General features: G+C 42.0%; 3 protein-coding genes across 3 annotated transcripts; 2 read left to right on the top strand and 1 right to left on the bottom strand.

Annotated features, from left to right (window-relative positions):
- Nucleotides 1–15,195: 15,195 nt before the first annotated feature.
- POLE4 (DNA polymerase epsilon 4, accessory subunit) lies at nt 15,196–25,071 on the top strand. The gene is made up of 4 exons (XM_036334012.1): nt 15,196–15,457; nt 16,160–16,244; nt 16,903–16,944; nt 24,772–25,071. Exons 1-4 carry the CDS (start codon nt 15,248–15,250, stop codon nt 24,783–24,785), a joined length of 351 nt encoding a protein of 116 aa, XP_036189905.1. The 5' UTR covers nt 15,196–15,247; the 3' UTR covers nt 24,786–25,071.
- A 32,986-nt stretch (nt 25,072–58,057) lies between these two features.
- LOC118669394 (ZW10 interactor-like) lies at nt 58,058–63,111 on the top strand. The gene is made up of 3 exons (XM_036335512.1): nt 58,058–58,782; nt 58,824–58,914; nt 63,040–63,111. The coding sequence occupies exons 1-3, from the start codon at nt 58,058–58,060 to the stop codon at nt 63,109–63,111; spliced, it is 888 nt and encodes a 295-aa protein (XP_036191405.1).
- Nucleotides 63,112–85,542: 22,431 nt separating this feature from the next.
- TACR1 (tachykinin receptor 1) lies at nt 85,543–213,397 on the bottom strand. Its single transcript, XM_036334011.1, has 5 exons — nt 212,105–213,397; nt 144,749–144,943; nt 91,485–91,635; nt 89,602–89,798; nt 85,543–88,700 (listed from the first exon to the last, which is right to left on the bottom strand). The coding sequence occupies exons 1-5, from the start codon at nt 212,491–212,493 to the stop codon at nt 88,409–88,411; spliced, it is 1,224 nt and encodes a 407-aa protein (XP_036189904.1). The 5' UTR covers nt 212,494–213,397; the 3' UTR covers nt 85,543–88,408.
- Nucleotides 213,398–287,018: the final 73,621 nt, after the last annotated feature.

The raw sequence follows: 287,018 nt of genomic DNA, 5'->3' as shown, positions 1-287,018 counted from the left end.
TTGAAAGGGAGAAGTAAAAGAATCTGTGGATGTGTTTAACACCACAAGCTGTGACCTAAAGAAGAAATCTGTGGAAGAGCGTTCCAGGAAGAGGTCCTAGCATGGAAAGGCCCTGAGGGTGTGTTCAAGGCAATGAAAGGCTAGCAAGGCTGGAGCACAATGACCAAGAGGGGAGATGAGGCTAGAGGCATTGGAGTCATATTAAGCAGTCACAGGAGATTAGATGTTATTTGGGTGCAGTGGGAGCCATTAAAGGTTTCAGATTTATGTTCACATCTTGAAGCACCCTCCTGTTGCTCTGTAGAGAATGGATTGGGGTGACATAGGCATAGGGAAACTGGTTAGGACACTACTGGAGTGGTCTGGTGGAGAGATGATGATGATGGTTGGGAGATGGGACAAGGATGATGGCATTGGAGATGAAGAGATGTGGATGCTCTTGAGAAATGGTGGGAAGAATTTATTAACAGACTGGATGTGACAGTGATGAAAGGAAGGTAGGTAAGAAGAAGGACTCTCAGGTTTCAGGCATCTGTGTGAACAGTGGAGCCTATGGTTGGAAGACTATGGGAGGAACTCATTGATATGAGTGAAGGTACAGTCCAGAGTCCATTTAAAACATATAAAGTTTGAGATGTTTGTGAGATAGACGAGAGGCAAGGGATAGAGAGTTGAATATAGGAGCTTGAAACTCAGGGAAGCGTGTGGAATGGAAATATAAATTTGGGAATCATGCCCTAACTGATTTGGCTCAGTGGGTAGAGTCAGCCCATGGACTGAAGGGTCTCGGGTTCAACTCCTAGTAGGGTGTATGTGGGAAGCAACCAATCTATGTGTCTCTCTCACATCAATGTTTCTCTCTCTGTCCCTCCCCCTCCCTTCCACTCTTTTTAAAAATCAATGGAAAGTCCTAGCTGGTTTGACTCAGTGGACAGAGCATCAGCCTGCGGACTGAAGGGTCCCGGGTTTGATTCTGGTCAAGGGCACATCCCTGGATTGTGGGCTCGGTCCCAAGTAGGGGGCCTGCAGAAGGCAGCTGATCAATGATTCTCTCATCATTGATGTTTCTATCTCTCTCTCCCTCTCCCTTCCTCTCTGAAATCAATAAAAATATATATTTTTAAAAATCAATGGAAAAATGATCCTTGGGTGAGGATAAACAGACAAACAAACAAATTTTGGAATCATCAACATACAAATGGTACTTAATGCCATGGGCCTGGGGAGAGTTTAGATTGAGGCCTGGAAAGAGCAGCCTGCAATGTAGACTGAGAAGAAGCGACCAGAAAGATAAGAAGGAAACTGGGCATTGGATGTCATAGAAACCAAGAAAGGAGGCTTGGAAAGAGGGAATTCAGAAAGAAAGAATTGATCTGAGTGGCTCTCAACTCCTCCAAACCTGAATTTCTATGGTTTTATGAATGTCTCAAATCCCTCTAAGCTGGTAAATCCCATGACTTTGCTGTATCTGTGGGAAAACAAGCTTCCTTGATGAATCATTGGGCTTCTCCAAAGACTATAAAAATGAGCTCTTGGCAACGTGGAATTTTGTATCTGGGCCTTAAAATTACCATAGGTAAGGCCAAGCCCAGAACAAAAATGAGGATCCCTGGAGAGAAGTCCAGGCAACCATGTAAATGGGGTTATTTGATCTCCTCTCCCAGTAGGGCTGGCTTAGTCATGCTAGGCCCCTGCGGGTTGGAGACAAATGGGCGCCTTTGTCTTTAGACAGGACCTGTGTGGACTTCTATCCTTGGATTGCTCCTGTGAGCTGGTGTGGGATTGTTCAAGATTGGGTCACCAGAGTGGTGCTGACACACTGATTTAGGGTGATTCTCATCATATCAGACACAGTTGAATTCAGGGCACTGGACTACTGGTGAGCCACTGCCAACACTTGGGTCGGAGCTGCGTGTGCGGACCGGACCCCATGGCTCAGCTCTCGCCCATGTATGTTCCAATCACAGAGTCATCTCTGATTTATATTTTCAAAGGTTTGGAATGGTGTCAGGCATCCTTTACCCTGTATACCCCCTTGCCATTGGCATCTAGGGTTATCCCCCTACTTAGGCTCTCACCACACATCAGGAAGTCCTCCAGGAGCTTTTATGGCCATTGCCTTGCAATGCTGAAGGCTCTTCCTACCAATGTCCTCTCTTGTCTCCAAATGCCCAACCAGGAATGGACACTCCTCGTGTGAATAGGACTGATTTTCTTGCCCTGTCCATGTTTCCACCTTTCCTCCCTGTTGGTGGTGGTTTGTGGAAGCAATTGTATTCTAGAAATGCCTGATTATGGCCTAATGGAATTCAAGAGAATACATGATTTGAAGATATGTTGTTCTATGTTAATGCTATGAAATTCCAAACAGAAAACATAATCAGAAAATGGATTATCACTCACATTTTCCTGAATATTCTGGGCAAGATGGGCATTTCTAGTCATCATCAATGGAGCACAAAGACAACCTTTGAGAGAGTGATTGGAAGCTGATCTTCACAGATGCTATGATGGATGGTGCAGCATCATGAGTAATGAGGCAAAAGCATTAAAGAAATGCTATTAGAGCCCTAACTAGGTTGGCTCAGAGGATGGAGTGTCGGCTTGTGGACTGAAGGGTCCTGGGTTCTCGCTCATCATTGATGTTTCTACCTCTCTCTCCCTCTCCCTTCCTCTCTGAACTAAATAAAACCATATTTAAAAAAGAGAAAGATAAAATACCAATGGCATACTTCAGAGATCTAGAACGAACTCTCCAAAAATTCATCTGGAATAAAAAAAGACCTCGAATAGCTGCAGCAATCCTGAAAAAGACCAAAGTAGGTGGGATCTCAATACCAGATATCAAGATGTATTACAAAGCCACTGTTCTCAAAACTGCCTGGTACTGGCACAAGAATAGGCATATAGATCAATGGAATAGAATAGAGAGCCCAGAAATCGGCCCGAACCAATATGCTCAATTAATATTTGACAAAGGAGGCAAGAACATACAATGGAGCCAAGATAGTCTCTTCAATAAATGGTGCTGGGAAAATTGGACAGATATATGCAAGAAAATGAAACTAGACCACCAACTTACACCATACACAAAAATAAACTCAAAATGGATAAAGGACTTAAATGTACGACAGGAAACTATAAAAATTCTAGAAGAATCCAAAGGCAACAAAATCTCAGACATATGCCGAAGCAATTTCTTCACTGATACAGCTCCTAGGGCACTTGAAACTAAAGAGAAAATGAACAAATGGGACTACATCAAAATAAAAAGCTTCTGCACAGCAAAAGAAACCATCAACAAAACAACGAGAAAACCCACTGTGTGGGAAAACATATTTGCCAATGTCATATCCGATAAGGGCCTAATCTCCAAAATTTATAGGGAACTCATACAACTTAACAAAAGGAAGATAAACAATCCAATCAAAAAATGGGCAAAGGACCTAAATAGACACCTTTCAAAAGAGGACATTCAGAAAGCCAAGAGACATATGAAAACATGCTCAAAGTCACTAATCATCCGAGAGATGCAAATCAAAACAACAATGAGGTACCATCTCACACCTGTCAGACTGGCTATCATCAACAAATCAACAAACGACAAGTGCTGGAGAGGATGTGGAGAAAAAGGAACACTTGTGCACTGCTGGTGGGAATGCAGACTGGTGCAGCCACTATGGAAGACAGTATGGAGTTTCCTTAAAAAACTGAAAATGGAACTCCCATTTGACCCTGTGATCCCACTTCTAGGAATATATCCCAAGAAACCAGAAACACCAATCAGAAAGGATATATGCACCCCTATGTTCATAGCAGCACAATTCACCATAGCTAAGATCTGGAAACAGCCTAAGTGCCCATCAGTAGATGAATGGATTAGAAAACTGTGGTACATCTACACGATGGAATACTATGCTGCTCTAAAAAGGAAGGAACTCTTACCATTTGCAACGTCATGGATGGAACTGGAGAGCATTATGCTAAGTGAAATAAGCCAGTCAATGAAGGAAAAATACCACATGATCTCACTCATTCATGGATAATAGAGACCATTATAAACTTTTGAACAATAATAGATACAGAGGCAGAGCTGCCTCAAACAGATTGTCAAACTGCAGCAGGAAGGCCGGGGAGGGTTGCGGGGCAGGAGGTAGGGGGGTAAGAGATCAACTAAAGGACTTGTATGCATGCATAGAAGCATAACCAGTGGACATAAGACATTGGGGGATAGGGGAGGCTAGGGGACTGTCTAGGGCGGGGGGATAAAATGGACACATATGTAATACCCTTTGTAATACTTTAAGCAATAAAAAAAAAAAAAAAAAAAAAAAAAAAAGAGAAAGAAAAAGAAATGTTATTAGAGAACCATAGGGGCATAAATGAAAATCAGAGAAACAATAGACCCAAACCCCAAGTCATATTGTTTTAATGCAAACATGTTTCAAAGAGACTTTTTAAAATATGTTTTTTACTTATTTTAGAGAGAGAAGACGGGAGAGGGAGAGATAGAAACATTGATGAGAGAGAAACATCGGCCGGCTGCCCCCTGCACGCCCCTCAAAGGGAATTGAGCCCACAACCTGGGCATGTACCCTGATTGGAAATCGAACTAGTGACCTTTTAGTGCACAGAACAATGCTCAATCCACTGAGCCATACTGACCTGGATTTTTCAAAGAGTCCTGATACTGTGAGCAGTAGCAGTGCTGCTGTTCCCCTTCTGATAATGACAATGAACTACGTGAAAAAATGGAGCAAGCAAAAAACCAGGTAGGTGGGCACATTTACTCTTCCCAAAAGGGTTTTCTTTTTTTAAGCTCTTTGCAGCCCTGACCACACTGTAATTGAGTAATTAATCATTTGTCATTATTGATGTTTGTGTCCCCTCCAAATTCATATGCTGAAGTCATCACCCCCAGTCAATCTGACTGCATTTGGAGATGGGGGCGTTTAGGGAAGTAATTAAGGTTACTTTAAGGTTAAATGAGTTTATAAGAGTGGAGCCCTGATCCCACAGGACTAGTGACCTTTTAAGACAAGACACTAAAGATCTCACTCTCTCTCTCTGCATGTGCACTAAGAAGAAGTCATATGAGCACACAGCGAGAAGGTGACAATCTACAAGCCAGGAAGAGAGCTCTCACCAGGAACTGAATCTCGGAACTCTCAGCCTCTAGAACTGTAAGAAGTACATTTCTGTTGTGTAAGCCACCCATTTTGTAGTATTTTGTTATAGCAGCTCAAGCAGGTTAACATAATTAATTTAAATTATGTGTTCCCTCTTAGAAGCCGTGCATCTCCATTTCCCCAGTATCACCAGTGCCTGGCATGGTGCCTCTCACATGGCAGGCAGACACTCAGTCAATATTTGTTGAATGAACGAATAACTAATAAGTGAATAAGATGGTAGGTATTATTATTCTCATGTTATAGTGGAGAAAATGGTTAACTATAAAGAGACACTTAATACTCACAACCCAGAGACACAAATAGCCTTTCATTAACCAAAGTTAATTGAAAGTGGACCAGGATGAAATAACATGTTCCAGCACCAATTATATTAGGAGTTGCTTAAGCTGGCTAGTGAAAAGGGTCATATTTGCTCTGACTTCACTCTGGTGTCCTCTCTAATCAGGATCAGAGATTTGTTAATTTACATCTGTTTCTTTTCCTATAAATCAATGCTCTCAGAGTCAGGAGACAGATCCAAAGCTTAGAGGAATTTCATTGCCAAAGGCAATGTGGGGATTTTCAGAAGATGAGTATTTGGCTGTCTCCCAAGAGACCTCACAGGGTGGCACCGTCTCTGCCAAGGGTCTGGTCTCCACCGTGCAGGTATAGAGACTGGTTCAGTCTACTAAGTGTAGATCCATCTCTTAGCTGTAAGTCTAATTAATTAAGCTTAGAGCGCTGATGCATGAAACCAGAATGTCTATTTATTGATTCATAGGAGGACTGGAACTGCTTCTGTGACTGGAATGCTTGTCTCCACATGGCTTGCACATTTTTTCACTGAAGACAGACCTCCAAGGAAGGCAAATTATCAAGATTGCTTAGTGTGCATGGAATCCAAATGAGGGAAGTGAGTTAGAGGATTCAAATGTTTAATGGCTTAAGCTGGGAAATCTTGACACCACCATTTTTACTATAGAAATGGCCATGCCAATAGAATACTCACAGTCATTGGCTGAGGGGCCATCTCTAGCGGACACTTCTTAAATGTTCTTGGCTGATGCTCACCATCATGATGCTCCTTTTCCTACGCTTTCATGGCCGACTAACCCTGCTTTGACTAGCTTTGTGTGGTTGTAGAGCTTAATTCTCAGAGGATAAACTATTCCCCCCACCCCTCTTATTTTTATTGATTTCAGAGAGGAAAGGAGAGGGAGAGAGAGAGATAGAAACATCAATGATGAGAGAGAATCATTGGTTGGCTGTCTCCTGCACACCCCCTACTGGGGATTGAGCCCGCAACCTGGACATGTGCCCAACCGGTAATTGAACCATGACCTCCTGGTTCATAGGTTGATGCTCAACCACTGAGCCACTCTGGCCGGGCCTATTGTCTTAATTTAGACATACTTGAGGAAGGCCTCAGCAAATCCCTCAATAGCCAAAAAGGTCTCTATCTTTATTTAAAAACATTTGAGGACACTTGTCAGAAATCCTTTGTCTCATCTTGGTGTTATGCCAAATTACTAACTTTCTCTATTTTTAGATAAACTCTATCTTAATTGCCACTTATTGATTTTTAAAACTGGTCCACTGATTAATTTTTCCCAAGGCACAAGATTGCATAAGGTTAGTGCAAATGGTAATAATGAGGCAGAGTACGTTTCTTTCTATGATGGTGAAACCCTGTTAAGGTCACCTTTAAGTATATAGATTCACCCAAATTGTCTTGGTTGAACATCTGGCTGTTTTTTCCAGCAAAAGATTAGTTTGCTGCTTGATGGTTTTAAGCAGCTTCACACCAGAGGTCCTCTCCACCCACACACCCCTTTGGTGATACTCCTGCTCTGAACATTTTTCTATCCAAATATTACCAATTGTCCAGATTCTGGTTCTCCAACCTGAAACTCTCTGACCACCTTATTTAACTACCATCTTACCCTTCTCTGGATCTTTACAGTCTTCATAGTTTGCCCTGTAGAATCCACTACCTTAAGTTTTTCTCCATGTGCTCCTATCTTGGGCAGATGGTAAAATCTGAAATGTCAGGATCATTTTTTTCTCTCTTGCATATCCCATGCCATCTGGCTTGGCTGCAGTGAACAGCCAGTGTCCCCTCAAATGCAGCAACTTGACCCTACAGAGGTCCCGGGAGATGCTGAGATAGGAGTTGCTGAAGACTGTGGAACTACTCTGAGAACGTTTGTTTGAAGGAAGAGTTTTCACCAATGTTTTTGAAGGCTCAAGAAAGGAATCTGCTCCCCAGGAAATTCATACTTTTCTCATAGATATAGGACCATCTGTGTTTTGTTAAAATAGGTAGACATGGAAGCTTTTAAAGTATTCTTCAAAAGCTCACAGATGACATAAAGACCATAGAATGTCAGAACTGAGAGAAACTGGGATAATCCAGTCCTCCTCATATTTATTCCATAAACAGTGATTTCCTGTTATGTGCCAGGCACCATACTAGGGTTCAGAGATACAGAGGTGAATGATGGAGTCCTTGCTTTTTAGGAGTGTGTGGTTTCTTGCAGAGATCACACAGGTGGCTGAAGGGCTCCATAGGGCCATTTCAAAATGAGAAGTTTTAGAAAATTGGAAGATCCAGTCATCTGAATTTGCACCCCTATGGCTGCTTCATCATTTATATCAGGAGCTGACAAACTTTTTCAGTAAAGGGTAGATAGTAACTATTTTAAGCTTTTTGGCCCATGTGGTCTCTGTCACAAGTACTCAGTCCTGCCTTTGTAGCATGAAAGCAGTCATGGAAAATACATAAACAGATGGGTGTAGTTGTGTTTTAATAAAATTTTATTTACAAAAAAGAAAATATGGCAGTTTCAATTTGGCCCACGGACCATAGTTTTCCATCCTTTGGTTTGTACCATCAGCTTGACTGAGGAAGGGATATGAGTTCACTATTTCCACAGTGTCGTGAAAGCAAACTGGCAAGTTTAGCACAGTTGTGGACAGGTGCTGTAGGAGCTCAGGGTGGGATGAAGGTTCTAAATCCACTGGGAGGGAGAGAAAAGAGCATCCAGAAGACTCTCAAGTGTCTGGTTAGGAGACCATGTGGATATATAGTCCCAGTCTCAATAGAGGAAAAGTTACCAGGTTGAGTTTGAGGTGCCCATGAAGCACGTAAACACCTATGTGGGCATAAGAGTGTTTATTGAACTATTCTCTTACCTTTACTGTATGTTTGGAATGTTTGTGGTAAAAAATAGAAAAAACAATGTAATATGAGATTTGTAAATATAAATGATAAAAATTGAATAAAAATGTACTAAAAATTAAAACTTCAGAATCTAGGAGATAATTGTTGAAAAGTTGAGTAATTCCTTAACCCTCTTAGGTTTCTGCTTTTTGACTTCAAATGGGAGGGGGGAGTTGACTTAAAGAATAATTAAGTTCTAAATTAATTAATCAAAAACCAACCAACCAATAAGCATTTATTAAGCAATTACTTTGAAGCCATTTGTTAGGTGCTGTGGAGAGTACAAAAGAATTAGGACTTGAACTCTGCCTCAAGGAACTTAGTGTTTTGGGGAAGACCTAAGCGGCTATTCACAAAACAATCAAGGAACAATCTAGGACCTTGTAGTCCTCTAGGATTTCCAAAAAAGAGAAAAAGAATTGAGAGTTACTTGGCTAGAAGCCAAGAGATAAGAGAAACTCATTCCATTTATAATCATTAGTATTTGATTTGAGTGTTTATCCTTAATTATATTTGTTTAATTTCTCTTATCAGAGTCTGACTCTCTTAAAAAAGTAGGACAGTGGGGGAGGTCAACCAGGGATATAAGTTGGGAAGGAAGTCAGGTAGGGCAAAGGTTTACTCAGAAGACACAGGTGAAGTGGTGGTTGGGTATGTGCAGGAGCCCTGGCTGAAACATTAGAAGTGGCTGTTGGGAGGTTGCTCTAGGATACGGGGCAGGGTCAAGATAAGAGGTGAATTTAGCACAGCTGCCGTGGCTCAGTGGTTGAATGTCCACCTACGAACCAGGAGGTCATTGTTCTATTCCTGGTCAGGGCACATGCCCAGGGTTGCAGGCTCAATCCCTAGGGTGGGGAGACTAGGAGGCAGCCCATCAATGATTTTCTCTCATCATTGATGTGTCTATCTCTCTGAGACAAGTATCAAGGTAAACTCTCAAGCAAGCTAAGTATTTCTAAAAGGAAACTTCCTAGTCTTAAACATCAGGGCCCCTTAGGCAACATCTAGTTCAGTGGTTCTCAACCTTCTGGCCCTTTAAATACAGTTCCTCATGTTGTGACTCAACCATAAAATTATTTTTGTTGCTACTTCATAATTGTAATGCTGCTACTGTTATGAATCATAATGTAAATATCTGATATGCAGGATGGTCTTAGGCGACCCCTGTGAAAGGGTCATTCGATAGCCAAAGGGGTCGCGACCCACAGGTTGAGAACCGTTGATCTAGTTCTTCTGTGTCAGGAGCCAGTCCTACTTGCTCCAGCCCCACTCACTGACCAGGTCTGTGGTCAATATCTTGGGCTTCTGGCATTCAGATCTTAATGTGCTCCACCTGCCCTTTCCCCCATGAGCTATTAGGTTACTGAGAATCTCCCCTCGCACCTGAAATTTGGAGTTTGGGCTGATTGTCTGCACTGAATTTTGACACTGTCCACAGACTATTTTTATAGAGGTGGTAATTATGATGAGGGAAAAGTGGAGCCATTTTTGGTTAGAACTTTGACCATCTTGAATAATCCATTCCCCCATTTCTGTGGGGGTATCTTCAAAGGGATTTTTTAAAAAAGGAGAGTATGATCTCTACCAATGAAATACCATAAGGAGGTAGGATTAGAGAAAACTGGTTATCCATATATAATAGAATGAAATTGGACCCAAATCACTCACAAAAATCAACTCAAGGGAGATTAAAGACTTAGACATAAAATCTGTAACTAACAAACTCTTAGAAGAAAGCATAGGGAATGTCAAGCTCATGATGCTGGTTTTGGAAATGAGTTTTTTTTCTTTTTTTTTCTGTGTGCATGTGCGTGTGTGTGTGTGTGCGTGTGTTTGTGTTTCTTTCTTTCTTTCTTTCTTTTTTTTTTTTTAAAATTGACACCAAAAGCATAGGCAACAAAAGCAAAAATAAACAAGTGGTCAAACTAAAATGTTTTTGCAGAGCAAATGAAACAATCTATAAAATAAAGACAACCTAGAGGTAAGAGAATATATATTTGTAAAACGCTCAACCACTGAGCCACACCAGCCAGGCTAAACAATTCCTTTAAACACTGAATTAAGAGTAGACTTAATCCTATCGTTTTAGGACTTAAAAACTTTTCCTTTTATTTCTCCCTTTCCTTTTTCTGAATATACTATCTCTTCCTGATGATTTGACTTTTAAGCGATTGAGCAATCCCTGCATCCCAAGGTTTCTATGGCCAAGCCATGATACTTTATTCCCCCCACCTTTTTAATACTTACCCAAGGATATGTTCTTATTGATTTGACTGAGAGAGAGAGAGAGAGAGAGAGAGAGAGAGAGAGAGAGATCAGTTGCCACCCGTCTGTGCCCTTATTGGGGATTGAACCAATCTTTTGGGATACAGGACAATGCTCCAACCAAGTGAGCCACACGACCAGGGCTATTTTTCTATTTTAAACAGTCCTATGGATTATTTATTTTTTGCTTTAGCATGTCCTCTGTTATGCCTTTGACTTATTTAATGTTTTGCTCTACAAAAATGTATATGTCTATGTATATGGATTTATACTTATATGTACACATATAAACAAATATGTATACATATGTGTACATATGTTAAAGTAACCAGATTAGGTCCAAGATGGAGTTGTTCATGGGAAGCCCTATGTCAGCAAATCAAAACTTAACTAAGTTTCTATGCTCCGCTCTTCCAGAAAAGGAAGACCTAGATCAATCAATCAATGCTTGCTGCTCAGCACAAGTTACCTAACCTGGTTCCAAGACCTCCCTTTGCTCCACATAAGTAACCCTGTTTTAACCAATCAGCAAATGCCCAGTCTAACTTTGTTTCTGTTCAGTTTGCTCTTTCTTGTTTCTGTTCACTTTGCTCTATAAAAATTTCTTGCCTTGTCCAGCTCTTCAGAGCTGCTTTCTATCTGCTAGATTGGATGCTGCCTGATTCATGCATCACCAAATAGAGCCGATAAGATCTTTAAAAAGTACTCAGTTGAATTTTGTTATTTAACACTTTAAAAATAGGACAACAGGCCCCAAAAGGAGTCGCTTACGCGAAGTCCCACATCACCAAACTGAGGCAGTTTCAGCTCTGACAGAAATGGGATTTCAAATTCGTCCATCAGGAATCGCCTGATCAGCATTAGTTAGGAAATCTGCCTGGTAGACTCCTGCCATCCCCGAAAGGAAAGGAATCGTGCAATAAACCAACCGCTTTTCTTTGCCTGCTTTCTTCTGCCTATGAAAGTCTTTCATTTTGTACAGCTCCTCAGAGTTCCTTTCTATCTACTAGGTTGGATGCTGCCCAATTCTCAAATTGTTAAATACAGCCAATCAGATCTTTAAAATTTACTCAGTTGACTTTTATATTTTAACAACACATATAATTAATTTAAAAAATAATTTAGAAATGAAGGGTTATTGGTTTCCTTTGAGTACACATCTCCTGGATAGAACCCTTACCCCAGGAGGGTAGATGATAAGTTGTCTTGAACCATTCATTTATTACATAAAATGTTCACATGAAGTTTCTTATTTTGCATTTTCTTCTTGAAGCCTTTTAAAGATAATTTTAGCCTTTCAGCCAATATAAATTGATTTGCAAACTTGTTTTGTGTGTGGCTTTTTTTGACCTCCGTCTTTCTATTTCCTCTGTTCTTTGCCTTTCACATGATTTAGTGCCTTTCAGTGCTCACAGTCAGAAAGTCCTGTGTGGCCTATATAAGCTCTTTCTGTTAGTCACAGTAAAACTAGGGAAAGGAGTATGGGGCTAGGGCCAAGTGATAAAATATTCAAGTGATGAGGAGAAAATAAACATTGTGGGGCAAAGGGGGAGGGGAAGAGAGGGAAATGAAGAAAGGTAGGGAAAATATAAATAAACTAGAGGCCCAGTGCACGAAATTTGTGCACAGGTAGGGTCCCTAGCGGCTGCTGTCTGTGGCTGGAGCCTTCCTCTGTTCCGCGCCGCCCCCTGGTGGTCAGCACATGTCATAGCGAGTGATCGAACTCCCAGTTGGTTGAACTCCTGAGGGGATACTTTGCATATTAGGCTTTTCTATATATAGATAAGAGAAAACTGGGAAGAAGGGGAGGTTAAAGAGAGAGCCCTTTAAAAACCAATTTGACTTAGAACCTTCAGGCAGTCTTAATGAATCCTGCCCACACAGTGGTCACCCTGTACTGTGTTAACTCCGAATTTATGCCTCCTGTATGGTAAATGGGCACATGGGCCCCTTCCCTTGCTCCAACTCCCTGTCCCACCCTCTGGGAAATAAAGTGAAGGCCATCTGTAAGCAGACTGTGAGACCTTGGAAACCTGACCAGCAACTTGTTCGAAGAAAGGCCAAAGAGAAACTGCTAGATGTGAGCCTGGATTGTAAGCAACTACTATTTGCATCTGTGTACCTCTCCCTGCATGCCCTGTTTTTCTGTTTTCTGAACTCTATAAAACCTTGTGTGGGTGGCAGCAAAACAATAGCATTGGCCAGCCGTCCCTAGTGTGGCCTGTCCACAGGCCCGATGGGACTTAGCGGGACAACTTCACCAGTGGCAGCTGGTACGGTGGTAAATTTCACTGGTTGGCTGCCATCAGGGCACACATAAGTCCTAATAAACCCATGTCTTTCACAGCCAGTCCTCCGGGTTATTACTTTGGAATCCACAAATTATACACTGAGGTTTTCTGGGACCCCAGCACTTCACATAACACTGCCATTAGTACTTACCTACTTTGAAATACCCTCCATGAAGTGTTCTACTGCAAGGTGACATAAGAACCTGACCACGCTTTCACACGTTGTGTGGAGCTTTCTAGGTACAGGAGCATCCACAAATGAAATCTGAAGGTGGACTCAGGACTGAGGTCCTAAAGGAGGCAATCTGAAGATTGTAATCTTGGCCAAACCTCTTGCTCTGTTGCAGTGGAGCCTCTCTGCCAATCCAGTCAGTAGTGTTCACATCATTTGGAATGGAGAGTGATATCAGATATTATCTAATTCAGCCTCATCTTGGCTGCACCACATTACCCTGTGGGTGACGTCAACCAAGCATAATAAAATCAGGAGGCTTTGGCTAGAAACAAATGATAAAGATTTATTCAAGGGCCGTAGGGTTTGCAAACTGTAAACACAATTAGGCATTATCCAGAGTGTTCTGAAGCAAAAAGAAAAGCTAAGAGTAAGAGTACATTCTTGAGAAGAATCCGTCCTGAATTCTTAGCCGCTGGGTGGTCCAAGATGGTAATATTCTAGAAGATGACTGGTGGTCTGGGTAACGGATGTCAGACAGTTTGGATAATGGATATTAGGAAGCCTGGATACGGGCATATTCTTTCCTTAGTCCTTCAGGGGGTAATCAGGTTGCTTGGAGGTTTGATGTATATCCGGGCATTGATACAGGACTGCAAAGTTCAAAAGCTTAAGTTCCCAGGTTAGTTAAAATAAGACTATAATTGTTTCCTCACACCTGAACCTATTTGACTTTAGAAATTTAACAACTTGACTATAGTGACTCCACTTTATTTCTTCACTCTATTCCTCAGTGAATTAACCATCCGTCTCAATTTTCTCAACTATAAAACAAGATTAAAATATTACCTACTTCAAACAGGGTGTTATTAAAATAATGTAAGTCAATATGCCACATATAAATGTAAAACACTTTGAAGCATGCACATAGTAAGTGCTTAAAAAATGAGAGCTATTAAAACAGAATTGCCTTAGGAGAAACCTGTAATTGCAAATATCAACTCTTCTTCTATGCCAGCACATTTCAAAGTGTGGTGTGGGGACCACTGTGGGTGTGTTCTGAGGACCATTTTTAGTGGTCCATGAAGTAAAAGCTATTTCCTTTTTTTTATACTTACCGGAGGATTTTAGAGAGAGGGAGAGAGAGAGAAACATCCATGTCAAAGAGAAACATTGGTTGCCTCTTGAACCTGCAACCTAAGTTTGTGCTCTGACCAAGAATCAAACCCACAACCTTTTGGGGTACAGGACGACACTCCAACCAACTGAGCCACCGGGCCAGGGACAAAACTATTTTCTTCATGTAACCAATCCAGGTAAGTGGGTTCGTTGCGCGTTGCACAACTGAAAAGGCAGTGGTCTTTTGCAGAGAGGATTCATTTTGAGGCAACTTTGGGGTCTTCAATACATTTTTTAAGAGTAAAATGGGATCCTGTGAACAAAGTTTGAGAAGCCATGCTGTGATGCAACTCATGACCCAGTACATGTAGATGCCTTGTGATCGCCAATTCACGTTTTCCAGCCTGTATACCTTCTTCTTGTGGTTTCTGTTCGGACTGAATTCCTTCCTTTTCTGCCTGTCAAAGTCCTACCCCTACCTCCAGAGCATCTAATTCTCTCTGAAGCTGGTCCAAATTCCGCTCCCTCTTCTCTTCCCGGCGCGCTGGGCCCTTTGGGGACACGTCCGGGCCTCCCTCGGGGGCACGTGCCCTTTGCAGCCTTGGGTGTCAGTCTGCGTTGACCAAGACTAGCGGGCCGGGGCTGGGTTTCTCCTGTTCGGAGCGCTGGTCCCGGCACCAGCACCTCCAGCCACAATAGTCACCAACCACGGGGCCGTGCCTGGTCTCAACTAGGCCGGACGGCACCGGAGGGCCACTCGGAACCGAGGAGGCCACTACAGTCCAGTGGCAGCGAGAAGCAGCAGGAACTACGTGAAGCCACCACACACCGCGCCGACTTCCGAGTCGCCCGGATTCCCAGGAGCGCGGGGCTGAGCGAGGGGCGGGGCTGCACAAGGGGGTGGGCCACGCCCACAGGGGGCGTGGCCTCCAGCGCGCGCGGGAAAGGGGCTGGCGCTGCCTGCGCGCGCACAGGCGGGGGCCGCGCGCAGCACGCTACGGGCCGGATGGCGGCGGCCGCTGCGGGAAGCGGGACGCCCCGCGAAGAGGAGGGGTCCAGTGGGGAGGCAGCGGCCCCGCAGCCGCAAGCTCCGACGAGTGCGCCCGGGGCCCGTCTCTCGAGGCTGCCTCTGGCGCGAGTGAAGGCCTTGGTTAAGGCGGACCCTGATGTGACGCTCGCGGGACAGGAAGCCATCTTCATTCTGGCACGAGCCGCGGTGCGGCGGGAGCGCGAGGGGCCCTGGGACGCGGGTGGGGGCGTGGCTAGGGGCGGGGCTTAGTGACAGCGAGGGGCGGGGCTTAGCGGCGGCGTGGGCCGGCGTTGGGATGGAGGAGGTGGAGGAGGAGGAGGGTCGGAGGGGGTGTACTGAAGAGCCGGAAGTGGGAGGTGCTGGGGCCGCGTTGTGAGGTGTGAGTGCAGGAAGTGGGGACGGTAAAAGGGTCGCGTACGGTAGCATTAGTTTGTTACACCTGCCTCTAATTTGCATCTCCAGTGTCTACCACAGACCTTGTAGGAGTCTCTAGTGAATGAGTGGGGTGGATTGACAAAGGAGGGAGGAGAGACGTGCCATGGGCTAAAGGGGAAGGGGAAAGGGGGATAGACCTTCATGGAGTCCAGGGCCACCTTCAGCTTCCCTGACGACCTCCCCAAGCATCCGAGCCCCCGCCCACTCCTCCCCCTACTCACCAATAGAAGCTCTCAGAAATTGTGCCAGTGCCCACCAATACAGCAGGTGCTCAGATAACCCCGTATCTGTTCAGCATCCTTCCCGTGTCATGTGGACGAGGTGCCATAGGAGCTTAGTTGTTGTTTATATACGTCGTCTAAGGTAAAATTGGTTTGGCTATGTGGCGTTTCGCCTAAAGCCTCAGAAGATTAAGTGAGGGCTTACTGTACACCTCTCCCGTTTGCTTCACAGGAACTGTTTGTGGAGACTATTGCAAAAGATGCCTACTGCTGCGCTCAACAAGGAAAGCGGAAAACCCTCCAGCGGAGAGATTTGGGTAGAGTGTCCCTGTGGCATCTGCTGCCAAGGAGGCGGGGCGGATCTTCCCTCTCAGTGGTTAGGAAGGCCTCACTGTAAAATGAGAGGTGCCAAAGGGTCTGTCTGTGATTTCTGTTGGGCTGCCATCGTGCCAGAAAGCCCTACGTTTAGAGTCTCTGTGCTTTGGGTGGCTGGTGTGATGTCGGGACAGAGAAGGAAAGGAGTCCAGCTGTTGCCACAGCTGACTAGACCTCTTTACGCGTTCTGCCAGGTTGTGCCAGGCTTGATACTGCTTTTTCCCTAGACACTCGGGATTTGATTTCTGCGTTTTCTTTCTAGGTGGTAGCCATCATACAGGTGCACGCTTTCACATAATCGTATTTTCACTTTCCCCGCTATATTGCTAAACTCTTCTCTGATGACACTCAGAGCAAAGAGGTTCCCTTCCCTGAACAATATTTGCCCAGGCCTTTCTTATTCTTGTAGAGAGAGAGCTGATAGGTAAGATCTGGTGGTGGAGTAGCAATGGATTTCAAGTTAGCAAAGGGACACATTTTATAAACACCCTGGTTTGCATAAAGTCTCTTGCCTCCTTCAGTGTGGGGGTTATGCTCTTTGTGGGGGCTGATGTCCAAATGACCAGAGGTAGTCAGGTGTCCCTTTACCTTGTGTTTCAGATAATGCGATAGAAGCTGTGGATGAATTTGCTTTTCTGGAAGGTAAGTTCTCTACCAGTGGGTAATTATTTCTAGCTGTCTTTTCCATGCTAATGACCTGAGTTTAAAACCTTATATAAAATGGATGCATGGTTCTTCTTTGGTTGTGTAGGGATAATTTTTTCTCCCTACATCCTATACATAGGAACAACTAGTAATTTGATAAATCTGGTGGGATTTAGAAATTTCAGTTCCCTTGGGGAATTAGAACTTCTACCTGAGGATTGCTAATCATAAAGAAATGGCAGAGAAATTTAGATCGAAGTGGAGTTAGGTGGATTCTGAAGTTTAATTCCCACTTTGATCTTGCCCTAGGTATAAATCTTTCCCCTCTTAATGCTAGAAACCAGAAACTATTGCCAACATTTAAAGAGTACTTCTTGTTCTTTTTTTTCTTCAACAACTTCTTGTTCCTTTTTTTCTTAAGTGATTTTTTTGCTGCCTTGAGAGATTCTATACTCACCTGTATCTGTTTGTTCTTAGGAATTTTAGGTGAACTCATGTTTACTAACTAAATCTTGTAAATTGAAATAGCAAATATTTGACATATCTCATTTCAGCTACCTTCTTTTAGAACTATTTCTGACTTCACTATACCAAGGTATTCTCATTACCTCCTTCAAGCCTTATTACCATCCAAAATCTTTTCTTGATGTATTTATTTCATTTTATTTACACCTTTCTTTTGCATTTTTATATCAATCTAGGCTCTTGGCCCTTTTGAGATGTTCTTTTAAATGTCTTTAAATTCCCATGACCAGCTTCAAGTATCTTCTTTATAGCATTTTCTTAAGCTCTCTGTTCATGTACTCATTATTCTTAAAACTAAGTTGTTAGCTACCTGCCTTAAGGCAGGCAACTTCTTGTGACTGACTTCCTATTAGTCTTCCAATCAAAAATACTGGGCCCCTACTTTTTCTGCTCATTTTTAATTACTAGCTCTTCAGATTTGTATTTTAAAGATATAACACTATGCCATAACTGGTTTGGTTCAGTGGATAGAGTGTCGGCCTGCAGACTGAAAGGTCCCAGGTTCGATTCCAGTCAAGGGCATGTACCTTGGTTGTGGGCACATCTCCAGTGGGGAGTGTGCAGGAGGCAGCTGATCGATGTTTCTCTCTCATCGATGTTTCTAACTCTCTCTCTCTCTCTCTTCCTCTCTGTAAAACATCAATAAAATATATTAAAAGAAATAAAATAAAGATATAACACTAGTACCCTGTGGATAATAAATTAATTGGAGTGTGCCAGGAATGGAAGTGGAGAGATTTTAATGCAGTTTTCCATCCCACCCTCTTCCATGGCATAGTGCTTAGCTTGGACTTTTATGAGAAAGATGTGCTACCAACTGCGCTAATGAGGCACCTTAGCTTGGATTTTTAGTAATGCCATTTATTGAGTAGTAGATGTGTTCATTTTCATGTTCCAATAGAATAATCTCAGTAATTGAATCCTCTGTTCTATTACATTAATATATCAGAATTTTGACCATTTTAGCCTCTGTGGATTTAGTCAGTATTGTATTATTTTTGTACCTGTTAAAATAAATGTTCTTATGTCCTTAGAAGTGTATGTTCTAATTAGAAAATTACCTTTTTCTTTTTTTAATCAAGGCAATATATATCCATGCTTAAAAATCAGAATAGTGCCCTAGCTGGTTTTGGTCAGTGGATAGAGCGTCGACCCTCGGACTAAAGTGTCCTGGGTTCAGTTCTGGTCAAAGGCATGTACTTCGGTTGCAGGTTCCCCAGCCCTGGTCGGGGTGTGTGTAGGAGACAATCAATCAATGTGTCTCTCTCACATCAATATTTCTCTCTGTCTCTCCCTCTCTCCTCTCTCCCACTTTTTCTAAAAATCAATGGAAAAATATCCTCAGGTGAGGATTAACAACAAAATCAGTTACCTAATAGCTGTAGTGAAATGCAGCTGTCGCCCCTCACCCTTTTGCTTCTGTTTTTAGCTTTCAGGTGGTTACTCATATTTCTAAATAATATGCTTCCTCCTTGATTTATCAACTGCAGATGTTATTAATTCCTGCTATGATAAATGAAGATTTGGCTAACCTATACTACCCCATAAATCCCTTCCTCCTTTTCTTTTTTTTTTTTTTTTAAATATATTTTATTGATTTTTCACAGAGAGGAAGGGAGAGAGATAGTTAGAAACATCGATGAGCGAGAAACATCGATCAGCTGCCTCCTGCACATCTCCCACTGGGGATGTGCCCGCAACCCAGGTACATGCCCTTGACCGGAATCGAACCTGGGACCCCCCAGTCCGCAGGCCGACGCTCCATCCACTGAGCCAAACCGGTTTCGGCCCTTCCTCCTTTTTTAAAAAAACTATATTTTTATTGATTTCAGGGAGGAAGGGAGAGGGAGAGAGAGATGGAAACATCAATGATGAGAGAGAATCATTGATCGGCTATCTCCTGCACACCCTCCACTGGGAATCGAATTCGGGACCCTTAAGTCCGCAAGCTGACACTCTATCCACTGAGCCAAACCAGCTAGGGCCTTCCTTTCTTTTTTTTTGGTAGTTGTATCATTATTTTTAGTTCCTTTGATACCTTTACAGTTTATATAACACACCAAAATGTCTACTTTTTTGCTGTACCCAACTTTCAACATATTTCTTGTCTTTACACTTTGTAAAGTATGATTGTTACTGCACCTGTCTTTTCCTTTCCTGCTTTTAGCCCTCTTCTAGCTCTTGCTTTGGGTCATCTACACTTATTCTTTGACATTGTTGAGGCTGATGACATATTATTAGAATTAAATCTTTCATGCTTTATATGTAGGTTAAGTGTAGAAGTTGAAAGTAGTACTGTGAATAGTCTTCATGTATATTCTTTCTGTTCCTTAATACTTCATATAGGTCCCTTCCCTGCAGGTAACTGTTATCAGGCTCTGTAATCTTCTGGATACTTTATGCAAATAAGTGTAAATATGTATATTCTTATAAGTTTTTCCTTATGAAATACAATGTGAACAAATGTAAAGACAATAAATAATAAAATAAACAACATTGTAACCACCAACTAGGCAAAGAGATAGACTATTGTCAGCCCCTAGAAGCTCCATATATATTTCTTCCTCATCATATTCTTTCCTGTGCCCTGTCCTGACATAACTGTTTCCTGACTTTTTGGTAATTACTTCCTTGATTTTTTTTTATAATTTTACCATATAAGCATGCATCTGTAAATATGAGGATTGAATTTTGTATTTTTTTCAACTTTGTACAAATAGAAATAAACTGTATGTATTCATTTGTCAGCATCCGTTTCATAGCTGTTTTCTTTAGGTTAATTCATTTATGAGATTCATCTTTTTGGTTACACATATATCTAGTTTTTTCATTTTCTTTGTTGTATGGTATGCATACAATACATTGTGACAATACCACAATGGAACCATTTTAATGTCGATATTTGGATAATCTGTTTTTGGTGTGTGCTATTATGAACAGTTATGAATATTCTTATATGTGTTTCTCTGGGTATGTGTATGTATAAAATTCCTGGGACATAGGATATGTGTATCTCCCTTTTGTAGGTATTGCTGAACTTTGTGTATTACCTCATTCACATTAGTGCCAGTAGTATATGATAACTCTCATTGCTCTTTATTCTTGCCAGCACCGGGTATTATCAGAGTTTTTAATTTTTGTCAGTCTGGTAGGAATGTAATGAAATGGCATTGTGATTTTAATTTGCCCTCATTACTAGTGACGTTAAGCATCTTTCCATATCCATGTTCATTTTTTGTGGGGAGGTTGTTCTATTTTTCTTTTGTATATTTTTTCTTTTTTATTAAAAGATAGGAGCTCAACACAGGAGCTGCCCCCTGGTGGTCAGTGCACTCCCACAGGGGGGAGCACTGCTCAGCCAGAAGCCTGGCTCATGGCTGGTGAGCACAGTGGCAGTGGCAGTAAGGAGTGAGAGGTCCCGGACTGCGAGAGCCCCGGACTGCAAGAGGGATGTCTGACTGCCGGCTTAGGCCCAATCCCCAGCAGGCGGACATCCCCCAAGGGGTCCCAGACTGTGAGAGGGCACAGGCTGGACTGAGGGAGGGCTCCATCCCCCCAGCCCCCCTGCCACCCCCCTCCGTGCCTCCAGTGCACAAATCTCATGCACCGGGCCTCTAGTCTTTCATAAAAATAGAATAGCCTTTTTATCTATTGGTTTGAGGTAGGTATCCAGTTTTTTTCTTTTTGTTTTTCTCCCTTCTTGTTTGGCTATCTACTTGTCCATATCATTTTCTCATAGTTCTATCTTTGTTATAAATCAAGGCTGTTTCTGGGCTTTTTATTCTCTCTTACTGATCTGTGTGTCTGTTTCCATGTCAGTACCACACTGTCTCAATTATAGGAGCTTTATCCAAGAGAGCAAATCTTCCCACCTTGTTCTTTGATTTTTATTCTTTGCATTTTGATGTACATTTTAGAATCTGCTTGTCAAATTTCACAAAAAGGGATATTGATATGGATGGCATTGAATTATAGATTACTTTGGGTGAGAAATGATATCTTTACAATAGTGAATCTTCCAGTCCATGAACCTGGTATATTTTTTCATTTATTTAGATCTTTAATTTTTTAAAATTAATTTTTTTTTATTTTACCTGAAGAAATCTTGACATATACTGTTAGATGTTTTTCCCTAAGTACTTTATATTTTTAATGCTATTGTTAGTGGTATCTTCCTAAAAATGTCATTTAAAAAACATGGCTAGTATATAGAAATATAAATGATTACATATGTTAATTTTGCACCTAGTCTCTTGCTCAACTCTTACTAATTCTAATGATTTATATGTTCATTCTTTTGACTTTCCTTAATCACACAGTAATATCTTCCAATAATGATAATTTTGAGAAATTTTTAAAAATAAATGTCTTTAAAAATTTTTCTTTGCCATATTGCACTGGCTTGTATCTCCATTAGTGTTGAGTAATAGTGACAGCATTTTTTTTCAAAATATGCTTTTATTGATTTTAAAGAGAGTGGAAGGGAGAGGGAGAGAAACATTGATGCGAGAAACATCCGTCGGCTGCCTCTTATACACCCCTTACTGGGGATTGAGCCCACAAACCGGACATGTGCCCTGACTGGGAATTGAACTGGTGACCTTTTGGTGCGTGGGACAACATTCAACTAACTGAGCCACAAGGACCAAGCATCTTGATGTCAAAGGGAAAGCCTTCAGTGATTAGTACCTTTCCCCTCAGTCTCAGCAATATGGGATCTTAGAATCCATTAACTCCATTTATAAGTCCCTCTCTGCCACACATGTTATTGTTATGGATTTTTGTTTTGTCTTTGTTGGTTCACATAAGGCATTATCATTGTTGTATTGCAATGATTCAGTCAATGATATATAAATTTATCGGTATACTTACTACTATCTTTGCTCTTCTTTCCGTTCTGTATTTCTGATCTTCCATTTGTGATCATTTTTTTTTCTTTCTGAAGTAAATCCTTTAGAATTTCCTTTAGTTTGGGTCTTCTGGTAGCTGCGTTTTTCTTTTTTCTTTTAGCACATTGAAGCTATCATTCTACTTTTTTTGGTTTCCATTGAAGAATTACTTGTTATTCTTTTTTCTGTATGCTTTTGAGCTCTCCTCTTTATCTTTGATATTTCTGTAGTTTCACTTTGATGTATCTAGGTGTAGATTTCTAATGTGGTATGCTAAGAGTTGTTAAATCTGTGGATCTGTCCTAGAGAATTCTTAGCTAATAACTGTTGAAATATTGTCTCTGGTTTGTTTTCTCTATCTCCTTTTTCTTTGGAATTCCCGTTAAACAGATATTAAAACTCAACCGTAATTTTGCCACTCCATGATGTATTCTGTGTAATGTTTCTGACCTTGCAGTTTGCTTTCTCTTCAGTGACCTTATCTCCTTTAACTTTTTTTTTTTTTGTTAGTTTTAGTTTTTATATGTTTCAGTTCTGCACATTCTATTTGGTTATTTTTTTAAATGTATTTTGTCACTTTTTGTTGTTTGTATTTTCTGTAGGTATTTTGAAGCTTGCATTTTATTTCTTTAAACATAAGCACAATTGTTTATAGTCTGTGTCCATCTAATACCCAAGCCTTTTGAAGCATTTTTTTTTGTCTACTGTTTCTGTTGGTACTGTCTCATGGTCATTTTTCTCTATATGCCTAGTTATATCAGTACATGGTTCATTGGATTTGAAGTATTATTTGTTGGATAATTTGAGGCCTATATAATGAAATCTTTCTCCAAAGATTTTCATGTGCAAGGCACCTAGGGGCATTTATCAGTGCAGAATCTCCTTAATCCAAATTCAAGATTTGAGGCTGCTCAGATCACTGTGGTGATATGAACCGTGACTGCAGGCCTGTGAGGGGGCTGATTTAGTTCTGGTTTTGCCTTACTTGAGAGTTTAACCATTTGGGACTCCAGTGTTAAACAATGTGTGTGTGTGTGTGTGTGGTGGTGTGTGTATGGGGGGGTGGTGGGGGTGGTCAGGTTATCAGACCGTCCCTCTTGAGTCTGGGATTTGAATCTTGGTTCACTGAGCCTGCCAAAATCATAGCAGTTTTTCAGCTCTGTTTTTTGGATTGGAAAATGCCTTCAGGGTGAAAGCAGCTTTGAAGGCTGGGTTTACTTTGTGTTGTTGCCTTTCAGCATATTGGATTTTCCTTTTCTTGGAGCTTTTTCAAAGCCTAGATTTAAAAAAATATATATATTTTAATCAGCTTTGTCAGTTGGTCTTAGCAGGAATTTGCATTCTCACTTTTTTAAAAAAAATAAATTTTCGTCTCTCACTGTGTAGGATTTCTTCACAGGCCTGGTGGTTTTCATTCTGTCTTAAAATGAGGGAATAAGAAGGCTGTTGGAAGGTGTGTGTGTGTGTGTGTCTTTTGCCTGGCAATTTTCTTTAGATGTTATGGTGGTATCCCCCAAAGGCCAGAATGCAGAGAGCTTTACTGTGGGGAGCTGGCTAGTTTTCCAGATAATTCCTTTGGTCCTTTAAAAGCTCTGATACTTTCCTGCCAAGTTAGGTTTGCAGTCTTGCTTTTCCCTCTACATTATTGATAAATATACTTAAGTCAGATTTCTGATACTCAACTTTTTGTTGAACTCTCTTAACTGTTGATAGATCCCCCAATTCTTTGTTGTAGATTCATGTCTTTTTTTTTAATAAATATATTTTGCTTGATTTCAGAGAGGAAGGGAGAGGGAGGGAGAGATAGAAACATCAGTGATAACAGAGAATCATGGATTGGCTACCTCCTGCACGCTCCCTATTAGGGATTGAGCTCAAAACCCAGGCATGTGCCCTGACCAGGAATCAAACCATGACCTCCTGGTTCATAGGTCGATGCTCAACCACTGAGCCATGCTGGCCAGGTGATTTATGTCTTTTTTAAGCTTTTTTTCCTTTTGAATGGAATCTTAGGTAGGAGAGCATAGAACATAGGAACTTGTGGGCTCAGTATCCCATCTTGAACTAGAACTTTCTCAAAAAATTATAAACTCTTTATTTTATCTCATGTATTTTGTATCTCCCCTTGTATGGCCTCCATAAGTGCTCGCTTAACTAATATAATAACTTCTTAGGCCTTTCCCAACTCTAATCTAACGCTTTAGACAAGTATGCTTAATTCCCAACTGCCCACCCTCTCTACTGACTGTTTTCCCCCGGGGGTCTTTTGGATGGCTATTCTTCTAAACAAGTATTTGGTTTTAGAGAATTGCCAGCACCAAAGCAGCTCCCACTTTAACCTTGCCCGGTTTGTTATACGCACCCAGCTCTTGAGGCACCTTGCTTGATACATTGCTCTTTGTCTTTTTAGGTACTTTGGACTGATTACTGAGCTGGACACTTTGTGAGCCTTCACCTGCATCCTTCAGCGAGCCCTCTGCAGGCCTCAGCTTTGAAGAACAGAGTCCTTGGAAAGTGGCACTCTATAGTTTCCTGTTCTAACTTTACCTAAGCCAGAATAACCTGCTTGTTTTTCTCTACAAGGTCTTCCATGGCTGTCTTCCATTTCTGTCTGGATCAACTGCTGCTGCTTGAGGCAGAGACAAAATGATTTGTGTTGGTTGCTTAATGAATGACAGGGACCAGAATAAAGGTCTCTGATCAACTTGAAGCTAGTGTGTTTCATATTCTTGCCTTTGTTCTCCCACCGTGACGGGAGAGCTGCCATGCCCAGTCACAGACCTTCTTGATCGTCCCTGCCAACTGTTCTAAATCTCAGTCTTTTCATTTATTTGTTCTTTTCCAGCATGTCACCAGAATCTGGTTCCAGAATTTGCTGGGTACCACTTAAGGTCTTCATAAGTTCAAATAAATGTGATGCTAGATTTAAAATGAATTCAAATTTTTAACAGCGTTGTTAAGATATAATTTACATACCATTTAAAGTATGTATTTCAATAGTTTTTAGTATATTTACAGATATGTACAACTGTCACCACCATTTTAGAACATTTTCATCTGAGTGGAATCATAATATGTGGTATTTTGTGCCTGGCTTCTTTCATGTAGATAATATTTTCAAGATTTATCTATGTGATACCATATATCAGTAGCAGTTCCTTTATTTTTATTTTTTAATTGTGAAGTATACATAACAAAATTTACCACTTAAGCCATTTTTAAATGTACAGTTTTGTGGCATAAGCATATTCACAGTTTTGTACACCATTATCTGTCTCCAGGACATTTTCCATCTTCCTAAACTGAAACTCTGTACCCATTAAACAGTAATTTCCCACTCTCTCCTCCCCTAGTCTCTGGCTAAATTTTGTTTTGTTTTTTTCAGGGGAAGGTGTGGGTGACAGCAGGAAGGAGGCAGACTATGTAGGAAGCAGTGGTTAAGGAAAGCGCAGGAAGCCTTTGACAGTGGGTCTTACATATTTTTGGATCATGGATCAATGATGCAAAGTTCATAGATCTCCCTAGAAAAATGCAGATACTCAGTCCTGAAGCGTTTTATAAATAAACTTTATTTTAGAATAATACTACATTTACAACAAAGTTGCAAAGTCAGTGCCCAGACCCTACAGCCACTGAACTATTCAGTGTCCTATAAGTAAGTCTTAACTGCGCTCAGTCCTGCAGAGAGAGGCTGGCTCCCCAAGCCCTTGGCGAAGTAGTCACCCTTAGAGCACCACTTGGTAGAAGTGCTCTCTTCTGACAAATCAGGGAAGGCTGTGACAATTTCAGGAATTGCCTCTTGAGTTTTCTAAGAAATAACAAACTTTCCTCTTGAGTTTTCTAAGAAATAACAAACTCCCAGGCACTCTCCAACCATTGTATTGAGCGCAATACAGAGTGTTTTCTTCTTTTTCACGCAGGGTGTCTGAACCTCAGTGTGTTGTCTCTGCTTGGAAGACTTCGTGCAGTGCAAAGGAAACCAGTATAAGGCTCTGCTCAGAATACCATGCTTAAAGCCCTTTGCTCTTAATAATATACTCCATTATATAAGCTGTGGTGGGCTCTCCCCAAGAATTTGGAAATAAGAGGTAGGAAGATTGTCCCCTGAAAGTGGAACCTTAAAGTCAAGTACAATTAGATTTGATAAAATCTATCTAGAAGAATGTCAGTCAGCATGGGGCACTGGTCAATCCTGGAAGTGAGGAAAGGGTCCCAGAAACACCATTGCCCACTAGGTAGGTAGCCTGAGCCTTAGCCAGTGCCTCTGACTACTTTGGTTCCATTGGCCAGACATGTCAGTGCCTTCAAACACTGGAATCCTAACTCCCTTTGTTCTGAGCCCACCTTTCCTAGGCAGTGGTTTGATGCTCACCTGGCTTCCCATGTAGCTGATCATGGGGAGAAGGGCTGATCATGGGGAGTTGGACTATTTCCATTCACTGTGACAGATTTCTCTTTGTGAATGAATGGGGTCATTTCCAGCTCTGGGTTGTTGGTCCACGTTACATCATTAAAGGGAGATGAGAATGTGGTGGCCATATGCACTGGAAGTATTTCAGTCCCTGTGAGAGTTATTCCATATTGTGCCATGACAGCATGGCCAAGGGTGAACCTGAGTGGGGGCGGTGAAGGATTTAGAAAAGATAGACGAGAAGAAAGCTGGGTCTGGGTGGGACGCTGCCCTCTCTGATCGAGAGAGTGCCACAGCCTGTAAGCCGAGTCTTTATTTTATAGCCATATTCCACGAGGCAAAGTAAGGGCATGGTTACAAAGTTCTCGTGAGTTTTGAATCTTCCCAATTACATGCACCTGAACTCTGTCAAGCCCACATCACTCAGGCACGTGGGCCCACGTGTTCCGACCATAGGTTCAAGCTTAAACCTATAGCCTCTGGCTATAATTGTGCTGGGAGGGCTCTGCCCTCCAAGCTGGGACTTGCACGTGGTCGTGAGAGGACTGTGCCCTCTCAGTCCGAGGCTTGAACCTGTCCAAACACTGTGTCCAAACTACAGTGTCCAAACACTGTAGCCCATCTCCACACCATATTATAGATTACTTTCTTGCCAAGCAAGGGCTATGTTCTTGAAAAATAGTGAATAGCCAGAAAATACATACAAGAAAATTTACAATAGGAAATGATATGGGGGGGTGGGCGGACGGAGGCATTTTGTTTATATTTGGGAGCATCTGCTAGCTGCATTATACCCATATTTATAAAATTCCATAAATATTCACTGCGTCAGATGAGGGAGGAAGGAGATGTGAAGTCAGGAGAAGGTGATCTGCACAGGCCAAAGGTGTAGGGCATCACGGGCCAGGTGTACAATACTCAAAACACAAAAGCCCAATCTCTAGGCTGTGGAAACCATTAGGGGAATGAGGAAGACAGCACCACCACTCACTGGCTATTGTGCTGAATTGCCTGCCAATGATATTCCTGGTTTTCTGTATTAGGGTAAAGGCTAATTTGCTATAACAAATATGCCACAAAACATACTGGCTTAAATAAAGTAGAAATTTATTTCTCCTCCATGTAACAATTCATGGACTAGACCAGTGGTCGGCAAAGTGCGGCTCGCGAGTCACATGCGGCTCTTTGGCCACTTGAGTGTGGCTCTTCCACAAAATACCACGTGCAGGCGTGCATGTACAGTGCAATTGAAACTTCGTGGCCCATGCACAGAAGTCGGTATTTTGTGGAGGAGCCACACTCAAGGGGCCAAAGAGTCGCATGTGGCTCGTGAGCCGCAGTTTGCCAACCACTGGACTAGACTAGCAGGGTTGCTGTGCTCCACGGGGTGGCTTTGACATTCCTGTATGTACTGTCCAATAGAACTTCCTATGATGATGGAAATGCTCTACATCTGTGCTCTACAATGTGGTAGCTGCTGGCCACGTGTGGCTATTAAGAAGTTGAAATGTGGCTATTGTGACTGAGGCACTAACTTTTAAATTATACTTAAATTTAAATAGCCACAGATGCCTAGTGGTTACTGTATTTGACAGAACAACTTAGACACAAGCTGAATGATCTCCAAGTTCAGTTCCAGTTCACAGGAAGGAGAAAGAAAGTGTGAGTAGGACCAGGGTCTTGCCTTTGAAGTTGGAGAGGACTCAAGTTGCACACATTACTTCAGTCCAAATCCCATTGATTCCTACTTAGCCTACTTGCCAGTTCTAGTTGCAAGGTCAGCGAGGACATACTGTTTCTGGCTAGGGGATTGTGTACCCCCTTATTATGGTCAAATGGTAGGTACATTTTGATGGACACCTAGAAGTCTCAGCCACAACATCTCATCTTCGCAATTCTTCACTCTGGGATTGTGCACACTAACATTTCTAAGCCTTGGTGATAATGGTCACTACTCCATAAAGTCATTGTGAAGGTCACAGTAACACTAGTAAAGTCCTCAATGTCATGCTGGGCACATAGTGTTGAGTTGTTCAGTCACAGTGGGTCTGGTTCCTCTAGCTTTTGTCAGTTCCATTGTCAGCCTGCAGTAATGCTCACTGAGCCTTGCAGCCCTTCCTATTCTGAATGCGGCTCGCCTGTGGTAACAAAAGCTCTAAGAAATCAAGGCTCTTTTCAAACACACGTAAGGGAACGCCATAAGTGGAGGTGGAGACGTGTCTGTATATCAGACCTAGAAGTTGGTTAATGAGAGTTTGCTTTTGAGAAAAAGGTTCATTTTGACCTGCTTACAATCCCAGGTTTCTTAGCCTGAGACATACTGACTGAGATTATTAAGAAAGACCTTTTGGAGATGCTGGAGGGCTTTTACCCAAGACAGACAATATGTCCCTTTTGCTCCCCATTCCTTACTAGAATCTAGTACAGCAAACAGAGAAAGACATGATTTTTTTTTAAAAAAATATATTTTATTGATTTTTTACAGAGAGGAAGGGAGAGTGATAGAGAGTTAGAAACATCGATCAGCTGCCTCCTGCACACCTCCTACAGGGAATGTGCCTGCAACCAAGGTACATGCCCTTGACCGGAATCGAACCGGGACCCTCCAGTCCGCGACTCTATCCACTGAGCCAAACCGGTTAGGGTGAGAAAGACATGATTTTAAAAAGCTATCTATGCCCATCAATTCACGGTGTTTTCTTGACAGGCTGATAATGAGCACGTCTTACCTTATTAGAGAAGATGGAGACTGACCAGGGTGCCGCAGAGTACCTGTGAGAGCATCTGTCCTCATTGCAGGGCGTCACTCCAGGGTCACGAAGCAAAGATCACCTCTGTCTTTTTAAGTGACACTGGTAAAGATAATTCACTAGAGATTCTCAGTGCATTTTAAAGAAATACATCATTTCACAGTACACAACTATGAAACTGTATTTAAAAACATTTCTTATTTGCCTTGCCCGCTAAAAGAAGCTTCGAGCTCTCAGTGCTTCAAAATAGTGAAATACTCCCCCAAGTAAACGCTAGATGAAAATCTTGGGGATAATTTCTGGATTCCTCCTCTTGCCACTGTTACTATATGGTGCCTGCTAAAAGCAAAAAGCTACCTTGGTTTTTCTCCCATTCATCATTCCTAAATTGCAAGTGACAGAAATCAGTGATTTCACTAAGCACTTTGTAAAAGTGCAAAAGTCTGTATGCCAGAATGTGTGTCCTAACAGAGAATAATGTCAGACATAACAAACCCGGGAGAGAAAATTCCCAAGAGAGCTCATTGTCACTGAAAACCCTCAAGCTCAGAGCCTGAGGGAGAGACAGTGGCCTAAAAGCCGCCACTTGGGCACAAGCCAAGAGGAAACCCTAAGCTGGGATGACATTGAGGGTTGGGAAGAGGGGAAGGAATATGCCAGCAGTTGCCAGCAAATCTGTATCTGTGCTAACATGGGTGATTTGAGGCTCTGATGATGTTCATGAATGTAGCCCCGGGGGCCCTGCAGCGCCTGGAGTAGGGAACAGACCTGCCTGAGCAGGACTTCACAAGGGTATTCCTCTATACGAAGTTTCTGGCAAGGGCTGGGTTTTTCCCGGGGTTTGATTCTCATGTTATTTATTTTGTTTTTTGTTTTTCTTTCTTTTTAAAATTTCTTTTTTGTTATTATTTTTTTTAATAGTTAGTGGCTTAGGAATGATGACAGTCGGTCCCGGGGAAAAGTGTCTACTAAAGGTGACAGTGAAAGCCAGGAGTCACGAGCTGGGACAGATGGATGCATGGTCCTCCTTCCGTTGATGCTAGGAAAACACTGCCCAGTGTTCTCAAAAATAAAAGGAACTCTTGCAGCTGTGAAATGAGAGTAAGAATACCTTGCTTCACAGCTGATGTAATCTGGCAGAGAAAATGCTGAATACTGAGCTTGCTAAAGGTCAAGTCCAATCAGCCCTTTTTGCTCACAGTCCTCTGTGACTACCTATTGGCCCTCACGGTCAAGTCCAACCTGCTTAATAAGACTTTACAAGTCTTTGTGATGGTACCTTGTCCCCTCTCTATTCCTGTTTCCTCTCCCTCCTCTCCCAGAGCTCTAGCTACTCGGAATTTCCTGAGGGAGCCATGGTCTCTGGGGCTTGGCAGATGCTGTTTCCTCTGCCTGCTGTACTCCCCCCCACCCCCGCCCCATCCTCCTCTCCCCAGTTTGCCTCCTGAGTTCCACTCATTTTCCTGGCCATCCTCCAGGTGAGGGAAGGTGCCCTTGCCCTGGGCTCCCACATGACCCATCTCTTCTAGCACAGGGCTGTCCGCACTGTGAGTCAGTGCTGGGTTCCCTGTCTCCCATCAGACTGCCACCTCCATCAGGGTGGAGATGGGGTCTGTCTGCTTCACACTGGCCCCCACTCGGCTTCTGGTGTAAGAAAAATAAAAGATTTTTTGGGAAAAAATTGCATCAAAATATTTATAGTTTAAAAAAGTAGTATATGAATCTATGATTTGTATAAAAATTTAAACACATGAGATAGGTTAAAAAGTTCCTTTAGTCCAGCTCCACCCTTAAGCTCCACCTTAAGCCCCCCATCTCCATAAGTAGTTACCAGTTTGCTGTTAGACTTCCAACCTTTAAAATATATATATATATATATATATATATATATATATATATATATGTATATATATATATTGATGACAGAGAGGAAGGAAGTGGGAGAGAATCATTGATCGGCTGCCTCCTGCATGCCCCCCAACTGGGGATCGAGACTGCCACCCAGGCATGTGCCTTGACCTCCTCATTCATAGGTCAGTGCTCAACCACAGAGCCATACCGGCCAGACCATAGTCACAAATTTTTGCTGTTAAATCAATATTGTTTACATTATGAGCAAAGATTGTGCACTGCCAAACCAAGAAGTTCATGATAATTGAGTCTCCTTTCTTTTTCAATTTCTTATTTCGTTCTGGAATAATGAGCACATTGCTTTTTCATTTGCTTAGCTATCTCTGAGCTTCTTGCTAAACTTATCCAAGCACTCTAACATCTATGTATCATTCCTCTCAATAAGATTTTTGATATGCTCCAAAGTATCAGTTCCTTCTATTTCTTTCATATTCCTCAGTCGGCCTATTCTAACCTGGACAGCTTGGGGCCTAGGCCAAACACCAGCTGTCATCTGAAAATTCCCCTTTGCTGTTGTGGTAGGCAAAATAGTAAAGATGTTCCCCAAGATTCCCATCCACTGGTTGTTGTTAAGTCAAACACCAGTCAAGGTGCTACTCTGGGGGACTTTGCAGATGTTATTAAGGTCACTAATCAGCTGATTACAAAATGGGGAGATTATCCTGGTGGGCCCAGTATAGCCGTATGAGCCCTTAGAAATAGAAGGGGAAGGCAGAGAGGTTGGTCAGAGAGATGTGGAAGGAAAGACAAGACAGAAAGGGAGGTCAGAGTGATGTGGACTGTGAAAAGAACTTGACTTACTGTTATGGGCTTTGAAGATAAAGGAAGGCAGCCATGAAGCAAGCAATGGGGGTGACTACTCAAAGCTGAGACTGACCCAAGGAATGAGGGACCTCAGTCATACAACCACATGGAACTGCTTTCTGCCAACAACCTCAGCGAGCTTGGAAGTGGAGCCATCCCCAGGACCTCCAGAAAAGACTGCATCCAGTGACATCTTGATTTTTGGCCTTGTGAGACTTTAAGCTGAGAACCAGCTAAGCCATGCTGAGCCTGGACTTCTGCAAAAACTGTGAGATAATAAATTTGTGTGTTTTTAAGCCACTAAGTATGTAGTAGTTTCCTACATCAGCAGAGAAGACTAGTACAGTTGCTCTCCTGGCTTCACTCTCATCTTTCCAGCCTTGGAGTCTAAGAACCTTTGTCTTCTCCTGAGCATATTCCCTAGTGCAGCTTTTCTTAAACATGTTGGTCTCAGGAGCCTTTGATCGAGGAGCCCCAAAAACGTTTGTTGATATACAAAGTGGTTCTATCTATTGAGACTTTCCATGTTAGAAATTCAAGGGCTCTTTAAAATGTTCATTAATTCATGTCAAAATAACAATAATAAAACACGTTACATGTTGACACAAGTGTTATTCCTTATCATATATATATATATATATATATATATATATATATATATATATAACATTACTGAGAAAAGAGGTATTGTTTTACTTTTTTTAAAAAAAAATATTTTGTTGATTTTTTACAGAGAGGAAGGGAGAGAGATAGAGAGCCAGAAACATCAATGAGAGAGAAACATTGATCAGCTGCCTCCTGCACGCCCCCCACTGGGGATGTGCCCGCAACCAAGGCACATGCCCTTGACTGGAATCGAACCTGGGACCCTTGAGTCCGCAGGCCGATGCTCTATCCACTGAGCCAAACCGGTTCTGGCTTGTTTTACATTTTTGCAAATTTCTTTAATGTCTAGTTTAATAGAAGACAGCTGGATGCTCACACCTGTCACGATGTATTGTTTTAGTAGAAATGTATGAAGAAAATCTAGTCTCAGCAAAGTTATGCAGTTGGAAAAGCAAAGACCTTACTGATCCTCCCCCAAAATCTCAGGGTCCCCCAGAGGTCCCTTGGACATACGTTGAAAACTGCTACTGTGTATGCTATCTTGCTGCTCAAAGTACGGTCCAGGGACCAGCTGCACTAGTATCACCAGGATTTATTAGGAATGTGGACTCTCAGGCCCTCTGAATCAGAATCTGCAGTTTACTAAGATCCTCAGGTGGTTCCTGTGCTGAGGAGAGTTTGAGAGGCACTTCCTCAGGACAGTATGTTTTCTGAGTCGTTGCATGTCTGAAAATGTCTTAATTCGAGCCTCATGTTGACTTGATAGTTTGGCTGGGTATAGGCTAGAAGCTAGGTTAAAAGTCATTTTAATTTCCAATTGCTGTTTCCCCAGAGAATAATCAGTGGTATCCAGTGGAAGAGTAGGGGGCACTGTTGAGCTTAGCAGGCTGGGGAAGACACTCAGGATTCCGATCTCCCTGTAAAAAGGCTTTCAACCAAGCTCCATGCTTTCAGTCTCTGGCTTCACCCTACCTTCCTCAGAACATTGTTCCTCCATGCTCTGAGGCTTTCCGGGAGCCTGTCAGGGCAACCCCCTTCTCATTCTTATCTTCCTTTACTCAATAAAGGCACCCAGTTTACAGCTTCTTCTATTCCTCCCATTCTCTTTGGACTTTTGGTTTACACTTTTGTTTATTATTTCACTGTCATTTTGTGGTGTTTTAATGGTTGTGTTTGCTCAAAAGTCTCCCAAATGGTTTTAATGTCCAGAACACTACCAAATGTTTTGCTATCTGGTGGGGTCTAACAGAGTTTTCCTGGCCCATTGTTCATTTTTTTTTATATGAACTTTATAATTAGTTTGCTTAGTCTCTCCCCTTGCACCTCCCAAAACTTGTTGGCATTTTTATTGAGATCATATAAATTTATAGTTTAATTTAGAGAGAATTGATAACTTTAAATTGTTGAGTTTTTCAAGAACAGAGTATGTTTTTCCGTTTATTCAATTTTTTTTAATGCTCCTCAGTAGAATTTTAAAGTTTACTTCTGACAGATTTTGCCCATGCCTTGTATTTTATCTCTTTGGTTTCTGTTGTAAATGAGATCATGCCTTCTAATATACTTTGTAACTGGTGTTTCACTTTCTGTTGTATCAATGAAGCCTTTTTGATCTTGAGGTATACAAATCTCCCTCTTAATTTTAAAATATATTTTTTTATTTTTCAACTAGAGGCCCGGTGCATGAATTCGTGCACAGGTGGGGTCCCTCACCCTGGCCGGCAATCAGAGCCATCAGGGCTTGCCTGCCAGCCAGTTGGCCTGGGGGAGGGACTGCAGGAGGTTGGCCAGCCAGAGGAAAGAACCACGGGAGGTTGGCTGTGGGAACACACTGACCACCAGGGGGCAGCTCCTGCATTGAGCATCTGCCCCCTGGTGGTCAGTGTGCTTCATAGTGACCTGTCATAATTGTTTCTTAGGCTTTTATATATATATAGACTAGTGGCCCAGTGCATGAAATTCGTGCACATTAAAAGGGAATTAATTAGAGGAAATATTTTAATATTACTATTGCCCTTTCTTTATAATAGAAGTGTCAGAGATGGAAGAAAATTAGTAAAATGTATATGAAAATCTTCCTCCCATCAGAGTTTGGGGCATGCCACGGGACCCAGAGTCAAGTCCCCACCCACCTGCACCTCAAAATCACGTGAGACACAGACCTGGCCGGTCCTATCCTCATCAAGCCCCACAGGGCAGGGGGCACAGCCTCAGGTGCCCCGTCAAGCCCCGCTGTGTGGGGGGCACAGCCTCAGGACCCACGTCAAGCCCCACCATGTGGGGGGTGCAGCCTCAGGTCTCCTGGCCTGGTGCAAGGCAGGGGGCATGGCCTCAGGTCCCCCAGCTTCGATGCGAGGGCATGAGTGCATGACAACTTTTTGCATATTAGCTCTTTATTATATAGGATTACAGTTGACATACTATATTATATTAGTCCTCATATCTTAGAATGTATTAACTAGATTTTTGATTAGTTTAAAAAGTAATACATGAATTATAAACATGCTTAAAACTATAAAAGGGCATACAATGAAAAGTTCCTTTTCTTCCTTGTCCCCTAGTTTACTCCCAGAATTTATTATTGTGGATTATTTCTAGGATAAGTTTTCCCTTACACATGGGAATATGTATATGAATAAGATGTTGAAGTGCTATTTTTTCTCCTTCTTGGGTGAGGCCCAAAGGCTTGCAACAACATTGTAGATGCCTTCTGTTTCCACTGATTCAAGCACCCTTGTAGGTTGTGCTAAGAGATTGTAAGAGAGGACTGGCTGCATTAGCAACCCTCCCTCTGGTCAGTGGGAGGTGCAGAGGCTGGGAGATTTCTTTGGAGTATGCTGTCAGGGTGCTTGTCCCAATGAGCAGGGCCTAAGGCAGGGGTGGGCAAACTTTTTGACTCGAGGGCCACAATGGGTTCTTAAACTGGACCGGAGGGCCGGAACAAAAGCATGGGTGGAGTGTTTGTGTGAACTAATATAAATTCAAAGTAAACATCATTACATAAAAGGGTACAGTCTTTTTTTTTTTTTTAGTTTTATTCATTTCAAACGGACCAGATCCGGCCCACAGGCCGTAGTTTGCCCACGGCTGGCCTAAGGTCACCTCCCAGAGAGCTGGACCCTGTTGCAGAAACAAAGACAAACCTATTTCTACTTGGAGAAGGTGAAAAGGCTGTTTGGGAACTGTCTACCTGGGTGCCGAGTGAGGAGAGGTGGCCACTTTGTATTGAGCTGCACTTGCAGTAGCTGTTGGGCAAAGGTGCATGTTTCTGGGGGACCAGATATGGATTCTGTCAGGTTTGGGGAGCAGCCCAGAATTCCCTTGAGTCCCACCCAAGAAGATTTCCTGGTGGGACCATGAGATTTCAGCAGAGTGAATCTGTGGGCTGGGGGAGGTTTTCCACACTTGGACAAGAGACAGCTCTGGTGGCAAGGAGTCTGTAGCTATCAGTCCACAGTGGGAGAAACACCTAATGGGAGGGAAAAAAGAAAATCAAAACCCTTAACAGCTTTTTATAAAACCAACATCTGGAAACCCCACATCTGTTACGCTCAGAGAAACAGGCTCCATTACCTTCTGCAAAGACCACCCTCTTTCTGCAGGCCCTCTTCCCCTGCACCCCATCGTGGGGTGGATGGATCCTAAACTGAAGCCAGCAAGTGATTGAGGGAGAGAGAAGCAGCCAATGTGACCCCCACCCCTACCTCCAACAGCACCAACCTCCAGACAGCAGACCTAGACCAACAGGGAAGGGAGAAGTTTTACACTGGACTAGACTGGAGTTTTAGCTATTACATTGGATGGATTGTCAAATTACCAAAATGAGTTCTTCATTAAATTGAACATAATGGTGTTGGTGGTGGGGGGAGAGCTTTTCAATGATCCAGGAGTGGCTGAAAAGCTATAGGACCTTCCAGCAATGTTATACTAGAGCTGGGAAAGAACAAACTCACAGGATGAGCCCTAGCTGGTTTAGCTCAGTGGATAGAGCATTGGCCTGCAGACTGAAGGGGTCCTGGGTTCAATTCTGGTCAAGGGCACATGCCTGGGTTGCATGCTTGAACCTCAGTAGGGGGCATGCAGGAGGCAGCTGATCAATGATTCTCTCTCATCATTGATGTTTCTATCTCTCTCTCCCTCTCCCTTCCTCTCTGAAATCAATTTAAAAAATTAAAAAAAAAAACATTCACAGGATGAGTTTAAACAGAAATTGTGGGGGTAAATGAACTTACTTTTTCATGCATCCTATTGCAACTGAGTATGGCTTAATCCAAAAACATGTCCTCAATGCTCCCCTTCCCTTCCCCCACACCCCCTGCCTCTTTACACTTACCATAGCCTCCACAAATAAGGCTATATTATACCTACTGTTCTGTACCTTGCTTTTTTACCGAATAATATATTTTATGTCTCTTTACCAACACACAAATGTGCCTATATATTTTTAAAAATATATATATATTTTGATTTTTTACAGAGAAGAAGGGAGAGGGATAGAGAGTTAGAAACATCGATCAGCTGCCTCCTGCACACTCCCTACTGGGGATGTGCCCACAACAAAGGTACATGCCCTGGGCCGGAATCGAACCTGGGACCCTTGAGTCCGCAGGCCGACGCTCTATCCACTGAGCCAAACCAGTTAGGGCCAAATATACCTATTTTAAGTCTGTTATGTAGTATTCCATTGTATGTATTTATTCAGCCATTCCTCTATAGGTAAACAATTAGGATTTTTCTAATCCTTGCTTTTACATACAATGTTGCAATGACTATCCTTACTGTATTTTGGTTGCATGAGGGAGGGTATCTATAAGAATATGCTCCTGGAAGTAAGATAGCTAAATTAACCAGTATATAAATCTTAAATTGCATCTCCAAAAAATTGCACAATTTATATTGCTATCAGCATTTTCCTCATAACCATGCAAATATTGCATATTTTATCAGATGTTTTAATTTCTGCCAGTATGAGAGGTTAAAAAAATAGCGCCTTGGCAACTCATAAATAATAATGAGATTGAGCACCTTTTCATATGTTTGTAAGTCATTTATATTTATTTTTCTACAATTTTTCCTATTTATGCCTTTACAGATTGATTTAAAAATTTTGTGTTGTTAGCTATGTGTTTGCGTGGGAAGTCAGCCAGTAGGGAGTGACTAACGGATGAGCAAGTGGGCTGTATCTCATGCCAAGGGCGTGAGAATGTGGGCAGGAAAATTTGGCTTGTTCAGTTCTTTTACCTTTCTTTCTTCCTTTCTTCCTTTCTTCCTTCCTTCCTTCCTTCCTTCCTTCCTTTCTTTCTTTCTTTCTTTCTTCTTTCTTTCTTTCTTCCTTCCTTCCTTCCTTCCTTCCTTCCTTCCTTCCTTCCTTTCTCTCTCTCTCTCTCTCTCTCTCTCTCTCTCTCTCTCTCTCTCTCTTTCTTCCTTCTTTCTTTCTCTCTCTCTCTCTCTCTCCTCTCTCTCTTTCTTTTTTTTTTTTTTTTTTTTTTAAAATATATTTTATTGATTTTTCACAGAGAGGAAGGGAGAGAGATAGAGAGTTAGAAACATCGATGAGAGAGAAACATCGATCAGCTGCCTCCCGCACATCTCCAACTGGGGATATGCCCGCAACCCAGGTACATGCCCTTGACCGGAATCGAACCTGGGACCCTACAGTCCGCAGGCCGACGCTCTGTCCACTGAGCCAAACCGGTTTCGGCCCTCTCTCTCTTTCTTTCCTTCTCTTCTTTGGGTTTGTGTCTCGGTGTCTGGGTTTGAAACTCTGTAAGGCCTAGATAGGTTACCTTAGTCTTCTCTCCCTGTCCCACTCTGTACACATTAGCTAGTACCATGCAGGTGAGCGATGCTCAGCTACCACAGGGCACTACGCTGGGTACCATCCACATCCACCCTTCATGCTGCCCTGTGCCCTGGGAAGCTGACCTGCATGCCTGACATCAGTGGACTTCCTGCCCTCCAGCTGCTGGTTGGTTTCAGCAATGCAGTGCTCCACAGCAGATGGATGGGAGAGTGAAGGCAGTGTACTCATTTCTCTCTCCCAGTGGGATCAACTGGAATCGCTTTATCTGTGGACCAAAGGTCTCAGCTCGCCATGGCCGGCTTGCTCAGTGGTCAGACCACCAGCCTGTGTACCTGAAAGGTCATGGATTTGATTCCCAGTCAAGGGCACGTACCTTGGTTACAGGTTTGATCCCTGACCCCAGTCAGGGTGCACTCCGGAGACAACCAATTGATGTGTCTCTCTCACATTGATGTTTCTCTCTCTCCCTCTCTTCCCTCCCTTCCACTCTCTCTAAAAATCAATGGGGGAAAAAATATCCTCAGGTGAGGATTTTAAAAACAAAACAAACTCAGCTCTTGGCCCTCTCAGTGTGGCCTCCTCATCTCCGGGTTCCCTTAACCACACCTTTCCTCACCCCTTCAGGCCTAGGGCTGAGCGGACGCTGTTTCTGACTTTGGGACGCTGCACTGTTCCTTTAGAGGTCCATGCTCCTTGCCTACGCCTTTGTAAACAGTCTGTTTAGTAAACTACCCGCAAATGATCCAAAATTGCATGTGCCCTCTCAGCTTAGTCTGTGGGGGCCCTGGCTGATTGAGGCACCTTGTGCCTGGCTGTATCCACTGGGTCTTAAATAGGAAGAGAAGTGGTTAAGTAGCACCCGTGGCTGGTGTTAGAGCCTTCAGCTGTGCCAAGAGGGCTCACCAGGGGCCGTGCCAGGGACAGGCCGCTCACCCTGTCCCATAGAGCAGAAATCCAGGGGCTGCGTTTGATGATGATGGTACTCAGGACCAGAGGAGGGAGGGCTAAGGCCCCTGGGGAGTGAGATGCTCCTGAGTGTGCCTGAGCCCCTGGTGACCAACAGAGCTGCGAAGACCATATTGGATGGTCTCTGGGCCAGGGAGGGTGGCTCTGTGCTTGAGGAAGAGCTGACAGCCACCCTGGACACTGTGGTCCTTCCCGGGGCTTGTGAGTGAGGAGGCGAAGATTCTAGGAGGGGTGGGGATGAGGGAGGTGGATGGACTGTGGGAGGGAAGATGACCAGGATGTCTCAGCTGCAGGAGGCCTGGGCAACGCTGGGCCCAAGGGGCTGCCAGTGCCATAGTGCAGGCAGTGGGGCCCAGGCTTGGACCTGAGAAGATGCTGAGTCAGGGAAGAGGTTAGGCTGGTAGCAGTGGTCCAGCCTCAGGATCTCCATTACTGTCCGTGGGCCTCTGAGGGGCTGGCATTAGAGACCATTCCCTCCCTGGCTGATCCTGAGGGGCTCCGGCGCATGTCACGTGTCCTCCATATCATATATTCTGGCCCCTGTGCAGAGCTGCCCTGCTGGTCTGTGTTTCTTGTTACTGTTTCTCCGGGTGACCACTGTGACCCGTTACCCCATGGCCCAAGTGTGATCACCTTTTTCTCCCTGAAGAACAGCCCAGAGCAAGCAGGCTGCAACTGAAGATTTGGTCAGAACAGACAGTAATTATAATGCAGAAAAGGACAATCTGAACTGCATGGGAGAGACCATACCTCCCAGACGTCCCTCCTGGAGATGTCCTTCTCCCTCACCTCTGTCTTTAGCCCCTTGGCTGGGCCACCCTTCTCTTCTTAATTAGTTAATTAATTGATTTTTGTTGTGGTAAAAGATACATAACATGAAATTTACCATGCTGACTATTTTAAGTGTATGACTTAGTGGCATTCAATTCATACTGTGTGCAACCATCATGGCTATCCATTCCCAGAACACTTTTTTTCTCTCTCGTCTTAAACAGAATTCTATGCCCATGAAACAGTACCTCCCCCTGCCTTCTCCCCACAGCCCCTGGTGACCTCTGTTTCTGTGACCGGATCATTATTTTGCAGGTTTCAGCTTAAGATGCAAAGTCAGGGCCTCTGTCTCCTCTGGGTCTTGCGAGAGGAAAGCACCTTCTTTCTCTGTTCTTCAAGGTTAACATAGAAGACCCAAAATAAAGCAGAACAGAGAGAGCTTAGCAGGCACCCCAGTATCTGTGACCTCTGAATTCCTGGCACCACTAATCTGTGACTTAAACGGAGGACACTGGCAGAACTTCATCATTTTGTAATGAATTACCAGCCGCTACTGTTACCAAGTGGAGGGGTTAATGTTCGACCCAATGGACCAAACGTGTGCTTTCTGAGTTGATCTTATGTCTGTTTTTTTGTGAGGTGGGGTCTCCTCTTCTAAGTGTTTGCTTCCCATTTGCTTTGGACTGGTAAACCAGTTAACCTTGTTGCTGTGGAGAATAAAATAAGATCGATAAATTCTGAACGAGACACTGAAGACTAATCCCATAAGTAGCGGGCGTTAACTTTAACACCATTATTTTGGTTGGTTGGAGGCCTTTATGTTTCTATTTTCTCAGACTTGGCTTTCAGCTGTATTCCAGGTAGGTGAGGTTGCTGGAGCATCTAAGTCTAGGTGGAGGATTTGTGGAAGGGACGTGGCTGTGCTGGGATTGCAGTGGAGCAGAGAAAAGCCTGGATGCAGCTTCTGGCTTTGCAGATTGTATGTGTTTTATTTGGCTTGGCTTCATCATGCTCCACAGATGCTGTGCTTTTTACAAATTGAAGTCAAGACCCTCGGCCAGCAAAAAATTATGACTTGCTTTATTGTGACACTCATGTTATTGCAATGGTCTGGAACGGAACCTGCAGGATCTCTGAGGAATATCTATCTATTGGGTCCAGGATGTGACTAATTATTATGGCCAAAAGACTTAGCAAGAAGCACTGTGGGCAGATGATCACCCTGACAGACAAGACTCCAGGCACAGTTCGATGGGGGTCCTGGGCTCCTCATTTGGTGCCCTCCTTGGGCACCAAACCACACATCTCTGTTTTCTGACCAGGCTCCATTTTTTTTTGTCCTGGACTTTGGTTCCTTATCTGAATCTCCTATTATTTCTGAATCATATGTGTATGTGATACCATTGTAATAAACCCATTAATTAACTGGAAAGAAGCAAAGGGAAGACCAAATATTATGGGCATTCATTTGCCAGGGAGCTGCAAAGCCACTGGACTGGATAGGGAAAGAATAGACACATGCCAGTACCGTCTGGGTGACAGGCAAGACACTTGTTTGTCAGTCACACCTGGGAACAGGCCCTCGGCCAGAATAGGTGTGGCCACTGCAAGCCTGGAAGGTGTAAGATACTTAAGCTCCTAAACAAAGGAGTTCACTCTCTTGTTGCTCTTGCGCTCTTGCTGCAGAGGGCACGGTTTCTTGGTTCCCCTGAATTCCCCACACCCAATGGGCTAATGGATTGTAGCTAGTCTGATGCTACGCCGGACCCAGCTCTACCATGGGATGGAAACTCTGGACACTGGCTTTGCTTCCAGGGCTGCTGAATCCCCAGCTGCACATCTTCCAGGACTGGTTTAAGGGAAATGGGACTTTAGGAACCAAGGGATGTAATTCCATGAAAATAAAGCTTTGTATCACATCTCATCCTCCCATGGGGGCCTCCAGAAATACTTATTCTAGTGGCACCCCAAGAACCCCACTCCCACTAGCAACAGAGAAAGACCATCCACACATTTCTCTGACAACATATGCATATATATGTTTCAATACCTTTATCTTTCCGGTTCCTTCGGACTCTAGCCTTCACAGTAATGCCACCAACAAATCACTACTTTGGCTCTGATGTCTTGGCACTTGCTTGGGGGAACCATGAATTTCCTGGGCTGGGATACAATCACATGAAACAGCCAACGGGTTTATAAACAGAAGTATCTATCCCACAGGATGATTGAGTTGGGAAGATGTAGCCAGAAGATTCTAAGAAATATGATAGATAATTTTTAATAAAAGGCTGATGCTACACTAGCAAGCAACCATTGTGATCCCCAATCCAGAGTCCTAGTAAGTGAGCAATGGAGCTTTGGCAACATCCTTCTTCAAAGAGAAGAAAACACAGGTCTCTGGATGGGAAGATGTATGTCTTGAGGCAGGTACAGGAATAGGATCTTCCTGGAGGTGCTCCTTGTCTCTCTTCTATCCCTTTTGGCATTGCCAATTGGCCTTAAGTCCTCTAAGGCATGGGTGGGGTTGGGTTAGGGTCAACAGTGCAGAGATTCTGAAAGAACTTCTGAATTTTGCATTGTCTGCAAAAGGGGAAGATGATGCTTCTCTTGCGTTTACTAGGTGGGTCCCTTTTTAGCCACTTACTCTCCTATGGGCAAGTGCTGTCCTCTGGGCCAGTGCAGGGACTTTCTGGGGAGTCCTGCACGCAGGCTGTTAGCTCCTCCAGGTGACAACCTGGCTCAGGATCACACCACTGCCTCCAGGGCCCAGGTGATGAGAGGGCCCAGTTATCATCCGCTGCCTACATAATTTCAAACATAGTCTAGACCAGTGCTGTCCAGTAGAACATTATAAAATAATAAGAAATTTTTGTCTGCCACCAGACAAGTTTTTCCTAAAAGACCCTTATCTTGGTTGGAGACCACAGTGGGTGCTTGCTAGTGTAGCATCACCCATTTTTTAATAAACCCCGAGTGTCTCTGAATCTTCTGATTCATCCGTGGCTACCTCTGGCTGAGGCCCCTAGCTGTGCTGTTTGAAGGAACAGTCTCTTCTACTTTGTCTCAAACTCCTGCAGCCAATGTTGCCAGGTTACCCATCAGAATCGGACCTCTGCACCCCATGCTAAGGATTCCAGGTGAACACACTGCTTAGGGGAAGATGCTTCCAGATACAGAGAGAAAGAAGTGAGCTATTACCTTCAGGACTGTGCAATGGATCTGGTGCTCCCTTCTAAGCTTGAGGCCAAGGTTATTGGCAGGTCATCTGCTTGCTCATCAGGCCGAGGCTCATCAGGCTTTCCCACTCTATCAGCCAAGAAAATGACAAAGTGTGGGAGCTTCCTGCTTAGTCAAAGGCATCTAGTGATTCCTGGATGGGCTTCATGAACAATATGGTGTTTTGTTCCTCACTTTCCACCCAGTCTTTTTTTGTAACCAAGATCCTCAAGAAAGGAAAGGGGTGTTGGGTGATGTTTTGCAGTTGCAGATTTCTAGGGGCTAAGGCAGGTGAAAACATATAGATCCTAAGTAATTCTAGTTTTTCTGACCCCACTTAGGCTTGCATGGTCAAGGCTAAGGCCCACAGCACAACATTGGGAGCCATATTATCAAGGACGGTCCCAGGTCTGGCCATCTCTGTCCTGTAGCATCTTCTCTTGGGAGGGTCCTGGTAGCTGTCAATCATCTGGTTTGGGGAGGGGGGCTGCTCACTATAAATCTTGCTTCCATCTTCCAGGGAGTCTGCCTTGAGGGTGTCTGGACCATGGCATTTGGGGGAGCCAAGCTGTATCTGGAAGCCCAGCTCAGGCCAGCCATGTGGGCCACAAGTTTTAGTTTCTTGAAGTCACTCTTTATTATATGTGTGTATGTGTTTATAGAATATAATAAACACATATGTATATGTAATATAATATGTTAAATATAATATGTAGCATATATATTATATATTTTGGAAGGTGAGGTCATGTAGGAAGAATGGGAGAATGTACTATGTATCTGTTATCCTCTTATGTGAAGTCAGGGAAATGTAATATTAATGTTTTTACTTATTTCTCAGTTCAAATAAGTATTTATTACATTCTTAAAAGTGCACAACACTATGCTAAGAATGAAGGCAGGGTGTGGGGCACAGAATAGTAAAAAAGACATGTGCCCTGTCTTCTAGGAACTCAGAATCTATGGATCTATGGGGGAGATAGGCATGCAACTTATCACATTTTACACCTGACAAAAATGATCAAAAGAGAGGTATAAACTAAGTGTTGTGGGAGTTTTGATGAAAAAAGGATCAATTCCAACTGTGGGGATTAGGGACCATGCTCCTGAGGAGGTGACCTTTAAGGTGGCCTCGAGGATGAATATCACTGCAACAGTTATGGAAATAGTCTTGGCAACATCATCTTAATAACTTGCATCTGTATGGCAGTTCTCTGCCGACTGAGCAGCCTCCACACTCTGTCCTTTTTAATTGGAACAATAGCTTGGCAAGGTTACAGGGATATTATTTTTTAGGTCAAATTCTGGCTTAGAGAACTTCTTCGACTTGCTTCAGGTGGCCCGTTATTTAGTCGGGACGGGGGCAGTGTAGATACGGAATCACAAGTATTGTGAGAGCCTCTTCCTCGCCTGCCCTTGCTTTTAACAGGCCATGCAGAGGTGCACTCCCGGAGTTTGCCAATTGTTGGTCATTTCCAGCCTTACTAACTGGCCTCAGTGACCATCGATGGTTCTCAAAGTGTGTTCTTCAAACCAGCAGCATCAACACAGGAACTTGTTAGAAATATAAATTTTCAGCCCCCATTCTAAACCTGCTGAATCAGAAATGCCAGCAATCTGTGGTTCAGAAAGTCTGCCAGGTGATTCTAGTGTGGGTTCAAGTGTAAGAACCATTGACAGGTGTGACATAAATAAGACAACTTTAAAGATTCTCTTAAGTCAAAATAGATGATATGAAACCATGAGAATGGACTCTAAAAAACAAAAACAAGCCCCAACTGATCCTTATAGTATCAGAAATGAAGGTAAGTTATGTTTTCATTTTCCTTGTCTGGAGATTTTTATTGAGCAAGGTGACGTGGCATAAGGATGGAATAAATTTGGTGTTAAAACTTTGTATACTTTTTTCTCATTGAGAAAATAGAAATACATTAAAAGCAATAGGATTTAGTCTGGGAATGTCAAGGTCTCCCAGAGCTGAAGTACAAGGTCATACATTTCTTTAAAACACAAAGGGATGGATTTCTGACAAAGGTTACCCACAAAAGGGAGAACCCATCTCTAAGAACCTGTATATCTGCTATTGAGAACATGCAGTTTTCAAAGAAATTCAGCTGAGAAATGAGAGAGATTCTGGTGTCATGGCATTTCATTTTTTGGGAATAGTTTGTGAGAAAAACACAAGAGAGATGAGGGTGTTCTGTTACCATGACAACTTGGAGAGGCCCAGGCTGGCCGAGGATACAGTGGAACTGACAAAGCTTGGCATCCTGATTCTAGATGAGAAAAATGGGGGCCTGGGGACTGGGTAGGAATGAATAATCTTTTATTCTCTTACAGTTCTGCCACATTGCCTGATTTAAAAACAGAACCCATTGAATTAAACAGCACGCACAGTGACTGTGACTGATGAACATCTATTCATGCGTTTCCCCTTACCTGGAAGGCACACCCTCTCCTTGTCTAGTGTCTATCCATGCTTCGCTGAATAGTTCCAAACCCGTCCTCAGGGAGGCCTTCCCATCACTGGTCGGTCCTCAGCCAAGCACAGCATGGAAATGCTTCATCACAATTCAGTCCCGCTTCAAAAGTTTTTTATACTCATAAACAACCTCCATCAGGAGGGAGAAAGAAAATAAATGTTATTTCCTTGTGCCTTCAGGGACTAAATAGCAAAACTGCCCATAATCATTTTTGTTTTCCTTTTTCTTGTAAAATAAAAATAGCTAGACAGTCATTGAATGTCTAGTGTATACCAGCCTAGTGCTACTCAAAGTGTGGTCAAAGACCAGCAACATCAGCGTCACTTGGGAACTTATTTAAAAGGCAAATTTGGGGGCCCCACCCTAGACCTGCACAATCAGAAACTCTTGGGGGTATCTCAGGAATCCCTTTTTAATAAGCCCCCAGGTGAACTAGTATTCCACGCCCTCCCCCTCCCCCCATAGATGGGAAAACTGAGAAAGTCTGAGTACATGGTTCAAGGTCCCTGTGGTATATTACTTCCCAAGATGATGGTGGCTATTCCTCCAAGTTTTCAGTGTGACTTTGTCATTTCTATTAAGAGGTGAAGTCCATTTCCCTTCTCCTTGAATAGCAGTGGTCTGTGACTTGCTTTGGCCAATAGAATGCAATGACAGTGATAAGTTCTGAGGGAGGCCTTGAGAGGCCTTGCAGTGTATGCTTTCACTCCTGTAGTACTGACTCCCATGTAAAGAAGTCCAGGTTATCCTTCTGGAGACAGAGGCCATATGGTACCAGGGACAATATGGAGAGGGGCCATGTGGAGAACCACAGTGTGCCAGCCGACAGCTGTAAGAAGGCCTGGTCCTGTGGGTGAGACCATCCTGGGTCTGTCAGCCCAGCACAGTCACCAGCTGGATACAACCACATGCCGGGGCCTTTGCTGACATCACGTGGAGCAGAAGCTTGCTTGCTGAGCCCTGCCTGAATCCCCCCAACCCACAAAATTTTGTGTGATAAGGTGGTGCTGTTTTAAGCTTTGACTGTTGGGATCATCAGCAGTAGATAATTGAAGCAGTTGGATAATTTGTCAAACATAGATCCTGGAGTTGAACCCAGGCAGCTTAGCTATAGACCTGTCCATCTTAATCATTGCTCTTTGCTTCATTTTATTTAAAAATTTGTTATTTTATTCATCTATGGGGGCTCTAAGCCCAAATTCCAATGCAGAGTACCTGGTAAGGTGTAGTAAACCCAATAGCACATATAGTAACCATTTTTCCCCCTCTAAGCTAGGTAATAATTATAATGGCTAATACTTATAAAGTCCTCGCTTACCATCATTAGAAACTGTGAATTTAAACAAAACAATGTATAACAAAACCAATTTTACCTTAGGCTAATTGATGTAAACAAGAATTAAGCTCCTACAGTGTATTTCTGGTCACAAAAACATCCCAAACTTCTAAGTAAAAACCCCAAACACTGTTTAATATTAAACATTGAAATCAAAGTAAACTGTACACATCAATTTAGGGAAGATCAGTAGGTCCTGGCCAGTGTGGGTCAGTGGATAGAACATTGGGCTTGCACACCGAAGGGTCTTGGGTTTGACTTCCTGCCAAGCGCAGGTAGCTGGCTGCAGGTTTCATCCCAGAACTGTAGGGGCCAGTGCTGAAGGCAACCAATGGCGTGTGTCTCTCACATCCATGCTTCTTCTCTCTTTCTCCCTCCCCTCTCCCTTCCACTCTCTCTGAAAATCAATGGAAAAAAAAATACCCTAGGGTGAAGATTAACGAGAGAGGAGAGAGAGAGAGAGAGAGAGAGAGAGAGAGAGAGAGAGAGAGAGAGAGAGAGAGAGAGTATTCTCTTCCAACCCATTGATTCCAGGTCAATGTGGCAGGTGGCTGGAGCCTGTTCTGGCAGCTCAGGGCACAAGGTGGGAACCAACTCTGGACAGGACATCTTTCCATCTCGGGGCCACTCACATACAGCCACGCTCACTCAGAATGGGACAAATTCACGTGTTGGGGTGTGGGAGGAAACCGGAGTTCCTGGAGAAAACCCACACAGACATGGGAAGAACATGCAAACTCCACACAGACAGTGGCTCAGCCAGGAATTGATTATTTTCCCCTCATCAATGTTATAACGATTCAATTTTATTTGAGGTCCTGCTGTACTTACCATGTACCAGGAAGTAAGTGCTTTGATTATATTTTAACATGATGATTTTTTAAAAAATAACTTGAAATATTTTGATATATATACTTAACTACATCATAAACATTTTCCTTTTTTAAATATATTTTTTTATTGATTTCAGAGAGGAAAGGAGAGGGAGAGAAAGTTAAAAACATCAATGATGAGAGAGAATCATTGATTGGCCACCTCCTGCACACCCCCACTGAGCATCAAGCCCACAACCCAGGCATGTGCCTTTGACTGGAATTGAACCTGGGACCCTTCATTCCGCAGGCCAATGCTTTATCCACTGAGGCAAACCAGCTAGGGCAACATTTTGATATGTCATATTTTAATTATCATTTCACTCAGAATTCCCATTGTGGTTTCTTCTTTGATCCAGGATTTTCTTTTCCCCTCTAAAGAAATATGTTGCTTACTTTGAAAAATTTCTAATTAAAACACTTTATTAATTATTTTCTTCCTAAAACAATTCCATTGTGGTTAGAGGATATATTATATCGAATATCAAACATTTGAAATTGATTGGGACTTGTTTGGTGGCCTAGTATATTTTCAATTTTGGTAAATGTTCCATGTGTACTTTAAAAAAATGTATATACTACAGTTGATGGCTGACTCATAAAATTTTGATGTTGTTGTGAATGATATTCCCTTAAGGGTTCCTTTACTGACCCCTAAAAACAGAGAAGGTTTATGTAGCCCAGACAGATGTTATAAGGAAAAAAGTCCTACAGATTAATGTCCCTCGGAACATAGCCACAAAAATTCTTGACAATTTGCAAATCAAATCAAACAACATAAAAAAAGGATAATATATCATGACCAAGTAGGGTTTAGTTCTAAGGATGCGAGCTTGATTTAATATTCAAAATAATCAAAGAAATAATTATATTAACAGAATAACAGAGAAAAATAAGTGAATATTTTTGTAGATACAGGAACAGCACCTGGCAAAATTCAACACATATTTGTGATAAGAAAAAACTCTCAGTGAACTAGAAATAGAAGAGTACTTATTTTATTCAATAAAAGTTATCTTAAAAATAATTGAATAAAATCTCTTCACTCTTTGCTCACAGATCTAGGTTAATAATATCAGAATTTAACACCTACTGAATGCTTCCTTCATGTCAGACCTCAATCCTGAGCCCATGCAGATATTATCTTATTTGATCCTCTTAACCATATGTGAGGATGAGAAAACAATGCACAGAGATGGCAACACACTTACTGAAGGTTGCTTAGCGAGTAAGGGGAGGTGCTAAGACAGTCCAGAGCCCATGTACTTAGTGATTCCATTATACTCCCATCTTTTAATTTGAGGCTTAACTTCATGGCTTAAACCAAAGAACAAGAGTCTAAGGCAGAGACTGAATGAGCCCTGGCCTTGTATAAGAAATGCCTGTGGAGTTTTCAAAAAAACCACACATCTCTACAGGGCCATGCCAAATGGCTGCATCAGTTGTACACAGCTGTACATGGTGGACCTGCATTTTCTATTTCTAACCTTTGAGATGCTAATACTTTGACACAAGGTTTGGACCTGGGCATCTGTATTTGAAAAAGCTTGACAACTTGGGGAAGAACCATTAGGCTAAGTGTTCTCTGTGCTTGATCCTGGCCTGGGCACTGACTTTTGGAATCTCTGAGGAAATAGGTGCCATATATAGGTATTACACTTCCTACCAGGTGCCTGGTGTGGGGAGTCAGCAGATTGTTTTTAGCAGGGGAGTGATTTGATAAGATCAATGTTTTAAAAATACACACAGCAATGGAAAATGGACTGGAAAGTGATGAGGAGGAAAGTTGAGCTATAAAGCTATTTTATCATCAAGGTAAAAGATGTCGGGAGCCCGTGCCGAGGCAGTGGTGCCGGGCTGGGCAGGAAGGGATGGAGAGGAGATGAAGGCTTTTGCCTTTAAATTTAAATATTAGGAATTTAACTATTAGGTCCTTCATGGGAGTGTTTGCTCATTGGGATTTTGTACTTCTTCATGTTAGTAGTTTTTTTTTTAATTTAAAGTTTCCATTTTTGCTGATTTTATCATCTTTTAGGCTTGTGTTATGATAATAATTCTCTACCCAAATGATGCAGTTGGCTTTTTCTCATTTGATTACCTTCCTGAGTTCCACAAGACCTTCTCAGCAGCCATCTCTTGATCTTCATGTTAGCTCACAAGGGCAGGTTAAGATTGACTTGTACTCATGGTTCACAGGAGAGCTGCAGGTCAGAATCCTCCTCTGGAGGCAGAGTATGCCCAGCACTGGCATCGGCTTTGGAGAATTGCTGGAAAAATACTCTTAGCTCTTTATGTTTCTCTCAGAGGAAAGTTGTCATCTTAAATCATGCCCTCTATTATGTACGCCTGATCATGAGCACTTAGAAATTCAGCTTAGAGAGATAAACGTAACCTTTTACGTCAGCTGCCCTTAGATTAAAGTTGTTCAAAATGATTGACATGAACTCTTTCCTCCAAGTTCCCAGGTGATATGCTTTCTCTGGCTTTCATCCATAGGCATTTATTTATTTTATTATTATTATTTTTTTAAAAACATTTTTATAGATTTCAGAGAGAAAAGCAGAGGGGGAGAGAGAGATCAAAGAGAGATTAGAAACATCAATGATGAGAGAGAATCATTGATTGGCTGCCTCCTGCACACCCCACACTGGGGATTGAGCCTGCAACCCGGGCATGTGCCCTGTAGATACGTGTGGTTCATAGGTTGAAGCTCAACCACTGAGCCACGCTGGCTGGGCTCATCAGCAGGTATTTATAGGTGGACACAGATGTGAAGAATTTAAACTGGAACAATTTGGGTGTATGTATTAGTTTTCTATTGATGTTTTAACAAATTACCACAAAGTTAGTGACTTAAAACAATACCAACTTACCTTACAGTTCTGGAGGTCATAAGTCTGATATGGGGTTAAAACCAAGGTGCCGGCAGAACTGTGTTTCTTCTAGAGGGTCTAGGGGAAAATATCTCTATTCCTAGCCTTTTCCAGCTTCTAGAGGTTGCCCACATTCCTTGGATTGTAGCCACATCACTCTGACCTTGGCTTCTGTCATCACATCTTCTCTGCCTTCCTTTTATAAAAGGACCTTGGTATTTACATTGGGCCCATCTGGATAATTCAGGATAATCTCTCCATCTAAAGATCTTTAGCTTCACATCTGCAAAGTCCCTTTTGTAATGTAAGATAACATTTCACAGGTTCTGGGACTAGAGCATGGACATATTCGTGTGTGTGTGTGTGTGTGTGTGTGTGTGTGTGTACACATTATTCTGCCTACCACACTGACTTTAGACCAGAGGACCTTTTCTGAAACAGGTGGCGTGGCAAACCACTCTGCTGTCACACAATGAAAGATAGATGGACTGGAAGATGGAGGTTACCTTACCATCTAATCTCAATGAAATTTTGTTTCATAAAACCCAGCTTTTCATTCATAGTATTTTCAGGCCATATATTTAGTGGCTGTTTCCTCCTATCTCTGTCACTAAACAGTAAGCTCCATGGTGTGCCTATCATGTTCATCACGGTGCCGTATGTGCTTGGCTGTGGCAAATGGTGTGCATAGCCTTTCCTCCTCCCTGGCTCCTCTGCCTCTTCCCTAGTGAATGAACTTCAATTCTGTCCCCAGGGTACTGTGCCCACCCCCAAAGGAAGAACCACAGCTGTCTAAGCCAGTGAGGTAATCCTATTCTCCTTTGCCAGTGATTGGTCTACAGATGGCCATGTGATCCAGTTCTGGTCTTCTGGAAAGATCTCCCCTCTTAGGGAAAACAGCAGTTCTATCTTTTCCTTCCTCCTTGGGATCTTGTCATATATCTTAGTCTGCTTGAGCTGCCATAACAAATGCACCATAAGCTGGGTGGCTTAAACAACAAAAATGTATTTCTTACAGTTCTGAAGGCTGGAAAGTCCAAAGTCAAGATGCTAGCCAATTCATTTTCTGGTGAGCACCCTCTTCCTGGTTTGCAGATGGTGGCCTGCTTGCTGTGTCCTCACACGGAAGAGAGATGATTGCTCTCCTGTCTCTTCCTATAAGGGCACTAATCCCACTCATGAGGCTTCACTCTCATGACCTCATTACTCCACAAAGGCCCTAACTCCCAATACTATCACATTGCAAATACTCAGTCCATAGCATCGAAAAGGTTGCGATACTGGGAGCTGTGGAAGCCAACCTGGAACCATGAGGGGGGATACAGCTGCCTCGCTGAAGGCAGCAGAGGAGGGAAGTGGGAAGATCTGTGTTCCCGCTGGCTTGGTTGAACAGCTGCACCAGTCTTGGCACTGCCTATGTTCAGACTTCTGGGTCTATGAGATAACTAAAGGTCTTCATCATTTAAGGCACTGTCCATTAGGGATTTTTATTTTACTTGCAGCCAAACCCAAATACTAGCACAGTGTCTGGGACATGGAAGAAATAAATACTTCAGTTGATAAGCATGCTCTCACCATGATCCCAGAATTCCCTAAAAAAAGAGGATGTACCTTACAAACAGCCACGCTAATCTTCCACATTCCGGATAGAAACCCCCGAGGACTGGGAGTAGCTGAGAAAAGTCTCTGTTGTTTTGACTTTCACCACAAGGAAGGGAATGATTCCATTATGGATAATTTGGGTCCTTCAAAGCAAATTATCCTATTTAAATGTCAAACGTTTCTCCCCAGTTGATTAGCTTTCTCTGCCCAGCTCCCACTGGAGTGTTCCCCAGAACTGTGTGCCATCTGTGAGCTTCAGGCAAAATGAACCACAGGCAGATGCTCTATCCTAGAAAGAGAGAGCAAGGCAACTTGTCTCTGGGAAATTCCTCACCCCAAACCTTCCTCCCAGAACTACGGAACTGAGGACTCTGCAGGACGCCTACGCACCACAGAGCCAACCAAGGAGGTGTGGGGCCTCCACGGGGCTTTGGGAGACGCAGAATGCCTGTCAGACAGGCTAGGAAGCCAGGACAAGTGGAATAGGAAAACGGAGACAGATAATTAAATGGCCAAGCAGTTTACAGCCATCTAGTAAATTGCAAAATCTTATCTTTCCTAAGGACACTTGAGAGAAAATGGTTATACTTCTCTTTCTCAACCAGAGGGTAAATAGCTTAAATCACCCTATTTAGGGAGATAGATAACAGAAATCCAGCCTGGTCGGTGTGGCTCAGTGATTGGACTTAAAACCAGAAGGTCACAGTTCGATTCCTGGTCAGGCCACATGCCTGGTTTGTGGGCTCAATCCCCAGTGTGGGGCATGCAGGAGACAGCTGATCTATGGTCCTCTCTCATCACTGATATTTCCATCTCTCCCTTCCTCCCTGAAATCAATTAAAAATATATTCCTACATAACAAAAGCCTAATATGCTAAGTATCTGGCCATCGGGTTGGCCGTTCAACCAATCAAAAAAATATGCTAATGATATGCCTAGGCCGCTCAACTGCTCGCTATGATGTGAACTGACCACCAGGGGCCAGATGCTCTGACCAGTAGGTTAGCTTGCTGCTGGGGTCCAGCCAATAGGGAATGAGTGAGACAGGCTGGACACGCCCTGGAGCCTACCTGCGGTCCCTCCCTGGCTGGTCAACCTCCCGGTATCCCTCCCCAACCCCTATCATGCACTTGTGGGGTCCCTTAGCCTGGCCTGCTCCCTTTCGAAATTCAGGACCCCTAGGGGGATGTCGGAGAGCCAGTTTCAACCAGACGGTGGAATGACTGGTTGCTATGACATGCACTGACCACCAGGGGGCAGGCGCTCAACACAGGAGCTGCTCCCTGGCAGTCAGTGCACTCCCACAGGGGGAGTGCCGCTCAGCCAGAAGCCAGAAGTTTAAGGGTAATAAACACACTTTTAAAAAATCACCTGGACTCATGCTGTTGAAATCTTTTCTGCACAGTTAAGTACCCTCACACTACTGGCCAGCCTGAGGCAGCCCTGCTCCAGGCCTTGTCCCTTTCCAGTGACACCTGGAAGGCCTGTGTCAGCCAGGGGTGGGTGGCTCAGAGTGCTGACCAGCAAGATTCATACCTACAATTACCTTTGTTAACGTGGATCCCAACAGAAGTGTTGCCCCTCAGGTCACTGCGTGTGATAGACACTCTTCCTTTGACACTCAGGACATTGTCCACTTTGATCTCTGCTTGGCCTGTTCAAAGGATGCCTGCATTCATTACCAATCCAGAACTGCCCTGGAACCATAGCTCACCAAAACATTACGGGTGTACCCCTCCCATGTAGGTATTTGGCCCTAACCTTATCTTGGGGGTGTGATGCCCTCCGGAAGAGGTCACACTTCCCTAGTTCCACATCCTGTCCCACTTGACCTTCTTGCACCCTTTGACCTCCTTATTTTCCAAAGGCCCTGGTTTCAGACAGGGGCCCCTGTTTTGAATTGCAGTGGGAGACTTTTCCTCTGGGCACCTGAGGAAAGCTGCTGCTCTTACAAACTCCCCTTCCATCTTCTGCCTGAATGTTGTTTCCACTGACTTTCCAACTCTACCATATCCTTGTGCCCTCAGCCCCAGTGGCAGCACTAACCAAGCACCACACTCACCCACCTCACCTTTATCCTCCCTTCCATACCTACCCAAGTTTCTACTTCTCAATCTCTAGTGCCCCAGTCTCTCTATCTTCTCTAGTTACCAAATGGCTAACTCCTACTTTCCCTCCATCCCTTCAGACCAAATGACTCAGTTATGAACTGCTTTCCTCCTCTCAGATACCTTTTGGAGCACAACTTCTCAAGTCTGTACATTATCTGCATGCTCCAATCATTAATAAAAGCCACCACTTTACCTGGATTGGGTTTGAGGGAATCCTCCTTTCTTCTGGCCTTCATCTAGGGCAGAGATCAGGCAAAATGGAAATTTTGGGATTTGCAAAGTTAAGGACTTGTTCCTCCTGGATTCTGGGACCCCACAAAAGTGTCGTTGAGTAAGACCTTGTCCACCTGCTCCTTCTGGTATCTCCTTTCCTCTGGATATTATCCAGCAGAACTGAGCCTATATTTTGAGTAACAAGAGCAGCCATAAAGTCAAACTCATGTCCCAAACCATTATGCTACATGATCAACAAGAGAGCCTGCATCTGGGGATGAGGAGGACTGAAGGTCGGCCCAGAAAAGGAGGCTCTAGAAGTAGAAGGGAGAAGGTGGCTATCGCTGGAGAGTAGGGATTTCAAGGAAAATACTACCACATGAAAATGAAACTGCGGGCCCACTGCCTTCAAGTAGCTTAAGGGTGTTGGCCACTCCTGTTCTCAAGTCTCCTAAGCACTTAAAAACTGGAGAATAACAAACGTTTTTGTGAAAATGCACTGCTCCCAGGAAAGCACTCCCACTGGCAGTGGAGGTGGCTGGAGAGGCTTTGAAGGCAACATGGCAAAATGCACAGGAACTCCAAAAAGAATTGCATTTAAAAATATATATATTTTATTGATTTTTTTACAGAGAAGGAGAGGGATAGAGAGTTAGAAACATCGATGAGAGAGAAACTTTGATCAGCTGCCTCCTGCACACTCCCTACTGGGGATGTGCCCACAACCAAGGTGCATGCCCTTGACCTGAATCGAACCTGGGACCCTTCAGTCCGCAGACCGACGCACTATCCACTGAGCCAAACTGGTTAGGGCAGAATTACATTTTTTTTTTTTTGACACAGAGATTCGACTTGCAAAAATAAGTCAGGAAGAAATAATCCCAAATAAGGAAACAAAGTAATAAACACAAAAATGTTTATTGCACTCCATTCTTATTGTAATAGGGAAAATTGGAACTAACTTAATTGTTCGATTCTAGGATAATTAATTAAACCATACTATAGTCTCTTGATAAAATATTATGCAGTCATGAAAATTTTAATTATGGAGATCATAGCAATATAGGGACATAATGACGTGAAATTTTATGCACACTCTTGATTGCAATGCCCTAAAAATACATAATCATGTAATCAAAGAATGGAAGGGAACACATAAAATGGGAAATAGCTGTGTTAGGTGGTAAAATTATTGGTGATTTAAAAAATATTCCACCCAGTGTAATGTTACTATGTTCTTTAAAATATAAAATGAATACATAAAATGCAAACACTATGGGAATGGTCAAGAAATGGGGTAATAACCAGCATTCAATGAGGGGTTATTATGTTTCATCAACTGGGCTTGATATTATTTTACATATATTATCTGATGTAATTTTCTTTTGCCTCCTAAGAGGTATCTCTTTTTAGATATGAGAAAGCTGAAGCCGAGAGAAGCTGATTGAGGATGAATAGAAGGTGGGAGGAGGGCGGAGAATGTTAAGCGTGATTCATAAATTTTTCTCAGCAGGACAGTTAAGGAGTGTCAGGGATCAGGAGCCCCGTTTCATTCACACGCTGCATTAGATGATGAGGGCTAGTTCTCTCTGTAGCTTGTTTTCTTTTGCTGTGGTCCTGGCAGAGAACTGAGGGATGAACTGTTGGCAGGACCCGATAGACTCCTGGATTGCTGTACAGCTCTGAGTATCGTACGGAGCCCCCCTCCAGAATGGGTGACATCTCACTGGGCATCATGTCAATACTTAGGGAGACAGGATGTAGCTAAGAAGTCCACCTGTGGATTCTCAAATCCATGTTTCTTGGAGATGATCCCGAAGTGGTGCTCTTGAAATGCCTAGGCCAGGGGCTTATGGAGTATCAGTTGTGAGGTCCAAGAAAAGTAGGGGAAAGAAGGGCACTAGTAGGGCGCTAGGGAGGTGATGATAAAGAGAAATGGTACAAATCGGAGTAGTCAGATAGTAGATGTGGGGAGAGTGAGGGCATTGAGAGCTTGAAGGACAGGAAGTTATGGCTGTCCATGACAATGGCATGTTGCACGTTGTGACCCTAGAAGTGTGTGACTGTTATGGATGGAATTGTGTCCTCCTCCCCCAATCCATATGTTCAAGCTCTAACCCCCAATAATGGTATTTGGAGATAGGGTCTTTATGGAAGTCCTGAGGATGGGGTCTTAATCTAGTAGGATTCCTCTTATAAGAAGAGGAAGAGACACCGAAGAGCTTTCTTCTCTCCACATGCACACAGAGGAAAGGCCATCTGAAGAGGCAGGGAGAAGGTGGCTGTCTATAAGCCAGCTCTCACCAGAAATGGAATTTCCCAGCACCTTGATCATGGACTCCAATCTCCAGAACTGCCGGAAGCTGGTCCATCCTTGCTGCTTGACACAGTTGCTGAAGGGAAGAAACATCTGCACAGCATATGTTTCAAGGGACCTGGCGTATATAGCATACTGTTCTTAATATGTTTGCTCCCCTTTTTAGCGTTATGTGTTTTAACCCAGGTCACCTCTCCTAGAAAGGTTGTTTCCCCAGGTGAGGATTTTTCCCTGGAGTTAGGGAGGGAACAAAACCCCTTAACTAAGTGCCAGTCAGGTAGTTAATCACTTTAACTACGATCAATCACGCTTAAGCTACATAATCTTTACTTAGGATAATCTTCAGTTACTTCCTTGTAGCTTAATAGAACAATAGAGTAACCTTGGAATGGAGATAAGAAACGCCCTAACCTTTGGAATAGAATGGATAGGATTAAAATCAACAGGTATAAATACAGATGTAACAGGAGAAATACACACAGAACCTGGCTGGAGAATCTGGTGAGAGAACCTGGCTGGGCTGCTGATCAACTGAACATCTCCGTGTGATTCCTTCTTCGCCGACTCCATTCACACCTTTGGGAACCCCTGGACTGCTGGGGCTGGACCCTGGCATCTGGCGCCCAAGGCTGAAAGGCTGTGCTGGGAAGGATGGAGGTGGTGGAGACCGAGGCCGAGGCTGCAGCCATAGAGTCCCTGGCCCAGCTGGCAAACATCCTGGAGCCTATAGGCCTGCAGGAGAAGGTGGAGGTGCCTGGACAGGTCCTGGCTGAGTTTGTGATGGATTTCCGAAAGAAGAACAAGGTGCTCTGCAGCCATCTTCAAGCAGTGGACTTCCTGCAGAACTTTTTGGCTCAGGAGGACATTGTCCAGGGCCTGGACCCCTTGGCTTCTGAAGACAGGAGCCGACAGAAGGCAATGGCAGCCAAGGAGCAATGGAAAGAGCTGAAGGCTACCTACCAAGAACACGTGGAGGCCATCTCAAGGGCCGTGATCCAGGCCCTGCCCAAGATGGAGGAGGCCGAAAGGAAGCAGGCACAGCTCCAGGAGGCCCTTGAGCAGCTCCAGGCCAAGAAGCAAGTAGCCATGGAGAAACGCAGAACAGCCCAGAAGCAGTGGAAGCTGCAACAGGAGAAGCGTCTACAGCACTTGGCAGAAGTTTCTGCAGAGGTGAGGCAGCGTCAGGCAGGAACTCAGCAGAAGCTTGAGCAGCTTCGTCAGGAACTTGGAACCTTGAAGCAGCAAGCAGGGCAGGAGCGGGACAAGCTGCAGAGGCACCAGACCTTCCTTCAACTGCTATACACCTTGCAGGGTAAGGTGCAACCCCCTGAGACGGAGGCAGAGCTACCACAAGACTTGGATCTTCCTGAGGATAAGAAGAGGAAGAGACACCAAAGAGCTCTCTTCCCAGCTCTGGATCCCAGCTGCTGACCCAATCCCAGGAGCAGACCAGAGGGGATACCGTGGGGAGAGATGGAAGTGTGTCCTCCAAGGATGCAGGCTCACCTGTGTGGATTCCAGACCATCTAGTCCAGTGATGGCGAACCTATGACATGTGTGTCAGAGGTGACAAGCGAACTCATTTTTTTTGGTTGATTTTTCTTTGTGAAATGGCATTTAAATATATAAAATAAATATCAAAAATATAAGTCGTTGTTTTACTATGATTGCAAATATCAAAAAATTTCTATATGTGACATGGCACCAGAGTTAAGTCAGGGTTTTTCAAAATGCTGACACGCCGAGCTCAAAAGTTTCGCCATCACTGGTCTAGTCTGACCTTATGTCTCACCGCCCTCCATCTCCGCCTCACCCTCCTCCTCCCCAGTATCATCCATATCAGCCGACCTAGAGGGCACAGCTGACTCCTCCCCGGATGCCGCCGACACCACCATCAAGCGCAGCCCTGATGGACCCTTTGATCCAGCCCTTCAATGCGCTGATGCTTCGGGAAGCCCGTTGCCAATGACGCTGCCCACTAGCCAGATCAATAAAGACAACAAAACCACCGACTTGAGGACAGCTGAAATCCCTTGACTGAAGAGGCCAGCAACCTTCTACAGGAACAAGGCTACATGTGCACTCCATCCACTATGTTTATAGCTATGCTCGCTATCATTGCTTGTCAGTTTTCTTCCGAGTCTTAAACAACCCAATCCGAGAGGTGGCTGCTGATTTATATGCGCTATCATTTAAAAAATAAAAATGGGGGAATTTGCCGGAAGCTGGTCCACCCTTGCTGCTTGACACAGTCGCTGCAGGGAAGAAACATTTGCACAGCTTATGTTTCAAGGGACCTGGCATATATGGCATATGTTTGCTCCCGCTCTTAGTGCTATGTGTTTTAACCAGGACCACCTCCCCGAGAAAGGTTGTTTCCCCAGGTAGGGATTTTTCCCTGGAGTTAGGAATTAACAGGACTAAGGAAGGGAATGAATTAGTGAAGCCCCTAGTGTTACAGAAATACCATGTACTACTTATGAAGAACTTGGACTAAGACTGTTGGCAATAAATTTGGGATTTGTTGGGCCCACATCCCCGGGGTCTGCCCACCGGGGAAAGCACCAAAGCCTATACCCCTGGAGACTCACTGACACAGGGCAGTCCCAGGGAAGGCAAGCAGGGAGGCTGGGAGGACATAACCTTTACTGGGTAGGAGAATCTCCTTCAGTCACTTCCTTGTAGCCTATTAGTAGAGCAGTGACCCTGGAATAGCCCTTATAATGGAACTCAGAGATTAACCTAGACAGGATTAAACTCAACAGAACTAGATTAACAAACTCCCTAACCTTTGGAATAGAATTGATAGGATTAAACTCAACAGAACTAGATTAACAAATGCCCTAACCTTTGGAATAGAATGGATAGGATTAAAATCAACTGGTATATGTAAATACAGACGTAACTGGACAATAAAGACAGAACTTGGCTGGAGATCCTGACTAGAGAACCTGGCTAGGCTGCTGATCAACTGAATGCTGTCTCCATGTCATTTCTTCTTCACTGACTCCGTCCACACCTCTGGAAACCCCTGGACCTGCTGGGGTTGGACCCCAACACAGAACTGTGAGAAAATAAATGTCTGTTATTTAAGCCTGTAGCCTGTGATATTTTGTCATGCAGCCCAAGTAGATTAATACAGTGCCTCAATCAGAGTGGGATGGGGGATCTATGTGTGTAGCTAGGATGGTCAAACTCTAAGGCTAATGTGTGGGATGGTTCATCTACATGGATGATAAAAACTCCCATGGAGATGACTAGAAAATGAATAAAAATGTGAACTAAACTTATTGGCACTCATGGGCCAGGAACTCTTTCAAGCCCTTTGCGTGCATTAACTCATTTCATCCTCTACCAGCTCCTTAACACTGGCCCGGCTATTTCAACCCCATTATATGTGTGGAGGCATTGAGGCACAGAGAGGTGAAGTAGTATATCTGGTCAAGGAGGTGGTGCTTGAGTATACACTCAGACTGTAGAGGCCACACCCCTAACTGCTGTTCTGTCTGGGGTGTGGGGAATGCTATGAGCCAGGGGCCAAAGAAGGGATACACTCAGAAAGGTGAAGGAAGAAAGGATCACCGGACTAATCTGCCAGATCAGGTGGGCAAATCTGGGTGACAAGAGATTGACAGATGGGAGAAGATGACCTCATTGCCTCTCATCCAGAGGGAGAAACAGACTCTGTCTCCCACTGGTCAGTCACCCCATGTGGTGTAGCGCCACCATACTCTAGCTTGTGTCACCCAGCCTCTCCAAGCAGGTGGCTGCTTTGCAGGGGCACCCTGCATCTGGAACAGCCCTGTCTGTGGCAATGGGGGAAGTAATGACCTGGCTCCGCTGTCACAAGCTGTCACGAGGGCCAGAAAGCAAGGCATGTGGCCCTGGTGGGTGAGGCTTAGTTGGTTGGGTGTCACCCTGTGTACCAGGAGGTTGCCGGCACATGCCTGGGCTGCTGGCTCGATCCCCAGTAGGGGGCGTACAGGAGGTGGCCCGTTGATGTTTCTCTCCTTTCCTCTCTCTCCAAAATCAATAAAAACATATTTAAAAAAAAAGAAAGCAAGGCATGTGGGTGGATCTAGGTGGCACAGAAACAGTCCTGCACCATCTTCCTGTGGCCTCCGAATTTAAGTTGAAATCAGGAAAGCAGTTATGTGGGGACATTATTGTTTATTGCCAGAAACGAGACAGAAAACATAAAATTGCAAATTGTGAAGGCTTTAGTTGAGGAAGCCATTCACCCAAAAGGCCAGGTGATGATTACATAGGTAACATCTTTTCTGCAGAGGAAAAGCGTTTTGATCGTACCTACCCAAAATTCCATGCAGCAAAAGAAAGGCCCATATTATTGGCAACTATTCTACTGTGGCATAGTAAGCAGTTTGTAAAACTCGACTAACACATGTAAGAAAACTGCATTTTTAAAAGGGCATGGTATTGATGGGAACACATTTTAATTTTTGAAATATCACTTCGGAGAGTAAATCCATCAGTGTAAGACAGCTGACCTGAATCGAGACTTTATTAATCTTCACTCTTGGGAAATTGGCAATAAAACATAGGGTCAAATCCCTTTTATTTATACTGCGTTTGCATTGTGCTTTGGAGAACAGATTGCCACACTAATTAAGCTGAACCAATTCTTCTGAGAACGACTTGCTTTTATTAGTAAGCACTTAGGAATCCTGAGGCTTTCCCTCCATTTAGTCAGTTGTTACAGCTACTCCCGGGTGTAGCTGTTGTTATTTCCCTCCCTGTTCAGAAGCGAAGAAATGGACTCAAGGTCATCTGGGTTGAACTAGAACTAGAAGAGATAAATGTTTTTTTGTCAACTGTGGTTTAGGGTCTTGTCACACAAGGAGGCCCTAGAAGAGTGAAGTAATTATTAAGACAATAAAATTGTCATGAAGATGACATTTGCCTCCTCTGCCTTTTTACTGCCCTGTCCACCCCAGAGGTCTCTGATGTGTCTTGACTTTGAAAAAGAACCTTCCTCTTCCCCAGCTCCAATGTGGCTTTGTGGCTCCTGGATAGCATCCCTGGGTTACTTCTCTGATGACCAGGTTTTAATAGGTTATATCGAAACTGGAAACAAATCCTCATAAAGTTTTATGTCTCCCAGAAAACAAATTAGCCTATAAGTAACTCCAGGCCCTGTTACCAAGCCTGGGTGAGACATTTGTAGCTGGTTGAAGGGAAGGAAATCTAATGCCTTTACGGCAGTAGTCAGGACACTCCCCGCACTCTCCACCCCACCTAGCTAGCCCCTCATGCTTATCACAAAGCTCTGGTCTGATGGCCAGCATCTGCATTCCTTACCTGTGGGCTCTTCCTGTGCAAGCTGCAAGTGGCCTCCAGCTCAGCAGCCCTCAGACAACTGCTGGGAGTTGATGGAATACATATAAACACCCCAGCTCCCTCTCTGCTGGGTGGGACAACACGCAGGCACCTGCTCTGCACTGGCTCCCAGAGTTCCACGGTAGAATCAAGCTCCAGTGGCCACAGTGGTAAGTTGTTGATAACACTCCTTTTATTGGCTTCCTTCCTTCCTCAGCTCACTTCCCCACTCCCCTAGTAGTGTTTTCTGCCATTGTTTCCTAAATAAACCTTTTTCTTGGGAATTCTTGCTTCAGGTTGGCTTCTGGAGGAACTCAAATGAAGACAGCCTCTACAATCTTAAACTTTGTCTCCCAAAGAGTCCTTGAGATGCACATTCATTTCGGCTGAGCTTCTGTGCCTGTCTTTGACTTTGATTTGCCCAGAGTTGAAGGGAATCTGGGTGTTTGGGTTCTCTATACCTCAATATTTTTCAAAATTCTTACCTGAATTAGCTCTTTCGATTTAAGTTTAATTACTGCATTGTATTCTATGAGAGAAGCATGAGCCTGAAATTTAATGGGTTAATCTCTCCCTCCCCCACCTTTTCTCTCTCTCTAGTAATAGAAGTATGTTAACATTTGGCTAAATCTCATACACTTTGATATGTAGTTGAAAATATAAAAATAGATGAACTAAGAACCCGACTTCCCAAATTAGAAAAGATGAGAGCAAAGCACATTCAAGGGAAGAAGGAGGAAGACAGGAAAAATAAAAGCAGAAATTAATGAATAAAACATACAAAATTATCCTATATAATAAAGAGCTAATATGCTAATTAGACTGGATGGTGGAACGACCTTCCAGAACAACCTTCCAGAACGACCTTCCGGAACAACCGTGAGGTAGCCAGGGCTGCGAAGACCTACACGGATTTTGTGCATCGGGCCTCTAGTAGAGTTAATAAATGAAAGAGAAAACTCTTTTTAAATGAACAAATAATTACATAAACCTCTGTCAGGTCTGTTAAAAAAAAAAGAAAACATAAACAAAGTTAACTATTACAATACATTGCATTAATCAATTGAGGGATGCTTTTTTTTTTATCACAACCATTTTCAAGATTGCTTGGAAGTTGTCCAGAGTTACTTTAACTTTAATCCATGAACACAGGTTTTACAAGCGGTAGTGACTATACAATTTATAGCTAGGGAAGGCTAAAAGAACATATGCTTGTGGGAAGAGGATATTTGAGACTGGGACTGCCACTGTCCTGTGGTATATTAATGGGTGTTTCCTGGGGTACTAGGTGCAATAGTAATGCAAGGTTAGATAAGTTTAACTATGTTTCTTTACCATATAACTTCTTTATTTTTAAATATGTTTTATTGATTTTTTACAGAGAGGAAGGGAGAGAGATAGAGAGTCAGAAACATTGATGAGAGAGAAACATCGATCAGCTGCCTCCTGCACACCCCCCACCGGGGATGTGCCTGCAACCAAGGTACATGCCCTTGACTGGAATCGAACCTGGGACCCTTGAGTCCGCAGGCTGATGCTCTATCCACTGAGCCAAACCGGTTAGGCCACAGGGGTGGGCAAACTTTTTGACTCGAGGGCCACAATGGGTTCTTAAACTGGACCGGAGGGCCGGAACAAAAGCATGGATGGAGTGTTTGTGTCAACTAATATAAATTCAAAGTAAACATCATTACATAAAAGGGTACGGTCTTTTTTTTTTTTAGTTTTATTCATTTCAAACGGGCCGGATCCGGCCCGCGGGCCGTAGTTTGCCCACGGCTGGGTGAGGGCTACCATATAACTTTTAATGCTCCCAAGTGTAACTTGTGAACCTATGAGAGGAAGATAAAATATCTAGCATTTTTCAAATTCATAGTACACTAGGACTCTGTGGATCATGGACTAGGCAACACTGTTGGCATAGAGTAAGGCAAGAACTCAAAAGGAAAATAAAAAAGAAAAGCTATAAGTTTATTTACAAAAATAAATCATTTTCAGATGGTCTGATAATTTTTCTATAAAATTTGAGAAAGCCCAATTGAAAAACTCTATAGCCAGATACAACATTAATAGTTTTATAATATATCAGCAAACCAGCTACAGCCCTAGCTGGTTTGGCTCAGTGGATAGAGCATAAGCCTGTGGACTGAAGGGTCCTGGGTTCGATTCCAGTCAAGGGCATGTACCTTGGTTGCATGCTCAATCCACAGCCCTGGTTGGGGAGTGTGTGGGAGGTAACCAATCAATGTGTCTCTCTTATGTCTATGTTTCTCTCTGTCTCCCTCCCTCCCTTCTACTCTCTCTAAAAATCAGTGAAAAAATATCCTTGGGTGAGGACTAACAACAACAACAACAAACAAAAAACATGTTGCTTTATTAAAACAAAATACCAGCTACAATTAAAATGAGAAAAATATCATACTTAAATACTATTAAAAACATACAATTTCTGGGAGTAAAATTAATAAGAAATGTACTTGTTTTGCATGAAGAAAACCAAAAAGTGTTCCTGAAGAGCAGAAAAGAACAAATGAGGAGCATTTTCAAGGTTGTGAAGATGTTAATTTCTCAAATTAATCTATGGATATAATATAAACATAAAATATTAACAGAAAATTTAAAAGGAATTTAATACAATAATTATAAAAGTTACCTAAAACTCTTTTTATTTTCACATTGTATCTTTTGAAGTAAAAATGTGTATGTATTACTTTTGCAAGGAGAAAAAATATAGGTATAAAAAACAAACCAGTAAATAGAGCAAAGAGATATTTGGAAAAGAAGTGATATGGGAAGGACTTACCTTACCAGATAGAAATAGATATATAAAAAGACTATGAAGACATAACAATTAAAATTTCATGGTACTGACTTAAGACATGAATAGATTTCTTTATTCTAGAATACAAAATAGCTTAAAGTATAGTAAATGAAGTATTACAAACCAATAAGAAAGAGATGAATTATTTAATAACTTGTGCTGAGAAGATTGGTTAGTTTCAAAAGTAATATACTTAGGATCTCACTGAAAAGTGTATATAAAGCCTTAAAAAACTTGAAGAAAACAGATGGATCTGTATTTAATCACCGAATAGGTAAGAGATTTCCAATAGAAAACAATGGAAGGAGTTACAAAGGATAAAACATAGATTTGCATATATAAAATTTAAAAATATTCCACTTTTTAAAACTATGCAAAAATGAAAACAACCAATGGGGATTGTGACTTTTAATCATTTCAGTACTTATAAGAGTGATTTAACACACTCCAAGGCTTCCACTGAAAAATGAACAAAGAATATGAAGGTAGGGAATTTGGAGAGAAGGAATTATAAATGCCTAAGAAACATATAAAAGTGCATGTTAACTTCAGTGTTAATGAAAAATACACAATAGCCGAAACCGGTTTGGCTCAGTGGATAGAGCGTCGGCCTGCGGACTGAAAGGTCCCAGGTTCGATTCCGGTCAAGGGCATGTACCTGGGTTGCGGGCACATCCCCAGTAGGAGATGTGCAGGAGGCAGCTGATCGATGTTTCTCTCTCATCGATGTTTCTAACTCTCTATCTCTCTCCCTTCCTCTCTGTAAAAAATCAATAAAATATATTTAAAAAAAAAAAAAGAAAAATACACAATAGAACAATAATGAAATGTAAGTAGGGATTATTGCTAAATAATAATAACATTATTTATTGGGATAATGAATGCTTAACATTTTCTTTTTTAGTTTTTTTGTTTTACATTTTTCTATAATGAATATATATATATAATTTTATACTAAAACAAAATTATTTTTAAAATAAAAATATGGATTAGAAACAAATAAGCTATTTGATCACTTTATTGCAGTTCTTTTACATTCTTGTGTATTTCTTCTGATACTACCGTCTATAAGTGTTCTGAGACTTTAAAAAATAAAATTATGTTCCTTAAGTTAGTGATTTTATCCTTTTGGATTTCATAGATCTCCTCCTCATTCCCCCAAATAATTCAAGAAATAATCCACAGTGGTCAACCTTTTATTCTTTTCAAGTAAATTCCCCAAAACTCCAGAATCCCAAACTGAACTTTTAATTAAAACATTAATATAAAAACAATAGGTATAATCTCAGAATAGAGAACAGTTTAAAAAATTCAACAAATTTAACTTTAAGATAAGCAACTACATTTTAAAAATGTAGTCTTTATTCCATCTGAGTCTGGGGGACTTGCTCAGGAATAATTATGGCATTTGGGAGCCCACGGTCTGGCAGCTTTGAGCAGAGGGTTGAGAACTGAAGGGAGTGAGGTCTTGGCACCCAGGATAGGGCAGCACCAAGTTGCCACCAGCCTGGAGAGACCTGGCACCGCTGGGAAGAGACATTTCCTGTTTGCTCTCTTTCCGTTCACTGTTTCTCGCTCTTTAAACTGTTTCTTGCTGCCTTTCCCCTTTCTCTTTGTTCACCTTATATTATTGACGTAACACGTGCTGTACACCTGCTACGGCACAATAGCCACACTTCTCAGCATTCTCTCTGTGGAAGAATACCGTCATCCCAATGATGACCATTCTAGGCATCTTTACTGAACTGAATGTCTCGTATGCAGGGATTTGGCCCTGAAGAGTGATAGTGGATATTTGTTCTGCAGAACTTCCCTTTCTGTGGGGTGAGCAGTCTTAGGCAACAATGACAAAATGACACCATTTGAAATCAGAAAAAAAAAAAAAAGTTTTTTTATTGTGTGTATCTCAGGCAGGATGCCGCTTCTGCACCAACAGTGCACTCACAGGGTGTGTGTTTATTTACCTTAGAGACGGTGGAGCCCACCCTCGGCTCCCTTCACATTGTGTAAATTCATCTCTATTGAGCTCAGACTTTTTCAAAGACCAGAGATTCTGCAGTTGTAGAATTTGAGGTTTTTATTTTATTATTATTTTTTTAAATGCTCAACGTATCTGAGAAAGGAAAATTAGTTTCTGACACTGGCCTGACCCGGTTAGCTTTGGTGTTAGGAGGTTGCTGGACACTCATGGCTGAGTCATGTTTACCTGTTGGACGTAAACAATCCACAGAACACCAACATCAGACTGGGCCACTCTGTGAATGGGATAATGTGAGACAGAACAAGGCCACTTCCTAATTTTATGTAAACTCAGACAAGAGCAGGGCCACTGGGCCACCCATGTAATTCCAAACACTCCCTCATCCTCGCTCATAGGAATGACTGTTGCTTCCTTCCCAACTACAGCTTTGTCCCTGCTCTATTCTGCCCTCCTTGTAGATCATATATGTTGAGATACCCAACCACAGAATTGCCTACACTTTCTGACTGTCTCTGAATTGAGCGAATCTTTGTTTCCTTAAACCCTCCCCAAATCACAAAACCAAAGCCCGCAACTGGGGCATATGCCCTGCTGGAAACTGAACCAGCAACCTCTTGGTGCGTGGGTTGATGCTCAACCACTGAGTCACACTGGCAGGGCTTACTTATCTATATATATAAAAGGCTAATATGCTAAGTGTCTGACCATCTGACCAGTTGCTATGATGCTCACTGGCCACTAGGGGGAAGACATTCAACGCAGGAGCTGCTGAACTGCAGTGACTTAGCAGTGGTGGTTCTTGGGTGACACACCCCGAAACCAGAGAGGAGGGAGCCTGATTCCTCATGGGGCCATGAGATTCCACCTTCGGCCATGGGTTATGTTGTTGCTGGGGTACTGTCACCCCAAGCAGATACCATGGAGGGATTGAGGGAGGTTGGCTCTAGGGTGTGTCTCACCATTCTAGCCCAGTCCCACCCCGCTGGCCACCTTCTAATTAATTTCCTTTCAATGTGCATGAATCCATGCACAGGTCACTAGTAGTTTATATTATGCTAAGGAGGCTCTGTGAGAACAGGGAGCTCACTGATTGTCACTGCATTATCCCCCAGGCCTAGAACTGAACCTGGTTAAAAAAAAAAAAAAAAAGCCCAATAGTGGGAATGACTTGTTAACTTTTTGGTAAGTTAGGTTCGCTTAGTGCTTTGAAAAACAAAGCAAAGCAAATCAAAGCCAAAGAGGAATTTGTTGGAAGGCAGTGAGACCTCACAGAATTGTGGGTGAAGCTGGAGAACAGGACACCAAGGCCTTGGAAAGCACAGGACAGCAACCTGGCAGTCCTTGTGTTCTTGTGGCGGGAATGAATGGGCGTCCCCATGGAGCTCTGCCGAGGGCGTGACTCAGCTCTGTTCCCCTCCCGGTGACTTTCCTCCCAGGAATCCAGTGGGCAGTGGGGCTGGCTTCACAGGCATGTAACTGCTTTGAAGAGCCCCTGGCTTGGTTGAATGTTCTGCATTTGCCATTTTGATATTCTTAATAATTGTTGACCAAGGAACCCTGTGTTTTCATTTTATCAAAACTTTAGTTTTCTTCAAGGCAGTTTATATCTGGGCTCTCAATTCTGTTCCATTGATTCATTTGTTTATCTGTTTGCCAATACCATACTGTCTTAATTACTATAGCTTTATACTAAGTCTTGAAATTGGGTGTCAGTCTCCAACTTGGTGCTCCTTCAGCATTATGATGGCTATTCTTGTTGTTTTTTTTTTTGCCTCTATATAAATTTTAGAATTATGTTGTTGTTATCCACAAAATAATTTGCTGAAATTTTAATTGGGATTGCATTGAGAATCTAGAGATCAAGTTGGGAACAACTGACATCTTGACAATATTGGGTCTTCCTATCCATGAACATGGAGTACCTCTCCATCTATTTAGTCACTCTTGTATTTTGATAATCAGAGTTTTATAGTTTTCCTCATATATATTTCCACATAGATCTTATATATATTTGTTAGTTTTTATACGATTAAAGAAAAAATCACAGGCCCCAAGTGGCATCATTCATATTAAAAGCCCATGATACCAAACCTAGATCTAATACCTGATCTAATTGTAGTTTCAACCTTTCTCAGAAAAGTAATCTTAACCAAACAGTCTGGAATTTTCTGGTCAAGCACCTGTAAGGTTAGTCTGTCACATGGGCCCAATCCATCCCTCACAGGAAGAAGAGGCCATCTGCAGGATAAATACCCTTGCCTTCCCCCTCGTCCCCCACACTTCTCCCCAAAGAAGCTGTCCTGGCTCTAAAAAATAATCCTTTCTTTTATTTTATTAATAGCTCACTGACCCTATCTCTCTTCCTATAAAATCCTCCATTTGTTTAGTCACTAGCTATCATGCTGCCTGATTCATTGCTGTGTTTTCAAGTTCAAATTCCACTGTTCAATTCTGGTATATAGGAAAGTGACTAACCTATGTATATTATCCTGTTTCAGTGCTTTTACATTTTGCATTGGAAATTCTCTGGCCATTCCTTTGGCCATCTTGCATCATGTACCTACCCCCCTTGGTCAGAGGAGAGTGGGCAATATGCTTAATAGTTCCCTCAAGATTTTCCCAAAGGAAAATGGAGAGGAGCTAGCTGGATTGGGCTGGGTGACAGGCACACGTAGCAGTCATCCTAGAATTCTGCCATGTATTGCTTTGTTAGGAGATGAAGGGAATGGAACCGGCTATGTGTTTCTAACTCAGGAGGCAAATCTCATGCCTATTTCCAATCTCACCCATAAAGCTGTTTTCCCCATGACAGGCACTGTTTGGAAACCTGCTGTTTGTCCCTTCATATCTGTGAAGAGTTTTCCCAATTGTTCTATGTTCAGAGGGGGTAGTGTTGTGTCTCTGAGTTCATGTATGTCTAGTTCTTGTTTGTAAATTATATATAATATCAACAATCAAATATAGCTCTTTCTGTTTCATGAAAAAGCCATAACAGAACCTTATACAAACAAGGAAAAAATTGGTCTTAACTGTGTATTATTTTAACTCCCCCAGAGATTGCTCACCGCTTCTCTATGATAAACTTTTCAATGCTTTTCCAAAAGCATATTCTTGCAGGTTTCTTTGTCCAACATCCCACTTACTATGCACTTTTAAAAGAGCATGCTACTGTTGTGTTTGGGCGGAATAACACAGGCAGACAGAGGCAAACCAGCAGGGCCAGGCTAGATGGAAAGTTAATGATATGGCTTGGGGTTCTATTTTGCATGGTCTGGGGTTCTATTGTTATATTTGAATGCGTGTAAAAAAGTATAATCAGCTGAGTCCTAGAGACCTTGAAAACTCTCACCCTGCTTTCACTGTTAAGTGATTCTCTCAGTTTTTGGTTCGAAATTGTCAGCGAGGCACCCACATTTCCCTCCCTGCCATCTCCAAATCTTGTTGAAATAGCAGAAAAAAAGGACAAGAAAAAGAATGCATCCACAAAAGCACTGTAAAATGGAAAATTCCTAAAAGATAGAAGGTAGACATAGTCAAATGCTGGAGAAACCAGCCTAGAAGAACGGTAACTCCGGCCAGGCTTAGGTGTGGGTGTGTAGACAGGTGACAGACATTTTTCTTGGGGACTCTGAACACTTCTAAGCTCAGAAGCTACAGCGTTCACATCATCAGTGACAGAGGGAGGGCAAGTTGGGAGAAATATTTAAAACTTACAAAAGAAAGATACAAATCCACAGACAAATATAGAAAGAGCTTCTGCAAGGAAAAAGTCAAAATGCTCAGTAGAAAAATGGGCGAGGGTTAAAAAAAAAATTACCAAAAAAGAAATAAAAATACTTAAAGAAACACCCTAGGAAACACCATTGAACTTCACTAATGATTAGGAAATTGCAAACTGGAACTAAGCTGAGACATAGTTTCTCACTAAATAGGTGTATTAGTGAAGGTTTCCAGAGAAACAGAATCAATAGTGTGTGTGTTTGTGTGTGTGTGTGTGTGTGTGATGGCCTGGGGGCTGACAAGGCCAAATCTGCAGGGCAGCTGGCAGGCAGGAGACCAAGGGAAGAAGTGCTGTTGCAGCTCCAGGTGAAAGGCAGTCTCGAGGCAGAATTCCCTTTGCCCAGGAGTCTCCGTGCTTTGCTTGCAAGGTCTCCAACTTACTGGCCGAGGCCTGCCCACCTCCTGGAGGGTAATCTGCTTTACTCAAACTCTACTGATTGAAACGTCAATTTCATCTAAAAAATACCTTCGTAGTGATATCTACATTGGTATTTGATCAAATATTTAAGTATTATGACTTAACCAAGTTAACACCTAAAATTAAACAAATATTTTTAAAAGATTCGTAATATACATTGTTCATAAGAAATGGATACTCTTTTACATTGTTGGTGAAAAAGCATATAGAACAGCCTTCTGGGAACAGATGAAACAGCAACTTGGCAATTTCTACAGAAATTTGTAATACACAGAACTTTCCATCCAGCCTACTGGTTGGCCGCTGCCTGGCTATGCTGTTCCATCGAGGTCAGCTCCTGTCTTGGCAACCCTATCATACAGCCCTCTCCTTCTGGGTCCAACGACTGTCCCCTTCTTTTGTGCCCTTTGGTCTAGGGTTGGTATTAGCTCTACTGCTGGGGCACTGCACCCTGCCTACACTTTGAATATGTTGTTGTTGTTACTCCTCTCCCAAGGATATTTTTCCATTGATTTTTAGAGAGTGGCAGGAAGGGGGAGAGACAAACAGAGAGAAACTCTGATGTGAGAAAGACACATTGATTGGCTGCCTTCCACACTGGGTATCAAGCCTGAAACTGAGATATGTGCCCTTGACCAGAATCGAACTGGGATTCTTCAGTTTGAGGGCCGACGCTCTATTCACTGAGCCAAACCAGCTAGGGCAACAATACATAGATTAACCTCCTCGAGTTATCCTGACTTGAGTGTGCTGTCTGTTTCCTCCTGGAGCCCTGCCCGATACACCCAGGCATTCTCCTGGGTTCTTCCCTTACCCCCTTTGTCTATCGATAGTCTATCACCAACACATATCAATAAAATCCTCCCCACTTTCTTTCTTCCAACCACAGAACTAGTATCCTAACTTAGACCATTATCATCTATCCTCTGGATTTCTGAAAAACATTCCTATTTACTTTCATTGCCTTTAATCTTGTCTTCCTCCAAAAAGTTGTCCGCTGTTGCCAAAAGATCTTTCTAAAATGGAAATGTAATCATACCATGTTTCTCTGTTTAAAATCTTTCAATGTTGGCAGATTTCAATGTCTTTCTCTCTCAGTTTGTGCTCCAAATGTTTTTTTTCTGCTGAAATTTGGATAGTAAATGCCATTTCTTATTAAACTTTAAACCATCCTTCCTGAGGAAATTTAAGAGTCTTAAAGGGCGAGAAGGACATATTTCTATGGTTATATTAGTTGCCAGGATGAAATAACTTGGCATTGCTAGAACCATCTCTTGAGGCAAAATGGCAATACTGAACCCCTTTCAGATAAAAGGAGAGGGTTGTGGTATGCCTGGCTTATTCTGAATGCATGATTTCTTCTAAAGATTTTTCTCATATGCTGACTTTTATGGACAGCTGTGGTCTTTCGTCAGGGGCAAAGGAGTACCACAGTTACCTTGAGTCCTAGAAACACATGCATGCTTATGGTCCAGTTGTTTTATAAATAAATTATTTCCTTTTAAGTAATGAATTTGCATTACAACAATAGGCACATAATAGATTCTTATGTACAAAGATACCTGCTTCTGGAATGTTTCTTTCATTGTAGGATGTTTCCAGTCTCTTTAAAGGTCTCTGAGGCTCTGGTCAAACATTTTTTTGTTTGTTTTTTTTTGTAGTTCTCACGGCTCCCCATGGATAAGATCCAATAACTCCATTCTCCTCAAAAATATATGAGCCGCCACCATATCCTGTAAGGTCCAGGAAAATATATTTGGCTTCCAGATGGTTTCAAACTTATCCCAAGTGGCGAGGTTGTTGTTCTCAAACTCCAGTCATTGATTCTTCACACATGATGCTCTCAGAATACACTCCAGCTTTTTTGTTGGTTTAGTTAAATTTATTTGTACGTTTCCTTTTTCCAAAGAGCTATGAGGCAATGAGTAGCAAGAACATTTGCAACAAAGCAAACAAAATGGAAATGGAAAATCAGAACAAAGACAAATAAGTGGAAACTAGCACACTAATGATAAGACAGCATCAGCCTGTGTGCGAGACCCAAATTTGACTGCTTGTTTCCTGGAATGCAGGGATAAAAGGCAAGCAATAAATATTTCAGTACTCATGATCAGGAAGGAGGAAGTATACCAGTTTCCCAAAAGAGTTGAAATTTTCCTGGCACTAAAGTCCAAAATAAATTCTCATGCCGAGATTAAAGAGAATGGTGTGACACTGTGGATTAATAATAGTCCCTTCCTCCTTAGGGATAGGCAAAGATTAAATGAAGGCAAACATGCAAAGCCCTTAGAATTGTGAGTGGCACATGGTAAACTCAAATATTAACTATCATCATTATGATTATATAAACATTTTATACAAATTACATGTACCAATAAACATTGATAATATTCACCGTGACTTGTGGCAAATGCAGAGCTGGATTCCATTTAGTTGTTTTCGTGAAACAGCTCTAGCCAAGAGCATGCCATTAGCACAACTCAGTGAAGATGGCCAACAGGACCCACAGCTACGGGGGTCCAACTGTGGGGTTGTCTGGTGTCCTCATTGCATCAAAGGACAGAACAGAGGGGACCTAGAGAAACTGCACAGCTTGTAGACCAGTAATTCTTAGGTATGGTTCTTAGTCATCAAATAAGTCACGAGCAGGGGGCAATATAAAAATCTAAGTTTTTATAGATTAATGGCATGCAACCCCATACACTTTTAGTAAGTTGCTTACTAGGAACTACTATGAGAATTACTGAGAGTGACTACAATCTGATATTTGAAAACCTCACGTTAACACTATTAGAATTTCCTGAGGATCCTAATTCATTATTCTACCAAGAAATCTGGCTTCCCCACAGTGCTGATAAGACCAGAGAGAGGGATGGCTTGCTATTGGTTCCTCATTAGCAGTAGCCCAAGCTTATTGGGCTTTTCAATGGCAACTATTTTTGATTTTTAAAGTATTAATTTATTTTTCTGAGGACTGTTGGGTTAACCCTATAGTGGGTTATGATTTATATTTACATCAATAGTATTGCTAAAGTTAATGTCTGCACGATCCTCTCAAAATGTGCTTGCCCCAGTGTATTATCTTCTTGGTTGCTTTCTCTGCCTAAGTGGCAGTCACAGAGGTTGGAGAGCCCTGCCTTAGGTTCTCTTGTCTGGATATCATTCTGTTAGCTGGACTGACCAGAGCTTCGAGGGCTATCGCTGCATGTCTCTCTGGAAGCAGTGCAAGGATAGGCTAGGGTTGACTTCCTAATGTGTATGTGGATTTTGTATGTAATGTCTGTAGGTAGTGGATATAATTTTATTAAAATTGGAAGCTTTTCTCCAGTATTATTCCCCAGATGGAGGTCAGCCCACCTCAGGGAGATGAGCTATAAAGATATTTTTTAAAAAGTCAGATTTTTTTCTCTCAGAAAGACGTTTGATCTACTCTGACTCCTTAATTCAGTCACCAAAATTTTATATCATCAAACATGGCAGAGGATATGGTGATTAGAACATTTTCAGTAATATATCTGTGGCTGTGGTGTCCTGAGCTGGCCCGAACCAGCTTGTGATAGCCCATTGTCAATACTTGAGAAATTGAGTGAGCTGATTGTTAAACTATTGGTACTTTGAAATGGACCATGGAGGTAGTATTCCACAAAATGCTATAGTTATTTTTCCCAGAGAGCCAGTTATTAAACTTTTATTAGCACACCACTGTCTGTGGACCATCTAATATTGAGCTATATAGTCTCTTTGTGTCCCTTGAAAACTCAAAATCAGTTTTACCCATCTTTCGAAAGGGTAACCAATGATTTCCTCTTGATTATAGAGTCATTCCCTTGCCAGTAATGTTAAGCCCCCTGCTAGCCTTACTCCAGAGACACATTTCAAGAATGAGTTCCTTAATTAAATATTGAGTATGAGGAATGAATAGATTTTTAAGACAGCTATAATATTATTAACCCCTATTAAACATCATTCTATCTCAATAGTTTATTCTCTCATTTATTCAGTTGATACTTACTGGATGTATCTAATTATAGTAAAATCAGCCCTTTATGCTGGTACTGTGCTAGGAAATGGGTATATATTTTATGACAAAACTAACAGGCTTTCATGGAATTTACAACCTACTAGAGATTACAAACTTGAAAAAATTATACAAATAATTTATACTTTCAAATTGTGATAGCACCACAAAGGAAAAGAAAGGGGTGATGTGAGAGAGAATAACAATGCAGATCTATTTTGGGGACCCATTCATGCTGGGGGTGGAGAGTGACATTTCTGAGGAAGTGGCAATTGAACAGAGATTTGAAGGATAAATGGGTGTTAGCCAAGCAAAGAGTGAAGGCAAGTTCCTCAAGAAATTGGCCAAAACCAAGTTAGATCCTCGGTAGAGTTCACTGATCTGTCTTTAATCTTCACATTCATGGACAGAAATAATTTATGTGTCAATATGTATGGTACTGGCATAGTTACAACGCTTTTTCAAAACTTGAGCCAAAATTAAACTGGGTAAAGTGGTTCTGATCCATCTTGCTTGACATTTATAGTTAAGCACTATATTCAGTTTTTAGATTAATTGTTTACATACTCATGTATTGCTATCTTTTGATGAGGGTCATACCTTGGAATTTTCATAGATAAATTGGATAATAATTCTGTAATTCATAGTAATTCTGGGAATGGAAGGGTTAAGTATAGTAGGACATAGTCCTAGGGACAAAATACAATCCTACCTATTAGAACTAGGGCCTAAGGTCACAATAAAATACTAATTCAGGTTAATGTTGAGCTGCCTCAGAACTGAACTCAGAGTTATTAAATTTTGCATAAGGTCAAGAATGAGTCCAGAGCTGTGCAGCAGTTCAGAACAGTCTCTCCAGAATGTGCCACTTGGGCTTACGGATTATTTTGAGCTGGAGACAACTGAGGTCCAATAGACTCAGGAAGAACTTTTAGCTCCCTGTTAACTGTCTGAAATAATTTAGGTAGAGGGTTAGTCCAGGAAGAGAACTATCACCAGAGATGACTATGAAGAATATGAGTAGGTGTGGTGGACTGGGGGAAATTTAGCTAGACCTGTTTGCTCAGAGTCCTCTCTGTGTCCATTGTCTCTGCATGGCACAGAAAACATTTGTTTTTCCATCTTCCTGCAAATTGGTTTTCTCCCTTTGAAGTCCTAGATCACTACCCCCATTTCCTTAGCTGATATTAGCATATAGGCTTTGATTGTCTGATGCCTGTGGCCCTCATATTTGCATGCAGCCCCTGTACGTACAAAATTAAACTTGATTTTCTCCTGTTAATCTGTCTCATGTCCATTTAATTCTTAGACCAGCCATCAGATCCCAGAAGAGCAGAGGAGAAATTTTTGCTCTCCCACAGCTGCCTTGGTCAAACAGCCCTCCTGGGGGAGTGAGGCCATGCGATGATCACACAGATCATCATCATGTGCACCAGTACCATCTTCTTTGAACATTTATTTCTTTAATTCTTGATGGTGAATTTCACATGAGGATGTAGAAGGGGACATATCCTGAAGTCCTGGCCAGTGTTTCTCAAGGTCTGGGTCCTGAACCTCTTATATTAGAACTAGGGGCCCAGTGCACGAATTTCGTGCACTGGGTGTGTGTGTGGGGGGGAGTGTCCCTCAGCCCAGCCTGCCCCTTCTCACATACTGGGAGCCCTCAGGCGTTGACCCCCATCACCCTCCAATCGCAGGATCAGCCCCTTGCCCAGGCCTGACGCCTCTGACAGAGACGTCAGGCCTGGGCAGGGGACCCTCATTTCCCCCCATCACTGGTTCTGCCCCCAGCCCAGGCCTGATGCCTCTGGCCAAGGCATCAGGCCTGGGCAGGGGACTCCCAGACCCCTCCGATTGCTGGCTCTGCCCCTTGCCCAGGCCTGATGCCTCGGCCAGAGGCGTAGACCCCCATCACCCTCCAATCGCCTGATTGGCCCCTTGCCCAGGCCTGACGCCTCCGCCAGAGATGTCAGGCTTGGACAGGGGATCCCCATCTTAGTTGGCAGTTAATTTGCATATAGCCCTGATTAGCCAATGAAAACGGTATCGCCGTACGCCAATTACCATTTTTCTCTTTTATTAGTGTAGATCAGTTGTGTTGCTTATTCAAAATGTGGCTCAGTTGGTTGAAACATCATCTTGTACACCCAAAAAGGTCACAAGTTCGATTCCTGGTCAGGGCACACACTTAGGCTGCAGGTTCAATACCTGGTTGGGGCACATATGCAAGGCAACCGATGGGTGTATTGATGTTTCTCTCTCTCTCTAAAAAACAAAAACAATAAGCATACCCTCAGATTGAAGATTAAAAAAAATAAAACATGCAGATTTAGAGGCACCACCCCAGAACAATTGAATTAGTGTTTGGGGGAATCTGCAATGATGATTTGAAATCATCTCTATGCTCCCCATCCGTTATCTTACAGCCTAGTTCCACAACCTCCTGCCCCATTACTAGTAGGTGACCCTGCTTTCTGCTTCTCAGAGAAAGTTAAAACCATCCCCTAGCAGCGGTTTTCAACCTGTGGGTCGCGACCCCTTTGGGGGTCGAACGACCCTTTCACAGGGGTCGCCTAAGACCATCGGAAAACACATATATAATCACATATTGTTTTTGTGATTAATCACTATGCTTTAATTATGTTCAATTTGTAACAATGAAATTGGGGGTCACCACAACATGAGAAACTGTATTAAAGGGTTGCAGCATTAGGAAGGTTGAGAACCACTGTTTTAGAGAGCATGGAAGAGAGAGGGAAAAAGAGAAACATCGACGTGAGAGAAACACATCATTTGTTCAACTGCTCCTTCTTAAAAGGATCATACCTGTAGGCACTGAAGTATGTTCATGTCTCTTCTATTAAACAACAAATACAAATTAAAAATACTTTTCTTGGTTCTACCTTCCCTCTAGCTACTACCTTCTCTTTCTTGCCTGCTAACCTCGCCTTTGGAAGGAGTTCTATAGGCTTGGTCTCTATTTCTTTACCAAACATTTCTTCCTTAGCTCGCTGAGTTCTGCTTCTGTCTCAGGACTCCACTCAAATAGCTCTTGTTAAGGTCATCACTGGTCTTTTCATCACTAAACCTACTGGGCATTTTCCACATCCCCTCTTCCTCCACTTGTTTACAGCATTCAACATCTCTTTGAAATATTCTCTTTTGTGGCTTCCAAGACACCATTTCCTGTATTTTCTCCTCTGTCTCTCTAGGCACTATCTGATTCCTCTTCTTCCCAGCTATTAAATATTACAGTTGATTACCCAGTACTATCACACTTGGCTAGCTTATTCCTGAGCATTGCATCAACTCATCTATAATTGACTTGCAAATTGATGCCCTCAGCCAGACTGCTCCCTGAGCTCTAAATCTGCATATCCAACTGCTTGCTTGATATCTCCGTTCATGTCTCAAAGTTATCTCACATTCAACATGTTTAAAACCAAACTCATAATATTTCTGCCTTCCTCAAGCTTGGTATCCCAATTTTCTCTCTTCTAGTAAATGGTGTCATCACTGAACTAGTTACACAAGCAAGAAATAGCAAATTCCCCCTGGCTGGGTGCTCAGTGGTTAGAGCATCTGCCTGTGAACTGAAGGGTCCCGGGTTTGATTTTGTTCAAGGGCATGTACCTTGGTTGTAGGCTTGATCCCCAGCCCTGGTCAGGGGCATGCAGGAGCCAACCAATCAATGTGTCTCTCTCACATCTATGTTCCTCTCTCTCTGTCTCTTCCCCTCCCTTCCACTAGCTCTAAAAATCAATGGAAAAATATCCTCTGGTGAGGTTTAACAACAACAAAAGAAATAGCAAGTTCGCCTTTGAAACATTTCCTTTCCCCACAACCAGTGCAGTTCATCACTAGATAAATATTTCTCATATAGTTTTTAAAGGCTTCTCAAATCCTTTCACGTGTACTCATACCCACACCCAACAATTTAGTCCAAGCCCCCATCTCCTCTTACTTAACCACAGCAATCAGCTTCTAATTAGTTTCCCTGCAGCTCAAGAGATCTTTTCCAAAAGCAGATTGATCCTATCACCTCCTAAATCTTTTCGTGAATTGCTTTGCTGTAAGACCAAAGACCAAAATTCTTATCAAGGCTCATAAGGTTCTCCAAAGTTCCCTGCCTCCCTCATCTTCCACCACTTTCGCTCCCACCTCCATCCAGGCACATTGGTCTTGTTTTTCAGTGCCTTCAATATGCCATATTCCCACATGTCACAGGCTTTTCTCTATGCCCTTTCCAATGCTTGGAATGCTCTTCCCTCTTTCTGTCTCACTGCTCCTCAGGGCCTTGCTTTCCCAGAGAAGACTTCCTTGGTCTCAAACCTGGGTCCAGTTCCTTTGTAACAGGCGTTCACAAAAGATCCCCTCTAATCATCCTTATCTCAGGCTTTAATTACACCCTCCTTCGTGGGATTATTTGATTCACAACTAACCTGAAAGCTGCTTGAAAGTGGGGACCGTGTAGTTTCATTCTTATGCATCCCTGATCCCTGGCACAGGGCATGATGAATTGTAGGAGATCAAAGAATGAATGAATGAAGACCTGAAGGAAACTTCATATTTCTTGTCATGAGGACCATTGGAGATTATCTCTAGAGTACCAGAGCATCAAGGTCACTTCTGTGGAAATTACTCATCATCTGTGAGGGAACATTTCTTGGGATTCAGTACATGTTGGTTGAAAGGGTGAGCTTCAGGGAACCTCTCCATTAGCCCCGCTCTGATCATGTATCCAAGAAAGAACATGCCAAGATCCTCTGCCTCATCTGCCCACCACACCACCACACCCCAGGTCCTGTCTCATCATCACAATGTCTAGTGGAACATCACCATGTCTGCGATCTAAAGAGGGATAAAATTAGAGATGGTTGTGGTTTACAGTTTCTTTACTTATTGTAAAAAGAAAACATATCCAACTCCTTCTGCTTTTGTCTTAGTTGTGTTTCGACCTTGTTTCCCCTCTCTCACTGTGTACATCAAAACCCTGCTCTGGCACATAGGCTGCCTTTGTGTGGATAGAAATCTGAGTTGAATATGAGAGGAAAGTTGTAAATAATTAAAGAAAGAGAAAAAAATTGGATTCAGTGTTAAGATTGTATAAAAACAAAGTGCTTTCCCATAAAATGCTCTGAGAATTGTTTTGAGATTCAGGGAAAACAAACTATTCCATCCCGGGCTGAATGTAGTTCAACAATGGGGCCTCCTGGGAGTTGGCAGCTATGGCATATGACTAGAAATCTGGAAAGTGTAAATTTTGTACTTTAATTCTGACAATGGGGGAATGTTATGAGGGGCTCATTGTGGAGCCTCATGGTCAGCTCTCATGATTGGATCAGGAGTTCTGGTGGGAACAGAAGCAGGAGTGATTGCATGTGCATGATGACAAGTCCCTGTTGCCAGGCCCTGCATGTTCTATTGTGCACCTTCCTTTCTTTGAATCTATAACCCAAGCAGTGCCCAGGTACAGGAAAATCACGGTCCCAGCACTGACTCCTGGGCCCTTCCAAGGGAGTTCCCCACCTGCTGACAAAGTGCCTGTAGCTTCAGTGTTTGGTACTTCATTTGAATGCTTAACCTGTGCACTTTTACAAAGAGGGTCCTCCAGAGGGCAGCAGAGAGCAGTCCTGTGGCCCTAAGGTAGAACCCAGAGAAAGGTGGAAGTAGAGGTGGTGGTCACATTCAGGGACTGCTGAGGGACTGGATTTTAATTTGGGAGAATTTAAAATCAACAGTAGGCTCAATTAAAAAAATCATCATGGTTAAGGAATTTAGGACTTCACAACCCTGAAAAAGCATAGGTCCATCAGATATAAGAAAACGTAGGAGGTTTTGGAAGTAACTCAATGTGATGGGCAGCATTTTCTGTGAGTGAGCGTGTGTGCATTGCCAGACAGAAAACATGGGGCTTAAGACCTCATTGTCTCTTAACAACATTTGTTGTTGCTTTGACATTCCTCCCGCTGGGATATAAAATGTCTGTCCACCCCTCTGGACTGTGAACTTTCTGAGGTCAAGGACCACATGCTATTGAATTTTACACATCCCCCACAGAGTGCCTGCTGTAGCATGGGTTCCAGGCGAATATTCAGTGGATGAAGCTGAATTATCATCTGCCATATCCTTATAGGTATAAAATAACTGAAAAGGTCTACATCTCTTCTCATGGAAGTGTTTGGATTATCCTCAAATTTCTGAGGTTAAAACAGAAACAGTCCTAGCTGGTGTGACTCCGTTGGAGTGTCCTGTATACTGAAAGGTGGAGGGTTCGAATCCTGGTCTGGGCACATACCCAGGTTGTGGGTTCGATCCCCAGTCAGGGCATGCAAGGTAGGCAACTAATAGATATTTCTCACATCAATGTCTCTCACTTTTGCTCTCTCTCTCCCTTCCTCTTTCTAAAATCAATGAAAAACATATCCTTGGGTGAGGATTAAAAACAAACAAATAAAGAAAACCATGTTCATAATGGTCCCTCACAGCATCTGTTTTTTTTAAAAATATATATATTTTTATTGACTTCAGAGGGGAAGAGAGAGGGAGAGAGAGATAGAAACATCAATATGAGAGAAAATCACTAATCAGCCATCTCCTGCATGCCCCTTACTGGGAATCAAGCCCGAAACCCGGCATGTGCCCTGACTGGGAATCAAACCATGAATTCCTGGTTCACAGGCCAATGCTCAACCACTGAGCAACACTGGCCGGGATAACAGCATCTGTTTTTTATTAGCTGGATTAGGCCACTGTGGCTGCCACCCTTGAGGAGTAGTTATTGCCCCATCAGACACTTCTATCAAAACAGGTACTGGTGGTGGTGATGGAACAAGAGGGCAAGCGGCATGGATCAATGAGTCAGCAAAGGGCAGAAGAGAAATCAAACCTAGAAAGCGCTTCACAGGCCGTGTGAGGGCCCTGCTTCCTCCACTCTGTCTATGGCCTCTTCATGCACTAGCATTGCTCTTCAAATCCCTATGTTGGCATGTTTAGGAGACAACAGCACTGGAACCGGGCAACGCTCTGGTTTGCTATTCTCCTTGCTCAGTCTAGAGCAGTGGTTCTCAACCTTCTGGCCCTTTAAATACAGTTCCTCATGTTGTGACCCAACCATAAAATTATTTTCGTTGCTACTTCATAACTGTAATGTTGCTACTGTTATGAATCGTCATGTAAATATCTGATATGCAGGATGGTCTTAGGCGACCCCTGTGAAAGGGTGGTTCGACCGCCAAAGGGGTCGCGACCCACAGGTTGAGAACCACGTGGTCTAGCGGCTGAATCTGTTGCTTCAGCTGATTCTTCTAAGTGTCGGAACTAAGTCAAGAACCCTTCTCTGAGAGCCTTCTCAACTTGGGAAAGTGGGTGAGAGGGAGGTGGGGATTAGGGAATGAAGAGAAAGTGTGGGTGGGCATAAACTAGGGGTGGGCAATGAGGGCTTTGGGGAAGTGGAAAAAGGGGGATATGCTAGGGATGGTGTCCTCTAACTTGCATACCAAATCCTGCCGTTATGAATGAGCGCACCCACACGGCATCCAGCACAGTGGAGAGAAAACCTAGAGGCCTCAGCAGGGACAGGGTTAGAGGAGGCTTCCAAGGATGGGAACAATGTTGGACTAATGAGTGGAGAACACAAGAAAATGACACAGAAAGAAGAGAGAAGAGAGAGAGGACACATGCGCACACAGTGCAGAGGACCTGGCTTCGAACTTGTCTGTATGAGAATGTTCGAAGCTGGTGCATGTACGCTGCTAAGGTGCCATCCGAGAGTGCCGGGGCCAGGGCAGCCCACCCACCGGGCTCATGTCAGTGCTGATGTCCTTTAGTCACTTGTTTTCAATCAGCGGCCTGTTCTCGGCTGGCTGCTCTGCTTGAGAGAGTGGCCAGGGGAGAAGATCACAGCCGCTGTGTATTGAATTTGTAGCTCCCGAGGAATGCCCTTCCAAGGCCCGATTCTCCTCCTCCCTCTTTTCCTGAACTGGGTGGAGATACATGAGGGCATCTCAGAACTTGGCCTGTGGAGTTCAGGAAAGTAGCTACTGCAGGTAGATGGTCCCTTCACCCTTGAACATGGAGCAGAGGAACGTTCTTTGTGTGTTCTATCTTGGCTTGGGGCCTTGACTGAAACCCTCACTCTCGGGTTCCAGAGCTGAAAGGGATGAACACCCCATGAAAGGGATTCAAGGAGCCCTTGGGGAGTTACCACCAAAGCCAGGGTGGCTCCTCAGGCCAAGCGACCACGGTGTGTAGTCTGCCTACACAGAAGTAAGTGGAATGTCCTTGCATTTTCACAGGACTGTCTATATCCACAGCTGAGATTATGTTTTGACCTATAACTAAGCTTAGCCTTTCCTCCACTGACAAGTACTCATCTTTCCATGGAGAAGAGTGAGCACACCTCTTAAGCAAGAGGTTGGTATTTTTATCGCCACCAACATCTCTAATGACGTTCTACAGCTTTCACTCCTCCGGGAGCCTGAGGTGAATTATGATTTTGTTCCAAAGCTGTTTCCAGTTGCCTGACAGCCACTCCGGTTCTCCTGGGGCTCATCTACCTCTCACGGTGCTCTGACGGACTCACGGTTCCTCACCCCTCTCCTATAAATAGCTCAGTTTCTCTCCTTCTCTGGAGAGCTAAGGGTGAATGAGTTCTGAGAAGACTCAGGTTTTGCACCCCTTACTACATGCACGTGCGGGCGCGCACACACACACACTGTTTTACATGATTTATAGGGATTTGGAAGGGGATTTGTGGATTCATTGAAGCTTATCCAGGCACCTAGTGTAATCTGCCTTAGTTTAAATAGAAACATCTTTATTATTTGTTTCTAACACAGAATGCATTGGGTAGCTGAGTATGTTCTCCTCACAGCTCCCTCTTTCAATGCCTCTACAGTCTTTGTCATTGTAAGTCTCCTATCAGCTGCTCCTCTCTTCTTTGAGGGAGTGGACTTGAGAGGTGAGGTGGGACAGGGTGGCCCCAGGAGGTCGGATGCAGGTTGCCAGGGCTGACAAAAGGTATCACTGAAGTTTCAAATTCTACCAAGGGTCTCCAAACACAGGGGCCTTAACCAAAGCTCTGGTGGCAGTTGTGTGTGTGTGTGTGGGGGGGGGGAGGTCCTGGCCCAGATCTCCTTTCAGGAGATAACTGGTAGTGAGAGTGCAGCCAGCTGATAGCCACCAGCTGCTGCACCTTCAGGGCCCACCACAGTGTTCAAACCCCTCCTTCCCCAGAGAGCATCCAGCAGTGACCGAGCAAGGGGAAGTACCAGGCCTGGCCATTTCTTTCAATGCAGGCCCTCTCGATGGGCACCCCTTGACATGCTGAGACTTTCTTAGAGCTGTCCTGTATCTGAGGCTCTTCCTGCCCACTCCTCCCTTCCCCTTTCCCACAGGTGTTAGATCTGCACAGTGGTCTCAAGCTTCCCCTGCCTACTCCAGCTTCCTCCCTCCCTTTATCTTTCCCAGGTAGTTCTACTCATCAGCCTTCTGCACTTCTATGTCTGCCTTGGGTCTGCTTCTGGGAGGACCTGAACTGACACAGCTCTTCTCACAGGTGACGTCATTGTCACTTCAGACCATCCCACCTTATCTTCCCAGATCCCCACTTGGTAAGAGTTCCCACACTTTGTCAACTCATTTTGCTGCATGGTTAAGAGATTGCTGGGTATTGGGTTCCTTCCTACTGACTATGCACGTTATTGGGGTTCTGAGTACCACCCCATTCAGTCTCCTGTAGAGCACTGAGGGTCCCTAGAGATGAGACAGAGGCATGAGATAGTCAAACACATACTTTATTTCTGCATGGAAATTCTTTCCAGGATCCCAGGCTGGAAAATGGGAACTTCAGGAATGACCCCGTCCTACATACAGGATTCTCCAAGAAAGCCAAATCAGAGAGTCAGCTCCCAAGTCCCCTTTTCCTAGAAATCCCCCAGTCCTTCCAAGAGAAAGGACCTTCCAGCATGTCTCAGCATTATGGTGTGTGTGGGGAGAGAGGACAAGGACTCCTGCCCTTTAGTTCCTCCCATAGAGGCCTCCGCTCTCCCTCCCCCCCAACCACCCCCAGTCACTATAATTTGACTGTGAGTTCACGGTGTACATCAGCTCCTCTCTGTGAAAGAATGAGGAGAGGTTGGCACAATGCAAAGAACACATTGACAGCAACTGAATCGCATATTTTTGAAGTAACATAACAAAGACTGGCCCCATGATGTCTTATATTCTATTACTACTGAACAGTACACCACAGAGAAACACTTAGAAGATAAACATAAGGGGACACATTTCTATAAAAATGAGCCCATGCACAGTGCAAATCATGGTGTTTCTCACATGTGGGAGCTGATGACATTTTTTGTAAGTTACATAGGTGTTGGAGAGTGGGTCGGAGGAAGGCCTGCCGGGCTGGTTCAGAGGGGATGTTTTGCCATATTTGAAACTGCTCAGCACCATCGCACCCTCCCTCTCTCTATGTGCAGTGACGATGCTGTCCAACCATGGTGGCTTTCCTTAAAGTGATTTCAGAGAACTCTCACTGCAAAAGGCTCTCTGAAGGTCTCAGTCCTTGGCTCAATTACATGCATTAAGTCTCTAGAATCCTGGGCAGCATTGGCTTCACAGCTGCCTCCATGCCTGCTGGGTGGCCTCGACCCCCTAGGACTGGTGGGTTAGCCATGGCTCTCAAGAGTGGAAGGAGCTGTGTGTCCTCAGCTCAGGGCCAAGTTCACAGCAGGTACTCAATAATTCTTGTTGAATTCAATTCCAACCTCTTCCAAGTCCTTGACACTTTCTTTTTAAGTTCTTCTCATAATCATGCTGGTTCTCTATAGCCCTCGGAAGAGAATTATCCACACAGGGCACAATTGCTTATTGGAAGTCTGACTAATGCTTTTGGCACTGACTTTCGTAGCCTCTAAATTATGTCTTCCGTTCATATATCTGCACTGAGCTGGCTTTACTCAATTTATTTGATCCATCCAATGAGGCTTTGAAGAGTATAGTTCTTGGGTCCTTCTGGCTTATACTGTTGCTCTCTCCCCCGAGGCCCACCATGGCCTGGTAGAGTTAGAGCCAGGATGGCTGGTGAGGCTGTAAACCCTGTGGGCAGTGCCTATATTCTATTGATACCACAGATGCTGCACATGTGCCTCCATTCTTCAAACAGTAAGGAGGACATTCACAGATGTTACATGAGGCTCCTGCTTTCAGCCACAATGGGACAAAGCACGAATTTGGAAGACAGGAAGGCGCTTCATGCTCGCTTGATGGAAATCCCAAAGCTGTACTGGGACATGAAGCCTTAAGTTCATGGCTCTTGGTAGATGAACTGTCCTGTAGGGTCAATGTGTTGTCCCACTTCTTACAGACAGGAGGCCAGCAAAGCCATGGAGGCAAGACGGGGAGATTCAGAGAGTCTAAAGGGAAAATGCAAGGTGCCCTCTTCCCTGAGGTGCTGCTGCAGCCCCTTTGCTCATTGGGCAGCTGAGCAAAGTGTACAGCTAGTGCCTCTGTCCTAAGACAACCAAAAGGCCAGAGCAGGGAGCCCATGAATTCATTTCTCGGATGTTCTCTCCAGCTGCAGGCTCAGTCTGCTAAAACCTGGTGGAGAGATGCAGGCTTTGACACCAAGTCTTCAGCTGTGTTAAAGGCTACAACCTTCCGGGAGAAAAAGGTACTCACATTTTAGGATCAATCAGAGAATCTCTGATATGGGTGTGGACACATGGTCGTAGCAGTTGCTACTTTTCAGGAGTATTTAGTCACTCTCCTCCTGTTCTTTCTGAGACCACCATTTTTGTGCGTGAAACACACAAAAAAACCTCATACAATCATTAAACCATTGAAAATTTGAAGGGACACTTAGATGATCTAGTTCAGTCCCATAGTTTTACAAATAAGGAAAGAGAGGCTCAGACAGATGAAATATGGCACAGCTCTCCTGATCTTGGTCCTGACAGACATCAGCTGGTATCAGTGGACACATTCTGCCTGCGTCAGTTCGTTGCTCAGGGAAATTACTGGGGACACAATGCAGATGAATCTGAGGCTCTCAATCCTATGATGTTTAAATGCCCTAAAATATTGAGATGCCAAAAAAGGGGCAGACTTTGTCTTCTTTTCATGGATGCTCAGAAGACGGGGTTAAATCTCTTTCAGATTTTCTGTGGGTCCTTCAGTTGTTCACTCTATCAAATGAAGACATCCACCAGCGAAAGGAAGGTTAATCTGAGCATGATTGAGAATGGCTTTAGTGAAGTAAGACAGAGGCTCCAGGCAAACAGATCCGTTGGGTCTGTTGCTCCATTGCAGGATTCATCTTGAAATGAGTGCCCATTCACAGCCAAACTGTATTCTAGAACCACGGAATGGATTGTAGAGAACAGCAAGTCTAACCTTCCCATTTTACGGGCTCAGAGAAGTTCGGTGATTTGTCTTGGGTCACACAGCATGGGGTTGGCAACGACATGGAAGAATCCAGGTTTTTGGACTCCAGGATGGAATGTTTTTCCTAAACCATTCTGACCCTTTTCACAAGTCCCAGTGTGAGGGTGTTCCTGATGGTTTCCAGATCGAGGAATTATCCATGCATAAGTGAAGCAAGACAAAGACGATGGTGGCTGCCTCTGCTGCAGGCCCAGGGTCTAGGAGAGCGTGTTGGAGTAGAAGCTGAAGCTCTCCGTCATGGTCTTGGACTCACTGCGAGAGGAGCCATTGGAGGTCAGGTCCAGGGGTGAGGGCGTGGCCTTGGGGCCCTCCTCCAGTTCTTCTTCATGGTTCCCCACCACTGTGGAGACGGTAGTTTCCAGGCGGCTGACTTTATACACACTGCCCTGGGCCTGGAGATACCGGGTGGATTTCATCTCCAGCCCCTCATAGTCGCCCGCACTGATGAAAGGGCAGCACCGGAAGGCATGCTTGAAGCCCAGCCGGAACCTGGAGGGAGAGAGGTGGAGAGGTGACCCTGGGGGACAGCCTGCTTTCAGAGGGCCTTCCCACCTTTGCGGCAGCTCTTTAACACATGGATGCACCCAGACTTGATCCTGTGTTATTGTTTTTTAAATTAATTGAGAACTGGAGACAGTAAGGCCCAGAAGATATAAAGGTTGGTCATTAAAGTCAAGCCCAGTACTAGAACCCAGGTTCAGGTGAAATATGTCTTTTCTGAGCACAGCCACTGAACTACGCTGCCTCCACTGGCGCGGGGCAGCCAACTTTGGTCAACTCAACATCAAAGTAAAACATTCACCAGGGTTTACTATGAGAATGATACTGTGCTTGTCACTGCAGAAAAACAAGAGCCAGTCCTTTCCTTCAAGTAGTTCACCTCTGAAAGATGACTTTCTGCCATTCAAATTCCTATAGTTTGCCTCATACGATCTGAGTCCCTGACTCTGTCTCTCTGTCTCCATTCACAGCCCCGCCTGTGTAATGAATCCAGTGGGCAGTGTGAGCAAACTCATAGGCCACAAACTGGATTCAACTTGTGGACCTGCTTTGTACACAGCAACCACAGAGGGGTTTTTTTCTCACCTGCAAACCCCCTCCCCCATTGACTTAGACGCCAGTGTTTAAAAGTAAAAAGATACCACACAACAACATGGATTTCTGGTTCCTCTTGGGAAAGAAAAATACGTGCACTTTGGTCTTATATTCTTGCAATGGTGATAATCAGCAGGGCTTGAGTAACTGTGGCGATTAGTTTGCTGCAGTCCCCACCACTCTCTCTTGTATCACAGCCAGGTTTGCTCATTGACTAGTAGGTTGGTTGTTTGGTGGTTATATAGACAGATGGTTTTGTGGCCCCTGGAAAGAGTCTGGGGGATGGGGTCCTCACCTGTCATTGAGGCAGCAGTAGATGATAGGGTTATACATGGTGGAGCTCATGGCCAACCACATGATAGCCAGGTAGAACTGCTGAATAAACTTCTCCAGGTAGATATCTGGGTTGATGTAGGGCAGGAGGAAGAAGATGTGGAAGGGCAGCCAGCAGACGGCGAAAGTGCACACCACAACGATCATCATCTTGACCACCTGGCAGGAGGGCAAGGCAGGTGAGACCAGCAGCACATAATCCTTTTCTCATGGCTACTTTCTCTCTCCTCCTCCCCCTCGCACGGCACACAGTGCAGTCTGGGGGGAGAAGTATTTAGAATAAGCCCTTTTTGAGGAGGAAGAAGGACCTTTTCTATGTGGCACCAAAGGATTTGGGTTATATCAGTGGTTCTCAGAGTGTGACCCCAAGGCAAGTGCCAGCACCAGCACCATCACTTGAGACCTTGTCAGAAATGCAAATTCTTGGACGCCACCCAGACTTTACCAATTCTGGGGGTGGGACCCAGAGTTCTGTGATTGACAAGTCCTTCCTTCCAATGATTCTGAGGCCCACTCATGGTCCAGAATCACCGTGTTATATCATCCTCTGGGCAATGACTGGAGAAGCCAAAGGAGACCAGATTAATGGGCCAAGAGGAACGGGTGTTCAAGAGGGAAAGACCCAGGGAGCGGGAAGCACCTAAAGTGGGGAGCAGTGAGTAGGGGAAGCTTCTTGCTTGGAGTCTCAGAGGGAGGAAGGATAAGGGACAGGATTTGGACAGCTGCCCCAGAGAGCATCTGATGCTTAAAGGGGACTTACAAGGTTTTATGAACACTGGGTGATGTAACCTTTCTCTCTTTCCCCACAAACTCAGTGAGAACTACCTAGCCTCCACATAATGAAATACTATGCAAAGATGTACCAAAAGAAAAAAAAAATGAGAAAGCTCTTTATATATTGATTTTTGAAGGTCTTTTGGATATTAAGTAAAAAAAAAAGTGAAGGGCAGAAAGTGTGTATTTACTCTTTGTGTAAAAAAGAAGAAAAAAATTTACATTTATTTGGCTTATAAATGCATTATAATATCTGGAAGGATTAGTAAGAAATAAATCCCAATGGTTACCACAGTGAGTGTGTGCATACACATGGGAACCGGGTGGGGTCCTTTTCATGGTAAAACTCTTAATGTATTTTTTTACTTTTCATTTTGAAATAATTTAAGACTCCCAAGAAGTGCAAAAACAGTACAAGAGTTCCCAGGTTCCTCCTGTGACATCACCCTACCTAACTGTACCATATGATCAAAACCAGGACACCGGCGTTAGTGCCAGCCAGGCTCGAAACTAAACTACAGACAGTGTTTGGATTTTGCCTGTTTTTACACACGCTCCTTTTTGGGGGTGTATAGTTCTATGACATTTTATCACATGTACAGATGAGTTGAAAACTCGGCCACCATCAGGATTGCTTTGTCGCTCCATCACCACAAGAAGCTCATGCTGTGCCTTTATAGGCAGCCCCTCCCCCATCGGAACCCTCCTAACCCCTGATCTGCTCTCTACCATCATTATGTTGTTCCTTTTAATACTTTTTGATGTTTGCACCAAGAGAATGTATTATTGTGCCAAACTTTAAATAAGTAATAAAAAGAGGACTGGATAACTCTTTAATGCTTTTGTAGTTAAATATTGTGTGTGTGCGCGCGCGCGAACGGTTTGACGGGTTGCAATTCTCCTAAGGTGCAAGCAAGGTCAGGCCTGTACAGGCAGACCTGAGTTCCCAATACATTGAAAAAGGATGCCTTCCCTCTCCCTTCGTTGCTGTTCCCTAGATTCAAGGATGTTTTGCGTGTGAGCCTGTTGCCCGTGCCCACGTGCGTTAGGTGCTTGCTGCCCCTTGCTCACCTTGCGTTTAGCAGAGACTTGCTCGTGATAACGGTCAGAGGAGTCCCCGGGGATCTCGCTGGCCCACAGCGTGATTCCCACTATGGTGTACGCATAGCCGATCACCAGCAGGGGGAGGAAGTAGATCAGCACAGGCACGCAAATGTGGTACCTGAAACAAGGCAGATGGGAGGGGTCATTCTAAGAAACAACAAGGGTGATCAAGGCTTGACAGCCGCCTTTCTCAGCATTCGCCATTAATAAGTTGGATGATAAGACACACCCCAAGGAGGCTTGCCACCCACATTGGGTGAGTAGGCGATATATTAATGGATAATCGAGGGAAAGCGTATCTCTTCAACTTTGTCTTTCTAGTGGACTTTTTCCATAATGAAGAGTCCTGTTCAGATTGAAAAAAGAAGAAACATTGATTAAAGGGAACTGAATCCGTTGTATACCCATGGCAATTTTAGTTAATATTAAGTTCAATATTGCTGACATTCTCCCTCAGAAAAAAGTATGCAACCCCAGGCATCATTAATATAAGTATATGCTCTAGAAAGAAGGAGGTGATTGTCCCACCCTGTTCATACTTTTCAGATTACACTTAGGCTCGATTTTGGTGCAGGGATGCAGACCAGCACCCTCAGATGAGAACCACCATAATTGTATGAACCCTAATTCATTCCATATGACAAATGGAGTCACAGATATAAGAATAAATTAGCTTGGAAAAGAAAGAGAAGACTTATCCTAGTCTAGGATTGGTAGGAAGAAGCCACAAAGCGTAAGCTACTTCTAAGTCTGGTTCTTAAAAATATATTTTCAGATGGAAGCTGCCGGATCTCTGAGCCATCACTTGGAGTTTAGATAGCAACTGACTTGAGTTTGACTAGTCACGAGTAAGAAATAACCCTTTGCTGTGTTAAATCACTGAGATTTGGGGGGTTTGCTACAAGAGCATAATTTATCCTGTTCTGTTTCAGACAAGACTCCTTCTAAGGAGGATATTCAAACAAGTTTTTTTTTTTTTTAATTTTGAGAAAGGATAGTTTCCTCAGGGGGTCGTTGGCATGTCTGGCTAGTTATAGCCCTTTCCCCTGAAGTGAGTTTGATGAAGAGGCTCAAAATTCCTAATAACAGTAATTGCTAATACTTTGGGGGGGGGGGGGCGGGTTAACCTGTGCTAATAATGTCAATGAGAGTATTCGCAGCATTCACAGAAACGGGAGTTTGACCTCCCTGAGTGGCCAGCAAAATGGCAAGCACTTTGCTAGCCTTATCTTATTTAATCCTGAGAACAAATGGTTGGGTGGGTACTATCATGATCCCATTTTGTAGAGGAGGAAAGCAATGTTTAGAATTTAATTCAACTGTGTAAGTTCATAGCTGGTAAAAAGAGGAGCTGGGATTAGAATGCAGACACCAGAAACAGCTCTTGTCACTGAAGAAAATTAACCCGAGGACATTTTCTTCCATTCTGTTTATGTTTATTCTCTACGGTGAAATTTTTCCAAGAAGAAAGACTAAATTTCTCCTTTACTGACACTCCGTTTGTTTTCAACCACTTCTCTGCAAAGTGCCACAGTTTAGTATTCAAAGCCAGTCCTCTGAATAGTAAGATTTGCAGCTTGAAGACACTTTAGGAGTTTGTAAGTAACAAACCACAGATTCAGCAAAGCAGGAGCTAAGCACATCCATTCTGTGCAGTCTCACCAGGCGTTCAAAGTCCCCCTGTATTGTCACTTCCTTTGGGAGCATCCTAAACCATGCTCAGATAAACTTCTTTTACAAAGAAAATACTCTATCCAAAAGATGCCTAAGTCATAGAAATCCTATCCGATTGTAGGCCAAATGAATGACATTCCATAATTAAAAAATATGAAAATCAATACATTTATTCCCCCTTGATACCTGTTTGGAGACATTTTACCATATCCTTGTAGCTAATTGGAAGTAACTCTGTTCTTTTATTTCTTGCTGAAATTATTATTTTGGAGAGCTGCTCAGTGAACCCAGTGTAATCTTATTTTGTGCAGCTCCATGCATTTTTGGCTCTTGAATCTGATATTCCCTAGGTTCCTGCCAGGCAGAATTTTATCAGTTCTCAGGATTGATATGTGTCTTGGAGGAAGAGACGAGGAGTCAGGGATGTGCCAGAAGTGAGCCAGAGGAAGCATCAGGAGTGAGTGCAAGAGGCAGTGACAGAAGGGACTGCTAGGTTCCCACTTGATGAGACGTGCATTGATTTTGATCATTAAGTCCTGCCAATGGACTTATCAGGACTTTCAGAAGGAATGTGCATGCAATAGGTATGTGTCTTTGTTCCCTCCAGCTTATTCCTCTAAGCAGCAAGTGGGGCTTGACTCATTTTACAGGATAAACTAGCTGAATACAGCCCCAAGTCCTGCAGAGTCTCCTGTCCTCAACGCCTTAATACCTTCATGCTCACTAATCCAGGTTCACTTAGGGCTCACAAGGCTGGAGTCACCTCATTGTCCAAGCAGCAGTTCCAGTTTCTGAAATAATCCTCAACATTTGACATGGAGATAGATATGTTTATTAAATAGTACCTAGCGTGTCTTCTAATGAACTTCATGGAGACTTTAAGTGCCATGGGGTGGGGAGGCCAAGAGGGCAGGGATCTAGGTTCCCTATCTTTATTCTCTGAGACAGCTCTGCTTTGCTGGGTTTATATACTGGCTTTCTGTGGATAATTTTGTTTGGGGGTGGTGCTGGAAGATTTAAGCTGTTACAGAGAGGTTGAAGGTCATTGATGTAATTCTAGTTCCCATTCAATGCATAAGCCCTCTCTGCAATATCCACCCTATATAATAGAAGGATAAAATGCAAATCAACTGAATGGCAGAACAACCAGAATGCCTGTGGCTCCTTGCCCCAGCTGGCCCATCCCCGATGGCCCCCATGTGGGCGAGCTGGCTGGGCCCCACTAGTGCACGAATTTGTGCACAGAGTCTCTAGTACAGTGATGGCAAACCTATGGCACGCATGTCAGAGGTGACACGCGAACTCATTTTTTTGGTTGATTTTTCTTTGTTAAATGGCATTTAAATATATAAAATAAATATCAAAAATGTAAATCTTTGTTTTACTATGGTTGCAAAGATAAAAAAATTTCTATATGTGACATGGCACCAGAGTTAAGTTAGGGTTTTTCAAAATGCTGACATGCCGAGCTCAAAAGGTTTGCCATCACTGCTCTAGTATGTCATAATTTTCTATCTTTTCTTGAACACTCCATGTTGTGAGAAATGCCCACCTGTCTGAATTCAAATAACAGACTCAGAGACAGAAGTATGGCAAAACGAGACTTTTAATATGTTCTTCCAAGTGCGGGTGTCCGGTTGTACAGGCACACACAGAATAGCAATCACAGGCTATTTATCCCCTAGGGTGCAAGATTCCCTGCTCCAGTTCCTCACTGGCTGAGTACTATGGGGTTAATAGTTTCCTCATATGCCACCTAGATCTTATCGTCTCCTATTGGGCCATTTTAAAAAAAAATGGGCTAAGGCCTTTTCTAGTTGTCTCCGCCTCCCCCTGTCCAGTTGAGGCTGGCACGAGGTGTTTCATCCTGGGTGCCTCGGGGGTTTCCATCATGATGCTAGCTCACGTACTTACTTCTTTGTTTTATATCCTCTTCCCTCCTCCCTACATTGTTTGCCCAGGGGAGATTCAGTAACCACTTCCATTAAAAGTTGGCTATTTTGAAGATGGATCACAGAGGCCTATTTCCTACACCTGTGACAGGCTGGTTACTAGCTATAAAGCCAGCTCCGGCAGCTTGTTAGCGATGCATGCTCTCAGGCCCCACCCCGATGGGCCAACTCAGAGTGTGCATTTTAACAAGATGACCTGATGATTTGTGTGCAAGCTCAAGTTTGTAGCATGATGCTCTCAAACTTGGCTGCACATTGGAATCACCTGGGGGGCACTGCAAAATTCCAACGTGTGAATCCTACTACAGAGCTTCTCCTTTAAAATTGGTCCGCAGCGCAGACTGGGCGTCAGAGTTATAGAAGCTCCCCCCGGGAGGCTCTGCGCAGCAGGGCTGAGCCACTGTCATTGAGCCTCCTGCTGCTGGCTGTGACTGACACCTTCCTCCTTAGACTGAGTGGAAACCTGTGGCCCTGCAGCTTTCACTACTTCATCGTAGGCCACGAGCAACAAGCTGAATCCACCTCCTGGTCCTGCAAACTCAAGGGACCACGGCCTTCCTCAGAGCCCTCTTTCCATCTTGGACTTCTCCGCCACCCCTTATTTGACATGCTCAGAGCAGCCTCATCCTCCTACTCTTCCTCCGGCACCCCCCAGGCTGCCTCTTCTTCAAGCATGATGCGAGATACCTGCTTGACTTTTTACTTCCAGCAACAAATTATCTTCTCTGCTGGTAAACAGGGTTTCTTTGTAGTAAAGGAAAGCAAAACCCATTTATTTCTTGGTTCACTTTTACTTCCAGACTTCAGAGCCAATCCCAAATCCCTGGCAGTGCTGTTGGAGGTGACCTACTAATTAATAATTATATACCTGACCTTGTTCTTGGGGCTGGGGATGCAGAGGAGAATCCCTTGGTCTTTTCCCAAGAATTTAGTCTGTGGTGGAGACAGAGAAGTGATTGACAGTAGGTATCTCTTCAGAGGGAGTGGAGACATTGAGGAGGGGTGTCAGGGGCCTTTATAAGTATATGTAAAATATAAAAAATATATAAACGTACAAAATTTTAAAAACTACCCTGAAATACAGTAGGTGTTTTGTTTTTACGTGAATAGAGAGTAATGAGAATGCAGAAGTGATACTGTCATTCAAGCTGATCAGGGAAGCTTCCTGGAGGAGGTGCTGCTAGGCCAGGCCCCGGTATGTAAGCAGGAGGCCAGTGCTACAGGTAAGGAAAACAGCATGTGCAAAGGCACAAGGGCCTGAGGGCGGGGGGGGGGGGGGGGGGGGGGGGGGCGGGGGGAGGCACCCTTGGCATGCTGAGCGAGCTGTATTGTGGCTCGGATGGAGGAAGTATGGCTTGAGGAAGTATCAGGAGTCTTGGCCAGAAAGGAGGGCAGAAGCCAAATCAAGAAAGGCTGGAGAGTTTGTAGTTTATTCCAAAGTTTATGGGAAACCATGAAGTAGTATTTTCAGAGAAGGGTCAGGATCACACCTCTGTTAACTGCATCCAGCCATAAACGCTGGGCAGAAATGCCCCGCCTTCAGCCCCAGCCGGCCTCCCTCAGGACCCGTGGCCAATCAAGACAGGCTGCTCCAGCGCTTAATTTAATTTATGGAAATACTGGGTTCACAGAATCCCCTCCGCACTCAGTGCTGCCCCCTGGCGGTCGGCAGGGCTCCCTCGGGCGAACAGGACCGGAAATAAAGCACACAGCTTTCTGCAGTCACTGTCAATGCGGTTGTGTTCTTCTCCAGGCTCCTCTTCACTTTTCCTGCTTGATTGGACGATGCCGTCCTCGGAGGCAGAGCCCGGCGGTGCTCCTCTTTAATCCGCTTCACGGAGCTGGCACCAAGGAAATACTTCATGGAAAGACACCACCTCAGGCTTCGAAGGGCATTAGGATTCTCCCCTGATCCATCCCCCAGCCAGCAAGCAGTCTTCCTGTGGGCTCCTCCAGGGGAGTGTGCCGGCACCTGCTTGAATGCAGGCCCTGCAGGCAGAGAGCCTGGAGGCCTGAGCACTTCTTACTTCTTCATTTTAAATTTATCTATCTATCTATCTATGTATCTATCTATGTATCTATCTATCTATCATAACCCCAGGGTATTTTTCCATTCATTTTCAGAAAGAGTGGAAGGGAGGGGGAGAGACAGAGAGAGAAACATCGATGTGAGAGAGACACATTGATTGGTTGCCTCCTGAGGTGCCCCAACCTGGCCAGGGTTGGGGATTGAGCTTGCAACGGAGGTACATGCCCTTGACCAGAATCAAACCCGAGACACTATAGTCTACGGCTGACACTCTATCCACTGAGCCGAGGACTACTCATTTTTTAATCGATAGTTTTCTCACTACAAATTCTATCTGCTCACTGTGGATTTGAAAAGACAAGCATGAAAAGAAAGCCTTCAAAATGTCCTATAACCCAATCACTTAGAGATAAAATTCTAATGAAATTGATTAATAGCTTCCTATATCTTTATGCACACACTTATATCTGTACATGCACAAGCATACTTTTGAATACTTTACAAATTTAACATTATGTCACAACTTTTTTTTAGGTCAATACATTTTTATGATAAAATTTCTAATGACTGTAATATTCTGTTTTATGGAGGTTATTTGGACAGTCTCCTAATTTGGGCATTTGAATTATTTACTATGTTTTGATATTTAATTAGTGCTAGCATTAAAATCAAATATATGTCTTTGCTCTCATTTTTATTTGCCAAGAATTAATCGGTTGGAATGAAGTGTACTTAAGGATTGGTGTATATTGTGACTTTTCAGAAAATATATGCCAATTTCTACCACATCCAGCACTGTATGTGGTTTCCCTTTTCTCCGCATGGCTGCTCTGGGCATTAGCATGTCTTTTAGTCTTGACAACGTGATCATTTATGCATGGTTCTTTACTTCGCATTTAATATTCTCAATCCACTGTAAATTGAAAGTTTACAATTTGTTAGTTAGCATTGCCAAGTCTTTTGTGACTTGCCTGCTTAGATAACTGACTCAATTTACATTGGGGGTGTTCATATTGCCCTTATTAATTTGAAGAGACTATTTGTGGCTTCTATCATATTATACTTAGAATGGCTCTTTCCATGCCCACATCATGAAAACAGGAGCCTAGAAGTCCCTGTTTATTTATTTGATTATTTGCATGTAATTGTTCAGTCTCTCAGGGATTTACTGGGTGAGACTCATGAGAAAATGCTCCACATTTTTTTCTTCCAACAATTGTTTAGAAATTTCCCAGCACCACTACTGGATGCACCATCCTTTCCTTGCTGATTTGAAGTTGCACTGGTACCTTATATATTCACATATATTCTTGGCTCTGCTTCTCAGCCTTTGTTCTGTTTCTTTGATCTGTTCTTCCTTTCTGGCGCCAGACCTGCACATTTCAATTTTTGTGGCTTAGTAATACATCTTTTATCTATGGCAGTATAAATGTCTTTTTATTTTACTCAGTCCCAAAGAATAAAATATCTCCAGATCTGCACATTTCCTACGAAGAGGGTCAGGGGATGGATTTAGTTATTTGCAGCCAGACTTGCAGCTTTCCAGAAGATATCAGATGGAAAATTCACTGGCCCAACCCAGCAGCGACTCTCATGCTGAAGTTTAGCTGTGGATGCCATTGATCCGCCCAGAGCCTCATGTCCTTGTTTTAGATTCTTTCTTGATCAGCATGCTCAGGCAAAGACAAAGGCCCTCAGAAGGATGTGTTGCTGGGAATGGCCCCAGAGTTTGGAAATGCTCTAATAAGAGGTCTTCAAACCCTGGACTCCAGTAGAAGATGCTCAACTCCCTCACCTGCACCCCTCCTTCCTCCAGGCTGCTTAGGGCAGGGCAGGGATGGTGGTGGAGGCAGGTGGCTGGACCAACACTGAAGTTTTTATTTGGTGGCTGTGTTAAGAGGAAAACAAACTCTGAAGTGTAAAGCTTCTGCAGGCTTTGCATTACTGAGACAGAAGAATAAATTAGATGGCGGGTTGGCTTGGCTGAGGACATTATTGTGTTTTGGGATAAGGGAAGATAGGCTAGAAGCATAATTTTGGGTGGGGTGAAAAATGTTAAATTGGTCTCTATAAGGAAAAAGAAATTAAGAGTACCAGGTAACAAGAAAGAGAGAAAGAGGAGAGAGAGAGAGAGAGAGAGAGAGAGAGAGAGAGAGAGAGAGAGATCCCCACTCCCCAGGGTTGAAAGCAGGGACTTGTAAAAGAACACAGCCAATAAGAAACTTCCTGTGGTGAGGACCGCTCAATATACTGTAAGGAACGGTGGTGCCTGAGAGTAAATTCAAAGACCATATGATCCTATCCTATGTGTAATGCTCCGATTTCTCTAATCACACCCCAAATCTTCTGTAGGATATACCTCATCCAACAACTCCATGTCAGTGAGGCTTTGAGGACATGAAGGAGGAGGACTGGTTTCCTGAGTGGAGCCAAGTGGGCCAGCCAGAGATGGTGGTGACCACAAGTTCCCATGGTGGGTTAAAGTTCTTACCTGGGGTCGCATAGGGGATGTGGTGAAGAGGGAGACCTTATCTCAAGAAGCAGGGAGACAGCGAGGGCGCCCCTGAATCTGAACTCTGCTCCCTGGTCAATGTTTCCAGTCTGGCAGATGACATCACATCATCCTCCCCATGGTCATTCTGGAAACTCCAACCAGCCACAGGGCCAGATATTGAAGTCTCAAAAGACAACCGCCACCAGGTGGCGCCAAACTGCAGCTGGCACCTGGCCCCATCAGAATATATTTCATTTAGGTTGCTCGCACTTCAGTACCCCATCAATAAAGCAGCATGCATTTTATATGCTTACATACATTGTACACTGCACATCCCATCCCAAACCCTTCCGGTGTCATACTACTGTTTTCCAATATGTACCTTGGTCCAGTCCCTACCAATGTAGCATGAGCTTTGCAAACCTCCTTGGATTATTACAATCCATTGAGAATAAGACTGCATTTTGCCTGTGACATGTTTTCCTGATTTTCAGTGGGCACCAATAAGTGTTTTGCTGATAAAACACACCCACCTTCCTCTGCTCCAGATAGTTCTTAATTCTATTGTGTTAAGCTCTGCTGAGGTTGGGGTAGCGGACTATCACTGCAGTGGGATACTCCTGGCGGGGAGAGCAGCCAGGGACAGATCTGGAGGAGTTGCTGCAGCCTGTGATGAACACTGAGCCGAGGAGAGTTCAGACACGCACAGAACTGAAGCTCATACTCTATCATTCTTCTGAGCATTTAAAATGTGGTTATTTCGGGCTCGCCAGCATGGCTCAGTGGTTGAGCATCGACCCATGAACCAGGAGTTCCCAGTTCGATTCCCCATCAGGGCACATGCCCGGGTTTCGGGCTGAATTCCCACTGATGCTCTTTCATCATTGCTGTTTCTATCTCTCCCTCTGCCTCCCTTCCCCTTTGAAATCAATAAAAGTATATTAAAAAATAAAATAAAATATGGTTATTTTTGATGAGGCATTGTTAAACAGTTTTTAAAAAACTGCTTCTATCAGTGCCAACTGATATCAGTAAGCATTTTCTGATATACATTGAAGCATGAATGTGAGTGTTGGTTGGTTTTATACTTCTTCTAGTCCCTGAGGTCTGAAAAAACACTTAAAATAATCAAAACAATTCTAGTCACAATGGCCTGTGACTACTAACCATTCATGTCTCCCAGTCTGGATGAAGTGCCCAGACTCATGGCCCTCGTGCCCTGAAGGTAATTCTTCCACACAAGGCACATCTTAGCTCAACAGCCACTAATAGATGGCCAGATAATGACCAGTTTTTCCCCCTTTTGATGAAATCTTCCTCAGAAGAAATCTGGTATCAAGTGTGTACAACTGAAACAGCCACTGGCTTGCAGAAAATGTAGAAATTGTACATTTTCTATGTGCTGTAGTTTCATTGTAAAGGTATTTCTGGAAAGTGGATCTGACTTCATCTCATCACCTCTGGGACTTGAGGTAAGAGATAGAGATTCCTAACCTCATTTTAAATTGAAAAATTAAGGTACAGGAAAGGTAATTGCCTTGTTGAAGTCACTCAGGGTTGAAATGGGAATAGAAAACATCTCTCCTTTTCTCTTTCAACCCTTTGCATTTCTTTGTCTTTCTGCTTAGATGAGCTCAGAAAGAAGAATGCCACGAGTAGGAAAACCACAGGTTTTCAAGAATAAACACATATACCAAGCCCCCAAATTGTCCATGGCATTTAATAATGACAGATAATTTACTGAAAAATAGCATCGCTTAAACCATCAGACCCAGAATTCAATTCCGTCTACAAGCGTGACTTGGAATGTGGCCAAGTCTTGGATTCCAATTTATGTCTGGATTCATTATTGTATTTCCACAGCCTTTTCCCCTCTTAAACCCTGAGCCCAAAGAAACCCTTGCTTAGCTGAAATATGTGAGAAAGACAAACACCCCACTCTTTGTTCTCAGCCAATAGTTTCTCACCATGAACAATAGACCATTATGCTATGAGCCACACAGGCTGCCAGTCTACAGCTTCCATTAACAAATTGAGCAATGCAATCTACATCTCACAAGAAATTATCATGGAGACTTCATTAATCAATGTGAAGTCTGCTATGAGTTGTGTGTAAGAAGACAAACATTGTTAATGTGGGAGTGTTGACAGTTTTTCGAACCTCCCCCGAGCTGACCAAATTGAATCTTGTAATGTCTGAACCATCTTTCATGCAAACTTCTCCTCTTACTAGAAAGGAGTCTTTATTGATGGGAGAAAAGCTAAGCTGGTCTATACAATAGAGATAGAAAGTCCATGTGGACTGGATGTGGAAAGGAGGTTTTCACTGGGGATGGTAGGAGGAGAACAGCAGTAAGTAGGAAATAAGCAGAGGCAGAATTTTTTTGTAGTTATGCTGTGGACAATTGTTTTGGGTATCTTTAATGGAGTTTCTATTTAATACTTTTGCCTGTTAAACTAGGCTTCCTGAACTCGACTCTGCTTAGATGATGAATCAAGTAGGTTTCAGCTTTATGAGGGTTGCATGATTCGCAAAGTTACCTGTTCCGCCTGGAGGCCAGCCCTCTGTTGAGGCAGCACCTTCAGTCATGGGTGAGGGACATGCAGAAGAAAGAGCTGTGTAGTTGCCTCCAGGCCCCACCTATTCAGCCACTGAATTGTTCATGAACCCCAACTTTGTACTAGATTCTGGGGATATAGTGGTGAGTAAAGAAGACATGAAATCTGCCCTTGATAAGCTTATAGTGGGGAAGACGGATTATAAAGAAATATACCAGCAAGTAAATATAAAACCATAAATGAGTTATGCACATAAAGAAACCTAAGGAAAGTGGTGGTAGGGAATCTAGGGCTCACACTCCAAGACTCTTCGATGAGGTGACCTGAAGGCCAATGCAGCTACCTGAAGGGTGTAGGGTAGGTGGCCTGTGCAGAGACAAGAGCAGACACAGGCTCTGAGGTCTGAATGAGCTGGATACATAGGAGGAGCACCAACAGGATAGTGTGTGTGTGTTTGCGTGTGTGTGTGTGCGTGTGTGTGTGTGCATAGTAGACTAGATTCATTTTAAGGAGTTGACTCACAATATTGTGGCAGTTAGTGAGTCTAGAACAAGGGTCCTCAAACTTTTTAAACAGGGGGCCAGTTCACTGTCCCTCAGACTGTTGGAGGGCAGGACTATAGTTTAAAAAAAAAAAACTATGAACAAATTCCTATGCACACTGCACATATCTTATTTTGAAGTAAAAAAACAAAACGGGAACAAATACAATATTTGTATTTGCATGTGGCCCGTGGGCCATAGTTTGAGGACCCCTGGTCTAGAACCTGTAGGGCAGGAGGCAGACTGGAAACTCAAGTAAGTGTTGATGTTGCAGTCTTGAGGCAGAATTCTTTCCTCTTCAGAAAACCTCAGCTTTTGCTCTTAAGGCCTTCAACTGAGTGGATGAGGCTCACCCACATCCTAGAGGGTAATCTGCTTTCCTTAAAGTCAACTCATTGTAAATGCTAATCATATCTACAAAATACCTTCACAGTGTTTGACTAGTAGGCCAGCCAGGCTGACACATAAAGGTGGCCCCACCAGGCACAGCTTGGTTGGAGAGAGCTAGGAAAATTCAGGGTATGATTTGAAGACAGAATAGGCAGGACATGCAAATGAAAGTGAGTGTGAAGGTAAGGGATGCCCCCAGCCACAGTCTCAGACCCAGTCTTGCAGCCCCTTCTCTTAGTAAGGATTCCCAGCCCCAACACAATCACTGTAAGTAGGGACTTAGTGGAGATAGCATCTTGGTTAAAATGGTAATCCACTGTGGTGATGATCCTGGCCCAAGAGGATCCAGGCTGAATATGGTATAAGGAGTGTACATGTGCCTTTTATTAAGTAACTAAATAGCCCTTGTGATGGTCCTTAAAGGGGTTAGATAGATACCTACTACTGATGGGCCTCCAAATCATCATCACCACCACCACTACCACCACCTTATTAATAGCTAACCCTGATAAAGTGTTTATATATGCCAGGCACCATTCTAAATGCTTTAGTCACAGATATCTACTGAGTCACATCTCCCAACAGCAATCTCTGTTTTGTGGATGATAAAACTCAGGTACAAAGATTACAAAGTGATTGTCACTGTGGTACTCAGCACAACCCCAGGACACCATTCACAGAGATTATTGACTCATGAGCAACCCCAGAGCTGTGTAAGGCAGCTCACCCTGACAGAGCATAAGTAATGGGCCCAAGAATCCCATGTTGCAGAGATTAGCGTTGTCTTGGGTGGAAAGGATTGTAAAACTATATGGGATGCCACGTGTATGGTAAACATATGTTAATTTTGAATATATAAGTATTTATTAATATAGAGTTAAAAAACCATACTATGTTAGAATAGTATGAGATTTAAGGAATAGTTGCAAAAGTAATACAGAGAGTGCCCATATACTTCGCAGCCAGCTTCTCCTACTATTAACATTATATTAGTATGGTAAATTTGTCACAATTAATGAACCAATATCAGTTACATTATTAACTAAAGTTCATATTTTATTCAGCTTTCCTTAGGATTTAGCTAATGTTCTTTTACTGCTTCAGGATCCCAACCACAGTTTCTCAGATTTTCCTTGATAGTTATGAGGCTACTGGTCTGGTATTTTGCAGAGTGTCCCTTAGCTGTGATTTGTCTAAAGTTTTTCTCATGATTAGTCTGGGGATATGTTTGTTTTCTATTTTTTTTTTGGGGGGGGGGAGGAAGACCACAGAGGTAAAGTGTCATTCTCATCACATCATATAAAGGGTCCATGCTATCAGTAAAGCTTATCACTGTTGGTGTTGACCTCGATTACCTGACTGCAATAGCATTTATCAGGCTTACCCACTCTAAAGCTACTCCTCTGCCCCCTCCCCTTCCCCCACTCCCACTCCCACTCCCATCCAGCATTCCACACTGCGCTCTTTGGAAGAAAGTCATATGCGCTGTCCAGACTTAAGGATTAGGGAGTTATGCTCCCCTCCTTGAAGATGGAGTTCCCACAAAAATTACTAGGAATTCTTTTGCATGCAAGCTTGCCTGTTCTTCATTGTTTGTTTATTTATTCAATCCTTTATATACGGATTAATATGGACTCATGTATATTTATTATATACTGTAGGTCATAATGCAATACCACTTTTTAAAACATTTACTTTCATTGCCCCAGCTTTGGCCATTGGAAGCTCTTTTGATTGCTGCCTCTGTGTGTGTGTGTGTGTGTGTGTGTGTGTGTGTGTGTGTGTACTAGTATATATTTTGAGCTCTTTCTTCCTTTCTAGAAATATAAGGTGCTCCAGGCTTATTTTGTAAATTCACTGGCTCTGCCTTTGAATCAGCGATTTCCCCAGGAGCCTTGGTTCCTTTTAGTGGAGAATAGTATAAGAAATCAAGATCTGGGCTATGGGTGATAGAGAGCCTGGTTAACTTTAACCAATGCAATTATATTTATAATGTAATTCCCCCTCGCCCCCCCACATACCCCTCTGAGTGAGTAAAATCAGCCTACTCTACATGAGACTGCCCTGCAAAGGTCACACAGCAGATCTTGAACTGGACCCCAAGTCTCACAACTACAAAGTTCAAGTTTTCTTCCAACCACACTTGCTTTCTGCACTCTGTCACTCCTCCATGCCTCTGGGTAAGTTTTATCAGTTCAAGACTTCCCCCTCATTTAATCCTCACAACAACCAGAGAAGACGGATGCTGCTATCTTTATCTCCACTGTGCAGGTGAGGAAGCTGAGACAAGGGGAGGTGAGTAATTTGTGCATAGCTGCACATCCGGTGAGTGGGGGTGCTGGTGTCACACATGGACCTGGGTCTCCTGACTCCACAGGTTCCACTGCGGGAACCACAAACTGTCACCCACAGGTTTAATTAGCTCACCACCTGTTTCTATATGATTTAGGAGTTAAGAATGGTTTTCAAATTTTTAGATGAATGAAAAAATCAAAAGGAGAATATTATTTCATGGTATGAGAAAATTATGTCATTCAAATTTCAGTGTTCATAAATAAAATTATCTTAGAACAGCTATGCCCATTCATGTCAGTATTGTCTGTGGCTGCTTTGCTGCTTCAATGGCTGAGTGGAATAGTTGTGACAGAGACTGCAGGGCCTGAAAAACTTAAAAAAATATTTACTCTCTGGCTCTTGAAATTTGTTGGCCCCGACTCCGTTGCACTGCAAAAGAAAGGGGATGAGTTACAACCATTACAGAGGAGAGCAGGGGGGCCAATGCTGTGCCTTCAGTGGACTTACTTATGCCACTGGGATGTTCTCCCTTCTGGTACCAACCCAACACCTACTCTTCTTCAAGGTTTGTCTCCTGATGCTGGGAGCCTCTCTGGATCAGTCTGGTCCTCATAATCCTTCTTGCGGATCTCCCAGGCCACTTAACATCTACTTAGGTTTTTATTTGTTTGTTTTAAAAAATATATTTTTATTTCAGAGAGGAAGAGAGAGGGAGAGATAGAAAGATGAATGATGAGATAGAATCATTGTTCAGCTGTCTCTTGCCTGCCCCCTATGGGGGATCGAGCCCACAACCCAGGCATGTCCCCTTGACCTGAATCAAACCTGGGACCCTTCAGTCTGCAGGCTGACGCTCTATCCACTGAGCCAAACCAGTGAGGGCTACTTAGTTTTTGATTACTTGGTGCCTTTGTACAGTTCTTCATTTCATGCACATTAGCTTTATCTTCCAAGTCATCTGCAAGCTCCTTGAATGCTGAGACCATGAGTATCTCTCCTCTCTACTCCCTACATGAACAACCACAGATTAAGTTTTCCCAAACTCAGCTCTGACCATTGATACAAATGCCCTCCCTGTTCAGGCTTCCAACTACCTACCAGATAAAGCACAAACTCCTTAGCACGACATTGCAAGCCCTCTGTTATATAATCCTCACTCTCCATTCCTACTACCTAACTAGTGCCCAGATTCATGTTGGGAACATAGTGGCTGCTCAGGAAATGTCCCCCCTGCTCTCCCTACTTGGCTTTCTCTTATGCTCTTACCACATTGGAAGAGAACTGAGAACAGACCAATGGATTGACAATAACGAGGTCACTCATGAGCAATTGCAGTGTCAGGATGGGGACAAAAACCAAAATGCAGAAACAAAGGAGTGTGTCAATGAAAAAAATAACTACAGCAAGCAGAGCATAGATGTTTGTGCTGAGAAGGAGGGGTGCATGCACTGTTTAGGCTGGGGCGAGCGCTGCATGGATTTGTGGGTGAGAGAAAAACTCAATGGCAATGCAAAGAGGGGGTTGGCCAAGGATAACTCAGAAGGAGCAGGAAGAGCACTCAAGACCAGAGGGGGAGAGAGAGGGAAGAGAGGAAAGAAAGGGTTGACTTTCTGTTTTTTCAGTGAGGTTGTCATGAGTCATCTGCTGAGTCAAGGACACAGGACAGGATTAGAGATCTGAGGAGACTGACCACAGGAAGGCAGCTGATGACATCAGTAAGAGAAGTTCTGGAAGGTTGCCAAGTAGCATGAACTAATATGGCCACATTAGCATGGTTTCCTGACTTTTGCTAGCATTCCTGGGAGATCCAGGTGTAAGAGGGGAAAAATACAAGGGGAATATGAGATGGGAAAGCTGAGGTTGGACATGGGCCATGGAGACCATTGAAAGCCATGGGAACAATGCCTTGGTGGACACATTTCTTCGGCAACCTTTGATTTGGCACCAACTGAGGTCTAGGCAATTATTGTGTGTTACCCTGCTTAACGCCCACACCATTCTGGGAGGGTGGGGTTTCCTGATTTCAACTCTGCAATTAAATTTGAGGTTCAAAAATTCCTTGACTGATATGCTTAGAGCTGGGATTTAAATCCTGATCCTTAATTTTGTTTTCATTCTATCATTCTGCTTCATACTATGGAAATGGTTTCCCAAGAGGCCCTAGGTACCACAGATTAGGGGGGTAAGTGAAGCCTTGAAGGAGTCAGAGACTGTTTAGCACCCCCATTTCTATCAAATCACATATCCTTCCTCATGTGACACCATTCAGGTTACCCCTCCTGGTCTTCCCAGTCATGTGGCTGGTGCTTGTGCTCTGCTGAATGTCTTCATACAGCAGAGGCCTGAGGGTGCCCACCTGGAGGAACCTTGGGCAGGTGGATGGAGCAGGACACTCTTTGCTTTCCCCTCTGTCAGTCCCAGGATATCAGGACAGAAAAGGGACCAGTGAGGGTCCAGTGTCAAGAGCCTTTTGCTCTTCACTATGGCTCCAGAAAGACCCCTGCTACAGACTGAACGTTTGTGTCCAAATTCATGTTAAAACTCTAAACCTTAATGGGATGGTACTAGGAGGTGGGGCCCTTAAGAAGTAATTAGGTCATGAGGGTGGAGCCCTTACAATGAGATTAGTGCCCTTATAAGAAGCGTCACGAAAGATGATTTCTCTCTGACAGGTGAGGACATAGCAAGATGGCAGCCATCTGCAAACCAGGGAGAGGGTTCTCACCAGGCATGGAATCAGCTGGCACCTTAACCTTGGACTTCCCAGCCTCCAGAACCGTGAGAACTAAATGTTCTTGTTCAAGCCACCCAGGCTGAGGTATTTTGTTACAGCGACCTGAACTGATTAAGAAGTCAGGTTTACTCCAGACCCTGAGTACAATTCTCTGATGAAAACCTATTTTGTTGCCAACTTGACAATAACAACAAAAAATGTTTTGAAGGATAAAATGAAGGCAGCTTCCTGGGTCTAGAAGGAGACAGATGAGCGATTTTTCTCCTGCCATATGAAAACCTCTCTGCAGCCTTCCATCTCCGTGGCAGTTTTTCTCAAACAGAAAATGGTTTGTAAAAAAAAAAAATCACCGTGGGCATGATGTTTTATAAAATTGAAGCATCGCTGACACACAATATTATATTATTTTCGGGTGTACCGCAGAATGATTCAACATCTACCTTACAGTGTGATCACCCAATAAGTCTAGTAACCATCTGCCACCGTACAAAGTTATCATGGCATTATTGACTATATTTATGTTCAGGCTGTACATTACATCTCCGTGACTTATTTGTTTCATAACTGGAAGTTTGTATCTCTGATTATCTTTCATCTTTTCCACCCATGCCCTTCCCCTTCCTTCTAACTGTAGGCATGCTTTTAAAATACTGATTCCTGGCCCTGACCAGTTTGGCTCAGTGGATAGCGCGTTGGCCTGCGGACTGAAGGGTCCCGGGTTCGATTCCAGTCAAGGGCATGTACCTTGGTTGCAGGCACATCCCCAGTAGGGGGTGTGCAGGAGGCAGCTGATCGATGTTTCTCTCTCATCGAAGTTTCTAATTCTCTATCCCTCTCCCTTCTTCTCTGTAAAAAAAATCAATAAAATATATTAAAAAATAAAATAAAATACTGATTCCTGGGCCCTACCACAGAGATTCGGAGAAAGAGCCTGGGAACGTGGATTTTTAACAAGTGCCTCAATGATTATGAGGCAGGTGGCCCTCCTACATGTGGAGAAAACAGTGCTCTAAGAAGGAACCAAAATTCACTGCTTAAAATGGCTGAAGTTTGGATGGCAGCTCATTTAGGGCATGAAATGCAGAAGTCTGGCCACCAAATTCCTTCTCAGAGACAGACTCACCAGTGAATTTTGCTGAAGCTTGAAAAAACATGGGTGTGTCTGGTGCTCAAAGATGTCTCTGGGGACAGCTGTCCAGTTGGGACCCCAAAGAGACCCCCCAAAGGCATTTACCTTATTAAGTTTTCTCCAGCGTAGGGGCTGCCCCGGTCCTTGAGCCCTAGAAACGTCCTTTGTCAGTGTGCACAGTCTGGGAGGCACTGGCATGCTGACCACATTCTCAGGAACCTGATTTGTAAATAATTTTAAGGGAGAAATAGGGCTGCTAAGCAAACTGAATGTTGGTGCTGGTCAGATCAATAGGCTGCAGATCCCGTAATCAGATTTGGCTCCAGGAGGGTTGGTTGGCTGAATGCAGGGCCTCCTGACATCAAACTCCAAGAGCCTGGAGGGAGGGGCACTCCGCTCCACAGTGAGAACCTGTCTGTCAGAGGATGAGCAGGCCCGCCCCGCCCTTGCACAGGCCAGGCACACAGCTGGTGACCTGAAGATGGCTCTCGCCCAACTTCAGGACCCTTTCACCCAAATCCTCAAGATCTCTGGTTGTCAGAATTCTGCATTTCATGAAATTTTTTAAACAAAATTTGGGGACTGATGTAGGCTATTTTTCCCCAGTCACTTATTGTGCCAAGAAAAGACACTAAAACGAACCGAAGCTAAGCTCAATGAAACAAAGCTACTGACTACTGTCACCACCAACACATTCAACAATAGTGTATTTTATTTTATTTTAAATATATTTTATTGATTTTTCACAGAGAGGAAGGGAGAGGGATAGAGAGTCAGAAACATCTATGAGAGAGAGAGAAACATCAATCAGCTGCCTCCTGCACACCCCCCACTGGGGATGTGCCTGCAACCAAGGTACATGCCCTTGACCAGAATCGAACCCGGGACCCTTCAGTCCGCAGGCCAACGCTCTATCCACTGAGCCAAACTGGTTACGGCCAATAGTGTATTTTAACAAGAGAGAAGTAAGGGCAAAATTTCACCCTAAAAGGCAGACCTGCAATGCAAAGACCTCGCTACTGTAAAAGAGAAGCCTCACTACGCGCAGGCGCACAGAATGGTGGTTTGGAACCCCGGAGGTTCTGGGCCACTGCTGGACCGCTGCTCCAGGGCCATCATTCTGCTTCTTTGCCTGCAGCCACCCTCCAGATGAGCTTTGATCCAACTGATTTCATGTCTACCTGCTCACATTGCAGTGAGTTCCATCTCTCAGACCACCCTGCTTGGGCCAGGTCCTCACTGTGCCATCCAGCTCCCCAGGGAAAGCCCACGCCTGCATCCTGCGTGTGGAATCTCCCAGAGTGAGCCTCGGACTTTTTCCAAGAAGAGGAGGAGAATGAGGGGTGAGAAGGTGGTGATTGGCTAATGCTGCTCACCAGGGCTTGGAGCCACATCACCCATCTGACCTCCCCTCTGAGAAGGGGGCCACACACAATGATGACATTGGCCAGCATGCAGCAAAGTTTCTAAGCCCAGTTTCTAAGCCCAACAAGAGGAAGAAACAAGAGGAAATAAAGGATGAGGGCATTGGGGCTGCACACAGGTGAGGTGCTTTCCCTGTTTGGAGCCAAGGGACACCCACTGAGGCTGGTCTGGCAGGAGGGAGCCGTTTGCCTGGGGGAGCTTGGGCTGACACAGGTTTCTCTGTTTGGAGACCAGTCATGGGGGATGTAGGGGTACCGAACAAGGCATCCTCCTGCCACTTCTCATGACACTCATTCTCGGACCATTTAATGGGACTTTAGGCAGATTCCTTCCCCACAGCTTCACATAGGAATGGCCGCCTCTTACCCAGAGGCACACGACTAAACACAGCAAAGCTCCCAAACCTTAGGAAGAGCCCTTTTTGCTGGACAGGGGGAGCCAAGGAGAACAGATTCTGTAACTAGGTTGGTGGCCCTTTTCTCCCCAACCTGAAGGCAAGATTACAAGCCCTGAAGTAAATAAAGGTCACCCATAGCAGCTCCCACCTGCCATTCTGAGCTCTGCACAAATCAAAACCATGTCTTGAAATCATATGGCAAGTACAGTGTCTGAGATAAACTACACATATTAGATTTTATATTACTAATTTGTTATTATTATTTACTAGAGGCCCAATGCATGGAATTCGTGCAAGGGGCTCGGCCCTGGCAGCTGCAGCAGCTTGCCTCAGCCCTTGCAGCCCCAGCTTTGTCTGGAAGGTTCTCTGGAAGGATGTCTGGAAGGTCGTTCAGCTGTCTGGTCTAATTAGCATATTATACTTTTATTATTACAGGTGTTTTTTTTTTTAACACTTATTGTGTTATACTATTTAACAAATGGAGGGAAGTATAAAATATTGTCACAATCAGTGCAGCTGTACCCTGGGCCCTGCTGATGCCAGCCCAGCTCACCAGGAGCACTAAGCTTATTTGCTAGGTGAGAAACCACCCCCACCAGCGTTGGCTGGTGCTGTTCTAACTTGTTGCAGAGAAGAAAGACTGACAGCGGGGGGTCCCTGTTGTCTTTGTTCCCTGAAACTCCACCTCTAGCAAGAGCTCTGTGAAGTCTGCTTTCAAACAGAGGGATCTATCAGGAGCTCCTGGGTGTCCCCAGGTCTCTTGGGGGGAGGGGGGACAGGCTCACATATTGTGGCTCTACTGCATGTGGCGGACTTTCCCAGCACATTGGCCCCGAGGCCTGTATCATTTCTGAGATGTCTTTTCCAGACACTACATTTCCCCAGCCTGGGGAAATAGGGACTTTGGGGAACACCGTTACTGAGGAATGCACTGACATAAAATGCAATGCGATCCACATTTTTCTTTTAAAGCAAGAAATAAAATTCTTGCACTCACTTTATCCACCAAGAACAGAAACGGTCCCGTGGGGCAGTATTTCAGGTGAGAACGCTGCTTCAGATGGCAGCCTATAAAATGCCACCTGCCAGGTCTGGTATGGGCTGTGTTTGCACAGAGATGAGGCTCCTCTCATGGAATAAAATGCTGTAGGATGAACAGGGTAGGGGAGCATCTATGTGTGCAGTGTGGGTAGGTGACCAACTTGTCTTGGTTTGCCTGGGATTTTCCTGGTTTTAAAATGAAAATCCCACATCCAGGGAAACCCCTGGGTTCCAGGCAGACCAGATGGCTGATCACCCTGAATGTGGGTGTGCTGTGAGCCTGTTCCTCTTCGCAGCCGTTCCTCTTCCACTGGCCTGTGATAAGGCTGATTGGACATATTTAAGATTCATTTCTTTAAGCCAACACACTGTCCCATAGTGAAAGGCAGATATCTTGAGGAGGAGTGACCCATTAAATCACAGCTGGAAGCAGTGTTGTGCACAGCTGCTCACTCCCTCCTGCTCAAAACAACCATCTCTTTTTTCAGGGAAACGCAAATTATGACCTCACAAGATGATAGAATTTTACATTTATTAGACAGGCAAAAGAGAAGTCTGACAACACCAAGTATTGGCAAGGACATGGAACAATAGGAACTCTTATTTACTGCTGGTCATTGTATAAATTGGAATATGTACCCACTTTGGGAAACAGTTATCTTATAGACATTAATTTATAGGGTTGAACATGTGCAAATCAAGTTAATTGTATTTTAAGCTATATGCCCTAGAGAAACTCTTCTATTTGGTCCGCAGGAATTATACACAAGAGTTCACAACAGCAAGAAATTGGAGACCACCCAAGTGATGACAATGCTGAGAATGGATGAATAAACTATGGAGTACTTACACACGAAATAATGTGCAGCAGTTAAAACCAATAAACCACAGCTGCATACAAAACATCAGGAATCTCAGCAACAAAATGTTAAATTAATCATAAAGACTACATGCAGTATATGTTGCTTGATTCACCAAGCAAAATGAAACAATCTATTGCTTAGAAATGTATAAAGACCACCTATGGGAGGGAAGCGGAGGAAGAGAGTTTCTATGGCTTAATAACGATCTAACTCACAAGATGATTGTTAGATTCACATGTTTAAAATTATTACTATGCCCCATTATTTCTATACTAGAGGCCCGGTGCACAAAAATTTGTGCACTGGAGGGGGGATGTCCCTCAGCCCGGCCTGTGCCCATTTGCAGTCCAGGGCCCCTTGGGGATGTCCACCTGTCGACTTAGGCCCACTCCCTGGGGGATCAGGCCTAAGCTTGCAGTCAGACATCCTTCTGGAAGCCAGGGAGCCCTCGGGGGATGTCTGACTAAAGGCTTAGGCCCCCAAGGGAACTGTGATGAGGAAGCTGGGGTGGCAGAGGAGCCACGCTCTCCTGCCCCACCACCCTGGGTCGGGTCACACACGGGACGCCCAGGCGGGCCAGTGGATTGCTGCTGCCCTGCCCGGCCACCCCAGGTCGGGTCGCATATGGGACTCCTGCCGCCCCAGGTCGAAGATAGTAGGCCCAGATGGCGGCAGGGCAGGAGGGATGGCGCTGACCCGCCCTGCCCACAGTATGCAAATTAGCCGCCATATTTGTTGGCAGTTAATTTGCATATCATGCTGATTAGCCAATGGTATGCATAGCGAAGGTGCGGTCAATTACCATGTTTGTCTATTATTAGATAGGATATGTCATATACATCCATTTATAAAAATGAAAATATACAATAAATGTTTTAGGAAGATGAGGTAGAAATAAATCAAAATATGTCAATGATCACAATATATGTAAAAAGATTAAATTCACTGGTTAAAATACAGGGCTAGTAAAATTGTATTTTAAAAACAAACAACAACAAATCCAGCTAGATACTCATTATAAAAGACATACATAAAACATAAGAACACAGAAAGATTGAAAGTAAAAGGACAGAAGAAGATATTCCAAGAAAGAGTTAACTGTTCACATCAAACAAATAGATATTAAGGCAAAAATTAGAACTATCTAATATCCTATGTCTAACATTAGCAATCAAGAGATTCTCTATAAAACGTCATTAAGTTGCAACTTATTTGAATCTGTATAATATTGCTCATTAGGTACCAAGCAAAACTCAACAGATTTACTAGGAAAAATGGATAAATTCATAACATGGGTGGGTAGGATATTTTAACACAGCAAGTGAGTGGTAGATGTAGGTTTGTGCTTGAATCTGCTTCTGCTATTCTGTCCCTTCTAATTCCCTATGTGACTTTGATTAGTCTTTTTCTCTTGTTTCATGTAAGTTTCTCATATCTGAAAAGAAGGCACTGGACCAGATGAGTAAGGATTCCATGGAATACCCACAATCCATGCCAGGCAGTGTCTTGTCACATGATGGATGCTTCTGAGCCCTGTCTTCTGTGACCATGCTTCTTCACAAATTCCCTCTTCTCATCTCAGGCAACTTTACACATAATATACTAGTATAGAGACTTCTAAACCTCTTTGTCAGCTGAAGGGCTAACAGAGCACAAGCACAGTCTGGTAGGTCCATCTTCTGGGAATTGCATGTCTGGTTTGCCTCTTGAAGTCAATTAGGAGGTGACAGAGTGAGGAAGTCAGTCCATGCTGACTGCTGGGAGGCTGGCATTAACACAGGGCAAGCGGCCCTGGAAACATGGGAGAGGCCATCTGTGAGAGCTGGGAGTGCGGCTTCCCTAAGTGGCAATTCCAAGTGCAGCATAAAGGGACAAACTGAGCAGCAGCTGTGCGGTAGTAGGAGCTGGGTTTGTTGGCCTTGACAGTCACTCGCTGGTGCAATGTTGGGCTAGTTGCTGCTTGTCTGTGCATCTCTTTCTCATCTATCAAGTGATGCGACTGGGTTCTAACCTCTGAGACCTCCCAGCTCTGGTAGAAACTGAGAACTCGAAGTTTTTGTGAGATAATTCTTTCATTAATTGACTCTTTTACTCTGTAGGAAGGGGGTGGGGAATTAACATTTACCAGGTGCCTACCAGATTCCTGATGCTCTTATACAAGTAATTTCATACTGCTCTCAATACCCTCCTATTATTATTTTATTGATGAGAACTGAGGCTCAGGGAGGGAATACTTCAGATAGCAGTATTAACAGGATTCAAACTCGGGTCTCTTGACACCAGAGACTGTGCTTTATCTACTATACCCAGCCTACAGAGGCTAGCACAGCTCTAGTAAGAGTCAGATGGTTTTGCTGTGAATTTTTCTTCCTATAAGGTGGAACTCTTCCAGAAGGGGCTAGAAGGAAGGAGGCGTTGTTGGTAATTGGATGACATAGGCACAAAAATCCACAAATATTTGACGATTGACATGGGAATAACAGAAATACACAAACATCTCAGTAAGAGATACTTAGCAGGCTGTCATGAGGCAGAACCCTATGGTCAACAGGTCAGTGGCTGCATTCATTCATTCCTACATCCTACATTTACTGTGGGGCAGGCCTGAGATGCTGGGGATACAGCAATGTGCAACACAGACCAATTCCCTGCTCTCTCTAGCTCTTCTGGTTAAGCCTCAGTAGCTCAAGTTGACTGGGAATTCAGAGGGTCAAGTGGATAATGCGTTACAATATGGTGTAAAGGTGCTGTGATGGGGGAGCACATGTCATCATGGAGTGTGGGGCCGGGCTTCTCCCCAGACAAGAAGGCCAAAGGAAGGCTTTCAGGAGCATAACCCATAAATAATCTCCACTTGCTTCTCCCTTAGTCTCCCCATTTTACTCAGTCCCAGCTGTGTGCTCATCTCTTTCTGGTAATCAAAATGGAACCCACTAACTCCGGTTGGAAAGTTCATTCCTATCTATCGCATCATGTCTTCTGGAGGATCTGGAACTTCTGACATCAAATGAACGACTTTTCTACTGGTGTGACTGCTCTTACTGGAGCAGAGCACTGTTCAGATTGGGAGGAGGGTGGAAGAGTGGCCCAGAGCTGTCATGAGTACAATCGTCAGTAACTGACTCGGGAGCCTAGTATCCCTGTCCAGCTTCCATGTGGGTTCTCCATTGTCTCATTTGAATTGAGAGTAATGGATTTTACATGATTTTGTAAGCTCCGTATCTTGGGTAATTTTCCAAACTTTCTGAATCTTGGTTTATGTAGCTGGAAAGTGAAGATTGCTTTATTCCCATCCTTACCACAGGTTGTGAAGAATAAATGGCATTATTCATTTAACATGCCTAGCAGAGTACTTGGCTCACATAAAGACGCCATAAAAACTCAATATTATTCAAAATAAAATGCATTTAATATCTGTTAGTTCCCCCTTACCTCCATTTTGTCATTTCTCCTTTCTAATAAGATCCTCAACTAAGCAAAATGTCCCATGGCATCTTGGTTCACTTTCCCACGTCCTACCCCAACATATTCTGATTACACAATCCATGCCACTTCCAACACCATGGCACACATGATGCAACCAGGGCCCCAGTAGGGGTTATACTCAGGGGAAAGAAGGATCTCCTTTGATCATCAGAAAAGCAAATAATAAGTCTAAGTGGTTTTCAAACCGTGAATGTTCTTGATTCCATTTGCTCATTTTCTGATAACATGCTGTGTGGAAAGTGCTCAGCACCATGGAGGTTCTGGGTAAATGAGAGATCTTTATCTTTGTCTCCTGCCTCTCTCCACCATCTATTTGTCTGTTTAGTCACAAACCCTGGAGATTCTCAGAATTATAAAGCAGAAAATGTGACAAAATAATTCTAAAGTGTAAAGTGAACAGACATTGAATCATGCACCCACGTGCTCTCTGACAAATGTAAGAAAGCATCAAAATCCTGCCTGTGCTTGAAGTTCTACCAATATCCGGGGTCACCTATGGGTGTGTCTTCTTGACCCCGAGAATGATATAGACACCTCACTCTATGGGGAAGGGCCTAGTCATGGAAGGGCCTAAGTGGGGCCCCTCTAGCACAGGACACAGCAAGGCACCTATGCCATTACTTCTCACTGGTAATTATTCTGGAAATTGTCTTTAGATGGAAACCACATGACATGCCTTTATGTCATTTCCATCATTGGTCCTAATTTTGTCCTCTGGAGTGATCCAAAGCACGTCCAACAATAGCTTTTTACTCCCTCTTCATATACATTTCTTTCTGTCTCAACAGATGGCCTGTGCTGGAGTGTTGTCCATCATGGTCGAAAGGGCTCTTATAATAAGTCTCCTTAGCATGTTTCTCTGCGTCCAGCCTCTCCCTTCTATCTTCCCTACTCTTGCCAGACTTCTCCTCCCCAAACTGGGTTACTTTCCACTGGTTTAAGTTCAAATGTTGAATTTGCACTTGATCCAGTGCCACCACCTGCCCTGTCCCCTGTTCTCCACCGAGCCAAACCAGGGAGGGCTCTCACTGCATCTTTACACCAGTGGTACCCGTCAGGTCTCCAGTCACTGGACAACTTGCTGCCGAGAATACCTTGTGATTTTCTACCTCCTTGTGTTCACCTTCTGTGTTCAAATAAGATTCATGTCCATCTTAGGAAAAGTCCAGCCTGTGCTTCTAGACCTAATACATTTCTGGGGGTCTCACTTTGGAGTAAGTCATTTCCATCTATCTTCTGAGAGACTATTCTTGGGGAGGTTGGCCCAACTGCAGCAACCTTCTGGAAGGATGATCCCAGGGTGGCCTTTGGGGTTATCTGGAGGGAGGGAGACTGAAAATGGAGAAACTTCTGCATTTCCTGAGCAGCTGTAACCTCCAGCAAGTCACTCCATCACAAAGTGCAGAGAAGGCTGTCGGAAGCTGGTTTTGAAGTAATTAAGCTCATCTGATCCGCCTACAGAGCTCAGCGCGGGAGGAAGTCATTACTCTCCAATCTTCAAAAGACTGTTACTTGTCTGTTACTTACACTTCAGGATATTAAAGATTGGGACAAAGGTAATGCTTACTGAAATTAGATATCGAAATGCAATTAAAACTTTCTAATTAAGTTGGCATAAATATTTATGAATATAATGCACATTTCAAATGGCTGGAACATGCAATGTCTCTTTGAATGTGCTCACGGAAAAAGTAGTGCTCAGACACTCCATCCTGGGGGAAGAATAAATCCCCAAAAGGCTGAACACACACAGAGCACATACATAAAACACCCACGCATATGCAACCATCATCTCTTCCCTTGAGCACCATCCGTGTGGTCAGAAATAGCTATTCATTTGGACTTTCAATATTCACATAAGCACTGGTCCATTGAGCCAGTTATAGCTACATTTCATAGTCTTTCTAACCCAGACCTTTGGAAATATGGTGAATTACCCACCGTACAAGATTATTATTAACTTCTCTGGAAGCTGGTGTGGTGTCTTGAGCCATCACTTGGTTTCAGAAAGAAAACACCGAAGTCTAGAGGACAGAAGACCAGGGCTTCAATTCTGGGTCTTCCAGTCACTGAGCCCGTGAGCTTGAGGAAGGGTTTTGTCCTGTCATACTTCCAGATAGGGTTAATAGGAGTCCCTCTGCCCCTTCGGGCTGTTGTGAAGATAAGTAGAAATCACTGATGCAGAAGTATTTAGGAAAGTGAAACAGAACAACGCACCCAGTTGTAATTGTTGTGGATGTAATTATTCCTTAACCCTGATGGTAGCACACATCAGTAGCTGATGGGGCAGCACACATACTAGCACTTCCTAAGCCATAAGACCTGAATGGGAACGTTCTGAGGAGGGAAGCCATGGGGTAGGAACCAGATACGAAAGTAGGAGAGATGGCATGACATTGGATGAATTAGTCAGGAGTTAGGAAAAGATCATCTTCCTAAATCCAATTAGGAGATCGCCATTATTCCAGGCCACATGGCAGGTTGCTGGGGAGAACAATGGTATGCCAGCCAATGCATCAATCCTTCAGTCCATCACACCACAGGTGCTGGGAGGACTACAAAGAGCCAGGTCTGCCCTGGGTGATGTAAACTCAGGAAACAGAATAAGACTGTATAACAAACGATGCGAAGTTGTGTCAAGAGAAAGAGCATTAGTGCTGCCAACCCAACCCTTACACCCAGGCGTATAAGGGTCACTATGCTATGTCTTGTGCTAGAGGGGCCCCACTTAGGCCCTTCCATGACTAGGCCCTCCCCATAGAGTGAGGTGTCTATATCATTCTTGGGGTCAAGAAGTCACCCATAGGTGACCCCTCCACCCTCATCATGCTGTTGTACTTGGGACCCTGGAATTTTCTAGAGTCAATTCTAGGGCCTGTATGGGCCTCTTCCTTTGGTTCAGTCTCCCCAGGGTGGACAATGCTGCCTGTTTGTCTGGGGGGTGGCCAAGGGGCAGCTGCTTCTGGGGACTGGATGTGGAAAATACTGGGATGTAGAGATGGGGTGTGACATGTGTGAGAGCCCTCTCTGGGAAGGGGGCAGGGAAGGGTGGGAAGGAAAGTGGGTGGAGTGAGAGCTAGGGGCTGGGTTGTCCTGCAAGGTCCTGTTTCCACAAAGAACTCCCAGGAGCAAAAAGGCTCAAACCTGGCCTTCAGGTAATATTAAGGTCTGTTTTTTCAAGATCAGAGGATAGAGATTTTAATTAAGGGTGTGTTAGCTTGATTTACAATGTTAAATATTTAGATGTTCTGTTCAGGCTGCACTCTTGTCTCCGGCCGGCGAATGTTAGCAGCAGGCCTGAGTGCAACTGTAATTGGAGACGAGAGAGACAACATTCCCTAAGCAGCTGCATGATGGCTACGTTGCTGCACCACCCGACGCAGAGAAGACTGTGGGAAGCTGGTTCGGGAGGAATTCAGCGGATCTGCCCACAGATCACAGCACTGGAGGAGGTCGTTATTCTCTAATCTTGCACATGTTGTTGCATGTGTATTACTTACACTTCAGGCTCTTAAGATCAGGAGGAAATGAATTCTTACTGAAATGAATTGCAAACATCAGGGAGGACTTCCCCTAGGACCGTGGTTCTCAATCTTCCTAATGCTGCGACCCTTTAATACAGTTCCTCATGTTGTGGTGACCCCCAACCATAAAATTATTTTCGTTGCTACTTCATAACTGTAATTTTGCTACTGTTATGAATCGTAATGTAAATATCTGATATGCAGGATATATTTTCATTGTTACAAATTGAACATAATTGAAGCATAGTGATTAATCACAAAAACAGTACGTAATTATATATGTGTTTTCCGATGGTCTTAGGTGACCCCTGTGAAAGGGTTGTTTGACCCCCAAAGGGGTTGCAACCTACAAGTTGAGAACCGCTGCCCTAGGAGATGGGAGATGAATTTTGCCTTGAAGTATCTGTGCAGATTGGGAAAGAATTCCAAGGGGCACAGATGATTGAGCCTGGAGGTCCTGAGGGGGATTTGGCTGGAGTCAGTCATTGTTAATTCCTCCCAGCCCCAGCCACTCTCTCTACTCCCCCATGTGGCTAAATTCCTGACCTTTTCTTCATGTCTTACTGAAGGCAGGCCTGCTTCCTCCATGGAGCCTTCTCAGGTTTCTCCACTCCATAAAACCGCCTCCCTTTTCTGATCAGCTCTGCAATTCTTTGCGCCATCAGCAGGCACAGCGTTGTTTAGAGAACCTACTGCACATGGGCGTTACCAGTTGGCATTACCCAGTCTAGGACTTAATTGTGAACTAAGTTTTGGAGTTAGTTTCATCTCCCTTAAAACTAGAACCTCCTGGAGATCCTGAGCCTTTCAGTTATTCCCAGAGCGATGCTGACACTGGGCTGTGACAAAGTCATTCAGGCAGTTCTGTGTTGTTTGGGTTGAGGAGAGAAAGATGAGGAGGGGGAGTGATTGTTAGTCTTTTCACAGCTTCTTCTGGTAGCAAAGGAACTGGGAACAGGCGCCCTGCCGGTAACCCATGGGTATAGCCCTAAGCTATGTATGTCAAGCCTAGACTTTGATGTGAGGCCTCCTATTTTATCTTAAAACGTATGCGGATTTTATATTCTACTCCATGATACACTTTTCTATCTGTTAAAATAAAGCTTTCCATTATTCATCACTGAGTGAAACGGACTCTCTTGGAAGATTTATAATTTATCAGTTTGATAAAGTGTGACTTATCCTTGGGGCCAAGCACAGCACTTGGCACATAGCGGACACTCAGTGAATATTTGCTGAATGAATAAATGAATGAACATGTTGGAGAGTCTCAGACACCCAGTCCACTGCGCTATATGCCCAGGAGGAAGCAGGCCAGTGTTGGAGTAGAACACTGAACTCCCATGGGGGCCGAAAAGAAGGAAGATAGTCAGACATGGGGAAGTGTCAAAAGCGAGGGAATGCTTAATTCAGCTTTGGTATGTGAGTTTACGACAAAGTGGCAGATTTAGGTATTCTTGAGTCATCTTTCCCAGGATGACAGGAAACTGTCAATTCAACATGCAGCATACAACTGTAGAAGTCATTGTCAACGTAACATGGAAGATGTGAAAACCTTAGTCTGACAGAAGAAACCATCATTGTCTAATATGGTAGCCACCGGCTGCATGTGGTTAATGAGCCTTGAAATATGGCTAGCTGGAATCAAGCTGTGTTGTTGGTACAAAACACATACTATATTTTGAAGACAAGTATACACACATCCATCCTCACACCTCCCAAATACAAAATATCTCATCGACAATTTTTACACTGATTTCATGTTGAAATGATACTATAAATATATTAGGTTCAATAATATATACTATTAAAATTAATTTCACCTATTTCTTCTACTTCTTAAAAAATGTAGCCACTAAAATATCTTATATGACATACGTGTCTTGCATTGGCAATCCACACTGTATTTCTATCAGGCAGTGATGGTTTAGGCCAGTGGTCGGCAAACTGCGGCTCTCGAGCCACATGCGGCTCTTTGGCCCCTTGAGTGTGGCTCTTCCACAAAATACCACGTGCGGGCGTGCTCATACAGTGCGACTGAAACCTCATGGCCCATGCGCAGAACTTTAGACGGATGAATTAAGATAACCTGGTCACAGAGCCAGAAAAAGAGGTGCCAGTAGCTTTTCCCTAAGTACTACCAAGGACGAGCCTTTGCAAACCCCCTCTTTGCAAAACAATGTTTATCTCTCTGGGGTATTTGAAAGACATCGCTAATAGATGGCTGCCAAGCACAATTATCCTTCACCACATATATTTGACAGGTTTACTGTTGAGAAAAACGGTAAAAGTATAAATTCAAATTGAAACTAATTAACACCCTTGCCTTTTTTAAAGCTCCATCATCCTGAACAACTTCAAGCCGAAATCTGTGATTAGACTCCCTTTTGTGTTAGTCAACACTTCCCCAGCTGTATATCCAGGTTACCCCTAACTACCCCCGCCGCTGGCCATTGTAAACACTAAATCGTTGGATTTCTGTTCAGCGACTTGTCATTTCTAATCGCCTCTTCCCTGCTGAGACCTGGTCCTTTAAGTGACATAGCCTGTCCACCTGGAGGGATTGAAACATTTTCAGTACCCTTATTACACACCTGCCACAGTTCTAGCAGGTTCGGGATTCTAATGACCTCGTTGTTATTTGCAGTATTTTCACACAGCAAAGTGCTACGTGGAGTTAGGAAGAGAGCTACCCACTGAGAAGGAACTTGACCCCGATGGCAGGCATTCAGGGATTGCTTCTGGAATCCTGCCAAGGCGAGCTCTCCTCTGTGGCGGAGTGAAATTCCTTCACCTGCAGTCCCCACACCTGGGTCCCTGCTTCTCTAGCTGACCTCTGCCTCCTGGTTTGCTGCTGCAACCTGAAGCTCCAATCTACCCCTTTGGTGACAGATGGTTGGTTAAAGACCCAAACTGTCACCATGGCCAGCAATGCTTTGTTTGACGGGCCCCTGCCCCCTTCTGCAGCCAATCTCAGGTCACTCTCTCCTGCACCCTGCTCCCGCCTCCCCCCTCCCCCCAGCTGGCCTTGGTCCTTGTCCTACTGCCTCCAGACTCAAGGCCTTTCCTTGCAGGGCTCTCTGCTTGGCATAAGTCCCCCTTCCCTCCACAGACCAAGTCATCCTTGACGCTTCTCCTCTGGGCATCTTCCTCGAAACCTCCAGCCTTCTTATTTGCCCTCATGGTGGCCTGTCTTTCAAAGTGCTCATCACAGTTGATGATAGATGGTTCGTGTCATTGTGTGAATATGTGATATCTGTTTTTGCCATTTGATTTTAAGCCCTGGAGGGGGGGGGGATAATCTTTGTGTTGTTTACTGTTGTATCTCCAGGGCTAGAGACTCAATACATATTTGCTGGACAAATTCCTAAATGTGTCTGTCCTGCTCCTCCCACAGACTGCTCAGAGCCACACTGGGGGGAGCGCGGACCACATGTGGGGTGACAGTGGGTTAGGCAGGTCAGTTATAAGTCAAACCTTGAATCACTCCTCCGTTCTTCATTCCCTTGGCCCGAGCGACTTCTCTCTAGATTTCAAACCTTCTCCCTCTTCACCACAGCGCTTCTGTTTCAGCTGCTTGTGGGTCCTTCCCTCCCTTTCCACACTCTCCCCCCCATCTCTTGCTAGTCTGGCAGTTTCCCATGGAAAACATCAAGCTCTCGGGACATGTGGAGGCACTTTTCCATCTGATTAGAGTGATTTCTGGTTTTAACACACCCACGTAAGCCAGCACAGGCTCAATTAGCTCTTAGGAAGGCTCATTACCTGCTCCTCTCTTTAGCCTAGCACGCGGGGCTGGGGGCCAGGGACAGAGCTCCAGATGAGAACACTGGTTAGAGCAGTGGTTCTCAACCTGTGGGTTGCGACCCCTTTGGCAATCGAACAACCCTTTCACAGGGGTCGTCTAAGACCATCCTGCATATCAGATATTTATATTACGAATTCATAACAGTAGCAACATTACAGTTATGAAGTAGCAACGAAAATAATTTTATGGTTGGGTCACAATATGAGGAACTGTATTTAAAGTGCCAGAAGGTTGAGAACCACTGGATTAGAGAGTTCTTCATGCCCCAGAGATCACACCTGCCACAATTTTATGTAGCAGGTTCATCATGACTTACCTTTTGCCTAAATGCAAGATTTTTCACCAGCAAAGTCTGCTAGCTTTTCCTTCAAGAAGCAGACTCACTTCTCACCACTTCCACTGGCAGCGTCTTGGCCCAAGTCACTGCCATCTTTTCCCAGAATTCCTGCCAGCGCTTCCCTGCTTCTGCCTTTGCTTCCCTATTTTAATACTGCATCCCAAGTGCTGGTGTCACAGTGTAATTCAACCATGACACTTCTCTGCCTAAGATCCGACAATGGAAGGGATTCTTGCCATTTGAGACAACATGGATGGATCTTGAGGACATTATCCTTGGTTAAATGTCAGACAGAGAAAGACAAATACTGTATGAATACATTTCACTTACATATGAAATCTTAAAAAATGGAACTCATAGAAACAGAGTATAAATGGTGTGTGCCAGAGGTGGGCACAGGGGTGGGGAAATGGGTAAAGATGGTCACAAGGTACAAACTTCCAGTTATGAAATAAATAAATCATGGAGATGCAAAGCACAACATGTTGACTATAGTTAAAAATGCCATATTGTTTATTTAAATGTTGCCAGCTAATTTGGAAGTTGCTGAAAGTCAGTCCTAAAAGTTCTCATCACAAGAAACATTTTTGTAACCGTCTGAGGTGATAGATGTTAACTAAACTTAGGTGGCTGTCATTTTGCAATATATGCATTTATCAAAGCATTATGTTGTACACCTGAAACTCGTACAATGTTTTATGTCAATTATATCTCAATATTTGGGAGGAAAAAATCCGTTAATGAATTATTCAGAAGGAAGATGAAGTCCATGTAGTTGCCCTCTCCAACCTTATTTCTTTTTTGTTTTTTAATTAAGGAGCTTAATTAAAGAGTTTGGATATCTTATTAATTAAGAGGAAAAATAAAAGTCATTCAAGTAAGTTAGAAGTAGGTTTTCTTTTACCTACTAATTTTTATACAGAAAATTGCCAATTTAGTTCTAAGTTGACATACAACGCTATATTAGTCTCATATGTACAACAGAGTGATTAGATATTTATGTACCTTATGAAGTAATCACCTCGGTAAGCCTAGTACCCATCTGATACCATATATAGTTATTACAATATTACTGACTCTGTCCCCTATGCTGAACTATACATCCCCATGATTGCTTTTATAACAGGCAATTTGTATTTCTTATTTTCTTTACCTTTTTCACCGGCCCCTCCAGCCCCCCTTCCATCTCCCAACCTGGTCTTGTACTACTTCCCCTTTGCTCATTCCACTCTGGCAACACCGGCTTCCTTCTGGTTCTTTGAATGAGCTAAGAATGTCCCTGCCTCTGCACTTTGCATTTGCTGTTTCTTCTACCTGGAATGCCACCTTCAATGTGCACACAGGTCGCCCTCATCTCCTCCAGGATTCTCCTTACAAGACCACATCAAGGTGTGGACTCTGCGTCTTTGCCCTAAACTTTCATTTGGCTCCCTCTGGCTTTCCTCTTTGAAAACAGCAAGGCATGGCATCCAGCTTACTTACGGTGAAACTGGCTGGTTGAGACCCTCTTTAAAAACCATTGCTGGGCAAGGGCAGGGGCAGGCTAAAAGGAGTCAATGGGGGCAAAGGGGACATATGTAATACTTTCAATAATAAAGATTTTTTTTTAAGCCTACAGCACCCGGTATTCCCAGGTGAATAAAGATCTTTTTTTTTTTTAAAAAGATAATTTCTCCTGTTCAAAAACACCTGACCAACTAGGAGAGACCACAGGTACTAGGGCAATGTTTTCAAACTTTGAAAATATAAGTGGAGTCCTTTCATCAAATGGAATCATATGTAGAGATCTTCTTTAGCAAGCTTTAGGGGAATGAAATGTTAACCACGTGAGCACATTGCTGGGGGCAGAAGTTATCATTGCCTTAGCTGACAGATTAGAAAATCGAGGCCAAGAGAGGTTAAATTCTTTTTTTGCTTGTTTGTTTGTTTTGTTAATCCTCACCTAAGGATATTTTTTCCATCAATTTTTAGAGAAAGAGTGGAAAAAGTAGATAGAGATGATATATATATATATATATATATATATAGAGAGAGAGAGAGAGAGAGAGAGAGAGAGATTATATATATATATATATATATATATATATATATATATAGAGAGAGAGAGAGAGAGAGAGAGAGAGAGAGAGAGAGAGAGAGAGAGAAACATTGATGTGATTAATCCGTTGCCTCCTGCACGGGTCCCCATGGAGCCCACAATTCTTCCGTGCATGGGCCAATGCTCTAACCACTGAGAAACAGTAGCCAGGGCGAGAGGTTAAATTCTTAATGTGGAAGCTGGAAGCAGAAAAGAGGAAGTGGGAGTAGAGACTTGGTTTTGTCACCACCACCAATTCATATTTTCCCCCACTCCCACAGTGCATAAGGAGGGTTTTATGAATACTAAAAAAACACGCTTCTGAAAAGTACAGGAGTTACTTGGCATAGAATGCACCAAATATGGCAGCTTATTACCATCGTCATCTTCATCAAAATCATCATCATCACCATTCATCTAATTGTCTATATTGCTTTGTTTTGTCCAAGTGAACAGTGTGAGAATTTATCCACTGCATTTGTTAAAATGAATGTACTCCCCACCACCTTCAGGCCTGCTCAAAGGTCACTTCTCAGTGACATGAGCATCCTACAGCAAAGTGCAACCTAATCTTTTTCTCCTACTTGACCCCTCCCTCATTCCACTCTGTGGTTTTTTTGTTTGTTTGTTCGTTTTTTGCATACCGCTTTTCACTTTCTACCATGCTATATAATTTACCTATTTATTGTTTATCTGTTGTTTGTTCTTTGTCCCCTTCTGCTAGAATGTAAGTTCGGCATGGGCATTTTCTCTGTCCATTGCATTCTAGTCTCCCTTCAGGTTCCATCAACTCCCAACCTTCTTTCTTGGTTCTGGTTTGCACTGATTCTGCCTCCTCCTGATGGCTCATGGAGCACATTGGTTTATCCCACACATTTCAGTGATTGATATAATCCTTTCTGTAGCCCTCTATTTCTTATGTGCTCAGTGGTGGAAAAATAATTTCCCATTGGGCTTCCACTTCTAACTCTGCCATAACTCAATGGTGACCTTGGGAAATTACTCAACCACTCTAGACCTCACTTTTTTTTCATTTTACAATAGGAGCTGAGTTAGATGGTATTCAAGTCCTCCCCAGATTTCACATTCTCAGAGACCACAAGCAGTTTGATTGCAGAGTCCATGTCCAATAACTACAATGACTATTACCATTTAAGCTGCCTGATAGCTCCTTCAACTACAAGATTTCCCATCCTCTTAATAATGCTATAAAGGAGGCACTACAATTTACAGATGAGGAAACTAATACTCGGAACTGTACAAAAATTTTTGTTTAAGTGGCTCTGAGGGAGACAGGACTCTTCTATCTTGAGTCTAACTTCAAAGCCTGCGCCCCTTTCCCCCTTCTCAACTGTCTCTTGTCTCATATTTCTTTTATATTAGTCTGGGCTATGAGTGACAGATAAGTGGTGATCTGGTCTTTGAAATGAATTCCAAAACTAGAGAAGAGAAATACAGTTGCATTTTCTTGCTTGGCTGTGATACCTGATTGTTGTGTGGACTGGTCTGGATGCTCTTGGGGGCTCCTTGTTACTGTTTCTTGGGCAGAAGACAGTCACATGGGGAAGAAGTTATTCTTCCACTCGCTAATGTATGACTGTGGGCAGGTTACATACATCCTACAAGCCTCAGTTTACAAATTATTTTCTTCCATTAAATAAGAATTGTAATACCTGCCTCCTAAGTTTGTTAAGAGAAATTTAAGTGAGGAAATGAGTGTCACATAAGTGTGTGGGTTTTAAAATATTTAATTGTAGTAAAATACACATAACACTTACTGTCTTAACCATTTTTAAATGTACAGCTCAGTGGTATTAAATAAATTCATTCTGTTATGCAACCATCACCACCATCCATCTCCAGAACTCTTTTCATCTTGCAAAACTGAAACTCTGGGGATGGTGTTTGTTTTTGTTCCAAGTCAACCTGGACACAAAACTCAGCACACCTTCCAGTTCTCACAAATGAAAACACACACACACACACACACACACACACACACACACACACACACACATTAATGATTAGCAAGACCTCCCTGATAATCTTGCAGGTTGATACCACCAGCTTTAATCTCTAAACTCATGTTGCCCACTCAGTATGATATTTAGAAAACAACATCTCTGATAATTAACAGGATTCATTTTCTTTGGGCAGTTATTAGGGTTACAAATAATGAAAATTATTTTCCTTGTATATTGTTATCGTCATCTTCATAAAAAACTACTGTTGGACCCTGGCTGGTTGATTCAGTTGGTTGAAGTGTCATCCCATACACCAAAATTTTGCAGGTTTGATTCCAGGTCAGGGCACGTACCTAGGTTGTGGGTTTGACCCCAGTCAAGGTATATATGGAAGGCAACCGATCAATGTTTCTCTGTCTCACTCTCTGTCTCTCTCTCTGTCTCTGTCTCTCTCTCTGTCTCTGTCTCTCCCTTCCTCGATCTCTAAAATCAATAAACATACCCTCAGGTGAGGATAAAAAACAACAACAGCAACAAATTATTGCTGGTAACTTAGAATAATGGTGCAGAAAGAGAGAGGTGTTAGAAACTGGGAAATAGAGACATTTTAATACAATTTTCAAAAGAGTGATAGATGATCAAAAGAATCCAGTGCTGGGTAAAGTTGCTCTGGAAGTCAGCCTCCTGGGTTCAGAAAAATCAAGCCAACTTTATCCAGCAACCAAAGCTCATCTGTCACTCCACACTGGTTGAATGTAGACTTGGAGACCCAGGACCCCACTTAATTCCCATGACCACCCACTCTGATAGCTCCTGGGTGGGGGTTAAGGGGGTCTCCAATGACCCATTGGAACTCCCTGACCTAAAGGAACAGAACCCTGCTCCCTGGGCTGACGTGGAGGGTCCTCCACAATCTGCTTCACAAGACCAGTCACGCTGGTCTTGTGATGATCCACACCATCACTGACTGTTTGACTAAACCTACTGTGTCAGTGTGATTACCTTTGTCTGGAGGTTTCTTATGAGAATTAAATGGAAATCAAATTTATCAGCAAGGGGGGAGCCTGGAAGCCTCCTGGAATTGCTGAGGAATGGAGAAATGGAGTTAAAACCACCAACTAAGAAAATTCCTGATCAAGAGACTTCAACTATTCTTTGTCGTCTACAGGCAAAGTTATTTTGTGTGTGGTAAACTAAATTCATTTCTAATACCTTAGTGAACAGTAAGTCATACCATCCATGGGAGGCATGCCAGAGACGGCATAGACTGTGTATCTGGGTGTGGGGTCCTTTACGAGAGCAAAGGAGGAAGGTGCAGAAGAAAAGATGAATTTCATTTGTATAATTTGCGACAAACTAATCCTGATTCTCTTCTGCCTTGAAGATTAACCCTCCATTTCCTCCTGCATGACTTTGCACAGAGCAGAAAAAGGATTTCCCTGAATATTGACGATTTTAGTTTGCCATCTTTGCATAGGCTCTATGCAGCAAAGATCTCACAGATCTCAGGAGTTAGAGGATGGGCAATGAAAGGAACTGGATTTGTCAATGACAGTTGTAGGCTTTGCTCTCTAAGCTAGATTTTCTCCATCATTAAGCTTGGAGCAGAATGAATCTGATCTACTGTTAATCCCCCTGTGGAATTCTCAACAAACTCAAGACTGTGCTGGTTAGTAGCACTGGAAAAAGGGCTGTGGGACTGGCATCAGAGACCAAAGGCCCTCATACCTGTGAAGCCAGACAGGAGTCTGAAGCCACTTGGTTGTCCACCTGGAGCATCTGGAGCATCTGTCTCTGCCTTGTGTTTGGTGGGATGCTAACTCTAAGTCTTTGTGGAGTTACGACTGACACTTCCTGTTTGGTTTATAACACCTCAGCAACTTACCACAGGCTATGGGGCAGATAGTAATTTACAAATAAGAGTTTAAAAAAATCAATGTTATTTGGCATTTTAATTGGGAAAAAATGCATGACTGTCCTTTTTTAAATTGGATTTACCTGTGAAATAAGAAGACGAGGGCTAAGAGTTTTGTCTTAGAATCCTGGGACATTAGTAATGATCCAGTTCAAAGCTCTCGCCTTCTGTAGATGAAAAACAAGCCCACAGAAAGTCAGTGACTTAGGTTATACAGTATAGAGGCAACGCCAGGACTAGAACCCAGGTCTTCTAACTCTAGGCAATCGTGCTCACTATGACACTGTGTTTTCATGGCTAAAACATGTGCAGAAAGCACTGGATGCAAATAGCTCCTTAAAGCATATTTATGATCGATAATGACATTGCTGTTAGTGTTGATTTACTTACAGGGTGCTAGTTTTCCAAATGGAAGAAATAAAGTTGAAAATAAGAGAGTTAAAGCATTGTTCCAGGTCCAAACTAAGTATTCCATATACTCTTTAGATGAAAATAAAAATAAGTAGGCTATAATATTTATTTGGGTAAAATAGTAAGACAACTGAACCAAAGCATTTCCTTAATTTTTCTCTTAGGTATGACATTGCCCATCACCAGGAAAGGTATTCACTAATAACTAGAGGCCACAGTGATCTCTGACATCTCCCTGAGTGGCAGCTGACTTCTTAAAGTAAACATTTACAGTGTGTCAAGTCTGTAGCTTGTGACTTCTAGTCCCTTCTTTGGGGAGGGACTCCCAGCCCATCCCACCCTGGCCATGAATCATCCCTTTGTCTAGTATATACACACTGTAAACACTATCCTCCTGTTACTCACTTACTAGTGTCTCACTTAACAGACCGACTGTCATGGTGTCACAGTGTTTATGTTCAGGCAACCCTTATTTTACTTAATAATGGCTCCAAAGCTCAAGCGTTGCAACGCTGGCAATTTGGATATGACAAAGAGAAGCCATAAAATGTATGAATATATAGGAAAAATCATAATATTTATGGGGTTTGGTGCTATCTGTGGTTTCAGGCATCCACTGGGGGTCTTGGAACATCCCCCCAGGGATAGGGAGGACTTCTGTAATCAGGCCGAGGACGACTTGATTATCCTTTGAGGATAATTTAGAAAAAAGAAAACAAGTTGACAATAAAGATAACTATTATAGGGATAGAAGTGAGATTCTCAGGGATCCTAGCTACTAATAAAAATATTTTTTGATCACATTCCAACCTCAGGTGAGACTTGTTGATCTAGACCAGTGATGGCGAACCTTTTGAGCTCGGCGTGTCAGCATTTTGAAAAACCCTAACTTAGCTCTGGTGCCGTGTCACATATAGAAATTTTTTGATATTTGCAACCATAGTAAAACAAAGATGTATATTTTTGATATTTATTTTATATATTTAAATGCCATTTAACAAAGAAATATCAACCAAAAAAGTGAGTTCGCGTGTCACCTCTGACACGCATGTCATAGGTTCGCCATCACTGATCTAGACCATTCTGTACAGGTAAGAACAGAGCCTAGTTTTAAAGGTGCCTAGAGGAGATGTCTTGATTTAAACTATGTTTATGTCTTTGTTATAAGATACTGGAGGCTAGTGATAGAAGTAACTGAAGTTTGAAGGGCTTGGGGAATAATTTCAAAAAGGAATAGGAACAAACAGAGCCTGGAAATGATCCCTATTGGAAGAGACAATTTAGGAAAAATAAAGAAGCACTGAAGATGAAACTGTAGTGTCTGCCTGTCTTTAAACAGTTAGGATCATGTCTCTCTTAGTTACCAGTAACAGAAACTCAACTCTAAAGAGCAAAAAAGTAGTGTTTTTTGTTTTGTTTTTAACATAAAGAAGAGACCAAGAATGAGAGCTTTGGGGACAGCTGCATCCGGAAACTCAGAAAATGGCTGAGCTTTGCCTTTTTTTGTCTTTCAGCTTTGTTTTTCTCTTTGGGTTAGCTTCATTCTCAAGAAGAAAAACTATTTTTTGAAAGAAATCAGAATGATAGAGATGAAGCAATAAACAAAAATGCTGCATCTTTTTTTTTTTTTAACGAGTTTTTGCAGCAATGGTGCTGCAAGATCTATCATATTTGTTATACTAATGAAATAAAACAACGTAAGAATTAGTGGCTGTCAGCATGTGTGGGATGATTACTATGTACCAGGAACTATGCTAAGGGTTTGGCATGCACTATTTCATCTAATTCTCACAACAGCTCAGGATGTAGGTACTAGTATTATCCCCAATTTTCAGATGAGAAGAGTGAGGCTCAGAAGAGTGGTAAAGTGCTGTTCCCAAAGTCACATGGCTGGAGAATGGTAGCCCTACTGTGGGTTACTTGGAGAGTGATTCACAGTGGGCAAATCATCATCATTCTGGAACTGGAACTGAGAAATCAATGCCAGGATCTCTTCAGCAATTGAAAGGCATATGATGGAAGCAGTGAAGAGCAGATCATCTCTGATCTTCCAATTTCATCAGAAATGCTTGAGAATTCACCCAGAAACCAGGAAAAAGATGAAGGAAATAGCAAAGATGAGTAACACAGTAAGGGCACGGAAAGCAGACTTGAGGAAAACAAATTTTTACATAGCATTAACTCAGAAAAACAGAGCATGGAGGGCAGGTAATTAAGAAAAATGTTAGAGATGATCACAAATTATCTAAGATGGAAAAAGTCAGGTGGCTTCAGATTTCTTCATAAAACAAATGCTGAAAGACCACAGGACAATGGGTAAATAATTTAGAGAGAAAATGACCCTGGTCTAATAACTATACAATTAGCCAAACTACTTTTTAGGTGCTAAAATATTCATTTTCACTTTGTCTTTTTTTTCCCTCCAGTGATTTTTTTTCCAAGGTTAATATTTTTATTCTAGAAGTGGGTGCCTTACATTACTGAATTTTAAAATGTAGTGCCGGTAATAATTTATATCCAGTTTGAAGAAGCTTAAATTGCAGATAAGCAAAAAAATTTCAAATGATCTGTAATTCTACTCCCAAAGTAAGTACACTGAGCATTAACCTTTGCTGCATATCTTTTCAGGCTTTCCCCCATAACCTGTAAATAAATGTATACAATTTACAAAACACATAAATGGTACTGTACTATACATATTATCTTTTGTTGTTTTTGTTAATCCTCACCAGAGGATTTTTAGAGAGAGTGGAAGGGAGAGAGAGGATGAGTGTGAGAGAGAGAGATAGAGAGAGAGAGTGAGAGAGAGGAACATTGATGTGAGACACATTGATTGGTTGCTTCCCACATACACCCCAACCAGGCTAGGAATTGAACCTGCCACCCAAATACATGCCCTTGATTGGAATCGAACCTTCAACCCTTTAGTCTACAGGTCGGCGCTCTATCCACTGAGCCAATCTGGCAAGGCTATACATATTTACTTTTGTAGCCCATTTTACTTACTCATCAGAATATCATGAATATATTTTTATGTTAATTAACATGCTTGTGCAATGTTATTTCTAATAACTGCATAGTTTTTCTTTGTGTGGAGAATTCACCACTGATTTATTAGTCTAGTATGATTGGGCATTTGGTTTTGATTCTACAACCTTATAAACAATGTTGACATGAATGTCTTGAATATACAGTCTAGCTCTTATAACTTTATAAGAGTACTAGAGGCCCGGTGCATGAAAATTCATGCCCTGTGGGGGAGGGGGTCCCTCAGCCTGGCCTGCCCCCTCTCACAGTCTGGGAGCCCTCAGGGGATGTCCTACTGATCACTTAGGCCTGCTGCCCCAAGGAGCAGGTCTAAGCTACAGTCTGGCCACCCTCTGCCGGAGGTGACTAGGCTGATCAGGGGAAGGTGCCACCCCTATCACCCCGCTGCTGCTGCCACTGCCGGCCACCACAACTGCGAGGCCTGAACCCACAGCTGCCTGAGCCCTGGGCCTTGCAGCCGCTGGGGTTCACAGCCACCAGGGGCTCATGGCTGCCTGAGCCTAGGGCCTCGCAGCCACTGTGGCTTTGTCCGATGGATGTCCAGATGGACGTCCGGAAGACGTCTGATCTAATTAGCATATTACCCTTTTATTAGTATAGATAATTGCTGATTCAAATCAAATGTATGATTAAAAACTTTGATAAGTATTGTTGAGCTATCCTCCTGAAAACAGGCCCACCTTCATCATAACCTTATTAATATCATATTTATTAAGCTTAACCTGGACCAGTCAGGTAAAGAGAAAATTGTATCCACTGTTGAATACAGTTTTTCATATTCTTTTATGAGCTGTTAGTTTTTTTTATCCTTCCCTTATTCTTATTGACTAGAGGCCCAATGCATGAAATTCATGCAAGAGTAGGCCTTCCTTCCCCCAGCTGCCAGCACCAGCTTCCCTCTGGCACCTGGGATCCGGCTTCCCTCTGGCTGCTGGCAGGCACTGAGGACCCAGGCTTTGTCCAGAAGGTCATCCGGAAGGGTGTCCAGTCTAATTAGCATATTATGCTTTTATTATTATAGATTAGTTAGAGCTTCTCTATGTTAATTGAGTTAATGATTTGTCTCATACATTGCATTTTTTCTCAATTTGTCATTTGCAGAACTTCCTCATGGAGTTTCCTGATAAAATAATTTAACAAATATATCTATAGCCATATCTGTATTCAAAATCAGCAACGTCTTTTATTCTGGTTTTGCTTTGGATCTTATGATTCGAAAGCCTTTACTTTATCATAATTTATTTGGAATTTATACTGATTTTAATTGTGGGAAAGGAATACAACTTCATGATTATCCCAGAGTTCCCCAGAATATGTTTTATTACAATATTTCTGTGGGATCTTAACAAGGGTTAATTAAAAGAAGATTCTATGATCAAGTAAGCTTGGGAAACACAAAGTTTAAGAAAAAACGTCAGATTTTTCTTTACTGCAAAACTTATCAGTGTGGGGCATATTCATTGCTATATAATTTGAAAAGCTAAATACTAGGAGCCGTCTGAATATACAGTAATGTCATGCCAACACAATAAATTATTTTTCCCATACAAAGGAATACTATGTAGCTGTAAAGAAAAACAACAAACAAGAATACTGGCTATCTGCTGATAGGAAAGGATATCTGGTATAAATTGTTAATGGAAGAAAGCAAGAAAAAGATGTATTATATATTTTGTGTTAAGAAAGAACAATAGAATTATATATTTAAACTTTTAAAGATAAGCATAAGTAAACAACAGTGGTCAGAGGGAGAAATATTTTCTTAATTACCTTTTTATACTTCCTGGTTTGTGTACCATGTGAATATATTACCTATAAAAGCAAGTAAAAATATCTATTTTTTTTTTTTTTATAATGGAAAGCACCTCAAAGGCTTCAATATACTAATATATATTGTGATTCTTCAAGTTAGGGTAGTGGTTGGTTATGCGGTGATTTATAAAGTTATTTGAGCCCTAGCCAGTTTGGCTCAGTGATAGAGCATCGGCCCAGGGACTGAAGGGTCCCGGGTTCAATTCCGGTCAAGGGCATATACCTTGGTCACAAGTTTCCCTACCCTGGTCAGGGTGTGTGCAGGAGGCAACCAATCAATGTGACACATCAATGTTTCTCTCTGTCTCTCCCTCTCCCTTCCATTCTCTCTAAAAATCAATGGAGAAAATCCTTGGGTGAAGATTAACACCCCTTCTCCCCCCAAAATAAATAAAGTTATTTGAGTAAAGAATCCTACAGAATTTTGGGTTATCAGGTTTCTGAAAAAGTTATAAAGTAATATTTATAGATTATAGATTTGACATGTTATTTGTAGCATATACTAAATACAAAATATTATAGTCTTGTGTGTGTGTGTGTGTGTGTGTGTGTGTGTGTGTGTGTTCTATTCTGTTTTTTAATGACCAATCCTAACCCCAGTCCTGAGTATTTTAATGTTTGGAAGAGCAAGTCACTTCTTACCATCCTTTTTCATTATTTTTGCTCATAACAAAATTAATCCTTCTTGTTCAATCTTTTCTTGAGCTATTTTTATCCACATGTTCTTTCCAATGATTTTCTTCATCAACCACCTAAACATATTTGTGGGAACAGTTTGAGAAAAACTGATAGCTTCATGGAATTATGTAAAGATAGAAGGGAGACTGCTTTATACCTTCAGATATTTTCCAGGTTTTGAATCATGTGAAATATATTTCTCAAATATTCTCTTATGACATTCAATAACGTCTAAAATAGCATAATGCTTTTCATTTTCTTCATGTAATTCCTGACTATTTCTTAATTATTCTGCTTTTATTTTGTTTCTGTTGTCAAGGAGATCCATTATTCATTTGATTTTCTTAAGGATTACTGCTGATATAAGCTATATTTTTTTCTTTAGTAGATATGACATTTTAACAAATTTATTTTGGGCATTTATTGAGATGAATATGTAATGTTTCCCTTTGACTAATTAATTTGATGAAATGTAATAACAGATCTCCTGATAACTTACTAACCGTATTAGCCAGAAAAAGTCATGCGTAAAAACAAAGCATTGCTATTTTAGTACAATTTTGAATATTTTTGCTGCATCTTTTAATTATGATGTTTGCATCTCTATTTGTAAATGGAATTAACTGGCTTGAAAATGTGCTTTTGGAGGTCTTTTGTCAGCTTTTTACATTTAGGTCATGCCTAATGTGTCTAATAAATTACTGAGTTCTCCGTATGGTTCTGAACACTTGAAGAGCTAATAGGGCATTTGAAAGAATTTCTCTGAACAAATTTTGATCCCAATGCCTTTAATAAATGAAATCCGTGAGCAGTATTTGCATTTCTCCCCCCTCCAATTGCATAAATGAGTTATTTACAGTTTTGTGGAGAAGCATCCATTTGATCTTACTATTATGCTCTTGGCTCGGTTGTGCTTTCTCTCTTTTTAAGTCGAAGGGCAGCTGCCTCTGGAAGTTGATCATAGCCCAAAGGAATCCCTAGTTGGGTGGTCCCGTCTGTCTCAGGCTTATACTTTCACCTCCTAATTAGGAAGTTCTAGTAAGTATCGCTCTTGACAGTCATTGGTGGCTGCCTCCTCTTCAGCTCTATCTTTACAATCTATACTAATAAAAGCCTAGGTGACGGTCACACCCTCATGTCATCACAAGATGGCTGCCCCCAGGTTGTCGCAAGATGGCCACCACAAGATGGCCACTCCCATGGTGTCACAAGATGGCCACCCCCACATCATCACAAGATGGCTGCCACAAGGTGGCCATCACAAGATGGCTGGCAGGGGAGGGCAGTTGTGGGCAATCAGTCTGGCAGGGAGGACAGTTGGGGGCGATTGGGCAGGCAGAGGAGTGGTTAGGGGGTGATTAGGCAGGCAGGCAGGCAAGCAGTTAGGAGCCAGCAGTCCTGGATTGTGAGAGGGATGTCCGACTGCCAGTTTAGGGCCTATCCCAAACCGGCAGTCGGACATCTCCAGAGAGGTTCCAGATTGGAGAGGGTGCAGGCTGGACTGAGCGACACACGCCCAGTGCACAAATTTTGTGCACTGGGCCTCTAGTATCTATCATAGATGGAGTGAAATTTCTGGCAATTGTATGGCAACCTTCTTAGTTCCTGCATTAATATAGGCTTTCCTTTCCTTTTTCCTCTTCCTCCTCTCCTCCCCCTCTGGCTCCTCCTCTTTTCACTTTGTTCTCTCTCTTTTGGGGAGTTGGGTTAAGGGCTTGTTTTATGCCACCATCTTTCCCTGAAGTATCAACAGCACTTTTTATTCTTGTTTTAACTGTTTTTCACCAACAGTAATGACAGTACTAGGGAGCCCTGAGCTATACCTATAAAAGCAGTGGGTGTCAGGGGAGATTAATTACAATAGCTAGCATAATCAATCCCAGTAACACAAATATACTGACACCCCCTTGGCTAAGGCCTGGGGCAGCTTGGCAAAGAATCCAGGCTTCTTTTTTCCATTTGTGAAAGAATCAAGAACATGGAAAATTTGAGAAGTAACACTAAGGGTACATTTTCTAACATTTCCCTTTTCCCTATTACTCTCTGTCAGCCAATTTTCAATTTTCATTAGTACTAATAAAAGTAAAGACTGTGTATAAGTGAAATATTTCAGCTAATTCCTGATGGTGGGTCCTAACATATGAAAGACAAAAATGCCATAATAGTGACAATGGCATGTTTTTATAGTTTTCGGGTATAACTGGTGCTTATAGAGGATTATATTAGAGTTAATACATCCACATTCATGTCCACGTCCACACAGCTTCCAGGTAATTAGAGTCGTGAATGATCCTGTTCTCTGACATAAACCCCTTTCCCAGTATATTGGTAATATTTGCAATTCAACACAGACATGTCTTACTTCATGCTGAAACCCACCACAATGTTAATTAACAGAAAATGACATATGACCAATATTAATAAATGAATCAGGGAAGCTGAAATTCCTCAGGCTGTTTAAGTCTCATTCTTTTGGATGCCTTTCTCATTTTTCACTCTCATGACAGCCTTTTTCTTGGCCTTGGTGGTGGGCCCTCTGATAAAGAAAAATGTTGGTTCATTCATCTTTCTTGTCCTCAGGGGTTGCCCTGCCTTCTGGGACCACTGCAGCCTAGGAGCCTGTATAGCATCCTTAAGAGTGGGCTTGACTAGGAATCATTTTGAAAGCTACTACACACTCCTCCTAGTTTTTCTTTAATTTTTCAATGGCAGTTCACATTCAATATTATTCTATATTAGTTTCAGATATACAGCATAGCGGTTAGAAAAATATGTACTTTATAGAGTGGCCCCCTGATGTTTCAAGTACCCACCTAGCCCCATCCGCAGTTATCACAATATTATTGAGTATATTTCCTATTCTGAAATCTACATCTCTGTGACTATTCTGTAACTGCCAATTTGTATTTCTTAATCCCTTCACCTTTTTCACTCAGCACCCCCAGCGTTTGAATGTAGATGTATTAACTCTAATATAATGCTCTATAAGAACCACTTATACCCCAAAACGATAAAAATATGCCATTGTCACTATTAGGGCATTTTTGTCTTTTGTATGTTAGGACCCATCATCAACAACTGTCAGTCTGTTCTCTATGAGTTTGTTTCTATTTCGCTTGTTTCTTTTGTTCTCTAGAGTCTACATATAAATGAAATCATATGGTATTTGTCTTTATCTGAGCTATCTATCTTAGCATAATCCCCTAGTTCCGTCCATGCTGTCACAAACGGCAAGATTTCATTCATTTTTAAATTTTTTTATGGCTGAGTAGTATTCGATTGTGTATATGTACCAGTCATCTATTTTATCTAGTCATCTATTGATGGGCCCGTCGGTTGTTTGGGAATGCAAATTGGTGCAACCACCATGAAAAACAGTGTGTAGGTTCCTTAAAAAATTAAAAATGGAATTGCTGTAGAATTCAGTAATTCTACTTCTGGGAATACATCTGGAGAAACCTGAAACAGTAATTTGAAAGACTATATGCACCCTTATGTTCATTGCAGCATTATTTAAAACAGCCAAGATAGGGAAACACTCCTCCTAGTTTTAATAGAACAGGGAGTTGCCGCATTTTGCAAGGCTAAATGTTCTTCTTTATACTTTCATCTTTCTTTTACTGTGCTTTTTCTCCACAGGGAAGAGTTACTCTTGGTTGCCCATGAAATCTTTCTTCCTCATCAATCAACTGCACATTTATAGCACTTCCTGGGCTGTGTCACAGTTTTGCAAGCGCAGCCACAGCTAAGCTGTCTGGTTGCTAATTATTGCTGGAGTAAATTACAAAATATGACAATATGGCACTAATAACAAGTTCACTTTCATGAGCTATAACATTAGCATACTTTTCTAACTGTGGGCTGCAAACATAACCAGGGCATGGCGGAGGGCACTGAACCAGTCCCCTCAGGTATCTGTGGATGTAGCGAGAAGGATCCCACTTTGAAGTGTGCTGCCTTATCTTACTAGCCAGCTAAGAGAATCCACTGAGTAGTCAACTTTCCAAGGAGAGGATTAGTTAGCAAGATTACTAGCTAAATACACATAAACATCTATGTGTATATATATTCACAAGTTGTAGAAACATGTTTGATGCCCCAGGAAATTGATTATGATATGGTAAATACATAGATTATAAGACATATAGATATAGATATAGATATAGATATAGATATAGATATAGATATAGATATAGATATAGATATAGATATATAAATGACTCTTACATTATGAAAAAATGTTCAATCCCACTCTTAATAAGATACATGCAAAAATGAACTATAATGGGCCAAAATCTAAAAGCTTGATAATATACTCTGTTGGTGAGACTGTGGAGAAATAGGGACTCTCACACATTGCTGGTGGAAATGTGAATTAGTACAATCCCATAAAGAGGGAAAATATTAAAGTTAAAATGGCATATATCTTTGACTCAGGAATTCCATTATTGGGGGTATTATGCTTCAGATAGCCTTGCATGACATATGTAAAGATTATTCATGGCAACACTGTGTAATAGCAAAAGGCTTGAGACAAACCAAAATGACTGGTTAAATAATATTGTACATTTATAAAGTGGAGCACTCTGTAGCTGAAGTAAAGACTAAAGAAACTCTTTATGAACTGATATGGAAAGATCTCTAAGCTGTATTAAACTAAATAAAAAAACCGGATCCAAAAAAATGTACATAATACGCTATCTTTTGTGTTATAAAGAGGGAAACAATCTATATTAGTATTGCTTTGCATGTATATAAAACATTTCAAAAGAAACTAAGAATAATATTTCCATGGAGATGGAATAAAATACTGGAAGGATATTCATCAAAATGTTAGAGCCTTGCCCTAACCGGTTTGGCTCAGTGGATAGAGCATCGGCCTGCAGACATGAAAGGTCCCAGGTTCGATTCCGGTCAAGGGCATGTACCTTAGTTGCGGGCACATCCCCAGTAGGGAATGTGCAGGAGGCAGCTGATCAATGTTTCTCTCTCATCAATGTTTCTAACTCTCTATCCCTTTCCCTTCCTCTCTGTAAAAATCAATAAAATAAATTTAAAAAATGTTAGTGCCTTTCATAAATAATGGGAATATGGGTGACTAAAGAAATTATAGGAATTTTCACTGCGCTCCATAATGCATAGTTTTAAGTATAATATAATGTTTTAAATGATTTTGCAAAAATACAATCCAAGTTTATCTGTAGCATTTTGTAGCCCAGAGGTACATGCTTATGAATATAGAAGCAAGGGGTGAGGGCTGTGGAGACTGTCTGGGCCTTATTCTCTGGTTAACACTGGTCACATCCCTCCTGGGAAGAGCATTTGTCTGTACCCCTGTAGGACAGTTGGGAAAATTCCAGGCGGGCTGGAGCCCAGGAGTCAGCAAGGCAAAATGCAGAGGTCAAGTAAACAGGAGAATGGCTGGGGCCCGTTCACACTGCCATATCAGAGGTAAGTACTTATGAATTATGTCATTCCAGGCAAAGCCCACAGAAGATAACTTCTTACGGAGAAGCTGTTGGGGTTGTCCCAATGAAAGCAGCTTCCTGAGAGCTTGTGAAAGCAAAATTCTTTAAATAGCATTTAATTGTAAGTGTAAAAATCATTACACATACATTTCAGAAAAAAAGCATACATCAAATTACCTGGTATAATAAATAACCTTTAAGCAAACACTCATGCTACTACCACTGAGCTCCAGAAATATAATGCCATCCCTTCGGAAGAACTTCTCAGTGTCCCTTCTTGATCACACTCTATCCCTCCCCTGAGAGAAAAATCACTGTCCTCACTTTCATGGCGACGACTTCTTTGCTTGCATTTATAGTTTTACAACCTACTTATGCACTCTTAAAGATATGCTTTCATTTTGCCTGTCTTAAAACTTTGTCTATAAGAGCCATCCACATTGCATGGAGTTATATTTTATTCATTCTATTAACTATATAGTATTCCGTTACATGCTTGTGCCACAGTTTTTTTAATCTACCCTACTGATGATGGATATTTGGACTATTTCCAGGCTGGGGCATCAAGAACAATGCTGATAAAATGAACAATATACTAGGTGTATTTGGGTGCATACACCCATGAGTTTTTCTAAGGTCATTATCCCTGAGTGAAATTGGAAGGTCCTAGGGTATAAATAGCTTCTTCCCCCGCCCCCCTCCCCCTAGATACTACAAAACGTTTTCCAATGTGGTTTTATCAATATACACTTCTCTTAGCAGTCTACAAAGTTCTCACTGCCCCTCATCATCACCAAAAGTTCTAAATGCTTAGTTCAGTCGGGCTTTTTAGCATTTGCTAGTCTAGTAGGTGTGCAGTAAGATCGCATGGTTTTAATTTGCATTTTACCAGTGATGAATGAAGTTGTATGCCTCCCCATATGTTAATTGGTCATTTGGATATTTCCTTTTGTGAAGCAGATGTTCAAAACTTTTGCCTGTTCTTTTATTGGATTGCCTTCTTTTAATACTGCTTAATTTAATCCATGTATTAATAAAGAGTCTAAATGATGAATAATCAGGGTTGGAGGCTCACCACGCAGCCAGAGAGGGCAAATGCAGCAACTTACGATTTTTTTAGAAAATACCTCTTTATATAATTACCTGGCCCAAATTATTAATTGGATGATTTTGGCCTAAGCATCTGCCCACCACCCTGTCTGCTGCCAGTCATCTTCTCATGCACCCAGGTCAATGTATAATGCCAACAACAATAATTCACATTCACCAGATTCTTACCAGGTGCCTGGTGCTGGGCAAAGCATGTATCTTATTTGTCTCTCTCTACCTCTGTTAGGCTTAGAGGCTTAAATAACCACTATGACTCACTAGAGACTGAAATGGCTGAAAGTTGATCCCCCATCTAACTACTTATACTCGTTATTATCCTGCCTCAAAACAAAGTTTCCTTCTGGTTCCAAATTCAGGATTGACCTCTACTGTGGGGACAGCAATCATTTCTAACAGAAGAGAATATAACCAAGTACTTAGTTTCAAGCTGGAAAAATTTAAATTCCTTAAAATTATAACATAATGATTATGAAGGGTACTGACATACAGAAAGTAGGTTTACCTGAAGCTTCTTATGTCCTTGACTTATGTTTGCATCACAACCCATATGTGAATGGCAAATACGGATTCTTTCAATGTACTGCTGCATTCATAAACATTGTATTCATCTCGAAAAGGTAAAATCACATGTCCTAATCCGGACTTACGTTTTAGGATAAAAACCATGAAATAAACAATGATAGCAAACCTACCCACACATGCAGCAGCCGCAGCAGCGACCCTACACTCTCCGAGCAAGGAAAAGGACAGCCCAGCACGTTGAGTTGGGTCTCAAGGGGGCTTTCTACTCATTAACAAGCATACCACAGCAAAAAGTTCAAAGCAAAACACTGATTTCTTGGACAAGCCCCCCAGAGATCGGTGGGAAAGTAAACTTTTATTTCCAAGTTCAACTGTGAATTTGCTGGAAGCTAAAAGAACTGTGCGTATTTGAAACCAAACTTGTAGAAAGGTGACCCGACTTTGAAAAGACTGTGATGACTAAGAGCTGAGGTGTGACACAGAAGCATCGAACAGACTGTCGAACCTCAGAGGGAAGGCACGGGAGGGAGGCTGGGAGGGAGGAGATTAACCAGAGAACTTGTATGCATATATGCATAAGCCATGGACACAGGTAATAGCGCGGTGAAGGCCTGGGGTGGGGGGCGGGGGCGCACTAGAAGGGGTCAATGGGGGATAAAGGGGAGCATATGTAACACTTTTAACAATAAAGATTAAAAAAACAAAAACAAACTGTATTTCATGAAGTAGATGGAAGTTTTTGAAGCAGCTCATATAAGAAACTTTAATTCAGAGGGTTTCCCCCCACGTTTGAGGGAACCTTCTGGATTGATCGTGCTCCTGGGCCCTGTACAGCTTGGAAAGCTATGTTCTTTCTCCCACCAAGACCCTGCTCAGGCTTGTAGTTTTGTTTGAAAGAATAATTTTCAATGTCCCTTCTGGGCTGAGCATTGATTCCCCCCCACCCCCCCGCTGCTGGGTCGATTAAATCCCACTGTTTGCCTCACACTGTGCAAGAGGGCAGATGGCATTCTGTGACTTACAGTGGTCGGCAAACTCATTAGTCAACAGAGCCAAATATCAACAGTACAACGATTGAAATTTCTTTTGAGAGCCAAATTTTTTAAACTTAAACTATATAAGTAGGTACATTGTTATTAACTTAATTAGGGTACTCCTAAGGCTTAGGAAGAGCCACACTCAAGGGGCCAAAGAGCCACATGTGGCTCGCGAGCCGCAGTTTCCCAACCACTTCTCAGAAGTTCTGAGGCAAAGAAATGCAGGCATTGCAGGGCAGAGTCACTGAAAAAAGGCAGGAAGAATATGAAGGGCACCCAAAGGGTCTGCCAGAACAGTATCCAGGTCTTTTATTTTAATTTTCTTTCTAAGTCCAGAATAATACTTGGGACATAATAGTCCCCTGATACGGATGGACACATAGACCCACTATCAGAGTGGTATTGAAGAGTGCTTACAGATACACATTAAATCCTAACCGATAAAAGAATGTGGAAAGGAAGAAGGAACAAGAAAGGGTGAAGAGCCACCAGGGAGTCATCTCTACTCACACTTTCTCGTAAATCTTGTTGGCATATTCTGGCCACTGGATCATGCACACCACTCTGTTGGGCATGGCCATCGTGGTTGCGAAGTAGCCCTGGGGGAAGGCCAGCAGGAGAGCCAGGACCCAGATGACAAAGATGACCACCTTGGTGGCTGTTCCGGTCAGCCGGGGCTTGAGGGGATGGATGATGGCCATGTACCTGGAACAGAGAAGAAAGGACAAAGTTCTGGCTTAGTCACCAAAATACATTAGATTATGTATTGTTCCTCCCAAGGAAAACTTCCCCAAAACCCTTGACTCCTGGTGAGTTTTATAACTATTTTCTTTTAAAATTTAGATGAAATATTTCTTATCACCATTTATCTCCCCATCTCCTCTTCCACCTCCACCCCCAGTCACCACAACTATTACAACTATTTTCTGATACCTCTTTCATAGTCTATCCATAAGCATTCTGATTCTTAGGACATAAAATACTAAATCCATAAGAAAAATAAGGCAGATTTTCTATTTCAGACCCCACCAAGCAACATTCCAGGAGAGACGTTTTCATCATAGAAACGCTGAAGCTAGGGACACGCTGTCCAAGTATAGGTCAGTGGCTTACAGCGAATCAGAAGAAAACAACAACCAAGGTCATAAATGTATTCAATATAAAGACTATCTTTTTCCTTTTTGGAGAAAGGAATAATGGTGATAGAAAAGGTAGTTTTTAAAGTCCTCGAGTGGCAATTTGAAAGGCTAGCAATCCTCCATCAGCGCATACAATCCTGGAGATATCCTCATCAAGTCTTTGAACATCTAGAAGACAGTGTGTGGTAACAACCCTTTGCTTCATGAGAAGGAAGAAAATCTCCACCCGCTGAGACGGACACAGAGCCTGTGAAAGGACAGGGTCCATGAAAGCTCCTTGCAGGAAGAGGAAGGGGAAGCAAAGTGAATGATGCCTCAGGGCCTGGGGCCCTTCCTCCATCTCTCACACCTGGAACCCGGCACTCAGTGTGTGCACGCATTTGCATTTGTGTGCAGCCTCTGAGGGAAAGTGCACCTTTTAGGAATAAGAAACATTTTAATCAGCATTTCATATCACATCAATGCTGCCTCCTCCATTTAAAAAAGGCATATTCTTTTGTGTATTTTTCTTGCAAAGTGTATGGATCCATTCCTTAAAATATGCATGCATTTTGTTCAGAGTAGGAATGAGGTCTTATACTGCCTTTGGCGTTTAAACATTATCTGGTAAATCCTCAGAATGGTGCATTTGATTCTCAGACACGCAGGTGTTTCTGGCTTCCAGGGACAGGAATGGTCAATGGAGACTTAAAAAATGAGTAGACAGCAGCACAGGTGTCAGCTGCCTCCACATAATTCCACAGAATTCTTTCTCTACACTCTTTGGACTTCTAGGCTCTCAAGGCCAGAACTGGGTTATAAGTAAAGCAATTTCAATCAGTATGCACGCCCCGCATTCACACTGGGCACCTGCGGCATGCAGAACACAGCGTTTTCTTCTGGGCTCTGAGCTTCTGATTTCTCCAGGGAGAAAGGCACATAAATAATCAGCCGCAACGTGACAGTAGGATGTTCAACCTCCAGCAGTAATGTGGTAAATACCTTGAACCTTAGGGAAGCTGCAGAGGTAATCAAGCCTTGGACTGGCAGGCGGACTATTGGAGGCGAGGACAGAGGCATACGTAGCTGGATTTGGGGTGAGCCTGCCTGAGCATCTGGCTTGGAGGGCAGGGAGCCTTCAGAGCCTCCCTCCCTTCTCTGTGTTGTGATTAGATCTCGCTTCCTGTCCAGGAAGCTTGATGGCTCAGTTGTTACGAAGGCGGTCCTGAGCATCCTTTTAGCATCCTAAACTTTAGAATACCTTTCCCACATTTTCTTGCCAGGGACCTACACTTTCCTTCTCTGATCTCTACTAGTAAGAGCAATGCCACTGAAGGTTCAATGCATTAGGAGGCCTCAGGGCAGCTTTTACAGAGCCTTTCAGGAGTGCTGATAACTTCCAGGAAGGGAACTCCAGAATCTTTTCCTTCTGTCTCTTTTGGAAAGAGGGTAGATGATCTTGAAGTCAAGATAGAGTGAAATTAGATAGAGACTTGAAAAATATATTGTATTGGGGGTGAGGAGTAATTTGTAAATTTCTGGGCAAGTTTCCCTGGTTGAGTTGGTGGCTTTAGAGCCTGTGACCCAAGTGCCACCTACAGAGCATCAAAAGGGCAAAAACAACCCTCAGGATGTTGTGACTCAAGCATCGTCTGTCTTCTTTAGGTTTCTCCAAGGGGCCACAGCTACTTCCAAGGGAGGTCCTGTATATGTAGGTTTGAGGACCCCACATTCCTGGGATGGTCTCCTGAAAAGAACCCTGAGAAGTCTTGATTTCCGTCCTGGATCTGCCTCTTTCTTGCCATGTGACAGCAATAGGGGTTGTAGTGGATGGGGGAACCTCAAAGTCAGAGCCAAGAAAGGTGGACCTGTGCAAACACTGTCCTGTCTTCTTTCCAATTCAGCAAAGGGCTGGACTTGGATGGTCATGGCCAGAACCTCTGAGTATTTGCATTAAACTTGTAGGCTTGCTTATTGGATCATTTTCCAGAGGCAAGATCTTTCTTCCTCTACAAAGCTGGACACACGCCCATGAAGACGCCTTTCCTTTTCAGCACCGCCCAGGCTCCTGCTCTCACTGCGGCTGTGCATTCTCAGGCTTCTCAGGGAATTAAAGAGGATGCCCAGGGGAGAATGTGCTAATTACATTGCCCCCTTTTAATATTATCTCAAATATTTTAATCTGCTTTTAACTCAGGGTAAGTTGCTCAGTCTTAAATAAACAAACCTTAACACCCCTCCCCTTGCCCAAGCTGGCAATACACCATTCAGAATCTAATGTGACTGGGGCTTAGGGAGGATTGCATCAGTATATTGGTACTATAGCTCCGAATGGGTGGCAGAGAGCCATGTTTCATCTCTATTGCAAAAACGGCAATTTGAGAGCCCATTTCAGTTAACTCTCTGCCGGTACTTGAGTGTAGGAGCCATTTCAGTGACACATGAAAGTATTACCCACATAAAGCCAGAGAGAATAAAAAAGATTGGCTTTTAAAAATGTATATATTTTTATTGTTCAGAAACACAGCCATTTATAAAGCTCCCTCCTTTCTTTTTTTCTCTTTCTTGCAATCGTTACTTCTAGGGTTTGTGTGACATGCTTCATTCTTATTTACCCCAAAGCTAGTACTGTTTGACTACTTTGTCCACAGATGGAAGCGTATTTTTTTTTCTTTTCTACTGCCCATTTCTAGCTTGGATTCCTTTACACATTCATGTATTTGTTTGTAACCACACCGAACCATTCTCGAGTATTAGATTATAAGTTATCACTGAGCCAGTGCTGTGAAGCTCTAGGAAAATACATTCAATAAATATTTATCGACTGCATTGTGCTCATGGGACTGGAAGACAGTCAATGAAACGTCTTCCTAGTTTATGCATTCATCATCAGGCTGCCAGGGTCCGGAGGCTGTGTGGGATGTGGATTCTGTTCTCCACTTCAGCTCGTTCCCAGTCCCATGGAGGGCCATCGGCTCTGTTTTGAATTGTATCTGGTCTCCCAGCTGAAAAACTTGACATGCTGTCTTCCTCTTACATGACGATACTTTATAAAAAGAACTCTCCATGTAGTCCCCTAAATCTGGCAAAATATAAGACTGCAGGGTTTTTTGTTGTTTTTTTCAGGCAGAGTAAAACAACTTTATGGGGGAAAATAATCCAGTCTTCTGACAAGCACAATATCCTCACAGCTTCCTCCTATACTATTCCTACATCTTCCGGAGAGAGAACGTGTTTCCTCTACCTGGAGATCTGTCCTACCATTCCCTTTTCCCACAGCCATTCCCCACCACTCCAGTCCCCACCCTCCTTTACCCCAACTCACTTCTTCCTGGGTTGGTACACATTCCCTTTAAAGGACTGTATCTTCCTGGGTTTAAATGACCAGGAGTGGTGACAGCTGAGAGCCTGGCTGCTCTAGCTTAAGGGTTGACATTTTTTTTTTTTTTTGTAAAGAGCCAGATAGTGAATATTTTAAGCTGTGTGGCCCATACAGCTTCTGTCGTAGCTACTCAACTCTGCCTTTGTTGTGCTAAAGCAGCCGTAGACAAGACAACTATTGGGGATGATTGTGTGCCAATAAAATTTTATTTTCAAAAACAGGTGGTAGGCTGGGACTTGGACCCCTGGGTCATAGTTTGCTGATCCATAGTCTAACACATGGAGGACTTAAACTGAAGCTCTCTGGGGGGGGGGGGGGGGGGTGAATCTCACAGCCCAGAAGCAGTCAGTAAGGTGCACAGCCACCAGTCATAACCCAGAATCTTGCCTTTTGTCTGAGTACCTGTACAGTGGTCTTTGAGCCCAGGATGCTTTTCCTCCCATCTCCTTCTGGCTGGCTCCTACTTATTGTCTTGGCTTGGCCCAGTCATCAAGTCCTTGTGGCTGGGTTAGGTGCCCTGCCTTTACTGCTGTGAAGGTCTCTAACCTTGTGCCAACCACACTTCACTTTATTTACATATCATATCTGCCTCTTCTTTCTTCATCCTCCACAGATACCTTGAGGTTTGCAGTTGCTGTGACTTATTCCTGTCAGTATCCTTGGCCTCCCTGAGCCTAGTAAATGTAGTAAATACGGAATAGAAGCTTAATTGAATAAATAAATATACAAATTTCTTGGCACATAGCAGGGGTTCTGTAAATGGCTTTGGAATAAAAATAAATGCAGCAGGAGAAACACACACACACACACACACACACACACACACACACACACACTATAATTTTATTCCTTCTAGTCTGAATGTGTGTGAGAATAATTACTGCTCTGTGTTTTCTGTTATACAGACATCCAGGATCATCCTTCAGGAGTGACCTTACTGGACCTGAGTCATCAGAATTTCCCATGTCTTGACATTAAATCCTTGCATCAATTCTCAATCCATATCAGTTGATTAAATTCTGCATTGGCCAATATGTTGGGAACTGTGCAGAATTCAGTCTTTCTGGTGTCACCCTCTGGCTCTTCCTAGTAACAAGAGGCTACTCTGTCCTTCCCCCTCCCAGTTTCTTCCATCTCAGGGACCACACAGCCTTTCTCCCTGAGGTCAATAACATTCCATCAGTTGGGGTTTTCTCCCAGGACATTCTTTCATCTCCAAAATCTAGGCACTTTATTTGGCCAGATCACTTGAGCAGCAACTTTGTCTATTCAACTAAGCTCAAGCTCACAAAACTATAACCGGAGAGGCCCTGGGGCAGCCCACAGAGATGACCCAGCATTCACACACTACCAAGGCATTCTTGGTAATGGCAAAGCCCCTCAAGCCCTTGCTGCCATGTTATCCACAATCCTACAAGGCATGAGTTGTTGGTTTCTGCATTGCATGTGGACTCATTTAAAAAAGTGCCAGCTGACAGCAAGGGAGCAGTCAATAAGATCATAAGAAATGGATGCAAAGACAGATGGAAACAAGAGCCTGTAACAATTCAGAAGGAACTGAAGGAGGGATGCAGCTGACGGTTGTCCAGTCTGCCCTGCCGCACACATGTTGAAGAAGAGCCTGTGTGGTTTAAAGATGGTTCAGATACAGAGTCTCCTGTCAGGGACGTTCAGAGCTGATTTATGTATCATGTCCAAGATCTGGAAACAATCCAAATGTCCACCAACAGGCGAATGGATAAAAAATACAATATATTCATACAATGGCATACCACTAGCAGTAAAAAGAATGCATACTGACACACACACTTAACAAGGACAAATAGCAAGCCAACATTATGCTAAGTGAAAAAGCCAGACAAAAACATAGTATATATTCATGATTTCTCTCACATGAAGTTCTAGAACAGGCAAACCTAACTCATGGTGATAGAAATTAGCACGTTCTGTATTTTGTAGGGGCATGGTTAACTTGGGTGGTATGCCTTCATGAAACCTTATTGTACTTATACTGAATGTTAATTATACCTAAAAAACACCCCAAACCCTGATGACTGCCTTTAAAACAGAAAACTATATCAATGGCCCAATGATCCTCTGCTTTTTTGGTCAACTGAGGTGTGGTATAAGAAATACATCTGGTCAGGGGAAGGTCAATGGGAAAAAAGGAGACATATGTACTACTATTTGTAATACTTTAAACAATAAAATAAAATTTAAAAAAAGAAATACATCTGATTCTGTTACAGTGACTATTATTAAGGAAAAGCTCGCTGCCATTCTAAACACCATCTGGAAATGATTAAAACTAGTTCAAATGATAGATTTGCCATCAAATGAATCTTAGATGTGGGAAACCCAACCAAGTGTTAAACCTGAGTGGTTCCGCCAGCAGAGGTGAGCCAGATTTGGGTGAGTGCTGGTTACCACTAGGAAGGAGCAACACCAGGCGTATCAGTCAGTTGATCAAGGGGAGGCTGCGATTCCCAATAGAAATCCCAGCCTTCAGTGTTTGACTGGGAGTGGGAGTAGCTGGGGTGAAGCAGGAGGACAGAGCATGTAACGTTTCTGAGAGGAGAAATGACAACCAGTCCATAGAGCGATGGAAGGCAAGAGAAGGAAGACACCTCTTCCTTCCCATCCTGAAGGTTCTTGCCAAGCGTTAACTTCAGCCACTTAGGAGCTTGGCACACCACAGACCACTGCTTTCTTCTTGTAAAGGGTGTTCGTACTTGCATTGGAGACACCAGTGCTGAGCCTGATATGCATGGGACCGATAGCCTGCACCATCAGATGACGCCACGGTCAAACTTCACTCTTTGGTGGCATTTCCACTTTGGACATTTGGAGCTACAACTCAAAGTGTAGTGACACATGCGAGACTCAGGTTTATAGAAATTTGACAGGGGAAGTGCTGATGGGGCCACATTGGCTCCAGTGGCAGTTGAAAGCAGAGAATAGAGTTTGGAATGCAACTTTGAGATTTTAATTACTAACAAGGGGGAAAAAAGAATTGAGTTGATTGAATTTTATGGCTTTAGTGGCAACTTAATAATGAGAGGAAGTTCACATTTAGGGCATGGTCAGCACTGTGCTTTTTTGTCTCACTCTCACTGGAGAATTAAATAACCCTCTCCGGTCAGCTAGGTAGGGAAGTGTAGTTGGCCATTATCAGAGATGGGACTTTTTCCTCTTTTCATGCGGGGTGGCCTTCATACTAAGTTAATTAATGTTTTTCTTCTGACCAATTTTGAAGTATGTGTGAGCAATGTCTGAGATTTCTTTCTTGCAGGGCTGAAACCCCCATTTCAGGCCTGGGTTTCCCGATTACCTGCCACCGTCTTCCCTTCAGATGACCATATGCTTGACTTTTAAGTTCAAAGCAGAAAACTTAAAGCAGGGGTACCTGAGACAGAAGAGTGGGGTGAGTGGAGGTTTCAGAAAAAGTAGTCTCTCTTCTCTCACAGATCTCCTTCATTCACCTCATCAAGGAGGATCTCTGGGCTGGGATTGGGGTGATGTGAGTGGGCCACTCATTATTAAGGCTGTATAAGGGCAGCGTTGGATCTTGTTTTTATTGAAAATTTTGGTATTTTTCTCAACATAGATTTTGAAATAAGTTTGCTATTTTATATTTTGTATTAAAATATTATTGTCTTGATTGCTGAATTCTTTTTGTTCCCTCTTAAATTTTGTACCTCAGGTGAGTGCCTCACTTGCTTCACCCTCACCCTGACCCTGGTAATATCTCCCAGTCAAGTACACAAGGCAGACAGTCACTGAAAAAAATGAACTATATTCAGACTCAGGTAGTGTGCGACCATTGTTGGATGATGTTGACTATGTCGGCCATCTGATTATCAGTTATTCATGCGGTGTCCTCTGTTTGCATACAGCCTTGTAATGCCCCAGATGTCACCAGAACATGTGTGGCACGTTGGCGGAAGCCTGGAAAATGATTACTAACATGAGCAGGGTGGAGGTTGAGTAATCCTGTTCTACAGAGTATAGAGTAATTTGGGCATCCTTGCTACAGTGATTTTGCCTTTTATTGTATAGTATTTACTTTATTTATTAATTGATTGATAGTGCTTTCTGAGTTAAAAATCTTTTGTTGGCAAAAGTTATAGGCTTAATAAAAAAATTAAGGAATAGATTTCTACTTTTCATGAAAGTTAATGATGAATGTATAACCCAAACAAAGGGATTTTAGACATTTACCTTGTATGGGGCCAAGTGTTAAAACTGAATACATGTAAACCGGAAGACACAAATTTGTTGAAGAGGCAGAAACACCTACCCCAAAAAGTTAGTAGTTACTTTAAGACTGGGCCCAAAGATGTTGATTTAGTATATGAAGGGCAGACGATGTGCTTGCCCACCATTCTGTGAAGCACGACTTTTTATTTAGATTAAATGACTGGTCTAAATTAACTTCTCTCTTTTTCAGTTCCAATTTTTCTTGAGCACAAACAAAAGTTCAAGTGATAGCTATTAATACATTGGCTCAGTTAGCAGAAGAATTGGCAAATAGATAAATGATTCTAATTTTACCTCAGTGTCATTAGTTTTTTTAAATAGGAGATCAGTTCATTACAATAATGGTTCAATTCTTTCTTATTCCAACTTATGGATTCAAGTATTTGGAAGGTGAAACAACTGACATTGTTTTGAATGTTATCATAAACTAATTTTAGACCTCAATAGTGAAGATAAATTGTTTTGTTTTGATACTAATATGAATACAATATGGTAAAAATAATGTCCTTACTAAATTAAGAAACTTATGAAATAGAAATGTACTTGGAAGAGGTTGTGACACATAAATTTGCCAGTGTCTAAACAAGCTGTGATATTTTACCAGTTGATTTAGAAGCTATAGTTGTTGAAATTTACAAAAATTTTTGTAGGTAGAATAACAACTAAATTTTTTAATGATAAATTTGATGATAAATACAAAAGTATATTTTAATAGGATTTTACAAGTGTTTGAACCTTTGACAAATATTCTTATAAATTGACCTAAGTAATAGTGTTGAACTTTTTGGAATTGAGTACTCTAAGTTTTCAATGCATCTTGTTTAAAATTAGTTGAAAATCATTAATGTACATTTTTCAACGAATATCCCAAAATTTTAGGTTCTGAAACTTTTATAAAATTGCAAATTTTGAATACAAATCTGGCAAACATAAACACATTGAAATTTCTTCTTACAAAATCAAGAGAACTGTGCAAGATAAATGATGAAAGCTCTGTGGTATGCACAATTTAATTTTGAAATTCTTAAATTGCTTTTAGGAATATTTTTCCTTTGGTGAAGAATCATTTGATAGATCTATTTTTCAGTAAACAATTTATATTGTGTATCAGAGTAGACTGGTATGAAGTGGGTAGGATTACCATTTTGGAGTACCTAAATATTTAAAATATATATATATATATATATATATATATATATATATATATATATATATTGATTTTGGAGAAGGAGAGAGAGAAACATCAATGTTGAGAGAGAATCATTGATTGGTTGCCTCCTGCACACCCCCCACTGCAGATGGAACCGTGACCTCCTGGTTCATAAGTCAATGCTCAACCACTGAGGCACACTGGCCAGGTGCTCCCTCCACAGGTTGATGGGAAAACAAGGATAGAGGGTTGAGTGAGGAAGGACAGAGTCTTGTGGCTTCTGCTGGTGAAGGTGCCCAGAGAGAATGTCAGCCTCCAAGGGGACATATGAAGGATGCTGGGATCAGGACTGCCAAACAGAGCAAGAGTCCAAGAGAGGGAAACACACTTTCCAGAAAGTAAACACTCCCAAGGCTTGTGTTTACAGACCACCCTGTGGCCCGTCTTGCTGTGACAGAGGGCTGTGTCAGTCTGCCTTCCCCGGCCCTAGAGCCCCTCCTGTCTGAGTTATGGCTTAACTCCTCCCATGGAGCTCCGGCACAGAACATACCTCTTTCCCGCTTCCCCTTGTTCCCCTTACTTTTTGCTTTTTCAGCTACTTAATCTCTCTTGAAGTGATTTCTGAGAGTCTCAGTCCTCTCTTTGCAAAGAAGGACTATTGCTGGGTGGTGATGGCTAACTGAGATAAAAGCCAGAAGGGAGCAGACAGTGCCTGTTGCAGTGGGCACAGGACACATGCCAGTCTCCTCTCACATCTTTTTATTTTTTTATATATTTTATTGATTTTTTACAGAGAGGAAGGGAGAGAGATAGAGAGTTAGAAACATCGATGAGAGAGAAACATCGATCAGCTGCCTCCTGCACATCTCCCACTGGGGATGTGCCCGCAACCCAGGTACATGCCCTTGACCTGGAATCGAACCTGGGACCTTTCAGTCCGCAGGCCGATGCTCTATCCACTGAGCCAAACCGGTTTCAGCTCCTCTCACATCTTTGTGACGCTTCATGCCCAGAGGCACCATAGTATCTTCTCAGAGGCTCAGCACCCAGCCTAAACCCAGGACCCCAGGGCACCAAACGCTTATAGCAGCTTCAACTGTCAGTGGGACAGGTTGGATCCAGGGCCAGGCGCCCAAAGATACTCAAATAGCAAAAGGCCAATGACGCAGTGGAGTCAGCTTACTAGCTATTGTCAAGGACGGAAGTTCTCAATTTACAACTTAAATAGTATTTCAAGGGGAAAAATAACGTGGAGCAGTATTTATCATCCCCACAGTCCCCATGTGTGAATTCCATGAGACATTTACGCATAACTGCTACAACATGGTGTCACCGGCTGGTAAAGGGGCGCGAAAATTTGACCAACTACACACTGTAACTCCTCTAAGGATGACTGGAATGAATTGGCTCCCTGCAGGGGAACCACAAGACCAGCTTCTGTGAAGGAGGAGCCCGATTTGTTCTCCCCTGCCTCTCCCCTGATTCCCCCTCCATTTAGCATCCTGTCTCACTGCCTTTCTTATAAATCTCATTTCTGAGAATGTTTGTTGGAGGCTTGCCAGAGAACCGTGTGACAGCAGGAACTAGTGGGCATTGTCAGAGGACCAAGCACGCACACTGTGCAGGTGGGGGTGCACAGGCAGAGAAAAGCACCTCCCCAAGCCAGAAGGAAGCACACGTGGAGGGCAGGTGCTGGCGGGACATGGGCCTTGTGGAGAGGGGCCCAGACATGCCATCTGACAGGGCACAGCCCAGCCTCTTCAAGCTTCCAGAGACCTCCGTGCCTTCCTTCCTGCCTGTGGTGGTTGCTCCCTCGGGAGATGTGGGTCTGAGGGCTTGGCCCTCTCGGTCTTCATTTTGATAACAGCCCACAGCAGAGGAGGTGCCGAATTTGTGCTTAGTAGAGGAGCGCAACAACTAAAACAAAAACTCCTCCAACAACGAGGCAGAAGGAACTGAGTTCTTGTCTTTACTTTTTCTGCCACCACCTGGTGTGAGCTTTTGTCAGATCATCTTCTCTCCAAGCCTTGGTTTCCTCACTGTGAGCAGTTTCTGGAGATGTTCCGTGTGGACTGAGTACAGGTTTTGCTGAGAGTCTCACTCCTGAAAGTGGAGCCGGGCCACTTCTCCCAGCTCTGGTGAGGTCTATTCCTTCCCTGATCCCTGTCCCATGTTTTTTTAATTTTTATTTTATTACTAGTGGCCCATTGCACGAAGATTTGTGCAATAGGCCTTCCTTCCCCTGACTGTCAGCACTGGTTTTCCTCCGTCACCCAGGACCCAGGTCTTTGGTCTGGCCACAGCAGTGAGGCTTGGCTTCTCTGCTCTGGCTGCTCCCAGCCTCTCCTTTTTCCCCCCCAAGCTCCTCCAGCAAAGCCCAGGGCAGACTGGAAGCCTGGGTTGCCCCCGATGACCCAGGCCCCCAGCCCCTCCTTGAGTGTAGTCCAGGGCCGGCGGAAAGCTTGGCTTCCTCCATCACCAGGAGCAACCCAAGCATCCTGCTCGCTCCAGCTCCGTGGCCACAGCCATCTTCAGTCATCTTCAGTCTTTGTTCCATGCCTGCATATGCAAATTAACTACCATCTTTGTTGGGTTAATTTGCATAGTCACTCTGATTGGCTGGTGGGTGTAGCAGAGTAGCGGAATGACAGAGTGATGGTTAATTTGCATGTTTCTCTTTTATTAGTGTAGATTATTTTTAAAAAATCTTTATTGTTGAAAATATTCCCTTCTCATCTTATAGGACCTCTCAGCCAGCACCTCTCAAAGTCCCCCTAACCCCATCAGAGGTGGTCAAATTCATAACAGACAGTTTGTTGGTTTGTTATTTATTTACTTATTTATTATGGATTTTAGAGAGAAAGGAAGAGGGACATAGAAACACCAACGATGAGAGAGAATCATTGATCGGCTTCCTCCTGCATGGCCCCCTACTGGGGATGGAGCCCATAACCCAGGCATGTGCTCTGACTGGGAATTGAACTGTGACATTCTGGTTTGTAGGCCAACCACTGAGCCACATCAGCTGGGCCATAACAAGCACTTTAATTTTTCCATCTCATGAGATTACTATGAAGATCAAATAAGACAAAAATTAGCGACTTGTAATTGTTATATGAGGTATTGTAGGGGCATTCAATTATAGAAAGAGGCATGCCACATTCAGAGCTCTAGAAAGATTGTAGACAATTGGGGTGAATGCTGGCAGAGCAGAATGGCTGGCCAACTATCTAGGGAGCCTATGGTGCCCACACCTGATGTGGGCAGGGACTTCGATAGATAAGTATGTCCTACCTACCAATTTATATAGTCCCTTAGGAGAAATTTTAGGTCGAGGGTAACTCACTATACTAGAAGCAACTTAGACTAGGGATCGGGTGAGTGTGTTCCTGTTCATTGTTTGCAGATGGTACAAGGGACCTCAGCGGTGATGCAGACTATTTACGATGGGGAAGAGAATTAGAGGCTGGTCAGTCCAGTCCTTTCACTGGATACATGAAGATACAAAGGCGATACACCTCAGAGAGGTGGCATGAACAATCAAGGTCAAGTGGAAGGCCAAGTTGTGCTTACAGCCAGTGGTGGGTCCAGAAATTCTATATTGGAAGAGCTAAGGAAAGAATTCCAGTTGAGGGGAAGGGGGTTCCCTATCTTGAAGTTTATTTTGTGTAAGACTTTACATAAGATTGAAAAGGTATCAACTGTCTATATCAGAAAATGGGAGAAGAGCTAATATAGATGGGAAAAAACTAAAGTCACCCTCTGGTACCAACACAGCTTGATGCCCAAGGACTGTTTTCTGCTCTTCTCTCTTCTCACTAGATGTGGCCATCAGACATTTTTAGGTGAAAGGGGAAGAGGGCAGATCCTTCTGTGTCCACACAGCATGGACCCCATCCTCCGGACTAGGCAACCCAGCCCCACCCCTGCCAGCGTCACAGAGAAGCAATGGTGAGGAGCTGAGTTGGGTCCAGTCTTGGCAATGGATGCTCACTATAGAGAGGTATCTGTACTTCCACCCATGTCCATATTTAGAAAACCAGGGAAGTGATTTCTAGCAACAAACTCATTAGTTCCAACCGCTATTACCAAAAAGCAATTTGGAGAGCTAACAGAATTCATTAAAATGGGATTTTACTTATAATAATAACTGCAAACAGAAAAGATCATAATTATGCCCAGCTTTACAGTGACCAAGGTAGGGGCATGAGCCCTCCTCCCACTGTGTGTTGAAGTGCTCTGACCTTCCAAGGCCTTTTCTGTGCCTAGGCAACAGGTGTCTCAAACAGATTAAAGACTCTGTTTGAACAGCTTCAATGCCTTTGTTTCTGTTTCATGGACACCCGGCTGGCTTCACTGCCTCTCCTCCCAACATTCTCCTTCTTTCTTTTTACTTTTATTTATTTATTTATTTTTACTATGTACGCTGAGTGGTTGCCAGTGGATGACTGGCCAACTGACAAAGATGGCTACGGCCACTTCCAGAGCTATTGTCTTCAATGATCTGGCTCCTGGAATTTCTCTGCAGCTATGTCATGGAATGGGAATTCCACTTGAAATGAAGCAGGATAGTTGGGTCCAACAGATTTGACATGGATTTTTTTTTTATCATGGTGGGGTCAACATGTAGACATATTTTCTGATTTCAAGTAATATGCAGAAAATTATTTCTTACCCAAGCCTTTCCCCTTCATTATCCCTGCCTCTCTCAGGCTCCTTTGAAAGGAATAGAGATGGGTTGGGGCCTAGGAAGAGGATGAAGGATTCTAGTAAAACACCCAAAATAGTAATGGTTCAATTTCTAGTAGCATCACGATGCCTTTGCAGTTAAGACTCATCCAGTTACAATTGTTCACACTGTACATTCAATGAGTCAGCAACCATCCACTCTCCTCTGGGAAAGCAGTGGCTCATCCCACTCACCTTATTCTCTGAGCATGGTGCCTTTCCCTGTCTTTTTTTGTCTTTTGTGTGCTAATTATGATATATTTACTTCAAAACATGATTGTTTCAGTTGACATATTAACTAAAATTTAAATTTATGTTTCCTGGCAAATATCTGTGAAATGTAATTGCCCCTTATGTATTTTATCTTTTAATTTACATTCTTCATTGTTTGAAGTATTACATATGTCTCCTTTTTCCCCCATTGACTTCTTCCCAGTTGTTCCCACCCCCCAACACATGCCCTCACCCCCTTACTGTCTGTGTCCATTTGTGCTTACGTGCAGAGCATGGTGCCTTTTATTTCAGATATCCAATGCACCATCCTCTGGGATATGATACCTAACCACTTTCTAGAGCAGAGCCAGGTGGTGGCCCACCACAACCTCTGTTCATCCCCTCTTCCTTACTTACAAAATCCTAATTCAAGTTCTCACCAAAGAGATGTAAGTGGAAGGTGTATAAGAGTTCCAAGAGGGAGTACACCTTTCTCCCTTCCCTTCTCCCTAGAACTTTTTGTTGCCTAGACTTTGGATGCAAAGACTGAAATCTCTTTGGATCATGAGGTGGCCTGATAATAGAAGTCACATGTGGGAGAGCAGAAAGACAGAAGGCCACTGGCTTTCAGGTAAGCCTAGCATTTGCATATCTCTGGCATTCTTAGAGTGTCGACCAACTTCCCTCTGGAAATGAATTGAATGTAATAGAATAAACAATCGTGTTTAAGACATAGCAGTCAGGTCTCAGGTACTCTCATCTGCTCTGAATCCTGACAACAGAATTTAGCTCTTGCAAGTGGATACTGTAAGTAACAGAACCTAAAATGTGGCATTAGATTATTGGAGAAAGGGAGGGCAGATATTAAGGACTCAGTGATTGCAGGTTCCCTCATTGTGCAGTGGCAACTCATTTGGTCAATACATGCACTTTGGAAGCCAGATCTCAAACTGCTAGAGCCTGGAGAACTAGAGCTGATGGTATTTATGAGCTCCGTTATTGCTGTTTTTGTAAGGCCCTATGAGAGTGATGAATTCAGGCTAGAGCCAGAGAGGCTGCACACAGACATGGGAAGAAATACAGCTTTGCTATGAGGCTTGTAATTTGGAGCATTGCTGGATTGAAAAGCACCAACTGCTCTTGGACCCAAGTGAAGTAATTAGAAGTGGTGGTTGTACAACTGCACCCTTAGAAGGAGGTAAGGCAGCTGTCCTGTCCTAGGAAGGGGGTGAGCTCAAGGCTTAGCTTGGATACCAATCCCCATGGACCACTTTGGTGTTGTGAGGGACACTGGGTCTCCCTGTGAACACTGGCTTTCCCAGCATTTTCATATCTCTGAAATCCTTAGGATGTCAAACAATATTCCCACGTCTTTCCAGAGTTTAATTGCAAGGCCAAATTTTCCCATAGGAGAAACAGCTTATTTTAGTCCACTCCTACAAGTTATTTAATATTAGCATTTATAAAATAGAGTTTCTATAAACAGAATCCTAGATATGTAAGTAGAGTGGTCACATATGGTGCTACCTCCAATTCCCCTCCTCCTCTAGGTATAAAGGAATGTTCCTTAGAGATCCAGCTGCCGGTGGAGAACTTTAGCTCAAAGGAGCCCCCAAAGCTTGAGATGTTAGGATGTCTTTGTCCTTCTTATATCCCATACCCCTTGATCTTTAATATGTTTGTTCATGATGAGATCTTTGAGCTAAGACGCTGCAGAATATTGAGTACACAATAATGGGTTTCACACATGCTGCTCAGGACATAAGTACATCGAAGACAACTTAATAGCTTCAAGTAAAATGGCTCTGACTCTGAATACCAGCAGAGAGGTGTATTGGGAAAGATGAACACATTTACCATCACATAATCCCTTGACAGTGTGTGAGAAAACTGGGTCTCACCAAAGTTAAAAAGTAAAGATGGAACCCCTAACCCTCAGTTCTTTCTGATCTCCAAACCCATGCTTTGGAAGGGGTATGTAGAGTCTGTCCTAGTTCAGAGGTCCTGTGGAAAGACAGGGCTGGGAATGACTCAGTAACAGACTTTACCATCAGCTTTTGTTTGTTTGAACCACCTCCTATGTGCCAGGTGCTGTGTGCTATGAGACAGTACCACCTCGGGCAGAGCAATGAGTGAACAGGCTCATGAGATCTTTGCTTCCTACTCATGGCTGAAGCTACCTAGCCTGAACCTTTGCCTTCTTCCCAAGGAAGGTGGTCGTTACTCAAGTAGAATAGTCTATGGGACTAGAATGGTCTCTTGCCCATGAAGGGGTGCTCCATTTTGTTGACTCAAAATTGAGGGGTGTTTGAACAGGCACATTTCAGGCAGGTGAGGAGTGCCAAAAAGTTGTGGTTGTGTTCCAAGAAAGCTTGAACTGTACCACACAACTGTACACTGTGGCAAACAAACTTCTTCTGGGCTGTAGTCATGTCAACGGGTGGAGGGTGGGAAATCTGCCTCTCCTGAGCTTTGCCTCTTTTGGCCACTTTTGTGGTCCTGACCCATCACTGGATGGCAGCCTGGAAATCACTCTTTCATCCTAATACTTACTGACTGCCATCAGAGCCAGGAACTATGGCAGGGACTGGATGTAGAGGCAGAGATTGAAAATACCACCCCTCATCTCAGGGAACTCTGGTCCTATGAGGGTGACAGATGGTAATCCAATTACAACTGTGGTCAGTGTTCTGAAGAAGGGCCTTAAGATTACATAACAAGGGGATCAGAACAGCCTTGGGGCTCAGGGAAAGAGTGTCTGAGAAGGTAACATTTGAGCTGAGACCTAAAGGTGAGTTGGATCTGGTAGGTGAAGAGTGACAGAGGGAGGAGGGGTGGAGCCATACCAGGGAAGGAGAGGGAACAGCATGTCCAGAGGTCTGTGGTGGGAGAGAGATTGGCACTTTCAGGGCACTGGAACACAGGGAGCCGGGGGAGAATGGCTGAGATGATGAAAAGAGTTAACACCATTGGTGCTTACTCTGTGCCAGGTGCTATTTAAGGGCTTTATACATGTGAACTCATTTAGTCTTTATAATAACCCAAAGAAGTAAATGCTTTGTGATCCATATTTCACATATGAGGAAAGTGAGCCACAGAGAGATTAAGTAATGATCATATGGCTACTATGCACTTTGAATCCCTAGGCAGCCTAGCTCTAGAACAGTAAGCAGGTTGGGGGGTGTCCTCACTCAGATGGGAACAGGAAGCCATTGCATGTTCTTGAGGTGAGGAGTGGGTAGCCTGTTTTGCATCCTGAAGAGTCCACTTTGGCTTGGTAAACTCTGCTCGGTGCATGACAGCTTTGGGGTTATCTTAGACCCTCTGCCTTCCCTCTTCATGTACTCATGTGGCTATGGCAGGTAGGCATGATGCTCAGAAAACTGAAGTCCCAGCATCCTCAGTCCTCAGGCCTCAGAATACTAAGAAGGTACTCATGGCTAAGGGTCTGGATGAAGCCTTGCAGACATCAAAAGTTCATCCAGCACGTCTCCTTGCTCGGGTGGGAGGGATGAGCAGAAGGCAGGTGGTCTGAGCTCTCCGTGCCACTCTGACTGCCTCTGACCTGGGACCAGGAGCCTCGGAGGCTGCGATGGCTCTGTACTCACCGACCAGCTTCCTGACCTGTAAAGTGTTAGGCGTGGACTAGGTCACTGCTTCCCACACCAGGCTGGTCATTAGTGCTCTCAGGAACCATCAACAAAAGTTATATACCATTGCTCCTCTCTAGACCTATCAGAATTTCCGGGAGGAGGCCTGGAATTCAGTATGTTTGAAGAGCTCCCAGACTGAAGCAGATCACTTTCAAACCTTCTACTTGCTCCACAATAATGATTTTTGTCTTTCCTTTAATTTATCAATTACAAGGGGGAGTAGGAAGAACCAGACACAGTACTAAGACACTTTATATATTTTCTATTGCTTGATGCTCAGCCCAGCCCTTCCAGGCGGCTAATATTATTCTCATCTGATAGATGAGGAGACTTTAGTTCAGAAAGTTTACTTTCCTGTTCAACTCACACTTAAACACAGGAGCTGGAATTGGAATCTCTTTCTCTAAAACCCAGCTCCTTCTGCTAACCTAGGGGTGGGCAAACTTTTTCTTAAAAGGCCACAGCACATACTTTTGACTTTTTGGGCCATTTGGTCTTATTGCAACTACTCAACTCCGCCGTTGTAGAGGGAAAGCAGTTACAGCAACATGTAATGCACGTGCATGGCTATGTCCCAATGAAACTTTATTTATAAGAACAGGTGGCTGGACAGATTTGGGCCATTGGCCATAGTTTGCCCATGCCTGCATTAAACAATTAAAGAATTGACTTAGCCTTCTAAAGAAAAGGGAAATGAAATTAACATTTGTTTAAGCCATTAATACAGGACACAACAAATTGGGCTGTACTCTTCATGTCTTTGATTTCCTATAAACTTCTCCCTCACCCAGGTATTATCATCCACATTTTACCCATAAAGAAACTGAGGTACAAAATAATTAAGTTATCTGCCCAAGGTCACATTGGTAGTGAGGAATTAGGGCAGGGCAGGTGTGTAAATAGGCCTGTTAGGCTGCAGTTAGGTGTCTGACTTCAGCATCTGTAATTTTTCTACTAAAATGAGAACAGTATTTGTGTTTCCCTGCCATGACTACAAGGCAAAACTATGGGTCCAGTTAGCTCTGCCTGAATCATGAGCATCAGTGTACTCCCTCCCTGTTCAGTGAAGCTGTATAAAGCAACATCATTCTACCCACTTCATCCACACTGGCTCCCCACGTAGAGAAGTAGGAACTATTGTCTATGAAATCGAATATTCCAGAGCTTTCTTTCCCCCATACATAAACAAATAAATCATCTTTCAGTAGTCTGGTAACAAAGTAATCTCCTTCCTGTTGAGCTGAAGATAAGGGATTTGAGAGGCTCCATTGGGGGAGAAATAAAAACCTGAATTGTAAGTTTCTTTGAGACATAGCCAAGATTTTAACATCTCATTCAGGAGGGGAAAACAATGAGGTGAAGACTTAAGCACTAGAAAGATTAGATGTCAGGTAATACAACAGCTCCATCAATGCCTAGGAGCAAAAACAGGAATAAAATGGAGCCCATTAATTTAGATGCACAGCCAGGTTGTTAATGGGGAAAGAAGACATATAATTCAGAAATCTGCTTTTAGTTCTTTCAAATCAACATGTTTCCATTAAAATGGAAATTAAAGTCCCATCATATGGAGCAGTCATTTTCCGGATATTGTGTGATTATCTCTACCTTTCCGGGCCCGAGTGGAAATGAAAATATCAGTTTCACTCATTAGCCTTTGGACGTTGCAACTTTGGGTTTCTCAGAGTAGCTTACTTTTCTTAGTTCTGTGCAGACACTATTTACCAGGAGTAGGGGGCTGGGTGGGTTGTATGGGCGGGCCTTCCTCCCACTCAAGCTAACTCAGAAAGGCCACGGGCAGATGAACATGTGGGATGCTAGAAGTGACTTAAAGGGTTTTGCTTTGTTGTTCTTTGTTTTGTTTTAGAAAAAGAATGAAAGCAGGTAAATGCCCACCTGGAGAAATGACTTTAAAAGTCATTATAAGGAAAAGCGGAGCCAGATTTGGCTGCCAAGTTCACACAGGCAGATTATGTGAGGCACATGCTTTAAATGAGCAGTGGACAGAACTGCTTTAGTCTTCTTGGGTAGGGCCTGGCTGGTCTGTTAATATTATGCTCATCTGATAGATGAGGAGACTTTAGTTCAGAAAGGGAGCTCTTGAAAAGGCTGTTCCCCTATCTGTCAAACCAAATCCTATCATCTCCCTCCTAAGACTCAACTCAGGGTAACCTCCTCAAGGCCTTTCTTTTGTTGTTGTTGTTGTTTTGTTAATTCTCACCCCAAGATACTTTTTCCGTTGATTTTTAGAGTGGAAGGAAAGGAGGAGGGGACAGAGGGAGAGAAACATCAATGTGAGGGAGACTCATCAGTTGCCTCTGGCACATGCCCGGCCTGGGGTGGAGATCCTGCAACCCAGGTACCTGTCCTTGACTGGGAATCGAACCCATGACCTCCTGGTCAGCAGGCCAACGCTCTAACCACTGAGAAAAACCAGCCAGGGCCTCAAGGCCTTTCCCTAAAAACCTCTAATTAAGACTAAAATGCAGCTTGAAAACACGTGTCCAATGGCTTTTAGGTCTGTCTGTATAATGAGACTGCAGGCTCCTTGAGGACAAGGACCTGGGTGAATGTTAGCGATCTGATGCTAGGTTCAGAGGATGCAGGTGTGCACTTGAGATTGATTGCTCTTCAGTAGTCCAGATTAATTTGGCTGAAACTCTCAGTTTTGTAATTTTGTTAATTGTGGTAAAGCCCTATCCATGATATGTGGGGATTCTCATAGTCTTCCTTTTCATGGTTCCTATTGTGACTAGTTCCTAAACACACATACTTTGTCATTTTTCCTCTCATTTATCTGGATGCAAACTCACTCTTTACTGCTTTTCATATGAGTTGGTGAGTCTAGTGAGAACTGAGGATTTAGAATTCACTGGGGCGGCAGGGGGTGGGGGGAGAGAGGTCTCATTGAGCAGCTCACATTTTCTTGTTGACTCTCTCTTCCTTCTACCATCTCCCCTTGGATTGCCACAGAAGCCTGGAGTCATGCTCTTTATAGAATGTGGAACCATCAGCTCCCAGTTTGCAAATCCATTGTGTCTAAGGACAACAGAGCCAACTCACAATGAGCTCCATCCTCCTTAGAAAACAGTCAGAGATAATCAGAGGACAGCATGCTAATCAGGGGGGAGGGTGAGTTAACCAGAGAGAAGGGCAGGTTAACCAGTAACCAATAGTTGGGGGGGGGGGGGGGCTAATCAGAGAGGACCATGTTAACCAGAGAGATATATTATTAACCCAAACCTGTCTGGTCCTCAGAATCATTTCAGTTGTTTTTATAAATATATGTATTCCTGGGTCCCACCCTTAACTTAATGAATTGGAATCTTACAGAGCCATCATTTGTATTTTTTAAAGAGCTCCCTAGTTGAGCCCAACAATCATGGCATTAGGAATAATGTGTCACAGACACATTATAGAGAAACCTGCACTAGGTGCAGCGTGGATCCTAAGGACAGGTTTGCTGGTGCAATTCTGAGCTTTCTCAGAGGAGGTGACATCTAAACTGAGCCTTCAGAATTGCAATAGAGCAAATGAGGGGCGCTGAGAAGGGGGATGGAAGGGCTTCCAGGTGGAAGGCTCCAAATAAGCAGAGGCCTTGCGGGTGTGGCCCACCACGATGAGCCGGAGCCTGGGTGCAGGAGAGGACCAAGTTAGAGAAAAGGCCAGAAGGTGAGCTAGATCTCAGGTGCCTTGTTAATCCCAGCAATTAGTTTTTTTAAAAAAATATGCTTTTATTAATTTAGAGAGAGAGAGAGGGAGAGAGAGAAACATCAACGTGAGAGAGAAACATCAATTAGTTGCCTCCAGGAATTGAACCAGCAACCCCTTAGTGCATGGGATGACGCTCCCCCAACTGAGCACACTGGCCAGGGCACACCAATGAGTTTTAACTTTATCATCTTTGATATGAACAACTGCTCAAAGGTGTAAATCAGGGAGTGAAAGGATTAGCTTTTGTTTCAGGAAGAATACTTTAGAATTTCTAAAACATGATGGAAATTTGAGTCTATATATTTAACTCTTCTCTTTCTAAAATTTCCTAAGAAATACGCAAAGAAATATTTTTAACTGGCATGACTCAGTGGTTGAGCGTCGACCTATGCACCAAGAGGTCATAGTTTGATTCCGGTCAGGACACATGCTCAGGGTTGTGGCTCAATCCCAGTGTGAGGCGTGCACAAGGCAGCCAATCAATGATTCTCTCTCATCTTTGATGTTTCTATTTTTCTCTCCCTCTCCTTACTCTCTGAAATCATTAAAATATTTTAAAAAAATAAAAAGAGAGCAATCGGAAGGATGCCTTCCTTGCACCAGAAGTGTTGACACTTTGGCACTAGTTAACAATGACTGAGCATTGCTGTGTGTACCCATTGTCTGGAATGCTAGCATCATGGTATTTCACAAGGAAGGTGCTGTCATGATCTACACTGATAGGCTATTATCATTTCCCTATTTCAGATGAAGAAACCAGGTCACCGAGGAGGTAACTGAGTCCACCAGTCCTGCAGCTAGTTGTAGAGCGAGCATTTGAACCCAAGGAGTCTGCCTCTAGAGATCAAGCATTTACAGCCTTTACGGCATCATGCTGTCTAGTATATTGTAAAGATGTGGTGCTAGTGGTCTGCACTGGCTAACAGAAAAGCTCCCTGCCACGGGGAGCTGCCTTCGGTCATAATTACTTTCCTAGTTTCCACAGTCGAAGAGAATTCTAAGTTGGAACAGGACTCCATGGGGCCACTAAAGGGACAAAGGCACGGTCTTTCATAAGTGTTCAGGAAATACAGTGAGAGCTGATAGAGCCCTCTGGTCTTGATGAATTTGCTAATTAAAGTGTGGGCACAGCCTGTGGGGCTCTGATTAAATGGTGGACTTCACTGTGTTCTGGAAGGATCCTTCAGCCCCACACAGGTTCTCTGTGCAGATGTCTCTGGCTATAGCCTTGTGTCAATCCTCACAGCCAACTGTACTGCCACAAACTAACATTGCAGACTTTCCCCTTTCTCTTTCCCTTGGACTTAAGGTTTGAATAAGTATTCCCATGATCTCTGACGCAAGCCACTGTAACTCCCAACACTAAACAGGACTTTCTGAGGAAAGACGGGCAAACAGAAAAATCACCAGATAGATGAAATGATTCATCCAGCAGTTTGAAAGAAGGAAACACATCTGAAGAATCAGAACAAATGTTCTCCTCTAAAGGAAGTTTACTCCAAGAAGTAAGGTTAAAACCAGAAATAAAACAAAATTGATTCACATCTTCACTGAGACTTGAGATTTGGGCACCCACCCCATCTAAAAGCAACAACCTGACATCAGGAAATAGTGATCTTAAACATTAAAAAAAAAATTAAACGTAAATTTATCTTATAAATGTCTAAGTTCAAATTTTTAGTTTCACATTTTTATTTGCAGGTGGTATAGTGATTAACAGATTAGATAGTAAAGAAAATCTTAACAATGACTCATAAGTCCAGTTTGAGAAATTTTCCAAAATCCCAGAAGCAAAAGACAAAATGAATATAATAAATAAAAATGTAAGAAATATGAGGGGGGAGGTTTAGGAGATAAAGTATAGTATAATAGGAATTCTAGAAGAAGTAATAATGAATAAATTTAGAATGTAGTCCTTTGAGCTGAGTAAAATTTTAAGTTCTTAAATTAAGTGGGTCCTTCCTAGAAAAAATTACTACAAAGACAATTTAATATTAGGAACTCTATCATTTATCATATGACTAGATCTAAGGATAAAAAAACTTATAATCATTTCTTTGGATAACTAACAGACATTTAATAAGAATCAAACATTTTTTTACTAATAAAAATAGAAATAGAATGACATGCCATTAATAAAATAAATGTTGAAAGGATTTTAAACTTGATGGAAAACAGAAGTGGTCTAATGACCATTATTACCAATGGTAATATTGTTCTAGGCATGTTAGCCAATGCAATTAAGATAAGAAAAAGGAATAAGAGGCATAAATACTATAAAGTAAGAGAAAACTATCATTTTATGCAGATGATAGCTTATCTACCCAAACCAAAGATAATCAACTACAAAACAGGTAAAACTAGTTAGAGATTTCAGAAGATGTTTTTAAAATAAATGTGTAAAAATCAATAGCTCTTCTATATAACCACATAGCCATTTCTACAACATAATGAAAGCACGATCCTATTACAATGGTCATGAAATAAATGCTTAGAAATAAACACTCATTGAATTATGTAAAATCTATATTAAGAAAACTACTAAGCATTCCTTCTCTGAAAGAAATAATAGAAACTTGAATAAGTGAAGAAGCTTTATAGTCTGCTGAATGGGCATATCTAATACTGCAATGTCAGGACACGCTAGTGTGGGGATTTGGAACTCAGATTACACACCCACATGGAGAGATGCAGAAAACAGATAGGATATGTATCTGGAATTCAGATGAGAGAGCTGGGTTGGCTACAGAGATTTGGGAGTCATCACTGTAGAGTTAGGGGTTGTAGCCATGAACATGGATGAGGTCCCCTAGAAGAGTGTGGAGTGCAAAAAGAAGAGGGCCAACTGCCAATCCTGGAGAACACCAGCATTCATGAGGGGCCCAGGGACAGAGAGCCAGTAAATGAGACTGGAAAGTGTGGTTTAAGACAAAGGAGGAACATGGGGAAGGAGCAGCATCCTAGAAAACAAAGAAGACAGCCTTAAGAAATAGGGAGTAGTCCACAGGGTCACTTGTGAGGGTCAGACAAGATAAAAATGGAGGAGTCCACATTGGGAGATGGCTGGTTACAATGGCAAGAATAGTTTTTGTGGAATTGGGGAGTGGCAAAATGAAGGTGAGGCTTGTTGAAGTTCTTATGATGCTAATAGCCACGGAGGGGACAGTATGCATGGAACCTACCAGTTACTGTGTGAAGAAGTCACCAAACCCTAATGAGTCTAAATTTTCTCACCTAGAAAGTGGAGTTGCATTTGCTGGAAAAAGTGTGGTAATGACAGTGAACTGTTTTATAAACTATAAACCACTATCCACACAGATGTTATTTTTAGCTCTGGAGATCTCCCAGGCACTATTTTTAACATCAAGTGTATTAAAGAGGATGGTACTGAGATAATGGCCCCATCGACCCCTCTGTTGTGCAATGTCTCATCAAGACAGGTGCCACCGACTTGTTAACACAGAAACACGATCTGCTGTTTGCTTCTGCACCGACCCAAACTCAGCTGCCAGGCAAGCCAGGGGATCTGAAAATGTTTTGCAATGCCCTGCATTGTTTCAGCATCAGATGGAGAGCAGAATTCCAGCCTCAATCAGGTTAGGTGGCAAAGCGCTTTCCTGTTTGTCTAAGTAGATGCCAGCCCTTAAATAAACACCATGTTCCTTCCCAGAACTTAGCTGGAAAGCACCCTCACCAAACATAACCCTGAGATGCTTGGCACCTGGCCCAAACCAGCTGACATTTCAATTATTCTTCCCCCCTATTGTTGGGATCTCAAATGGTCACAGAGCTGACATTTCTCCAGACCCTCAGTGGGAACATTTCAGTGACAACTATCAAATGGCCATAACATAATGGGCTCAGCCCCACATTCATTCTTTCCTTTATCCATCCCTACAAAGTATATTTGTTAAGCATCTGTTAAACGCCAGGCACTTTGCCAGGGAAAAGGTTCACAAAGATGAGTGACACTGAGTGGCCCTTGAAGAGCTGGGAGTTTAGGAAAGAAGAGAAGCAGGGTAGCACTTAATTCCAGGACAGTGAGAAAAGAACTTTAATAAATGTGTGTTCCAAGTGCTATGGGAACCCTGAATAGGGCCACCCAGCCTTCCCGTTCAGTCAAAAGGCTAAGAGTTGGAGTGTCAGAAGTCTGGCTCCTTCTAACTCTGAAAGCAGCAAGCTTAGCAGTTGGTACATAGTAGGTGCTCAATAAACAACTGGTAAATTCCACTAAGCATAGGCAAAGATCGCAGCTCTCCCAATCATCCCAACGCTACTCCCATTGGGGTAGTTCATTACTAAGGAGGTAGTGACAGGTGCTCTCTGGGAGGGTGGACTACACACCATATCTGTCGTCCTCAGCAGGTGGACCGATGACTATTAATCCCAAACAAAGATAAGGCCAAGACCTTGTCTCATAAAGGTTGTTTTAGGCAAAAACTCAGCAGGAGAGCAGGACAGAAATGCCACCATGCTCATAATCACCTTGCTTGAATCTAAGAAACACCATGGCCTGGCATAGAAGCAGAAAGTGACAGGCCTCTTCTGAAGTCAACCACAGCTCAGGGGAACACTGGGAAAGACTGCTGCTAGGACACTGTCCTGACATTGCCATGGGGTAACTCACCCAGGACAAGTCTCAGTATGAGCATCACTGGCCCCATTTATCAAATACTGATGTTGGCTGGCTGTCCTCGGTGTCTCTTCTAGATCTAAGGACCCGGGATTCATTTTCAGAGTCGGAACAAAAACTATTAAAACGAATCTCTTTAATTTGTAGAGTAGTTGTGGGTCCCTGGGGAGAAGCAACAGCATGATTCCTAAAATTCCCCCAGCCCATTCCCCATGGCAGTCCCCGGGGCTGCTAACCCTTGTCAGGGCAGAAGATGTAGGCAGGACAACCCGGAAGCAAAATGGAGGAGACAATTTTGACTCCTATGTGCAAGAATTTGACTCCCCGCACGCCCTCTCTTCCTACTCATGCTAATTCTAGGGTATCAACCTGTGTAAATACCCATTAAACTTTTTATTGGAGCCCTAGCCAGTTTGGCTCAATGGACAGAGCAATGGTCCTGTTGGTGACGAGGGCCTGGGCTGGGGAGGAGGCAACCAATTGATATGTTTCTTTCACATCGGTGTTTCTCTCTGTCTTTCCCTCTCTTCCACTCTCTCTAAAAATCAATGGAAAAATATCCTCGGGTAAGGATTTAAAAAAAACCCACAAACTTTTTACTGGAATCGCTGACTGGGGACAGCACTATTCAGCTTTATTCAGGGTGTTGAACAAAGAGACTGGGGCAGGCTCAGCTGCATCAAAACATCCTCAGTCTTGGAAAGGGTCTAGGCCAGTTGTTCTCAACCTTCTGGCCCTTTAAATACAGTTCCGCATGTTGTGACCCAACCATAAAATTATTTTCGTTGCTACTTCATCACTGTGATTTTGCTACTGTTATGAATCGTCATGTAAATATCTGATATGCAGGATGGTCTTAGGCGACCCCAGTGAAAGGGTCGTTCGACCGCCAAAGGGGTCGCGACCCACAGGGTGAGAGCCGCTGCCTGTCTGTAGGGTTTCGATAAAGGCTGAGCCTGCTCGTTATGGAATTAATTGAAGCGTGGGGGTGGGGGCTTGCGTGCAGAGCATGAGCTCCCTCCGGGGCCGCTGCCAGTGCCCAAGCGGTGCCGGGTCCACAGGAAGGCTCGGCCCCTTGCCGCCTTCCTCGCGTGCTTCTCCTCGGAGCCAACGATCGGGTCACAGTATTCACGCCAAGGCCTGAACATCCTGTTCCCATAACACCCCCCACAACAACAACACCCCTGGGGGCCCTCAGGGGAGCAGTTAGAGTTAGACCCTCCAGACTGAGCACGTCTCAGTCTGAAGCCGCTGGCTCTGGGAGAATTCTAATCGCAAGTTTGGCCCCAGGGAGACAATCGGCCAAGTAAAACACATGGGGGATTCAGAACCAAACCCAGTACAGCTGAATGAGAGATGCCAGCCTGTCAGCCCCCAGCCCTGGTGCCCCCTGAGAAGGCTGCCCATCTCTCCCCTCCACTTCACGCTTGAGCGAGGCCCTCAGGTATCCTGCCTGGACTGTGAACATAAGCTCCTAGGTCCTGTGCTCTCTGATCTCCTTGCCCCAGTCTCTACCTGTCCATCACCCTGCATCCCTGAGACTGTCAGAGGAGTCCTCTAAAGCACTCTCCGAGCTCTGCTCGGCTCCTGCTGCATCCCCATCACTCTGGCCCACGCTGGGCTGCTGACTTCGGAGGCCACGTCTGGCCCACCTGTTCTAACGGAGGTGGAGGCTCCCCTTGCCCCTGGCAGTCTGTGCGGCCTCCACTCCTTTCCTTGCCCACATTCACACTGAGCTCAGTCCTCTCTGACCCCACCCCTCCATACCAGAGGAAAGACTGGTCAACGCAACTTGTTTATTTTAGAAGATTGTGACACCTTGTCTTCCCTTTAAAAAATAACAAAAACAAACCCAAAGAATTCAGAAATTCTCCCCAAGCCCCAGCATCCTTGCCCATCTACCCTTGGCCCTCAGGGATGCTCTCTAGATACCTGAGATTTCAGCTCCTAACCAATCAGCTCTAAGACGCCTCTATCTGCCCTCTCTCCTCTTATGGCCTGATAAGCCTCAGGCTCACTTAGCATTACTTGCATTGAACCTCCTCTCTTGCCATAAGCAACCTCATTTCATCTTTCTCTCTCTTCTCTGTTCTTTCTCCTACCTCCCCTCTTCATTGCTCACATTCCCTTTTACACCCTTTCTCACTGCTTGCTGTCTCTATCTCCCTCTCTAATTTAGCACCTCACAACTGCCCTATTGGTCCCACGCCCACATCACCAGCTCAGTTGGCCCAGCTCACCTGTGCAAGGTTCTATTCCTTCAACAGAGTTCACCATACCTTGTTCTAATGGTCACATAGCTCAGATGGATGTAAACTTCCTGCCATGGAAGTCACTATATTACCCTCCCTCACCGCATTTCCTGTGAGGCCACATTTGCATTTTATCATATCCACGTGGCTGGAGGGAGACTTTTGAAAAGGAGAGCAATCACGTGTGTCAAAAGACACAGAAACCTTTAGAATGCCGAAGGCAGAGAAAAGATAGTTGGCTTTAGTAGGAGGTTATTGTAGATCTCTTAAAAAAGTAAATCAAGATACCTTAAAATATATTCTATAATTCTAACCTGGGATCAGCAAATGATAGGCTGTGGGCCAAATGTGGCCTGTGGCTTGTTTTTTATGTGGATGTGGACAAGCACAGTTTTTACACTTGTAAATGGCTGGTGAAAAAATAAAAAAAGATGAAGACTATTTTATAATATGTGAAAATTCTATGAAAGTCAAGTTTCAGTGACCATAAATTAAACTGTCCTGGAAGACAGCCACACACATTTATTTATGTGTTGTCTGTGGCTGTTTGCATGCTAGCTACAATGGGAGAGTCGAGGCGTTGGAACATAAAGCAGTTGTGACATTTATGGCCCATAAAGCCTAAGATATTTACTACCTGACTGTAGGGGGTTGATTGGTGGCCCCCCAAAAGATAGGTCACTGCCCTGCTATCTGATCCCCATGATGTTACCTTATTTGGAAAGAGTCTTTGCAGATGAAATGAAGGGTCTTGAGATAAGACCATCCTGAATTCTTGGGGCGGGCCCCAAATCCAAGGACAAGTGTTCATGAAAGAGAGAAGAGGAGAAGACACAGAGGCTAAGGCCATAGGACAGTGAAGCCAGAGATTGAAATGATGCAGCTACAAGCCAAGGAACCCCTAGAACCACCAGAAGTTGGAAGAAGCAAATGAGAATTCTCTCCTAGAGCCTTAGGAGGGAACGTGGCGCTGCTAATACTATGATTTTTGACATCTGACTGCCAAAACTGTGATAAAAATAAGTGTTCGGTTGTTTTCAGCAGCCCAGTTTATGGTAATTTGTTAGGAAACGACAAACACTGACCTTTTCCAGAAAGTTTTCCAACCCTTATTTCATTTTGTATTTCTACAATGTATTTTGTTATGCTCATTCAGATTTGGTCTTTTCCTAAAGGAGGTAAGAAGGTAATGTAAGGATGCATTGGATTTCTATTAAGTTAAGATGAATAAAAAATGAGAAAGCTTGCATGTGTCCATATCGTGAAGCTGACACCCCACCCCCTCCCATGGGGGGGTGGAAACGGGAGCTAGGTGCTCCATCCATCTCTCTCATCTGTCCAACGCATTCCAGCTGCTGCCTTGGATCAAGGGAGGTTGGAAACAGTGCCTGGAAGGGATTGGCTCCTCAGATTTTATTCCAATGTGTGGTAGTGGGATGGGGTTAGGATAAGAAGGAAAGTGAAGGAGGAAAGGACAGTACCTTGGAGCAAACTGGTAACCAAGCCTTGAGGGAAGGCTCCAACCATGTCTGAACGAATCACCGTTCCTTATGTTTTCCTTTGCACCATCTTCCCACTGTAGTCCTCACCATCCACCCACGGAAGCAAGGGCCACCCAACGACTTGGATAGGGACCCATACTTCTCTTTCCTACACTTCCCAAATACAGGACTCAGTTTCTACAAATAAGCCTTTCATAGGCAAGGTAAAAAAAAGCTTTTGTAGGTTTTTAAAATAAAAATTTGGCTTAGTAGGATCAGAGAGAAAGTACTGGAAAGAACTGAAAAAGGAGAATGACACCCACCTGGTTCCCTTCCTATTCATGTGCAATGTGCCAAAGATGGGAGTCCCCAAATAGCCCAGAGCCAGGACCATGACAAGCAGCATCAGTGGGAACCCCTCCCCAACCCCAGAGCAGAGGCCAGGCACGGGGACCAGGGATGCACTGCCCTCACACCTACATGGAACTGTCCCTCATATATATATTATTCAGAAAGAGGCAGGTCTTAAGTAAGTTAAACATTTCATTTTGTTCTTTCAATTCTGTCTACTGACCATTATCAGGAAGATGTGGGAAGAAGCCTGAATGAAAATCTCATTATTGAGAAAGAATTCATAACATTGAAGCAATTTACAGTGTTTTTGCTTAGAGACAGGGAAATAAGAGCATTCTGAGTCCCAGTTCCCATAGAAATGTTTAGTTCAGAGCTTGTTTCTCAAAGGACTTGCATATACACACATGGATTTGTGCAATTCTCATTATAACCTCGTGGGTTAGGTCTAAACTTTGTTATGTATGAGGAAAATGGAGCCTCACTATTAAAAAATTTATCTGAGATCATATAGTTGAGGACAGAGAGAATCTGAGGCTCTAACTATGACCCAAGTTGGTTCTATAACATTCATCTCCACTTTGGGACCAGTTAACTTCAGGTTAATGTCTCTGAGACCTTAAGCTGGGCGAAGGCCTGGGCATTTATTGGAAAAGCATTATTCCAGGTAACTACCTCATCAGTATAATTCCAAGTGGGCAAAGTGGACATTGAGAGGTTTCTAGGCTCCTTTCCTCTGCCTTTTCCTGGGCAGAACATGCATATTGTGCATTCCCAGGGGCTGGCTTAAGAAAAGGGATTATAATAAGAGGCAGCGACAGAGCGGCTACCTTTCCAAGATAAAATACATATTTAATTAGATAAATAGCAAAAATGGAAGTGATCCTAAGAGAGGGTGGAGGGCGGGGCGTCTCTATTCCAGGCTTCAAAAAGAAGTTTTAACCTCAGAATCTGTTAATTTTTAACAGCAGGGCTAAAAGTTGTTTTTGTCAGCTTTGGGTGATTGCCATATATTTTCATCAATTAATTTTTGTTGAAATGCCTGCTGAGAATGTGGTGTAGCCCTGGGAGACAGCTGACGGTTTGCAACATAACCTACTTTGGCAATTGGACCCTGGAAGCTGAGTGCTCCTCAAATGAACATACCCAGGCTGGCGGAGGAAACAGCACTGAAGAGGAATCAGAGATGCTTGCTCTGTGGCTATTTAGTGAGAGCAGAGCCTCAACTCTGAACTCATCTGGTCCCATGTCCCAGCCCTGGCTCTGCCTTCACCGGTGTGTGGCTTCCAGCAAGTCATCCCCATCTCTGAGCGTCTGCTTCCTCATGTGTAAAACAGAGATAGTAATTGCACCAGCCTCTGCTAAGTGCTGTACTAAATGCCTTGGATGTATTACCTCATTTAATTCTTACAACAACCACAAGCTGATAAAACCACTTTTTATTGGTACTTTTTTTTAGAGGGCTAAGTAAAGTAGCTAATTTGGTAGGAAAAGGCAAGAAATAGAAAACCTAATTTCTAGGCCAGCTTGGCTAAGAAATAATTCTAGATCTGTAAGGGTTTGAAAAGCAGATCTCAAACACAAAACTCTCCCTATGACAGCACTTCAAGTATTAAGTGCTTGGGCCAACTGAGACCCAAATCAAAGTAAAGAATTCAAATAGGAAAGGTATGGTATAAAAGGTCAATTGGTAAACACTGAACCCAGTTAAACCTAAATGATTGTTAATTGTTGTATTATCATTTTATTAAAAAATCTAATAAATCATAATTTTCTCTCCTGTAACTTACTGTGAAAAAATTATGGGGAAAAACACCCCAAAATGAGTTTCTATAATACTGGAAACTCTAAGTATTCCTCAATGATATGCCAGGAAACAGAAAATATGTCTATTAGCCAAAGTTCCCAGGAAGCTTATAGGCAGGAGAAAAGAGTGACAGGGAATTTGATAAAGTTATGTCTACTATAGATCCTTTCTTTCGAAACATGAAGTCTCCCCACCAGACTGAGGCGAGAAACACTTTTAAAGTAATACATGCAAGTTTCAGCCCAACCAGCGTGGCTCAGCAGTTGAGCATCAACCTATGAGCCAGGAGGTCATGGTTTGATTCCTAGTCAGGGCACGTGCCTGATTTGTGGCTCAACATTGATGTTTCTCTCTCTCCCTCTCACTTCCTCTGTGAAATGAATAAAAATATATTTTTAGAAAACGCAGCTACAAAATTAAATACGACATTACAATAAGCAAATTTCAGAAAAGCAAATTAGCAACGAATGAACCAGTTTTAGAAGTTGTTCCAGAATGAAAAGAAAAATAACAATGAGATAAAAAATAATGAGGAAATTGGGATTCTTGAACAGTAGAACAATTTGAACAGAAGTGGTGATTTAAGATATAACAGAAGAAAGATATTCCTGAATTGAGTAAAGATCCAGGACTGCTTATTCTAAACAAAATCAATGTACATGGGAGAGGGGAGACACATCTAGAGATTCTGATATATTTTTTCTTACTTCAAGAGTAAAGAAAGAATTCTATCAGCCATGCAAGAAGATAAACATTTTGTCTATAGAAAAAAGTATATAAGGCTGGCCTCAAAATTTCCTCTTATCGTAATGCCAGAAAAAAAGGAGACACATTTATAAAATTATGAAAAGAGAAATCTTATAGTTTGAGAGTTGTCTGCCTAAGTTGTTATTCATGTGTTAAGGCTTCAGAAAGAACTTCTCAGGAACATAAGAGCTCAGAAAGTATACCAGCAATACCATCCCTGCAAAACAACAATAACAACAGAAACCCCAAAACAGACCACTCAAAGACATTATTTAACTGGAGAACAACAGTTCAGAATAGTAAAAAAAAAAAAAAAGTTGTTGACTAAAAAGATTATGGCTCACATTGCAGCCATTTAAATAGAAAATTAAGGCTTAATAATTAATAAGTTGTAATATTATTGTAAGGCTTGATAAAAATGTTAAAAATAATTCTTGAAAAAGAAAATATACCATATAAAATAAAGCATAAAAACATGAGCTAAAATTCCATTCCTCGCTTTTGGCTACGCAAGGCAAGGACGATCCCAGCCCAGCTGAAGACATCTGATCTCATTTTCCTCCCAGCCCTTTGACCCACCAACCAAGCCCCTTAATAAAAAGGTTTGATCCCAGAAAAAAAGTAATTAAAAACCTGGGAGAGTGGGAGAAGGAAAGGGGATTTAAAAATGCATGCTAAGATGCTAATCTTTCACAGAGATAGCCAATAAATACAGTTTTATTCTTGGCATTGGCAGTGATAAGAATAGTTTCAAGTAAATTTTTTAAATATAAAATTACCCACTAGAAAAATAATAACAGATCACATAACTTTCAAATAACCAGAGGGAACGAAGTCAAAGAAAACATAGTCCATGTAACAAAGAGGGTTTACAAAATAAAACTGTAAAGAAATAACAAGAAAAAAAATCATGTAAACTAGAAGCAGCAGACCAGGCATGTCGATTATCACAAGAAACATTAATGGATAAAACACTTCTACTAAAAGAAAATGACCCTGAAAGATCAGCAACATGTAAACTATATAGAGTTCCTAAAAAACTATTACCTAGGAAAAGTTGCAAGTAAAAAGATGGACATCCTGTATACAAATTTAGCCTATGGACTTGAGTCATATCTCCTCAGCAGCTGCAGAGAAAACATGGGCAGTGTTGGGTCAAGAGCAAGTAGGTGAATCAGGTAATCACTAACCCACAGTAAATACTGATGGATATGTCAAAACAGAAGCAGAGCAACCCAACAAGGAGAGACTATCCCTAAAAAAAAGAAAAAAATATTGGAAATCTTCCCATTAATATCACTCAGGGGTATATTGGAAGTCTATTTGCAGTATATGAGCCAGAGAATGTTCTGAAAGTGCACTTTAGAATAAAATGTTATTCCTTTGTGACACCTACACATTCAGAAGAGAGCCCTGAACTGTTTACATAATCAGATTTATAAAGGTCAAAGGCATCCCAAAGGATTGCATGTTTTCATGACCCTACCTAAATTTTCTTTAAAAAAAATGACAAATCGTGTATGTATGTGTGGAAGAGGCACACAGTGTAGCTTACCTTAACTAATCAATGTCCAATGGTTCTGAACCCCCAAATAGTACCAAAATAAAGCCAGTGCCTGCATAGAAAAATCTATAATATTTATTTATTTTAGAAAAGAAAAACTTAGGACTTGAACAATAAAAGATGCCAGTGGAAATTGAGGAGCTTCAGCTAGAAGTGAAAAATATATCAAAGGGATAGGTTTATTTGAGCTCTGTTTTAGCTCATATTTAATTATATTTCATGGCTTGGTTGGGTATAGTTTCCTGCAATGGAAGGTCAATATGATTGTATTTTTAGGATTTGGGGGGCACTGTTTATATATGGATGACACTCAAGATGCTGACTTTTAAAAAAAAACTTAAGATCATTTTGTACATTAATTTTATGTTACCATTTTATTTAACGATAGATGATGCCTCAGGGAAATTTTGTTGATGTTTCAAGGTTGTTAAAATTCCATGCCAGGATTCCATTTACAGTCTGAAGCACTATATATTTATCACTTGCGTAAGACTACTGGTGCTCTACCATATCCAGTTATTTTCGGTTTTAGTCCTATGAGAGATTACAATTCCTAGCCCCTTTGCAGCTACGCAAGGTTGTGTGACTAAGTCTAGTCAACAAAATACGAGTGAGTGCATGTGATGTCTGTCACTTCTAGGCTAAGACAGTTAAGAACTGATGTGCCACCTCCACTTTACCCCTTATTCTGCCATAGAAACCTCGGAATTCACATGTTGAAATGATAACATCACAAGATAGAGGGAGATGTGGTTCCTGAGTCACCAGGTGGAGGAGAGACTTTGGGAGAACAAGCAATAAACTGTTGTGCTGCAATGAGCTGTTGTGCTAAATAAACCACTGAGAATCCAGGGTCTGTCTATTGCATCTGCTATCGATTACTTACCCTAACACAGGCTTTCTGTGCTTTACTATGGGCTGAAGTTCCTTAGGACCTATAAATATTTGCCTTGAATAAAAATGTGAATCAGTTCATGGCAGCTAAAATGTACAAACTCTAAAAAATGGCAGTTATATGAGTCCTAATAACTAATTTCATGTTCACAGTGCAAATCTACATTGATTGCTTAGTGGGGAAAAGGCAAATGTTGCCAGGTTTATTATTATTTTTTAATGAAATATTTAGCAGATAAAAAGAGGAAAAGTTGAGGTAGGAACACTGAACTCTGATCTTCCTAATGGCTTGTTCTCAGAAAGTTGGTGCACGAGTATATTAAAAATATGACATTAAATTTTGTTTTGATTCAAATCATTTTATGATTTATTTAGAAGAAGACAGTCTATTTAGTACAAAAATTCAGATGTCTTAATAGGAAGGGGAGGAGGGAGAGTGATATTGACTCATACCAGTATTGCATTATTACTCTTTATGACTTTATTCCTTCTATTCAATGGAACTTAAAATGAACCATTTAATATTGTAATAATGATGTATGATGCCAATTGGGTACTGAACTATCAGAGGGAACACTTTGTAAGTATCTGATTATCTAACCAGTATGCTGTACACCTGAAACTAATACAAAGTAATGGTGAATATAAACTGTAATTGAAAAAATTTTAAAGAAATGAACAATAAAATAAAATGAATCATTTAAGTTTCTCTGTATAGGTTAACCAGTTTATATGTTGTACAAAATATTTCTTTGGAGTATTTCATGAAATGATATGAACATTGTTACCTTACTCTTGAAATAAAAACACATGCCGTTAAAAAATAAAAAAAAATAAATGTACAAAGACAAATCAGGCAAATACAAACTAAAAGGGCAGGAGTAAATAAATAAATAAATAAATGGGCAGGAGTGACTGTAAACATTGTACAGAATAAATATAATAGAAAGAAATAATGAGAACGAAATGAATCATTTGGTAAGGATTAAAGACATTATCTAAAAAATGTTATAACAATCATAAAAATGGAATGCAGCAGCAAATGTGATAGATAATTTTCTGGGAAAATACAAATTACCAAAACCTATTGAAACATAAACTGGCAATCTAAAAAGAACAGTAATCTTGGAAGGAAATGAAATAAATATCTGTTAAATGACATTGGGCCCAGGCTGTTTAATAGGTACACTTTCTTAGGTATCGTGATGCCATGATTCCCATGATATATAAACACAACAAAAAAGAGGTAAAGCCTCCAAATTTATTTCATGAAGCACAATCTTAGTGAGTCATCAGTCTGCCCTCATGAGTGTTTCTTCAACTCAAAAAAGCTAAAATATTTGCAATAACAATTCATGAGAATAATGGCAGGTAACAAACCATAGTCTATGCAGAATTATCCATGACTGTAATGAATCTGTTATTCTTCTCCTAAAATTGCAAGAAGACCCTATCTGTTGGGCTCCTGGTCCACCATGCTCATTCCCAATTGATCCAGCCCAAGCCTTGACTTGGCTTCTAGCAGAGGCTCTTGAAAATGCTTCGTCTCAAGCTCCATCAACTCTTTTAAAAAGCTAGCCATAGGATGCTGTGGGGGAAAGCCAGGCATGAGGTTGGGTCCATGACAATCTGATACTGAACTAACATCAGTTTTGCTCAGGAATCTCATGGCTCTTCCCCTTGTGGTAGGTGTATTGAGTTAGGGGGTGGATGCCCTGGACTCAGTACCAGAAGGAGCCTGGAAGAATTGCATGAGCATCAGTGTTAAGTCTCATTATTGTTGTAAAGGGACTTGACTTGTGAGAAGCTAGACTAGGGTTCAGATTGGATTCCCATAAGGAAAACCTCTAAGATAAAATGTCTCAGCACAAATTGGCCACAACTCCCACTTCTGGCCCTTTTGGAGTTAAAGATCATAAAAGAGTTAGGAGGAGGAGGGATTTGCCTGCTCCTTATGAACTCTTTATGAATAGTAAAGGGATAATGCTTACTTGAGGGTGGTGTCCCACCATCTATTCTCTGGGTCAGAACATCAGAGCAGAGTAGCCTGGGCGGGGCCTGTGACTCCTTTACACCTGCAGAATGCATTCTCATGACGGGGCATTCCCCTGTTAACAATGCTGCTCACTGTGGCAGCGCTTGTAGTTCCAGGTCTCTGTCCTTTAGCCTAAAGCACTTCTGATATCACAGTGAGCAGAGGGAGGCAGGAAGATAGCCATGTTCTGGCAGAACTACTCCCCACCTGATGCTTCCTGTGCCTGAGTCATACAGGGAACTCTGCCGTCAAGCTCAGTCCTTTCAGAGTGACTTTTAATCAGAAGCAAAACTTCATACTTCACCGAGTCAATCCAACAATTTACATCCATTAAGGAGCACACAAATCTTTTCTTCCTTGTCCTTTAATTAAAGAGTCATATAAATGAACCCTCCCTGAAGGGATGCTTTTCCCGTCACTGTGAGGAGAAAGGAATGAGACTCTGGGACCATCCAAAGCACACAGACATCATACAGGCACACATACTTGATTAAAATAAGAATGATTTAATATTAGCACATTCATTAATAACAAAATGCCACATTCATTAGGTTATAGGAGAAAAAAAAAACAGCAGCATGTGGCTATCTGGGTAGAGACCAGAAATAATGGATTTCAGAAAATTAAATATCCATTGTTGATATCATTTTAGAAACTAGAGCAGATCCTTCCTTTACATGGTAGAAAGCATCAAAAATCAGCAAAGAACCTATAGAATGATAAAGTTACAAAATAATTCTTATTATAGTTAAGATATCTACTATTACTACCATGGTTTAACATTACAGATGCTCTGAGCAATTCAATACACTAACATAATTGCCTAATTTGAAAATTCAGGAGGATTGTGATGGACACTTACTTGGCTGTTGACCAAGAGATCTGCACCCTCACCCTGCCCCCATTTACCCTTATTGACCTTTGGCCTCTGGGCCATCACTGACTCTTCCAGAAATACACTATAGTCAGCCCGGCCATAGTCTCTTCACAAGTTTAGAAGAGAGAGAGTGAGGAAATGAGAGCACAGCAAGTGAGCTGGCTAGAGATTGAGGGTGGTTACTGTTGCAAAATGTAAAATTTGGATGCTATTAGCAATTATTTCCTCTTTTATTTGGTTCGGGTTATCCAAATAGGCTGTTTGCTGGGAGAGAGAAAATGGAGGATGAAGCAGACATACACAGAGGTCCAGAGCCAAGAGACAGGAAAGCCCAGTTCTAGTTCATTCTCAGATGCAGCTGCAGATGTTTTTTGGGTCATGTGATATGCCTTGCTGTTTTTATTTCTTTTAGTTCGAGTTAAGCTAATGCAGGGAGATAGCTGGTACAGCACAGACACTAAATAATGGATTTAAAATTTTTTTTTACAATAATAATATGTTAGAATACATACGATAATAATTTTTTCCCACAATAGCAACAAAAAGGTAAAGTACAGAAACAATCTAAGTAAAATATGCGGCATATTTGTATGACGAATACATTTAGTGCTGATCAGAGGTGATATAGAAAACTTAAAAATGGAGGGCTAATCATGGTGAGGAAATCAATGATCTCCTAGTCACTTTGTATTTTAATGCAATTCCAAAAGAAATTATAGGAAGATTTTTCTTAGACCATGACTCAGTGATTCATCTGAGAGATGAATCTGGGAGAATAAACTGGCACAAGTCCGGTAAGAGAGAAACAGAGATTAGCATGACTTGTATATAGGGTGATTGGTATCTTCCAACCTAATCAGATATCAAAATAAAGCCCTAATTATTAAAACAGTATTGTATCAACACAAGGATAGAAAGATAGATCAAATAACTATAATAAAGTACCTAGAAACAGACTCTGCTATACTTAAGAATTTAGTATAAAAATAGCCCTGACCTTACACATTTATGAAAAAAGAAATGCTTTGTCAAGAACTTTATGGCACAATTGGTAAATTATGTGAAAAAATATTTTATTACCTCACCACATACCAAAACTATAAGAAAATATAAATCAATATCTAATCGTGGGGTAACTGAGAACTTCCTTTTTTTAAAAAAATAATTCTTTATTATTGAAAGTATTACATGTGTCTCTTTTTCCCCCCATTGACCCTCTCCAGCCGGCCCCTGCCCACTGTGCCCCTCATCCCAGGCCCTCACTGCCCTATTGTCTGTGTCCATGGGCTATGCATATATGCATCCAAGGTCCTTGGTTGATTACTCCCACCCACCTACTCTCCCCCACATCACTCCGAGATTCCACACTCTGTTCCATGCTTAACAGAGAACTTGCTAAACTTAAAACAGTAGCAAAACAATGCTTGATAGATGAACTACATAAACCTTCTGAATGTCAAAAAGTATCTTAGAAAAATTTAAGAAGTAAATAACAGACTTGAAATACATTTGGACCTTATACTAAAGAGTTGATATAGTTAGTATAATAACAACTCTTACAAGTCAATTTAAGAATTAAGCAAGCAAACCCTAATATAAAAATAGGCAAAGGAGTTAAACCAGTTTCAAAACCTAAGAAATACAAGTGGCCAATGGAAATATGAAAAAATAATTGAGTTCATTAGTAAGCTAAGAAATGCAGTTGTTACAATAACGTGATACCATTTTTTAACTTACTAATTTGCCAGATATTAAAAAAGAGATAAATAACCCCCAGTTGCCAAGGTGCAAACCAGGTATTTTTCATGCATCACTGGAGAGAGATGAGTTTAGACCTTTCAGGAAGTAAATTCAACAACATGTCAAGAGCTTTGGCATTTAAGAAAATACTCCTCGACTTGGAATTCCAATTTGAGAAATTTGCCCTATGGAAAGACTCATTTTGCACACACCTACATAAAAGAATGTTTAGCTATTATTTTAAAAATCTCGAAACTGATGTCCAACCAAAGGGAATTGGTTAAATGAATCATGGCCATACATAGTGTAGTAGGCAGAATAATGCGCCCCCCACCCCCAAAATATCCAACTCCTAATCCCAGGAGCCTGTGAATTTGTTACCTTACATGGCAAAGAAATTTTTTATGGATGGATTAAATTAAGGTCCTTAAAAAGAGGGATTATCCTGGATTAACACATGGATCCAATCAATCACATGTCCTTAAAAGTGAAGAATCTTTCCCAGCTGTGGTCCTAGGGAGACCTGACCACAGGAGAATGGTCAGAGAGTCAATGCCACTGGCTTTGAAAATGGAGGAGGGAGGCAACGAAGCAAGGAATGCAGTTGCTTCTAGAAGCTGGAAAAGGCAAGGAAACAGTTTCTCCTCTAGGGAGTCAGAAAGAACAGAGCTCTGCCCACACCTTCCTTCTAGCCCCTGTGGAACTTCTCACCTACAGAAGTGAAAGGTAATGAATTTGTGTTGTTTCAAGCTATTAATTTTTGTGGAAATTTGTTACAGCAGAAATAGGAAACTAATACAAACGGGATACTTTGTTATCAGTAATTAAAAATCATATTGGTAAATAATTTATTTAATTAAAGTAAAAAGCAGATTATAACAGTCTAAGTTTGGCAGCCTCGTTCCAATGATGAAATGTAAATAGAGTAGTACTGGTTGTTTCTGGGTGCTGAAATTGTAACAGACTTTTTTCTTGATTTTTTTTCTAAAATATCTTTCCTTCGTACTCAGAAAAATAAAGCAAACAAGAGTAAGGTAAAATACACTTTAGGCTATATTTCTTAATTATTACATCAGTAATAATCTAATTTACAAGGGCTTTACTTCTTATGACAAATACCTACTTCCACCTTCCAAATCCTATCTAAATCCTAGCTTTCTACTACTGAAAATTATTACTGAATTATTATGTTCAATAAAATATAAAGTTTTTTTAAGACATATTTTTCAATTTTAACTTTTGCTTCCAATTTCACTATCAGATAACAACTGGGTGAAAATTATATTTTACAGATAATTCTCATCATCAATGCCAGTTCTTCCCCCTTTGAGTTTTTAATTTTGATACATTTCTTCATTGGTCGTCTTGGCATTGATTTCATTTTTATCTAGGAAAAGAACACAGCTGTTTTATTTTCAAAGTCTTTGCATATCTGAAAATATCTTTCACACATGAATTATAATGTATGCATATGCAAATAATTATCTTAATCTTTTCTCCTAAGAATTTTATGTAGACATTGTTCAGTTGCTATCTCATATTTATTGCCATCGACCAGAAGACTGAGGTCAATGTAATTTTTGTCTTATTTCTGATCTCTTTAATTTTTTTCCTGTTGGAATATATAAAGGGATATAAAAATTTTAACTTAGAATTCAATAGCTTACCAAAGAGTTAAGGCATATAAATGAGTATAAATTTTTTTCATTTATGTTACTTTGAATATGTGAGCCCATTCTAAGAAGATTCTGCAAAGTAGATTCTGCTCAGCAAGGACTTATGCTAAGCTAGCTTCTTTTTGCAAGAATACCTGGTATTTTGTAAAGCTGCACTTCTAGCTTGTACTTTTCATAACTAATAAATCCTCTCTCAAATTTCATTTTTTTCTTCTTTTTCCTCTTTTTGTTCTAGAACAGTGGTTCTCAACCTTCTGGCCCTTTAAATACAGCTCCTCATGTTGTGACCCAACCATAAAATTATTTTCGTTGCTTCTTCATCACTGTAATGTTGCTACTGTTATGAATTGTAATGTAAATATCTGATATGCAGGATGGTCTTAGGCGACCCCTGTGAAAGGGTCGTTCGACTGCCAAAGGGGTTGCAACCCACATGTTGAGAACTGCTGTTCTAGAATAAGTTGTGTTTTTCTTCTATGTGACTGACTTGACTTTTTTGTGTCAGTTCAGCTTTTTATGACCTTCAGTGCAATTTTAATCCTGAAATTGCATTTTTATTCTCCTTGTGGTTTTCCCCTCGGTCAGCCAGATCCTTTTTATCTGGACCCTTTGATTTTTCTTCTCATCTGCTGTTCCCATTTTAGAGGATATTTTTTGGTATATTCAGAGAAACTAATGTGTTTATTTTCTGAGTTTTCTCTCTTGTGCAAAATTAATAAAATAATCATTTTTTCTTTAATTCTTCAGAAGAATGGCTTTATCATCTCATGCTATCGAATCTTTTTATAAAGCCTATATTGGCTACTTGAATAGAAACCCAACCAAATCTGGACTTGACATGAAGTATTTATGTCCATTAAGTATTCGAGAGCAGGTAAAAATCCCTTCTAGAATCTAAATTTGGAAGGCAGGTTCAACAATCTCTGCCCAAGTTTTGGAACTAGCAAGTATTAATCTTGTATAGCTTTGCTGAACAGAAGTGGAAATGTCTCTTGTCCAAAAGACCATTTCTCTATGAACACATAGTGCTTTGATGTAAGAAGAAACATGAGAAACAACAGCTCTTTGAACACTTTTCCTGCAGAACTCACTCCCTGCCATGTTTTCCCAAAGGGGCCTGAACACACATCTAAGGTGCCAATACCTGTCCCTTCTGGTCTTCTACCTGCATCCTGGAGCTGCAGCCTCCCCTTGTCCTTCAAGAGGCTCTCAAGTGAGGGGAGGTTGGGGTGAATACATGTCTGGTCACCTCAGAAAATAATGACTTGCCCTGAGGCTGAACACCCGTTTCCTCATAGTAGCATAAGAAAGTGCTTGTATTAGTCTGGTTGGTGTGGCTCAGTTGGTTGAATGTAGTCCCATGCATCGCTTCGAATCCCATCAGGGCACATGCCTGAGTTTGGGGCTCGATTCCACAGTATGGGGCAAACAGGAGGCAGCCGGTCGATGTTTCTCATTGATATTTCTATCTCTCCCTCCCTCTCCCTTCCTTTCTCTCTAAAATCAATAAAAACATTTTTTAAAAAGGAAGTGCTTGTATTAGTGTGCTAGGGCTGCCAAAATAACGTACCACAGACGGGATGGCTTAAACAACAGAAACTTATTGTCTCACGGTTCCTGGTAAACTTCTGGCCATGCAGTGAAAATTGCTCCCCATACACTGGCATACATTCAGCTGTTAACTTTACTACCCAATGCTGTTGCAGGGTTCCATAAGTTTGCCTACTTTGCTAAATACTGCATTGCAAGCAAAAACCCTGAAGAGGCTTTGTTCGAGGTTGTTAACTGACTGCTGGATGAACCCAAGAGCCAGTCGTCAGTATTTGTTGATCAATGAGTGCTTCCAGTCTGTTCCGTGGTACCTCTACTCAATGCTCTCTTTGGGTTACCTATTGAATCCTGAATAAGAACTGGGGGTCATTTTCCACTGAGGAAGTTGGCTCTTGATCTCCTTGACAAATGCATCTGGATAAACTAAAGGAGGGATGGAAATGACTGGGGGGATTTTGCAGCTGATTTCAACATAGAGAACCAGACAAAAACGGAGAAAAACAACTCCTTTCCTAGCCTTCACGTAGAGGTGAGCAGCGAGCAGATCATAAGATGAAGTTTGGTCTAATTATACAATAATTATCTACTCTTTTAACTTGAAAGAATTTTCATCATAGGTTTCCTTCCCTGAAAAGAACATCCTCTGACTTGGTAATGATCAAACTGCATTCTTAAGTAGAGAGGAAGGCAGAACAGAGCTTCTTCCCGTGCAGAGAACAGTTCTTTAATAACTGTCTTATTCTCCTGCATTCTACTGAGCCACGCGGCCTTCCCAGAGGACAGATGTCTGACGTGCTAAACAATATGCTGATGCTAGTCTCTCTGGTGAAGGCTAATTACACTCTGTGCTCAGGCACTGGGGAGTCAGGAATGAAGCAATAATTCTCTCGCCTGACTCTTCACTCACTCCCATGCTGCACTCCCACCCGAAGGACTTCTGTGTCATGGTTCCCAATCTGTGCATTACTTGCCCTAGTTCTGTGGTCCTTTCTCTCGGTGTTATATCCAGAATCCCCCACTGGACCCTCTCGTACAATGGTTCTCAACCTTGGCTGCACATTAGAATCACCTGGGAATCTTTTTAAAATCCTGGTTTCTGGGCCTCATCCTCTGGAAATTCTGTTTCTTTGTTATGGGGTGGGGCCACAACATTAATAACAAAGAAACAGAATTTCCGGAGGATGAGGCCCAGAAATCAGGATTTTAAAAAGATTCCCAGGTGATTCTAATGTGCAGCCAAGGCTGAGAACCGCTGCTCTAGTGGCACGGATATTATTGCATCCCCTGTAACGTAGAGGCCTATCACCTTTGCAGATAGTAAGCAATGGCTGCTGAGGGCAGAGGGGTGTTATATAAAAGAAGATTCTTTTTCCCACCCTCATACTCCATAGTAGACTGAATCCAGGAGACTGAAGGGAAAATGGTTTCTTTTCCATTTTAATTGCATTAATTCTCCCCACTTGTGAGTTTTTATAATGGTTGGGGATTTCATTAGATGCCTCCCTGGGAAATTAGAAAGTTATGGATTGTGATGGCTTCTATAATCAAATGGAGATTCTGTGCTCAGTCTCACTTTCAGGGGAAGGGGATGAGCAGGGATTAAACACAGGTTTTAGGTTTTTAAGGGATCAACTAGCAGTCTTTATTGATTGATCATAATACCCATAGTTTATTGACTTTTACTCTGCAGTGTCCGCCTAGAGCAGTGGTTCTCAACCTTCTGCCTCTTTAAATACAGTTTCTCATGTTGTGACTCAACCATAAAATTATTTTCATTGCTACTTCATAACTGTAATGTTGATACTGCTATGAATCACAATGTAAATATCTGATATGCAGGATGGTCTTAGGCGACCCCTGTGAAAAGGTCATTCGACCCCCAAAGGAGTCGCAACCCACAGGTTGAGAACCACTAGCCTAGAGGCTACTGAGTGCTGAGTAACTGAAAGCCCATAAAAGTGTCTTTGGAAATGGGTTTCTAGCTCAAAGAAATCCTGAGCCATGAATGCCTTCCCTCTCCTTGCTTCTAAGTGACAGGTACTTTCTAAATATTTATAAAGGTGTGTGTTAGTTATGGCAATGATTTGGGGGAACTACTGGCATGTGCACATGGGTGCCAAAAATGCTGGGTGTCCAGCCATGAGTGGTGCAGTCCTGCACGAAAGAATACTATTCCACACTCCAATATGCTTTGATTGTCCCTCCAGACAATCATGCAGATGAGAAACATGCTTATAATTTCCCCAATACGAAACCTTGTTCTGATGTTTATATAACAAAGTGAATTAACAACACAAATGTGCAATTTTATGGTCCTAGAGCAGTGATGGCGAACCTATGACACGCATGTCAGAGGTGACACGCGAACTCATTTTTTTGGTTGATTTTTCTGTGTTAAATGGCATTTAAATATATAAAATAAATATCAAAAATATAAATCTTTGTTTTACTATGGTTGCAAATATCAAAAAATTTCTATATGTGACACGGCACCAGAGTTGAGTTAGGGTTTTTCAAAATGCTGACACGCCGAGCTCAAAAAGTTCGCCGTCACTGTCCTAGCAGTAAGAAGTCTGAAGTGGGTTTTGCTGGGCTGAAATCAAGGTGTTGGCAGGGCGTCGTTCCTTCTGGAGCTCTACGGGAGAATCCATTCCTTTGCCTTTCCAGCTTCTAGGGGCTGCTGCATTGCTTGGCTCATGAATTTTCCCCCCAATCCCCCCAGCCAGAAGCATAGCTCCTTCAGATCTCTCTGATGTGGGCCCTCCGGCCTCCCCCTTTCATTGATGAGGGTTGTAATTGCATCGGGCCTGCCCAGATAGCCCAGACAATCTCCCCATCTCGAAACCTTTAACTTAATCACATATGCAAAGTCCCTTGTGCTCTATAAGTTAACATATCCACAGGATATGTTTGAATAATTTAAAAATTATTCAAATTTAATAATTTATGCTTTACCATGAAGACACACATTACTATTTTTTTTTAAGGACTCAGTCGAAGAGCCGGGAGAGTGTGTCAACCCTGAGCTGACTCAGCACTGCCTGAGCCTCACATGCCTGAAGCTCTGCCCAGTGCCCTCCAAAGCGCCAAGCAGCATTCTCCTCTCAGGCCTACCCTCCTCTCTTGCTTCATGACTTTTGGCTTTAGCTGTGGGTTCTGAGCCATTGCTATCTGCTTGTGTCTGTTGCTGTTGCATTCTCTTTATTCTAAATACAGGTGTAAGCACATTCATTCTGTATTCTACTATATGCCTGAGCACTTCCATATTGAAATACATTTTATTTCATTATAAATTTCTTTTTTCTTATTTCTTTTTATAATATAGTTAAGACATTACATTAATTTTTTTCATTGAAAATATGTGTGTTGGTATATTAAAATATCTATCAATTTTATTTTTGTATTGTAAATAGTTATAAAAAATAGTTGGCCATTGAGTTGGATGTGTATCCCTCAGATTCATCTACTCTCAGTTGAAGAAATCTCTTTTCTCCTGGCCAACACTATCATCTAGGCATTGGATTTCACCACCTTCAGTCTCTTCAAGACTCCACTGAATCTATTCTGCTAAGGGCATCAGGCAATCCCCCATGACCTAGTCCAGTGATGGCGAACCTATGACACGTGTGTCAGAGGTGACACGCAAACTCATTTTTTGGGTTGATTTTTCTGTGTTAAATGGCATTTAAATATATAAAATAAATATCAAAAATATGTCTTTGTTTTACTATGGTTGCAAATATCAAAAATTTTCTATCTGTGACACGGCACCAGAGTTGAGTTAGGATTTTTCAAAATGCTGACACGCGGAGCTCAAAAGATTCGCCATCACTGACCTAGTCTGTAGTTCTGGTAAGCACTCCACCCCCAAGATCATGAACTGTCCAGGAAGTTCTCTGAAAGAAAAGTTTGGCAAAACCTTCTTCTCACAACAGGATTCCAGGCAATTCCACAGAGTCTGAGTGCCCCTGATAAGACCTCTTTCCTTTTGTACAGCTATTCGATGGCTCAGTGTCCCACACCAAGGAGGAAGCTCCAGTTAGGAACATTATGGGCCTTCCTCTTAATAACCACCAGGACCAAGCCCATCTCTCCTAACTTCTCCGTGTAGCCAACCCCCACCAGAGGTCAGAGCTTCTCCAGTTAACAATTACCACCCTGGCTCTTTCTCCAATATGGCTCCACACAATTTCATAGTCTGATGCACCCTCCCACTCTTCCAACCCCATGGAGTACATAGTCTGTCATAAAAAAAAATCCTCAACCTTTTCTACAAAAGTCTCTTCACCTTTTTGCTACCTGAAACTTGGCCATTTCAAGAGATCACTTCTACCACCACAATCCTCACAGGTGGTGCTGCTCTTACTCCACAGTCCACCCACCACAGACCCTGGACCAGGGGAAGATGTCCTCACTGCTCCTTACCCTCCACCTCCACTCCATCATTCCTTCTTCTACTTTTAAACCCTGAATTCTATGAAACACATGTATCGGACTACACCGCCTGCGTCTCTTGTTGCAGCCATTCCCTGGCCTATCTACTGCTCATTCCCTCATCCATTGGCAGTTTTAGCACCTGGTTCACTGTTTTTCTCCCCACAACCTTTTCTCTTCCCTTTTGGTGACCTACATACACAATCAGTCCAACTCCCTGCCTCACTTCCTGACTTATTTCCTCCACTTGCCACTAGCCTTCCACTCTCATGGTGACTCCTTACCTGGACTCTATCACTAGTAACTACATTATTTCTAAAATTTATGCTTCAAGCCTTTTACTTTCTATCACCGCCACCCCCCTCACCCCCTCCATCTTTTCAGTTCATGCCCTCTGGCACTCCAAGTCCAACAATTCTTAATACTCGTCAGGATCCCCAGTCTATTGATCTTACCATTTTTTATTACCTAGAACTGCCTCATGTTCTTGCTTCTCCACTCACCCAGCTTACATTCCATGGTCCATCCCTATAATCACTCCCTGCATATACCCTTGATTCCACTTTCTTCCCTCTCTCCAATTGACTCATCTGACAAAACCCCATTGTAATAATCTCTGCCTTCTCTAAGCCTACATTATAGAAAAACACATGTATTAACTGATCTCCAGGTTCTCTTGCCAATTCATAAATCTCAAGAGCCACTTCTCTATTGCTTACAATTCTAGTCACTTTCCTCTCCAGCTCCACAACATGACCATTTCACATTGTTTTCTCTCTTCTCAGCCTCGAACACCTCCTCTTTCCTCACTTTCAGTTGATGACCTTGCCATTTCTCTGGGAACACAGAAGCAGTAAAAATGAACTATGTGATTTTATCATTAAACCTACCAGCCTCTCTTCACCTCTACCCATACGTCCATTGTTCCTCGTAATGTATTGTCTTATTTCCTTCTGAAAACCCACCCTGGAGCCACTCCTATTTGTTTACTCAAAAGCTTTGTCCCTACATTCTCCCCTCATTGGCATCATAAATTTCTCTCTCTCAGTTGCCCCATTCTTATCACAATACAAACATGCTGTAACTTCTTCTGCTTAAAGAAATCCTTCCTTAAACTAATGTTCCTTCTGACTAATATACTTTTTCTCTTTTCCATGTATAACTCCACTTCTCCCCTCACAGTCCCCTGTAAGCTTATCCTAGTCACTTTCCACCACTTCACTGAGGCCACTTTTGTCATCAGGGTCGGTATTGATCTCATCTTGTCATATCCAATGGTCCAGTCTTAGTACTCATCTTACTTAAGCCCTCAGCAGCTTATGGCACAGTAGGTACTGTCTTCTTTCTGAAAGGCTTTCTTATTTAGCTTCCAGAATACCTCACCTACTAGTTCTCTTAACTCCCTGGCTATGTTGATTGCAGTGTTATTTACAATACCCGAGATTTGGCTGCAGTCTAAGTGGCCATCAGTAGATGAGTGGATAAAAAAAGCTGTGGTACATTTACACAATGGAATCCTACTTGGCCATAAAAAAGAAGGAAATCTCACCTTTTGTAACAACATGGACAGACCTGGAGAGCATTATGCCAAGTGAAATAAGCCAGTTAGAGAAAGACATATACCGTATGATTCCACTTATATGTGGAATTTAATGAACAAAAACAAAATAGAAACAGACTCAGAGATGCAGAAGACTGACAGCTTTTAGAGCGGAGGGAGATTGGGGGGCTGGGTGAAATAGGTGAAGGGATTAACCCCCAAAACAAACTCATAGACACAGACAATAGTATGATGATTATTAGAGGGAAAAGGGGGGGGTTAAGTAGGAAAGGCTAAAGGGGGAACAAATGGTGATGGAAGGAGACTTGACTTGGGGTAGGGAATGCACAATACAATATACAGATGATGTATTATAGCCCGGTGCACAGAATTTGTGCATGGGTAGGGTCCCTAGGCCTGGTCGGTGATCAGCGCCCATCTGTGGGGCGACCGGGAGGGCAATGGGGGAACCTCCGCTGGCACCCACCTTGGCCAGCCTGGCACCACCCACTTGCCGGCCCTGCCCCCCGCTGCCTCCGTCAATTGCCTCCCTCTGCAGGGTGACTGGTGGGGCAATCAAAGGGCCCCCACTGGCACCCGCCTTGGCTGGCCTGGGGCCTGCGGGCTGGGAGCAGCTCCTGCATTGAGCATCTGCCCCCTGGTGGTCAGTGCGCATCATAGCAACAGGTCATTGTGCTGGTCGTTCCACCGTTTGGTCAATTTGCATATTGGTCTTTTATTATATGCGATACACTTGAAACCTAATTTTATTAACCAATGTAACTCCAATAAATTCAATAAAATATTTTTTAAATTAAAAAAGAAAATATATAGCCGAAACCGGTTTGGCTCAGTGGATAGAGCGTTGGCCTGCAGACTGAAAGGTCCCAGGTTTGATTCCGGTCAAGGGCATGTACCTGGGTTGCGGGCACATTCCCAGTGGGGGATGTGCAGGAGGCGGCTGATCGATGTTTCTCTCTCATCGATGTTTCTGACTCTCTATCTCTCTCCCTTCCTCTCTGTAAAAAAATCAATAAAATATATTTAAAAAATATATATATATATATAATGGAAACCTTTCAATTGTCTATACATAGAAAGCATCCTCATTATATTTTTGTACTTGAATAGTATCCATTGTTTGCATGTGCCATACTTTTTAAAATAAATAATAAAAATTAGCATAATTAATATTCAATATAAATAATTTAAAAACAATAACATATTGAAAACCAGTAGCCTGTATGTATAATATTTTTTTAAACCACAAAGTAAGGTTTATTTATATTTATTCTACAATAGTATTTACTTCCTTGCCTTATTCATATTGTTTATAGAAGATAGAGTCTGGAAAAATTAAAACTCAATGTTTAAAAGTTAAGTTTAATTTTTAAAAATTGCAATGTTTAATTTTCTCTCTAAAATGTTAATTACAGAGGTCCTTAAATAGTGTTATTAATCACAGGCTTGTTAAAAGTCCTACAAAATGCACAGCCAAGCTGAAAAAGTCTGCACTGCTATATTTTGCTTACCGGCTACATTTTTCCTGGATTTTGTCAAAATCTGTGTCCGCCCACAAGGATGTGTCTTTCCTGAAACACTGTGTATTGTGGCGGAAAAAAGATGGAGTGTGGAGGCTCAGCCTCCCTCTCTAGCTAAGGAGCCTCAGCGCGCTCAGAATCATGGCTGGGCTCTTCCCTGCTCTGCCAGGGGCTGGCATTTGCATCGATCATCCTCACAAGTGTGTGGCTGGGGTCCTTTCTCTTTGTCTATATCATTAGCTGGTTTTTGAGAGTAAAATCTGCAAACTACTGTATAGACCTCACTCCCACTGGTTTTCTGAATCAACCTATTGTGCTATTTTTTTCTTTAGCTTCACCTGAATGGCCCGAGGTATGCGCTGTACAGCAGGTCCTCACTTAATGCTCATGGGTAGGTTCTACAACTTCAAGCAAAATGATGTAAAACGAAACCAATTTACCATAGGCTACTTGATATAAACAAGAGTTAAGTTCCTATGCATCCCATCAACATTGTAACGAAGTAATACTGAACAAAAAAACGAAGGCAAGCACTTGCTGCACTACTGTGTGCTCACTAAATAGAGAAAAAGTGGGAAGCAATATCTTCCAGAAAATTGATTGGAAGAAAAGCTTCTCATGAAAGTACACTTATTTCAGCAAACAGAATAAGTTTTAGAAAATACTTATTCCACTTAGAACCTTGAAACCAAACTTGAAAAGACCACACACACACACACACACACACACACACACACACACACACACATACACACACACTGACAGTTATATTTTACAGCAAAGATGCAAAATGTAAATACAATATTAGTAAGTGCCCTAGATGGTTTGGCTCAGTGGATAGAGCATCAGCCTGCGGATTGAAGGGTCCCGGGTTCAATTCTGGTCGTAGGGCACATGCCCGGGTTGCGGGCTCGATCTCCAGGGTGGGGTGTGCAGGAGGCAGTTGATCTATGATTTTCTCTCATCATTAATGTTTCTATCTCTCTCTTCCTTTTTGAAATCAATAAACATATATAATAAATCAATAAACAAAATAATAGAATAAAATATTAGTAAGTAAATCTAGCAGTGCTAACAAAACAAAGCATAAGATCAACTCCTGTTTATTCTAGGGGCTCTAGAACAGCTGAAAACTAAGAAATTAGGCAATAGGAAAAAAAAAAGTACTGATGGATGCCAAAGGGAGAATCAGTAAATGAAATAACAAGATCTGATTATCTCTCTTGATAAACTAGAAATTAGATGATGTAATGTCTATTGTAAACTAAAAGGCAACACACTTAACAATAATTAAGAGAAACATTCTTTGAAAATGAGGGATAAGAAAAGATGCTTACTATCGCCAGTTTTAAACATTGTTCTGAAAGATATAGTAAAAAGAAGGACACAGACACTGCATACAAAATAAAAAAGATAATGACTTATAGACTAATATCTAATTATTGGGGAAATCTGAGGAAAAATAGGGAAAATATTAGAACTTCATCTGCACAGGGTTCTTTAGCTGGTTACAAAATGATTTCAAAAAGTATCAATAGCTTTCTAAGACACCAACAATAACCCACTAGAAATCCACCCTGGGGAAGTTACTGCATTTTCATTAGCAACCAACGATGTTAAATTTTAAAACATTTAAAGAAATGTGAGGGACTATATGAAGAAAAATACAAAAATATAAAAGAAAATATATAGGCTTATATACATAGGAAATACACCGTATTTATACATTTTTTTAAAACTTCATATTCTAACAATTACTTTTAAAGTTAATTTCTAAATTTAACACATACATTTCCAATAAAAATTGCAACAGGACTTTTCAATAGGGGGATTTTTAATAATGAATCTGGAGTTTACCAGGGTGGATAAGTCCATGTCTGTCCTATTAAAAAAATAGTCAGTCAGCAAATAAATCAGAAACAGCCCAAGTATTAATAAAATTCAATATATGACAAAGGAAACTTCTCAAATCAGTAGGGAGATGATTATTTGATAAATGATGTTTGACTGTATAAAGTTATATAGCATTTAAAAATTAGATTAAAACCTAATCAAATTTAAATTAAATTATTAATGAATTTAAGATTTAAGTAAAACTTCTAATGTATACGAGCAAATGAAATTGTACATATTTATTTACTTTTGAGTTGAAGAAGGCCTTACTAAATATAACACTAAAGGGAAACACCATAAAAGAAAAGGTGGATGGATGTAACTATAAAAAATAATTAAAGTTAAGATAATCACTGAAAAGGAAATTAAAATTTTAACTAGAAACATGGAAAATGTTTGCAACACATTACAGTCAGAAGGCTATATCTTTAACATATAATTTCTGTAATTCACTATATAATTTTAAAATAAAGATTTAATTTAAAAATGTCCTAGGGTCATGAATAGGTATTTTGCACACAAAAAGTAAAATATAAAGCAATAATACATACACAAAAATATTCCATCTCTCTAGTAAGAACTGCGAACATGAATAACATTTTAAATCTTTTATATTGGAAAAGGTATTCCTGAAATTGTTAGGAATGTGGGGAGGGGAGCACTCCTTTACAACGAATCTATATATTCTGATTCATGCTGCTAAATCTCTATGGTTTTCTGAAGACCAATTTAGCAGAATAAAGCCAAAGCCTTAAAATGTCCATCACTCTGAATAGACTTTTCTTCTAAGAATTCACCCAAATAATCATGCATGTGTGCAAGTTTAGGTAAAAACATGTTGATCACAAACTCTATCTCGTAGCAAAAGCTAGAAACACCTGCAAGGTCCCAGGATGAGGGATTATTTAAATTATGATACTTTGCAACCATTAAGCGTAATCATGCAGAGCATATAATTACAGGAAATGTTTCGTACTTTATTGTGTTAAATTTTAAAAATTGTATATTATGCATAGGGAAAAAGTCCTGTATTGAAATAATTCCTAAGAATTGACTTAGCGGTGTTTGGGCAGTGAGATGAGGGTTGATTTTGCGTTAGTTCTTCATCATACTAATATTTTTGTAAGATCCTAATTCTCCTTAATGAAAATGTAATACTTTATAGTTTTAAAAATATGTACATTAAACACTTTCAGAAGGGAATTTGCAGTTGTGCAGATAATTTTCAATGGTAAGGTATTTTTCTAAAGAAAGTAGCTTAAGTACAGCTTAAATTTACAAAATGCTATATGTCAAATATATTCAATTTTTTTAAAAAGTAGCTTAGTTTCATATCTAAACAGGGAGCCTTAAAGAATCTTTTCAGGTTCCATCTGGACTCATCTGCTTAATCAGAATCACAGCACCTTACATTTTAATATCGCGGTGTAAATCTATCATTCAATTGTTTTATACACAACAGCTTTGGGGGTTTGTCTGCTCCAACTCCAATTTGTCCTCAGTGACATTTATTGAAGCCATACTATTGTCAAAATGCAGAGGAGTTGGGAGAAAAAGGGAGCAAGAAATTTTTGATTCAGGTGTAGAGAGAAAGGGCGAGAGGAAAGAGCAAAGAAAACGGTTCGCAAGCTTCTAAAGTGTGGGTCCAGGCGGACCCTGGCAGAAAGCCCAGCTCTTGGAAACCTGCCCCCAGGATGTGTAAACAGTACAAATCCATTGACGAAGGTGCTGAAGACATGAAGAATCAGCCTTGGCCGTCCACACAAGACTGCACTGCACTGCTGCTCTTAACTCAGCTGACCAGACCCTTAGGATGGGCTGGGACTGTGACCCAAAGTCTGTTCTGATGACAATACCCTTCCAAGTTATGCAATTGTTACATATTTGCCAGAGACTTAGTGGCTTACAAAGAAGTATGAAGAACATAAGCAAGCCCAACCTTGTTTCATTATTCAGACACAAATGCAGATTTCACTGGCACCTCAGGGCCGAGGCAGTTCTAATTATGGCCAAAGAAGGCCTTTCAGCGGCAGTCTGGGCTCCTGAAGACAGCCCCTCATATTGCCCAGCAGTCTCCATGGTTGCATACAGGGGCCAGGTTGTAAAAGCCAGACTCTTGGACACCTCAGAGGCACCTAAGTCCCAGGACCCTGGGGCTAAGTTTGTCTTGATGCTCTAAACCAGTGGTTCTCAACCTTCCTCATGCCGCGGCCCTTTAATACAGTTCCTCGTGTTGTGGTGACCCCCAACCATAAAATTATTTTCGTTTCTACTTCATAACTGTAATGTTGCTACTGTTACGAATCGTAATGTAAATATCTGATATGCAGGAGGTATTATTCACTGTTACAAATCGAACATAATTAAAGCATAGTGATTAGTCACAAAAACAATATGTAATTATATATTCAATATGTGTTTTCCGATGGTCTTAGGCGACCCCTGTGAAAGGGTCGTTTGACCCCCAAAGGGGTCGCTGCCCACAGGTTGAGAACCGCTGCTCCAAACTCTTTCCCGCTCAAGGAGTGAGTAACTAGGATTTCGGTCTTACAACACAATCGGGACTTAGGAGCTCAGATTGTTCCCACCTTCGTGTGATTTCCATCAGCTACTCTTCTCTTGGTTCAACTCAATTTGCTAAATTGGACTGGGCTGGGAAGAGGACAGAGCAGTAATTTGAGACTCATTTGTGAGGCAGGATTGGGGAGGACCTTCATGCAGGCTTGAGCTGGTTAGAACGTTATTGGAGGGAAATGGCTAGAAAGGGAAGAGGATAGTACATCTGCCTCTGCACCCGCCACTCCTCCCTGCCCCGCCCTCATATACAGGATGTGGAAAGTGAATGTGTGGTTATGGAGATGGTGTAAGAGGAAATGATTTGATTTTTCTGGACCATGGTATATCCAAGTCATGGGCTTCTGGGAGGGCCTGGGCATCTGCACAGAGGGGAAGGATGCTGGAGAGCATTTAGCACGAAGTTCGCTGACCCACTTAGGAGGATTTTAAACTTTAATCTAGGGGTGGGTGAGGATATAAAAGTTTTACCCTGTTGCTCTTATACTGCATCAAGGGGATGCTGAGACAGGAATGGATACGAATAATAGATATCATGGTGTTTGGGGGTTTATTAGCAATCATAATATTAGTCTTAATTGAGCTCTTACTGAATGTCAAGCAATGAATCAGGAACTCTACCTCTTTCCATTTCCTTTTTCCCTCAAACAATACCCATACCCTACAAGGCAAGTTTTATTATATCCCTGTTACCAGGTGGGAAAATTGAGGCCCAGAGACATGAAGCATCTTGCCTATGTTCGCACAGCTAGTAAGTGATAGAACCATTGCTAGAACCCATTGTCTATGCTCTTTCCTACACCAAACTGCATTGTCAAAGGCTACATGTAAGGCTATTAAATGACATTCCTTTTTATTGAATTTATTAGTGTGACATGGGGTAACCGATATATATAAAAGCCTAATATGCAAATTGTCCCCTCGGGAGTTCGACTGGGAGACTGGGAGTTCGATTGCTCACTATGACATGCGCTGACCACCAAGGGGCGGTGCAGAACGAAGGAAGGCCCCGACCATCAGCCAGAAGGCCCCGATCAACCTGTGCACTAATTTTGTGCACCAGGCCTCTAGTAAAATTATATAGGTTTCAGGGGTGCAATTCTAGTATACATCATCTGTACATTGTATTGTGTGTTCAACACCCTGGTTCAAGTCTCCTTCCATCACCATTTATCCCCACTTTACCTCCTTCTCTCTCCCCCCGCCCTCTCCTTTTCTCTCTGGTAATCACCATACTTTTGTCTGTCTGTGAGTTGTTTGTTGTTGCTAGTTTTTGTTTGTTTGTTTTTGCATTTTTCAGAGTTTTAGGCTGGCAGTGCCTTAACTGGACCACTGAAAACACCTGGTGGCTGAGGTTTGGCTCATATCCTCAGTCTTTAACATATTGACTTCCAGACCCCTCGTCATGCCTGCTGGGAAGAGAAAGGAACTGGTCCATCTTTGAGAACATGCCCCCATTGAGGATTCAGCCACAAGGTTTTCTAGGTTATTGTCTAACTCCTTCTTTGAAGAGCCCAGTTAAACTGTTGAGCAAACTAGTTGTATTTCACCCTCGTGGCTATTTCTATTTTAGTACTTGTCATGAATTAGGGCATTTTTTAAGCCCCTCTGGCTCCCTGGGACTGCTTAGGAGGATATTTCGGCTGTCTGTGGGATTTTCTTTTGTTTAAACATCTTCAGAATCAGACAAATCCTCTTAGGAAAACATATTAATTATTCAAGAGGACCTTTCTCCACAGTGAAATCAAATTAATTAATAAATCACACAACGTGGGTATTTAAGCTTATGCTCCTAATCTCCCTACATGCCACTAAATATGCACATGAGATTTTGGAAAAATCATGTCTATTATATTTTCTGATAGAGAGAGTGGGGTGGGGGTAGTTAGCGTGACCATTCAGCACCCATCCTGCATGAGCCCAGGCAGCTGTGTGAGTTGTGAAGGCAGCTGCTCAACAGTACACATACGGCATAGGGCACTGGGTTGAGCTGTGAGAACAGAGCATGGCATTTTTTTATTATCATTATTATCTGAAATCCACTTAGAAGGGAGGGAAGGGAAGGGACCGAGCTATGAAAAAGCCATGAAGACTCTTTCCTCAGAGGAGAAACCCAGCTGATCTGAAGAAAGAATATCTCACGACCCAGTTGGAGGACACAAGGGTGCCAGGTAGGTTCCTCGCTCCAGGAAGAAAGGCCCCACCTCGGAAGACTTCACGCCAAGGGAGTGGAGGCTGCTGCGTAGACCTGCTGTCTAGGAGGCACACAGTCCCCCAGGCACACATCTGAAACGTGCTGAGATCCCGGGGTTGTCAAAACTCACAGGCACCACCCCTCCAGTTTTGATGAGTCATGTGAAGAAACAAGATACAGTCGGACAAATGCTGGTTACATATTTTTCATGACTTCAAAGTCTCAGAAAAGAAACTGAAGAGGACCCAGGACAGATGGGGAATGTTGGGGGTCACTTCACCCATGTCCATGGTCAAGTCTGAAATGGAGATTGATAAGAAGGTAAAAATATCAGAGAGTACAGTATGTAGCTGGTTCTATTCAGGCAGCAAAACAGTCAAAGGTGAACTAGGGGTGGGGTGAGGCTGCATGATTCCATCAGTGCAATTCAAATGATAAAATGTGAGGATGAGAAGTGGGAAAGGGTAAAACTTGAAGGAAACCAAGGAAATACATAGCACATTGGGACAAATCAATTCAAAATGGCAAGGTGTGGGTGGGCCCTGTGGGCGCTGAGCAAGCAGAGCTCCACCCCTGGGCACTGGGCTGCAGCTCTGGGCAAGACCCCTGAATGGCACACCCGGATTCGGGTCTTCCACTCAACCCTGTGATAGAACCTTGGCGGCTCCTTAGGGAGGTGGTTCGGCCACCTCTGACGGTGTAACTTTGTAACCCTGGGAAGGGATTTTTTGAACAGTAAATAGACAATGAAAAGATGGTACTTCTATGTAGGAAGTGTGAATAAGGCTGTATGTTAATTTGTGTGTGATTTGTTTTGAATATGTTGGAAATGAGAATCCGGTACATTAGAGAATTCGACTTTCTAGATTTGCAATTTGAATCGAAATACTTTGGAGGATTTAATTAATTAATTTTGTAATCAATGTTTAGATTGCGCATGAGAACTTCATTTGCTGAATCTGTAAGTTTCATTCTTAGGAGGTTGAAATGCTCTAAGAGAACTTGATAGGCTAAATTTAGAGGGTTTGATTTATTAGACTTACCAGAACTATGTAAGTCCTGAGGAAAACTTGGTTTTTCCTATTTATAAGTTATCCTGTTAGGGATTCAAAGTTGTGTTGTTTTTTTTTTAAACCAGATGCATCACATTTAGGATTATAATTTAAAATATTTAGGGAAATTAATCAAGTTTATAGGCACTGTTTACACTGTAAGATGATTTGTTAAGTTTATAAAAATGTGTGGCTAATTGGAAATATGTCAGATCATTGGATTGATGAAGCGTGAAAATGTTAAACTACTTAGGAGGAAGGACTCCATCGCATGTTTAAGAGCTACTTGGGCATCAGTCAAAAGATAAGGGAAAGTGAATGTTTGACACTTGGACACGCATAAACTGTATTTATAAGAAAGCGTCCAAGATTTATAAGATGTGTTCAAAGGTGAAAGAAACAACTTTAACAAATTGAATATCAACTAAAACACATGCAGCTGTAAGACCTTTTGCTACAGCCAAGTTCTCCTTCAGACACTAAACATGCAAATGGTGCTTCCCTGTGAGGGTGGTGACTTTGGGACATACAGGACGTGGAAAGTGAATGGTTTTGGAGGTGTTGTAAGAGGAAATGATCGGGTTTTTCTGGACCGTGGTATATCCAAATCATGGGCTACTGGTGAGGGCGCGGGCATCTGCACAGAGGGGAAGGATGCTGGGAGCATTTAGCTCCAAGTTCGCTGACCCACTTAGGAGGATTTTAAACTATAATCTTAGGGGGGAAGGATATAAATGTTTTACCCTGTTGCTGTTATACCGGAATCCAAGAGGATGCTGATACAGGAATGTATGTGAATAATAAATATAATGGTGTGCCAGGGTTTATTAGCAGTCATAATATTACTTTTAATTGAGCTTTTACTGACCGTCAAGCAATGAATCAGAAACTTTCCATCTCTTTCCATTTCCTTCTTCCCCTCAAACAATACCCCACTGGGCAAGTTTTATTATATCCTTGTTATCAGGTGGGAAAATCGGCCCAGAAAGATGAAGAATCTATGTTCACACAGACAGTAAATGATAGAACCACTGCTGGTACCCACCGTCCGCGCTCTTTCCTACACCAAACTGCATTGTCAAAGGCTAGAGGTGAGGTTATTAAAGGACACTCTTAAGCAAAGGACATAAAAGGCACTCTATGAAGAGTCTGAAGTATGAAATATAGTGACAAAAGCTTAATTGAAAAATAAATCAAGTAAAGAATTTTATGAGAAGGGCAAGGAATCAGGCTCAGTGCTACTTAGACGAAGTTCCTGGAGCAGTTCATATGCCGCATTAATTCTCACGCTGAAATGTGAGTCTCAAGGACATCATTAAAGCATCTATTCATCCCTGGGGTTCCTCATCCATAGAGCCTCACATTTCTCCTTCAACGGGGTGGAATCACAGCCTCAGGGTGGCAAGAGGGGAGGTTTGGACAATGTAAGCCAGTTCCCGACTCTGTCCTCCACGTCTATGACTTTCTCAGGCCACTCTGCTCAGATTTTCCTGTGTCTGTAATATTTTAATATATGAACTAGGTGTTTAGATAATTACTGTGGGTACAGGACTTGGAGGGCTGGGTGGTGGGTAGGCTTCTGCTGGTTCTGCCTCAGAAAAGACAAGTAAAACAGAGTGTACTTCCCGTAGCTAGTAGGGGTGTTGGAGGAAAAGCCAGGGAGGTGACAATATAGTTGGGCCAGAAAAGGATCTATGAAATGTGTCAGTTTCCAGCATGCCTGGAGAGACTGCAGTAGGTGGGAATGATAAACGCCTCCACATTTAGAGGTGTCGCCTGGAGTGTAACCCCTGTCAGGTGCAGGATGTGGACCTGGAATTCAGTGGGGCCAGTCAAATGGAGGGTGGAAGAGGCAAGTGTGAATTAGAACATGGAGTTTTCTAGAAACATGGAGTTTTCTAAGAAAGCTCCATAGTAGGCATATATTTGGCCCAATTTCCTTTTGCTTCAAGGCATAGTATCACAGGTGTGCTTTGCAGTCTGCCTGATTTATTGGTTCTGGGAACAGAACCAAATAAAGTTTTCCTGTTTTCATGGGGCTTGCAACTTAGTGGGGGGGGGGGAGGTGTGGGAGAGACCAACACATTACAGACTGTTACAACCTCCCTGGATAAACGACATGGGAATAGATAAGAAGGCACCTCATCTAGACGTGCAGGTTAAGGTCAGCTTTTAGTGGAGGTGGCACTTGAGCTTCTCCCTTTTCTTTATTTTACCTGTAAGTTTTTCTTATATTTCAAAGGGTAGTTCTCTACTCTGTCTCCAAGATCCAACAGCATGGCATTAATTGCATTGGTTTATAATGGTGTTCATGACTTTGTCAATCCCCAAATACTGAGAGCAAAAAGGCAAAAGCAGGGTTTTATACCCTCAGCATCTGGCACATAGTAGGTACTTGGTAATAGTTTGATGGATGGATAGATGAGGAAGAGCCATTCCCCTCATTGCCGTCGAATTTTATCCCACCTTTCTATGCTTTGCTGACACTATGTCTCACAGGTCACCAATGTTCTTTAATTGCCAAGTCCAGGATTGTCACCCTTGGATTCTACTGACACTAATGAATATGGCAAGCCACAGGTCACCTCTCTTAGCCTTTGTCACTCCACAGATCCTGATTTCTCCACTACACCTTTATCTATTTCTTCTTTTCCAACTCCCTACTGCCTGGCAGGACACTCCTGGGAATCGTTAGCCTCTGGAAACATATATGTAGATATTCTCTACTTTCCAAACTCTCATAGGCCTTCTGTTTGGAAAACTCCGAAATCTACATTTTGATCCCTGGTTTCTCATTCTCTAGCCCTACCTCTCAAGTTGCTTGTTGGGCATTTCCAACTAATTGTTATATTTTCATATCAAATCCAACAAAAACTGTACTCATTTTCTTCCCAACAACTTCTTCGTTCATTCCCTAATTCACTTGTGAATTTACTACAGTTAAGTCAGCCTGTCATTCTCCCCAAACACTTTGCAACTTATTACCTCCACACTTGTGTCATATAGCTTCTTCACCATTCTTTACTGTTCTCTCTAAATATCTTATCTAATCTTCAAGGCCCAACTCAATTGCCATCTTTTGGTGTCTTCCTTGATCATCACTGCTGGACATTACTTCCTGCTCGCCTTTCCTGCAAAATTTGTCAGTACAACCCACATGAAAGGTAATGCCCAACACCTTATATTGTAGTTATCTTTCAACCAGTCTTATTTGCCCCCACATGTATCATAAACCCTGTAAAGAACGACGTGAGACCCAGAGTCAGGAAATATCACCTTACCTGATGGCATTATCCTCTGATGAACTGAAGATCTTGTCTAAGTTTAACAGTGAATGTTTCTCTCTTATTCTATCATTTGCTGATTCAACAACAACAATAATAATAACAATAATAGTAAAATAGGAAAAAAGTCTTGTGTACATATTATGTGATTTCACATTGAGAATTACTTTACTTCCCCAAAATTGAACTTTTGTTTCTGACAGTTTAAAACAAACGCAAACTAACTAACTAACTAACTAACTAACTAATTAAAATGAAAAGTCTTGACCATTCAAGACACTGAAGGCTCTCATGAGTAGAGAGAGGATGTGGCAAGTGCACCAGGGCAGCTCCAAGGAGTAGGTGGAACCTACATAGAACCTCTTCAGGAAAGGTCCTGCTGCCCAAATGATCCATCTAAGATGAAAAAAACGAGTTTGATCTATGTCATCCCAGACATTCAAGGTTCCTGATTTGGAAAGACGGGAGCAGCTGTGGTGGACAAGCTTCTAAGGAATGACCATTCTCAGCATCACAGGGGTGTTTGGCCATGGGTTTTAAGGTCCATCTAAATTAGTGCAAAGGATCCTAGAGTCCAAGTCTGGTCTCTGGGTGGGGAAGGAGTGCCCTGAGTTATACAATGGGATCCAAGTCTCGTCAACAGGTGAGGTTCAAGGACAGAACGCAGCAGGCTGCTTAGGCTTGTAGCTGAGTGTGATGGGGGCAGAGTGGGATGGACTCCAGGTATCAGAGGGCAGGATTTCTGTCATATATGCATGTCTGTGCTCTTGGTTCCGCTTTTACTTTCTAAGAGAGCCCATTCCTTCTGCCTTCACCACTCTCCCGAACTGAGCAATGCTATGTTTGATCCTGACCACGTTTCATATTGTCCAGAGACCATCATTGTGTGGCTGTTTCCTTTCACTCAAGCACAACATCCCCAGAACCAGTCTCAGGAATGAGCTACCTTCCCCGTTCATGTCACTGAAATTACACCTGCCCCTTACCAGGTACAGGAGCCGCGATACCAGGCTGGTGCTTTTCTGAGCCTCTTGTTGCTGTGTGCTTAGTGATAAGTCGGTTTACCTTTTGTCCCTATAGCCCCTCTTAAGGGGCTTAGGGATTAGTCCCCCTCCTCTGATCTTAGGTGCAGCCCCGTAATACTAGAACCGGCTACTATCACCAGCCCCTGCAAAAGGCAGGTGTTCACCTCTCAGTGTCCTCCGACTTCTCATTTCATGAAACACCACACACACCTTTTGTTTTTATAATAGGAAAAAAGTTAAATTTTATTTTAAAGTAGGAGAATTGTAGAGTTTCAAAAAGTACAGTCCTTGCCCTAACTGGTTTGGCTCAGTGGATAGAGCATCGGCCTGCGGACTTAAGGGTCCCAGGTTTGATTCCGGTCAAGGGCATGTACCTTGGTTGCAGGCACATCCCCAGTGGGGAGTGTGTAGGAGGCAGCTGATCGATGTTTCTCTCTCAACGATGTTTCTAACTCTCTATCCCTCTCCCTTCCTCTCTGTAAAAAATCAATAAAATATATTTTTTTAATAAAGTACAGTCCTTGATGTTAGAGCTTAATTAGAGGGAGACCTCATCTTACTTAGTGTATTTGTCTCTGCAACTTTTTTATTCTATGTAACTCTTGCCTCTAATAAGTAAGTATTCTTCTGTCCAGCTGGCGTGGCTCAGTGGTTGAGCACCAACCTATGAACCAGGAGGCCGTGGTTTGATTCCTGGTCAGGGCACATGCCCATGTTGCAAGCTCGATTGCCAGTGTGGGGCATGCAGGAGGCAGCCAATCAATGGTTCTCTCTCATCATTGATGTTTCTCTCTCTCCCTCTCTTTTCTTCTCTGAAATCAATAAAAATGTATTTTTAAAAATAAATAAATAAATAAATATTCTTCTAAAGGGGATTTCTCTTTCCCATTCTGTAGAAATATTACAGAAAAGATTTAAATTAGTACTAAAATCTGCTGTTTTGTTTTTTTTTCCTGTGCATATAATTTGGACCCAGAAGGAAATTTGGCAAAGTTTATCAAGACAGTTGGACCCAGCAACTGCACTTCAATGAGATTCTTCTATGAAAAGAACAAGAGATGTTCTCAAAGATTTATAGTGAGGATATTCATTTCAAAGTTAATTGTAATCATTACAAATGGAAACGATTTACATCTAAAAATAGAGGAATGCTGAAAGAAATTATTATAGCCGGGCAATAGAATGCATCCATTAAAAATCCTACCATTAAATCTACTTCATGACATGGAAAATGCCCAGAATATGATGTTAAGAAACAAACAAACAAACAATAACACAACTGTTGAAACTGTTTTTATTATGGCCTCAGATTTATCCTTAAAGTGTGAATGACCGCATGTGGTGTAAACAACACAAAAAAAGTAAGTATAAGCTAGCATTCCAGAATTTTGACTGCTTATCTGTCAGAGAGGGATTATATATAATTTTTACATATTCTTTATAATTGTATGCATTTTTCAAATGTTCTTCTAGAAACCTGCATTATCTTATTCATTCACTTACTCAATAAATATGTAGTAACTGTGAGGTGCCAACTACTCTGCTTTCTGCTGAGGAGATAAAGTAAACAAGAGAGGACAGACATGTTCCTTGCTTTGCTCAGAGTTTATAATCCTTTAAAATTAGGAGGAAACTTTTATAAAAAATTAATTTCATTTGACCCAGTGGTTCCACTTCTGGGACTCTATCCTAAGAAAAAATTAAATAGCAACAACAGCAACAAAATTATCAAGCAGAAATGTATAGTAGTGTATTCATCATAATAGCAAAAAAGTCTAGAAATCACCTAAATACCCAACAGTAGAAGGATTCTTAAAGTAACAATATCACATTCATATAATGGGATAATTGAAAGCCATTATGATTATGTTACTGAAGACTTTTTAATAACATGGGAAATGTTATTAATATTTTCCATTAATATCAACAGAAAAAAGTAGGCTATGAAATTACATAGAATCTGACCTCAGTTACATAGTGTAATAGTCATAAGAGAAATTCCAATGCTAACAAGTGTTATTTTTGCATAAGGAAGTAGTGGTTGGTTTGTATTTTTGTGTCTCAGAGTTCTCCAGTTTTCTGCAGTGAACGAGGTTCAATTTTGCAATCTGAACAAAACATGTTGCTTTCATTGTTTAAGACTTGATTCAAAGATTATCTGTGAAAGAGTCAAGGAACATACAAAAAGTAGCTGAGCATTTTCTCAGGGCCGGCATGCCATGCTGGAGAAGGGAGAGATCACTCATGGAGAGGGCTTAAGGCTCTTCCTCTCTAAAACATTCTCAGGAGGGAATGGATGACCACAGATGCAGGGCAGCTACATTCTCAGAGGGCCTGAGGGGGTTGATTCGCTGTGTGCTCAGGAGGTGAGCAAGGAAAAATAGCAGGAACACAGGGGGCGGGGAGATAGTAGGGGGAGGAGACTTGGAGACACAGCCCTGACCCCTCATCCCTAACTCCACCTTGAACCCTAACCTTGAGCATGTCGTTGATCATCTCCCTGGACTGTATGTGTACATTAGGGACATGGAGACATTTCTCGGTGCTGTCATTTCCCTCAGCCTTGGCACCAGAGATCCGCTGGCCTCACTGAGCAGGGGTCACGAGGGTTGGGGTCCTGTCTATGATGTGCCTAGATAAAACAGTGGAGCTTGAGATGCCAGAGTCGAGGTAGCTCCAGGCCCTGTCCACTGTGAAGACTTTGACCCTGACTCCTGTCCTCACCTTCTAAGTTCCAAGGGAAAGAGCCGGGCTGTGGAACATGTCATTTCTATGGAAGTCAAAGCAGAAGAGCGGTCCACTGGTGCTCATACTGGTTGTCAGGTCTCCTGAGCTCACACAAGGTTCCAACGCAGTAAAAATACCAACTTTCCCTCTAATTTAGGGATCATCCAGAGAGTGTGTGTAAGGTACCAGTTTTCACTGCTTCTATATGTGGTTATATATCATGCTATGGGTTTTCTAAGTTTAAGGGGTGGAGGGTGAGGTACAGGAGTAAATTGGTGCAGAAAGATTTACATGTATCCTCACTCTCAGCAAACAGAATATCTGAAAACCAGAGTGGCATAAAGGTACATTCACAAAAGAATTCATTTCACTCCCACTTTGAGTAATTGGTTTCTCCTCCACATTTAAAATACAATTGGCTCATCACAACTTGTCTTACACACAACATATCAAGCACATAAGAGCTGCCTAAGGGGAGGTGTCTGTGGAACGGAGGAAGCAGCATTTGGACACACACAGCCTTCTCTGATCTTAGAGGTGTTCATTCACGATACAAGCTGGAAAAAAACTTCAAATTGATTGCAAATCGTAAACAATCTTTGTGCACAAGGTTTAATAGTTTGGGAATTTTTTTAAAAAGTTTTTCTTCTAGTTCCTTCTTTGGGTTTCTCACATTCAGTTATCTCAGCAAGATCATCACGGTTTTAAAATCACAGTGGCAGGTGCTTGAAACATACCTCCACATCCCCCGTAAACATTTAGCACCGGTGCGCACAGAGATATACACATGAGCTACGTAGGACACCCACAAAAATAGTCAATACAATTAGAGCTGTGTTCCAATCATCAGTTTTCCATCATGCCACCTGGGGGAGGGCATTCATTCCAGAGCACTACCCCCTGTGTTTGAAAATGCCAACCTTATCACGTTCTATCAGCTTCTGAAACCCTAACCTGTTGGCTGCATGAGAGACAGAGTTCGCAACTGCCTTTGCCAAGTACATTTCTCTGTGGATACAGACAGGCTAACAACATTGACCTCCCATTACAAGGGGAATTTAGCAAAACTGCTGGGGAAGCTCCCTATCCGTGGAGAGCCTTAGGTACAGAGTCTGCCTCTAATTTCTGAGCGGGAACTCCTAGCAGCAGAGAGGAAGCTGAATTAGAATTCTAAGTATTTCTGATTCAATGAAATGCTCTTCACATCCAAATAACACTGGAAAGTTGAGGTGGGAGACACAAGTTCCTGAATCTTCAGGAAAAAGAGAAAAACGAGAAATGCTGGCGAGGCATACTTAAAACTGGTAGGCACCAGAGGCTGCACCCCCTTGGTCCCCGAAGCAGGCCTGCAGGGGTATGCAAGGTGACAGGCAGGGACACACACCTTGGCCAAGCTTGGGTATCGCCTTCAGGCTTTCAGGGCAAAAGAGAGAAGAAGTAGATGGAAAGAAGCAAAGGGAAGTGTCCAGGAGATGCATAGGGAGGGGATGAAGAAAGAGAGTTAAATGAAGAGAAAAGGGAGTTTTGTGAAGAAAAGAGAGGAGACTGGTGATGGGTGGAAGGGGGCGTGGGGGGGGGAGGAAGGAAAGAGGAACTAGAGAAGAAAATAGTGAGATAAGACAAAGTGTCCCCATCCACAACTGGCTGTCAGTAAAAACCCAAGTACAGGTGGCCACCCTCCACCTTGAACCAGGCACCACCCAACACGGCAGCTCCATAGCAAAGCCACCGCCCTGTGTGGGCACTTTCTCCCCTTTCCACGAAGGGCAAGCTCACCTATCCAAGGCCACGGCTGTCATGGAGTAGATGCTGGCAAAGACCGAGGCGATGGGGAAGAAGTTGTGGAACTTGCAGTAGAACAGGCCGTAGTACCACTCGTTGTGGACAGCGTAGGTGAAGTTCACCACTGTGTTGAACGCTGCCATGGAGGCCTCGGCAAAGGCCAAGTTCACCAGGAAGTAGTTGGTGACTGTCCTCATTCTCTTGTGGGCCAAGATGATCCATATCACCACCACGTTGCCCACCACAGAGGTCACCACGATGGCCGTGTAGGCAGCTGCCCAAAGGACAATTTGCCAGGTTGGCTGCACGAACTGGTTGGGCTCCGAGGTGTTGGTGGAGATGTTTGGGAAGAGATCTGAGTCAACCGGGAGGACGTTATCCATCCCTTGACTTGAGTGGGTAAGCTGTCCTCTCCGTACACGCACCCACTTGGCAGCAAGGTCCTGAGGCCAGCGCCAGGGGACAGGGTCCTGGTGAACCCAGCCGGGAAAGCTGCAGGCTCTTTCCTTGCAGGCAGGACACTTGGGCTCTGAAGAGGGATGCTTCTGTGAGCTGTCTGGCTGCCCCTGCTGGCACCGAATGCCTCCACTTTCAAGCTTCAGGAAGCATCTGAGTTCGGAAAGCTGGAGACAGCGTACCTTCTGCTTTGGGCTGGAATTGGAAAAGCAATTCTGTGGGTCACGGTTCCAGGAAGCTGGAGACCCCGCCTTTCTGCACCTGCTGCTGCTGCTTACAACTCGTATTGCCCCTGCCTGCAGCGGGGAAGGCAACGCTCTGTGCTTCGTGAGGACTTGGGGCTTAGAGGGTGCCCCTCACAGTGCGACCCATAAAAGTTCTGAGTCTGTGGCCGGCATTCTGGAGCTCCGTGTGCAGCTGGACATTTTCCCTTTGCTTTCGCTGCCGCCGCCGCCGCCGCCTCCACCACCACCACCACCACCTCCTGCAGCTTCGCAGGCTCTTCTTGGCTCGGGTCCTGCTGGGCTAGGGAGTTAGCAGAACCTCGGCAGGCTGCGCGAGGTTTTTATAGCCCGCTGCAGAGACGTCACCGGGAAGGGGCAGGACCTGGGCTGCGTACTCGCCAGTCCCCGTGCGCAGCCCGGCCGCTGCACCAGCTGTTGGCAACTGCCTCACTCCGGCGTCGCAGGCACCACGCCTTTTGCAGCTACCTGCTGTGGGAGTCTGCAAGCCCAGCGCCCCACACGCTCCGCCAGGGGGCGCCAGGTGTCATCGGAGTAATTGCGCCTGCCGGGGGAGAGGGGGGGTGGTTGGGGAGGGGGGCGCTGGAACCGAAGGGGAAAAGGAAGGATTCGCGAAAGAGCTATAATGATCGGCACTCAACTTCCAGGGAGGGCAGCCCGGAGCGCTGCGACAGCTCTGCAGAGGCGCGTGTCTGTGGCTGTGGGAGTTGGGCAAGTGCGGAGGCGACCTGCCCGCGCTGAGCTCCCGGCCGCGGTCCTGCTCTCGCACCAGCCCGAGTGCACCGGGCGCTGGCTCTGGCGGCTCCGGAGAAGCGAGAGGGGAGGATGCCTGGTTCCCGGCTTCCGGAAAATAACTTTCCTGTTTAGAAAACACCTCCAAAAATACTTAGTTCCTTTCCCTGGCGGGCCGATTCTCCAGGGAAGCAGAGATCGGTTCTAAGCTTTGGGGACACCCTCCCCAGCCTCCATGGCAGCTTGGCCCCTCGCTCCATGAAAAACTCCAGCTGAGCCCGCCAGCTGAGCCCCCACACGCGGGCAAGCGGGACTGAGTTGAGCTCCCTGCGAAGCGTGGTGAGCGCAGGAGCCACCCATCCGCAGCGTGTCGCCCAGAAGCGCGGCTCCCGGCTCTCTGCCAGCACCCACTGCGGCTCGGGTTCGGCGCCTGGGGACCCGGCAGCCTCAGCCTCCACGCCTCCGGGCCTGCAGACCACCCCGGGGACCTGGGTGGCGTGGGGAGCGGGAGAGGTTCTTCCCGCTCCCAGGTCTGCATAGGGACGGAGGGCAGGTCTGCCCGCCACTTCTCCCCTCCCCGCAACCCCTGCCACCCTCACCACCCCTCCCTGGCGGGCTTCGAAGGAAGCCTGGGCTCCCGGTACAAGGCCATTTCAAACGGCCGAGCTGGTACTGGGCACTGGGAGGAGGTGGGAAGGGCTTGCCAGTCGGTGCGAACCGTGTTTGGAGAAGCCGAGATGGGCTGAGGTTTGGAGCGCGTTCCAGCCAGACTGGCACAGACGTGTGGTTCCGTGGGGGCCGTCTCTGCGGGGACGCGGGCACCGGGCTCGGGTCGGGGCCAGCCCGCACCTTCAGGTTTAGGAACTAGTCCTGCCTGCTTACGGGCGTCTCCACCGAGTGTGTACAGCATGTCTCGCGAAGCTTTTCAAAGCCTAGGAATTTATTGCCGAGATTTATGCCCAACTAAAATCGGATCCTCTCTCGGGGCGGGAAATGGGCTAGTTCACTCTGGCTTTGTTGGAGCCTGGAATTTGAGCATTATATGAATTGTGTCTGACGCTGCTCGCTCCTCCAAGAACGCCTAACCCTGAGGAGAAAACTCCAGTGAGGCCTTGAAGAGAAGGCGCCCCCTTATTTAGGGGGACAGCAAAGCGAACGCCTCCCCGCCACACTGGGTCTTTCACAGAGAGAGGCTGCATGCACGTGTCCACCTTTAATGTTTCCTCCCAAGTTGTATAAAGCGGCTTTTCTCTCTTTTTTTTCTTCTCCCTGTTCAGTGGAGGCAGGCTGACATTTTTTAAGGGAACATTACTCAATGCTTGGGGGAAGGGGCGGGGGAGGATGGGGGGAGGGAGAAAGTAAAGAAAACAAACTTAAAAAAAAAAAGGATTTATTCATTTACCCTCCATCAGTACAGCAATCTTGACCCAGATGCTGTGCTGGTGATCGTCCCGCAAGCACTTAGAATCTAGGGGAAGAAAAAGAGACGACCACACACATGGACAGTATTACTGAGGCAGGATAAAAAGAAGTTAGGAAAATTCCCTGGCAAGTGGAATGAGGGAAACTGAAACACAAGGGTTAAACAAGGCAGAGCAATTGACAACCTGCTCATGAATTTCTAGATCTTATCTTCCCTAACCAGAGACACTTAGGAGCAGATGGTTTATACTTGTTCTCCTCACTCAGAGAGTAAGTTAAATCACCCTGGTCAGGGAGAGAGTTAACAGAGACCCAGTTAAGGCCATTAGTACCAGCCGAGCCCCAGAATGGATGAGGTCAAGGGAATAAATAACAAAAACCCAATTATAACCAGACAAACCCAAGATAAAAGTAAAACATCATAGGCTGACCAGAGAATGATCCCGAACTCATTTGGAAGCATCAGCATATTAAAGGACACACCTGAAAAGCTATTGAGTATTCTGTTGAGACCTTCCCCTGAGACTCCCCTAAAACACACACCTTTAGAAAACAAATAAGAACCCTTAAGGCAAAGAATCCAGTGCATACTCTCTTTTGAGCACACCCATGCCCCTCCTCCCCTTAGGCACATACTTCTACTTTCTCCTGAGCTCCAAGGGTCCCCATAAGACTTGCAACTAGGGGAGCAGTGGGTAACAGCAGCTTGTCCCAGGCTAACCTTCTGAACCTGTCTCTAAGGACTCTCCTTTTGCCTCTGTAACTTGTTTCCTGAGTCCACACAGCCCAGTCGAGGCTCACTCCTGTTATCTCACCTCTTTTACCCTAAGCCCTTTGTTTCACTGCCCCCAGCTTTAATAAATGTACTCTCAAAATCACCTGGACTCACATTGTGAAATCTTTCCTACATGGAGTCTAGAACCTACACATTTCCGACTGTGCTGGGCCAGACCCCCCTCAGTCCCACTCCCTTTCTGGTGGCATTATGATGAGTAAAGGTTCTAGGCCAGCGGTTCTCAACCTGGGGGTCGCGAACAATGAAAATGCATCCTGCATATCAGATATTTACATTGTGATTCATAACAGTAGCAAAATTATAGTTATGAAGTAGCAACGAAAATAATTTTATGGTTGGGGGTCACCACAACATGAGGAACTGTATTAAAGGGTCATGGCATTAGGAAGGTTGAGAACCACTGTAGGCTCTGTATGAGAGGAGAAGATGGGGTGGGGGCACTTAACCTTGATAATGAAGGGAATCAGAGAGGAGGGCAGAAAATTATGTCTGTGGAGAAGCCTGGAGAATGTGTTAAGGCTGGGGATGAAAAGGAGAATATTCCAGATAGATGTTTTACATGTAAAAGCATGTCACTCTGCTTAACATCCCAGGGACCACCCAGCTCACGTAGAGGAACACCAGCATTTCTTACTGTGGCCTTCAACGGTCCACACCCTCCACCCTGACATGTGGATGAGGCTAGCCTGGGTGACACTCCTTCCTGCTCCTGGTTCTCCATGGCAAGCAGCCATGTCCTAGAAATACGTATGACTTGCTAGAATTAATTTCTTACACACACACACACACACACACACACACACACACACACCAGGCATGTTTATGATGGGTTCACATATAGAAAAAAGCCTCCGTCAAACAGTAGCAGAAGGTATCCCTTGGTTTAAACACATGCCCTGAGGAGAAACCTTCTCTAGCATTGCTCCTTAGATAAGATACAATGCATGATTTTTCCCCACCACGAATTAACGTCTTTTCCCCTTATCCTTTCTATTGACCTCCCTCCTTGGCACACAACACAGGCCCACCAGTCTCAAAGGAAATCCTGATGACAGGCTTTCCTAATTTGTTCAGGCTCTTCCATACCATATAAAAGAAATGCAAACACACACAATACCCACACATGCAAGCGTATACAAATATAAGACTTTGATTATTGTCTGAATTTTGTTTTTCTCACTCTAAACATTGTCTGGATGCTTCAGGGTCAACGGACAGAGATTTAACTCATTCTTTTATATTCTTATGTTATGGGTGCACCATACACTCCATTCCCTAATCATGGAAATCACTTTGCTTCCAGTTTTTGCTACTAAAGACAATGCTACAATAAGCATCTTTACATAAGTCGCCACAGTCTGATGTTTTGTATATATGGAATAGATTTCAAGTGGAATTGCTAGGTAATGAATTCTATTTATATTTATATTTATATTTATATTTATATTTATATTTATATTTATATTTATATTTATATTTATATTTATATTTATATTTATATTTATATTTATATTTATATTTATATTTATATTTATATTTATATTTATATTTATATTTATATTTATATTTATATTTATATTTATATTCATGTGCACATATATGTGTTGTATATTTCTATTTTTATTTAATGTTGCCATTTTGCCTCCCAAAAAGGTGTAGCATGGCTACATTTCACTAGCAATCAAATTACCCCTTCCCCCCATATCTACTCCAATAATAAGTATTACAAGTCTTTTTAGTTTTGTCAGTCTAAAATATGTAAAGTATGATAACTTAGTGTTTATTTTCCTGACTACTAGAGAATTTGAACTTCTTTTGAGATTTTTTGGCTCTATGGATTTTTCCTTCTATAAATTGCCTGCTCACATCTCTTGTCCCTTTTCCTGTTGGGTATCTTCCAATCACTTTTTAAAAGTTAAGTGCTCTTTGTATATTATAGGTACAAACACTTGGCCCATCATGAACATTTCAAATGTTTTTCTAATATTATTATTTATCCCTTGATTTATATATCTGCCCTAAAAACTTAACCAATTTTTATGTTTCGCATTTGGGTTTTAATAGCATTTTGGTTTTTAAAAAAGTCTCCCCAAATTCTATACATAGTCTCCTATATTTTCTTGACAGCTTTTTATTCTTTCTTTTCTTTTCTTTTCTTTTCTTTTCTTTTCTTTTCTTTTCTTTTCTTTCCTTTTCTTTTCTTTTCTTTTCTTTTCTTTTCTTTTCTTTCTTTCTTTTTCTTTTCTTTAGGTCTTTAATTCAACTGGAGTTCATTATTTTACATTGTGTAAAATTTTACTTTTCTTTTTTAGTTAGCTAGTTTTCACTCCATCCATTTCCCATTATCTTTGTCATAGATTAAATTTTTAAATATGTGTGATCTAATAATAGTGTTGCTATAGGAATAGACAACCGGGTCAGTGGGAAATACTGGAGAATATAAATATTATATATATATATATATATATATATATATATATATATATATATATATATATATATCTCCTTACTTTTCCTAGCCTCCTTTGCAATCAGGCAGAACCTTGTGACTAGTTCAGCCAATAAGCAAAAAGGATGTGTCACTCCAGGTGGAAGCATAGCAGTTTGTGTGTTTGTGAGAGAGAGAGAGAGAGAGAGAGAGAGAGAGAGAGAGAGAGAGAATTCTCTCTGTATTCTTTTCCTGCTAAATCTCAAATGATGCAGCTACAAGATGACAGGTCTTGGTCACCTTGAATTCCTGAGTGGCCACATAACATGGGCCCTTACTAAATCATTATGGACATACAGCATGAGCAAAAAGTAAATTTTTGTTGTGTCAAGATTTGAGGTTAATGTGTTACCTACCATGATATAGTTTATTTTGTCTAATACAAGAATAAAATATTCTGATATCTGCTATGGCAAGTTCACCCCAGTGCTCATTTCATGCCTTTCTTATCTATTTTGGGACATCATATTTAAACTTTGATTCAATTTTTAGAAAACCAAACTGCATTAGTATTCTAATTGGAACTGACTGGAATTTAATTTTCACAAAATTGACATTTTTTATATTAAGTTTTTGTAAAATTCAAGAACATGGTGTGACTTTCCATTTTTTCAAATCTTGTTTTATGCCTTTCAAAAAGATTTTATGATTTTGGTTCAAAGAGATCCAGCCTTTTGATTAAATTTATTTTCATGTATTTTGTAGTTTTTGTTTCTATTATAAGTAAAACACGTTTCCTTTTATATCTTAGATCAAAGAAAACCTATTCACCTCTATGTATATGTATTTGTGTGTGTGTCTTTGTAAATGTATGTGTATGTGTGTATTTATTCTAGCCATTTTGCTAAATTTCTTACTCATTCTAGTGTTTTTTACTTGAGTTTCCTTAGTTTTCAATCACATCATTAGCATTTTCTTGTCTCATTGAATTTCCTTTACCTTCCAAGACAATATTAAATTAAAAATGATCATAGCGGGTATTTCCATATAGTTTTTGAATTTAGTTAAGATGGCTTTGGTTTTTATCATTTAGGGTAATACTGGATATTAAATTTGCTAAATAGCCCGTTACATTTAAATAGTCTCCTCCTACTTTATTTTACCTTGAAGTTTTAATAGGAATGTCTTGTAATTTTTTAATTTTAAAATGCCTTTTTTAGAATTTGTTGATATGCTTGTGTAATTTTTTTCACTAATTTGTTGACATAATGGATTAAGTGGATCGAATTACCAACACTGACCCAAACATTGACCCCCTCTAGCATTCTTGGCATAAATTCTGCTGGGTCAGAGGCTGTTTTATTACTTTGATATATTGCTGGATTCAACTTGCTAATAATGTTTTATTTAACATTTTTGCGACTACTTTCCTACGTGAAATTGATGTATAGATTTTTTTTTCCATTTCTATCTTGTTTAGATTTCGGTATTAGTGTTATGCATCTGAAATGAATTTGGAAGCATCTTATCTTTAACTATGGGCAGAAATATTAGCCCTAGTCCCTACATCACCCAGCAGCCAGTTGGAAATGCAAATTCTTGGGCCAATACTGAACTACTAAACTAGAATCTGTTTTAATAAGACCCTAGGTGACTTGCATGCATTTTAAAGTTTTAGGAGCTTAAAATCGGTCTAGTGTTTTCCAAATTTCTTAGATGACAAGCATCTCTGAGTTGCTTGTTATATAAACAGTTGCTTGTTATATAAACATATGATCATATTCCTCTGAAATCCTGATTTGGTAGGTTTGGGTTGGGGCTCAGTCATCTGTGTTTTTACCAGATACCCTGGGGTCAGTCTTCTCTTCAGCAAGTTTTGGAAATATGTAGGTTTTAATTCCAACATGAAACTAGTTGAGTTAATTTTCTTCTAGTGTTTTTTGAAATTATTACTCCCTCTTCTCCATCAGTCCTTTTTCTCCTTTTGGGACTCCTATTGATGACATGCTAGGACTCCTGGACCTATCCTCTAAATGTTTTAAAAATGACCCTTTGACCCCTTGGTGGTGACTAGTATTTTGAAAACAGAAATAACAGAATAGAAAATGTCAGCATGCATAACACATAGAGCAAGGGTAAGTATTATTTTGTGAAACTTTTATTCTCATTACAACTCTCTGTAAACAGGTTTTTAATGTAACTCCCTCCCCCCACCACCACCCCCACCACCACCATGGATTGTAGTGTAAAACAAAAAGTGTTCAAAACCAGTTCTATAAGCTTCTTAATAATTTCCTCATGGTTTCTTTTTCGTATTTTTGCTTTTTGCTCAGATATGTTTCTTGCACTTGATCTCCCAAGCCAGCGATTTTCAACCTTTTTCATTTCAGGGCACACATAAACAAATTACTGAAATTTTGCTACACACCAAAAGATACATTTTTTGCCGATCTGATGAAAAATTAGTTATATAATTTTGATTCATTCATACTGGACAACTATTGTTGTGTTGGCTGTTGTTATTATTATTATTATTTTACAATCTAAAGGAAAAGAAATCAGTGCCCCCACTAAATAGTTAGGTATTTCATGTTTTAAAAATTCTTGCAGAAAAAAAAAATTCTTGCAGCACACCTGTTAAAAATTGCTGGTTTCTAAGCCATTCCTTTGGGTCTTTTAATACAGATGCTGACTATTTTAGGCAAAATGTTTTTGTTTAGCTTCTGAAGATCATGTTTTTCCCTCTTTCAACACCAGAATATCCTTAAGGACACTTACTTTTATTGTACTTTTTTTTTCAGGGTTTCATCTATTTGTTTCAGCCTCTCTCTGAGCTGAGCACATTTTCTGATTATCCAGTTTCGCATTTTCTGGATACCGGGCACCTTTGAATAGGTTGCCATTTTCTTTATTGGGTTTCCAGGACTAGGGCATGAGGTTCAGAACATCCAAAGCAGTGAGTGTTTAGGGATTCCCCAGGTCATGAATGAAGTAGGTTCAATTAGAAAAGGTTTTAAATCATATTTTATTAACTCAAAACTATTCTTTCTTATAAAGACAATAGAACATTAAAATATATCCCCCAAAATGACTCTTTTGGGAAATACAATTTATTTTAGAAAGTATTAAACTTCTGAAATAAAACTTCTGATTAAATTTCAGGACATAAGTGAAAATCAAAACAGAATGGTAACATACGGAGCTTTCAAAAATGAGAGAAAACTGTGATACCAAGTATAACTTATGCTGGTAGATTTTTAATACTTCATTGTTGGTCTTGCCTCCTTGTATTTGCTCTCCTGATCCATATAAATTGATGAATGGAATCCAAAATTTTCAAATCCTGATCCAGTCTTCTAGTTTATCCCATGGAATTGAACATTCATTATTACTAGGGCTTTGGTAGCAAATCCTTGCTGGTAAACGTGTAAATTAATATAATCTCTCTCTGGGGGACAATTTGAATGAGGTTTTAGAAGCCTTAAAACAATATCTATCCTTTTGATCCAGTGATTTTAGTTCTAAGTTTCTATCTAAAGAAATAAGGGTTTTGTTTAGGATGGTTTGCTGCAACTTTGTACATAATAGCAAATCAAGTAAACAAATTAAATGTTCAACACCAAAAGTTTGGTTAAATAACTCATGACACATCCATATGTGATCCAGCAGTTAAAATCATTCTCAGCATTACTTTAATGATGTGGGAAATGGCTTATAGCAGATTTTTTGAAAGCAACAAAATACCAAACAGTGTCTATAATTTGATGTGAATTCTGTAAAGATTAATACATATATTACATATGAAAAGGCTGGAAAATGACCCATCAAAATATTCACAGTGGTAGCATAGAGACAACTAAGTTTTTCTTTATTATTTTCCAAGTCTTCTATGATAAATATATTTTCTTTTAATGCCAACTAGAAATAAATGTTTAAAAGGGAAACTCTCTAAAATTGGGAAATCAGGGATACTTCTAGAGACCTGTACTATAACATCAATGTGGTTGAAGTGATTCCCTTAAATTATGAAAACTAGCTTTTCCCAGAAAATGACAAAACTATCATGTTGCAAAACCCTTGATGGAGGAGGTCATTGGGAGGACATGACTGCGCATTGACCCTCAAGTAGGACTCAGGCAATCAGAGACTCCCTGTCCTGGGAATGTATGTTCTGCTCACTATTTTGACTCTAGGAGCTGTTTCAAGGACGTAGCCTTGAGAGGGTAATGTTTTGTTGAGACCATCTGGGCTCAATATGTGACTGACCCAGTTAAGGTCTCTATGTAAACTCTTAAATTTCCGATGAGTGTGTGAGGTCTATTCACCTTGGGCCCACTCATGACAAGCCTTGTATGTGAGTTCCCTTTCTTATTGAACCTGCCACTTGCCAATCTGGAGTGGCCTGCCATTTTTTTTTGTTCTCCCCTCTCCTCTATCTACAGGGACCAGTTTTGAATTTCACTCGGGGTTCTCCTGAAGTTGTGAACCAATAAGCCTTCTGGACAAAATGCGTTTTGCTGGTGATAAATGTTTGTTCGTTTATTTTGGCTCCTGAACATGCCTAAAGGCAGGCCAACCTAAGCATCATGGCTTCTTCCCTCTCAGGGGCAGGTTGTTTTATGCAGTTAGCAGCTCGTGGAAGTGGTTCACCTTGTCAATGGAGCCAGCTCCTCAGCCTTCCCCAGTCAGAATGATTTCTCAGTCCTGGGGTTACTGAGACTCTTCTGATGGCTGGTTGTTTGGGGGCTTTGCCATCTTCTTAATCTCTGCATAAGCAACTATTTAGCTATAGGGCATTGCTGTGAAACTCATCATCTCTCAGCACTGGAGGCATCATGCCAGAATCTGGGAAGACACTGAAACCCAACAGACAACATTAGCTCCTGCTCAGGAACAATTGTGAAAAGGCTCTACTTACTCTTGTACCCATTCTTGGCACCAGTTTTTGATTAGAGAGAATGGGGATTAGGTTCACCTGGTTCAGCTGTGGTTCCATAACATGACCTGGAAAGATATTTAATTGAAAAAATTTATCCATTTCTTTTATATCAAAGTAATTTATAGTAATTTTTAAAGTTAGAAATACAGAAAATGAGAATTGAGGGGGAATTAATCATGCTAGTTGTTTTTATTAATCTTAAATGTATATGTGGCTCGCATTTGTTTCAGTGTTGAATATTAGAAGCATTTGGGGTCTTTATTTAGAAGTTTGGAGATGTTTTTGTGAACAGAAATATGCAGTAGGAACTTAACTCTTGTTTATATCAATTAGCCTATGGTAAAATTGGTTTTCTTTATATTGTTTTGCTTAAAGTCACAGCTTCCAAGAACCTATTGATAACATTGAGGAAGGGCTTACTGTATTTAGTTTGCTCACTTTAAATGATACCCTGAGTCTTCCACCTATTATTACCCAGTAGCAATCAATGAGCTTTTCCTCTTAAATTAAACCATGCTAACATGCTGTCTTTGTAGGTAAAAAATGAATAATTATCAGTAATTTTATTTGGTTTAATCTGATATGTTTCCCTTTTCATTTCTTGCCTTCTCTCATTTTTAAAGTTGCATTATTTCTACTTTGACAAAATATTGAACATTTACTCATTATTCTTCCACATATATCTTGTGTTGATCTTAGATCTATAATAAAATGTATTTAATGGTCACCATCAGTCCTTTTGCTGAACTTTCTGCATTGACCTTTTAGTTAAAGAAGCTCATTTAGTAGGTTCTTCAGGAAGTGCTTCTGTGGAGATTTTTGCATCATTTTATGAACAATTGTCTATAGGCCTCATATTTGAAGATTAGCTTCAGCATGTATATATATATATATTCTTTTATTTTAAAAATAAATGCTGAAACTACATGTGCTATTTGGCATCTTTCATAGACTTCTATGATTTTACAGACACAAAATTTTTTATGAGGTTTTCTATGCCTCTCATTTCTTCAAGGAAACCCTACTTTCAATTATTGAAGAACATTTTCAGACCTTTTACATTGTTTTAACTATTTAAGTAGTTCTGTCCCATTACTGGAAAATATTTTAGGAGAAAAGTTAATGACCGTCTCTGATATATTTGAAATGAAAATGGGTATCCATATTTTTAAATAAAATTTTATTGAAGTCTGGTATCTAAACAGAAAAAGGTCCACATCATAAGTGTAAAACTCCATAAATCACAGAGATTAAACATATCTGCACAAACAGAGCCTAGGAAAAGAAAATAGAGCATTACCAGAATGCCAGAGACCCCCCTTGAGCCCTCTCTCAATCATCTCCAAAGGTAACCACTATCTTAGCTTCTAAAAACATAGATTCCATTTGCATGTTTTTGAACTTTATATTAATGGAATTATACCTGTCCAGCTTCTTTCACCTCATGTTATAATTGTGTGGCTCATTTATGTTGTTTGTAACAGGAATTTATTCATTTTCATTGCCATATAGCAGTCATTATTCAAAAATACTAGTTTATTCATTTGTTGTTCATGAACAGTTGCTCAATTTTCACTTTTAACAATAAGAAAAATATTACTCTTTTTAATCACATTGTTTATGCCTAGGAATACAATTACTGGGTCATAGGGTTTTCAAATTCTCAGCTTTCTGTAATATTTACAAGCATGTCCTTGTTTGTAACAATTACGTCCCACAGTAACACACAACAGTTAAGTGTTCCAGCTGCTTCACATCCTTACTAATGAATGGCATTGTTAGTCTTAATTTCTGCCATTCTGACCAGTGAGGTATGCATGACGGTATCCCATTGCGGTTTTACTTTGTATTTCACTGATGAATGAAAGAATGCGGTGGAGCATCTTTTCATGTAATTTTGTAAAGTGTTCCTTCCAGTTGTTTGCTCATTAAAAAAAAGAAGAAGAAGAAGAAGAAGGTTCATTTTCCTTACAGATTTGTAAGAGTTCCTTATATATTATGGGAATGGATCCTTTGTCAGTTAATGTATTAAAATCTTATGTGGTTTGTCTTTGATGGTCAGAAATTCTTAATTTTAATGTATCTCAATTTATTACCCTTTTTTCTTATTTAGTCAATGCTTATTGTGCTTTAAGAAATTTTTGCTTATCCCAAGATCATAAAGATGTTCTCTTATTATCTTCTATTAACTTGGTTGTTTTAATTTTTACATCTAGATTTATAAACTACTTATAAATGAATGGTGTGACCTAGAGGGCTAAGATTCATTTTCATCTTTATTGATATTCAATTATCCTAGAACAATTTATTTAAAAGGATGTTCTTTCTCTATTTTCTTCAGTGCCACTTCTGCCATAAATCAAGTATCCCTGTATGTGAAGGTCTATTTGTGGATTGTTTCATTGGCCTTTTGGATATCCTTGACCCAATACCACTAAAGCTCTCTATAATAAGCTGTTTTATACACTGAGTGGCCAGATTATTATGACCACCTGACGTTTGTAGGCAAATTAGCTATAATTTCACTCTGAAGTTGCTAGCAGGCCAGACCATTATAAATAGGGAAGCAAGTTGTTTACCACAACAGTAGAAGTGATTTTTTTTCTGAAGATATGGATAAACAACACGATTTAACAGCCTTTGAACAAGGCATATACAGTGGGGTCTTGACTTACGAGTGTCCTGACTAACGAGTTTTTCAAGATATGAGCTGTCTCTCGGTCGATTTTTTGCTTTGAGTTGCGAGCTAAAATTCAGGTTACAAGCCAGCGTCAGATACCCCGCCAATAGTTGGAGCAGCGAACGTCACAGTGAACGCCACAACATCAGCCCAGCATCACGTGTCTCACTCGTTCACTTTTGATTTGACATACGAGTAATTTGAGCTACGAGCTCCGTCACGGAACGAATTAAACTCGTAAGTCAAGGCCCCACTGTATTTGAATGTGAGTGGCCAGATTATTATGACCACCTGATGTTTGTAGGCAAATTAGCTGTACACTGCATCGTATGGGATATGGAAGCCGAAGGCCTGTTTGAACACCTTTGCTGTCTACAGTTACCAAGATAAAACATCTCCAATTAGCACAGGAACACGAGGATTGTACAGTTGAGCATTGAAAAAACGTCATGTGGTCCGATGAATCACGTTTCCAGTTGCATCATGCAGATGGCAGAGTGAGAATTTGGCAGAAACAGCATGAAAGCATGCACTCCACATGCACTAGTACAACCCTTCAAGCTGGTGGGGGCAGTGTTATGGTTTGGGGCATGTTTTCCTGGCATGATTTGGGCCCTTTAATTTGTGTGGAACAACGTCTGAATAGCACAACATACCTAAGTGTCCTTGCTGATCAGGTTCATCCTATCATGTTGATGGCGTATCCCAATGGAGATGGCTTCTTCCAACAAGACAATGGGCCATGCCACGGTGCTCGTATTGTGCAGGAGTGGTTTCAAGAACATGAGGGAGACTTTACCTTGCTTAGGTGGCCCCCACAATCACCAGATCTCAATCCAATTGAGCATTTGTGGGACGAAGTTAAAAAAGCCATCAGGCAGCTGGTTCCACAACCATCAAATCTTACAGAACTGGACAGTGCTATTCATCAGGCATGGTGTCAGATTCCTCGCATCACCTTTCAACATCTCATGGATGTTAAAATCAGGGCTTACTGCCAAGAAGAATTGCCACAGTATTGAAGGCAAAAGGTGGCCCAACGAAGTACTGATGGGGTGGTCATAATAATCTGGCCACTCAGTATATATATATGGCCATGTTCAAAGGCTGTTAAATCGCATTGTTTACCCATATCTTCAGGAAAAAAATCACAAAAATCACTTCTACTGTCGTGGTAAACAACTTGCTTCCCTATTTATAACGGTCTGGCCCTCTAGCAACTTCAGCACAAAATTATAGCTAATTTGCCTACAAATGTCAGGTGTTCATAATAATATGGCCACTCAGTGTAATCTAGTCATATAAATTCTCCAATTTTTTCCTCAATGTTTTCTTGGCTAGTCTTAGCCATTTGTATTTCCACACAGATTTTAGAATTTATCAATTTTTATCAAAAAGTCCAACTCTGCTGCAGTTTAAATTAAGATTGTTTTGAATCTATAGATTAACTTGGAAATGATTTATATCTTTACAATATTAAACATTTTAATCCAATAATGAAATATAGCTCTACTTATTTAGATCTTCTTAATGTATCTCAATTAAGTTTTATGATTTTTAGTATAGAAGGTTTGCACATCTTTTATTCGATATATTGCTAGATGTTTAATCATTTTGATGCTATTGTAAGTGGTAATTTTTCAAATTTTACCTTCTAAATGTTGCTACATGTAGATATACAATTGATCTTTGTATTTTGACCTTGTATTTGTGACTTGGACAAATTCAATGGCTAATTTTCATGGTTTAGCTTTAGATTCCTCTGAATTTCAATGTATTCAGTTGTTGGGGTGAAAAAAGACATTTTTAATCTTGTCAGGTTTTGCTTCATATATTTCAACATGGCCATATCAGTAGTTGTATATGAATTTTATATATATATATATATCTTCTTTAAGAAATATATATATATTTCTATTGATGTCACCTTTTTATCCTTATGAGATACACCTCTTTGCCTCCAGTAACATTTTCTGCCTTCTACTCTCTATTGTCTAATACTTGTATTACTACTCCAGGTTAATTTTGGTTAGTATTTGTAAAGCATATTTAATTTTAAATTCTTTTACAGTTTTCAGTTCTCCACTGAAATTTTCCATCTTGCTATTTAATTTCTTAAACACTTTATCATGGCTTCTTTAATATTCATGTTTGATAATTCCAATATCTGAATATCCTGTGGGTCTGTTTGCACTGTTTATCTTTCTCTTGATTCTTGGTCAATTCTTGACTTTTGCATGCTTGGTTATTTTCATTGTGTAATAGGAAATGTGTCTGAAAAATCATAGAGATTATTTGAGGCATTGGACCATGTTTTATTCCCCCAAGAAGGAGTTACTTCTGCTCCTGGCATGTGGTTAGGATGACTTTAATCCAATCAGGGCTTGAGCTCATTGGAAATGACAGCTTAATCTTTGTGAGGGCTGGTTATTTTCAGTTCAACATTACTCCTAGGGTAATGTTCATTGGGAATCTAAACTAAACCTTGGACATTGACAAAAATCCTTTCTTTTTTGTGGGCACTGGACTCCATTTTTTGTCTTTTCAAAAAAGACAAAACTGAATGAAACTCTGCTCATTTTCTCAGCCTCTTAGCCACTGCATAAGGAAAGGTAAAAGCCCTGAGGGGAGAGGCATCAAGGTGATTGGCTGGAATGGGAAGCAGCTATTGAGCAGTGGACAGTGCCTATCCAGGGGAGGGCAGTTGGGGGAATCCAGGCCTGCAGGGGAGGTCATTTGGGGGAAACTGGGCCAGCAGGGGAGGGCAGTTAGAGGCAACTAGGTCGGGAGGGGAGCTGTTAGGTGTCAATCAGGCTGGCAGGGGAGTGGTTAGGGGGTGATCAGGCTGGCAGGCAGGCAAGCGGTTGGGAGCCAGCAGTCCTAGACTGTGAGAGGGATGTCTGACTGCCCGTTTAGTCAGAATCCCTCGAGGGGTCCCATATTGGAGAGGGTGCAGGCTGGGCTGAGGGACACCCCCACCACCCCCGTGCATGAATTTCATGCACTGGGCCTCTAGTTTATTAATAAATTTTTCAAATTAATAGACTTTATTTTTCAGAGAAGTTTTCAGTTTATATAAACAATTAGCATAAAGTACAGAAAGTATTTATATACTCTCTCCGCCACCAGTTTTATTAGCTAGGCTTAGCAGGGCATATTGGCTGAATAACTGCTTGAATTTACTGCCAGCCTCCCACAGCTCATGGAAGATGAGCCCGGAGATGCTTCAAATTTAATGGTCTTGATCTGTTCCCATCTTGATGACCTTTAGACTCTAACTGGCTTTCTGAGGTGACAAGCCGGCACTACTCAGCACATGGAGAGGAATATTTTGTCAGTGAGTATTTATAAAGAGAATGGATCACCCACTTCAGAGCCAAAATGTCTATTCTATCGACAAAGTGTCAGATCATGCTATCTGACAGACACCTGCTGGCAAAACCAGGAGCTTTTGACTCCCTCCATCTTCCTAATACAGTTTTACAAAAAAAAAAAAAAAGAGGCTTCAGAGCCAGCAGTCCAGCAAAGCATTAAAAGCCCTCAGATTCCTCTTCCTACTCTCACAGTGTTAAAACAAACAAAAAAAAAACAACCACAAAAACATTTCTGACCTCATTTCCTAGCTATTTACCCAGCTTGAATCTGATGCCTCTGAGTTAGATTTTAAAAGAACTTTCTCATGTTGAAATATTGCCTCACAAATCTTAGAGCTAAAATTCCACAAAGACCTTTAATTCTCTCACAGAACTTTACCGAGGCCTTTGATTCTCAATTGCACTTGTGACATAGGCCAGAAGGTAACAGCAGACATCTTTGCTGGATCAGTTCCCACTCTCACCTGGACGACTAAATACCGACTTTATATTTTACAGTCTAGAGAAAGCTGGCATTGGCCACAGATATTTCAAAAAAAAGGTTCAACCAGGTGATTTAGGACTTTGCCCGTCGAATGCATTTCTGTGTCTGAGTGTCTTTGGGTAGTCTTTTTCGTGTGCCACCTTCTCCATTTGGCATTAAAATTAAGAGGGACTGTGAAAATCTTGAGTCACCCTCTTAAATGGATAAAAGCTTTCCAGGCAAATAAAGGTTATTTTGTTCTTATCTTCAAGAGCCATATGCATCTGATATATCTGCTCTGAGAGAGTATCACAGGGAACTGCTGGCTTCCTATCAAGTAACCCAATGCATCTCGTACACAGGGTGCTGTGTAATCATCAAGTTAACCAGATCATTAAGAGTGTGGTACTCCCCACGTATTCACATATTTCTAGATTGCTTTCTCACAATCGCAGTTGAGAAAGCATATGGTCTGTGGACTTCGGTAATGATCCAGTTAAGCTTCAGTGTTTTAATATAATTCCTCAGATCATGAATTGTCAGTGCATCCTTTCTTTAATGCTCTTGAGTCATTTAGCTTTATGGAGTGCAGGTTGACTTGAACACGCCCCATGTCACATTCTTGTGGGGAAAATTGTTTTGCTCCAACCTCGAGTACTTTCCTTCATGTCTCAGAAGCTGAAAGGTCATCAGAGTTAAACCTGTCTGAACTCAGATCATGGAATTTTTTTGAACAGTACTTGGAATGAAAGGGGTGTGGGTACTATTTTATTTCCTACTTGTCCCCATGTTCTAGTGGAAAGACTACTGTGATTGATGGAGAACATAATGAAATATCTGTCACCTGCCACAACCTTTAAAAGGGTTAGTGTTTGCCAGAATCAAGGCTTTGTCTCTCCTACTATTTCCATGAATATGAACACCTCAAACAACTGCTCACCAACATAACATTAGTAATTATACTAATATGCTTATGGTAAATAAGATGTATGATCCTTGTTTTCAATAAAAAAAGACAAATAAATCGGGCAAATATAATACAGCATGATAAATGCTATGGGAGAGGGAGTTGCTACCAAGTAACCACAGACAACAATTTTACTAAATATTTTTCTACTTTATAACATGGATTAACACTTTTCCCAGCCTTGAATGTCAATTTTCTTACCTTTGCCACCCATCTGCTAGGCCAGTGCCACATATATTGTTTTTGCTATGGTAGTGCCCAACTCCCGACACCATTTTCTGTATTAGTCAGAGGATACTAGACCATGCTGTGATGACAAACATCCCTACAACTTAGTGGGCAACAAAATGCCTCGTGGCTTTTGCTCACAAAGGCTGCTGAACACTTGGGTAGCTCCCTGATAGCCACTCAGAGATCTTGCTTCTTTGATCCATGAATCTGCTCTCTCAATATGAGGCCTTTGAGTTTGGCAGGACAAGAGAAACCAAGAGATGCAAGAATTGGGCAGAAGATTTTACTGCTTCAGGCTGGGAATGGCACCTATCACTTCTGATCACATTTTATTGGTAAAAGCTAGCAAATCGGCTCCACCTAACATCACTAGGGCTGAGAAGTTTACGTTGCAATGTGCCCAAGAAAAAGGAATATACAACTGAACTTGAATACAAAGTATTGTCTCTGCTTAGCTGAGAACTTGAAGGAGTAGGAGGAACCAAGTCAGATGAAGAGTATGGAGAGAGCGAGGATTTTTTTCAGGCAGAGGGGATTACTGAAAGCCTGGAGGCTAGAAGAAATATGAATCATTTGTGGTATTGACAAAGTGTTCTGTGGTTGAACCTTTCTGAGGGCCACATGGGAAGAAGTAAGTAAGAGAAGGAAGTAAAGAAAAACCAAGTATGCCCGGCCATGGTGGCTCAGTGGTTGAGCATTGACCTATGAATCAGGAGGTCAAGGTTTGATTTGTAGTCAGAGCATATGCCTGAGTTGTGGGTTTGATCTCCAGTAGGGAGTGTGCAGGAGGCAACTGATAAATGATTCTCTTTCATCATTGATGTTCCTGTCTCTCCCTTTCTCTTCCTTCCTCTCTGAAATCAATAAAGACATATTAAAAAAGAAAAACCAGGTAGAGGTTGTCATCATGCTAAACCTTATAAACCACATTCTGGAGGAAGGATTTATTCTATGTCAAAGTGGAGTATTTAAGCAAGGGAGTGATAATTTAATAGATATTTATTAGAAAATTATTCTGGTTTCTGAATCCAGAATGTGTTGGATTGGGTAAGACCTGAGGCAGGGGTCCAGTTAGGATGTCTTGCAGTAGACCCAGCAAGGGAGTGCCTGAACTTGTGTAGTGTGAGAGAGGATAGAGTGACACAGATGTCTTTGAGAGAGTCATAGGAGGCAAAGTCAACAAGAATTAATGGTTAATTAGCATAAACAGATGGAGGAGTCAAGGTTAAAACCCAAGTTTCTGGTCAGGCAACTGTGTGGACTGTGGTCTCATTCACTGATGGGAAGCATGGGTAGGAACCCCAACACTCTGCCACAGATCCCTCATTCTGTCACGTTTCATAGTAGAAGCCTGGCCTGATGTTGGTTGCAAGAAAAGACTTGAAAATTACATTGGACACTGAGTATCAAGAGGCAAGGCCTTCTTTTAATTTAGTTTGCACTTCTCTGGGTGTTGTGTGTGGGGAGCTATTAACGTAGAGGAAAAAAATAAGCTGTCTATCAATATCAACTCTTAATGAGAAGCTGAAGGCCTCCATCCATAATGACCCTGTGGTAGTATAGCCATTTGGAAAATAGCTTAAGGTTACCCACACAGTTAAGTATATACTATGATGGTTAATTTTATGTGTTAACTTGGTTGGGCCATGGTACCCATATATGTGGTTAAACATTATTCGAGATTTATTTAAATCAGTGGATTCTGAGTAAAACAGATTGTCCTCCATAATATGGGTGGACCTCATTTAATCAGCTGAAAGCAATAAAATAAAAGCCTGATCTCTCCTAAACAAGGGGGAATTCTGCAGCTGATGGCCTTTGGCCTTGAACTGCAACATCATCTCTTTTCTGGATCTCTAACCTGCTAGTGTGCTGGTGTGTGAGTGTGTGTGTGTGTGTGTGTGTGTGTGCCCATATATGTGTGCGCATGTGTGTGTATTTTGAGAGGCTCCCTCTTACTAAGGATGGGCTTGATGGATCCTATTCTCCAAAAAGACTAATAACCCAGTGTGATATCGAATTGCTGGGACATTCACTTTAACTTCAACCACTGAAGCCTGAAGCAGGGCTTCTGTGTTCTTATGCTTTTCCATTTCTTCATTTGCTCTTCCTAATTAACAGTGACAGTGAAAATCTTAAGAGGCCTCAAGACTTTAATAGAATCTCAGTGTCCCCAATAGCAAGCCAGCATTCATAGCCGCTGTTGTCACAGGTTCCAAATGAACCTGCTTTGGCCAGTCTCCAATTACTGGCCTTTCTTCACTGACTTTATTTTTTAGTACTTTTGGTTTAGATCTAGTTGGTGGGTGGTATTGCCTGTATCTTGGTGCGGTGTTAAATTTCCACATGTGTTTTTAAGTCACACAAAGGCTGCGGTAACCTTGAGGCTATGTATGACCTCTAGTGCAGAAAACATTGACTTTCTATCATTATTCTTTTCTTCCCTGCCTCAGGGATCTGCCACCAGTGTGTTGTAGGCACAATTCCAAGACCTTCTGAATGAGCTGGGCATCACAGAGTCCGCAAACATGCCGATTTGGTGTGCCATTTGCCTTTCTCCAAGGCTTTCCTGCTTTCCCTCTTGCCTGTCCCTGAGGTTCCTCCAGGGAATTCTTCCCAGAGAGATAGAGCAGGGGATTTGGATCAATCCAAACTTATTTGCTCTTATGTGTCTTTCTTTCAGCCGCAGGAAAGACTCCATTAAAAGAAATGAACAAATTTGGTTTCGCTTGATGTTGGCTTACACATAGCTTCTAGGACCTCTCTTCATTTGGCACTTCTCTCATCTAAAGCCATTCATACAAATTTGTGAGCGGCCCACTCTAAGTTGGCTATATCAAGACATGAAAAGTGTTTTTTCTGGGAAGTTAAGTAGCTTCAACATTGTTTCTATTTCTTAAGTGAGACTAACCCCATCCTAGGGAGTTGGCACATATTTTAAGGCCGGACTGTGCCAGTGGTTGGGCAGTCATGATGCAGATGCCTTCCTGGCTCTATTCTCTGGATCATGATTATTTTGTTATTGTGATGACCATTACATCAGAATTCAATAACCATGGACTAGATCCTCCAAAATATAACCTCTGTTTACAGAGGCCACACTTGACTGCATGGTCGTATTAACTACAATAAACCTTATTATAATGGTTCTTGGCCTCATCCATTAATAAAAAGACCCCTAGCCCCTGCCAACTCTTCTGCAATTATTTCTAGAAATTTCCAGAGACTATCTCATGGGTGCTTATTAACAAATCCTGTCAGCTCCCACATAGTGCTTGCTGTGTCTTTCTTCACTCCTGCCCTCCTTCATGAGGGTTGCCACAGTCCTCGGTCTCTGCTGCCCAACGGTGAGCAGTCAGCCTCAAAGGCCCCTCACTCCAACAGGCCACATTGACTTCAAGTCTAAGCAGAAGCCGAGGCATTGTGCCTTTCTGTGACTCTCCTTTGCAACCTAATGTCTCACAATGCGTCAGTGAAAATAGCTCCTTCCATTTGTTTTCACTCTTTCATCAAGATTCACACATAAGTCTCCACAGGACTAATTTCTATTTTTCCTCAATGCTTTCTTCTTTTTCATCATTTACCTATCCCCAGGAATTCCAAAATTAGCCCTTTTGACACAGATTTATTGGACCCATATTCTACATTAACATACTTCTTTATAAGTGCAAGAAGTCAAATACGATGGCAATAATAAGAAGAAGTAGAAAAATCTCTACGATCCACATAATCCTTCCCCCCAAAAAAATGGATAATCTTGTCTGGTCGTTTGAAAATTTGAGTTCTGCCCTGAAATGATTTTTGGTGAATAAGAAAAATAGTCGGCAAAGGCTTAATCACCCATATTCTCTTTAGATACAAAATTCCTCTGACGCAGAGCTGTATTCCGGGAAGGGGGGCGGGGGGAGGGGGCAGGAAGCCCTGGTGATAATTGGTGGGCACAGGAAGTGACTCTTTAAGGAAGGATAAAATTAATATCGGAATAGAAAAAAACAAGATGGCGCTGACATCGATTATAACTGAATTGTCTCCATTTTCAATATGAAAGCGTGCTGTCAGAGGGAAAGCAGGGTAGAGAGGCAGAAGCTGCAGAGCTTTTTGGAAGTGAGAAGTGAGTGAGGAGATTGCAGTCTAGACCTCCAGGGAAGTTTGGTGGGGGTGGGAGTGAGGATGCCTGGAGAGTGAGACAGTGTGGTTCTCCGGGTCAGCAACGGCAGGAGCAGGGGCTGAGCACGCAGAGAGCTTGCTCTGCCTGTGGGAGCTGACCTGTGGGCTTGCCCAGTCCCTGTGGCAGAGGCGCTGGAGTGAACATTCTCAGACTAGGTCATCTTTGGCCTTCCCCATGCTTAGGTGGCCTGTTGTGGGCTGGCAGCAGGTCTTCTAGATGCATCATCTCCTATACTCATGAGAAACAGATAATCTGCTGTTAGGGTTCCTTCTCTCTGTTTCACTGTTAGACAACTATGTTTCTGTCTACCCAGTATCTCTCAATGCCCCCCACTTTCTTCCCAAACCTGAGAGAATGTGTGTTTGCCTCGGCCATGGCTAACACCACGACACTGAGGGTAGTTTTCAAAAGCCGCGAACATCATGAAATGCCTCTTGGTCCCTGTAGAAATACAGAGCTTCGTCTCTGCTTGACAGAAGGTTAGAGCCTGAAGGAATCTCAGAGATCATCTTCTTCTGTTTGATGCCCTGTCGTTTACAGTTTATTAACCCAACAGTTATTTATGGACCATCTACAGTGTGCCAGGCACTATGCTCAAAGTGGGATACAGAGATAAACAAGACAGAAGCGACTCGTCCACTAATGGGATTTACAGACAGACAGGGCAGCATAGAGTACTATGGGATTTCATTAGAACAACCCCTAGCCTTGCCTTGGGGGGATCAGGAAAGGGTTCTTAGAGCCAATGACATATGAGCTGAGACTTGAAGGGTGAGAAGGAGCAGCCAAGCAAAGTGAGGTCAGGAAACTGAAACCAGAGAAATTAAGTGGCTTGTTAATGGGAAGCCAAGCCTGTTTCTCAAACCCTCTAGCTCCTCGATCCTATTCATTCACGGAACATGTGGTGGGTATATCCTAAGCAGTAGAATTACAAAGGAGAACTTGCACCCCTTTCTTCAATAATTCCATGGTCTAATAGAGAAGTGAAAAATAATTGCAACATGATGAGATAACTGCTTTGGGAGCTGCAAGCACAGGCAATTTATGATGCATACAATGGTGACATTTTATTCAAGCTAGGGTAGAGAAGGGGATCAGAAACAGCTGTCCTGAAGAGGTGACTTTGAAGCTGAATTTTGAGTGAAAATTCGGTGATCACCAGGTAAAAGGTCTAAGAAGAGCAGTCCGGGTTAAAAGGGCAGCCTGTTGGTTAGGCCCGGAAGCACCCAATCCCGTGGCATATTTGAGGAAGTGTGAGTCATTCCATACGACTGGAGTATGTGCATGGGGCAGGGAAGGAGACCAAGCAATGGGACTGGAGAGGCAGGCAGGAGTCAGACTCTGGAGAGATTTGCAGTGGATTATGTTTAAAAAGCTAGATATTGTCCTTAAGACAATGAGAGCCAGTGGATGACTTAACTTGAGACTAAAAGACCATTTTATCAAAAATATGAAGACTTATTTATCCCTAAAAGACCATTATATCAAAAATATGAAGACTGTATGGGCAAGGCTAAGATTAGAGGCAGGGAGATGAGAGGAAGAGCCACTGAAGGAATCCCAGTGTTTGAGGTTGTCTGAAGTACAGCAGTGGAAACAAGGAAAGTGAAGGGTTTTGAGACATACTTAGGGGTAAAATTAAGGTGGGCAGGTTGTCCAGGTTGGCCTGGGACCTTCCTGATTTTAGCACTGAGTCCAAAATGCTGGGAACCCCTCAGTCCTGGTAAAACTGAGATGGTCAGTCATCCTCAGTGAAATTGACCCTGAAGGGAGAGAGAGAGGTAGGTGAAGCCAAAGATGACTTCCAGGGTTTTAGATTTGTCACCTTGGCCAGGGGTGGTGTCACTTATGGATATAGGAAAATGGGGACATGAGTTTCAGAGCTGGTACCTGGGGAATATAAAAAAATAATTTTGGACAGGCCAGGTTTTGGTGATTATGCCATGTCTAAGTGGAGATTTGCAGGTGGTGGGATATGGTTCTAGAACTCAGTCAGCAGATTTGGGTTGGAGATAGAGACTTAGGAGTCAGCCACAGATAAATGTTATTTGAAAAGACCTGGTGAATGTGGCAAACAAGGCAGACACAGGAAGATCTCAGGGGTCAGAAGCGAAGAGAAAACCCTAAACTACTGTGCTGAGTCAACAACACCAAAGGGCCTAGCAGGGTAAAGGAATCCTCTGGAGGCTAATTTTTTAAAAACATATTTTTATTGATTTCAGAGAGGAAGGGACAGGGAGAGAGAGATAGAAACATCAATGATGAGAGAGAATGATTGACCGGCTGCCTCCTGCACACCCCCTATTGGGGATCAAGCCCACAGCCCAGGTATGTGCCCTTCACCAGAATCGAATCCGGGACCCTTCAGTACGCAGGCTGATGCTTTATCCACTGAGCCAAATCGGCTAGGGCTAGAGGCTAATTTTTTTTATGTCAGATCTAAAGTTGTCACACACGGAAACAGGACCCTGTATAAAGTTGGGCACTAGGAATGAGCATATCTCTGAATGAGCATGAAGCAGGACTTCTGCGCTGAACTGTACTGGGAAAAGAGTCATTCCTAAGAAATCAGCATCTCAAGCCAGTGCTGTGTAGGTGTCTCTGTGACAGGCATCCTGTGGGAAACATCGCTGCTGGACATCAGAGAAAAGGAGACGACCACATGAGGATGGGCAGTCCCTACATGACAGTCGGAGAGGACAGGAATGACAGAACGCACAGGTAGCGGAGCATTATGAAAGAGGCTTCGAATAAATCTGTTTAAAGATTTAAATAGATGAAAGAAGGAATAAAACACTAAGGTTAGTGTAGAACATTACGAATAAGGAACAAGTAGATAAAGTAAACATTAAGAATGGAAAACGTGTATTAAAATAAAAAACTGCATAAATAGATTCAACCTAAGACTAGATAGCTAGAGAATTAGTAACCTGAATATCTGCAGACATGACCCAGAATGCAGCACAGGGAGATAAAGAAATGGGCAATCTGAAAGAGAAATGAAGAGATATGGAAACCTAGTGAGAAGCTTCTGTAAACACCTAAAGGGAATTCAAAGGACTAGAGAGGGTGGGGGAGAAAGAATGTTGAAAGGAATAGTGAGGAACAATTTTCCAATGTGTGTGTGAGTCTTTAGAAAGAAACGATACACCAAACCATTAGCAGGATATGTCGAAGAAATCTATGCTTAGACAACTTTTAATAAAATTGCAGACATCATGGATATTGATAAACCCTTAAAAGCTACAAAAGAGAGAACACAGGCTATTTATAAAGAAGCGACTATCGGACTGACTGCAGGTTTCTTATCAACAGCAGATGCCACGGACAAAAACAAAAACAAAAAAATAACATCTTCTAAGTGCTGAGGGGAGACAGAAAATCCAGAACTCTATGCCAAGTTAAATGACCACTAAGAGGAAGGGCTAAGTCCAAATATTGTCATAATGAAGTTTGTTGCCCACAAGCCCATCCTGAAATAATTGCTAAAGGATATATTTCAGTAAGAAGGAAATTGAACTCAGAAAAAAGGAGTGAGAAGCAAGAAATATTTGTTGAACAAAGACATTTGTAAAAAAGCAGTGGGAAGTCTGGTAATGATTGACCAGGAAATATAACAAAAATGATGAGTGTTTAAAAACAAAGTGAAATCATATTTTAAACAATAATACGGAAGATGAGGCGTTTTCCTAGGTTGTTAAATGTTCTAAGGTACTTGTGCAGGAGGGTGGTAGGCATACTAACTCTGAAGTAGAGAATGGATTTTTAAATTCAAGGATGGCAACAAACAATGTAAACAAAACCGCAAAGGAAAAGGGAAAGAAAGTAATTCAAAATGTAACAGATGCCAGGGAGAAAAAGGAAAAACGACATCATAGAAAACACAAAGTGAAATGGTAGAAATTAACTTAAATATATCAGTAGTCACAAGACATGCACATTTAAACTTGCTGATTAGAATATAGAGGTATGAAAAAAAAAGAATATAGAGGTATGCAGAACATAGAGCTAATTTTGCTATAATGCTTGTTTTAGAAATTGGAATTTATTCCAACATGATTAACACATTGTGGGGCATCTGGAGCACAGGGCATGTTTCACACTGGCTTTTTGTGTGATTTTGTTGGTGAAAAATACTAGAAAACGTCACCCACCTGGACCAAGCTGTATAGGGAACCCAAAGAGGACACAGGCTTCAAACATTGTCAGCTCCTGGGTTCACCACACGTGTCACCAGCTGCAACCATCCACAACTTTCCTTCTGATTCCAGGTAACCCTGCTTATAACTGGCAAGCTGCAACCCTCTGGCAGTCACTTCCACATGCAAGCTGCAGGTGTTTTTCAAGGTAAAATGCTGAATCTATTGCACTATTTCTGTATTTCTTGACAGAGGGTGGGGAACATCCAGCCCATGGACTTTATAAGGTCTGGCCCTGCCAAGGCATTAGGGGTGTGTTAACAAAATGTTTGACCAAATATAACAGGCTAATTTTTAAGTTGATAATTTTGTACAGCCCGCAAATGATGTTATAAATATTCAAATGGCCCTTGGCAGAAAAAAGGTTCCCCACATTTGGTTTAAGATGTACAAAACTGTACTACTCTTCTTTTCTATATTTTTTAAAAAATATGATACTGATGGAGTTTTTGAGTATTTGTACCTCTAAACCCATTGTTCTCATATGCCCTGTGCTTACTTTATGGCCCAGTTTCACAAAGTGTGGTGACTTTAGGGACGCCTATGACATGTGATCACAGACCTTAGTATATTTTTAAACATCCAGGTATATACAGAATTAACTGCTACAGTATGCTGGCATAAAAAGTTTAGTATATAAAAGAATGAGCAGCATTAGCAAAAAGGAAATGAAAAGAAAGCTGAGGTAGCAATATTAATATCAAACAAGGAAGAATTTAAGGTGAAACACTTTAATAGAGTAAAGGAATTTGGGTTACAGGAAAAGATGGGAGGTCAGCCTCTGGCGGAAGAACACCTTCTCCATTGAAACTAGAAAGAGAGAGGTCAGGATGAGTCTGAAAATAAATGAAGGTGTCCCCAGGGAAGTGGGAATGATCCTGGGGAAGCTCCTCTCCTCTCTGGTGCTTGTAGTCTGTCTGTGAAATAGGAGGAAAGGTCACTGTGGGAGGTTGAATACAATAATTTCCCCCCAAAGGTGTCCATGTCCAGACCCCTGGAATCTGTGAATATGTTACCTTTGTGGTAAAAGGACTTTGCAAATATGATTAAGTTAAGGACCTTCAGATGGGGATTATCCTGGATTATTCACTTGGGTCCAGTGTAAAAGGAAGGCAGAGGAAACAAAGCCAGAGTAAGAGATATGAAAATGAAGATAGAGAAAGATTTGTTAACCATTGTCTGATTCTCTAGCATGGACAGTGGAAAGTGTAAGAGTTAGGTAGCCTGGCTGAGGTTAAGCATCAACCTATGAACCAGGAGGTCATGGTTTGATTCCCGGTCAGGGCACAACCCGGTCAGGGCACAACCCGGTCAGGGCTCAATCCCCAGTGGGGGGTGTGCAGGTGGCAGCTGATCAATGATTCTCTCTCATCATTGATGTCTCTCTCTCTCTCTCTCCCTCTCCCTTCCTCTCTGAAATCAATAAAAATATATTTTTTTAAAAAAGAGTTAGGGGAATGGTGCAAAATATATATCAGGTATAGGAAATTGAGCATGGCATGGTTTTATGGTAAAGGAATGAAAAGATGACCAATGTATCAGCCAGAGTCTTGACAGGCAATATAATTTTGACACAAATCAGTCAATTGAAGAGACTTAAGTGAAAGGAATATTCATTGAGGTGTGGGCAGGATTATGGGAACCAACAAAGAATGTCAAAGCATCCAAAACAAGCAACAGATACAGCCATTGCACTCCTGGGCGTAAAGGACCATGAGGAGGGTGGTGAGAATTGGCCCATGGAGGTGGGGCTGAGGGTGCCTAACATAGTGTGGAAGGATCATGCTTCTGCCAGAAATGCAACTCCAAGCAGGGAGTTAGTGGGAAATAAATACCCGGATTCCTTTCACCTTCTTCCCTCCAGCAGGCAAAGGACACCAGTGGGCAAAGGACACCAGTTGATGCAATCCATAGATTCAGCCTTCCTTGCCATTAGAACAGGGCACAAAGACTAGACAATGAATTTTCAAACAGGAAGTAACTGTCTCTAGTCAGATAGGAGGATGAGTTGATGGAATTATCTGATCTTGAGACTCAGAATGGAATTTTGGTTAAAGTTCTGATGCCAGGACAGAGTGTGGCCCTGAATAGTATTTGAGGTCTATGCATACCAGCAGGAATATTAGACTTCCTAATTGGTAAGAGACTATACCAGCCGTGGGCAAACTACGGCCCGTTTGAAATGAATAAAACTAAAAAAAAAAGAGACCGTCTCCTTTTATGTAATGATGTTTACTTTGAATTTATATTAGTTCACACAAACACTCCATCCATGCTTTTGTTCCGGCCCTCCGGTCCAGTTTAAGAACCCATTGTGGTCCTCGAGTCAAAAAGTTTGCCCACCCCTGGGCTATACATACACTGGAAAATGATGCTTTACACCCCCGTCCCCCACAAGCTGCTAAAAACTCATGCGCACGCTCATTCTCAGGAGCAGAGCTATTTCCTTTGCGTCTTAACTAAGAGAAAGAGCTTCCAGCATGAACCCTTAAAAGCATTTGTCCCTCTAAAAGACAGCTGGACTATAGTAAATATTTAATGCTAATAGCGCAAAACAAACTAATGTTCACATGGATGTACCCTTAATATTCCCCCCCTGGATCTCATTAAAGAAAGCAATGAATAAAACACAGAATTTACAAACAAAATTTTGATTAAGTATTCATTAACACAATGCACTATGGATCCCTTATTTTCCCAAATTTTGCATTTCAAAAAGTTTTAAACCTGTAGAAATACAAAAAAAAATAGTGTAATAAGCACTCAAAGTCTTTTGAATTTATCAGTTGTTAATGTGTTGTTATTTGCTATTTATCTCACTGTCTATGTCATCTATATGTAGATATACACCTCTTTTGGCTAAACTTTGAAAGTTGGGTGCAGACATCAAGACACTTCACACCTGCCTTAGCCTGTTTGGCTCAGTGGATAGAGCGTCAGCCTGTGGACTCAAAGGGTCCCAGGTTCAATTTGGGTCAAGGGTACATGCCCTGGTTGTGGGCTCCATCCCCAGTGGGGGGGGGGGGGGGGGGATGGTGCAGGAGGCAGCCAATCAATGATTCTCTCTCATCATTGATGTTTCTATCTCTCCCTCCCTCTCCCTTCCTCTCTGAAATCAATAAAAATATATTTTAAGAAAAGACACTTCACACCTAAACACTTCAACTTTTATCTCATAAGAACAAATACATTCTCACACATGTGCTCTCTGCTAGCTATATTTCAAGATTGTTGAAAGGATAATTTAAGATGATATATAAAAAAGTACTATTTAATAAAGTTTACTGGTTAGGAGCTCAACCATTGCAAAGAACATTATTCTGAGCTTTTTATACCTCAATTTACATAATCTCTAAGGTATATTTAATCTCACTTATAATTTTCATATAGCTTGATTAGTTTATTTTTAACTTTTCAAACATCATGAAATTTATTTTGGAGTATGGTGTGACAGATATCAGTATTGCTTTATTCCAAATACAGTATTACTTTTTCCAGCATCTCTTATATAATTTTCCTTCCTTTCCTTCCCATCCTGAATTATGATGATCACACAGACAAGACAAAGACACTGGATTTGCTTTGCACAGTTCTGATATGCATGGATTTTAGTTACTAGGTTTGGTTAAATTACACTAACCTTCTAACAATATGATTATCATCCAGCTCCCATGGTATATGACGTGTGAGTAATTGTATGAAGTACAAGCTAGCTCTTCAGTCTATAAATTACTAGGTACAAAACAGAGGCGCATCGTTATCAGTGACCGACCACACACACTCCTTTAAAGCCTTCCATGGCTGGCCACTGTGCACCGGTTATTCAGCTCATGCACAGACTGTAAATATGTACTTATATTGCCTCCTTAGCTCCAAGTGATAAGCACCTGTGACATTTGATAAAACTGAACAGTCAAGAGAGGGAATTGACCAACAAAGATGAAAGTGCAACGAAGAAATAAGAAGTGATAACACTAGCAGTGGAGTTTGAATTGAACATAGGAAAGTTATAAAAGAAATCAGAGGAAGGCCAACACTGCTGCCATTGGAGAAACTAGATAAGCAGCCTGAGGAACCCAGTGAACGCCCGCTGAATGGCATAGAGGAAGGAAGGGCTGCGACACAAAGAGGAAGACGCCCCAGAGAAAGTGATGCGAGCAATCAAATGTTACCGTGTTCAAAATCTGTTTTACTCTATGGCAGAGCAAGTGGCTCTCCCCCCTTTACTACTATTATTTTTTTTTTAGTTGTTGCTATTTTCATTCTTTAGTCAAATTGTAATATAATTTTTTTCAAATTCCACCCTTCTTGGAGTTTTTATCAGAATATCGTTGAACACAATACTCATTTGGGAAGAATTAGCATCTTTATAGTACTGCCTCTTCTCTTCCAGACTATAACTGTCCTGTTATTCTCTGTTCAAGTTATTCTTTATGTAATTTCAGTACGTTTTTTGGGTAATTTTCTTCATATAGGTCTCCCACACTTCTTATTAAGTTTATTACTGAGAATTCATACGTGTAGTTATTGCTTCAATTGGGGGTCATTTTCTTCTATTTTTAAATTGGTCATAGATACTAAAAAATTATCTTTGAATAAAAAATAATCAATATTATATTCTATAGACCAGGGATTGGCAAGGTACAGCCTGGGGGCAAATATAACTTTTTTTTATATGCTCAAATAAAGTTTTTGTAAATAAAGTTGTTGCTGTTTTTTATTGATTTCAGAGGGGAAGGGAGAAGGAGAGATAGAAACATCAATGATGAGAGAGCATCATTGATCGGCCGCCTTCTGCACGTCCCACACTGGGGATTGAGCCCTAAACCCGGGAATGTGCCCTTGACCAGAATTGAACCTGGGACCCTTTAGTCCACAGGCTGACGCTCTATCCACTGAACCAAACGGGCTAGGGTGGTCTCATTTTTATTGATTAGGCATGCTGGGGTTTTCATTTTTATTGACTTTCTGAGTGACAGCCAAGAAGAGTTGAAAAGGAGATATCAACTGGATTGGGGGTCCCACTACCACCCCCAGGTGTGATGGTTTGCTAGGTGCTTCTCATGGCTATCACTTATTAAAGCAAAAGGATGCAAAGTAAAATCAGAAAAGGGAAAAGGTGCCTGGGGTGGAGCGGAGAGGAAACAAGCTTCTAGAACTCTCTCCCAGTGGAGTCAAAGCTGTATATTTAATTCCTCCCCAAAAGTTGTGACAGCACATATGAAATGTTGTCTGCCAGGGAGGCTCAGGGACTCAGCACACAGGGTTTATTGGGGACTGGCCATGTAGTCACCTTCTGTCTAGCACACACCAAAATGTTAGACTACCACAGAAAAAGCAGGTGGTCAGCATAAACCAGATAATTTGTACAGTTTATAAACAGTGAGACACTCTTATTAGTAAGGGTAACGGGAACCCTTCTGAAATTCAATTTATCAGATGCCCCCAAGGGCCAATTTTGTAAGCATGCCTTTCAAAGGATAGCAGTCAGACTTGCTATGTTAACTCTTTCCTGCACATCAACTATCTCCTCCACCCAACTGACCATTTGTCCTATCAAGATGTGTACTGTCTCCCACATAACTCAAACAGCATGAAATATGTCAAATAATTGTACTTCTTCCCCTAATCTCTTACTTCTAACCTTTCCTTAGGTAAATCATTTAAAATGCTTCTGCTATGCCTACTCTCTTTCTACATCCAACCCCAACTTTTAAGTTTGCTGATATTATTCAGCATTCATTTATTAGATGTCTCTGTTGATTTAAGAGTTCTTATTCAGCACTCATATTACACAAGTCCATCCTTACCTGTGATAGATGCGGTGAGATTGATAGGGAACATAAATAACATGACAAGACATGACATAATGAAACAGGAATTTGGGGGGTGAAAAAGACAGGTTTTAGGAAATTTTAGAAATTAAGAGGACCATGGAAGAAGCACAGGGCCCAAGAGCAGCAGAAGGTATATTCCCATAGACTAAGAAGCTGAAAAGCTGCAACAGGGACATTTCCATAGAATGCGGGAGCTGGGAACAGCAAAAGGTCTATATCTACAAAATAAAGAGAAGGAAGCCCTTCATCCAGAAGGAGCAGAAACAAGCCCAAAGGGAATAGGAAAACAATAAGGAAGGAGTAGGGGAGAACCTCAAAGTTTGACCTTTGAGCCCAGGAGTTACTATAGTAACCAGTCCAAGGGAATAGTGCCTAATCAGAGGGGATATCAAGGTACCAAGATCTGTAGCCTTTATAAGCCATGGGGAAAAGGAACTCAGTGGGACTCTTTCCCTCACCCCACATGGGAGTCTGTACTTGTTTTTTTAATGAATCTCCACCTTTGCTATACCACCTTCTGTCCATGGATTCATTCTTGGACTGGCGGACAAAGAATCCAGGTTCCAGTCCAGGGGAACACCGTGTGTTCCAGTCCAAAAATTTTGCTTCAATAAGATGACATGAAATGGCATGAGATAACATAAGATGAGATAACATGGAGGAAGAGAGTGAAGGAGAGAAGGAGGGAGAGGGATGGAGGGTGATTTATGATCAATCATTGTTTCTTCTCCTGTTCTTACTACATCTTGGGGTCTTTGCAGTTGTTTATTTTCTATTTCTTTGGAGTTTTATGTCAAATAGGTTCCATATGTGGGGTACCTGGATACTTAGAGGATATACTCTTTCAATTCTTACATATCCTCCTTTCCTATGACAGGCCTTAGATATCTCCCTTGTCCCCAAAAGATCCATGATGCCCTGGCTCATTAAAGATTCTCGGATTAAATGTATTTTCTCTCAGTATTGGTCCACCATATTCTAGCTTTTAGTGTTGCAGATGAGAAGTTCAATGCCCACAGCATTATTTTCCCTTGAAGGGCAACTTGTTCTTTCTGCCTGGAAGCCTGGAAAATTATCTCCAAATGCATAATGTTTGAAAAATTTATCAGGATATAACTAGGCATGAGATTCCCTGCGCCACCCCCCCCCCCCCCCGTCCCCGCCCCCCCCCCCCCCCCCCCCCCACACACACACACACACACACTCATGCCTGGAACTTGGTGAGTCCTTTCAGTTTGCAGACTCATGAGTTTCTTATCACAGGGGAATTTTCTCCTAGCTTCTCTCTAATGATTGCCTCTCTTCCAACTGTTTCTTTGCTATCAGACCCTTTATGAAAGAAGTTTACCAAACCCTACTCTGTGGTGTGATTACTTTGTCATGGCTGAACGTGAAAACTCCACTAGCATGTCTTTTCTTCTTCTTCTTCTTCTTCGCTTTGGCTTCTCTATTCCATTAGGTTGGTAGTTACTTTCTTTCTTTGCTCGCCATGGCTCAGGGGGTCTCTGGAGGCAAACTGACTGTCAGTCCCCTACGGAGGAACCTGAGGCCACTTTCCCTGTGCAAGAACGCGGACTCTCGAAGTTTCCATGCACTCTTTAAGTTTCTGAGACAAGAAAGACTCAGTTCATGAGTCTTATTGTTACAGAAAAACCGGAGAAGAACCAAGCAACGCTTAGGCAGGGGTGGGCAAACTTTTTGACTCGAGGGCCACAATGGGTTCTTAAACTGGACCGGAGGGCCGGAACAAAAGCATGGATGGAGTGTTTGTGTGAACTAAGATAAATTCAAAGTAAACATCATTACATAAAAGGGTACGGTCTTTTTTTTTTTTTTTTTTTTTAGTTTTATTCATTTCAAATGGGCCGGATTCGGCCCGCAGGCCGTAGTTTGCCCACAGCTGGCTTAGAGAGACGGAGTTACATTTATTACGCGCGGGCCCAGAGGAAAAGGTCTCTCAAATTCTGGGTGCCTTCACACACGAAGTTTTTTATATTTATACGATTTTACCCTCTTTGTTTCCCAAATATGGGGTTTTTCCGGTTCCCTTTGCAAGCTCTTAAAGGGCCCTATGTGCTGGGGCTTTGAGACCTCGACCAAAGGCGTGGCCTGACGCCAGCACTGATAACTTCATCTGGAGAAGGTTTAATGGCTTCATTGAAATGGGAGTAGTCTTATTTTCCTTATTATTTAAGCCAGCAAGCATCTACAGAAGCCAGAAATAGCAGGGCTAAAATTTCAAACAGCAGTTTTTATATAAGATGAATGCTTCATTATCCCCTTACCCTTTTCAAGCAACTTGTATGCTCATGTGAGGACAATGTTAAATCTCTCTACTTCTGATTTCTGAGCATCAAGTTCTTCCCGCTTTCTGAGTCTCATCTCTGGGCTGTGATGCGCTTCTCCGGACCCACGTCCTTCTCAAGAGGAAAAAGATCCATAGCAGTTCTCTCTGTTGAGACCCCAAAAGAGTCTAAATCGTCATACTTAGAGCCTATTAGTCTGACAAGCCCTTTTGGCTTTAGAGAAGCAAATAGCTTAGAGTTGGAAATTGGGAAAGAAAGGAAATTATGGTCAGAGCTCCCTATTTGCAGAATTTTTATTTATTTATTTACTTATTCACTAAATATTTACTGAGAACCTACTATGTCTGAGACACTCAGCTAGAAAATGGAAACATGGTGCTGAGCAAAATAAGCATGATGCCTGCCTTTAAGGAAGCTGGTGGGATAGGCAGGCATTAAACAAAGGATCCCAGAAATAGATTCATAATTATGAATCTTGATATCTGTTTGGAAGGAAAAGTCTGGGGCGAGGGTCTGAGAGAGCACGATGGGGAGCTGACTTAGTCACACACACGCTCCTGAACTGATTAATGCTCAACGCGCACAGCCTTGCCACAGCAATTCCTCTCCGAGAATATTTTTGAATTTGCTTTTAGTGGCAATTTCCTCAAGGAAGCATCCTCTGCTCTGGCCGTGTTCACTGAGGACATGATAAATTAATATTTACAACTAGTGATAAGCCACATAGACCTCAACCTTTCAGAAACATCTGGCTCTTCACTCAAAAGTGACCCCGGGCTGAAGCTACGTAATCCTGAATTACTAACAGAACAAAAGTGAAAAAGGAAGACTGTTTATCACTTATAAAATATTTACTCCGCTGAAAAAGCATGAGGATTCTTAGGTATGCTTACAAGATGTTGTGGTTGGGATGGGGAAGGGGTCATGGATAAAGGTGAGAGCGCACTTGGCTTCTGAACGAATTTCCTGGAAAACTCAGTAGTAGGTGACTGTGACAAAGCATCATTTCCTTAGTAAACTGAAATGACCTAAAGTAAAGATGATGCTTCTTGGCCCAGTGATTCTTAGAGCCTTTACTTTTTTATTACTGGGAGGAACTGTGGCATCTGGCTTCTTTTTTTATTGTGAAAAACTGAGTGAGACCGAGGAAGGAAACAGATTAGTAGTGGATACAGCTCTAGAACAGAGTTAGGTTATTTTAAGTCCAGGGTTCTTTCATTTGTTTCCAAATCCCAGATGCTCAGTCCTGAGACAAAGTTTTGTTGATCTGTTGCCATGGTTTAGGATGAACTGTATCCCTTTATAAAGATGCTATTCCAAGTACATGTTAGTAGAGAAAGAATTCCTTTGAAATGAGTTTGAGATTAAAATTTCTCTGAGGTAAAATTACCATGTGTTATCATTCAGGTGGAAACTTACAACAACATATTTTAGACTTTCTTTTTTAAATTTACGTTTATTTTATCTACCCAAGACACTTGGAAATGAACACCATACTTGCAGACAAAAGGGTCATCTGAAATTGATCCATTTCCTGTTGGAAAGAACCAACTTGATATTCTAATAGTTATCTTTATTAGTACCCAGGCAGTCTTATTTAATAATGAAATATTTACTAAATATTTGATATATGCTTGCATTTTCACAATTTTTATTTATTGCTTTGTGTTTTATAGGTCACATATATTACATGTATATTATATATACACACATATTATAGATATGTAAGCAATAGGCAGTCAAAGCTTATGCAAACATTTGCGTTATGCTACATTCACACACATATGCACACAGAGACACACACATCACAAGGGTTAAGACTGTTTTACATAACCAACAGGAGCATATGAACATTAGCACTGCCACTTTGCAGAAGGGAGGCCCCAGCGGCAGCCAACAGCCACTAAGGACCCTACCCATGCATGAATCTCATGCACTGGGCCTCTAGTTATTACAAAATCACTAGTAAAAAGTCTAATGCATTGAAGAAATTATGGAGGGAGATATTTTCAAATGGTATATATGTACACATATGTATAAGTTCTTTTCACCATTCTCCCTCATGTACAGTCATTTTGGGTGAGTATATATGTACTAGAGACCCATTGCAGGAAGATTCCTGCAAGAATAGGGCTTCCTGCCACCTCTACCACCTGACTTGATTCACTCCCGCCTCCGCCGCCCGGATTGTTTCCCTCCCGCCTCCGCAGCCTTGGCTCCATACCCGTCTCTGCTGCCTCTACTTTGCTCCCTTCTGCAGTGCTTCACTTCCTTCTACGTTGTCTTCAGTCTTCGCTCCCAGCTGGTATATGCAAATTAACCGCCATCTTGGTTGGGTTAATTTGCATATAGTCTCTCTGATTGGCTGGTGGGTGTAGCGAAGGTATGGTCAATTAGCATCTTTGTCTTTTATTAGTGTAGATATGACATTACCATATAGTATTATATATTTATTATTATATAATATTATGTATAATATATAATTACATATATTCACTCACAGTGGTTACACAAGGGGTAGAATGGTGAAAGAAAAGGCAAAGCCTAAGATCACTCCAGGATTTCTGAATTTTTTATTATTGATTACAAGTTAAGACAGATTATTTTTTTTACCACTTCAGGAGTTAAATCGCAAGTTTATGTCACTTGTTCATATTCCGCTAGAGGTTTCATGTTTTTCTTGATTCTTTTTTGTTGTTGTTGTTGTTAATCCTCACTTGAGGATATTTTTCCATTGATTTTTAGGGAGAGTGGAAGAGAGAGGGAAAGACAGAGAGAAACATTGATGTGAAACACATCGATTGGTTGCCTCCTGAGGATCCCTGACCAGGGCCTGGGCCTGGGAGCAGCTTGCAACCAAGGTACATGCCTTTGACCAGAATCAAACCTGGGACCCTTTGGTCTGCAGGCTGACACTCTATCCACTGAACCAAACTGGCTAGGGCTTTCTTCTTTCTTTATGCTAACTTGTCATAGATAGATATGTAGATATAGATACATTTGTAGATATAACATATATGTTTACAACGATATAACATCTTTTTATTGTAGTAAAAAGCACATAACATAAAATTCACCACCTTAGCAATTTAAGTATACAGTAAAGTTAACTATATGGACATTATTGCACAACAGATAGCTGGAACTATTTTAGTTTTCAAAGCTTAAATTCTATATCCATTGAACAATTCTCCCCCCACTCCCCCCAATGGTCTGGCAACCATCATTCTACTTTCTTTCTAGGAGTTTGACTATTTTAGATCTCTTACATAAGTGGAATTATTCTGTATTTGTCTTTTTGCAACTGGCTTATTTCACTTCACATCATATCCTCAAGGTTTATCCATGTGATAGGATTTACTTTTTTCATTGTATGTATATACCACATTTTCTTTATCCATTCACATGTTGATGGACATTTAGGTAGCTTCTGTGTCTTAGCTATTGCAAATAATGCTGTAGTGAATATGATTGTACAAATATCTCTTCAAAATTCTGTTTTTAACTATTTTTGATAAATACCCAGAAATGAGATTGCTAGATCATATGTTAATTCTATTATTAATTTTTTGAGGGAACTCCATATTGTTTTCTGTAACAGCTACACCATTTTACATTCCCAGCAATAGTACACAAGGTTTCCAACTTTTTCACAGCTTTTGTGTTTTTAATAATTATCATCCTAATGGGTGTAAGGTGATGTCCCATTGTAGTTTTGATTTGTATTTCCCCAATCACCGGTGATGTTGAGCATCCTTTCATACTAGAGGCCCGGGGCACAAAATCTGTGCACGGGGTGGGGCAGTGGGGTCCCTCAGCCCAGTCTGTGCCCTTTGGGGATACCTGACTGCTCAGGCCTAATCTGGCAGTCGGACATCCCTCTTGCAATCTGGGACACTGCATGCACCAGTGACCATACTTTTCATACAGGTGAAAGGCATCTTGCTGTTGTATGGGCAGCTACATTTTTTTGCCCTGATTATAAAAAGTGGTACATAACATGATCCTTCTGAGGCAGTAGTATCATTTCCCCATTTTATGGGTGGAAAACTGAAGCAGAGAGAAGTTAAATAATTGGCTTTGCACACAGTGTCAGAATCAGGGCTGACAACAAAATGTGGAAGCCAGAGTCCATGCATGTCATCGCTGCATCATCCTGTTTTTTCAGTGTTAGAGTAGCCTTGCCAGGTTTTAATTTTTAAATCTAAGAGACTGTTCTGAATATATAGGGTAGGGTTCCTAGGCCTGGCCGGCGATCAGGGCCGATCTGTGGGGCAACTGGCCGGCGGAGTGATCGGGGTGCCCCCGCTGACACCCACCTTGACTGGGACTGCCTTCTGGCTGACCCTGCCCCCCAATTGCTGCTGCCGCCTGTCGCCTCCCTCTCAGGGAGGCAGATGCTCAACACAGGAGCTGCCCCTGGTCAGTGCATGTCATAGTGACTGGTCATTCCACCAGTTGTTCTGCTGTTCAGTCAATTTGCATATTAGGGTTTTATTATATAAGATATTTGTCGGTCATCTGTGTATCTTCTTTGGAGAAATGTCTATTTAAGTCCTTTATCTATAGTTTAAATTGTATTTTTTTGTTTGTTTTTTTGTGTCAATTATAGGAGTTTTTTAGATATTCTGGATATTGACCCCTTATCAGGTATAGTTTTGCAAATATTTTTTCCTGTTTTATACATTGCCTTTTCACTATACATATTAATGCTTTGATGTATTTTATTTTTTGCTGCACAGAAGTTTTAAAGTTTGATGTAGTCTCATTTGTCTATTTTTTTGCTCTCTTTTGCCTGTGTTTTGGTGTCATTGCAAATTTCAATGTTCTGAAGCTTTCCCCTTATATTTTCTTCTAAGAGTTTAATAGCTTCAGGTCTCACATTTAATCTATTTTGAGTTAGTTTTTGTATAAGGTATAAAGTAAAGGCCCTTTTTTTTTTCCCTTTGCATGTGGATATCCAGTGTTTCTGACCTCGTTTGTAGGAAAGAGTATCCTTTCCCCAATGGGTAGGCTTGGCATCTTTTTGAAAGGTCATTTGCCCATACACATGAGGCTTTATTTCTGGGTTCTCTATTCTGTTCTATTGGTCTATATGTGTGTCTTTACTAGTATGCCAGTATATATTGTCTTAATTATTGTATGTTTGTAATATGTTTTGAAATCAGGATGTGTGAAGCCTCCAACTTTGCTTTTCTTTATCTAGATTATTTTGACTATTCGGGGGCCTCTGATATTCCATATGAATTTCAGGATGTTTTGTTCTGTACAGCATATTCCTGGGACTTTGATAGTAGTTGCCTTGAATCTGAAGATAATCTTGGGTAATATAGGCATTTTGATAATATTAAATCTTCCGATCCATAAACATGAGTTTTTTTCCATTATTTGTGTCTTCTTTTATTTTTTTCAGCAATGTTTTATAGTTTCAATATACAAGGTTTTGCCTCCAGTTTATTCCTAAATGTTTTATTCCTTTTGATGTCTAGCTAATTTTTAAAAACTTTTCTTTCCAAATTGTTTATTATTTGTTTATAGAAATGCAACTGTTTTTTTATATTGATTTTGTATCCTGCATCTTTGCTGAAATTTTTTAGTTCTAATAGATTTTTGTGTGGAATATTACCAGTATTTTCTACATACATATAGAATCATGTCATCTGTGAATAGACAATATTACTTCTTCCTTTTCTATTTGAATGTCTTTATTTATTTTTCTTGCCTGATTGCTCTGGCTAGGACTTCCAGTACTATTTTGCATGGAAGTGACAAGAAGATGAATCATTGCTTTATTTGTGATCTCAGAGAAAAGTTTTCACTTCTTTACCATTGTGTGTGATGTTAGCTGTGACTTTTATATATATAGCTTATTGTGTTGAGGTAATTTCACTTTATTCTTCATTTTTTGATGTTTTTTCTCATGAAAGGGTGCTGAAGTTTGTCAAATGCTTTTTTCTGCATTGCTTTAGATGACCGTGTGGTTTCTTTTCTTCATTCTTAATATGATGTATTACATTGATCAGTTGAGTTTCATATGTTGAACTATCCATATTGATCCATAGTTTTCTTTTTTGTGATATCTGTCTAATTTTAGCATCAGGATAATACTGGAGTCATATAATGAATTTGGAAGTGGTACCTTCTCTTCAACTTTTTAAAAGAGTTTCAGATGATGGCTTTACTATTGAATTCTACCAAAAATTTAAAGAAAAATTAACACCCATCATCTCAAACTCTTTCAAAAACAAAACAAAACAAATGTAAGTGTGTCAGATTTTTTAAAAATTTCTTCACAATTCAGTCTTAGTATGTTGTATATTTCTAGAAATTTATTAATTCATTTTAGGTTATCCAACTTGATAACATATAATTGTGAATAGTTGACTCTTTTTTAAAAATATATCTCATTGATTTTTTTTACAGAGAGGAAGGGAGAAGGATAGAGAGTTAGAAACATCGATGAGAAAGAAACATCGATCAGCTGCCTCCTGCACACCCCCAACTGGGGATGTGCCCACAACCAAGGTACATGCCCTTGACCAGAATAGAACCTGGGACCTTTCAGTCCGCAGGCCAGCGCTCTATCCACTGAGCCAAACCGATCATGGCTAAATAGTTAACTCTTATGACCTTTTCATTTCTATTTCATCAGTTGTAATATTTCCTCTTTGATTTCTGGTTTTTGTTATGAGTCTTTCTTTTTTCCTTGATGTCTAGCTAAAGGTTTACTGAGTTTATCTTTTTTATTATTATTAACTCATCATATCATTGATTTTTTTTCTATTTTTCCATTATTTCATTTATTTCTGCCCTAATATTTATCATTTCCTTCCTTCTGCTAACTTTGGGTTTAAGTTGTTTTTCTTTTTCTAGTTCTTTGTGAAAGAAAGTTTTACAGCAATGGGTAAAAGGTAATGAAATAGGCTTCATTTGATCATTTTTATTGTCTATGGGACGTGAGAATGATACAAGTTAAATCACAAATTAATGAGAAAGGTAAGGATAATTCAAGAAATGGCTCTGCGGCAATGGATTAACTATTAAGGAAAAATTAAATGATACCTTTACCTAAATTACAGAACAAAACAAATCCCAAATGGATTAAAGAGTTCAGTGCAAAAAGTAACTCCCCCCCCACCCAAAAAAAAAAAAACTTTTATGAAAAGAAAACAAAATTAAGAATGTAGCCAATGTTATTTTTATTTAATGTTGCTCTGGAAACCCTATCCAATGAACCTGAAATGAAGTTGAATATTGGAAAAGAGAAGATAAAATATGGACTTTGGATGATAATGATGTGTCGATGTAGACTCATCAATTGTAACAAACGTTCCACTTTGGTGGGGGATATTCATAATGGGGAGGCATTCATGTGTGGGGACAGGGCGTATATGAGAAATCTCTGTACCTTCATTTTAATTTTGCTGTGAACCAAAACTGCTCTCAAACAATAAAGTCTTTAAAAAAATTGCAAGGCAATTACTAAACAACATAAAGCTCACACTCTTCTTCAGCCCTTTTATCTTTCTATTGGCAAATTTATTTTCTTATCCTCTGTAATTGTGTATAGATCATCTATCATGAACCTGATCAGCTTGTCTAGCTTCAGGGCTTTTCTATTAACAGATTCAATAGCCCCAAGTAAAATACATGATGGCTCCCAGTCTGCTTTCTTAGGTTTGTAGTGGACTGGAGAGATGATTGTTCTAAGGTTCAGATGCAGTAGGCTCTACATCAGCTTTTCTAATATTAAACTGCATAACCTTGGATAATTTGTTTATTTTCTAAATATAGTTAAAACTACCATAATAGACATCTATAATTTATAAATTAGATTGCATGTTATTTTTAAAACCATAAAGTCTTGTAAAAAACAAAACAACCCCACACTATTGGAAATGTTATGTTTGCTCAGATACCATTTTGCCAAATAAACATTCCTAGCTGGTTTCTGAAAAGAATTATGCAAACGTTTTCAGTAACATTTAAAATTTCCTGGAAGTTGAGGAGAATCACTGTCTAGAAACATATTCTACTTATAATATTTGTGATTAAGGTGAAAACTAATGGCTAAATAGGCGAGTCCAGTCCATTCCTCTTTCATTAGGATTTTAGAATTGTCTAATTGTGTGGTGTTCATGAGATCACTGGTATCTCTGGGATTGCTACTTAATGGCTGAGCTTAGTTTCAAAGATGATGGAATTTGATGGGTAGCTGAATTATACAGTGACTTAGTGGGGCCCTTCTGTGTACCTGTGTATTTTCAACACTTAAAAAAAATGAATGCAGGGATGGCTGCATTTGCTTGTGGCAGGGTGATCTTTAAGTAAATAAATAGTTGAGAAGATCAAGAAAATTCAGCTACAACTAGGAGTGCATGTGTGCTTACCAGCAGAGGATTAAAAAACAATTTCACAACCTGCTAAATAAAGTACAGCTAATCTATAAAGATTTCACGCAGGCCTTCCCTGTCCAAGGCCACATTTATTTCCCAAAGGTAGGGATCACCACACTCCGGCTTTCTTAGCAGTGGTTCATGTAGAAGAAGAAATGTACATGGTGGCTTAAAGTTTTAGAGCCAGCTGTACATTTTAGCTCTGCCAAATACAAGCTCTACCAACTCGAGCAAGTTACTTACCCACTCTGATCCTTGATTTACTCATCCATAAAATGAGAAGCATGTTAACATTACCTTCCTCGGGGGCAGTTTGGAGGATTAAAGGAGATAAAGTGTATGTGTTGGTCATTGCATTGATCACAGAAAATGGTGGTACTAACAATGTAACACTGCCAACCTAAACATCTACATTTCCGATAGCACATAGTATGCGTTCAATAAATACTTGCTGAATGAAATCTAATAACTGTTTCCTCTCCTTGCCCCTTAAGATGAAAGACTGATAATGGTTCCCCAATGCTATTACCCCTAGGGAATTGCTCTCTATTCTGACATGTTTCCTTAAACTCTGCTCCCACTTTTTAAACACTCCTCAGTTAACTCAGTTTAAGTTTGCCCTGTGTTCTGTCAGGGCTCTGTCTGGTAAAGGGACTCTACAACTTTTTTTTAAAAAATGTAGTTGCAAAGCTTATGGTAATTCTGTAATTTACAGAAATGTAGACTGAAGACCTGAGGGCAAGTCAATCCTCGCCTCTGGGAAACTCACCTGAAAGGGACTCCTGCTGGTTTGCAAAGGCAAAAGGAAGACTTTATGCTGAGAGGCATCCTCACATTATTTAAAATACCCAAATGGGGGAGGGCGTTAAATGTTTTACAATGGGAAATTAGTTACATTCATTATGGTACCTCCTTTGCTGAAATATCAGAAGTCACAAAATTATGTCATGTTTTCAACATTAAATAAATTATGGAAATCCAGAGAGAAAGTATGAGGGTGTTTTCCCTCTCACCCAGAAAGACAGAGCTGTAGCAAATTTCAGGGGAGTCCAAGGTACTGAGCTTGCAGTTCAGGATGTAACTGTGCTGCAATGCTGATTCTGCATTCTGAAAACCCACAATAGTGAGAGGAATAGGAGAAACGGCTGCTAGACCAGGACATCTCTCTCTCTAGTCACTCTGCATGTGAGATGAAGAAAGACTTCCAAAATGAATGCGTGGGTTGCAATATCTGTAAGCCCATTTACGTTCAGCCCATTTTTATAAGGATCTCTAGGCACCAGAGATACAAAGATAAAAATACTTGATGGCAAAGACAACAATCTTGATGAAAAAAAAAGGGGGCAAGGACTTTACTCACTGAAAAATTTGCAACACTATATGTTTAAAATGTATTCTTCTTGTATGTTTAGTGTCTGTCTCCTCTCCTAACATGTCCACTCTATGAGGACAGAGATCTATGTCTATTTTGTTTACTACTATGTCCCCCAGAAGGGGGATTGCTGGATCACATGGCAGTTCTATGAAGTTTTTTAGGAACCTTTCTACTTTTTCTCACAGTGGCTGTACCAATTTATATTCTCATCAACAGTGCACAGGGGTTCTCCTTTCTCCACATCCTGGCCAGCATTTGTTATCTCTTGTCCTTTTGATAATACCGTTCTAACAGGTGTAAGATGGTTTTGATTTGTTTCCCTGATGATTAGTGATGTTGGTCACCTTTTCATGTACCTGTTGGCCGTTTGTATGTCTTCTTTGGAAAATGTATATTCAAGTCCTCTGCCCACATTTTAATTAGATCATTTGTTTCTTTTGCTATTGAGTTGTATGAATTTCTTATATATTTTGGATATTAATATCAGATAGGTGGTTTTCAAATACTTTGTCATATTCTAAAGGTTGCCTTTTCACTTTGTTGATTATTTCTTTTGCTGTTCTGAAGCTTTTGAGAGTGATATAGTCCCACTTGTTGATTTTTGCTTTTGTTGATTGTACTAAAAAAATCATTGCCGAAACCAATGTCAAGGACTTTTATTCTCTGTTTTCTCCTAGGAATTTTACAGTATCAGGTCTTATGTTTTTAAGTGCTTTATCAATTTTGATTAATTTCTGTGAATGGCACAAGATAGGGGTCCAATTTCATTCTTTTACACGTGGAAGTTTAGTTTTCCTAGTGTCATTTATTAATATTGAAGAGGCTATTTTTCCCCACTGAATATTCTTGGCTCTCTTGTCAAATATTAATTTACTGTTTATGCAAAGGTTTATTTCTGGGCTCCTGATTCTGTCCCACTGGTCTACGTACCTGTTTTTTATTCCAGTGCCATACCGTTTTGATTACTATAGCTTTGTAATATAGTTTGAAATCAGAAAATGTGATGCTTCCAGCTTTGTCCTTTTTTAAAGATTGCTTCACCTATTTGGGTTCTTTGTGGTTCCATATAAATTTTAGGATTTTTTTTATTTTTGTAAAAAATACTATCAGAATTTTTATAGGGATTACATTGAATCTATAAATGGCTTTGGGTAGTATGGACATTTTAATGATACTAACTCTTCTGATACATGAACACAAGATATATTTCATTTGTCTTTGTATTGTTCAATTTCTTTTGTCAGTTTCTTATAGCTTTTGATGTAGATAGGTCTTCCTTGGTTAAATTTATTTCTAAGTTTTTTATTTTTTTTTATACTATTGTTAATGGGATTGTTTTCCTTATTTTTTTCAGATATTTTGTGTTAGTGTATGGAAATGCAAGTGATTTAAATTTTAAAAAAATATTTTTATTGATTTCAGAGAGGGAGAGAGAGATAGAAACATCAATGATGAGAGCAAATCATTGATTGGCTACATCCTGCACACCCCACACTAGGGATCGAGCCCAAAACCCAGGCATGTGCCCTGACCAGGAATCAAACTGTGACCTCCTGGTTTATAGGTCAACACTCAACACCTGAGCCACACTGACTGGGCACCAGTGATTTTTGTATGTTGATTTACTATCCTGAAATTGTACTGAATTAGTTTATTAAGTCCAATAGGTTTTTTGGTGGAATTTTAAAGATTTTCTATATATAAGATCATGTCATCAGCAAACAGAGACAATTTTACTTCTTCCTTTTTGATTTGGATACCTTTTATATTTTTTTCTCTTGTCTACTTGCTCTGGCTAGGACTTCTAGCACTGTATTGAATAAGAACGGTGAGAGTGGGCACCCTTGTCTTGTTCCTGACACTAGCAGAAAGTTTTCAACCTTTCATCGTTGAGTATGATGTTAGCTGTGGGTTTGTGGGCATAATATTCATTATTATGTTGAGATGTGTTCCTTCTATATCAACTTGTGAGAGGGGTTTTTGGGGTATGTTTTTTAAGTAATGAAATGATTTTGAATTTTGTCAAATGCTTTTTCTGCCTCTTTGAGATGATCATATGACTTTGTCTTTCATTCTACTTATTTTTCCTATCATGTTTATTGATTTGTGTAGTTGAACCATCCTTGTATCTCAGGACTGAATCCCACTTGATCATGCTGTATGATCCTTCATTGGGCCGTTGAGTTCAGTTTGCTAGTATTTTGTTGAGAATCTTTATATCTATGTTCATCAGGGATACTGGCCTGCAGTTTTCTTTTCTTACAGCATCCTTACCTGGCTCTTTTATTAGGGTGATGCTGGCCTCAAAAAATGAGTTTGAGAATGTTCCCTTTTCTTCAAAAAACTTTAAGAGTTTGAGAAGGATTGGTAATAATCCTTCTTTAAACGTTTAGTAGCACTCACCTGAGAAGCCATCTGGTCCTAGGTTTTTCTTTGTCAATGGGTATTTTATTATTGAGTCAATTTTCTGACTAGTAATTTGCCTTTTCAGATTTTCTATTCTTCATAATTTAGATTTGGTAGGTTTTATGTTTCTAGGAGTTTATCTATTTCTTCTAGGTTGTCCAATTTTTTGATATAATTGTTCATAATAATCTCTTATGATCCTTTGTATTCCTGTGAAATCACTTGTAATGTCTCCTTTTTTTCAAAGTGCTGATTTGAAGTCTCCTACTATTATTGTATTGCTATCAATTACTCTATTCAGATCTCTTAGTATTTGCTTAATATATTTAGGTGCACCTATGTTGAGTGCATATATATTTACAATTAATCTCTTCAAGATCCAGATTTCATTTCTTTTTAAATATATACCCAGAAAGAATTGTGTTGAATCTTTAGATTACTTTGGAGAATATTGCCATCTTAACAAACTTATGTCTTCTAATAAATGAACATAAATGTCTTTTCATTTACCTAGGAATTCTTTAGTTTCAGTAAAATTTCATACTTTTCAGAGTACAAGTTTTATACCTTGTATTAAAATTTATTCCTAAGAGTTTTATTACTTTTGGTACTATTGTAAGTGGAACTGCTTTTTTATTTATTCCTAGTGTATAGAACTAAAATTATAGAGCCTTGTTGAACTAGTTCTAATGATTTTATGGTGGATTTCTTAAGAATTTTTATATACAAAAATATGTTAGCTACAAACAGATAGTTTTACTTCTTTCTTTCCTTCCTGGATGACTTTTAGTGTGTGTGTGTGTGTGTGTGTGTGTGTGTGTGTGTGTGTGTGTATGCACACATGACTACCCTCTAGAATCAAGTTGAATACAAATGATGAGAGTGGACACTCTTGTAATTGATATCTGGGGGAGAGAATTTAGCTTTTACCGCTGTGTGATATTTTCTGGGTGTTTTCCATAGAACCTCTTTATCAGATTGATCAAGGTCCCAATATTCCATGTTTGTTGATTTTTTTATCATAAAAGGTTGTTAGATTTTATAAAATCTTTTTTCTGATTATATTGAGACGATCATATCGTTGGAGGTGGGAACAGGGACCCACAGCTATTGGAGTGACACCTGTGCTTTATGAATGAGGCATTGGGTAGGGGCATTAGTCTCTGGTCTTCTTGGCGTACCTCTCCTGGCATAAAACTTTCATCCTATCAGCAAGCTGTGGTGGGAGTCAATGGGTCACTATTCTCTTCTTCCTACACAGTGAAGCTCCCTACGAGTGGGGATCTCTTAGCTGCTCCTGCCTGGAACAGAGCCTGCCACAGGAAGCCTGGGCTTGGGGTGGGCGTGAGAATTTCTTGTGGCTTGCTCCTCCTGAGCTGATACCACAGCACTCGATTTGGAGCTAGGGAAGAGGCAGCCTGTGCCCTGGCTTCACCCGCCCATAGTAGAGCTTCCATCATGCCAAGCTGAGGGACAGAGAAAGCAGCAGATCATGGCTCAAATGGCACAGACTCCCACTCTTCCTCTGAAGATACTAGATTTTCTTAAATAAATATTTCTCCATTTCCATATGCCCTTAAGACAATTTCATAAACTTAAAATATTTTAAATAGTTTTCACTAGTTATAACTTTTTTAAATATACATTTTTATTGATTTCAGGAATTTATTTATTTCTTAGATAACATCAGAGGGAGTTAGAAACATCAATGATGAGGAAGAATCATTGATTGGCTGCCTCCTGCACACCCCCTACTGGGGATCGAGCCCGTAACCCAGGCATGTGCCCTGACTGGGAATTGAGCTGTGACCTCCTGGTTCATAGGTTGACGCTCAACCACTGAGCCATGCTGGCCAGGCACCAGTTATAATTGTGTTGCTGAGGAGAGAGTCTGCAGAGCTTTTTCTCACATAGCCATTCTAAGAATCCTAACAACCTTGTGTTAAGAAAGATGTTGGCACATGTTTCAAATTTCAAATGTTCACAAAGATGTAGGAGGGGAAAATGCCAACAAAGGCAATCATAAAGAAGCTAATTACATGGGGAAATTGTGGAGGATTGCAGACACTCACTTTACATTGTATTTCTACAACGTGTGGTCTCATTTCATTAACACTTCTTGATTATTCAAGAAGCCTTGGGGTATCATAAGACCAGATTGCTATAATAACATCAACCAACATTTCTGTGGCACTTAAGGGTGTTGGTCTTTTCATTTACATAATTTCATGGCTGCTGTATGACACTGAACTTGTTCATGGCGGAGTCTTTCAGGCTTTGTTATCTCTGCCTCATCTTGTGCTGCCTCTGCTTTGCATTCAGTATTGAGAAGAGTGAAATTAAACCCTGTTGGAGAAGAAATGATTGGGTCTTCATTCATTCATTCATTCATTTTTCCTTTGTGAAGCATATGGTTTATTAATATTGGTTAGAGGCATACAATGTGCACAGCATTGCATGTTATTGCATGTATGATTTGCTCATACTGCACTTTGTTTCATAAAGAATGTAAGGCACCTTTAAAAAATCTGTACAGCAAGATAAAGTAAATAAAAACAAGAAACAAAAAGACACAAAGGGAAATATCAGTGTAAAAAGGTAACATAGCATTCCTGGGACTGCCCTGTTCGTAGCATTGAAAATCCCACACCCAGGGAAGCCCATGAGTTTCAGGCAAACGGAGATGGTTGGCCATCTTACTGATATCAGCAAACCATTGTTTTCCATACACTGAGTCCTGTTCTAAGCACTTGACATTTACTATCTAATTTTTTCCTCACAACAACTCTTTTGAGGTTACTATTTTCATGCCCATTTTACAAGAGAAACTGACGCACAAAAAGGTTAATTAAACCTGTCTAAAGTCACACATGTATTAAATGGTGGGGTTGGGTTCAAAGCCAGGACCCCCAGATCTAGAGCTGAGGTTCTTTACTGCAAGCCATAAAATGCATGCAAGGCCCTATGCAGGTGCGATAAATTTGGTTCTAAGTTTCCTAATAGGTCTAAGTGAAGAAGAAGATACATGATCAGTTACAAAATTTGCATTACCCACAAAATAAACAATTTTCAGAAGCACAGTTATCTCTAGTCCTAAGGCCATTCATTAACTCAGTAAATATTTAATGAGTACTTACTATGGAGAGACATAGTTCTAGGTGCTGGGGATATGACAGTGAACAAAACAAATGGAACCTCTGCCCTTGTAGGCCTCACATTCCAGGGAGATATGCATTAGAATATCTAGATGAGATATTAGAAGGAGATAGATGTTATGGAAAAAGGAAAATGATACAGAAGATGGGAGCTTCTGGGGAAAGGGGGAACTACAATTTTAAATAGGGCAGCAAGGGTAGTAATTAGAAGATATTTGAGAAAAGTCTTGAAGGGCAAAAGAGAGAGACGTGTGAATATCTGGGTTTGGAGTGAAGGTAACAGAGGGACAAAGTCTCTCAGTTGGGAGGGGCTGCGGAGTCGGAGGCACACTGAGCAGTGTAAGCCAAGGAACAAAGTGGGAGATAAGACAAACTCAGGCCTTCTTTGGTCATTGTACAGACTTTGGTATTTACTCTGAATGAAATGTGAGCTTGACAAAAAGCAAAGGTGCTTCTTATAACATTTCTCCACTTTGGCCAAAGGCAACACTTCAAAATACTGCTAAAGGAGTATTTTAGCAGCTCCAGTGTGCTGCAATTTAGGGATCTGGCTTCCAGATGCCCTGGTTTAACCTAGGGGTGCTATTTATGTGTCTTTGAAGGGATGTTCTCTATACATTCAGGTCATCCTCCATTGATATTCCTTTTCTTCCTATTCAGACTTCAAAGCAGCCGTGGGCAAACTACGGCCCTTGAAATGAATAAAACTAAAAAAAAAAAAAGACTGTACCCTTTTATGTAATGATGTTTACTTTGAATTTATATTAGTTCACACAAACACTCCATCCATGCTTTTGTTCCGGCCCTCCGGTCCAGTTTAAGAACCCATTGTGGTCCTCGAGTCAAAAAGTTTGCCCACCCCTGCTTTAAAGGCTGGACAGTAGTTGTTTTTGCTTATTTGGCAAGTACTAGGAACGCAGCTGCCGTGAGTTGCAAATTTGGAATACAACCATATCAGCTACACTGGAATAGCCCTGTGGTCAGTTTAAAAGAAGAGCATGATATGGTCCCTAATCTCAAGTAGTTTGTCATTTGAAGAAAGAGATAAGATGGGTACACGCATTTGCAACAGTATGAGGAAGCAGCATGTAATACCAACAAAAGTAGCTAAGATTCCTTGGATAACAAGGCTGAACTGTTGCTCTTTGTGGCACATAACCTTCCCCCTTCCAATCGATGGCAACTCCGTCTCTCCAGTTGCTCAGGCTGGATGACTTGACTCTCTCAGGAAATGCAGTTAGGTTTGCTTTTAAAGTGCATCCCAAGCCCAACCTCTTCTCACCACCTCCAAGGCTAGTCTCCTCTTGCTTTTCCCCATCCCCTAAACCCCAAATCCTAGCTCGAGCCTCCATCATCTCTTATCTCAGACACAGCAGTAACAGGTGTCCTTGACTTTACCTTTCTCTCCTGTAATCTATTCCCAACAGAGAGACAGAGATTTTTCTTTAAAATGTAAGGGAGATTATGCCTCTCCTACACCTCAAATCCCGCCACAGCTCTCCATCTCAGAGTGAAAGCTGAAGCTGAGAGTGGCCTCCAAGGCCCCAAGTGATCAGCCCCTCTTACTGCTCTCACTTGATCTCCTACCACTCTCCTCCGACTCCTTCTCATCACACTGCCCCCTTGCCTTTGGGCCTGGGTTTGAGCTTGGAATATTCCTCCCCCCACCCCCCGGCCATCCATTCAGCTCTTCCATCACCTCCTTTGAGTCTTTGCTTCATTTCTATCTTGTTGAGGTGTCTCCATTCCTATTCAATAGTACAATTTTCCCTCCTTCCGTCTCAGCCCTCCGGTTTCCTTACCTTACACTACTTTTCCTCTCTCTCCGTGTGCCCACCCCCCCCCCCCCCCCCCCAGTCACACTAACCACTAACCACTTTACATGGATTATTGGATTAAATCTTCACAAAACCATCACAAAGTGTTATTACCATTCTCATTTTACTGATAAGAAGACAGAAGTATAGAGAGGTTAAGTAAGTTGCCCAAGGTCACATACCTAATAAGTGGTAGGGCTGGGATTTGAACCCAGTGAAGCATAGTGAGAGACTTAACAAAGAGAGACTCTCCGCTCCGCACAGTGGGACAATGGCAAAGGACTTCAACTTCCGGGAACCTTGCCAGTAGGACCCTGAAAGGGAGGGAAGCTTATTGGATAATTAGTTTGAACATGTTGGGGTATAAACTCCTGAAATATGGTTTGCTGATTGCTTTTAAGATTCATTGCTCAAGGAATAGTTAATAGCCTCCTGGTGCTTTATTTCAATTAATGATTGAAAGAAAGGCAGGGACAAAAAATGGGGGCTGGCTTTTAGAGAGCTCTTACTCTTTGGTTTGACAGAACATGTTTTTACATCTTCCATTTTTGGCCAGGTAATCTTTTACAACTAAAGCAAGATGCTGACATGACATGCCACATGGCTGCCCCTGAATTCTATGCCGGCATGTGCAGATGCCATTAGAAAAGGCGCATTGATTATGCTGTGTCCTCTCAGTAAGCTGACCCCCAAGCTGAGCAAGGAGTGGGGTCGTTGTAAGGTTGTCGAGGACACTTGTTTAGTCTAAGGGACATTAAACCGCCACTGCAATAGGCTAAGAAATATGCATTGCTTCTGCAGAGGCAGGCCATGATTTCTTGTGGAAATAACAAAACAAAAAGAGAAAGAACCCCTCCTGGTAAGTGCTTCCTATTTCTGTCAAGTATTTTTATGACTCAGCATGGAATCAGTCAGCGAACAGTTAGAAGTCTGGTTCAACTGAAATTCCAAAACTAAATAATGCATTGCAGAGTGTCATTTACTGGAAATGAGAGATTTTTGTATTTTCTGAGTTTTATACCCTTCAATATACTTCCTCAGATGTTTCCTTGTTTGGAAGCCGGAAAGGACACTAGAGATAAAATGGACAGAAATGTTTTAGCATTCTTTCCCCTCTAGAACTTCAGGTCTGTTTCAGTTAGTGGAAATGGCCAAATAAGTAAATCAATCAGTTTTGTATACAATCATTGTTTAAAAAATTCCATTTTCTTCCTCCTTCATTAAATAAAGAATGATATGTATATATTTAGAGAGGCACCAAATAATTAGCCAGCCCAACCTACCCTGTGTCTCAGCTTGTCCCTGTGTGACCCCCAGACAATAATCACTGTCCCTAATAGTGATAACCACTAACACTTGTTTAAGTAGTTACTTTGTGGTAGGTATTGCTCCAAATGGTCTACACATGCAATTTATTGATAATGGAGAAGTCTATGCATTTATAGGGCCAGGGGGGATATGAGATATCTCTATATCTTCCCCTCAATTTTGTTGTAAACCTAAAACTCCTCTTAAAAAAACAAGTCTTTAAAATAAAGTTTATGAAAAAGACAGTGTTTACATTATTATACACATATGCTTGCTGTTGAGCCAAATAGTATGCCATATTCTGTTTCCTTTGGAGTAAAATATTTAAATTTTTTTTCTGGGGTTAATGCTTTCCTTATCTTAAATTTATTTATACAATGATGTTCCAAATCCCATTTTTCAAAATCATCCCATAAATCTGTTTAACAAATATGATAAATGTCTATCATTATTATTATCCAAATGCTTAAATACATCTGATAATCTTGCAGGGAAATGTTTTCTCTGGGTATCTCTCTCTTTGAGTTCTAGATTGTACTGTTCTAATCTGTTTTGATTGATTCTTTTCCTCTTCTTTGTGTTGGACTTCTTGTTTCCTATTTTACTTATTCTTATCCCACATTTTTCTAAAACACATTTTCCAGTATCTAAGAAAGAGTACATAACAGATAAATGTTTAGTATGTCTAACAATACCTTTGTTTCTAGTGTTACACTTGTTTATAATTCAAATGGCATAGAATAATAGCTGGAAATAATTTTCCTCAGGATTTTGCAGGCATTATTTCATCGTGTTCCAGTTTCTAGTGTGACTATTAAGTAGTCTGATATTCTGACTGCAGATTATTTGTATAGAACTACTAGAGGCCCAGTGCATGAAATCCGTGCTCTGATAGGGTCCCTAGCAGCTGCTGGCCAGGGCCTCCCTCCCTTCCCCTGCCGGCTTCACCCCCTGGTTGAACTCCCAGACAAACTCCCGGTCAAAGGGACAATTTTCATACTATGCTTTTATTATATAGGATTTTTCTTCTCTTCAAATTTTTATCATCTCTTTGCACCTGAAGTAACACAATTGTACTATGATATATCTCGATATATTTTTTAAAATACTTCTGAGCATTCTTATGAGCCCTTACAACTTAGAAACATATGTCCTTTGATTCTGGAAAGTTCACTAGTAATTTTCTGTTTGTGTTCTCTGGTCTCTCTAGAATTTCTACTGATTGAATCTCTCATATTGTACGTCTGTCTTTTTTCTCCTCTCATATCTTTTGGGGTTTTTAAAATCACATTCTGAAATATTTTCTCAATTTTATCAATAAACACTTCAATTTCATTTTAAAAAATATGTCTATCTTTTTTTGTCAGTTTATTTTAATATGTTTTTTATTAATCTTGAAAGCTTTAAAAAAATAACTGGTGGTCTTAAATTGTTCCTTCTTATTTAAGAGTAAAGCATTTAAAAAACTAATTAGGAGAGAAACCATTCCAAATGACTTTTAAATATAACAGTTTGACCATACAACTTTAGTGAGATATAGTCTAAAAACAAAAACTACTACAAAATATGTTTAAATTGTTTTCAGTAATCATATTTTTTGTAGAAATTGATATTGTTGTTCTAAGACTATAGTGTATTTATTCTGAGATAAAACAAATGACTAATCAAGTGAAAATCTACCATCATCTGCTGTTGAAATCAGGAGTCTCAGCATGGGAGAAGGGATAAGATAGAAGAGATTAAGTAAAAATCTGTGTCCTGAGTTAAAATGGAAAGAATTGTTATAAATTAATCATGTGTTTTGATGATGTGTGAAGATCACATTAACCATGTGATCTTTTAAAAAAATAAAAATCCTAGCCCTGCCTGTCTACTGAAAAAGTCCATAAATAATGACCAACCCAGTAGCAATAAATATCCCTAGAAACTAGATTATAGTCTTATAATACCATTTTCCATTAAAAACACCAGAGTTACTTAGAGAAATGGCTGATTCCTGACCCAAAACAAATTGTCAGACAGACAGCAAGAAAAACCATGAATGACTAATGATATCATGTCAAAAGGACTCAGGAACCCACTTTAAAAGGCCCTCAGAGCCAAAGCTGAGACAAATTGAGTATCCAAAGGAAAATAACTGCAGTGGATTAAAACACATCAAATATTTTTTTTAAATCATGAATTCATAAGCATGTAAAAGAAATCTGATTAGTTAACTTTAAAGAATACTTGGGAATCAACATATTATTTTGAAAAGTGGTAAATAAAAGGGAAGAATAAAATATTAGATGGGGGACTCTTCTCTTTGTACAGGTATTTTACTAATAAAGAAGACAGGATAATGAATTACAATATATTAAATATTAATGAACCTAGATATTGAGCATCAGTAACTGAAATGGAATTCAAAAAGACACAAAAATTATGTCTTCTTATGAAAAAACCCAACACCCCTTATGCAATAGTCTTGCCATAAAAACAACCTGAATCTGATCAGCCTTTATTTCCAACACTCAGTTTAAAGGAAATACATTAGATTTAGTATGAGCAATTACCGCTGGTTTAACACCATAAGTCCCACATCCCAGGAAACTCCACAGTACTGGGCAAACAGAGAGTTGTCACCCTATCAAGAAAAAGTCAGCCATGAAATCCAGAATATGGGAAACTTCTCTGCTAGAAAATATGCATCTTTAAGGGACATTTAATTTTTTTTTTTTTTACTTAATTAATAGTTACTCCAGATAGGCACCTCTTCACACTAATGTTGAAAATGCCTTACATATTTTTGCACCTGAGCATCTTCCTTTGTTCCTTCCTGTCTGGGTCATTTCCTTCATAACATTGGCCCCTCAAAATGTACTATGTTTTCCCCAGCTTTCTGTACTGCTCATATTACATTTTTCCATATTAAATGTTTGAAATTAAGCATTCCCTATATCACTTTTACTTCTTCAAATCATCCCTTTCTTTAAAGCCCAATTCTAGTTACAAATGCTCCACAATTGTCTTTCTGTCTGAATTTATCGTAATTTATGTTAGGAACCTTCCTGTGATTTTATGTTTGCTATTAAAAGCATGGCTCTATCTCAAAGCTTACTGGGAGTTCTTAGTTGTCAGGGGGTGTGCATTCTATGGGGTGGGAGTGGAAGAGGTGGGAGGGACAGGCTAACTTGTGTAAGAAGCATGACCAGACAGCAAGCTACTCAAATGATCAACTCTAAAGGATGCTGCCCACCTGAGTCTGATTCTAGCCAGCATCTATCTCCAGGAGTCCTTGACTTAATGATGAAGGTACACAGGCTCACAGGAATTCAGAAAATAAATATCAAATGTCTATTCTAAAGTGTGAAGAAGGGTCAGAAATTCATGATTACAGTCATGGATTCATAGATCAAAGAAGGCATTCTGAGTCAATGGAGAGATATAGGGGAGGATGCAGAGTAGGGCTTCTCAACTGAAGTGATTTTGCACCCCCCCCCCCAAAAAAAAAGATATTTGGCAATGTCTGGAAGAGACCCTTTTGATTGTTATAACCATGAGGGGAGGTTCTAATGGTATCTAGTGAATAAAGGCCAGGATGCTACTCACGCATCCAGCAATGCACAGGACAGCCACCCACAACAAAGACTTGTCCTTCCCTAAATGTTGGTGTCAAGGTGGAGAAACCCTACTCTAGTGCTAGCGCAGAGGCTAAAAGGGCAGCAGGCCTCTTCATTAACTGGGCTGGGTTTCAGGGCTGGGATCCATTAATTTTAGATATAGGAACAAACAAGCAAAATAAAAACTTAGGCACTGAGGCAGACGGCCAATGGGATGAAAAATCCATAAGCAATGGTAGAAGGGGAAGTCGAGTCTCTATGCTAATATAGTTATGCAACTGTCACTCAAGTTAGCGTGGCCACGACAAAAGATTCCAGAGCCCTCAGGGATAGGAGTGCCTGCCAGGAACTTGGTAAAGCTATAGGTGGTTAATATTGGTAGAGTGAGGTGGGGGTCAATAGCACTGATAATGACCTTTCAGTATTTCCTACATAATTTAAGGATAGGGACCAGTTCTTATGCATATTTATAATCCCCATAATGCTTAACCCAGCGTTCCCTTGCTATTCAATTAGTGCTTATTAATTAATTGATTGATGAGTTCCTTAATTGGTCATGCCATTTACATCCATCTATGCTCAGCACCACCAGGACAACTTGGACATATTCCAACATATTGAGGAATTAAATCCCCCACTGAGGACACTGGTGATCATATCAACACGAGATCTGGATTCAGTTCTGCATTTAAATAGAAATAAAACAAGCACACATCAACCCTCTGGGTAGCAAGTAGCATAATCTGCTTACTTATGCCTAGGCCCCAGGAGAAATGGAAATGATAGGCAGTGATTTTAGTGATGAATTACAGAACAGCTTCATTTAGCTCACTCCACCTAAACAAAGCATCCCATCAGCCTCTGGAGAAATTAATGCACCTTAATTTGAACGCGTGAATAATTTCAGATCAGCTATTTTACATATCTAGCTGCTACTTCTTTCTTCCTAGGCTAACTCTTCCCCTAACTCTGCCTGGATCTGCTCAACAACACATTTTGATCCTAGTTCTGGAACCTAAATCTTGAAACTAAATATTCTGGAAGCTAAATGTTGAAGGAGAAATCAGGGGTCAGATCTTTACCTTCCCGATAGGTGAATAGGTGGCTAACCTTGTCCCTTTCCCACAGGAAGTCTTCCTATTAGAGGAGAATAACATATTTCAGGGTTTGCCTTCGGTGAGGATTTTAATTCTGACACTTGACAGTTTTCAAAAGTCCTAATTTCTTCCCTGTCATCAGGTACCCTAAAAGTGGACAGAGCGGAAAGTTAATTATTACCTATGCTACCTAAACACAGATCACTAATGACAATGTTCTTTGTGCATTCTGGAATTCCTAGGAATTTTCACTCTAGTATTATTAGTATGTAGTAAGCATTGTCATAGAAACACCATCTTCCCCTCCTCACAACTACAAGAATACTAAAATTTTATATGTGGTTGGTTTCTCTCTAATTACCAGCAGAAAACTCTTATAAAAATAGAAAGCTCATTTGTGCACATGTATGTTTCACAAACTGCAGGGTGCAAAGCTAATTAAGACACTTTATCCTGCTTCCCAGAGAGCCAGTGTATTAGTTTCCTCTTGCTGCTCTAACAAATTACCCCAAACTCAGTGGCTCAAAGCAACACAAGTATATTATCTTACAGTTCTGGAGGTAAGAAGTTTAAAGTGTGTTGTCAAGACTGTGCTCCTTCTGGAAGCTTGGGGAGGGAATCAGCCTTCTGTAGAGGTGGCTTACATTCCTTGATTTGTGGCCACTTCCTCCATTTTCAGAGCTAGCCGCATATTCTCTCCCCCTTACTCCCCCTTTCTTTCTGTGCTTATATTGTCTCTTCTTTGACTCTCCTGCTTCCCTTTTACAAAAACCCTTAAGATTGCATTGGCCTGCTCAAATAATCCAGGTTAATCTTCCCCTCTCAAAAGCCTTAATTTAATCATGTCTGCAAAGCCCCTTTGGTTATGTAAGGTAACATATTCTTGGGTTCTGGAGATTAGGACGCTGACATCTTTGGAGGACCATTATTCAACCTACCACATCTGGTCAATCTAGGAGTAAAAGATGAGGAGAAATGAAGGCCAGCAGCTGATGAGGAGACAAACTCAGAAAGGACATGGAAGCCCTGCCCTTTCCCACATACCTTTGTCCTATGCACCTCTTTAACCTGGCTGTTCCTGAGTTATATTCTTTTATAATAAACTAGTGGCCTGGTGCATGAAATTTGTGTGTGTGGGGGGGGGGTGGTTGTCCCTCAGCCTGGCCTGCACCGTCTCCAATCTGGGACCCCCTCAGGGGATGTCTGACTGCTGGTTTACAGCTGGATTGTCCGACATACAGAAGCATGACTAGGCATGGACTTGTAGGAAGGCATTCTTCAACAACTAGCAGTGTGGGGGTGGAACTTTCTATCTACAACCTGCTGATGGCTCTAGAAGAGTGGTAAAAAGGTCACAGAGAAACTCAAGAATAAGAACTATTCTGGCCCTAACCAGTTTGGCTCAGTGGATAGAGCATCGGCCTGCGGACTCAAGGGTCCCAGGTTTGATTCCGGTCAAGGGCATGTACCTTGGTTGCGGGCACATCCCCAGTGGGGAGTGTGCAGGAGGCAGCTGATCGATGTTTCTCTCTCATCGATGTTTCTAACTCTCTATCCCTTTCCCTCCTCTCTGTAAAAAATCAATAAAATATATATATATATAAAAAAAGAACTATTCTGGTGTTTTTTCTTGTGGGTATATACTAGTATATATAATTAATATTTATAAACATATGTGTGTGTGTTTCTACCATGAATCATTCTCATAACACTTGTTTATTCTGAGTGTATGCAGAAGTTTTGACCTTAAGAACTCTAAAATGAAAAATTATATATTGGCCAGTGTGATGCTGTGATTTATAATAAGAAATATATGTTTGGTCTTAATGTCATTTAGAAGCACAGAGCTTCTGAAACCCGTGGGATTTCCTGAGTGGTGAAAAAGAAGAAGGTGTCTTTGGTTTTGTTAATGAGGTAACTTTTGGAAAGTTCCTAGGTCACTTAAGGACTGGACTGGTTGCCAGAGAAAACAACACAGTGATTTGAAAGTTGGAACTAACCACCTCTGGGAGGTGAAAGAACTAGAGGTTAAATCCTTTGAAGATGGCCAATGACGTAATCAGATTTGGGGTATGAAGAGGGAAAAGGAATCAAGCTTGGGGAAATAGTCCTAGAGAACCCCAACATTTTAAGAGCTAATTGAGCAGGAGATACCCAAAGGAGACCATATGCAGAGGCCCACTTCCACCAAAGATGGGGCCAAAGACCATGGCCACTGGGCAGATTGTGGAGAAATTAGGAAAATAGTTCTCATCCTTAATATGAATGCGATTTTCCCATTATATTTTATTCTTGAAGGGAGGGAGACTGGCTGCTGGAATAAATTCAATTACATTCTCCATAGCTATACAGCCATGCCTCAACAAGATATATTTAAGCCCCAACAAGATATATGATAATCTAGTGGATAAAATGGAAAAGTATTGGGTAATAATAAAGGAATTTGTAATTTATTGAGAGAATGTGCCCCAAATGGCAACTGGCTTAACTTCAGCTTAGAAGGATATTTCTTATAGCCATTGAAACCTGCCCATCGCTGAGATAAAGAAATAGAGAGCTTGCTGATTAAATTTGTCTATGACATAAAGCTGCATAGAGACATAAATACATAAAAAGACTAAATTAGGATCCCAAACCAGTTGCATTTGTATCTAACAAGATTAATTTAATGAAGTTTCATGTAAGGTCTTATACCTGGGTCCCAAAAGAGCAACTGAACAAATGCAAGTGTGGGGAGTCAGGACCCGCAGACACATCTATAAAAAGACATTGAGGTTTTAGCAGAGAGATCAATATTTGCCTGAGGAGTGATGAGATTGCCAAAGAAATTAATGCAATCTCAAGTGGTACTCCTGATACGATACCCAAAGAGAGATATTAGATCACATTTGGTCTCTTAAAAGCCACAACTTAATGGAAATAAAAGAATTTAACCAAGAGAGACTGAAAACCACATCTAAGATATGGACGATCTGAGTTCTGCTTAATTCATTCAACAAAGATTTGGCTCTGTAATTCGTTTGTATCAGGCACTCTCATGGGCACTGGAGCTACCGTAGGAAACAAATTCTAAATCTTTAAGGATGAGATTCCAGAAAGGAGTAGTAATAGCTAACAATGGACTTCTGGAAGAGATAAAGATGTACTCTGAACGGCCAAAATGAGCAGCAATTATGACTTGGAGCTTTAGGGAAACCTACTTTTTATTCACTATTCTCTCTATATAAAAGTCTAAGCGACCGAACAACCAAATAACCAATCGCTATGATGCTCACTGACCACCAGGGGGCAGACGTTCAATGCAGGACCTGCCCCCTGGTGGTCAGTGCACTCCCACAGCCAACCTCCTGTGGACTCTAAACACCCCCTCGCCCTCCCTTCCCCTCCCCCCCTCTGGCCAGGCCAATGGCCCCAATCGCCAGCCAGGCCAAGGGACCCTACCTATGCACGAATTCATACACTGGGCCTCTAGTTAAAAAATAAAAACAACAACCAAGGGAGATTCCATTGGAAAGCACTTGGCTTATGGCTGAGTTCTGCCTTCCTGCTCTACCGAGCGTTACGCTGGGGGTCCCAGTCCTCTGCCTATCATTATGAGCCGGCCCCCTGGAAATGAATGGCTGGGACACTGCTAACTTATGGAAGCTGCTGCAGCTGAGACATCAGGAACATTTGCCAGCAAAGCAGGAGACTGATTGGAAGGATCCTGGGAGATCCTCCTCCAAGACAGGTGCATCTACACCAGGGAGCCATGGCACCAACAAGGTGAGGACACTGGGCTCGCCAGCAATGCTGCAGGAGGAACAGCCACTGGAGCCACCCTCCCCCAGGCGCTGATCCCCAACCTTCACCGCCCAGCTGCTGCCCCAGCAGCAGACCAGCCCGCCACATGCCCTTCCTGCCTGCCACCGGGGTGAGCAAACAGATTGCTAGGGGGGATTTAACATTGGAGGCTCAGGCTCCGGGTTCTAATTCTAGAACTCCCCGTCCTACGCACCCTGAGGACAAGACCAGCAGCACTGTTGTCTCCGAGGGCACTCCAGTACCCTCCGTCTTCTCCCAAATCACCCCAGTACTCTGAGAAACTATAGCAGAAAAGTACAGAGCCTCCAAAGTTAAAAAGTGGGTAAATGTTTGATTCCCACCCTTCACCCCTTCACTCTGATATGGAAAACTTTAGCATTTCCTTGCCCTATAACACCTTGTCCCCATGTTCTTGTTGATATGCAAGGGACATGTGGACATGAACATGCAAGAAAGGGAATTCCAGTGGGAAATTGGGCACTCTGCTATACTCTAGTCAGAGGGGATGAAAGTGGGTAACAGTTGTGACCCAGACGGAGGTAGGGTGCTCTGTCCCAAGGAGCACTGCTATGGTTTCTCACATGCACCCCCACTCCCCAAGAACACTCTCAAGAATCAGGGGGCAAGTGCTGAGAGGTAGATTGATCTGGGCAACAGCAGGAGTGCAGGAGGTGGCAGCACAGCCACAAGAGTTTTCTGTGCGGTCAATGTGGAAGTCAGAAGGGGGATGTGAGATACGTTCATATGAGCACAGCCCTCATTGAGTGCTGGGGCCAGGTGGTGGATAGTGATAGAAATAGGGTAATGTCCCAGAAAGGACACCTAAGGCCTTGTTGGAGCATCGCAGGTTCCCACCTGCATTGGTATAATCTCTGTCTATTTCTCCCACCACATGCCCAACCAACATATTGAGTTTAATTTCTTGTCACAATGGAAGGAAAATACTACCTAGACATGTAAATTCAAAGGGACCTTTACTAAAATTATTATGAGATCAAGATTAATGTTCTTTATACTTTACTGATTCTATGAATCAGTAAATTAGAAGGAATTAAAATGGGATGCCTGAATGAAACTAAAATTAGGAGAAGAGCTAATTTATGCACCAAATTTTACTAAACAATGAAGTCTAAGCATGTCATTTATGCTCAGTCATGAATAAAATGCAGCTTTCAATTTTTTCATGATTAAAGGATGATTGTTTCCACAGGCTTATTTAATCTTGGTCTGACATCATTTAGTATAACATAATAAACCGAATTGAAATTTCCAGAATTGATGGGGTCATGACCCCACACAATATTTTGTAGCCAAGACGCATGTTAGTTGAGAAAAGTAAGGTTCACACAGGGTGAACCACCAAGAGGCCTGAATCTCTCCTGTTGTGCCTTCAAGAAATCAGATTTTCAATCATTGAGGTTAGGCCCCTACCAGGAAAGCACTGTTTTATGAAGTGGTGTCAAAATGAGATTTCTTTTCAGCTTATTGTTGAACAAATAAAACTAAATTGTTTCCAGCATCAAGATTTGGTTGTAAACAAATCACGCCCTAGAAGTGAAGATAAATTGGTTGGAAATGAAAGAAGATGCCTGTATTCAGGAACATCTCAATGGGGATGCACAGTCACAGGGTCAACTGTAAAATTTCTATCAGGTGAAAGAAGACATACACTTACCTGGGACAAGAACCAAGGTGGGATGGATTATAAGCCAATCAGAAGGGATGGGGCAAAAATATCGATGACAGAAGCAGTGATAGGTGATGGTTCTGTTAGGCAGCTTAGAATCTAAATTCACAGACTTAGCCTGTGAGGGATGCTCCTTTTAGGTGTGCCCTGGGCATCTTGCTGGAACAGGAGCTGGTCTGCGAAGGAACCTAGGCTCCCAGAGACAGTCATGGGCTAATGTGGGCTATTGTACACAGCTCCAGCAGACAGATGGCAGGTTGGGGCACTAATGTCTCTTCCCACTTCTTCTTCATGTGACTTCCTCTACTACAGGGGCTGGGGAGCTAAAATTATATGTCCCAGACTTCCCTACGTTAGGCTGATCATCAGATGCACTCACGTGAGACCTGAACTTAGAATGGGGTTCTGCAGGGGAGGAAGGTGGCAGCATACAAGGCACCCATGTTGCTGGTGTCATTCTAACTAGCATGGAATGGCTTGCTCCCAACTTCTCTGGAGGCAGCTTCATGACCCCCAGTTGGAGTACGAGTGGTGTGTGAGCCTGGAGGCAGATGGGGTACAGTGGCTTCCTGACCCACCAATTTTCTAATTATGGCACAAGTAGCAGTTTTTTTTTTTAGTCAGTCTTATTCCAAAACTCACTCCTGGAGACCCAGTCTAGAACCTGCTTCTCTAACCTTACCAAAAATTTGGAAGCATCTAATTTCCTATATTAAATGTTTTTCTATTTATGTGCAATGAAACCCTGACTCATACTACTGCTTTCCCATTTGACCGATAAGTCTAGCTACTCTTTCTAGTGCCTGGCACTAGAACAGAAACATATGCTGAGATATTACCAGGTTGCTTTTCCCTACCCCTTTCTCCACCCTCCCCCACTTCATGCTACAGAGGTAGCTTTCTTTCCAAACAGCACTCCAAGGAAGCAAATACTTAGACAATGAAGAGCCACTTCCTTGACTTTTGGGTTTTTTAATAGACTTGGGAATCTTTGATAAAGAGTATCTTCTTGAAGCCAATGTACCATTGATTTTTAAGAACTGGGTGCATAAGAGAGAAATTGTTTTTATTTGGAATGCTTTAAAAAGGGGGTTGGTTCAAAAGGAAATAAGACCAAGCCTTGAGAATCAAAAGTATAGACTTTATATAATAAAAGACACCATTTAAAAAAATGTATGATGGCAAAGTTTTTCTCCTCTGAGTGAGGTAAACTCAGTCCGCAGCAAGGGAAAACTAGAGGGGATTCAACGTGAACTGGGATGCTGCCAGGTTCCCCAAGAATGGACGCAGGCCCTTGCCTAAAGTTTCAGGTGCTGCACATGTGACAGGAATCCAAGGCATATATTTAGAGCCAATCTGAGAGCAGAGGATGCGTCTTTGGAACTCACTTGTCAGAGCAGAGTCAGGAGATGCAAGCCTCATCCAGCATTGTTCCTGAATGACAGGAGCAATGCCCCAGGGAGGGTTGGGTAGATGTGCCCGAGGGCAGCCTCGGCACTTCCCAGCACAGGGTTACTGTGAAGCTAAGGAAGCTTGGGTTCCGGGCCTTCCACTTGCAAAGGCTGGGAGGGACCCAACAGTGTGTTCACAAGTAAGGTATCTCAGCTGCCATCAGTGAAGACCACTGTCCTTTTCTTCTCCATCTGTCCCTTTGTCACAATTCCCTTATGTGGAGTGGCCACAGACTCTGGGATCTGTGATGTGGCTGGCAGGCACTTCCATGTACAGCCACCTGGTGTGGGAATAGCTTCCAGAAATACTCGTGTTACCTTAAACTGTGCCGTCTCCTCCGGCATCATGATAGGAAGATGCAGAGTCAAGGATACATTGTAATATGAATGTGCCCTGTGGTGCCCAGAACTCCCGGAAAAAATGTGGGTGGTGGAAAGGGAATCGTAAATGAAATGTAGGGTATCAGAGCTAACCTGTGGAAATTTTTTCCAAAGCAACAGATGTGTAAAATTGTAAACTGAGAATTTGGTTCTCATTGCCAAATTCCAAAATTTTCAACATGGAAGTCCTCTCCTTTTAGGCACATATTCAGTTCTCTCTCTCTCTCTCTCTCTCTCTGTGTGTGTTTATGGAAATTATACAAAATTGAATTTAGCAGAATTTCTGTGTTGATAAACTATAAGCTTGTATTAATACTACCAAGAGAGAGTGTGTCTGTATAGGAAGCCATGTGTTTTATCAACCATGTTAAAGAACAAATGAGTTACCTTTCTGTCTATTTAAAAAACATTATTCTAAAATTATCTATATATATAATAGCCTAAGCGACTGAATGAACGACCCACCGGTGGACCAGTCACTATGATGTGCATTGACCATCAGGGGGTAAGATGCTCAATGCAGGAACTGCCCCCTGGTGGTCAGTGCACTCCCACAGCCAACCTCCCATGGTTCCTCCCCCCCCCCCCCCCCCCCCCCCCCCCCCCCCCCCGGCCAGCTGGCCTGGTTGGCCCTGATTGGCCTGAACACTGGCCAACCCAAGGGATCCCACCTATCATGAATTCGTGCACTGGGCCTCTAATTGTCATATAAGAGGCAATCAAAGGATATGCAAAAAAATAAATCAAGGATAGAAGCATTACTGAACGAAGATAATCAATTAGAAGTATTTTTCTAGGTTTTTATGATAATGGTATGTCAGCTTTTACTAATGAGCAGTTTGTTATTATTTCTCTTCTCATTTTAAGTGAAATTTCACATTTGTTTCTACTTTGGTATGTTTTTTTCCCTCCAAAGAGGCCTTTCGAATTATGTAAATTGCAGGCCCCATAAAACCAAAATGTATCAATTTCCAACCTAGAGTTCCTGAGCCCCCAAAGAGGCTGCAGAGTTCTCAGAGGGCTGGGTCCCAAAGGGCTCCTGCTGGGGGTGAGGAAGGTGCAGTATGTGTGGAACTTAGGGCCAGAGGCCAAAGCAGGAGCACAGACACAGACACTAACTTCCATGGAAGTGAGTGCGGGTCAACAAGGAGAGAGGACGCTTTGTAAAGCAGAGGTTCCCTCCCCAGTGACAGGATGACAGACAGCTCAGCCTCCCTACCCCACACCTTGTCCCAGGGAGGACACAGATAAAAGGAAGGACTAAATCTTGAATTGTCTTAAAACTAGAAGTATCTGAACTACCTCAGGCTGGCAAGATTATGTTTTCAACCACTAGTGGAAATACAGGCGACAGCTAAATTCAGTTCAGTGGCGGGGTATAACAAGAAAAGCACGCATTGGGATTCTGGAATGAGTGCCTTGGAAAAGTTCACTCAATTCCATGAGTCTTTTGGCTTTCTCCACAATCATCAAGATCAGCTCCAGGGGCGAAGGCTGCCCCAGGGGTTCCCTTGGGTGGGACATCACGGACTGATGGTGCGTTCAGGTGGATCTGTATAAAAGTTCCGCCTGTTGCTTTGAATTTTCTGTTGTTGTATATTTCTTTAAATTTCCTCATATATTTCTCTTTTTTTAAATATATTTTATTGATTTTTTACAGAGAGGAAGGGAGAGGGATAGAGAGTTAGAAACATCGATGAGCGAGAAACATCGACCAGCTGCCTCCTGCACACCCCCTATTGGGGATGTGCCCGAAACCAAGGTACATGCCCTTGACCGAAATCGAACCTGGGACCCTTCAGTCTGTAGGCTGATGCTCCATCCACTGAGCCAAACCGGTTAGGGCTGTATATTTCTTTTAATGCAAAGTTCAAAAGAGCCACAGAGGGACTACTGTTCACTGCCATTTTGAACTGGAAGTTGAGGCCACTGGGATTTTTTAAACTGAACTGACTCAGCAATACTCAGCGAAGCCACCCATTTCTTGGGGCTCAGTCCGGATGTCAGAGCTGCAAAGGGGACCTGAAGGAGCTGGTCTGGTCTGACAAAATGGAGATTTCCCTTTGGTTTACCAGCCTCTCTCCCTAATCTTGTCAGTAGCCTGACAAGTCGCATTCTCATGTCTGACTTCGCTCTGGTCTCTGAGTACAGGTTGTTGAATTAGTGTTTTCATCTCCTTCCTACTTATGTGTTACTAATAGTGCAATAGGTGCAACGAATGGCAAGGTTAGATTTGGAAATATGTCCTCAAGCAAGAATGTCACAAAGGGTCCCTTTGTGTCAACCGCAAAATAAATTTGTCTCCCACCTGTGCAAAGAGAAAAATGTCAAGGTTCCCCTTTGTTTTCTAGAAAGACCAGAACCCCTGGGGGAAATGCGCCTCGTTGGAGCAGCCAGTTTCATAAGGTAAAAATAAATATCTGAAGTGCATCTTGTTCCTGAAAGCAAGAGATAACCAAGTGCCTTCATAACACTCTGGATGTAACCCGGAAGAAAGGGGACAGGCCTCCTTTTCTTGGGGACCCTGATTTCCCTGGCCATGGGGGTGTGATCCGGCTGCTAAAAACACAAACATGTTACTTCTAAGATTAGCTCTGAGCAGGAATAGAGAGCGGTGTCAAGAAAGCAGCAAAGGAAAATTTGCAGCTTGCCCCAGCCTAAGATATTTGCATTTCTGTGCGTGCTGCGAATGGAAAGGGGAAGCTGCCTGCCTCCCTCAGCCTCCCTCCCTCTGCAGCCAGCCAGGAAGAGCACTCAGCAGGTAATCAAAAGCACCCTCATGCAGGCCCAACGGGTAGTCCTCCTAGTAGCACCTAGCCTTCCGCAGCACTAATCAATGCAATGCTCCCACTGAGGATGAGCGTTATCTGCCTTTGAACCACCCGAGTCCAGGGTAGGTCCCAAGAACCTGCTGCTCATCCATCCCCAGCCCTGCGCTTGCCGTGTGTGCACTGCCCCTCCCTGGCCCTCAGCACTCTACAGTTTTACTCTCTCTTGATGACTAGAGAAAACTCGCCTTGCTGGTTGCAGTCTGTTGTCAGAAGCCCTTGTGCTGAGACTGCACAGATGGCCTTTGGAGACTGAAAAGCTGCGCGCCATAGGGATCAATGTTTTCCTTAACAACGTGCCATCCTTGCTACTGTCCTGCGTTCCGTCTCAACTCCCTTCTCTTTCCAGATCTGCTTCTAAAGTGCTGGGTCCAGTAGATCAGCTAGTCGCCCTGGCTATTGGTTTGAAAGGCGGAATCCCACCCTGTAGAGAGGAAATGTGTGGTATGGGGTAAAGCCACACATTTTCATCAGTCCTGGACTTCAGATCTGCCTGGCTCTGCCATCCACTGCCTGGGTATTTGGTAAAGTTATTGAACCTCTCTGAACCCCAGTGTCCTATCTGTAAACTGGACACAATGAAGGGTCTTGAATTAGACATCATGCATGAAAAGTGCTTGCTAACATCTGGTACTTAGTGGAAGTAGTCCCCCTTCATCCACAGGGGATCTGTTCCAAGAACCCCAGTGGATGCCTGAAACCACAAATAGTACCAAACCCTATGTATACTATGCATTTTCCTCTACAAACATAGCTATGATCAAGCTTAATTTATAAATTAGGCAAGGTAAGAGATTAACAGCAAAAACTAATAATAAAATAGAACAATTATAACAATACACGAAATTCGTGCACTGGAGGGGGGCCCCTCAGCCTGATCTGCACCCTCTCACAGGCCAGGACCCTTGGCTCCTTACTGCCTGTCTGAAGCGGAGGCAGGAGAGACTCCTTCCACCACTGCTGTGCTTGCCTGCTGTGAGCCTGGCTTCTGGCTGAGTGGCGCTTCCCCTGTGGGAGCGCACTGACCACCAGGGGGCAGCTCCTGCATTGAGCGTCTGCCTCCTGGTGTTCAGTGCACGTCATAGTGACTGTCCTTCCGCCGTTTGGTCGATTTGCATATTAGGGTTTTATTATATAGGATACTGTGATAATAGCTATGTGAATGGCTTTGGGGCCATCATTAAGGGTTACTTTAATCCAATCTGATAACCCAGACACTACTAAGTGAGTGTATACAGTGTAGAGACACTGGATAAAAGGATGGCTTACACCCAGGAGGGACAGGTGGGAGGGTGTGAAATTTCATCACCCTGGTCAGAACGGAAACACTTTAAAACTTATGAATTGTTTATTTCGGAATTTTAATTTAATATTTTCATACCATGGCTGACCACAGGTAACTGGAAAACCATGAATAAGGGGAGGACTCCGGTAGGTGCTTAATAGGTGATTGCTATTACCATCACCGGCTGGTTTATATTGTTTCTTTTTTGGTGAAAATTAAGGGAGGAATGGCATTTTCCTGCTTTTTATATATAGTCGTGTCACATGCATTACAGCAGCTTTTACTCTCACCTTTCTGTGCATAACCTCTCTCGATGCAATGGCAGGCTCTTCCTGAAGGCCACAAGTGGTATGTAACCAGCTCACCTGTAGGACCAACACTGTTATTAAACACTGAAAGAGCTACAGCCTTAAACCTCTTTCCAGTCCCTTTGTTGCAGGAGGAATTAATGGGCCAGATTTCCTAGGCACGCATGGGAATGAGGTTCTTGGGGTACCGCTGAAGTAAGCATTTTCAGAAGCCCCCACGGAAGGATGGGATGTGGGAAAGGCTTCATTTGTGTGAAGTGACATTCCTCCGGTTCCAAGTTCCCCTGCCCCACAAGCCTGGAAAAGGTGCAGCCGGGGCACCAGCAGAGCCAGGAGCAAGGCCAATGTCCAGAGTGTCCGCTCTGTCTTGCAGCCGGGTGTGGGTCAGCATTCAGGCCAGATTAAAGTCCATCAGTCCATGCGTGGAGCCCCGCATGGCCATGAGCCACATGGGTGCAGGGGAGTGCATCCCTTTGCCACAGGAGAGCCAGGAACCCGGTACACCAGAGAGAGGAGAGAGAGAACTACCTTTGTTTGGCAGCTTAAATAGTCGGGTTTCGGCAGCTTGCAGTGGCCACACCTATTCTGGCCAATGACCTGTTTCCAGGTGGGATTGACGGGCAAGCACCTTCTCACGTCACTCAGACCTTTATTGGGCATGTATCTAAAATGCCGTTGTCCAGTCTCTTCCCTCATCAATCAGTGGGGAACAGACTGGGAGAATGTAAAATGCAGATTTTTTAAAATACATTTGTGTTGTTGCTTTTTTATTTGTTTTTTTTTAAATATAGTTTTATTGATTTCAGAGAGGAAGAAAGAGGGAGAGAGAGATAGAAACATCCATGATGAGAGAGAATCATGGATCGGCTGCCTCCTGCAAGTCCCCCACTGGGAATTGAGCCCATAACCCGGGCATGTGCCCTTGACTGGAATTGAACCTGGGACCTTTCAGTTTGCAGGTTGATGCTCTATCCACTGAGCCAAACTGGCTAGGGTGAAATGCAGATTTTTGGAAAAGCTGTGTAAATGGCAAGCCTATATTATTTGGTCTCCCCTTTCCTCCCTTCTTGTTAAATAATAACCAGGCTATTACAACGGCATCACCTTCACTTCCCTGGTGCCCTGGCCCCTCCTCAAGACCTCCTAGAGGACACCACAACCAACACTGAAGGGTCAGTGTGGGGTCCAGCAGTGCCTCAGGGTCCAGCTCCACACCTGGCAGACATTCAGGTTGGTGGGCCCAGGGATATACCAGCTATTAAAACTGCATTTTGAATATCCCACTTGCTTAAAACCACAAGTAGCTGCCAACATCTGACATTTTCTGCCATGTCCCCTTAAGTTCCATGTGAGATGAGTATGGTCTGAATCCCAGTAAACGGTTAACAATATCACCCATTTTTTTCTATAGTGCGCTGAATGGAGCTGAGCCACAGTAAAGCGAACCACAGTGTCTGGCTTCCTTCCACACCTCGAGTAAGACAAGTTTTATACTGAAGGTCATTTTTTTTTTTTTGAAAGAGAGAGAGAGAACATTGATATGAGAGAGAAACATCAATTTTTTGCCTCCTGCATGCACCCCCACCTGGGCATGTACCCTGACCAGGAATCAAACTGGCAACCTTTTGGTGCGCGGGATGATGCTTAACCAACTGAGCCACACCAGCCGGAGCTCAAGGTCATATTTTAAGGTCACTTGAACACCTCAGGTTTCAGGTTTGAAATTTTGTATTAATTAGTGTTTTTAATTGGAAGTAACATATGCCAACTCTGTCCAATTAAGGCATTAAATAATATTTATTGGAAAGATACTAGCTCTCAGGGGGTAAAAAATATGAAAACAACTCTAAGTTTTAAATAACATGCCAGAAAATTTGTATTAAAAATGTGGCATTTTAACCTGTTCATTTTGAAAAACTTTGTTTATTCCAACCACACCATCATGGCTCAGACTTTATTTTTGAACTAACTTTGAATTGCTTTCAGAGCCTATATTGCATTTTTTGAATATCTGTATTATGCCAAATTTTTGCCCTTTGAAAGTGGATTTGATTTTCTTTGAAAATCATTTGAAATCACATCTAGTGAATGTGGTAACTTATCAAGGTGAGTAATGCTGATTTGAGTAATAATTTTTTTTTAACGTTTCCTTTGTGACAGAGACTGGGAAGTAGGGGCATATTATTCTCTCCTTAATATTACCTAATGTTTCCCCTCTCTTTGCCTAGTGAATTGTTAACAGGTTAATGAAAATTGGCTCATAATTGGCTGATAACCACCAGTCGATTGCAGATGACAAAAAGAGAAAACGTACTCCACTGTAAAAGTGAATTTCAGAGTCCAGGCTCAAAGAGGCACAGCAAACTGGCCCAAGGAACTTAGGGAAGGGAGCTATTAAGAATCATTAAGGACTGTAATTCTGCCTGAGAGACCAATTTAACCAGAAGATGGGGAAGTTGTAGAGAATACCATCAACTCCTGAGTGTGTGTTGTATTGACAGAGTTTAGTTCTGACAGAAAAGAGCTTTGGGGTAAAGCAGACCTGAGTTCACATCCCGCCTTCTCCATGTGACCGTCAGCACATCACGCTCCCCCCCAAACCCCCCAACCCCGCCCAGTCAGTTGCCCAACACACAAAGTGGGGATTTTCACACCTACCTTGTGGGTTGCTGTGATCATTACTTGTGAATTCTTATTTGAAAAGCCTAGTGCAATGCTTCACATACCATAAGGAAATAGCAATACTGTTGTCTCACCCTCAGTGCTAGAAGCGATTGCGTATTAGTTTTCTCTTAAATCCAGGCTGGAGCAAAAGCCGAGAGAGACTGAAGAAATACTGCCCAACAGTCCCGTGTAGTAGCGTAAAGGATCTCCAGATAGGAAACCCTATACAAATAAATTCAGGAAGTTTAATATTCTGTGCAGTGTAAAGTCAATACAAATGTGTCAAAGGTATGACAAGTGTGAGGAGGTAAGAAAAGAAATTGCTTCCTGGCTAAAAAGCAATTGCCTTCTTTCCTCTGCTTTGATACCTCCCCATCCCCTCCCCAGCTTCCAGCAGCTGCACCTGATCACCCTGCTGCCTGCTGCCTTTTCTCTGCCACCTCCTCATAGACAGGTCCCACTCACAGGCGCCCAGCAGGGGCCGCTGAGTTCCTCACAGTGTTAAACTGACAGTATAGACTGAGGCTGGTCACAGTGTTCAACCTCTGACTCCCCCGGGAGCTTCTGATGTGTCAGTGAACATGCAAACAGAGGTCTTTCATTTTTAAAGTTCTGTTTCCTATAGTAACTAATTTACAAATATTTACTCTTTCTGAGTCTTCAGACAATTTTCTTTACCTGAATTTTTCCTTAGGGTCTTTGTTGGCTAATTTTATCTTATCGGATCATATCATTACTTTTTAGTTAGCCAAAGCTTTAAGGAGGAGCTATCCAAGCCTGATACCTATCCACAGAATTTTACAGGGTATTGTTTAGGAGGTACCTAGCCCCAGGGTGCTGGAAGTTCCCCTCTTCCAACATGGACTTACAGGCAACTTTGACAAGTACAGCTCCTGGCCCAAATTCTTGGGGGTGGACAGAAGTCTCCCAAAGGCGTTCTGCAGGCCTGAGACGGGCCTTCTCCCCTCTGCCTCATAAGCTCTCTGCAGAGGGAAGAGAGCTCCAAGGTGCAGCTCTTCTCTTCACACGTGCGGTACATGACCCTTTACGGTTCCTAGGCTTTTTCTGAGATGACTCCAAACACAATGTAGCATAGCCAGTTGTCTCACCTGTGTCCCTTTCTCAAAGTTGGGTCTGAATGGGCATAGACATGCTGCTGTGGTGAGTGCAAGTGAGTGGCAGGGCCCCAACAGCTCAGAAGAAAGTTACCATTGGATGTGTCGTTGCTGGTGGGCTCCTTGGGTGTCTGTCCATATCAGCAAATGGGCAGGGGGGAGATGAGATAAGGGTGTATGATATTTAATATTGTGTTTCTCAATCCAATACCCATTGATAAGGTCGTCATCAGAAATTCTCCAAACTGTGTCATACAAGTTTCTCTTATCTCTGCATTCAGTGCCTTTGCTCATTTTTTTTTTCTTGTTAATTATCTCCTTGGGTATTAAAATGTAATGGTGAGAAAGGCAAAGAAAGCAATATAAGTTTCTACTATGGTATAATGTGAGACTTTAATTTAAAATTTGTTTCTGTAGGTTGGTCTGGAGTTTCTGTATCGCCATCTGCTAAACATAGATATAAAGTTCGATTTGTTATCTATTTTATCTTTTAGATCTCTCTCTTCAGAAAACCTTTGAATTCACGCCCGATTTGTTGTTAAAATAAAGGTAATGTAGATATTTAAATGACTTACGTCCAGTGAGTGACTTATGTCCACCAGGCCCACCATTGGATATCAATATTTCAGCGCTATCTTGTTCCTCTGAAAACAGACCTGCACTGTTTTGTGGATGATAAGCAAATTTTGGTTCACATAGCCATTCTGCTGCCTTCTCCCTGCTAACCTCCCAACCTCCCTGAGAGTGAGGCACCACATCGCAGTAATTACAAAGGGCCTCTAGCTCACCTCGGTCTCCTCTAGCATGACCCAGGCTTCAGATGTCTGAGTATTTCTTTGAATATATTTTGTTTATACACTAAGAAATGGTTGAATATGAAGGCCACTCATTATACAGAGGATGTTTAGCTCTGGATAATTATAGAGCTCAGACAGATTGGAATGTTCATCTGCCATCAGACCTTTACTACTGATCAACTATGATGCATT

This window comes from Myotis myotis, unplaced genomic scaffold (genome assembly GCF_014108235.1).
Source record: "Myotis myotis isolate mMyoMyo1 unplaced genomic scaffold, mMyoMyo1.p scaffold_m19_p_14, whole genome shotgun sequence".
Taxonomy (NCBI): Eukaryota; Metazoa; Chordata; class Mammalia; order Chiroptera; family Vespertilionidae; genus Myotis; species Myotis myotis.
The sequence above is the reverse complement of the archived record's forward strand: the minus strand, read 5'-3'. Positions and strand labels throughout refer to the sequence as shown.

Coding starts and splice junctions, on each gene's coding strand:
- POLE4 (XM_036334012.1), top strand. CDS start 15,248: ATGGCGGCGGCCGCTGCGGGAAGCGGGACGCCCCGCGAAGAGGAGGGG. Junction 15,458..16,159: donor TCATTCTGGCACGAGCCGCG/GTGCGGCGGGAG, acceptor TTTGCTTCACAG/GAACTGTTTGTGGAGACTAT. Junction 16,245..16,902: donor CCTCCAGCGGAGAGATTTGG/GTAGAGTGTCCC, acceptor CTTGTGTTTCAG/ATAATGCGATAGAAGCTGTG.
- LOC118669394 (XM_036335512.1), top strand. CDS start 58,058: ATGGAGGTGGTGGAGACCGAGGCCGAGGCTGCAGCCATAGAGTCCCTG. Junction 58,783..58,823: donor TTGGATCTTCCTGAGGATAA/GAAGAGGAAGAG, acceptor TCCCAGCTCTGG/ATCCCAGCTGCTGACCCAAT. Junction 58,915..63,039: donor CCAAGGATGCAGGCTCACCT/GTGTGGATTCCA, acceptor TTCTTGCTTCAG/GTTGGCTTCTGGAGGAACTC.
- TACR1 (XM_036334011.1), bottom strand. CDS start 212,493: ATGGATAACGTCCTCCCGGTTGACTCAGATCTCTTCCCAAACATCTCC. Junction 91,636..144,748: donor AACAAGATTTACGAGAAAGT/GTGAGTAGAGAT, acceptor GCCTTGTTTCAG/GTACCACATTTGCGTGCCTG. Junction 89,799..91,484: donor AAGTCTCTGCTAAACGCAAG/GTGAGCAAGGGG, acceptor CCCTCCTGCCAG/GTGGTCAAGATGATGATCGT.